We start from the raw sequence: 248,295 nt of genomic DNA on the forward strand, positions 1-248,295 counted from the left end.
TAGGCTCAGATACTCTATTGGGGGGTGGGGGGAGTGGCAGGGGGCTGTCACTCAAAAATAAACTCACTGCTATCGAGTTCATGCTGACTCACAGAAACCCTCTAGGGCAGCACAGACTGCCTCTGTGAGTTTCCGCACTGTAATGCTCGACAGCCAAGCGGTTGACTGAAGCAGTCAGCCATGACACTTCTTAAAACCCTATGGGCCAGTTTCAGTCAGTCTTACAAGGTCCATGGGTTGGGATCCACTCTGAAGCAATGGGTTCCCTCTGCAGGAGAAACACATGTCAGTCAGCTTCTATAGCGCCCCAGCCTTGGAAACCAGGGTCCGAGGGGACAGTTCCACGAATCCATTTGACAGCTGGGGGTAATAGGTGCAAGTGGTAGGCAACTGTGTTAGTCACTGGGGATGAAAAGATAATTCTATGATGTTACCAAGAAAAAAAAAAATCAAACTCACTGCCATGGAGTCAATGCTGACTCATCATGGTCCTATAGGACAGGACATTGCTGCACCTGTGGATTTCCCAGTCTGTAACTCTTTATGGGAGCAGACAGCCTCATGTGGTGGTTTTCAGCTGCTGAGCACGCGGTTAGGAACCCAGAGCTCCGATATGATGTTACACGCTGGGAATCTAAACAGAGAATTAACAGGAACTTGGGAAGTCTGCTCTCATACAGGGAACTACAGGACGTCCTGGGAGCAGTGGGGGTTCAGTGGGAGAAATCTCACCTTCCATGTAGGAAAATGGGGTTTGATGCTTGGCCAGTGTACTTGTGATTATCAGCAGAGCTGCTATAGACAGCTCACCCGAGTGTGCGCGTGGGTGGGGGGTGGGCGGGAGGCCTGGTGATCTCCTGAAAACTAGCCAATGAACCCCCTATGGCTCACAGCAGATGCTGCCTGGCAACAGGGCTAGATGAAGACCCTGCACTGGAAGGCAGCAATGGGGTCGACCCCATGAAGCACAGCGCGTGGATGGCACTGTCATCAGGCCTCATCCATCGAGGCTGCCTAGGTGACCGCTAGCAAAAGGGGACTACAGGGACCCACAGGAGAGGTGGACACCCAAGCTGAGTGTGTGTGTGTGTGTGTGTGTGTGTGTCGTGGGGGGGGAGGGGGGTGTCTGTCTGTCAGAGGTCCAAAGAGAGAAGACAGCTTATGTAACTGCTGCAGAAAGCAGGAAGAGGGAAGAAACTCCAGTGTTATTACAGGTAGTACCGTGCGAGAACTGAAATGCCTCCAAGAGGAGCTTGGCTTTGACCTTAAAGTCAACCGAGGACCCAGTGAAGGGTCATCAGTCGGTACTAACATAGGCATTTGCATCCTGGAAATCCAAGTGTTTTAAGTTCCTGGCCAAACAAGAGGTCCTCACGCAGTAGGACAAGCATCACGCAGTAGACCTTTCAGCTCTGCCAGAGCCTGGATGGGGGCCGTGGGCTGCCAGGCCACCTGAAACGGCGCAGGAGGGGCTCAGATCAAAGGTGAAGTGAGGCTGAGGAGGAAAACCCCACAAAACTGGCCCAGGGTAAGGCTGAAATGTCACAGGTGGGGAGCATTTCAATCGCAAAGGGTTCCCACCTGGAAATCCATTCATTCACAGTAGCAAAGAAGGTTTGATTCATTCTGATTTTTTTTTTTTAATCGTTCCACTGATTTTTACCGATGTGGTCCTGGGCAAGTCGATTCCGTTCAGCATCCTCCTCTGTAAGAGGAGGATCACTCGTTACCTGTGAAAGAATGGCTCTAAGGATTCAGACAGTCAATATACAGTGCCCGGCAGTGAACACAGTCCGGGTCCTGCTGCCCCCCCCCCCCCCGCCCTCGATGTGTCAGAGTAGAACTGTGTTCCACGGGGGTTTTTTCCTATGGGCGATTTCGTTCAGAAGCAGATCTCCAGGCCTTTCGTAGCACTAGGTTGACTCAAACCACCAACCTTCCTGTTGGCAGCTGAATATATTGTTTGCATTGCTCAGGCCCTCCAGCACTAGCACTAAAGAGCTCAAAAATTCTGAACATTAATCATTCAGCAACCAGTTATTAAGCATCGGGGCCACCTGCTAGGGATAACAGAGATGTCCAAGACCCGCCTACCAGCCGGTCCCCCACTCTGAAGCCCAGCTCAACTCCTAGTACTATCTTCAAGGAGGGCAGGTGGCCAGGGCAACATCTCCCTGCAGCGCAGCCAGTCCTCCTCAGGTCTCCTGATCCCAGGCCAGGCCAGCAGCTTGGATGAAGGACAGAATAGCTGTTCTTCCTACACAGCAGACCTTCTGGGACAGCTCCTCTGTCTTGCATCAATTCATGCTCAAAATTAAACAGTAGAAAAGGATCCTTGGACAGTGGAGGAAAGCCAAGTCTTCGAGGCATCTACAATCTCATTGAAAAGGGTTCCCACGCTGTGCAGAAAGGGCATTCAGTGAATTCCTGAGTCATATTGGGCACTGGGATCTGGGAACAGGACAGACCTGCCGTGATGTCACTATCCTTTCTCCCAGTTGACCGGGAAACAGATCCAGTTTGATCAACTCCAAGGGTCGACGACACAGCCCAAGGCCTAGCCTAGAGCATCCTTGTAAGCATCGGTTTGCTCTCTTGTCATTTGGCTAACCTTCCTTATTGCTTGCACTACCTTCTAAGCCTTTTTGTTTTCCCATTCATTCCCAATGCTTCGCCTCAAGAACTGCTGACCGCAGAGTGCTGAAGAATCCGGGACACGACTCCCAATACCTGGGCATCCCGAAGGGGCTCCAGTGAATGCATCGCTTGGCGTGGGACTGTGAGCCGCTCTCTTTTCCATCCAGGGGACAAAAATAAAATAAAATGGGCCACCGCACACGGAGGAGGAACTATGTAGGTTAGTTAGGCGATTAGGAAGTCCTTCACAAAACCTAAATGAGCTCCCCAAGGACCCTGCCGAGGTCACCTCTCAAACTATATTAGCAACACCCAAGCGACAAGACTTAGACTCCCTTCCCCCACCCCAGTACACAAAGGATCCAGCAGGCTTATTGTCTTGAACACTGAAAATCTTTTAAAGCAGGAGATAAAGCGTGTAGGTCATAAATAATCCACATGGATACAAAGGGGGTAGGAGGGGGGGAATCAACTTTTGGGATGTGAACATTAGTTATCTACCCTGTGGGAGACGCTCTGAAGGACCATGACATAGCTGCCATAGGACTCCTGTCATCTAACTCGGGAGTACTCTCCCAAGACTCCGCTTCTCCAGGCCTGTGTTTCTCCAGAGTTGAAAACAGAGAAAAACTCACTGCCATTTAGTGACCTGCAACTCATAGCAACCCCATGGGACAGAGTAGAACGCCCCTGCAGGTTTCTAAGACTGCAAACCTTCACGGGACTCGAACGCCTCATCTTTCTCCAACAGAGTGGCTGGTGGTTTCGAACTGCTGACCTCGAGGTGAGCAGCCCAACGCACAATCAGGACACCACCAGGGCTCCTAGAGCTACGCAGACACATCACAAAGGAAAGGTGTGCCAGGAATGTGTCTCCATCTTTGGGGAACAGACAGTATCTTCCATGGATCCCACTGAGAACGACAAAGGATGGGCTTTGACTCCAGGAGTTGCTAGCTGGGCGATTAGAGCCACTGGCGACAGGGTGCTGCCGAGAGCCTGCCTAGTGCAGTGCCAGACCCAGTAAAGGTTTGCTAAATCGGAAACATTTCACCACCAGCCTCGTTAAACCCAAGACCCTTGTAGACCAAGAAACAGGATCAGCGAGTCGGTGACATGTAACTGGGTTTCAACTGTGTGCACCTCACGTGCAGTCACTTCCCCAGCCCCCACCCCTCTTCAGTGGAGGCTTCCATGTTGCTGTCAGGCGGGGGTTCCAGCAGAGCTTCTGGGAGATCAGCAAGAAAGGCCAGGCAATCTACTGATAATCTTAGGTTTCACAGAGGTCCATCCATCAGAGCTCACGGGGAGGGTGCAGGGCCACGCGGGGTTCCGTTCCACTGTTAGGGGTCAGCATGACTCGGGGTCTGCTTGGGGAAGTCAACAGCTATCAGCTGTTCCACGACTGGCCAGGATGAAGCAAGAAGTCCCAGTGACGTCGAAAATTGCCAGTGTTTCCAGAAACCTTACTGGGCAAGGAAACTGGGACTGAGTTCTGGAGAGTCAGGGATGTTGGAACTAGACCACATGAGCCATGTAGGAAAATGGGCCATAAAAATAACTTATCGATTCCGCCAATAGTTCTACTTTAGATATGTGGGTAATCTGGGTGGAAACAACTCCTTTTTTTTGCCCTGAAGTATCAGAGGTACCGTGGCCCATCCCAATTCGACTGACAGCATCTCCCACAGGCCTCTCTGGTCACTGGCTGCATCTGATGCCCCAGCACAGAATCTAGTTAAAGAAAACAGTATAATGGAATTGCTAGGACATGATCACTAGGACCAATGGGATATCACACAATCGGTTTATGTCAGTTCCACAAACAGTTATGAATAATCATTAACCCCAGATGCCTGCATATCTCAAGACTACAAGTCTGAGTGAAAATAAGACTGGAATCAGACTTCAATCTTTAGGGGGATTTTTAACGTAAAAAATTATTTTTAAAGTAAAACCTGGCTGCTAATGAAACTTTTAGGAGCAACTTGATACTGAAGGAAATGGGTGGGCTGACCTCACAATCAATTTGAGGACAGGAGGCTAGCTGAAGGTCAACAACAAAAGAAACAGTATGACACACAGGGCATCAGCAAACTTGAACCTGACCTGGTTTCCTACAGTGTCCCTTCCATTTCTGGAGCTCTGGCGGGCGAGCATTAACTTAGGGTACTATTAAGTGATTTTTTCCCCCCAATGTGACTAATATCTTGAACACTACACAAAATTTAGGCAGATTAAAATGCAACTAGCACTTTAAGGTCAGCAAAAATTTCCAGGTCGGCATAGTCATGAAATTCAGCATCACCTAAGTATTTCCCTTCCTGAAACAGAGTTTTCAGACACTTCCCCTTTTGTTTCCCATTTCGGCGTCATCGATATAATTTTGTTCTATAGCAAAACAGAAACAAACGCAAGTTGTTCCCGTCAAGTTAGCCTGCCTCCTATACCCTCTAAGCTCGAGCAGAACTGCCGTGAGTTTTCAGGAGGACTATTTTACAGAAGCAGACCACTCTAGCTTTGTGCGGAGAGGGGTGGTGGGTTCGAAGGACCATTGGTTTGCAGCCAAGCACCTAGTCACAGAATCCATTCCTACACATGCCTGTCCTGTGTAGGGCAGCGAGCTGCCTCTGTGGGGTTCTGAGGCTGTTTATCTTTACAAGAGCAGAAAGTCTCAGCTAGCGCTCTCTCTCCTCTCTCTCTCTGTCACACGTGTGCTGTTGACGCACAGTTAGAACAATGCAGGCGTTTGCGCAGGCACGGCGAAGCCTGAAAGCTTTGCTGTCTATGTTGTCCGTGGCTTAGCCGAGGTCTTTGCATGAACTGGTGGAGCAGAGTGCAAGGAGTTTAGGCTCAGTAAGTGGATCCACTTTCAAATTCTGTGGCGAAGTCTAAATGGAGCATTCCGATGCTTCCCGGAAGTCGGAAAGGTGTGCCAGGCGTTATGGTTTCGAAAACCCTGACGCCCGGTATCAGGAGGCACCTTGCCACTGTGCACTTTTCAGAGACGACTCGGGGAGCGGGGCCATGCTCATTGCTAGATGGCCGCAACCCACGTGGTGTGTGCCCCACGGCGGCAAGGGGAAGCACGACCCGGAGAAGCTTACTTCTCCAGAGCTTTTCTGAATATTGTCTTTGATGGTTTCTATAAAGAACTGCTGCTAGGGCCTCCGCCCTACTTCACGGAAATAATCATCGGTGTTTAATTCTGACCACGGCAAAGCCGAGGCACATGCTTCAATGGCCCGCAGACCTACCTACGTCACAACGTTGCTGCGGAGCTAGCTGCATGACAGATATAAGCACACTTCATACACTATCCAGCTCTCGTCTCCAGAAACCTAATAAATGCCTACGGGCCCAGCCACTACACACTTGTCTCTTGAGCAGTACACCGAAGTCGCCTGCGAATCGGGTTAAAAGCAGATTCTGGTTGCGGAGGTCTGGGTCTGGACCAGGAATCTTGACGCCCACCAAGCTCCCGGTGCCGTGGAAGCCACCTTCACGGGCCGCACTGAGCAGGGAGGCCCTAAGAGAGCGTCCTGTTCCGTGGTGCTCGGTCGACCTTGAGCAGCATGTGAGGGTAAGTCAAAGGGGATCGCGCCTCAACCATGGTAGCCTTTACTCCACAGATATATCAACGTGCACAGAGAGTGTTTCCCAGCATATCCTCCATGGGCACCCATACCGTGAGGTTAGCTGCCCGGCAGATGCCCTCTGCGGCCACTGTTCTGAGTGGACGTTCCCCTGAAGGCACGGTAAGGACACTAAGTCAAGCGTATGACTGAGAGAACGTGTCCACTGATCTGAGACACGTTAACCCCTGACAGATTGAGGTCTCACATACATACCTGTGTACCTGCAGTTGGCATGTATGAAGCGGAACCTCCCTAGCAATACGTTTGACTCGCCCTTGTATTCTCTGAGAACATTACGCTGCAGGCTCGGTGGATCCCCTCGGTGAGCTTTGGAAGATGTCTGGGGGCTTTGCTTGTGAAGATGCCACTTGACAAAGCAAATTGCCCAAGAGGTCTTTCTTGGGCAAGACCAAGAGCTAATGAGTTGATTCTTCATCAGGTTGACGGCTGTTTCAGAGATTTCCAGAGAGGATTCAGAAATAAAGCTTAGAAAGTTAATTAGCCAGTTCACAATTCACCTCAAAGGATGGTAGGAGATGGGGGCGGGGTGAACTCCATTCTTAGAACGACACATACATGCATACCTACGAAACACAAACTAAAGAAAGCCAAGCTCACCGACATCAAGTCCTTTCCAACTCAGTGACCCTGAGGTGAAATTGCCCCCTGGGAGTTTCCAAGGGTGTCAATCTTTCCAGGTGCAGAAGGCCCCCATCCTCCCTCGGCACAGCTGGTGGATTCGAACTGCTGACAGTTAACAGCCTAATGCATAACCCACTCTGCCACCAGGGCTCCTTTACAAACACATGTACAGGGAAATGAAAACTTGGGTTCCCCGAGATTCTAAATTGGCATAAGAGATTAAATGAATGCCCCTACCTAAAGAGAGTGGCCCATGGACGCCCCTTCCTAAAGAGAGGGGCCCAGGCGGTGCAGTGTTGAGTGCTCAGTGCTCAGCAGGGCAAACTCAGCAGCTACAAGAGGAAAAGGAAAAAAAAGACTTATCTACGTCCTGTTTCGGTGAAGTATACAGTGTTGGAAACCCTATGAGGCAGTTCCGCTCTGTGCTACAGGGTTGTCCTGAGCTTGGCTGTCCGGTCTACGTAAAAGCCTCACATGCTATCAGGAGACCCATCCTGGGAGAAGAACATCATGCGTGGTGGAGGGACAGCAAAAAAGCGGAAGCCCCTCCACAAGACGAGGCTGACACCGCGGGGCCGGGCTGGGCTCCCGCATCGTGACTGTGAGGATGGAGCAGGACCTGGGAGGTTTGTCCTGTTGTACATAACTCGAGGGCGTCTAACCAAAGAGGTCCCCCAAAGCAACAGGGGGTGTGGGGCACATGCCTGGGCAAACAAGACTCTCCTACGCTGCTGCCCTTTAAGATGTGTGAGGGCAACAGAAACCAGCAGCACCTGGAGCCTGTTGGTCCTCCCAGGATCAGAATCACCTGAAAGGGCTTGGACGAAACGAAGCTTGCTCCAGCCCCAGCGTTCTGATTAGAGCCCCGGGGTCAGGCCCAGGAACCCTGGTGGTGTCGTCGTAGTTACATTCTGAGCAGCTAACTGCAAGGTCAGCAGCTCAACATGACCAGCGGTCCCCAGTAAATTTGCACATTTGAATAAATGACTATTGCGACGGTCACTTCCAGGCAGTTAACCACTTTGCGTGTGAATGGTTTGCTGCCGGCACCGTATACGTGCATGCGTTTCAGAGAACATTTTCACACATGCCAGGCACTCTAGCCTCTGCTATGAAGGAGGTTTAATTAAATGAAATTTAGTTAAATTAAATGAACCCTATTACAGACTCCAGCAGCACACCTTCCCCGCTAAAATATGCGGACAGTTTTCAGTAATCCCATTCTAGTGGAAGCAGCCGGTTCACCTACGCATACTACTACCCTGAAGAAAAACCGCATGTAAGTTAAATGGCCAGTTCATTTCATGATACACCTCCAAAGTATAAATCAAAACCAGGCACGGGTGGAAGTGCCTTGGAGGCTGTCTGTCCTAAAACCCGCTCGTGTTTACTGAGCCCTGACTAGAAGGCGCTTGGGCAGTCGGTTTCCAAAGCCTCTGTCATAGTCAAATTCATTCTGAGAAACAGGTGCTTCTGTTAAAATCGGCTGTCTCAAACTGCCAAATAGTTGAGATCGATGTCAACTCTTAAACGTCTGTAAAATAATTGTAATGCCGTAACAGGTCCTTCCAGAATTATAAAACACTTTAGCTTTTTTTTTTTTAACATGACTTTAAAATAAGGAAGACTGAGGTGGAGTTAAGAATAGGGCTGGACAACCTCCCTCACTGCCATTGAGTCGGTGCAGACTGCTAGCCACCCGCTGTGGGTTTCCCAGACTGCAACTGTTTACTGGAGTAAAAACCCAGTCTTTCTCCCAAGAAGCTGCGGGTAGTTTTGAACTGCCAACCATGTGGATTGCATCCCAACACATAACCACCCCACCACCAGGGATCCTCGGAGGGAAATACACAGACACACAATTTTTCCATTTGCAAAATTTCTAGCATAAACCCAGAATGAATGAGAAGGAAGTCAAGCTTCAGAGCCAAGGAAAGATGGCCTGGTTGCCAGTCTTGTGTGAAAGCCCATTTTGCCAGCTACTGGGGTTGTCATAAATGATGGCTTTATCACGATTTCTCGCTTAAAGGAGACACTCAACATCTCCTGGTTGGGTTGGTAAGAAAACTGGCCCTCGTAAGTCAGGAGGGCCCAAGGAATGAGGCCTTAAATTAATTCACGTGTGACTTAGGTAAAAACAAAAACACCCTGATTGTTTTCCTGGAGTTACCATTACCACTGACCTTATTAAACCCAATGAAATAGGCCCCAAGACTCTTTTTTTTCTTTTAACAACGGAGCGCTATTGACCAAATGAAGGTGCTCTGCTGGTGTAATGGACTATGAATTGAGCTGCTACTCAGGTCAGTGGTTTGAATCCATCATTTGCTCCTCTGGTGAAAGATTAGGCTGTCTGCTCCTGTGTAGTTTCAGAAACCCACAGCGGCAGTGAGTTTTTTGGTTTTGTTTGGTTTGAGACACGTTTGGCAGCCTGGGTCATGTTGTCGTTGCTATGTGCCATAGCGACCCTACAGGGCGGAACTGCCCCAAGAAGTTTCCTAGGGTAACATCTTTATGGAAACAGATTGCTCAGTCCTCTCTCCCTCCAGCCCATGAAGGAGCTGATAGGTTTGACTTGCCCTCTTTCAAGGTCCAGCTGAGCTCTTCCCCACTCCACCACCAGGGCTCTCTGTGGAACCCTTGGAGAAAGTCAAATGTCTAAGAGCGGCGGCCAATTCCCTCGCCTTGCCAGAGCAGGCACGCTGGTTTCCGTTAACCTGGTGAGAAAACCACCAGCAGAGAGAGTTCTTTCAGCCCGGTGCTGTTGTTGGGTGGCGGAGAGTCCAATTCATAGCAACCTCTGCACAACTGAGTGGCCCGCGGCCCAGTCCTGAGCCCTCCTCTCAGTGGTTCCTAGGCTGGAGCTCACGGATGCAGCCACCGCGTCAGTCCAGCTCACTGAGGGCCTCCTTTGGCGTTGACCCTCTACAAACATAATGTCCTATCTCCGGGGATTGGTCCCTCCTGACAACAGGACCCAAGTTTTTGAGACAAAGTCTTGCCAAAGGATCTGAAAGCTGACGGGAGGAGGGGTGAAGAGGGGAGGCTGGAGAAGAAGTTAAACCACTTCTTAGGGTTTGAAACTTTTTACACAAGGATAGGGATTTTGAGTAAATGAAAACAAAAAGATGAGAGAAATTATTTTGCTAAGTGGAAAAATCCCCAATTTTAAAATGAACTTGGGTGACTATAGACTAGCTAATTAACATCATCTCAGCACACAGGGAAAGTGGTTTGTTTGTTTGCTTGTTTTTGGGGGGGGGGGGGCAAATTATCCTGAAAATTGCTTTTGCAAGGAACAACTGGCCATTTATTTTTTCTTAATCAACTACCAAATTTACAAATTCCTAACTCAAATCTGATTTTACTTTGAGTTAGCTCCTGGCAGAGGACTCCTAGTGACAGTGGTGGAAGAGCTCGGCTGCGACCCACAGGTTGGCAGGTGTGAACATCTTTTGCCCCGCAGATGTGGCAAACTGCTTTGTCAAGATTGGCTTGGGAAACCCCATTTATGATGTGCATTGATTCAATGAACCCATAAACTTCATCATTACCTGGTGGCATAGTGGCTACTTGTGGGGCTGTTAATCACAATGTCAGCAGTTCAAAACCACCAGCTTTTCTGTGGGAGAAAGGTGACATTTTTTTTCTCTCCTGTAAAGTGTGTCTCGGAAACTCCCAGGAGCAGTTCTACTCTGTCCTATAGGCCGCTGCGAGCCAGAATTGGCTCAGTAGCAGAGTGTCATTACCTGGGAAGGTTGAATAAATAACGAAAAATACCAAACCAACTTCTCTTATCTGTACGGCCTGCCATCAGATGCTCTACCACTGAGTTGTTCCCCATAACTACACCCTTCGGCATTGCTGTCATGTAGATTAGGCTGGGTGGGTAGGGGTGCTCCCCCTATCCAAGGAGTTTGTGAACCTGGCCCAGGTTGTAAAGAGGACCAAAGGGAAAGGAAGGAACATCAAGGTCATTTTCATCTTTTTAAAGATTTAAAAAAGCGTAAGTCTACCTAGACCTAACGGCTCCCTCTGATCATTTGTTGAAAAAAAAGCAGGTATACCACATACTACATCGGCAAGATGCCTTCACACTTCAAATCTGAGCAGCTCAACACTTGCAGCCTTACCCAAAACAAGGTCTGCCATGGCTTGAATTTGATGTGCACACACAGCCAATCAGTTACACCATAGGAATTTTTTATCTTGAACATCTCACGGTAAACTTTTCTTTCTTTTCCGATGTTTGTGGGAACTGCACAAAGGCCAAGGACAACATCGCCTGGACAACATTAAAGCATGCACAGGGGGGGCTCACAAAGTTGATGAGAACATTCTCTTATCCTTTGATTGAATTTTGGATGCCCCCTAGGATGTGACCCTCCCAACACTCTAATATCACTCCAAATTAAATGTGCTGGCCTTCCTGTGGGGTAGTGGTGGTCACGATGTGACCATCTACTTGTCTGTGGAATGGATAAACCCCACTGTCTCAACCCCCAATTCCAATGCACAAAAGCATTCTTACAACCTATAATCAACCCAGGTCTATCTCCAATCAATGTCACAAAAACAGATCGTTGCCTGCACTGCTGCTCTGCAAAGCTCGGCACCTCCTTTCCCGAACGACTCTGGCTCCACTCAGCAGACTAGGCCCCTCTGGACTTCCATTCTGAAAGCCTGTCACTGCATCTTCCGTCAAGAGACCTGGCTGCACAAAAGGTGCTTAGCTTCATGTACTTGCTAACGCCCACAAATAGACCTTCTAATCTGGGATGCCGCACGGGATTAGAAAGAGCCTTCATCTGAAAAAAGTACAATGCAAATCAGACTTCAGTCTGTTGGAACCGCTACTCTGACAGGAAAATGAGGAGAAGCAGAAGCAAGACAACGCCCCTCAGGCACAGCCCAAGGTCAGGTCACACGTGTCACCTGCCTTTACACAGCCTGCTCCAGTTCTCAACGGCTCAACGGAATCAATCTTGGGGGGAAAGTAACCAGCTTGGGATGCGGGGCCCGGTGGACATGGAGCACGGCCGCTGACCGCTCCCGACAGGTAAGTTCCTGCCTGCCGGTGACACGCAGCACGGCAAGTGAAGGTTACTGAAAATCAACCACCACTGCAAAAAAGCCATCTGAGAAACATAACATTTTAATAGATGAAATAAATACTCCAGTACATGCAATGTAAAGACTTGACATTGGGGGAAGAAAAAAAATCACTTTATAGTGTAAATTAAAAAAAAAAAATCAAACACACTCACAGTAGCTTCTCCCCCCATTGGCAAATCACATGGCAAAGTCACACTCTTCCCACACCAAGTATACGCCTAAGCCGACACTGACTGCTTCGAAAACATACAAAGAAAAAGGTAGCTACATCCATGTCTAAGGAGGGAAAACTGAGGTAACTTTTCTTTTTCAATTAAAAAAAAAAAAGACCAAAAAAAACAAATGAACCCATGACCTCCTTCCTGCCCAATTCCTTAAGATTTGGTTGTGAAATTCTGGAAGACGGGCCGGGGCGGGGATGGGGTACAGTGTAGAGGCTGGTGGGCGCCTGGGCCCTCGGGGGGGGGTGCGTGTGTGAAGTTTGGTGCCAGGCCCTGCCTCGTGGAAGATTCCTCTCGAGCATGTCACACCAGGGAGGGGGGCAGGGGCATGACCTATGGTTCTCTTTGGTATACATGGAGAGGGGCGGAGTAAGCATCTTCCTTTTCCTTTCGGGTGCAAGAAGGGGTCTGGGTGGGGGGGGGGTGCTAATTCACAGAATTGGAATTCACTGGCGGTAAAGTCCTGGGCGAAGACCTCTCCCTTAAAGCCTGAGATAGCAGGGTGCAGCCTTCAGACACGGCGCAGGCCGAGTTCCTCAGCCTCTCCCTGTGGTCCGACATCTTGGCGCCCCCGTCGGGGTGCTGCGCCAGATCCCTGAGGCACTGGGTCAGGAGCACGCAGGCCGACACCACGCTCATGGCGCCTCCCAGGATGGCGGTCTGCACGGCCTTGCCCTCGGCGCTCACGGCCGCCGCGCGACCCAGGAACTGCGGCTCGGTGGCGAAGCCCACCAGGGCGCCCACGGCCTGCACCAGGGGCCCGCAGAAGAGCGCGCAGCGGCCGCGCGCCAGCTCGCTGGGCGCCGCCTTCACCTCGCGCACGCAGGCCAGCAGCGCCGACGCGCTCGTGCTCATGCACTTGACGCCCAACTTGAACTGCTCGCGGGAAAAGCGGTCCCGGGACTTGTCGCTGGCCAGGGCGCACGCGTCGGTCAGGAACTTGAGGTTGCGCGACAGGCCCTGCGACACCTCGAGCAGCAGCTGCGGCGTCATGTCGGCCAGCGGGGTGGCTCGCAGCAGGGCGCAGCCCTGCTCCACCTCGTGCCGGCAGCGCGTGACGCGGTAGCGGTCCACCAGGCCCGGCTGCGCGGGCTGCGCGCCCGGCGTGGCCACGGCCGCCAGGTAGGCCGCGTGGGCGGAGCACTCGGTCAGCGACACCACCAGGTCGCCCAGCTCCACCAGGCTGTCCCCGGCCTCTCCGAAGCGGCCCATGTTGAGCTGGCTCTGCACGTCGTGGGTGAGGATGGAGAGCCCCTTGGTGCGCGCGATGATGGTGTCCCGGCACTGCTCGAAGGACTCGGCGCCGGCGCAGGGGGAGGAGGCCTGGCCCTCGAAGAGCACGGGGCGGGTCTCGCTCGACAGCAGCAGCAGGTCGGCCACCAGCTGCATCTTGCCCTTGCAGTGGTCGCAGACGGACACCAGCCTCTTCCGCGGCTGCGAGCTGGCCCCGCCGACGGTGCTCGGAGGAGCGGGAGAAGCCGCCTCGCCGGTGGGCTTCCCAGCGCTGCCGCTAGCCATTGCGCCCGGGGGGCACTAGCATACCGCTGCGGAGCCCGCTACCGCCGCCACTGCCACTGTCTCTGCCCCCGCGGCCGTCGCGACTGGGTAGGCCAAGGCCGCGGTGCCTTCCCCGAACCATCATGCCATCCACCGCCGCGGGCGGCGGGCACTGCGCTGCGGCGGCGGCGGCGGCGGCCGGTGTCCAGGCGGCGCGGGACGGGACCGAGGGCCGGAGGAAAAAGCAGGAGGTTCTCCGGGTGGCGAGGCGGGACAGCGGCGTCCAGCCTCCGGGAGGGCTTGCAGGCAGCATGAACCGGGGCACGGCAAACTCACGGTCCGAGCTCCGCGCCGCCGGGCTGCCAGGAAAGTCCCCTCTGCTGGGCCGCCACCTCCTTCCTGGGCATGGCCCGGCCACCCGAGCCGAGAGGGCGGGACGGGGAAGCTGGGAGTTGTCCTTCCTTCCTTTCTTTGAAATCAAAATCCTTTCCTCGGGGAGGCGCGCAGGCGGCGGCCCAGGCGGGCTCCGCTGTCAGCCACCCGCCGGAGGCTGCCCCTGCGCCGCGGCGCACGTGGGCTTCAGGCGCCGTGCCCCCGCAAAGTGGCACTGCCCCACGGCCGCGGCCCGGGTTGGCGCTCGGGGGCGCGCGGCCGCTCCCGGCGCATCTCCTGCCTCCGGCTCCCGGGCAGCGCAGCGGAGGGTGTGGCCGGCGCTGGCGCGGCAGCGCGGGGTCGGAGTCCGAGTGAGTCCGAGTCGGGCGGGAGCGTGCACGGATGGCGCCCAGCGGCTGGTTCCCTCCGCTGCCCGCCGCCCCGCCCGGGCGTGCCGAGCCCTCCGGCTGCGCTGCCTTCCCGCCTCGCAGTTCACAGAGCCCAGCCCGGCGCGCGGGCGGCACGCCCTCCCGGACAGCGCGCCCCGCGGCCCGCCGCTCGCCGTCGGCACGAGTCCATCCCGGTCGCCTCCACGTCTCGGGCCGGCGGCAGCTGAGCTCTCCCGAGGCCGCGACCCCTGGGCATCGGACGCCCCTCCGTGCCCCTCCCCGCGGCCGCCCGGCCAACTCAGAAGGTCCCCGCGGCGCGGCGGCACCCGGCCCGCGCCCCGGCTCCTGCCATTTTTGTCCACCACCAACTTCCGAGCGAGCGGAGAGAAACTGAAAGGAAGGGCGGGGGCCAAAACGAAGAGGGGGAAACAGCCGCTTCCTCTCCCCGAGCGGCGGCACCTCGGAGCGGGGCCGTGGGCGCGCCGCAACCGCCCGCCCGCCCGCGCAGCCGGAGGCGTTTCCTCTTCCCGTCCGCTCCGCGGCCCCGGCTCGCCGCCGCCGCCGCCTCGCTGCAACCTCCCGGGAGCCTATAGAAATCTTTTGTGTGGCGTCACCGCCTTTCGTTTAAATCCCGCTTCCTCCTCTCGCCCTTCCTCCCGCCCCCTCCGCCGCTCCCGGATGCTTGCGCGATGCGCCGCTCCTCCCCCGGGAAGCTGGGTGGCTGCGGGCGGGCAGGCGGGCGCCGCCGCCCAGCGCGGACACCTTTGGCCCTGACCCTGCGGGCGCGGGGCCGGCGGTCCGGGCCTCCCCGCGGAGAGGCGGGGGCAGCGGCGACGGGAGAGGCCCGCTCCGGGCCCGGGGCTCTGCGCAACCCCCTGGGGAGAGCGGGGCGCAGTCGCCGGTTGGCCTTACGTAAGCGCCTAGCCAGACGAGGGGGCTCCCCGCTTGCCTCCGGGCCCAGGGAGCACGTCTGAAAGGTGACCTTCTTCCCTGCGGTGAGCCGGCAGCATCCCACGGTGGCCTGCTGGGCTTCGGTGCTCTCGGTGCGCGGGACAGCTTCGGCTTCTGCCCCAGCGCGCCCCCCCCCCCTCCCCTGCCCTTTGTTGTGCTTGGCCCTCTTCCACCATTGGGTTTCTGCGGGGCCGGGCCGGGGAATGGCGAGAGCGCTGGATCCAGAGCTTGGAAAGCGACCGCCCGGGTAACTTTAGGTAGGTCGGTGGAGCCCAGGCTCTCAGTAAGACTTCCTGAGGTCAGCCTCACCCCAGTCATTTAGGGAGCCTGCAGTAAGTTCTTTCTCAGACCCTTCTGTTCTCATCTCTAAAGATACTTGAACCCCGGCTGATCTGAGTAGCTGGCACATACCCGGTAGCTGTCGTCATGACCCGCCTTGGTCAGCACAATGTGCCCGCCTAACCTCAGGGTCTCTGTTCATGTGATGGAAGAATCGAGGCCACGGGCAAACCAGAGTAACCGCCTGTGGAGGTAAATATTACCCACGCTTTGCAGATCAGGAAACTGATGCCCAGATGCCCTAAAGGACTCTTTAATGCCTGACTGAGGAGTTCACCTTGCTCCCACCCCCACCCCCTTTTACCCACACCCTGTTCTTCAGGAAGTGGCTGAAACCCATAAAAGAACCCCACCTCTGAGTCCTAAAATAGACTTGTAGATGCCCACCCCAGCAGAAGTTGGGTGTGCAAACAACAAAAAGGCCTTGCTCTGTCCCTTCCTAGGGCTCCCAGGTGACTTTTTGCCCTCCCTGGCCTGTTGAAAGCGTTAGAGGAGCCCTGGTGGCTGAGTAGCTGTCTCTTCGGCTGCAGCCCTCAAGGTCAGCAGTTCAAAGCCACCAGCCATTCCGGGGGAATTGGCAGCGGGTTTGGTTTGGTTAAGTGAGTGGCCTTGCATTTCATTATCTGAGCCAAGACAATTGACGGTGAAGGATAAGGAATGCTATTGGTCAGCTAACCAGGGGCAGCTGGGCCAAACCTGGCTGGAGAGTCACTTATAACTGACAGTGGCCTTGTTTTTCAGACTGGAGGCCCATAAAGCCACTCTCTGTGCCAGCAAGCAGCAACTCCACAGGACTAATCACTTTTTTTCCTCACAAAGGAAAAACCGTTGGAAAAGCTTGACTCGGTAAGCCAGGATTTAGCACCTAAGACCTTCTCAACTCAAAAGCTTACTGTGAGAGGGCAGGTGTACCCTTCCCTCTGTGTGCAGTTTACTCGTGCTGTTGCTCTGGGTCAGAGGGTTTTTCCCAAAGCCCCTCAGTGCCCCTGGGGCCCTTTGTCCCTTCTGTCCACACGTGAGGTTTGTTTTCTTGTGATTGGAAACTTCATCCCCCAGTATGAGCTCTTATTTAATTAGTTTGGTTTGACTTGAAAAAATTGACAGGGTTCTCTTGGCTGTTCCATCAGGTAGGGTAGCTTCTCCTAAACGAGAACTTCCAGGTGGTATCTTCACCTGCCTTTACTTTCTGTCCTTGTTCATTTACTCAGCAAACACTGCGTAGACCATGTGCCTGACCCTGTGTTAGGTACCAAAGCTCCGTAGTAACCATGATGAGGTCTCTACCCATGAAGAGTAAATCCAGACAGGGTGACAGATTGACAGACAGGTGAGCATAATTTCATTAATAGTGTAGTAGGAGCAAAATAAACTGTAGCACAAATAGTCCTGGGGATAATAGGTTCCATCTAGTCCATGCTGACTCAGAACTACCCTACATAAAATAAAACGAAACACTCCCCAAGCCTGCACCATCCTCACATGCTGCGCTATGTGTGAACCCATTGTTGCCGCCACTGTGTCAGTCTGTCTTCTGCCATGCCACCAAGCCTGATGTCCTTTTCCAGGGACTGGGCCTTCCTGGTAACACGTCCAAAGTACATGGCATGAAATCTTGCCAGCCTCATTTCTGGGGAACCTTCTGGCTGCATTTCCAAGATAGATTTGTTCATTCTTCTGGCGGTCCATGGTATGTTTAATATTATTGGCTAACACCATGATTCCAAGGCCTCCGTGATTCTGTCTTTTTGATTCATTGTCCAGTTTTCACTGGAGGTGTTTGCAAATACCGTGACCTGGGTCAGACCTGTCTCAACCCTCAGGGACGTTTTGCTTTCTAATAATCGAAAGAGATCCTTTACAAAAGAGTAACCCACTGTGTGATGTCTGCTCACCAACTCTTCAAGGAGCAGTTAGGTGGGGTCCTGTGATGAGTGCAGAGCAATGAAATGTAAGTGTAAACGAAGCGTGTTCTTTCCAGGCCGAGGCGATGCAAAGCCGTGGTGTGGTCCTCTCTCTTCTGAACCCTGTGCCACCACGGAAGAAACTCGGCAGCCAAAAGATGGCGGAGCCCCCATAAATGTAGGCTTCTCTGTGTAGCAGACCCTCCGTTAACCTGAGGGAGACGTGTAACGTGACCAAAAGGACATGGTTGTATTATAAAGCCATGGGGTTGTTTATTACTTTAACGTGTTTGAGTTTAACCTGATAGAGGAGGGCTGTTTATATCTGCCCCCAAATTTACTGGAGAAAATGGCTTGACTACTGTTGAATGTGTTTTTTTGGTATCTTACATGCTTAGCTCAACCCCAACACTTGAGCCGTTGATTAAATATTTATTGAGTGAACAAGCTAGATGCAAATAAAGAACCGATTAAGGATTTAGGCAGGAAATATTAATTCCCTCCCTTTACTGTTCTAGAAGGTACGTTCACCAGTTGGATTTTAGGCAGTTTAAAGACCACTGTGGACACTGGGTTTTAACACTTCCACCCTGCCTGTTGGACCTAGACAACCAAGCTGCATTTGGTTTGCATTGCCACCTGGTGGTCAGTAAGGGACATTCTCTGCTCTACCAGGGCCCTCAAGCGTTTTAAACTGAGCCAGCCAGTTCACTGTCCCTCAGACCCGTTGGAGGGCGGACTATAGTTTTTAAAAAATCTTATTTTGAAGTAAAAAATACAAAAGAGGGAAAAACACCAGGTGGGCTGGATCAATGTCCTCAGCAGGCCACATGTGGTCCCCGGGCTGTAGTTTGAGGACCCCTTAATCTTTAAGAGGGTGAAACGATCATGGCATTTTCCATACTTTTTTCTTTTTTTTTTGCAGCTCCCTCATATTTCTCCTTTGAAGCAGAATTCCTTTTTTAAAATTTGTTTTTGTGCTTTATTAAACAACACCAACAACATTTCAATCTCAGGAAATGTTTCTCCACCTAACCAAACGCCACCCTGCATGGTCTCCCTTTCAGTCCCCCTTCTAAAGGAGAAGGATGACTGTCAGGAAAGTGCCCACCTTCCTTTCCTGCGAGTCGCTCGTCCCTGCAGGTACTAGCCCGGAGCCCCTCACATTCGTTGGGCACGGCTCACTGGGGAGCAGGAGGCTGGGCCTCAAGGCGCTGCTGGGACGCACCTTGCCCTCTTGTGCTCTGGGGTGTTTTGTTCCCATCCAGCAAGCACCCCTGGGCAGCACCCCACCCCTCACTTCAATCCTCCCCATCTGGACTGCCACCTTCTGTCTACATTTGCCTGAAATGGGGTACGCAGGAAGGAGTGTGTGCACCACCTTGGCAGGTGACTTTATGCATGAGGTCCCGAGATGTGGAATCTCCTCCATCTTAGTTTACCTGAGAGGCCTGCACAGAGGTGAAAGACGCTGACACGATAAAATGACTACCTGTGTGCCAATGAACTAGTGATTTGGAGTGTGTTTTCTCCAATCCTGGAGGAGGAAAAGGGTGACTACTGAGATATGCCACCCGAAATTTCCTAACACTAATCATGCCTAACGGTATTTTGATATCCCTGTCCTGGTGTTGTTTAACGCCTAATTGTATCTACGGAGCTCTGATGGCATAACAACACTGAGGATGGCTGTAACCCACCCACTGTTTCAGTTGGGGGGGGGCACCTGGTGATCTACTCTCATAAATATTTGCAGCGTAGAAAGCCCGAGGCAGTGGTTCTGCTCCGTCCCAGTGGGTCCCTATGGGTTGGAATCTACTTGGCACATGAGGGTACGTCCTGTACTATGGTCATGTACATCATGTACATAGTACCCTCATGGTACTATGAGGGTACGTCAGAGAGGATTGCTATAAGGTCATAACAAACCTTCATTAAAAACACCGACAACGTGAAACTATTGGTCCACCACACACCCTCCGTCTCTATCCGCACACTTCCCACACTCCTCTTCCTGTGCCTGACCTTCCCCCAAAGCATCCTGTGCGCTTCATTTACCCGACATCAAGACGGCAGTCTGGGTGTCCGCGAGGGACTCAAAACGTGTTCCACTTCAACGTCCTTGGAGTTTGGGAAACAAAAGCCTGAAGGGACAAGGTCGGGGCTGTCGGGTGGATATGGGGAGGTTGCCCAATGACATTCTCATAGGACTGCCCTTGCTGCCCTCAAAGAACAAGAACACAAGTTGTCATCTTGGGAGAAAGAAATTTCTTGGTACAAATGCCCTGTCTTTTTTTCTCACCAATGCAGTTTTCAATTTTCTTAACACTCCAGCCTCATTAAGCTCCTATGATTTTCTGATGTCCTTTGAGAAAATCTATCAAGATAACCCCTTGGGAATCCTGAAAAATAGTCCCCAGAACCATCTGAGCTGACTGACCTCTGTACCATGAATTCTCTAGCCCAGCAGACCCTTGGAGCTACTGTTTTAATTGGACTTTCTTTTTCTTCGGCTCCCAAACAAGACCAAGATAAGAGCATTGCTGAGAGAACTTGTCTGCAGCCGTCCACGGAGTGCAGAGATGTATTGACACACGTTTTCTCAGGGATGTGTAGCGGGACTGTTGGCTTCCCCGCATATGGTAAGATTGACCAGATCTATGACTCCCTCACCTGGAGCCTCCCTGGTTCCACAGACAGACGGGGGTGTTTCTGTCCCTTTACACCTCTGTGCTTTGTACACACAGTGTCGGGGCGGCCATCGGATTTCACATCTGTCCCAGTTGGTATAACTCTCTTCGCACAACCCTTTCATCTCCTTAGAGTCAGGCTTGTGGTATGTTCAGCTCTCCCCAGCTCCTAATGTATTGCTTGGCTGTCCATAAATGAGTTTAGTATCAATAAATGAATGAATGAATTCAGTTGGTGTGTCTCAGTGCATGGAAGGCATCCCCTGACTGCCACCATCCTGTACTCAGAATCAGACAGAAAATCATGGACCTTCACGACTCCACAGTCCCTTTTGGACGTGCAGCCCCAGCCTGTGCGAGATCCTGTGCTCCAGCTCTTGTGTGCATGCAGCTTTTTCTGGAGAGGCCAGGGAGGCGGTTCTGTGGAAGCAGTTTTCTGAACATAGTCATCTTAGGCTTGGCTACAAATCTGGGCTGCAAGGTATAGGCAAGTTTTCTGATCGCTCATGAAAATCCAGTCTTCCTGGGAGATTCAGATCTCATCCCTGAATTTTCAAAGCAGCGTTCAACAATTAGAATTAACTAATTGTATTATTCTGAGAATTTCAGTACAATGAGGTTTTGTTTGTGCTTTTTCCTTATATCTTGGTGAAGTGATGTATATCACTCAACACATCGTGTCACAGATTTTGTGTCAACTTGGCTGGGACAGGATTCTCAGAGGTTTGGCAATTAAGGCCTTGAGGTTTCCACTCCTAGAGTTACAGTCTCAGAAACTCACAGGTACAGTGCAATTCTGTCCTATAGGGTTGCTATGAGTGAATCGATTCAACAGTGAGTTTGATTGCTTTTTTTTAAAATCTTCCCCATGATGTGACCTTACACAATGTAATCAACTCTAGCGGGATCAGTTGTAAGAAGATTAAGGTGGAATGTGACCCCCTTACCAGGTCATAGCCCTGATGCAATTGAAAGAAAGTTTTCTTGGGTGTGGCCTAACGCGCACTCGCACTCACACATAAACACACCACCCTACCCACCCCCTTGCTCGCTGTTTGCTGGGCTTGCCCTTTGACCTGCTGACCTTGGATTTCTATGCCTTTGCAATCTATTATCAGCCTGTGGTATTCCAGCCAACCTTGGGTTCATTAGCCCCAAAGTTACATGAGTCAGGAGAAGCCTCCAGCATAACATCTGACCTACGGAACTCAGACTGAACATACCCACTTCTACAACCACGTGAGCCATTTTCTTTGTGCAAATCAGTCTCTCTCTCTCTCTCCCCCACCCCTCTCCTTCCTAATACACACACACACACACACACACACACACACACACACATATTTTATTTTTCTCGGAGTCCAGCCTAACAGTGTACATCAGTGTGTCCCTTTTTAAAACTACACTGATAAGTGCTGGTAAGTTCCTACGGGGTCAGCCCGGACTTACAGCAAGTACATGTGTAACAGAATGAAGCATTGCTCAATCCTATGCTGTCAACAATTGTTGGGTTGGATTCTTTCTCTTTTTTTAGCCTATTGTTACAGTTACTTCAAAAATATGGGCTGTAGAGAGCTAGAAAATACAGATAAAAGATCAAAATAACTTGAAATCCCACCCCTCCAAGTTAGCCCTTGCTTACATACGTGTGGCCATTTTCCTATGCAGACATGCCTCTATCATTTTAATGCCAATCTATAACCTTTCCTCATGCAGTCATACAAAGTGAAGATGTTTTCGTATCAACAAATACACATCTATGCGCTCTCCTTATGTTTCATGATTGCGTTGTTGCACATCGAGTGGGCAGTACGTAGTTCGTGATCTGTACATGGGAGACTTGCCAGGGAGCGAGTGTGGCACATTTAGCAGGATTCCATTTTCCACCAGTGTGGAGATTGGTCGGTAGGCTTATCACAAGGAGTAGAGGAAGAAAGACACGTACACCACTTAGAATAGGGCCTGCCACATGGTAAATGCTCTGTCTGATTACTGTTTGTCCTGCTGCCGTCACCGTCTCCCTCCTCAGAATCAGTGCCTGCGGAGGCCAGTGCCAGTCAGGCGATGCACATTGTGGAGGGTCTTGATGTCTTACCTCTAAGGTACATCCAGGAAAGCACCATCCGTAGAAGGGTTGGAGAAAGCTTGTCTCTGGAACCCTGCTGACGATGTATACGGTCTCTCTTTTAACTGGGCCTCCCCGGCCGTGCTAAAATGATAGCTTGTTTGAGTTTGCATTTCTCTGGTACCTGGTGAAGGTACGCACTTCCCGCCCCCGTGGCCATCGGCCAGTTAGGATGATTCGTTTGGGATTTGCCTGTTTTCTTTTTCAGAGTGCTCATCCTTTCCGGACTGCTCTGTGAGATATTTTCATATGGGCCGTGTTGCAATGTGCTGGTTGTCTTTTGACATTCTTCATGGCTTTTGATAAGCACACGTTTTAATTAATGTGGTTAATTATAAGGGTCCTGACTGGACTCGCATGCTGCTATTTCAGTGGTGCTTCCGGACTAAGACAGACAAGGAAGCAAGACCTGGTAATCTACTGCCAAAAAGAATCAGCCAGTGGCAGCTCTGTGGGACACGATAGTCCAGTTCTGTGGTGCATGAGATTGCCAAGAGTCCAGAGCTGACTCAGCAGCAGCTAATGACAAGACCCAGCAGGGGAGGCAAGATCCAGGAGGGGACAGTGTCTCTTTTCCTGCATTGGACTAAAAAGCACAAATGAATCAGGGTAAATAGTCCTTGCCTCCCTCATCTCCTCACCAGCCCCACACCAGAGACCCCTGTGCACAGTTCCCATCATTGAGGGATTGGTGCACGAGTTAGCGGGGACTTTCAAAGAAGGGTAGCCTTCTCATGGGTCCCAGTCTCAATTTTGAATAGTTCATGTTCCGTTCTACTTTTTCCATAGTTTGAGTATGGCCTCTGCCTGACTTCCAATACTGCTGGAAACTCCTGCTTCACTGCCAGATGAGGCACCTCGCCTCCGTGTTTGGAGTGGTGCGTCCAAGATTAGGACTTCATTAAAACATTCATGTTTATCTCATACAGAGACGGAACCACTCAGAGGCTGAGGTAGATAAATTAAACCCCGGCGCAAGGAGAAGCAAGCTAGTGGCTTCAGTTCCACCATGACGGCTCAATTCCTCACTTCCGGCCTCTCCTCAGCCCTACTGTACTCTCTGTGGCCCGGCTCCGACCCGATCTCCCCTATGCCCTTCTGGCTCCAGTCTGTCCTTTCTAATCCATCCGCTGTACGACTGCCAGCATACCTATCTTTGCGTGCCTTGCCGGACTAACCTAGACTGCAAACACATCTGTCCTCAGACGTGGGGCTGCCACTTCAGGAACTACTGGCCGTGGTGTAATACCAGAGCTGGAATTCCCTCTTACTTAAATGATGATTAAGCCCTTTAGGCCCTGGCCTACAACTTGCATTGTGTGGGGGGTGGGGGGGGTGGGGGGGGGCTGGGTTAGGATGCTCCTGCTGTTACCCATCAGGTGAGCTCTGACTCATCAAAGCCGCTCTCTGCCCCTTCCTCACAGTCCTTGCTGACTTTGAGCCCATTGTTGCAGCCACTGTGTCAATCCATTTCCTCCAGGGTCTTCCTCTTTTCCAAGAACATTCTCCTGTGTCACGCAGGACAGCCTTCTCCAAGCACTGGTTTCTCCCGGTGTCCAAATTAGGAAAGAGGAAGTCTCACTTTTCTCACCTCTAAGCGTCCTGGCTGGACTTCCAACGCAGGTTGGCTCACTCTTCTGGTAACCCATGCTATATCGGCCATCGTTCAGAGGCAGCTACTCTTCTTTGGTCCTCCTTATTCATTGTCCAGCTTTTATAAGCTGATGGAAAATACTGTGGCTCGGGCCAGGTGCACCTTAGTCTCCAAAATGACATCTTTGCTTTCTAACATTTTAAAAGATGTCTTTTGGGAAATAGAGGAAAGGAGTAGGAGGCAAAAGACATTTATAGAGGTATAAATACAGGCATGTATGTATATAAATAATATATAACAATAGGGATATAGGTCTATGTACATATGTTTATTTATAGGCTAAGTATCAAGGTAGCAGATGGACATTGGGCCTCTACTCAAGTCCTTCCTCAATGCAAGAACGCTTTGTTCTAATAGCCTGGCATTCTGTGATGCTCACCTTCCCAACATCATCGCTGAAGTCAAAATGGGAACAAAAGCAAATGTGGCGAAGAAAGCTGATGGTGCCTGGCTATCAGCAGATACAGCATCCGGGGTCTTAAAGGTTTGAAGGTAAACAAGCAACCATCTAGCAGGGAAGCAACAAAGCCCACGTGGAAGAAGTACACCAGCCTGTGTGATCACGAGGTGTCAATGAGATCAAGTATCAGGCATCAGAAGACACTAAATAATCACCTGGATGCAAATGAGGGGTGTCAGAGTGGAGACCCAAAGCCCATCTGTAGACAATCAGACATCCCCTCACAGAAGGGTTAAAAGGAAGAGATAAGCCAGCCAGGGTGCAGTATGGCACCCATGAAACACGCAACAATCCTCTAGTTCTTTAATGCTTCCCCCACTACTATAATGGCCCCCGTTCTACCTTACAAATCCAGCTAGACCGGAGCATGTACACTGGTACAGATAAGAGCTCTCAACACATGGAATCCGGGACACACGAACCTCTGAGGAACAATAATGAAAGTAGCAATGCCATGAGGATGGGGGGAGGTAGGAGGAGAAGGGAGAGAAATGGGGAACCAATCGCAATGATGTACACTCTCCCCCTCCGAGGGAGACAAACAACAGAAATGTGGGTGAAGGGAGACAGTGGATGGTGTAAGATATGAAAATAATAGTTTCTAATTCAAGGTTTCACAAGGCTGGGGGAGGGAGAAAAACAGCAAGGGCTCAAGTAGAAAGAAAATGTTTTGAAAATGTTGATGGTAGCATATGTACAAATGTGCTAGATACAATTGATGTATGATCTAAGAGCTGTAAGAGCCCCCAACAAAATTATTTTTTTTTAATCTTTTGCAACAGATTTCCCGAATGCAGTATGTTGTTTGGTTCCCAAACTGCTGCTCCCATGAGCATGGGTTGTGGATCCAAGTAAGATGATCTTTTCTCCGTTTCATGATGCCCCTTTGGGGTTCAGACGTGAGGGGGTTTGTTTTTTCCCTGTTGACATATAAGCCATACAGAGGCTACAGTCTTATCAGCAAGTACCTCAGGTCCTCTGCTTTCAGCAAGTAAGCCTGTGTTGTCTGCGTGTCAGAGGATGTTAGTGAGACTTCCTCCAACCCAGATCTGCGCTGTTCTTCAGATTGGCCCATCATCCCGGTTATTTGCTCAGGATATATTGAACAAATAGGGTGGAAACATTCAACACGTGCTGCACTTTTTCTGATTTTAAACCAGGCAGTATTGTTTGTTCTGCTTGAATGGCCGTCTCTTGCTTGATCGTGTACAGATTCCGTTGGAGCATGACTAAGCATTTTGGGATTCCTATTCGTCAAAATATCCATCATTTGTTATGATCCCCACAGCCCAATGTCTTTGCAAAGTCAGTAAAGCAGAGATAAACATTTTCCAATTATTCTCTGCCTTCCGCCCAGCATCTATATCAGCAGTGAGATCTCTTGTTCCACACCCTCTTCTGAATCTGGCTTACTGTTCTGATAGGTTCCTGTCAGTGTATAACTGCAACCGTGTTTTAATTTTCTTCGGCGAAAATTGACCTTGCTGGCAATATTAATGTATTGCTGGATAATTTCTGCGTTTTGTTGGATCATCTTTCTTGGAATGGGCAGGAATGTGGATCTCATCCAGTTAGCCAGGTAGCTGTCTTGCAAATTTCTTGGCAGAGACTAGTGTTCATCCCCAGCCAGTGTAGCATTGATTTGTTAAAACACTTCACTTGGTATTTTATCAGTTCCTGGGGCCTGTTCTCCATTGGTGTTTTCAGTGCAGTTTAGACTTCTTCTTTCGACACCATTGGTTCTTGATCATGTGCTACCTCCTGAGATCGTTGAATATCATTTCATTTTGAATAGTGGCTCTTTGTAGTTCCTTCATTTTCTTCTCTCTCTGGATGGATTTTTTTTTTAATTGTGACTTAGTTGGGAGGATTTACTTTTCACCAACACTGCCCTCAACAATTCCAACCAGTCCTCAACTCCTGCGCCTTCCCTCCCCGGATTTCTCCTCTCCCTCTTCTGGAGCTCCATCGTCCCCTTCACCCAGGTCAGTAGCGCCAGCCCTCCAGTCCGCTGCTTTGTTTTCTCGCCTCTGCCCTACCTCCCTTGGGAACCTCCGAAGTCTGTTATCTTTGGTTTGCAAGTCTTTTTTATCTTTATAGTAGTGGTTGCATGCAGTAGGTGACCTGTGGGGATTATCTTCACTCAGCATAATGTTCTCCAGCTCCATCCATGTCGTGAGGTGTTTTGCGGTTTCCTCATGGTTTTGTAGAGATGCACACTACTCCACTGTGTGTCGTTACAATGTTTCTTTATCCGTTTTTCTACTCCAGCATTTGGGCTGTTTGCATCTTTTTGCTTCATTGAACGTGGACAGGCATGTGTCTGTTTGAAGTATGGCTCTTACTTCTTTAGGGTATAAACCCACAAGGCGTTGCTGGATCACGCGGGATTTCCATTCCCAGTTGTTTGAGGCCGTGCCATCTCTTTCCACAATGGTTGGACATAGTTACAGACCCACCGGCAGTGCAGGACGGTTCCCTTCTCTTCACACCCTCTCCAGCATTTGTTATTTTCTATTTCTTTAGTTTTTTGTTTTTTCCAATTGGGCTGTCATTGTCAGTGTAAAGTGAGGTCTCATCACTGTTTCGATTTGCATCTTCTGGAAGGAGAATGCACGTGAGCATCTTTTCATATGTTAGCCATTTGTGGAGGTTACATAATCTGTCAACTTGCGAAGGGATGGAGTCTAGCCTGTCAATCAGGTCATAGCTAATGAGGCCTCTGTGGGTGGGCAGGGCCTTCTCCTGAGGAGTCTGGTAAGTCCTGTCTTCCTCCCTGGAGGTGGGAGACACTCCTTGCAAGACATTCCTCTCTTGCCACATGGAACTACACTGACAGAGCCAGAGCCCTGGAGCTGGAGAAGCCACGTGGAGACCCACACCAAGGCTGAGACACTTCCACTGCCACTGGATCCACAAGACTTCCCACTCACTTGCCTGCCATCTTCCAACATTTGGCCTCATTGTGTGTGTTGCATGAGTCTGAAGAGGAATTTACAGACTGGTATCAGACATGTGGGCTAATATAGGACTTATGGATTTGATCTGGGACTGGACTGGGATGTTTTCTTAATGTACAGTTGCTCTTTGAAATAAAGTTCTGTCTTACACACATTATTGTCTCTGGATTGGTTTCTCTAGTCAACCCAGACTAATACACCATTTGTATGACAGTTTTGGCGAGCTGTCTATTCATACCCTTTGCCCACTTTGTTGTATTATGGTTGCTGTTTTCTTATTGAGGTATCACAGTTTTCTATAGGTTTTAGAGATTAATCCTTTGTCCACTGTGTTGTTGTTAAGGAATTTAACCCCAGTCTGTGGGTTCTCTTTGAACTCTTGATGAAGTCTTTTGATACTCAAAGTGTCTTGTTTTTATTAGGTCCCCAACATCTGTTTTGTCTTATGTGTGCCTCCTTCACATGTGATAGTATGTCTGTGCCCTGCAATAACCCCCACTTTATTTTCTTTATTTACAATCCTCCCCCCAAAAAAACCCCCCACATTCCTTCAATATTTCAACTTGAGGCTTGAATTTTTCCCCTTCCATTATCTCAGCTTGAGAAATGCTGACCAGGTTCTTCCCCTCGGGTTTCTGACTCTGCGTCTATAGAGCAATTTAATTTGTCTTCTCAAGCTGCCCTATGAAATCTGTGCAGTTCTTTTTTTAAATTTAACATTTTTACTGACATCTAATTCACAAGTCATCCGAGGAGAGTTGCACAATCATCAACAATCAGCGGGTCAGTTCTTTTCCTTCATCGCGTCTTCCATTTGTTTTAGCCATGGTACATTCAGGAATATGTTTCGACGCCCACTTCCATCTTTTCTTTCTTTCCTGCCTGTTACTGGGCTTCTGCTGTCTTCGTGTATGGTGCCGTTCCTACGATCCCACACCACTCTTCTGGTCTGGGGCCGCGAGGCAGATCTCCTCCTGAGGTGGTCTTTACATTCCAGTAGAATATACCCAAGGGCCCACTTTGGCATTCCTGCACTTGTTTTTCGTTTTCTGCAGCTTCTACTTCAGCTCGCAGGTGAACATTGGGTGGTCTCCTACTCAGTCACCCCAGCCCTGTTTGGACTGCTGATCACGAGCCTCTCCCGCATCACTTTCCACAGGTGTGGTTATATTAATCCCTGTCAGTTCAGCCCTGTGAGATCCGCGTGTAAACTCACTGTTCACACTGTTGAAAGAAACCCCTCTAGTCCAGATCTCTGTAATCCGAATGACACGCAGTATGTATTGTTTATCTCTTCTGTTTGGCTCAGGCCAGATGCACAGTGGAGTTTACTCCTTAGAGTTTTCAGGCTGTGACTTTTTGGAAACAGGTCACCGCACCTTGTCTTCCGCGGCACATCTGGGAGGGTTCTAATCAGCCTTTTTGTTGCTCGTCCAGTGCTTAGGAGTTTGTGCCACCGCAGGACTCCAGGTATCTCCCTCCTACTCAGTCTTCCCGTCCCCTGGCCATGCCTCTGCAGGTTCTGAGGGCGGTAAAGAAATTCTGAATTGAATCAAATTCCCCACACCACAATAAGTGGTGGAAATGCAATCAGCCCAGATGTTTTCCCATCTGTGGATTATAGGCTGACCCGACTTCCTCCTTAGATGGAAGTCAGTAGCCCTGGGATTTTTGTACACAAGCCCAACACTTTCCATAAAACACTAAGTGACTTTTAATCTCTCCAACCAAGGCTGGGGGCCAAGATTCCCAGTGCGTTTGCACCTTCACTTGGCTGTGGGCAGCACGAATGACCAGACTGACCCCTCCCAACGGAGCACATGATCAGCCCCAGCTGTGCGTGTTTTTTAGCATGACTGCATCGGGACAGGGCTCCAAGCCACTGGGTGGAGCAATGAGCCCTAGGGAGAGAGCTTATGACATTTCCCCTATGATTTCAGAAAGGAAAGGGAAAAAAAGAAAATTCCCTCCTCCCCCCACCCCCAAATGAGTTGTTTGTGCTGTCAATCGGAATGGCCGTGGTTGTATGTATAATACATGCATGAATCCATAGGCTGGAGATCACTGTGCTTGTAGGAGAGAATCGGGACTCAGGGATCCTAAGGGTGCAAGGAAGGCAGGCACTGCTTGTCAGTGCACTTTTTCCTTGATGGCAGAATCCCAGTTTTATTGATCAATTTCTATCCTTCCTTGAAGGACTAGGTCCCAGCCAATGGAATGCAACAGAAGTGCTGTGTGGAACATCCAGCTGACTCCAGTGAAAGGGCGATCCATTGGCTGGCCTGCCCTCTCCCTTCCTTTCCTGAGCATGAACTTGACCACTGGAACTCTCATATCCATCCTGGAACTTGCGACAACCTTTGCAGTGGAAACCTGGAGTTAGGATGGTGAAGCAGGATACGAAGCTTGGCACCAACCCAAGGGGCCACCATAACAGCTTTAGACACTCAACTTCGGGCTACTTTTGTGAAAGAAAATGCAAACCACAAGAACGCTTTTTGCCTTAAGGCACTTTTTTCCCGTTTTTAATTTTTGTTGTTCTATGCAGCTACTAACTCTCCAACAAAGGCATGAATAGAGGCCTACAACAGCTTTAAAAATTTTTGAGAGTAGAAAAATTGGTGATAACCGAAATTCCCAGCCATAGGGAGATACTATTTGTATATTAATACCAATGAATATTATACAGCAGTGAGCAGAAAGAGCTCATCACAGGGACGTCACTGGAGGGAGGATCCCCAAACACTTAACAATTCACTTACTGCCGTAAAGCACATATCGGAATTGCTTCGAGCGTCTTTGATGTGTGTAAATAGAACAACGGTGGAATACCTAGGACACTGTGCAAGGCAAACCAGCAGCTATGGTTGCCAGGGAACAGGCTGGGGAGGTGTGGGGGCTAACCTTTATATAATGTTTGGATATTTACAACCACAGGGAATGATTCATGTCTTATGTAAGGACATTTTTGTTCAGAAGTGAGTAGATCAGCCATTTAAAACTAATGGAATTTTAAATCATCTTTGGCCAGAGTCATTTTAAGAAAGGGGGGAAAAAAGTGATTCAGCCTTGAAAAGGATTAGTCATACTGCCTGAAGTATTCGGTTAAAATCGGGAGGAAAAAAAAAGACGAGCTAATTTTAAAAATGAAACAATTTTTTTTTAAGCCTTTGCGAGTTCAGGAGATGAACAGGCAAGCTGTGGGCTCAATCTATTTCTGACCTTGTGAAAACGTTTTTCTACCCGCCCTGAACTTTTTAACTGACGCTTCTGAGAGGAAATTGTGGAAGACTCAGGAAACACCAGACATCAGCAAATAGGCTTTCCTAGATGGGGCAGCGCCCAGAACAGATGTTCTCAACCTGTGGGTCGCGACCCCTTAGGGGGTGGGGGTGTCGGGCAACCCTTTCACGGGTCGCCCGATTCATAACAGTAGCAAAATTACAGTGGTGAAGTAGCAACGAAATAATTTTACGGTTGGGGGTCACCACCACGAGGGACTGTATGAAAGGGTCGTGGCTTTCGGTTGAGAACCAGTCCTAGAACTTCCGGCCCCCCTTCATTTCACAGAGGACGATTGCTGGAGGCCCCATGGGGGCCTTTCGCCTTGGCTGGAGCATCGGAGAGAAAATGAACGAGTCCGGAGGGCTCTGCTGGACAGAAAGCCGCACCTCCACCGAGCCTTGAAGACCGCTGGCCTGGGTACGCTTGGGGCGGGGTCAAGGGGCGGGGGCGGGGCTTCCGGAGGTGGGGGCCGGAGGCAAAGAGACGGGGCGGGGCCTGGTAGGTCAGTCTGGGCCTGGAGGCGGGGCCTCTCAGCCGCAGAGGCGGGGCTAGAGGGGCCCGAGGCGGGCTCGCGTCCGTGCTGTCCCCGGAAGCCGGCTGCCGGCGGGGGCGGGGCCGGCGCGGTCTCCGCGGCGTCGTCACGCTGCGCGGCAAAGATGGCGGCCTCCAGCTGGGCGCGCGCGGCCGTGGCCTTGCTTTGTGCCTCTGACCTGTTGCTGCTGCTGCTGCTGCTACCGCCTCGGGTGTGCGCCACCGGGGACCCGACCGGGGCACCCGGCGAGGCTACCCGGCCCCCGCGAAAGAAGAAGGATATTCGCGATTACAATGATGCGGACATGGCGAGGCTCCTGGAACAGTGGGAGGTTCGCGGCTCGCGCACGCCCTCCCCGTTCTCGGCACGGGCCCCTGCTCTAACTGACCCTTTACCCGCCCCTTGCTTTGGAACCTTTTTGATCTCCGTCTCAGTAACTTCTAACACCCCTGCTACCGATGCCTTACTGCCGGACTCAGGCCAGCCTCGACCCTCCGGGTCTGGCCCTCTTGGTCCCTCCCTCAAGCCCTGTCGACCCCCCCGCCCCGGGACCTTCTGTCACGCTTCTCTGGTCACTCCCGCCGAGACAGCCTCTCAATCTCACGGCCCGTTTTCCTTTCAGTACCTGGTCACTTTAGCGCTGTCCCTGTGCCCAGTGAACCCTGCGACAGGGGAGGGAGTCCCGAAGAGCAAGGGCCCGGACGGCTTCCAGTCCCCCTTGCTTTGCGTCGGAGTGGGTGGGTGAGTGGCAGGGAGATGAGTATCATTTAGGAGTCTTCCCAGCTGGGAGTTCTCCCGTCTTCTATCAGTAGAATTTCAGACTTCCTACTTTGGTATATTTCCTTGTTCAGAGTTTTGTAATTTTGTGGGTAGGTTTTGTTTTTTTTTTTTAGGAGTGGATTAGAGGCCAGACTCTATGTCGTGGAACGTGTATTTTTCTTTTAGAGGAGCAATGATTTGCTTCCTTCGAATAAAGCATGTAGTTTTTTTTTAAAACCTGAATCCACTGGACATAGTTTAAGAGCGTGTCGTAAGCTTTTAAGATAAAGCTTATTGACCAACACCAGGCTACTGCCTTTCTGCCTTCCACAGATGGTTGTCCAGAATTGTTCTGGTTAGTTTGCCTAGCTGGTGGAGTGCAAGACCCAGTAATATGTTTGGCTTCTACTCGGGGACTTAAAAACATTTCTGGTGAAATGGAATGAGAAGATAATGAGGTTTTTCCAGGAGCTTGTTGGCGCCCTGTAATGCTGACTGTGTAACCAACCAGGTCGTGCCTGTCAAATGAAGGGGGTTAGTGGATGTTCCCAGAGAGCCTATTCGGCCCTGAAGTTTTGTCATTTTATGACAGTCGTTTTCCACTTCTTTGTTGTGTGGCAGAGGGAATTGTCTTTTTGGCAGTGCACAGTGTAGGTCAAGTTCCTTGGGCGGCACTAACCATTCAATTACTAACCTAAAGGTTGGTGGTGCTGTGGAAGCAAAGCCTGGTGATCTGCCTCTAAAAGATCACTAAGCCAACCTCACCTTCATCCAGTTGATTCTGACTCAATAGCTCCCCATTGTAGGGTTTCTGAGCATGTCAGTCTTGACCAGGGCGATAGTCTAAGCTTTCTCCCACAGAATGGTTGGTGGATATAAACTGCTACCTTGTGGGTAGTGGCCAGATGCCTTGGGAAAAAAATAGAGCTATGAAGCAGTTTTTATTCTATTCTACACCAGGTTGCCATGAATCAGAATCAACTCATTGGCAGTGGGTAGGATAGCAGTATGCTCAAGGGTTTGCTGTGTTATGATCCTTGAGGCAGGGATTTTAAAGGTGACAAAATGAATTTGATTGGCAGAAAGGAGACCTATTTTCACCAGCTGACAGACTGAGCTATGTGGATGACAGGTTGACAGGTGGAGCAGGAATTTCCTGAGCCTCTGTGGATGACAGGTGGAGCAGGAATTTCCTGAGCCTCTGTAGATGACAGGTGGAGCGGGAATTTAGCCCAGCAGTCTCTTCCCCAGGCACCATCTCCCTTGCAATCTCCTGATCACTTGGATTCTAGTAAATGAAGCCGTGGGGCTGTTAATGGGAAAGCATCACCGGATGCGGAAATCCTCCTTTAGAAATGCTCAGCGCTTGGGCTAAAGAACGAGGGTGCAGTAGGGATGAACTCGGGGCCCACCATTGGGAGCAGTAGCTAACAATAGAAGGAAAACCACGAGACGGAGTAAAACTTGCTGGGTGTTACCAAAAGAAAGGAGACGCTGGCTGTTGGAATTCCTTGGAAGGCCTTTCATGGAAGGAAGGCATTCCTAGTGGGGCAACGGGTGCCAAGGATGGGACATCTGGGAACTGGGCAGAGGGGCCCAAACCTTGACAGCCCAGACTATACAGTTCATCTGTTTGGCTTTAATCACTTAAACACGGGGTGCTGGCCTGGGGAACCTGCAATGTGGAGCCCTCTCTGTGCCTCAGTTGCCTCAGCTACAGAGTGGAGGTCTTAGTAGTACCTGCCCCTGTCGGTTGTTAAAATGATTAACGGACAACGTGAACGGAGTGTAGAATAGCGCATCCCAGGAGTCACTAACTGTGGTAATACTAATTTTCTAGGTTGGCTGGACCAGATCCTCTCTGAAGCAAAGTCGTGGTAGGTTAGGTTGACAGGAACCAGGTCCCGCAACACCTGGAGTGCAATGAGGCGCAGTCCTCGATGAGTAAGAAATGGTTGGATTGTCACGGATGAGCTTCTATAGTTCAGCCCATATGACTGCGTGTGGCAAAGTGGAATGGTCCCGCAGGGTGTTTTAGACTGTCATCAGCAGTTCGGAACCACCAGCCGCCCCCGAGGGAGAAACATGAGTCTTTCTACTCCTACGAAGAGTACAGTCTCATAGGGGCAGTTCTACCCTGTCCTATAGCATGGCAACGAGGCAGAACTCACTAGTTGGAGGGTTTTTCTTTTTAAGTCTTTGAGAGGCAAAGTGCCACGTCTTTCTCCCACAGAACACCCGATGGGTTCAAAGCACCGACCGTTTGCGTGTGCCGTCGGGACTCTGCATTAGCCCATATTACAATGGGGTGTTCTAGGTAATCAGCCCCATAACCTCATCCCCAAATGTGCACTACCTTTTTCCAAGTGCACTTCATTTGCAGACCTGGTTTTTATAACTACAATCATAGCATAGATGGGATTTTTCTGTTCCTTCCTCCCCCCCATCTGATATATAATAATTAAACCTTTAAAAGACTTCAGCTTTGGGTAGATGAACAGGGAGAGAGCTTGCAGGCAGAGGCAATATTGCCATCGAGTCACGCCGACTGACCGACCCTACAGAACAGAGCAGAACTGCCGCTGTGGGTTTCCGACAGAAAGCCCCGTCTTTCTCATCGTGGTTTCGAGCTGCTAACCGTGCCGTTTTCAGCCCACCATGTCACCCACTGTACCACCAAGGCTCCTCTCCGTTTTTGTTTGTGAAAACTTAGAAACAAAAAGGCGCCCCAGCAACGCTGCGTAGGGCCCCTTTAAGTCAGAATGCAGGAGAAAGAGGAGGCTTTCCATTCCTATAAACAGTGCCAGTCTCAGAAACTCACAGGGCACCTCTGCCCTGTACTAAAGGGTCACTGTGAGTTGGCATCACATGTTTGGTTTGGTTTTCTGGTTGGAATTGCCTCGCTCATGGTGGCGGTTTGGTTTGGGTTTTGATCTAACCTCGGAAGCAGTGAGATCCTGGACAGGCAGTGATCTTGTTTCTTGTTCGCTGTTTGTACCCTCGCTGCAGGTGGGAAGCTCACTGTGGGCATTGACTTCAACCCAGTGCCAGCTCCTTTCCGTAGTAGCAGCATTTTTGTTTTGTTTTCCTTTTCCTGTGGGAGAGGATGGAGCCTGGTGCCGTAGTAGTTACTCATTGGTCTGTGATCCGCCCGCGTGTCAGCAGTTTGAAACCATCTTGGGAGAAAGACTGAGCTTTCTACTCCTGTAAACAGACAGCTACAGTCTGGGAAACCCACAGGGGATCGCTATGAGTCAGCAGTGAATTTGGTTTGGTTTTTGATGAGACAGGGTAGATATCTCTGGGTGTTTTTATTTGGAAGGAAGCGGGAAGGCTGGAAAGACGAAGCTCTTCTTCCCCCAGAGGGGAATCCCAAATCAGTCAACCCTGCCAACATGCTAAGCAGAGGCTGTGCCTCAGATGTATGCCCGTGGGGAGAACAAGGAACTACTGCCCCAGTGTTAGAACTAATGTCCCAATTCCTCTGAGACTTTTGGACTATGTTAACCAGGTGGGATGAGGGGCGGGGGGGGGACGCGGAGGGGAGGACGGGACTTGGAGTCAGAGTCAGCTCTCTTAGCTTGTGACCTTGAGCAAGTTTTTATCTTCTCTAATCCTTTTCCCTGTGTAAAATTGGGGACCTTTCAAAGTTGCTACAGGTTGAAGGTAATGTAAGTACGTACCTGGGGGCAGAGTAGGTACTCTGTAGATAGTCTCAAAAGACCACACTCACTGCCATCGAGTCCGTGCTGACTCCTGGAGCCCCTGTCGTTTCTCAGTCTTTCTCCTGCATGACTGTTGGTTTTCATGACACCACCAGGCACCTGCTGAGAGGGGCAGTGTTACTGTTAGGGACCAAGAGAAGGAGAAAGGATTTGTAGCCAGTGCAGCTTTGTACTATTGCAGTTCTCTGACTGGCTGGCGTTTTGGTGAAGATTCAGGGCTGTCCTGGAACTGAGTCAGGGGAGCGCTCCTAGTCCCTGCCCTCCCACCCCCCAACGTAAGAATTTGGTGGTTTTGAGTTCAACACAAAGTGATAAGAAACAGATGAACTCACCCAACCCACCTGGGCAGAGGGCATTCTCAGTTCATTGCCAGCAAGTTGAAGTCCGCCTTAGTGACTCCATGCATGCTGGGTAGAACTGGTTCCAGAACTGAAGGTTTGTGACCTTTCAGACGGAGATTGCCAGGCCTTTCGTTCAAGGTGCTTCTTGGTGAGTCCACAGAGCTTGGCCTTTGTACTACCTAGTGACCCCCGACTGAGCGCTGCACTGGGCAGTTACCCAGGGGGTGCTCCTCCTCCATTTCCCCTGCAACGGAAACAAAGACATAACATAGAAATGAAGGTTGCTTGGAACACTCTCTACCCTTACTTCGCAAATGCACTGCACTGAAGAATGCAGGTGCGCGTCGCTAACAACTACAATAATCCTATGAACTAGGAGCTTACGGCCCGCGGGCCTTGTCTGTGTGATGCACTGTGTCCGAGCAAATTGCATAGTGTGTGGAGTCCCTCCTGTTGCGTGGAGCTGTGGGCCTGAGCCCAGCGGCTGCTGCCCCCTTTGGCTGTGCCTGTCTCGATGATACCCTTCTCCGTGGACACAGCTCTCCCCGCCAGGAAAGTGGGGGCAGGGGTGTTTGTTCCTGACCTGTGGCCTTGGCGCCCCTTCCTCCTTCCTCTGAGCTGAAAAGGGTTCCATGCAGAGGCTTCAGGGAAGATGGTGGCGCAGGGGACCATCAGGAATCCCCTCTTGCCCTGTCCGCCAGCTCTGAGGACATCACTGCCATCAAGTTGATTCTAGTTGATAGCGGCCCGGTGAGTTGGAACTATAGGACTCTGCTTGTGGGTTTCTGAGCCTACCCCTCTCCCTTTCCTGGAGTGGCTAGGTGTGGTTTTGAATCGCTGACCGTGTGGTTAGCAGTTCAACGCATTGCCTCTCTGCCATCCTGGCTCCCTTTTGTGAAACTTGTGACTTGGGATCTCCTAGGTGCATTTCTACTCTCTCCTATGGGATGGCTGGCAGTGAGTAGGGCTCCAAGTCATGGCAGCCCTACATTGGGTTTCTGAGGGTATGAATCTTTATGGGAGCAGACACTCTCAATTCCCGCAGAGCATCTGGTAGGTTGGAACCACCAGCTTTGCACTGAGCAGCCCAGCGCGCGCCCAGCAGCCTCAGGGTTCCTTTTGCAGCAGCGGACAGTAGAATAGCCACGTGTAACCAATTGCATGAACAGTGTGGCTACTCAGGGACTCTTGCTGCTGGCATCATGGGGAGCCTTTGAACTGCTAACTGCAAGGTCAGGAGTCAAACTCACCAGCTGCTTCCTGGGAGCAAGATGAGGCTGTCTGCTCCCATCAAGATCTAGTCTTAGAAACCGGAAGGAGCAGTTCCACACTGTCCTTTGGGGTCACTCTGAGCTCATACTGACTCAGTGGCAGTGCTGGGCTGTGTTTTGTGGCTATGTCATTAAATTTCCCAAGCAGCCCTAAGAAGGCAATGTTCTTGTTACTCCCCGAGCTCACAGAGAGGGGAAAGTCTCCAGATGGCTAAGTAACTTTCCCAAGACCACACACCTCCAGCGGAGGAGCACGAACTGAACCCAGACCTGGCCTCCAATTGACAGATCACCGGCAACCGCTCCTGCAGAGCGAACCAAGGGAGAAAGCAGTTGGCAAAGCTGGTGGCAAGTTGAGGAGGCTGTGTGGGGGGAGGCCCCCGCTGGGCCCAGGGTGCTAGCTTAGCTCTGTTTTGAGCTTTTGAGATGAGGAAAGCAGCCTCGGAGAGCCAGGGGTGTTTTCCACGGTTACACAGCTAGTTTCTGTGACGCTGAAACAAGACCCCAGATCTGATAGTAATCTGGGTCACCTTCAAGCACTTCCTTAGAATTGCTTTTCTTACCATTCTTTATTAAAAGCTAGAAACACAGTCTGCTAACGCCAGTGTCTGCCAGTATATCCTTAGCCTCAGCCCCCCGTGACTGGCGAGACCGAGTGGGAGCTGTGGGGGCTCTTGCTTCCTTAGTTGTTTGTTTTTGGAAACGGCATTGAGACATAATTTACATCCCCTGAGCAAGTCACCGAGATGAAGTGTGAATTTTGTTGTTCGTATATTCAAGAGTTTCGAGCCTACTCTGCGGTCAGCTCAAGAACATGTTCACCACCCCGAAAGAAACCCTCATGACCTGTAGCACGCAGTCAGTCACCTCTTCCTGGCCTCCCTCCTACGGATAAACCCAGCTCTTAGACCCGTCTGCTTGGGACATGCTGTACCATGCCGCACCACATGCACTTTGTCACACAGTGTGCACTGCTTTCACTGGCGTGAAGTAGAGAAGATCCATCCGTGTTGCAGCACATATCAGCATTGTATCGCTTTTCATTGCCAAGTGCTACTCCCTTTCTGGAGAGAGGGCATTTGGTCTGTCCCCTAAGGAGCCCTGGTGGCATGGAGTGGGGGGTAGGGCGCAATGTGCGCCCTTCAAGGTGCAAACCCAGCCGGGCAGTTGGATTGCTCCGCCGGTGGCCCTGTGTTAAAATGGACTACGGAGCCTTGAGGCAGGCCCGAGGCTGGACCAGCACCAGGCTGCTAATGGAAACCCGAGTAGGCCCAGCAGCCACCCTGTGCACGAGAAGGCCAGGCCGTGATCTTCAGACAGCTCGCAGCCCGGGAAGTCCTGGGGACAGCCCTGCTCCAGCCCGCAGGTTGGCTGTGAGAGCTGATGGGCGCTGTGGAGAGTATGTCTGTTGGACTCCTGGGGGTGCACGTAGTCATGCACAGCTCCTCACCTCAAAGTTGGTTTGAAAGCACCCAGCAGAAGGAAGACGGGGCAGTCTACTTCTGTGAGGATAACAGCCCAGAAACGCCGCCGTCGTCGTCGTTGTCAGGTACCTTCCAGTTGGTTCCCGCTCATAGAGACCCTGTGCAGCACAGCGCCTCCGCGTCTGGATGTTGGAGCCCGTGGTTGCAGCCCCCGAGTCAGCCCATCCTGTCCAGGGCCTTCCGCTTTCTCACTGCCCTCTACAGGATGTCTTCCAGGACTGCTCTCTCCTGACAGCGTGCGCAGTATGTGTGAGGTGAAGTCTCGCCATGCCTGCTTCCAAGGAGCGGTCCTGCTGTAGGTCTTCCCGGGCAGATCCGTCTGCCCTTATGGCAGTCAGTGGTCCTTCAGTAGTCTTTGCCAGCAGCACAATTGAAGTGCATCAGCTTCTCTTGGGTCTTCCTTATTCAGTGTCCAACTTCCACGTGCATGGGACAAAGCACTATGGCTTGGGGGGCAGGCACACCTTTGTCCTCAAAGTAGGATCCTTGCTTTTCAACACTTTAAAGAGATTTGGTGCAGCAGATTTACCCAGAGGGGCTAGCAAATAAGAGAAACGCTCCTGAACTTGCGAGCAGAATGCTGATGGTCCTCATTGGGTAGTATCAGTTAACTTTTGCTAGGTAACAACCTAGCCCAAAGTTTAGTGACTTAAATAAGCCCAAACGCAATGTGGTCCACTGGTATCCGGCGCTTAGCCACCCTACATAGGGTTTCCAAGGCTGTACATCTTTACGGGAGCAGAAAGCCCTTCTCCCTCAGATCCACTGATGGGTCTAAACTGCCGACCCTTCGGTTAGGAGCCCAGTGAGTAACCCACTGCCCAGTCGGGGTCCGTGGTGGCTTAACTAGCAGCCATTTATTCCACTCAGGGTTTTGTGGGTCAGTCTCTCTTGGACTTGCAATCACTGTGTGGGCCGAGGTCCCTGCCAGCCGGGCTGGTGTAAGGTGACCTCAGCAGCGGGAGCTTGTCTGCTCTCCCTGACCCGTCCTCCGAGCCTGGTGTAAGGCGGTTCCAGGGCCCTGATTGGAACTGGCCCAGTGGAGTTTCTGTAGCATTTCGTTGGCCAAAGCAAGACACAAGGCCTCCCTGTAGATCCAAGAGGCTAAGGAGCTTGGCCCGAGTGACAGCTTGACATCCTAGGTGGGAGCTGAGTCAAAGTTTGCCATCCTGAGGGGGAGCTGCAAGGAAGCGGTGGGAAGTTCTTATCTTGTTCATTTGTTTCTCTCCCAAGAGTGAGCAGTCTTCTGACAGCAAGACCTCACTGTCATCGGGCGCAACAGGGTAGAGCTGCTCATGTGGGTTTCTGAGACTACCTCCTGTAAATAGGAGTAGACAGCCTCATCTTCCGCTCTCGGGAGCGCTGGTGGCTTCGGATGCTGGTCCCTACACATCAGGGCTCTTCCCTTATTTCACCAGGGTGGTGTGGATGAACCAAGTGTCTCATAGGCTCACTTGACTGCCAACCTTCCACAAGTGCCTCCAAAGAATGGCCTGGCAATTTAATTCTGAAGAACCAACAGTAAAAACCTGTGGAGCACAGTCTAGCCTTGACATGCGGGTCGCCACGAGCCAGAGCCAACTCCATGACCATATTAGAACCTCCAGCTTAATCTCTAATGTTGTAGCGTAATCCCCACATTAATTGCCCCAATGGTGTCCTGGAGTGTGTATCCCAGCCCAGGGTTCAATTCCGGACTAGGTTCCTCGTAGATTTGCTAGTCCGCTTTAGCCTCCTTTAACCTGCACCAGTTCCCCAGCCTTTCCCTGCCTCCTCACCGTCCCGCCTTGTGTGGCGTTTTGCAGCATGGCCTGTTTCATTGGCTGGCTTTTCTCTGGCTTCCTTGGGCTTTGGTTTGGGGAGGAATACCACCCAGACGAAGTTCCGCCCTTCCTTCAGAGTGGATTTTACTAGGAGGCTTGTCGCTCTGCTGAGGGAGTTTGCTTGGAAGGCTTGCTTCTGTGCTAGCTGCCAGGTTCCTACAGTGCCGAATTACTGTTTTCCCGTTTGTAATTTGTGAATACTGGGCAGTTTTTGCTTTCAGACAGTGTAAATGCCCCGTTTTGCATCAAACTTTGATCCATGGTTTACGTGGGGTTTCTAGTGCCATCGTTCCTCTGGTCTGCTGATGAGTTCTTCTACTCGTGGTTTATTCATTTCTGTCTTTCTACTGGGATGGACACAGTGCTGCTTACTGTATTGTCTGGGTTACATGCTTGTCATTATTTACTCTGATGCCCAGCTTTACAACAGCATGGCCAGGGAGAACCCTTCTTGTTGGCTCCTGCTACATTTTGTCGGGGTCCCATGATCCTTTGAGCACTTCCGTTCTGAAACAGAAAGACCATCTAGGTTTACCTTCAATTCTCTGTGCTCCAGCCCTGGAGTGACTCTTCTCTCTCTGATATCCCGGTCCTTTCAGATACGCTTACCTAGCTTCTCCAAGAGAAAGAGTTCCTTCTGCTACTGTCAATTCCAGTCCAAATCCGCAAGGTGGCTTTCCTCCCCCTTCCCGTGGGTAACTTCCTTCCTCAGGAACCTGGCTCTTACTAGCTTCCACACCCTGTACTTCAGCCTGCAATTCACAGAAAGTAGCTTCCGAATTGCTAGTTCATACCACGGCAAAAGAGCCTGGTGGCATGGTGGGTTATGGGTTGGGCTGCTAACCACAAGGTCGGCAGTTCAAAACCATCAGCCCCTCCTAGGGGAAAGATGAGGCTTTCTATTTCCCTAAGGAGTTACAGCCATGAAAACCCACAGAGTACATCTACTCTGCCCTATAGGATCGCATTCCACTGCATGGTGGTGAGTTGAAGCCAGTGGAGAGGGGGAGAGAAAGGTAACTAGAATTACATCTTGGTTTCCAGTTCCTATCTTTTACATGAACTTGATATCCATGGAATGCGCAGTGCAGTGAGTTTTGAAAAACGGACACACTCATGTAATCCACAGCCCTGTCCACCCCCCCAGAGCTTGCCTGTTCCATCTCACCGCCCTCAGCCTCAGGTCTCCCCACCCTGTGCTCCCTGCTCCCTAGGTTCGTTCTGCCTGTTCTCGAGCCGTCAGCCGGTGGCCTCGTGCATCTCTGCCTTGGGCTTTGTTGTACGCCTCACTGTGTGTTCTCCGGTGCTGCGTGGCACTTCTTCATGGGCCGTAGCTGTGCGGTAGGCGTTACGACCGTGATCACAGTGGGTAGATTCCTGCAGATTATAGGCTGTGCACGGACCCCCATCACCAGGAGCCTCCCTGTGATTGGCCGGCAGGGGTGAGCGAGAGGAAGTACTACCTGACACTTGAACTTGACTTGAAAGAGAGAAACTCCTGGGCTTCCTTTGCCCTGCTTTCTCTATGGTCAGCTGCAAACCCCGTGTCAGACTCTGCTCCTGTTGCTGCCAGCACAAGTGGAAAGGCAAGTTGGGGACCGTGGATTTGATGCTTGCTTTTCTCCCCCCACCCTGTAGAAAGATGATGACATCGAAGAAGGGGATCTCCCCGAGCACAAACGACCCTCCGCACCGATTGACTTCTCCCAGATCGACCCAGGCAAGCCCGAGAGCATACTGAAAATGACCAAGAAGGGCAAGACGCTGATGATGTTTGTCACTGTCTCCGGGAGCCCCACCGAGAAGGAGACGGAGGAGATCACCAGCCTGTGGCAGGGCGGGCTATTCAATGCCAACTACGACGTCCAGAGGTAAAGCGCCAGCAGCCTTCCTGGGGCCGGGGTGCGCTCTGAGGCTAAGCAGGGTGTGGTGCTTGCTTACCAAGGGCCCTGCGCTTTCCTTGCTTGGATTTCTTCCTCTAAATGCTCTTTTTATTATTCAGCTCTTTTTATTGTCATTGTTCCTTAACTCATCCAGTGCAGTCCCTCGGGTGCTGTGCCAGGCCTCCCCTTTTGATCTTCATTGGTTGGTTGTCTGACCTGACTGTGAGTTTAAGACCTGAAGGGGGAGGAAGGGCAGGGCCATAGGCTCGGGGTCCCACCGGGCTCTGTCTTTACCAGTAAGCCCGCTGGTCTCTGATGAGTCCGAGGCCCAGTCCACATGTTTTGCCGCTTCCCCGAGGGCTTTTGGATGCGCCCCCTTTCTGAGTAGTTGGCAGTAGCAGCCAGGCGCCATCTAGTTGTTCAGGTCTCAGGGTTGTGGAGACGGATGTCCGTCGTCGACGGACTCATTGTTTCCACGTGTCTTGATGTGCTTCACGCTTCTTTCTTCTGCATGAGGAGAGCCCCAGTGTGTGAGGCCGGTGTGATGAAAGAAACAAATCCAGCGACACTCTCTGTGTAAGAAAGCTTTATATCAAGACGTAGTTATAGATGAACTAAACATCCCAGCCCAGTCAACACAAGTCCGATTCTAGTCCATAAATTCCCTCTTCAGACGCACACAGCCCCGTACAGTGCTGCAGAATGCAGGACCATCATAAGCCCAGCTCCACCCCTACACTCTGATGCCTCTTCGAGTGGACAGGGAATGATGGCACGACTACACCCCCAGGTGCCCTTCCCATGGCTGCTCACAAGCTTTCAAGACACCGCCGGAGGGTGCTGAACATCGTCTCTGTAGACTGTGACATCACTGGACCTTGGTGTCCCTGGGACTATGGTCTCTGATGATAGTTTGCTTATACCCAAGAAGTTTTCATGAGTTCCACCACGTTCATGGTTCTTTGCAGTAAAGGTGAATGCGTGTACATAAATGCACTCCGACAAGCCTACGGGTATTTGTGGGTGTGTATGTTTCCACCCTCGCCACCCCTAGTCAGCCTGTGTGCCATCTGAGACCACCGCTGCCTCGGGGCGGCGTGTACTGCACATCTGCCTTTGCAGAGCTCCCCAGGGTCTCCCCGTGTCTCCCCTCCTCCCCCGGGAGTCTCCCCCTTCTCCCGCACAGCAGGTGGTGGAGCTCAGCTGCCACTCTTCCACCCAGGAGACCCGGGCTTCTCTGACGCGGGCCCAGGCCTCCTGAGCCAGCCTCTCAGAAGGAAGAAGTGAGCCTGTCCACGTGTCTGCTCGGGGAGAATGCTGCGCTGGCAGCTGTGTACACCGGTGGCCGCTCCGAGCGTGGCTGCTAACTGAAGGCGGCTGTCTGGAGCAAGGACCTGGTGAAGGTCACAGCCTAGGCCCCGAGGCAGTGTCACTGCATCTAGGAGGGTTGCTGGGGGTCGTAAATGTATGAAAACCGAACTATCGTCAGTGAAGTACCGAGCGAACGCCGACTCACAGCAGCCTCGACCGAAGAAAACTCATCCTTTTGTTCTGTGTGTTCACGGAGAGTTTACACTAAGTTGTATTGCGCTGTCAGCAGCTTCCTGCCGAGTGCTGACTGACTGTGTGGTCACTTCTCTCCGCAGGTTTATCGTGGGGTCCGACCGGGCTATCTTCATGCTTCGAGACGGGGGCTATGCCTGGGAGATCAAAGACTTCCTCGTGAGCCAAGACCGGTGTGCCGATGTGACTCTGGAGGGACAGGTGTACCCCGGCAAAGGAGGCGGAAGCAAAGAGAAAGACAAAACCAAGCAAGAGAAGAACAAGAAGAAGGAGGAGGAGGGCAGCCTGAAGTCACAAGCTTCAAAGGAAGCCAACCGAGCTCGGCGTGGAAGAGAAGACCTGTGACAGCCAGGCCCGGGAGGGCAGGACGGGGAGCAGGACGGCCGTGTTCTGCCTCTGCCTCTGCCCGGGAGGCTGCAGGTGGGCGAGGCCAACTGCGTCCTGCTTGAAACTCGTCCCTTCTAGAAGGATGAGCTCACATCCAGCTTCTCCTGTGGTCACTAGAGAGAAACCATCGAGGAGACAGAAATTTCCTAATGAAAATTGGGCATGGGCAAGGTTTGCCACAGAAGTGTTTTCAATGGAGACCTGAGTGTGTGGCTGGCTTTCCCCCACTGACCTCTGGCGAGTCCATGGGCACCCGGACCACTCCCTCTCCAGTGCACCCGCCCCGGTCGGATGGCCTACCGGCTCAGGGCTTCTGCCTCTTTCCTATGAGGCAAAAGGAGGCCAGATTCTAGGCAGACTTCACTGTATCCGTCATTGTGCTGAGAACTCCTGCGTGGGGCCTGGCAGGTTGCCCGGGCTCAGCTCTGTCTCGTGCTTGCAGTGTAAGTAGGAATCAGTCCTGTACAGGGTGCCGCAGAGGCTGGAGGGCTTGCTCTATCTCTAAACCATCCCCTGTGATGCCGGGCCTAAAACGGTGCCCTTCCATGCAGTGCTACAGGATGGGCGTCCTGTTTGCACAGCGCCCCTAAGTTGGGGCTGCCCCTGAGGAGAAGCGTTAATGGCGTTGCTGTCCAGGGTCATTAGTAAGAGCCAACACTGCGAGCCACTTCCACGGTGAGCCTAAACTGTGACATGTAGTACGTGTATGGGAGTGGACAATTTAACCGGGGGAGAGGGGTGCAGAGTGAGAAATGCCAGCCCTAGCCCTTGGTCCACTGGAAGAGCCACTGTTAAAAAGAACATTTTTAAAATACACTTAAACCAGCTTCTAGTGATGTGTGTTTCTTTGGCGGCGGCAGCACCTTTTCTCGTTCGAGGAAGAGCACATGGTTGCCCACAGGAAGGGCGGCGACTTGGTGGCAGGCATGGCAGGCGCTCCTGGAGAGCCTCGGGCAGTGCTCCCGGCCTGGTAGGGGCCTGTGCTGGAGCCGTCTCGGGCACCGCGTGTGACCCTTGTTCTTTTGTACAGCTCAGACCTGCACCCCTGCCCTCCCAGTTCTCTGGCTGGGAGTGTGATGCCCGCCCTGCAGGCCCCCAGCCTCCAGGCAGTGTGGTTTGAAGGCAGGGGGTCCCGTCAGACCTGGCCCCAGCCAAGAGGAAGAGCGCTGCATCTCCTAGCTGACCCCGCCGGGGAGATGGGAGGTACAGTTGCTGCAGCCACTTGATCTCAAGAGGAGAGCTGTCTGCGGGGGATCAAGCTGGAGCCACAGTGTTTCCTTTTAAGGCCCCTGGAACAAGCCTGGGTGCCCCTGGGCTGTTGGCATTTCAGGGTCCCCTGAATCAACCCTTTTCTTTTTTCCCTAGCTAAGAAAACGCTACTGGGTTCGCTAGTGCAGGGAGCTCACGTGCACAGGGGTGGGCACGCATGGCTAGTACTTGCTGGCCATGGGCTCCTGGGCATGGAGTGGCATTGTTAGAGGTTGGGAAGAGAACCAGAAGTCCGCTGTGGGCACACCTCTTGCCATCGTCTTGAGCTGCTCAGAAAGGTTTCCTGGAGGCCATGCCATCACACCTCCCAGCGCTTGCTCAGCCTCGGCGCCTGCATGGGGTCCTCTGAGCCCGCTTCTCTACATCCATCCCAGTGACCTGCAGCTGCCACCGACGCCCCAAGGCACGAGGACTGCTTGTGGTCGCTGACTGCATCAGCAGGTCCATGGTCTCCTTGGAAGTGTCCCTGAGCGATCTGGAGCCTAGAGCTTCTGGGGTGCCATGAGGGCCTGCTGCTGTGGGCGTCACCTCTGGGCTGCTGGAGCCCTCCTGCGCTGCAGCAGCTGTGTGGCACCCTCGGGCCTGCTGCTCGGCACACTGCAGGCTGGTGTGCCTGTCGGTTACCCAGGAGCACAGGCGCGGCGGGGTGCTGGTAGTCTCTGCGCCACACGTTGGAACATACTTGTCTGTCTCAGTGACCCAGCGTCCCCGAGCCTAGTTGCGCTCACAGTAGGATGCCCACTGCTGCTGCTGCAGCACCAGCTCCCCACAGGTCCAGTCCTCAGTGGCAGGCTTGAGTGGTGGGCAGCAGCACTGTGTGCTGCGTGCATCCCAGGCTGCAGGCGAGCACAGCGTGCTGGGGTGAGTTCAGGATTGGCCAGGCCTTGACTCCTCAGCCAACCCTGCCCCAGCAGTACTTCCGTCCCAGGCTCTCCGTCCACTTTGCCACAGCTGGTCAGGGTCGGATTTCTGAGTCGGGGTTGGAGGAGTCAGGCCAGAACTGGAGCAGCAGTGACCGCCAGTGACTATGTCCTTCACTTCTGACCTCTCCCGGTGGCTCTGCTCACCGCCGCCCTGGGGGGCTGTTGAGGGTGTCAGGCTGGGTTGTGGAGAGAAACAAAACCCGTGACCCTTGTAGAAGAGAGAGCTTTATATCCAGAAGGCAGCCCAGCCCAGTCTGACGCCAGGCCTTAGTCCAGTGCTGGCCGGGTCGGTGATGCAGGGAGCCCCGAGGCCTGGGGGCAGAGTCGTGGGAACCCAAGGCCAGTAAAAGCCTTGCAGGACTTGACTGCTCTCGGGGAGGGAGGTTCCTGGGTTCGTTTTTCTAAAAAGGCCACACCTCAGGAGGCGTCATCTAGCTGCGACCTGACTGACAGATGGGACCTCGCCCCTGCATGAATGCACTGACATACAGCCCTCCGCAGGGAGTTGCTCTCCACCAGCATGGTGCCAGCAGGCAGCTTCCATGGCCTCTTTAAGGCCAGAGCGCAGCAGCCCCCAGCGCCATGCTGTCACGGTCCAGCATTGCTGGCTAGTGGTCCAGCCTGCGCAGGCGACGGTCAACAGGCAGTTCTCGGCTGGGCCCCAGGGTGTGTCAGGGCTGGACAGCCGGGCCTCGCTGATCTTCCATGGCTTGTATACCATACGCATCGTGGCCAGTAGCGGCCGTGCCATACTTGCTGACAGCAAACATCAAAGATGAGCAGGGCAGCGTTGGTGAAGTGCTGGTGCCATGTCAGGCCGACATCAATGGCACTCGGGGGCCAGCACTGTGCTTGTCCGATGGCCCTCACTGTCTCTCGAGGGCAGCACGTCCTTGGCACAGGATCAAGTGTTCCAGTCTCCTGTCCACTGAGACAGGCTCCAGGGAGGCCCACAGAGCTGGTGGGGCCCCCTGCCAGCTTCAGAGTTACTGTCTTCCTTTTGGTGGGGAGAGCTGGGCTGTTAGGTGCTGAGGGGGGAGGAGGGGAAGCCAGGGTGGTGGGAAGGGGCCTTTGGTTGGTGGAGAGGGTGGAGACAGGAAGTACAGCTCACAAGAGCAGGGCTGGCGGAAGGGGGACACCTCTCCTGGCCTCCACAAACTCCATATTCAGCATGTCCTGGTCTTCCAACCCCACTCGACTTTTGAAAGCCTTTGGGCAATGTGTTGGTCTTCTGATTGGTAGCCGCAGTGGGCCAGCATAGAGTCACGCTCCTGACTGCATACACACACACAGGAGCAGACCTGTTCCTTAGGCTCCCAGTTAGCAAGGCCCTGTGTCAGGAAGCACAAACGGATCTCTGCTTGCTTTGGACTGTGCAGTCTCTTCAGCCAGGGAGCCCAGGAGAGTGTAGCTAACCTTTCCCTGGTGAAGCCTGGTGGGTTGGTGGGGGAAGACAAGTTATGAACCCAGAACAGCAGAGTGGCATGGTTAGAAGCAGGAAGGATGGACACAGCCCTGTGGGAAGGGATTTCAAACACATAGTCTGGTGCCGCTGAGTTGGTTCCGACCCCAGGTGACCTGGGAACCACAGAAGCAAACACTGCCCGATCCTGCACCATCCTCAGTCGTTCCTGTGGCCGAGCCCATTGTTGCAGCCACGGTGCCACTTCTTCTTGAGGGTTCTTGTCACAGACCTACAAGGGGGGACCCCAAAAACAGAACTGCCCTGGGCGGAGCAGAGCTTTTGTAATGTGCATTTTCCCCTCAAGACAAGGATGGTGTAACTGAGTTTGTGCACCCAATGGCGTCACCTAAGAAGGTTCTCTCTGGTCACAGTGAATTTTTTCATAAAACCAGTTTCTCACACACCTCGGTTTTTTGTTTTTTGTGATGGCCAATTTAAGAGAACAGCGTGCAGCTATGAAATTTTGTTTCCGGCTTGGAAAAAATGCCACAGAAACGGTTGTGATGTTAAACACAGCTTACAAGGACAGTGCTGTGGGGAGAACTCAAGTGTCTGAGTGGTTTTCTCGTTTCAAAAAAGGTGAAATGTCAGTTGATGCCAAACCTCTTTCTGAATGTCCATCTTCCCGAAGGACAAAAATGTCAACTCACAGTGCATTTGGAGTTCATTCTATCAGGTCAAACTGTTAATCAAGCTTTCTATTTAGAGGCTCTGAAAAGATTGTGTAACAGTGTGCGACCAAAAAGGCCTCATTTGTGGCAGACGGGGGCCTTGTTTTGCCACCATGACAATGTACTTCCGCACGCAGCCATCTCAGTGCGCCAGTTTTTGCCTCTTGTCCCGCGCACTTTACTCACCTGACCTCTCTCCTGGAGACTTCTTTTTGTTTCCCTAAATGCAGAGGGACATGAAAGGACAGTGATTACAGCATAGAAAGGTAAACAACAACAACAAACGAGGGAGGTGCAGTCAGCTTTCCAAGCAGATGAGTTTGAAAACTGTTTCCAAGAATGAGATCACAGATTTGACAAATAATATAAGTATAGTGGAGAGTATTTTGATAAGGTTGCTTTGTGAAAAAATAAAATACATAGCTTTGAAAAAAATTCTGGTTTATTTGGGGTGCCCCCGCATACTCTACCAAGCATGATGTCCGTTTCCATACCCAAAAGTTCCTAAGCAAATGGAATTAAGCGATAAATAGGATGTTCCCACAAACCTTCTGAAGTACCCTCGGGCTGCAGGTCTGAGTAGAAAGGTGTCAGGATGGTCAGAGAGCCGGAGGAGGAAGAAGGGAGTGGCCCCTGCAGAGACCCTGTACGACAAGTCACAGTGAGGCTCTGCAAGCAGGTAAGTAGGTAGTGGGGTTTGGGCCCCATCCTGAAGGACGTTGAGCTGGGGGCACTAGGGGGCGGTGAGAATCCAGTTTGTTCTGGCGGCACTGACAGTGTTATTGGGAATGGCCATCCCAAATGGATTGCCACTGAGCTGATTGTGATCCATGGCGCTGCTACAAGAGAGCGTGGAACTGGCCCATTGGGTTTCCTGGACCATAGTTAACTGGACCAGACTCCCAGGTCTCTTATCTCAGAGCAGTGGATGGGTTCCCACAGTGGACCTTGCTGTTCACAGCCAGGTGTTTTAGCCAGTGCCGACCTGTGCCCAGTGGGGGTGAGGAGGTTGAGCGTGCGTGTCAGGGACTGACTGTGGTCCAGGCTAGCAAAATGGCGGCGCTGTGGTGATTACCAGTTTGCCTGTAGTCTCAATGGTGTGACATGCCCAGGCTTGGATTCCGGGCAAAGACATGCAAGGGATGCTGCCATTGACCTTGTACAAGATGTGTTGCCATCGGAAGGTTGGGTTCCTAGCCATGCAGAACGCTGGAACTAACAGAACATGAAACATTTGCAACATATTAATGTCCAAATTGCCCTCTCAAGTGGGGTTGTGCCCAATTACGCTCTTGCCCTGCCTTCTCCCTACCCTGGCCACCAACGGGCACCCCCTGCCGATTTCGTAGACTGAAAATCCATATCCTTGCTGGCCATGCTGACATCACCGTATTGGAGAGACCAAGTCGAGTCAGAGACTCCCAGGGGACAGCTGGGCACCTCCCAGCCCAGGTGCAGGTGAAGGAGGGAGGGAATGAGCATGCTTTCCAACATGCCCGGCCTTCAAACCGCCCCGCAGACGCCACGGCAACAGACAAGCACTGTCCCATGGGGCCTGCCCCAAACGACCTGGTTGTGGCAAAACCAACAATGAACACTCATCCATTGCATACTGTCATCCTTGAGTCAGATGACCCCGGCTATTAGCTACGAAATGGAAGAACTTCCTTAGAAAGCTGTCCTCCCACTTTGCCCCCGTCCCCCTGACTTTGACGCAACCCCACAGCTCATGTTTGCTTTCGCCGTGTGACTACACCTGAGCAGGGCAGGGAGACTGCTGGACTGTGTTCTGGACCAGCCCCCCCCCCACCCCGGTGGAGGAGCCATGCCACTTCCAGGGGGCGGATCTTCAGACTCAGGTGTTCTCACAAATTAGCAGTGGACTTGGGACACTCTGCTCCCTGTAGGGAGGGTTTGGCGGCATGCATCGGCCTCACTCGTCTCTTGAAGAACTGTTGCTCCCTGTGGCCTGGCATATGAGCAGGGCAGGAACGAGGCCGAGGGGATAAGGCACTTGCCTCACACCCATCTTAAGGGAACATGGCACGACTCCATTATCCAGATGAGTATTTAACCACTTTATTAGGGGCTCACACAACTCTTATCACAATCCATACATACATCAATTATATAAAGCACACTTGTACATTCATTGCCCTCATCATTCTCAAAACATTTGCCCTCTACTGCAGCCCCTGGAACCAGATGAGTATTTTAAAGATTAAAATTCACCCTCAAAAAGTTGAACCTAAAAAGAGCTGGTACTAAGGACCCAGTAGAAAGTAAATGTTTAGAAAATGATGGCAGCATATGTACAAATAAGCTTGATACAGTTGATGTATGGGTTGTTATAAGAGCCCCCAGTAAAATGATCTTTTAATAAAAATTTTTAAATGTTGAGCCTAGAGCTTCCAAAGGACCCAGCAACCCCGCTTTTGGATGCCCACCCAAGAAATTAGGAAGCAGCAACCCACACAGAAAAGCGTGCCACTAACCCATGTTCACAGCAGTCCTGGCCACAAGAGCCAAAGGGTGGAAACAGCCCACCTGCTCGCCATCAGAGAAGTGGATGAACCAACTGGGGACATCCAACCGAATGAGTGTAAGAGAAGGCACGTCTTGATAGACGCGGCATCACGGATGAACCTGCCAAGAGAGTGGAACAAACCAGATAAAAGGCCAAGCGCTGGACCATCCCACTGAGGAAATACCTAGAACCAGCAAATGCAGAGACAGAAGTGCCCGCCCCCTCTGTCCACCCATCAGGCTGAAGCACACGTTCTCGGTGCCCGGGGCCGCTGAGTGCTGCTGGCGCCCTGGACAAGCTGGCCCAACAAGAAGGTCTGCCGGAATCCAAGCCCAGTGTGTGCATGCTCCACAGCCCCTGAAGGACACAGAGAGAACCACTTCCCACCTCCGCTCCAAGTAGCAGGGGTCTGTGCCCTGACCCACAGCATAGACCACAGAGGGCAGGCTGGCCGATCTGCTCCTCTCTGCTCTAGAAGGACGGACCTGGGACCTGGCAGTCCCGCTCAGTGATGGGCGATCCTTGGGAGACCCCCACTCACTGACTCCCTTGTTTTGCTTGCAGTAAAGTCGGGGTGGGAAGAAATGTACTAATTGTTAGGCGGGGAAAGGAGGTGTGATTGCTTAAGGGAGACAGAATTGCTGTGAAATCTGGAAACCAAGCCCAGTCGATTGCGGCTCCTGGCAGCCCTGTGGACAGTAGCACTCCATCGGGTTTCAGAGGCTGTTAATCCTCACAGACGGGATGGCCCCCTCTTTCTCCCAGGGGGCCTTGGGTGCATTCAGGTTCCACCGACCTTGGGTTAGCAGCCCCAAGGCTTTCCACCCCCTCACCCCAGGGCTCCTTCAGGTTCTGTGAAGGGTGGTGGGAATTTGGGAAAATAAGAATCTACTTGGCAATGGGTTGGGTTTGGTTTGAACGCCATGTTTTCCTCCTCCCCACCATGGTAAATACGATTTTGCTTTGGGCTGCTGAGAGGTCAGCAGTTCAAACTCACCAGCCACTCCAAGGGAGAAAGATGAGGCTTTCTGCTCCCATGAAGATTTACAGCCTTGGAAACCCAGGGGCAGCTCCATTCCGTCCTGCAGGGTCACTGTGGACCAGAATTGACCCAGTGGCAGTGAGTTTGGTGGTATAGGGTCTGTATGTAACAAATCAGTTGCCATTTCTGCAATATTCACAGGTCCGACTAAGTGGCAGTCGTTAGGTTTCATGTTGCCCACCCATTGCCGTATTGGCTTCCCCATTTCCCCCTCCCCCTCCTCCCTCCTCCTCCTCCTCCTCCACTTTTTTCTCCTCTTCTCCACCCCCCTCCTCCCTGGCAGAAGCTCTGTTCCCCAAAGGCAGGTAAGAGCCCCTCTCCCCCACCTCCCACCTGCCCCTAGGATTACTTGGTTGCTTATCATTTAAATTCCAGGTTCTTCTTTTCAGATGAAGACCTGCAGTGACATTTTGCCAATATTAAAAGATCTCTATTAAAGGAAAAATCATTCTCACACGCTCCCCCCAAGCTATTCAAACTATTTAAAAAAATCCCAAGCCTACTGCCATCGGGCCTTTTTCAACTCCGAGTAACCGGATAGGCACGAGGCGGAAGAAACGGCGCCGTAGGGTTTCCCAGACTGTCAGCTTCATGGAAGCAGCCGGCCACGCCTGTCTCCCACGGAGCAGCCAGGGGTTCGAACCACCAACCTTTCAGTTGGCAACGGAGTGCTTCCCCGTGGCACCACCAGGGCGCTTTAATTCAAGCTTCCTTTCGGACCTTGTTCCTCACCACGGTGTCCATGGAGTCCACGGAGTCGTCATCACACAGGACCCTGACTCCAGTGTCTTCTGCGTGGCGTGGTTTTGTAACGAGGTTCTGTTGCTGCGTGGTCGCTGCATGTAGCATTTCCGTGGCTGTGTAGCAGTCCCATGTATGACGGCACCACGCTTTCCCTTGGCAGGCGGAGGCAGCAGGGGGAGTCTGTCGGTCCGTGCTCAGAGGCAGGCTCGCCGGTGCTTCCGCTGGGGCGGGTGCGTCAGTCAATAACCCGTGGTAACCCTGTCAGTAACTCTGGGACAACTAATGCAGCATTGCTGAGGCGCTTCCAGACTGGCTCTGAGCTCCTGACCTCCTGGGTCTGGAGTGTTTGGACGGGCTCAGGATTCTGCGAGCTCTGGAGCCTTCTAATCAAGCTTTAATTGAGGCTCCATTGACGTTTCTGCATGCAGTCAGATTATCCTCGGCTCTGTTTATCCACCTACTACACCCCAAACACTAAGCCAGTGGCCGCCAAGTTCAATGCTGATTCCCGGCCTCAGGGGAGAACGAGCCTCCATTGGGTCTTCATGGGTGATTTCTCAAAAGTGGATCCCCAGGTGGGTCCCCACCTCTGGGTGGACGCAACCCTGTCCATTAGCAGCTGGGTGCCTGTGTGCGCCAACCACGGGGCCAGCCATAAAAACCAAACCCACAGCCAGGGAGCCAGGTCCCATGCATAGCCATCGCTCCAAAGACAGATGGCCACCTCCTTCTCCCGTGGGAGGGCTGTGGGTTCAGCTGTGCTTAGCTGTCGAGCCTAACCACTGTGCCACCGGCGATCCTTACTCACCTATGAAGACGACAAACCACACCCACTGCCATCAAGTCAACGCTGACGCGTCGCAAACTCATCTATTGGGTTTCTCAGACGAATGTACGTCTCTTCAGGAGCAGACAGCACTGGTTTTTTGCCCATAGAGCCGCTGGTAGATTGGAACTGCCAACATTGTGGGTAGCGAGTAGCCCACCATCTACCCCACTGCACCACACAGGTGTGGACAAAGGCCCCACACTGCACCCAGGAGCCCTGCTGGACTGACAGACCACCAGCTGCTCCCAGGGGGAAAGAGGAGGCTTTCTCTTCTTGCAAAGAAAGAGTTAAGTCTGAAACCCACAAGGGCACTTCTACCCTGTCCTGGAGGGTGGCTCTGAGTGAGAACCCACGCGGTGGCAGTGGATTTTGTGGGTTTGAACATATGTATTACTGAATACCTGTGTCCCTTTCGGTTAACCGTGAGCACTCGCGTTGCAAGGAGTGGTCCTTCTCAGTCCTTTCATGTCGATTTCACGTTCGTGGAACGGAAGACGTGCTTTTACTCTCTGTTGCCATTTTATGTCCCAAAGAATGACCTGTCAATTTGCACTGTCCCCAGCAATATATGAGCGGGTTCGTTATCTCTGCCCCAAACTTACAAGACGTGTGCATTTTAAAATGCATTCGACACAATTCATTGATGGTCGCCGTGGCAACCATAGCTCAACCGTCACGCTGAATCTGAACCTATGTCAGTTTGCACACCTTGGCTTTCTGGTGACAGCGCATGCTCTCCCAGTGCTAACCCCAAACCGCTTCCTCCCGTAAAAAGTCTTCTCATTTTTGGCTCCTTAATCCGCTGTGGGGCTGCAGTGTGTTTGCCCATTTGGCTGCTCCTTGTCGAATACAGAAAGTAACCTTTTGCCTGTGGAATCAGACAATACTTGTTCCTCTGGGAGCCTGTGCAGAGGCTTCTTGGCCACGGTGGGACGGCCTGAGACTTTTAGAGTGAGCAACGACTGGGTTCCTCGCTTGGGGTCCATCTTGGAAGAAAAACCCGCAGAGCAGGAGTGAGTAGCTTACCACTAGATACCCAGTAGGACAGCAGAGGCTCGGGACCAAGGAGCCAAAGTTGATCTGCCGCTGCGGGTCCCCAAGGATGATGGGAGCATGATCCAACTGCTCACCTTGCGGATAGCAGCCCCACATAGGACCCCTAAACTGCCAGGCCTCCTCAATCCGAGTCACAGTGGGTTCCAGTGCCTGCTGCGTCTGAGCGAAAGAAGCCAGTGAACCATTGCCGGGACACAGCCACGAGAGGGCAGCAGAGACCGACTAAGACTCCCCATCAATGCTTCGGCCATATTTCCCCCAAATAATCCTCACGGCAACTTTTGCCTTTAACCAGTGTGCATGTCATTTTATTGTCTTTCTTTCTCAAGTACATAGTATGGCTTACTTTTTATTGTGGTAGTAAGTTTTCCATGTCTCAGTGTGCAATTCAGTGACAGTTGATGTTCACAACGTTGCATAACCATCACTACTACTTGTGGGCAAACCTTTTTCATTCCCCCCCCCCCAACCCCTTGTAGGAACCTGGTGAAGCAGACAAGGAAGCTGGGACACGGGCAAGTGCTAAGAAGTCATACAGCTCAGGACTTGAACCCCTGCCCCCAGCATCCTTGGTAATTTCCGTGGGAGCAGTGGGCCTCCCACGCTCTCTGTTACAGACCCACCTGTCTGTGGTCCCTCACTCACCTCAGACTCCTGCACACCAGTGGTCCTGGGCTCCTCTCGCTGACGGGGAGTCAGGTGACTCGGGATGGTTATGGGTGGCTGAAAAGATGCTCGTGCAGAATGCTACAGATGTGGCTGCATTCACGTTCTCCCTGTGCGCCTGCGAGGCCGTGAGAGCCCGGTCCGGGAGTGACTCACCAGTCGGTCCTCAGGGGGAAGGTGAAGCTGCTGGCTCCCATCAAGATTTACAGCGTTAGGGTCCCTCTGCGTCAGCATCAGCTCGGTGGCAGTGGGTTTGGTTTTTTGTTGTTTTGGGTGGAGCGCTGGTTAAGTGCGTGGCTGCTAACAAAGAAGTCGGCAGTTCAAACCCACCAGGGGCTCCATGGGAGAAAGATGTGACAGTGCAATTCCATCAGTATTAAAAACAAAACCCCAAATCTCACTGCCAGCAAGTCAATTCTGATGCATAGCGACCCTGTAGGACAGAGTAGAACTGGCCACCCCCCCACCCCCTGGGCTTCTAAGACCGTAACTACGGGAGTAGAGCTTCTCCTCTTGCTGCCTCGCCGTAACTATTGCAGCTTAGGACACCCCGGGGGACACAGTTCAGAAGCCCGGTAGCGTTGTGGTTATGAATTGGGTTGCGATCTGCAAGGTCAGCAATTGGGAACCGCCAGGAGCTCTGAGGGGAAAAGAGGGTACCTCGATTCCATGAGCAGTCACAGCCTTGGAAACTCACAGGGCTGTCCCACCCTGCCCTGTAGGGTCGCTAGGAGTCAGCATGACTCGGTGCCACTGAGGCTGGTGTAGTGTGGACGGGGCAGTTTTACGGATACTGACAGAGTTGCTATGACTCAGAACGGATTTGGTGACACCGGGTTTGATTTTTTGATATCTACTCTTGGGCAAGTTGTTTAAGGACCTTATTGGAACCGATTGGAGCCTGTTGTCAGGTCACATTTGGAGTCATCCTGGCCTCGTGGCGAGAGGGTTTCCCAGGCCACAGTCTTTATCTGAGCACACTTCTGCAGCGCTCTCCCAGGGCCCGTCTGCGGTAAGTTATAATATACAGCAGCTCACATAGCACTCTCGTGCTTTAGATGAGCAAACAAGGGGGCACAGGGTTCAGGGCATTGCCCAAAGTCACAGGCAGGGAAGAGAGAGGGCCCAGCCTCATTCTCTACCAGGCAGGTTGGGACTGAGTTCAAAGTCAAACTGGGCCACAGAGATTGGCCCAGCGAGAGCACTGTCCTGTGCATCTGCTCAGTGTAGCACGTGCCAGCCATTTCCAGCCAATCCCGGGCAGGGAGGCCAGTCGTTCCCCAATACTCTCAGGGAGTCCCACGACCGACCATTTGAATTCTTAGACTAGATGGTGGTGTGACCTGAGCCATGCCCTGAAAAAGATATGCTAAAGTCCGAATTCCAATGCCCATCCATGTGACCTGATTTGGAAATAGGTCTTTGTCGCGGTGGTAAACTACGTGAACAAACACAAGATCGTGGAAGACTCACAGGTGACCGAGCGGAACCGCCGCTGGTTCTTCGTTGCCCTCGTCACGGGTCTGGCTCCCAAGGAGCCAGAGGGTGGACTTGAACTGCCGCCTCGGGAAGACGTCATGTGAAGAAGGAGGCAGAGAGTGAAGGGATGCTGCCACGAGGTGGTGAACACGGGCTGCCAGGAGATGGAAGAGACCAGGCAGAACTTCCCCTGGAGTCTCTCAAGCTGTGAGGGAAGTTCATTGCTGCTGTCCTCAGAGGCCCGCTTCCTGATGCCTTGCTGTGTGTGTGTGTGTGGGGGGGGGCTTCCATTCTAAAGCCCTTCATCTGTGAATGGCTGGAGTGCTCAGTGGATGCCTTGACCCCACTTGCATTTTCTTTCCCTGCCATGCACCAGCCGTGTGGCAGTCTTGCACTCAGGCTTGGGCCAAGAGTCAGGGAACTTGCTTTGAATCATTTACAGGCAGAAAGGAAAACATGATGTAGTATGAGTTAAAAGTTGGAGTCCCAGTCAAGAGGAAAGTCAAAGGAAATAGAGGAAAGAGCTAGGAAGCAAAGGGCATTTATAGAGGTCGAAATAAAGGCATGTACATATGTAAATATATATATATGAGAATGGGGAAATAGTTTTATGTGCATATATTTATAGGTTTAGTATTAAGGCAGCAGATGGATATGAGGCCTCCACTCAAGTACTTCCTCAATGCAAGAATACTTTGTTCTATTAAATTGGCATTCCATGATGCTCACCTTCCCGACACAATCGCTGAAGACAAAGTGAGTGCATAAGCAAATGTGGTGAAGAAAGCTGATGGAGCCTGGCTATCAAAAGATATAGCGTCTAGGGTCTTAAAGATTTGAAGATAAAGAAGCAGCCATCTAGCTCAGAAGCAACAAAGTCCACATGGAAGAAGCACACCAGCCTATGTGATCACAAAGTGTCGAAGGGATGAGGTATCAGGCATCATCAGAACAAAAAATCATATCATAGTCAATGAGGGGGAGTGCGGAATGGAGACCCAAAGCCCATCTGTAGGCAACTGGATATCCCCTTACGGAAGGGTCGTGGGGAGGATACGAGCCAGCCAGGGTGCAGTGTAGCAAAGATGAAACATACAACTCTCCTCTAGTTTCTAAATGCTTCCTCCTCACTCCCATTATCATGATCCCAATTCTACCTTATAAATCTGGGTAGACCAGAGGATGTAAGCTGGTACAGATAAAAACTGGAAACACAGGGAATCCAAGAGAGATGATCCCTTCAGGACCAGTGGTAAGAGTAATGATACTGGGAGGGTTGAGGGAGGGTGGGGTGGAAAGAGGGAACCAATTACAGGGATCTACATATAACCTCCTCCCTGGGGGACGGACAACAGAAAAGTAGGTGAAGGGAGACGTTGGACAGGGCAAGATATGACAAAATAATAATTTATAAATTATCAAGGGTTCATGAGGGAGGGGGAAGCGGGGAGGGGGGAAATGAGGACCCGATGCCCTGTTTAAGGACAACGGAGGTCTCTAGAATATGTTTGGGTTCGAGGTCTCCTTGCCCGAGAATATATACGGCAACCCCGGGAGATGAAGACAGATGGCCTCACTCAGAACGGGGCGAGGACTGCGGTGGGCGCAGATCACAGGCTGACAGTGCTGGGTGGGGGCACTCACATCTCCAGGGACAGATTTCAGGTCCCATTGAAGTGCCACAAGCTAGAAACTTAAAAGACCTCTCAACCCGGTGGGAGGGGTGTGTGTGCGCGCGTGGGTGGGGGGGGGGGGAGTCTGAGCTGGCTGCCTGGCCATGGAGGTCAACACTCCATAGAACCTGCCGAATGACTTAATGGGGTTTCCATCAGGCTGCTCATCCCAGCGGCCTGGCTGGCAGGACCTGCAATCTAAAGCCTGGTCCCCTTTTCCCTGCAGAGCCTCCAGGGTGAAGCGGAGCTAGCTGGGCAGCAGTCTGGACCAGGACGGTTGCACTCAGAGGAATTTCAGGAATTCCCAGGAACTTCTTGTCTGTTCTGCACTTGCTCTTCCTGGCCAGCCTGCATTCTTCCACAGAAGGGCCTGGAAACACAGGCCCCTTTGATCTTTGCCTCCTGTGTCAGCCCCAAGTGGGACGACCTTGAGGGAGACACTCGATCTCCCCAGGCCTCAGCTTCTCCATAAACAAGAGGATCAAATCCTGCCAGACTGGAGTTACATTCCAGGGCTGGGGAGATCCAGGGTAGGAGGACAAAGGCCTATCGTATTCCAGGGCAAAGGAGCTCCCTGATTATTGAGGACTGCAGTTGTGCCTTGACAACAGCTCCAGGCTGACCCCTCCACTGGATTCAGAGTGACCTTAGAGGACCTGGCCCCTGTGGGTATCTAACTCTTGATGGGAGTAGATAGCCCCGTCTTGCTCCCGAGGAGCCCCTGGAGGTTTCAAACTGCTGACCTTGTGGCTAGCAGCCCAGCAGTAGCCCTCTAACCTACAAGGCTCCGTTCATAGCCTGTGTTCTGTGCTAACCCAGGTCTTGCTCTGGGGAGGTGGAAACAAAGACAATCTAGTTGGTCAAGCTAGGGGCTGGCCAGGACTAGAGTCGCGGAGGCAAGCTCCGGACCAAAGAGGGGTCACAGTCTCTTACACCTGTATCAGCCCCCCACCTCCGCCGCCATTGAGTGATTCCAACGACAGCGGCCCTGTAGGGCAGGGGAGAACCGCCCCTTTGGGGGTCTGAGGCTGGGACTCCTTTCAGGAGTGGAAAGCCTCTAGGAGTTGAGAGGGTTCTAGAGTGGGTAATCCCTCCGAACTTGGCTTCACACGAGAATGAAAGAATTCACACCGAAGCCTGTTTTGTAATCCAAGCGCGTTTTTAGGAAGGACGGGAGAAGTTTCAGGTTTTACTGTCTTAAAAGAGCGCGCGCTATTTCAGGGGATCTTGGCAAACCGCGTGGTAGCCGCGCAGCGGTTCACAAGTGGACACGAGCCATCGTGTGGGACGGCGCGCCCATAGTGCTGCGGCACTGAGGCCAGAGCTGCAAAGGCAGGGCACGAGCTGGCGCAGGAGCCTGGTAAAGAGACCGGCCTTCGGCCACCAGGGTATTTCAGGCCTCTGGTTGGGAGGCGTGGTTGAAGGTGTTGGTTGACCCCATTGGCTGAATTAAGACCCCATTGGCTGTGGAGCCATGAGCCTGGGCCTAGTTCGGGCCACCCAGGTGTGCCGCCCACCTGGCTTGGGGCCTGAATTTGAGCATGCCCAGTTCAGGGGTCTTCCTGGGTGGCGAATGCTTGTCTGGCTCCATCCAGCCTCCGTAGGGGCCTGTACAGGCATGGGAGGGGCAACCCCCGTCTCTAGCTACCTAACAGAGGTGGGCCGGGGGCTTCAAACTGCTGGCCTTTCTGTTAGCAGCCACATTCGTAACTCACCCCCGCCCCCCGACACCTCTATACACGCACATCAGGAAGTCAATGTAGGTGACAATAAACGCAGAACAGATTTCTCAGGGGCGACCTTGAATATTCAGTAGGCGGGGTTATGATTCTTGTCAGGAGATGACTTTCAAATGTCTTCCAGGTTGGTTTGGTGACGTCTTTTGTTCTGGCGTTGCCCCGAAGGGTGTGATTTGCCCTCTCTGCGCATGTTTGGGGGGCGGGGGTGGTTCTGATTGTGGGCGATGCTCGCTTGCTGCGGCGATACACACTTTCCCGGGCGGAAAGGGCCCCAAAGCACAAAGCCATCAGGGCAGAACGTTAGCGACGAGGGGTGCGACATGAGCCGTGCAGATTCCAATGTCCTGGGACAGCGTCTCCGGTCCTACGTGTAGGCTCCTTGGACAAGCTTGGGGATTCACAATGACGCAGAATTTCGGAGGCCGAGGGGTGACCTCGAAACGCACTTGGAGAGAAGAACTGCATAGAACTCTCATCACTTTCAATGAGCAAACCAGAGCTGTCACTCAACAATGCCTATCACTTTTCATTAGCCTGCCCTTGACACGTGTAGGAAACAAGACTATAGATACTCACACACAATTCCCTACGAGACCATCAAACACAGGCAAGTGTGGCGGTGTACAAGCAAACCGACCTGGCTGCCATCGAGGCAAGGCTAACCCATAGCGGCTCCCTGGGGGAGACCCCAGATCTCACGTGCAATTTAAGGAGAACGTGTATGAAATCTTAGCCGGGACAAAGACACATCACCTGGATAAGGGAGATCATTAGCACCAGATCCTAATGGTGTCCAACGGCTGGTTGAGATGCTGAGACTGACAAAGGACATGGAAGGGCAAAGGACACTGTCACAAAGCAGAAGTAGCAGAGCAGTGCATCACAGCCCCAGGTGGGCCTGCAGAAGGGGAGACTGAGACCTGGACATTATGTTAGAAGAGCTGAAACGATTGGTCCACGGCCTTCTGAACAGAGGTCAGGGCCATGTTCACAACTGTGGGACCCCCATATGGCGATCTCCACCGAGGACACACCCAGGCAAACCCCAGGGGAGACTGGGCCCTCTCTGGGCTGTCTGGGGGCTTGGAGGTCATCCACTTTCCAATGCACTCTGCCTGGGGGCAAAACCGGTCCCATCCCTGGTCAATGGTCAGAAGGAATTCAGTGGAGGCTTCATCCACGTGAGGACCCTGCAAGTGGATTTGGGGATTCCACCATCCTCCGCCGTCCTCTGCCAGTTGGGTGCTCAGAGTTTAAGCTAAACCGAACTCAATCAAACATAAGCATGCCAGTCAATCCCTTACCTGACAATAAAACTACCAGCTACTACTGAGCAGCGTGGCGCCCAGGGGATCTGAACCAATGATCTTCTGCTCCGTTTGTGGAGAGGGCAGAAGCAAAAGTTCTCTCTGCCTCTCCATCTGAAGACTGGGAAGTCATCTGAGATCATTGCTCACCACAACCAACCTCAGACCTCATCTCCAGGGGCCTCCTGAAGATGGAGGTGGTCTAGTCTCCTGGCGACACGGCCCCTTACAGGGAGAAGACCGAGATCGAAACAGTTGGACTCCATCATCTAAACGTCACTGTCATGGTTCATGCTGAGTCTCCAATCCTGAACATAGGCCAAGACTCCTTTGCAGTGCACAGATGAGTTTATGTTGACAGACGGCGGCATGTCTTCATTTATCTTTAGAGAAGAACCTCCAAGACAGAGTGGGCATGAGTGGACGCAGAGGGAGGCGGGCTAAAGGGCTAAGAGAAGAAATGAGCATGGTATAGATGGCCGAGCTCACGGGATGTGGGTGTGCATGTGCATAACCCCGCAGGTCCAGCACATACGTGTGTGTGTGGGGGGGCATGTGTGCACATCTCTCATTTGCAGAATGCTGAACAATGCCAGCTGCAAGAGTCTCTTTAACCTGTAATATGCTTGATGTCAAAAACCCCTCAGGGAGGCGGCCACCGACTCTGCAAATGAGCAATTCATTATTACACTCTTTGTAAATATTATTTGGATGAGGCACAATAATTCATCAAATGAGGTCATTATTTATTTAGTCCTTCCCAGGCAGTTGAACAGTTAGCTGAATCTGTGAACCTGTCAGGATTATAAACAATGCCACAACGAACATCTTTATACCTAAGCCTTATTTCCTTAGGCTAAATTCCCAGATAAGTAATATGTTTGCCAACATATGATTATGGTTTTAAAACTCTTTTTGATCCTGGAAATACTTAGAGCGTGCACCAAATCAGCGTCACCGATACTACGAAGACTGGCTCCTTAACTCGGGCTTTAACCATTCTTGCCATCTGCACGGGCATTGCGGGAGGAAGCTACCTCTGTTGACTTAACGACTCTCTTGATTACTGCCTGCTGAGGTGGCTTCAAGATGTGTAGTTCAGAGGAAATGCTACAGTGGTCATTCTCTCCATAAACATTCTCTCCATGTAGATCGTCATGAAGGGTAAATTCTTTGCCAAGTGTAGCGAAGAAGCTAGATGGTGCCTGGCTATCAGAAAGAACAGCATCTGGGGTCTCAAAGGCTTGTTTTCAAATAAGCAGTCATCTAAGTGAGGCACCAACTAACTTCACATGGAAGAAGCACACCAGCCTGTGCCATCTAAGGATTGCAAAAAAACATAATCCAAATCCAAAGGAGGGAATAGGGATTCCATTTTGAACGCCTGATTTGCCGAAGCCTATGGTGACAGTGGACCCCCAAACCCAGGTGTAGTATGCACACAGGGATCCAGCCTCTGGTGAATCCCCTAACTGTAGTCGAGGGCTGTGGACAGCCGTGGCACTAGACAGAGAACGTTGTAAAGTTGATTGTGATAGACGCAGCGAGGTTAAGGAGCTGTGGAGGTGTAGTGGTTACAAGTTGGGCTGCTAACCGCAAGGTCAGCAGTTCGAAACTACCAACTGTTCTGAGGGAGAAAGACGGGGCTTTCTACTCTTGGAAAGAGAGTCTTGGAAGCTCACAGGAACCATTTTCCCATGTCCTGCAAAGGTTATTATGAGTCAGAATTGACTCGATAGCAGTGAGATTGAGTGCGGGTGTGGATTAGGTTAAAATATATGACCTATGAATTGATCTCACTTTAACCCATTTTAAAGTTGTTTCAGCATCTAATAAAAAAAGTGAAGGGGAAATGGATTAATCACCTCTGACCATAGACCAGGAATATGAGCGGCCTTGCTGTCATGCATAGTGCATTGGAAAGTGGACTACTGCAGATGCAATTAGATGAAAATTTAACACCTTCTCATTTGATTTCCATTTTGACTCATCTCAAATTTGTTCTGGTTTTTAATATGTTCTACTTTCCTTTTTGGTTGGGGTTTTTCCTCTGTTTTACTTTGTGATTGTTTGTTGTTGTTATTTTGTATGTTTTTACATATATGAAATCCAAGATAGGTGAGCCTGTATCTGTGGGTCTGAAGCTTCCTAATGCCGTGCGTGACCCTTTCATCCAGTCCCTCATGTGGTGGTGAACCCCCAACCATAACGTTTTTTCATTGCTACTTCATCACTGTCATTTTGCTACTGTTACGAATCGGGCAAACCTTGTGAAAGGGTTGTTCGACCCACAAAGGGGTCGTGACCCAGAGGTTGAGAACCGCTGGTCTAGATGGATCGTAAGTAGATCACAGTTTCTCAGGGACACAGGGAGCTAACAACGAGGACTCGAAAGAAGAAATGTTCTAAAACTGACTGCAGTCATGATGGAACACTCCCTGACATGACTGCATTGTTTAAGTGCCAATAAAATGAAAAACGAAGAGCATGTCTTTTTCCTAAGGATTCATTCTTGAGCAGAGGCTTTTGAAGGCAAAGTGTAGAAACACGGCCGATGGGTTCCCACCGAGGGCCCGGTCTTTCTTGGGAGTTGTTGAATTGTGACACACATCTACTTGTGCTCATCTTGCTTTTTATTGTTTGGGCAGAGAATTCACGACTTAAAAACCGCACAAATGTACACTTCCAGTCCAAATGTCCCTCTCCGGGAGCAGGCAGGATGCTGTAGTTAGTCTCTGGGGCAGGAATTCTCTTCCAAGCCTCTCGTAACTCCAGTTTGCTTAAGGAATCCAGCAGGCGAGAGCAAGAGAACATCGCGCCTCCTTCCCTACTATGAGGGCAAGGGGGAAAGAGGGCTTCATGCCCCTGACCCGAGTTTACTATGGACATGAAGACACTGGAACTGGCCACACACAAGGCTCATCCGTCCTCATTTGGGCCACCTCACTCCAGACTCTCCCCCGGTGGCAGAGGCGTGAGTGCTGGGACTTGACTACTGACCTAAAGGTCCTGGGTTAAGCCGACTAGAACCTTCGAAGAAGGCCTGGGGAACAGGCCAGGCCAGTAGAAGCGCTTGTTTCCATCCTGAAGGTTACAGTCGAGAAAGTTCTCTGGAGTTTGACTCTGTTCCCCTTGGAGTTGTCCATCAGAATCAACGTGACCACAAGAGGTTTGCTTTGGGGGTGTCCATTTGGACCACACACCCTGAGAAATGCATCCATAGAAGGGGGTTTGTCTATAAGCCACTCTTAGCTTCAGCCGCATTGTTGGCCTGCGAGATTATTTCCCTCCATCGCGCACACTCGTTGAACATCCACTAGGGACCGAGCGAGCTGAGTTCCCAGCCACTGGGCAGTCGACTCTCATACACGACAACCCCAGTGTGTCACAGTAGAATGGCACTCCATAGATTTTGCCTTTGACAGAGTTTTGGTTCCAAAGTCTGCGGGCACGTGGCGAAGTCATTTTATACCTCGTCCTAAAGAGGTGCCCTGGTGGTATAGCGGTTCTACGCTGGGCTGAGATCCGCGTGGCCAGCGGTTCCAAACCACCAGCCCCCCCATGGGAGAGAGACTGGGTTTTCTACTCCCGTAAATAGTTAGTCGTGGAAACCCAACGCTGAGTCAGCGTAGACGACGTGGTGGCTGTGAGTTTTGAGTTTCAATTTGCGGAACAGCTACGTGGTACACGTGGTCTTCCTTCTGACAGCCTTGTCTCAGGGCGCTCGCTTCTCCTGGTCCTTTATGGTTCTTTTGGTTCTTTAACAATTTGATAAACTCACTGCCGCTAAGTTGATTCTGACTCATGGGCCCAGACGCCGGAGGAGAACTGCCCCTTTGGGTTTCTGAGGCTGTCGATCTTGCGAGCCTGTGGACAGCGAGGAGCAGTGACCACTCCGAGACCCGCAGAGCTCAACGGAGCAATTTCTAGAATCCAGGCTGACAGCCACATAGACAGACCCCTGGCAGAAGCACCGGCTGCTTCTGGCTGTCCCTACAGGAATGCACCCAACCCACAGTGACGCAGGAAGTCACAGAGAAGTGAAATCCGGTCACCAGTCCACACTTTCCACCCTCTTCTTCCACCTTTTGATGGGACCTCCAACGGACGTTGCTCGACAGGAAGCCTGGGGACTCTGAATGGAGCCGTGTTGGCCTCCGGTGGGGAACAGCAGGCAGAGGAATGGTGTGCAGGTCTGGGGCCAACAGAAAGACGCAGCACATCTGAGGACGTTGTGTGCTGTCAACCACTGCCTCTGTTTGTTATGATTTTAATATGAATTAGAATATAAACTTTTCATCATTTGATGTAGATCTAGCAATCAATCCTAATGACTTTCACCTTTAGTCTTTTGTTTAGAAAAAAATTCAACTCTTCTCAACATTCAACCAAGTGTAGCCTGTTTTCCCTCTTGAATGGGAAACACAGAAATCCCTCTAGAATAGCAGTTCTCAACCAGTTCTCGACCCCTTTGGGGTCGAACAACCTTTTCACAGGGGTCGCATGATTCATAACAACAGCAAAATGAGTTATGAAGTAGCAACAAGAACCATTTTATGGCTGGGGAGGTCACCACAACTTGAGGACCAGTATTCAAGGGTCGCGGCCTTAGGAAGGTTGAGAACCACTGTTCTAGAAGCTCCCCGCTCCCTCCTGTCACTGAGTCAGTTCCAACTCCTAGAGACCACGTGGGACTGAGTAGACCGACCCCAAAGCATTTCAAGGCCAGAATTAAATCTAAAAACTGTTTATTATGATTTGTGAAGATTTACAGACCAAGCCACCAGCTTCACATCCAACATTTTTATACGTTTAGTTTCAACTCTGCCATTTAACACCCTTCACATGCCATCATGCATCCATTTCCTGTTTCCATCCTTTCTTTCCTGACCCTCCATTGATTATTCTAATCCAGGGCCGATTTTAGTTCCGGGTTGAAGGGTGATTACAGGTACAGTCTTGGGGGGTCCACCAGTCTCTATTAGACCAATAGGGGTCGTCTCCTTTACGATTTTGAATTCAGGTCATTTCTGTTTCACTCTGTCCAGTGCCTTCTAATGTGACCTTTTCCCCAGAGCGGTTACTGTGGTAACTGGGCATCATCTGGTTCTGGTCTCATGGCTGTGCAGACTGATGTTCTGTGATCCATTAGTACGTTGCACTAACTGTTCCCATGTGTTTTGAAACAATGTATCACTCTTCTTTCCTCCAGATGGGGCGAGACCAATACTTGCACCTAGATGGCTCTTCAGGACCTGTGAAGACCCCAGTAGCTATTCACCAAAGAAAGATGTAGAGCATTGTTTTTGTGAATTACCTGTGTTAATTGACCTTGGTGCTCCAAAGGATCTATGGTTGGTTATGTGTAAGAAGTTTTCACTACTTTGCCCCCTGTGGGCTCTACCACATTCCTGGATATATTTACACCAAAGGTAAATCCAAATATGCAAATATCCTCTGTCAAGCCTATGCATATTCATAGTTATAAATCCATTCTCCATCCCATACATAATCAGTGTGTCTATCCAAGCATCTTGTAGAGCAGGGGGTGAAACTCAATTAAACGCCGGCCACTTGGTGCAACAGGCAAGATTCACATGGGCCACGTCACATTTACAAATTTTGTCAAATTTATATTTGAAGTGAGGACTCAGGAATAGGGATAGAATAACTAAAACACTATATATTTGCTTTTGTTTAAACATTTATTTTATTTAATGTATTTATTAAAATAAAATTATTTTTTACCCAAAACTTGCCAGCGCTTTCCTCCTACTAGTTTTCCCTTACCTCTCATGTTGTGACTGGAAAATATAACAAAGTAACTAATAAAAAACACAAAATGTTGGATGGCGGACAAGCGTGATGCACCATCGTAATGGCTTCCCTCTAAACATGTTCACTAGCGCTGCCGCGAGGTGTGATTCATAACAGCACAGCCTAGAGTGCTCTTTCTAACCTTTTCGCTATTGGGATCTGTTTACATTACGTGACACTGACAGTGGCAGACATAGCACTTCCAAACGTCGCTGGAACTGAGTCAGTGTGTTTATAGACGTCCACAGGCCCCCAGGAAAGGCACTCGGCCACCTGTATACTCTTCAGTCGTTAAAGGGTTAACGAGGGATCTCCCTTCGATCTCTCCTAAGTGCTATTTTCTTCATAACAATTTTTCTCTATTTTGATTTTATTTCAGAGCATCGCAGGCCACATAAAAATTACCCCGGGGCCCGCCACCAGTTTGACAGTTCTGCGGTAGAACATCGCTATTACAGGAGCGTGTACACAACAGCATGAGCTCCTGCTGCCTTTAGAGTCTGAAAGCCTCCCGCTGTCGTCTGTGGCTCGCCACCCCCTTATTGTATATCACCTTCCCCTTCACCAAAGTCAACTCCCCTCTAGCTATGACTGCCCTCCAGCCTTGCCCTGGCAATCACAAAGACTGGTTTGCAGGGGAGGGGTTTGAGTGTGAAAATCTTTTCTTGACTTTTATAATTATAGGGTTATACAATGTTTGTCCTTGAGCTGTGGGCTCCTTTCAGCCACCTCTTTCTGCTGATAGGCAGCTGTTGGGTTGGAACTGCCGACCTTTGGTCAGAAGCTGAATGTTGACCACTGTAGAAGACGCAAACACGAAAAAGTCCATTTAGCAGCTTTTTCGTACATGGGAGTTGGCATTCTTTTTTTCCCTTTGAATATAAAACAGGTAGACTGATGAGGAACTGGTGCTTTTGAGTTACATTGTTGGCAAAGACTATTGAACACACCCCAGGCTGAATGAACGATTCTGTCTTGGAGTAAACACAGCTAGGATAGATGCTTCTTGGAAGTAAGGATGGTGAGGTGTTATCTCATGTACTTTGGACATGTTATCAGAAGGGACCCGTCCTTGTAGGACATCACGTTTGGTAAAACAGAGGGTCAGCGAAAATGAGGAAGTCATTTTGGTAGTTACATAATCTGTTGTCAACTTGAGACTCAAGAGTGAAGGGGTGGAGTTTAGGCTGTCAATCAGGCCACAGCTTGATGACCTTATTTGGGGCCGCTAAGGAGACAACTAGCTTACTGGAGGCGGGACACCCCCTCCCTACCTGGGAGACATTCCTGTTGACAAGACACATGGAGCAACTCTGGAGCCCTGGAGCTGGAGGAGCCACATGGAGACCCACACCAGGGCTGTGATGCTTCCACCACCACTGGATCCACAAGACTTCCCACCCACTGGCCTGTGATCGTCGTGCTTTGTGAGATTGAAGAGGACTTTATAGACTGGTATCGGACATATGGGCTAATATCAGACTATGGACTTGATCTGGACTGGGCTGGGATGTGTTCTCAATATTCAATTGCTCTGGTATATAAAGCCCTTTCTCATACACACGAGTGTCCATGAATGTGTTTCTCTAGTCTACCCAGACTAACACAACCTCAGTGAGATGGACTGACACTGTGGTTGCATCAGTGGGCTCAAATATAGCAACGATTGTGAGGACGACCCAGAATTTCATCCTGATGTACACAGGGTCACCATGCACGGCCTTGGTGGCATCTGGCACCATGAATCTCTATACGCCTCTCTTCTGCCTTGATGACTGCACAAAGGGATCTCCTAGCTTTCTTCTTCCGAGTCTGAAGACTGGTGAAGTTGCCCAGGATTGCACCCTCTTACCAAATCCTTCAACTGTTTCTCCAGCACCTTCCTTAGGAGCTGGGGCCAGTTGCCAACTATCCTCCTTGACTTTGAGGCTTTGATTAGATTTTTAAGACAACAGAAGTCCCGCCCCACATGCTGACACCCTGAGGTCCTGGGTGCAGAGAATCCAGTTTTAACCTTGATCCCATCAGAGTTAAGGTTTGCACCAGCCCTTAGACTCCCCACAGGCGGTGAATCAGAGAAGCCCATTCTTTGTTAGCAGAGTGTACTTGGGTTCAAAAACCTTGTTTTGAAAGTGCCCAGAGCCATTTGAAACAAACAAACAATAAAACGCCACCGGTGGGGAGAGTGAGAAGGCGTATGCACAGGGAGGTGAGGAGTCTGACAGCCACAGGCCACCGGACCGACCGGCAGTTTTCCTAAGGGAAGTTCTAGAGGGAGGGAGATGGGAAGCTTTCCAGCCAAGATGATGAATCTTCTATTTTAAGTTGTTTGCTACGCTGTATTTCTAATTGTTCAGCAAAATTCAGCCGCAAATAACTTCCTTATGTTTCTGGTCATTTTGGTGGGAAATCAAGAAGGAAAAGGCTCTGGGTTTCACACTGAGCCCACTGTCCTGTGGGGCGGGCAGAAAGACAAGGGCTCTATCGGCTGAGATGAAGGAGGGCCAGAGTGGAAACGGGCAGGGCTGAGAAGAGCAGGAAGGTGAATTCGTGGGCACGTGTCTGTGTGTGTGTGTGTTGGTAGTGGTTGGGGCGACTGAGTTTCTTCGATCACGTTGGATATGGAACCTTCAGCAGGCTCATTTAAATAGTGAGACCCACTACACCAAGCTCACTTTCATTTGGTCAATTCTGACTCCTGTGGGTTGCTGCCGGCCAGTCCGCGTCAACTCTCACGACGCTGTGTGTGACAGCATGAGACGCCATCCCCACGACTGCTATTATGTTTGAACTCATTGTTGCAGCCACGTTTTTTTTCACTGCTTCTCTACCTTACCAAGCAGATGCCCTTCTCCAGGGACTGGTCTCTCCTGAGAACACATTCATAGTACCTGGTTGAAGTCTCACTATCCTGGCTTCTAAGGAACATTCTGGCAGGTTTAAAAAAATCATTTTATTGGGGGCTCGTACAACTCTTATCACAATCCATCCATCCATCCATCCATCCATCCATCTATCCATCCATCCATCCATCCATGTGTCAAGCACATTTGTACATTTGTTGCCATCATCATTCTCCAAACATTTGCTTTCTGCTTGAGCCCTTGATATCAGCTCCTCATTTTTTTCTTTCAACATAGAGTTGTTCTTCTGGCATCTTCATAGGAGCAAACAGTCTCCTCTGTCTCCTGAGGATCGGCTGGTGGGCATGACCCCTCCGAAGTGTGGTTAGCAGCCTCCTGAAGAACCCATGATGCCACCAGGACCCCTGGCTTCATCCAGGGACTCCTTTGTAGTGAGGAACTTGAACCCATTTGTGTAAGATTGCCGCCATCAGGGTTGAACTCCCTGCAGATGGGGCACCTCGTGCCATGCGTTTAATTTCATAGCTTCTCCTAATAACCTCGCTTCCTGGAGCCTGGAGTCCCTGGAGTGGTGCAAATGGTTAGGGTGCTCAGCTACTAACTGGAGGCTGGAAGTTCAAGTCCACACAGAAAGGCCTCAAAAGAAAGGCCTGGTTACCGATGGCAAGCAGCCATCGGAAACCCAGTGGCTCACAGTGGTCCTCAGACACATGGGGTGGCCAAGACTCAGAATTGACCCGAAGGTCGGTGCTGTGGTCTGACCTCATAAGGACACTTCCATCTGCTCTTGGGGAAATCCCTTGGGTAGGTGGTGGTGGGGGGGGAACTTGGTCAGACTCTGACATGGGAACCAAGTCGCGAAAGAGGGGCAGACTCATCGGGTGTTTTTGAAGAAGTCTTACTTTTCTTAGCTCGCTGGTTTGAAACGACTTGCTTGAATGAGAAAACAAAAGCACACACGAGAACACAGAGCGTTGGCATCTGGGCAGTTTACTATGGTACAGCATGCCTTTCTCAACCAGAGCTGATGTCCTCTGGGGACACACAGGCTTCTCAAAGGGCCCAGAGACCATTCCCAAACATGACACCGAAGACAAGGCTTCATTTCTCTGATGGCGACTCTTAGAAGTGCTTATAATAAATAAATAGAAAATAGATTTTTTTTTTCATTCACGGCGGCGCCTGTCAGAAGCGTTTACAAACAAAACACGTGATACATCGAACTCCCGAAAAAGGACCAGCTATTTCGGCAACAGGAAAAAGACAAGCATCTCCGTGGGGTGTGATTTTTTTCCTCAAGGCTTCCCTGATCTTCAACGTGGACACACAGACACCACAAACAACGACGAGGACTTTCTAAGCAGGGAGACACGTTGTACTACCGAGAGAGGCCTGGCCGCTGTCTCTTGGCGAATGGCCGAGGACAGGAGCCCATATGTACAGCGCCTCCACGGTGAACCATATATACAGCTCGGAGAATTCCCCAAGAGCTGTTGATGAAATGGACCCAACCCAAGACGGTCAACACTCTTGGCCACCTGAAAGCAACCACCCCTAAGTGGTTTACAGTGTGAGACCCTCGTGCACAAAAGCATTTGAAGACACCACAAATCCGCAGGCAAGGGGAAGAACGTGAGGTCATCGTAATACTCTCCTCGTGGTCGCCGGTCTCCCTGGGCTGGGCCTTCCCATGATGTTTTTGTCTGGGAAGCTGCCATGCCTGAAGAGGTGGAGTCCCATGGCCAGCTCCTAGCAGCTAGAAGGCCCTTTCGCGGGGAGAGCCCGTCCCTGGCAGTTAACTCAGTCTGGGCAGTGGACCGAGTCTCATGTGTGCGGAGGGAGCAGCCCAGTGGGCTCCCTGCGAAGGGAAGAGTTGGTGGTTGGGGCAGGAAAGGGGACCCCTCTTGGTTCAGTGGGAGACCTGAGAAGACCCTGGTACTGCATCCAAGAGGAAAAAACCACAGGCAGAATCGTACCTCTTCCAGGTGCTCTCGCCACGGGAGGCACGAGAGGGGACCGGGCATTAAAAACACCAGCTGAAGGGGCTGGGGGTGATCCCTCTAGCTCCTTCGGCATGCCCTAGTGCTGTCTGCTGGGCCACACCTGCAGAGCTGCCGACAGGTAGCACCAATGGAATAGCCCCAGTTGCTGGGCGAGCGTGGCATGGGCACTCAGGTAAGACAGACCTGGTGAAGTTGTGGGAACCACTCAGCCCAGAGGAGGTGTGGGTGTGCAGGTATACAGGGGGACCTGTCTCTGGCTAAGTATGCTCTGATCCTCTGGCTGTCCCTAACAGCCGACTTGTCCTCACGGCTGGGAGCTGTTTCAGGAGAGCCCGGGACACTCGAGGGTCGCCGCTGTTGAGGCAGTGTGCTATGTTCTGAGGTGCTGGGAGCGGGGTCCCTCTCCGTGGCCCACCCTGGCCCTGTGGTTCTTTCCTATCTCAGCCTCTCCTTTGTCCCAACTGCAAAATGAAGGGGTTGGACGAGGTGTTTTCGAAAGTACTTTCCAGCTCCAGCCTCCCTCCCAGGGTCATGGAGATGCACAGACAGCCTACTGCTTCCCAGAGGCCTCTGCTGTCCCGTTTGTTCCCAAATGGGGCCCTTCTTGGACACCTCATTTATCTGCCTCTACCCTTTCCTGGAGCCAGAGGTTAGGCCAGGAAGTGAATTCCAAGAGCTCTGGGCACCATCAGCCCAGCCCCGGCCTCACTTCCAATGCGCCCTTCTCCGTCATGAGAGGGCAAGGGAGTAGAGGACACAGTGTGACTCAGCAGTCACCAGGCCCTGGCACTTGGTGGCAGGAAGGCGCCTGTAAGCTCAGCAGAGGCCATCTCCATTCCGTAACCCCAATGCCACTTCCCAAGGAAGGCTTCCTGGTCTGCCCTGCCTGGGAAATGACTCTCCCGCGGATGCACACCGAACGCCACCTCCCTATCACCTAGATCTCCCTGTGGGGCACTAGGCATGGAATCACTTAGCTCCTGAGGTTCTCACCTCCTCTGGGGCTCAGGGACAAAGTTCCCAAGCCACAGGTGCTTGGAATCTCAGAGCAAAAAAGGGTCTTCCAAAGCCACTTCATCCAATTCCCACCCCAGAGTCTCTCCCAGATGGTTGAGCACCTGTAGAGCCAGGGGTCACCCCTTCTCTTCCGGCAACCGGCTTCATCCCAGAGAGCTCTGTCTACTCACCAAGCCCCTCGCCCCATGGAGGTGGCTTCTCGCTAGAGGAAGAACAATTTCCTTAAGGCCACGGCTCAATTTCTTACACCCACTGCCCCAAAGTGCTCGCTGGAGGACCTGGGGCAAACAGAACATCCCAACCCCCTGCTGACTCCTGGCTGGGCCGGAGTTTCTGCCCGAGAGGTGGGCCTGGGATGCTGCCACAGTCCGGTTCTCCCCGAGTGGTCCTCATACCCCCGCCGAAGAGGCACAGATATGAGTGAAGACCCCGGGAGGCTGGAGGTATGGGCAGCTTTCCAGCGCGGCCAGCACAGCTCCAGGGCTGCTGGTAGACATGGGGGTGGAGGTGAGTGGGCAGCACCAGGGGTCTCTGAGGGCTGCCCCTTGGCCCAGCAGGGCTGACACATAGCCTTCCCAAGCAGCTGTTGGACTGGGGCAGGGGCACCCAGCCACGCTGCCCTGGTCTGCTGCCCAGAGTCCCCCACAGGGCAGCATGGGGGGGGGGGCAGCAGGCGTGCTCACAGCTTCTTCTTCTTCACCACAGGGATGGGCACCACTTGGAAGATTTTGGCCTTGTGGTCCTCAGTGTCCAGAGTCACCCAGGTGGGCCGGAAGCTGCCTTTGAAGCCCACGAAGACCATCTTCTCTGTAAAGCAATAGTGCACCATGTGAGAATGAATACCCAGAGGCGTGGGCTGGGCCCCATGCCCTTCCAGTGCTCCACTGCCTTGCCCCGGCCCCAGCACACTGGGCTGGGGCCCCACTGGTGACAGTTTAATGCGCAGCTACTGATGGTCCCTGGCTTCTTGGCGATCTCCCCTGAGCTTCCCCGTCAACTCAGCACATGGGGTCTCAGTTTCTCTCTTGCACACAGGAAAGCAGGCGCATGCGCCTGCCCAGCACAGGCAGTAGAGAGGGGCGGTGCAGGGACTGTCTGAGAAGAAGGTGACCTGGCACAAGCCGCGCCTGTTTCCAGCAGCCCCCTGGACCGTCAGCAGTGCCTGCCCTTCTCAGAAGCCCCCTTTCCCCATCTCTTAAGCATTGGCATCCATCTGCAAGATTCCGGGTCCCCGTCTCTCCTCCCGCCCCCCCCCCCCCCCCGCCCGCACTCCTCAGTGTTGGCAGCGTTAGCATTCTGTGGCTTTAAAAGGAGCTTCTGAGCAGTGCGGGGATTGGTACAAGGTTACAGAGATGGTGTGGCCCGGTAGGTCTCCAAGGCTGTGTGTGCACGGCTGTCCCTGCGGCATGTCGGAGCTTGACTGCCACTGACAGTCTCCTGGCCGCCAGACACATGTCCAGGGTCACTCGATTTAGGCCATGTCAGAATGAGTCGCACAAACACAAGAAGGTCCTTCTAGTCAGTTTGAACTGCCCCACAGGGCTTCCCAGACAACCGCATCTTCCTCCCACAGAGCAGCTGGTGGGTTTGAATGGCTGCCCGTTGGGTCAGCAGTCCATCGCTTAAGCCCCAGACCACGAGGATTCCTGAGATTCAGAGCTCAAGATTTAAAAAAATCCCAAACTAAACCAACAATACCCCCTCCCCACTGCCATCGTGTTTGATTCGGACTTACAGCGAAAGCTAAAGAACCGACTGGAACTGTCCCCGTGGGCTTCTGAGACTAACTATGGGAGTATGCAGTCTCGTCTTTCTTCCACAGAGCGTCTGGTGGTTTCAAACTGCTGACCTGGTGGCTAACCCACTACAACACCATGGCCGCAGGACTTAGGGCAGAGGATCTTCATTTAAGAGATGGAAGCCTAAAAAGACTATCGCAGGCCTGGGTTGGAGACGAAGCTTCTCTTTGCCTCCTGTCTTCCTGGGCTGGTGTTGGGGCCTTCTCCTGGGAGGGGGCGGGGTAAAAGTCCCACAGGAGGGGCTGCTGGATTTGATGTCGTTCTTAATCAGAAGGGCGCCGTGGTGGACCACACTGTCTTTGGATCAAGAAAAGGTCAGGATCCAAATCCTCAGATTTAACAAGTGACTTCGCTGCCTAATTCTCAGCCTCCCCCTCTCTCAACAGTACCTGTTGCACCCGTTCTGTGGTGCACCGTGCGCAGCCGATGGTGACTGCACATTCAGGGAGCCGCACAGGCTCCTTCCCATTCCCTCCACGCCCCTCCGGAGAGCCCTCAGAGAACTGTCGGGGATGATGACGGTGAGGGTCCTTCGGAACCCTGTGGCAGGAGTTCACTCTGGAAAGCTGTGTGACCCTGGACAGAGCAGGTAGACCCCCAAGCTTTCATGTTCTCTTTCCCAATGGGCCCCAGGGCGTCCCCGGGTGGCCAACTCAGGCGCTTGATTACTAACGGAAACCCACTCAGTGGCGCCTGGGAAGACTGGCCTGGGGACTGTCTTCCAAAAGGTCACAACCTTGCCAACTCTAGACCAGTAGCTCTGCTCTGCACACTTGCGGCCCGCGTTAGCACAAAAGGACTCCACAGCAACTGGGGTTGGGCGCCTGTCCCCAGGAAGAAGCGAGAGTGTGCCGAGGCGGGCGTTGAGCACCGGTGGCCTGCCGGGCGAGAGTTAGGGTCCTGGGCAGTCTGAGTGGCGGTCAGCGTAGCTAGGTTGTTAGGCTCCCAGGAAAGACCACCCCACTTCTCAGGAGACACTTTGGTGGCACAAAGGGCCATCGACTGAATAAATTGGTAGACAACTCCAAATCGGTTTCTTCTAATACATGATTACAAGTGAAAGCAAAATTGTCATGTGGGCTGGGCATCCCTGGCTGGTCCAGGCAGTGCACGTGCTTGGCTGCCTAACCAACAGAGTCGTGTTTTGAGCCCACCAAGAGGTAATTCGGAGGAAAGTCCTGACTGTCAACTTTTGAGGGGGGGGGGGAATCAGCTACTGAAAAACCCATGCCACACAGTTCTGCGACAGCCACAAGGATGCTGTGCCGTGGAGCTCTCTTGGCTGCCCCTGGTAGGATAATAAGCAGGCGGCGTCCCGCTCACTCATTGCCCACCACCGTGCAGAAGGTCCAGAGACTGCACCCAAGGCTAGCAGGTAAGAACGCTCTGCACTCCAGAAGGGCTAGCGGCCACCTCCGTGCTAGGTCTTTGCCCCGTCTGGTTCCCGGTCAGTTTGCAGCCCAGCTCAGGCAGCTTACCTCTCAATTTCAGCCCCTTGTCTGCGCCAAGCTTTTCCAGCACTCTGGTCCACGGGCCTCTGGAGATATATCTGCCCTTTGACGCCATGAGAACGATGGAACTGAGGAGAAAGGGGCGTGGTCACGGACAACAGACCACGAAAGCAGTCTGAGTGAGGGGTGACAGGGCAGGTGGGGGAGGCCGTGTGCAGTGGGCCCAGAGTTTCAGCTGCGTCTGGGGAGCTGGCCAAGGGGAAGGAGTGGGCTTTCTTGACGGGCAGCTTGCTGACAGGCACTTTCCAAAGGGTGACAGCATCCTGACACCCTCCTACGCATCTGGCTACAGCTGGTGCCCAGGGCTCCTGTAAGCCTGCACTCCGCCCGCTGCGGTGTGCGTGGGTCCCCACACAGACCAGCGCCTCTGCCAGGGCCGGGCGCACAGTAGGGCTTCTGCAGGCATCTCTTACTTTGAATGATCTCAGCCCTGTCTGGAGGGGGCTAGATGGAAACATGGTGTCAGAAAGAAAAGAGGGGAGGAAGAGGGACAGAGAGGAAAGAGTGGGACATGTGTTGGCGTGTTTTTAGGAGCGGCACTGCCTGCTCTTTCCTGTGACCAGTGGTGGCCCCGACGATGGGGACGAGAAGACCGGGGCCCTGGGCACAAAGGGGTAGATGGCAGTGACAGTGGGGAAGGACCTGACTTGCCCCCTTTGTACTCCTTTCCAGGAGGTGAGAGAAGGGTCAAGAGGTACCTAATTCTGGTCTGCGGACCCATCACCAGCTCAGGGCCTGCCACACTGTTTACTCAGGAGGGGGCTGGGACTTCCCTTCAGAGGCTCGCCCAGGCTGCTGCCGGGCTGGGAGGAGCCAAACAGAACCACTCTGCATGTTCATCTCTTATTCCAGACTTCTGCCTCCTGGTTCCTTTCTAGAAAAAGATCTTTGGCTCAAAAGGGTTTTTTTTGGAAACCAGATGATAAATGGGCTTTTCCCAAATGGTTAAATCCGATCTGTCTACGTGGAATGAAGACACAAGAAGTCTGTGCTGGGGGCTAGCGGTGGGGCAAAATGCAATGAAGCTCAGAGCTGGTGCTCCGGGCCTCCCGCAGCTCAGGGCCCATGTCGTGCCCACCCGATTCAACACTGGGCACGCCTGTGTGTTTTCCTTCAGTAAGTATACTCACGGCACCTGCTCGATGGCAGGTACCACGCCAAGCATTTTACTTGGTCTTCCTGCTCTTCAGGGTGTGGCTCTTGAGCCGGCTCCTTAGCTGGCTACCATGCGGGAAACCCCATGGTAATCAGGCAGGAAGTCCACAGTCCAGATGGGGGAGCAGATCTGGCCGCAAGTCCTCTTGAAGGGACTGCTTCAGCAGGGCCTGGCTTCTTGGTGGGGCAGAAGAGACCTCCTGGGACAGATGGCATGTGTCCTAGACTTGAGGAGGATGGGGACTTAACCCAAGATTTCTGAGGGGAGCGCAGAGGCAATGCCTGCATGGGAGAAGTTCAAGCCAGCAGCCAATGAGGACGGTGGATGAAAGTCAAGGAGGCCTGTTAGGAGACAGGGCCACCCGTTCTGGTGATGGATGGGAATGCATGGGCTGAGAAGCCCTTGAGAGGACACTGAGCTGGAACCTGGCAAGCGAGCAGTAAGCATCCGGTATAAAGAAGGGATAATTCAACCAAAGTGTCGTATAGCACCAGCGAGTCACACATCATTCCTCTAGTTCAGCGGTTCTCAACCTGTGGGTCACGGCCCCTTTGGGGGTCAAATGACCCTTTCACAGGGGTCGCCCGATTCATAACAGTAGCAAAATAACAGTTATCAAGTAGCAACAAAGATAATTTTGTGGTTGGGGGTCACCACAACATGAGGAACTGTATGAAAGGGTCGAGGCATTAGGAAGGTTGAGAACCACTGCTCTAGTTCCTGAATGCTTCCCCTCCCCCCCACTACCAGGACCCAGTTCTAACTTACAGATCTGGCTACACCGCAGAACACATTGGTACAGATAAACACTCTCGACACATGGGATTCAGGACAGATAAACCCCTCAGGAACAGTAATGGGAGTCACGCTATCATGAGGGTAGAGGGGGGAGGGCTGAGGGGGGTGGTCAGGGAGGGGGAAGGGTGAGAAAGACGGAACCCATCACAAGGTTGGATATATAGCGCCCCCCCCATCCCCGAATGGGCAAATATCAGAGATGTGGGTGAAGGGGGAAATGGACAGTGTAAGATATGCAATAATAATAACAATATATAATTGATCAAGGATTCTGGGGGTGGGAGGGAGGGGGAAAAAGAGGGGCTTATACCAAGGACTCAAGTAGAAAATGTTTCGGAAATGATGGCAACATATATACATATATGCTTGATACAATTGTTGTATGGAATGTTCTAAGAGCTGTAAGAGCCCCCAATAAAGTTCTTTTTAAAAAGTTTTAAAAGACACGTAAAGATATAGTATAAAGCTAAAAAAGGAAAGAAAGCAGAGGGAAGGGTCAAGGTCATGGCTCAGGCTCTGGGTTAGTTGTCTGCATGGATAGTGATGACTGAAGCCCAACAGGGAGAACCCCGAGGCACGTCGGGTTTGGAGGACTTTAAGAAACACAAGCGGGGAGACATCCGTTCCACGTGAGACGTCTGGGAGGCGCTATCCAAGCTGTAGGCGGATATGTATGTCGGAGGTGAGATCTGGGCTGGAGACACAGAGGCCACCAGCATTTGGATTCCGTGGAAGGAGTGGGAGGGATGAGATCATGCTGGGACGGTGTGTTCATGACAGGAGCCCAGGGCCAGGGCAGGCTTCCCACTTGTTGCTGGGCAATCCCATCTCCCTCCAGCCTGACCTACTTTCCTATTGGTCCTGGCTCCAGGGTGAGAGTAGTAGACAGGTGTGGGGGTGGGGTGGGGGGGGAGCAGGGAGCTTTTGAGGCCCAGCACCCAGTATTTGTGGACAGGTGGCGAAGATGCTCTCAACGTTCCCTGACTGGTCAGTGATGGAGACAGGGACCCAGAGTAGGGCTCAATGGTGCCCGAAGCGGACGCAGGCACTCACTTGTCTGGCATGGATGCCACGTAATTGAAGAGCTGCCATGGGATGCCCTGTAGGATGGAGTTCCGGAAGCTCATGTGGCTCAGCACGTGCCCTTGGTTTCCATCCACCACCACCACGTGGACGCCATCTTCCAAGCCAGGGTACTTCCTCCCATCCACCTGCAGATACAAACAGCACGGGGCATGAAGTGGGGTCCTGAGGCAGCCACAGCCCCCCATTTCTCCTGCTGAGAATGGTCCATGTAGACCCTGAAGTCAGAGGTTGGCTGTGCCGTTGTTCAAAACACAACAGCCTCACAAGTCAGTTCCTTGTCGTCTGCCACCGTGAGAGTGGGTTGAATGGTATCCCCCCCTCTCCTGCCCCCGAAGATCCACCTCCAAAGGCCCACGAATATGACCTGATATGGAAACGGTCTTTGCAGATGTCATTCAGTGAAGGAGCTTGAGACGAGACCATTCTAAATGTAAGGCAGTCCCTAAATTCAATGACACTTGGCCTTATAGAAGAAAGACCGGGGGGGGGCATTTGAGACTCAGGTACAAGGAAAGAAGGCCTTGTGAGGACAGAGGCAGTTATCAGAGTGAGCTCCCTACAAGCCCGGGAACACCAGGTTTGCCTTCCTCCCCACCCTCCCAGGAGCAAAAAGAAAGGTGTGGGACCCTTCTCCCCTGAGAGCCTCCAGCAGAAGCCGATCCCCATGGCAGTCTGGTTCGGATTGTGGACTCTAGATCTGCGAGAGAGGGTATTTCTGATCTTTTAAGGCACCTGAAGTTTGTGGTAATTTGTTCGGCGATGCTAACACACGCTCTCAGTGAGCTGATCAGGGACCCGTGAGGGCCAGAGTCACTTACTTCAATGTAAGCAAAGTCATTCCGCAGGTGGAAGAAGTGCTGCTTGGAGCTTTCCATCTTCACTTCTAAGAAGTGGTCCTGTGTTTTCTGGACAGGGAAGAAAGAAGGGGCATGCTGGTCAGGTTTGGGGAGCCAAGTTGATGGCCTGGAGGGGGAGGGTGCCAGACCCTTTATCGCCCCCCTCCCCCTGTTAACAGCAAACATTCTGTGGAGCCAAGAGGATGTCCAGAAGGCAGCCTAGCTGGGTCTCAGCGCAGCTATGGGGAAGGGGCCTGGGCTCACCCCACGGCCACTCACCAGCCGAGAACCGAGGAGCTTCTTGGGCATTGGCACGCCCACGACAGCCCTCTCCGTGTACTTGGGGTAGGCGGTGGCCGTGCAGTCGCTGATGGGCGCGTGCTTTGGGATCAGGGCTTTAATCTTGATTCTCTCACAGCCTTTCACGGAGCAGAAAGCAAACTTCTCCCGCTCATTCTGCGCTTTCAGCTTCAGGAGCAACAGCCTGTACAAAGGGGGCACGACTGAGCCTTCGGCTTTGGCCGGCAGACCCTCTCCCCGCCCCTCATCCAAAGCCATCTACCACGCGCTTCCTAAGGGCCGGCCAATGTCATTGACCCCACGGGCCTCACAGAAGTATACTGCGCCTGCAGAGGATTCCGTGTGATTGCAGAGAATAACATAAATCCTTGCAGGAGTATGAAATGATGTTCTGAGCATGACCTATATGCCGTGCCATCCTCAAGCCACAAAAGGGTGCAGGGTGTCACGAAACCCTCCCATCTGGCTGTGCCAAACAGCTGCTGCGACCGCTGAGGTTCTCTGTTCTATTCCCATCTAAGATCAGTGGTCAAAATCATCTGCCCCAACCAGGCTGCTGTGAGGATTCGAGAGCCTCTGCCACGTGTTCTTCACACCAAGAGCCACAGCGTCTTCCACCATTCCCCCCGGAAATCGGTTCCTCTCCCGCCATTGACACAGCCACCTAACAGAGGTTGATAGCTTTAAACCCTCCTGGATAGATGGCACAGTAACCCAGGGCTCAAAGGGCCCAGGGAAGTATCCTGCATTGGCTCAGCGATAATGGCATAGTACGGTGCCCTGGCGGCACAGCGGGTCAGCAGTTTGAACTGCCAGCAGTGCCCAGGGAGAAAGACAAGGCTTTCTGCTCCCATAAAGATGCACAGCCTTGGAGACCCACAGGGGCGCTTCTGCTCGATCCGACGGGGCTGCTTTGAGCAGGATCGCTTCGATGGCAGAGAGTCTGAGCAAACTGCATGGTAAGGGGACCGCTGGCACTGTGAGCTATGCAACAACAGACTGCTTTATAGCAAGGCCAGCGGTTCAAACCCCCAGCCCCTCCTTGGGAGAAGGGAAGGCTGTCTGCCTTTGTATAGATGCACAGCCGCAGAGTCTGAGTGGAGTCCGTGGCAGGTGGGTTTGGGCCTGGGCTTTGCTTAGGAGCACTGGGAAGACCAGGGCCACCAAAGGGGGGAAGCGCCACGTTCCTGCAGCAAGGGCAGCCTCCTCACCCCGAGTCCTCGTCCCAGTAGTAGTGGTTCCTGCCCGCGTAGCTCTGCTCCAGTTTGTCCATCTGCAGGGTCCTTATAAAGGTCCCCGTCTTAGAAGTTTGCTTTAGCAGGCGGTTGTGGACATCGGAGAGGATGGAAAAGGTCGTTCCTCGGGGGTAGCAGAGCCCCACCCGGATCCAGTCACCCCTAGAACCAGAAGTAGAGCCACGTTACACAGGCAAAGGCGCTCATCCCAGCCAGCCTCCGTGGGCACGTCTCGAAGACGAGAAGATGCCGCCATTATTTCCCCGGTAATTCTGAGCGAGCATTTGTGACTGAGGCCCCGTGTGGGCAACGAGAGAGGGAGCAACAGTGACTGAACAGGGCCAGTGGGGTGACTCGGGGGTCAACCTCTGGGGAGGTCCATGAGGACCCTTGGGTGGGGAAAGGACACCCTGAATGGGAGAGGCGACCTCATGGTATTTACAAGATTTCAGAGTCTGGAGGCCCACCCAGCAGGGTTGGCACGGACGCTCCATTCCCTGGGCTCAACTTTCTGCATCTGATACATACCTGCCTCCCAGGGCAAGCGTGACAGCTATGTGATGTGTATAGAAAGCTCCGTACGGGAGCCTTCAGTGGCGTCCCTTCACCTCACAGTCTCACGTCCTTCTTCAGGATGTGGGAACAGTAACGTCCAGGTCTTCCGACCATTCACTGACTGCTTTGCCAGGCCCAGGCCCTGGTCTCTCTCTGCCTCCACCAAGCCCTCTCTCCCTTTCATGCCTGAAGAATTCAGGCTCCAAGAAGTTAGCTGTATGTCCTGCCGCAGGCTGCCCATTCTGCAGAAGGGCTTGCGCCCACGTCTTCTGAGTGCTGAGCCCCCAGCTGATGTCCACTCCTCCGGGTACCCCCTCCTGCAGGGGTGACCTGGGCTAAGCAAATCCTATCAACTCATCATCTCAGAGCTCCATCCCCTTGACCTCTCTGAGAGCAGGTGCTCCGGGCCCTGCTGCCCACCCCCTGATTTGGTGGGCCCCTCGCTCACTTGTTGAAGTTGATGAGCCAGATGGCGAGCTCGGCGGGGGCCGTCTGGTCCCAGTGGATGGTGTAGCCCTTCTGCAGAGTGATGACCGGCTGATACTGCTGGTAGTGGGTGCTCCTGGTGAGGGCCCCCTCCAGGAAAAGAGGGTGACCAGGGAAGTCATTCTTGATGATCTTCATCCTCAAGTTACTCGTCTTGTAGGCCTGAATGTACATCTTTTCAAAGCCCCCAAAAGGAAAAACACCAGAGGCTGTTACAGGGGATCCTTCCAAGAGTGTCTGCTGCCTGTCCAACTCCAGATGGCCCTCTCCCAGGTGTTCCTCTCCTCTCGGCAGCACCCCGTGTGGACAGCCCCAGAGGAAGAAAGGCCAAGGAAGGTGTCTTTCTGCGGTGGGTGCAGCCTAAATTGGGCTGGGCAATCTGTCTGCTGGGGCACTAACAACAAAAGGCGCTATCGGTGAAGACTTGGGGGGAGCCTGATTAGTAATCAGATTAAAAAGAGGAATAACTGGGAGGAGGAGGAGTTAGGGGCGAGGGAACGGTAGGGAGACAACTACAATTCTACTGCCCTTGCAGCTTGTCCTTCACTATCTGCTGTCCTGACCACATCTGAGAGCCGCTTAGGGATGGGGCTGCCCTCTTGCCCTGCAGGTCAGCGTCTCGGCCCGCGGGTAGCCCATGTGGGACCAGGGCACCCTGGGTGCATGAAAAACCCAGTTGCCATTGTGGACTCGTTGCAGCAGGGTCCCTGAATGGCTTTCTACTCCCTAGGGTAGTCAGTGCTGAGTTTCACAGTTTGTCTCCAGGCCTTCGTTCTAAGGTTCTTCGGAGTGGACAAGAATCACCAGGCTTTGAGCATGTTGGCCATGTGTACCACCCAGGGCTGTATTGGGGGATCCCAAGGGATTTCATTTCAGAAAGAGAGAAATGAGGAAAAGCAGGGCTTACAGGCCCTGCGTACCAGGGACCACGCAGCCTGGGGTCTTTGTGGTCATCTGGATATTTATTGGAAAGACACTGTGAAGAGTTACCAGATTGTTACAGCACAAAGAAAGTTTTTTTGATTCATTCGAATCGTTTGGATAGGATGGAGAAGCAAGTTGAGTTCCTATGCTGTCTGAAATGGGAATTTATTTTTTAATACTAATAACCAAAAACCAGATCCACTGTCATCGAGTCAGTGCCAGCCCATAGCGACCCCATAGGTCCTAGGTCCTAGTAGAACTGCCCCTGTAGAATTCCAGGACTGTAGCTCATTACGAGAGTAGAAAGCCTCATCTTTCAGCCCTGGAGGGCCTTGTGGTTTGAACTGCTGACTTTGCCGTTAGCAGCCAACACGTCACCCACTATGCCTCCTGGGCTTCATTTTCATAATAAAAAGCCATAGAAATATGCATTTAGCTTTTTCCAGCTGCCATCAGTACTAGCAGACTTTACTTTGCCTTACAAATTTTGTAAAAAAAATTTTTTCCCCAAGACCAGTTTATTGGGAGCTCATACCTATGTCATATCCTATCATCTCAGTCCCATCAAGTAGTTTGTACAGTTGCTGCCACAATCAGTTTCAACACATTCTCTTCCTTCTTGGACTCCTTGACGTCAGCTCCCTTTTACTCCCCTCCCCCACTGTACCCCCTCAGGAACCCCGCTTCTACTTGCTGTCTCTGTAGGCCCATCAGTCCTGGGCTTCATATACCGAAAAACATAACAAAATTTCTGCATTACATGATTTACAATCCCTGGCTCACTGATGTTGGTGTGCTTCATCAATGTGGACTTAGTTGACATCTCACTTAGGTGGCTGCTTATTTAGAAACAAGCCCTTAAGACCCCAGGTGCTATTTGACCGGATAGCTGGGCACCATCTAATTTCTTCATCACGCTTTGCTACAGTAACCGTGTCTTCTGCGCTCCCTTCCTGAAGGTGAGTATGGAGCACAGCCTGGGCTCTGCAGGGGAGCTCGGGTGTCGAGCACTGTGTCCTGGTTTAGGACCAGGCCAACTCGCCCGTCTCACATTCATCAGGCGTCATTCCTGCAGCCGAGGGAGATCATAACACCAACGTGCCATCACGCTGTGCCTTTGGAAGAAAGGAGCTATTGTGTCACCTCATTTATCTATCTATTTGGAGACTCTAAAACCGGAAAGAGACATTCAAACCCGATCCCTCTTAGGGAGTAGTCATCAGGATAAAAAGACAGAAGGTAGATGGAAGCATTTCATAGACGGTAAAGTGAAGAGACGAGGTTGTTCACAGTAACTGGCCAGGAGCCAATTACGGGGCACAGACTCGGCTCCTCTGTCAGCAGAGGCCCACACGTTGGAACGATGCTGAATGGGTTTCAGTGGGCCTTCTGGATGAAGATGGACAGGGGGTGGGGGGAGTCCATCTACTTTTGAGAATGAGCTGATTAAAATCTATACATCGCTTTGGTTTGATCTGCCGCTGGTTATGGGGCTAGGGCAGGACTGGGCAGCTTTAGGGTCTGTTGCCCAAGGGGTCGCCGTTAGCCGTGGGGCACTGTAGCACGTCGTCCTTTCCTACGGAATGAGAGCAGCATTCTGGAAAGGAAAGGTGGGTGGGGAGACTGAGGCACCACTTCGGATGTCTAGTTCTTGAGTCAGTGGTGTGAGTGAATGCCGAAATTATGGGTGCAGAGCCCAGGGCTCGGTGGCCTGCAGTTCATCAGGGTGCCACTCCTCGCTGCCCTTCCATCTGTCTAACCCCTTCTGACTCCATTTCCCTTCTTATCTTCCTTGGACCACTGATTCCCATGACCATCCACTCCCTCGCCCCTTGTCCCATCCGCACGTGCAGCCAAAGCTTCAACCGAGACCATTCTCCTGGTCCACCTTCTCGCCCAGGGCGGTTGAACAAGGCTGGAGAAAATCCCAGGGCCTCCTCAGATTCACCGTCTCTGATCTCCACCGAGGTTTCAACACCCCCGGACAACGTGTCCACTGCATCCCGTCAACATCTTGGACTCTCTAACAGCGCTGCCTAATCTTCACCACTCTCCACAGCCACCGGCCACTGGCCCACGCCCTGCATTCTCCACACATGAGCTCACCTGCTACTGCAAAGGGACCGGAGGCCAGCTGGTAGGCACAGCCTTGACCTCCAGCTGCACTCTTCCTCTGGTTCAGCTTCCTGCTAAAGGCCCAGCCATCCCTCCTCATCTGGCCACCCTGACCCCATGTCGCTCCTCCTCTGCACAGCCTTGCCTACCTCTGCACTCTCCCCTCCTCCTGGCACTGCCTCCCTCTACCTCTCACCCCAAACTGAGCCCCTTTCTAACACCCTCTCCCATGTCCCCAGTGGAGACAGTAACAGCTGCCTTGCAAGTGACCTTCGAGGACAACTTTTTTGTGAATATGTTTCCTCCTGGCTCAGTGTGCTTTCCCTCCTGAACAGATAATTCTTAATCTTCTTGGACGCTTTTCCCTTCTGCCCCAACAAAGGATCGTGGGAAAATGAAATGAAAAGCTAGTGGAACCCTTTGAAGTCTTCTCTTACAAGAGCAATAATATAAGAATTCACTCACTCAGACTCTCTGCCATTGGGTGGATTCCGATTATTGTGGCTGTCTACACACACACACACACGCACGCACATGCGTACATGTGCACATGCATGCAACATGGACTGCTAGAAAATATTTGTTAGCTGCTATTATACATATGTATATACATTTGTTATTCATTAGCTGAATGTTTTCAAGTAGCGGTGATGTCACAGTGGTCATGACCTGGGCTAACAAAAAAGGTTGATAGGCCGAGTGCACCCAGGAGCTTCCCCTGGAGAAAGATCCGCTTCTGTATAGATTACAGCCAAGAAACCTGATGGGGCAGTTCTTGGACACACTGGGTCACTAGGAGTCAGAGCTGACTCAATGGCACTCAATAACAACGAATATTCTCAACGCTAGGATGCTCCGGGTGCTGTCTGAGCCTTTGATGTCCAATATGGTAGCCACGTGAGGCCATGGGGCCCTTGAAATGTGGCCCTGGCTGCTGATATTTTAATTTTACTTGAATTTGAATCTCTAAACCGAAGCAGTGTCAAACATTTTACTATTGAACACCAGCTTGTTGCACTGGTAGTAATACAACTCACTTTACCCATGGAGAATTCAGTCTCCATGGGGGAAATGGAGAATTTGGGGAAATGGAGAATTTGGGGAAATGGAGAGAAGGTTGAAGTTGTCGAGGGTTTGCCTTGCTTGGGCCCACCATCCCTGCTCACGGAAGCAGCAGTCAGGAGATCAAAGACGCGCTGCACTAGGCGACTCTGCCGCAGAAGACCTTCCACGGGGGAAAGCCGGCCGCTGACAGAGAAGACTCACAAAGAATGGCTGTGCCCCGTGGTGCTGGAGGACAAGATGAAGTGACCATGGACTGCTCAGAGGCCAACCGATGTGTTTGTAAAGAAGAAGGGCAGAGCGTTCCTCAGCGGCAAGGATGGCAAGACTTCGCTTTACACCTTCCGGACATTGTCAGGAGAGACCAGTCCCTGGAGAAGGACATGGTGCTTGGCAGAGTGGAGGCCAGTGAACAAGAGGAAGGCCCTTCAGGGGACGGACTGACACCGTGGCTGCAACGGACTCAGGCATGGGAACAATAGTAAGGATGGTGCCGGACCGGGCGGTGTATAGAGCAGAACCAACTTCATGGCCTCTAACACCACCCACCACCTGTATAACATACAGGTCAGATGTTAAAGAATGCCTGTGGGGGAGGGGTTGTAATTGTAAAACATCTCATTGATCGTTTTCATAGTGATCGCATGTTGAGGTGCTAATATTTTGATAACATTGAGTTAAATAAAATATATAATCATATGGGGGTGCCACTATCTTCGAATTCTACTGGTCCATGAACGTTTGAAACCCCTGCGAACATTTTGTAATTCTAATAGAATTTTAGTAAAAAGCTCAGGTGTCTTTTCACTTCTTGCTGCGGTTACTGGAAACTTTCCCATCACTGATGTGGCTCACATGATGTTCCCAGGAAAACAGCTCTGGCCGAGGCGCCTGACAGATCAGCAAGACCTGAACCCACCACCATGGTCTCATCAAGGATTGTCAGTTAAAACCCCAGTTGCTCAGATGAGGAAACCGAGGCTTCTGGAACTGAAGTAACTCATCCAAGGTCACCCCGAATGGACTGGAGCCTGACTTGAATCCACACGTTTGACTTCAGAGCACTTTCTTCTAAGTGTTATGGGTGCAATGCCTTTTGGTGGGTGAAGAAGCCAGCCCCTCTCTCAGGGACAGTGGTGGGCCAGCAGATTGAGCGATGTGCTGCTCATGGGACTGAAAGATGAGGCTCTCTGCACCTGTAAGGAGCTACAGCCCTGGAAACCAGCCCTACGGGGTAGGTCTGCTCTGTCCTATTGGGTCAGTCGGAGTTGGAGCGGACTCAATGGCAGTGGGGTGGGTGGGGTTGGGTATCTCTTTCTGACCCAGACCAGAGTTGGCATAGAGGTGGCACTCACTAAATGCTTGGTGCCTGGGGGAATAACTGACTGGACCCGGAGAGGCGTCCCTGGCGTCCCACCTGTGCATAGCGCCCGCTGCAGATGGCTCCTCTCCAGTCAGGCACGTTGATGCAGTCTGGGTGCCGTACCAGCCAGTTGTCGTCCTTGGTGAGGTAGGAGCCGGGGTATTCCGACACGGAGCCATCCACATCGTGGAACACAGAGGTCTTGTCCCCATCCATGTCCAGCTGGTTGAACCAAGGCCCAGGCTCTCCAAAGAACACTCTGGAAGTAATCTAAACAGAGCCCAGGAAAGTTAGGCTGGGCCAGAGGTTAAGGGAAACTGCAGCCGTCATCAGACCAGGGCAAAGTTTCCGATTTCCGCTGACATTACACACCAGCCAAACCAAAGATGCTCTTGGGCGCTGGAGGAAACCGCATGCCTGACCCCTCAGATGGAGCCAGAAAAATAGCCAGCACCCACCCAGCCTCAATGACGGGACTGAGCACGTTATCTTATCCTCTGCTCGGTGGAGAGAGAGCCGGCTATGTGGGTGAACCAGAGACACTCTGAGAGTTAGGCTCCCAGAGCACACAGATGGCAGGAGGGGAGGGAGGGAGGGTGTGTGGGGGGGGGGGCGGGGGGTGAGGGAAAGGGAGAGAGGGGTGAATAGTAAATGTTTTTATGAGAAAGTGTGTGTGCAGGTGGTAAAAGTGTGAGAATGTGTGTGTATAAGGAGAGAGGTGGGGCAATTTTTGTATATGAAAGCGTGTGTGCGTGTGCTTGCGCACATGCAGGTATGTGTATGTGTGTGAAAGAGAGAGGGAGAGGAGGAGAGGGGAAAAGAAAAGGGAGGTGTGTTGAGAATGTTTGCCCAAGAAAGTAAAGCTATCAGCGTGTGCGTGTGCATGTGTGTGTACTTCAGAGAGATTGTTTTTTCAGCATGAGCGCTTGGAGATTTCCATGACCTCCGCCAGTCCCACAGTGGCCGGAGGAAAGTCATTAAGGAACTTGCGTTTCACGTCTTTTTCCTCGGCGTGCCAGTGACTGGACAGCCGGGCAGAGGGCAGGGGCCTGGAGGAGGAGGGCAGGGTCTGGGAAACCCCGTGACGGGAAGAAAGAGTGCTAGGACATAGGGACCGGTCTAGGCTCAAAGGGCGCCCTGTGTCCTGGTCTCTCAATCCCAGCTCCTTGTCGGTGGCCCCTTCTATGGCAAGAAGCCCCTGTTGATATTCCGCTCTCAGGAGCGATTCAACAGAGCATCTTCCAGAAAGGCCTCCCGTGGGACTGCTGCTGCTGGTGTGTGTGTGTGTGTGTGTGAGAGAGAGAGAGAGAGAGAGAGAGAGAGAGAGAGAGAGAGAGAGAGAGAGAGAGAGAGATATTAACTATGCAAAATCAGTGGCCTGGTCAAAACACCAAGTATGTCCAGACCAAGACTGTTGGAGGGTGTCCTTCCGAACCGTGAGTCCAGTGTACGGTTCCTGCTGAGACTTGGGGGAGATTAGAGCAGGGTAAGGGCAGGCGGTCATTCACCCAGACATGACCTGTGTGGTAACCCCACTTGTACTTTTCCAGCCTGGCTGCAGAGGGAGCTGGACCTGGCCCAGCCGGCTTGGAGAAGGCAGTTCAAGCCTTGTGGTGGTGGCAGCGGCTCAAGCCCCGGCCCTAGGAGACTTGTGAATCACCGCCCAAAGTCTGCACTGGGGGGAGCCTGCCCTGGCGCCTCACTCACCGGGACATCCTCAAAGGCAATGCGGGTCACGTTGTTGTGGGGGCAGCTCTGCCAGGCATTGTTTAGGCGGAAGGCCAAGGCGCTGGTGTGCCGGCCCTCCAGGGCCGCGAATTTTCGGAAAGTGCAGTTCTGGACATTGATGGGGCCGTCGTACAACTGGATCCCTCGGATCGGGAAACTCCTGCGAGTGGAGGGAGGCGGACGTCAGCCCGGGCCGCCATGCTTCCCGCCCTTTGGGAGGGCTGCTCACAGAGAGGTTTGGGCAGAGCCATTCCCGACTCTCCCCTCCAGCTGGTCCCTCGCTCCAAAGAGTAATGACTCATGCATTAATTCACTCCAAGGGCCCTTACGGACATAGGATGTGTCAACCAGTGACCGTTTCTGGGTGAATGCAAGAAGGTGACGGGTCTTTGTCTCGTTGCTGCGTTAGTGTTTGGGGTTGACACTCTACGCAGCAATTCCCTCCAATTTCCCCGCCATCTGAAGAGTCATTGGATAAACACTCGGGAGTGCCAATGCCAGGTCCCTGGGGAGACAGAGCTCCTACGCAGAGTTGCCTCAGTCTTTGTGGTTCTAGCTATCAACTCTGATTGAGACCCACAGGAGTTTCTCCCCTCCTTGTCACGAGTCTTGTGATTGGGAAGGCGCTGTCCGGGAAGCAGAGGGGAGAGGAAGGACAGGGGCTGCATGGGGGTAACCATGTGACAGGAGGGACTGCAGCGTGACGCGTTGAGTGGCACCAGAGCCCCGAGCCCTTGGGAGGCCTGGGAGAGAGCACGGCAAGGGAGAGCCCGAGGAAGCACCAGAGGCTGGAACGCTGCCTTGGGCCCTGCCGGACAGGTTGCTCAGAGACACACTCTCGCTGGCCTTAGATGACTGAGCAGGAATGGGGAGCCAGGACCTGAATGGCATTTGCTGGGCTTCCTGGCGCACTCCACAGCCCAGTCTTCTCCTTCTTAGGCCTTGCTCCAACTCTAGGCTTGCTTTCCAAATCCATCTTTTGTGTTTATAGTCTCTGTCCCCGAGTGAGGCTGCTCCCTGTCTACAGGGGACTTAAGGGAGGAAAGATGGAAAGAAAAGCCTTCCATCTGTGGGAGGTCCCAGAGCTTCATCCCGTTCCTTGAAGAAGGTCCCTCATCGCAGCAGCCGGGGCCCTGCCATCAATGGCTGCCAAAGGCTCCTTGCATTTCCACATTTTTGTCTTTGGAATCGATTAGCCCATTGCCTTGAGTCCCTATCCTTATGGATGGCTCCGTGCGTTTTTCCATGTAAGGTATTTTAGGGACAGTCATTCTGATTAACTCTCTGTTTAAATGAGGTGCTTACTTTACCTTCAGCCCCATCCAGGATTAATCACCCAGGAGTACGACTGCACAGCCCTATTTCTTGCTCTCAGACGCAGTTTGAAGAACCTGCCGGAGTCTGACATAAGCTGTTTGGTTTCCATAAACAAGCTCGTCTCTGGGAGTCATCGGAGCATCCTGGCCCCGGGAGGCTGGTGAGCATCAGCGAAGGAACCCTAATTCTTCGGACTCAGGAGTTGCTCATAAACGTGATCTGAAAGGATCGCTGCATCGCTTGCATCAGATAGAAGCAAGGATTTCGCAACAAAGAATGCCAATGACAAAAACAAAAACCCAACCCGCCTGCCATCGAGTCTATTCTGACCTCACAGACACCCCATCTAGGTTTTCGGAGACTGCAAGACTTTACTACAGCAGATGGACTCCCCTTTATCCCACTGAGCGGGTCTTGAGTTTGAACTGCCAACCTTGAGGTTAGCAGCCCAACACCTAGCCTGCAGAGTCACCATGGTCCTGTAAATGCCAAAGGAGGCTGCAACTCTTCCCTGGCAAAAGCTTGTCCATGGTAAATGTCGACCTGGGTTGGGGAGGTGGGGGGTACTTCAGGCCCAGGTATGTCTTGTGCCGTGACTATGGTGGCTGCATTTATATTTCCTAGAGAAAAGGGGACAGGAGAACTGGAGAGCCCAACCTTACTCTCTGGGCCACTTTTCCTTGGAGCAGAATCACAGTGAGTGAGGAGGTAGACAGAAGTCCTTCATCACTGCTTCCGGCTGCTTCGCTGGCATCCTGATGCTAGCTCATCAACTCACCAAGCCCCCGACCCTCTTCTGCCACGACCCAGGGCTCATCTTTGTTCAACTCCTCCAGCAGCAGAGAGCCAATGGCTCCTCACAAGAGTCTGAGCTACCCTGCTCTCTCTGACCGAGCTGGGGAACACATCTGTCCCTTACAGAAGTCTTTCGTACACCAAACCAAATTGATCTTTCGGGCCTGTGCAGAGCAAATGTGGCCTTTTCTGTGATGGTACCTCCCATCTGGTCCCCAAGTAGGTTCCCCTCTCGTGGTTGAAAATGTCAGTCTTCATCCGACATGACTGGGGCTTTGTCACCTCTGTGGTTCTACTCTGTGTGCTTTGGCCTGACTCCATCTCTCCTCATCCCCAGAGATGGGCGAAATGGCTCCAAGTGGGTGTTGCCGTCAGAGGAGAGTGGAACCCTGACGTCCCTCATCCTGGATACGGAGTGCCCCACAGCACAGGACCACAGTCTGCACTCGGATGGATGGCCACAGGACCCCGGGGACTCTTATTCAAAAAGGTGTGTGTGTGTGTGTGTGTGTGTTCATTTCTCTGTCCATTCTGGATTTCTTCTGTTACTTCATCGATTTTGTGTGTGTTTCAATGATCTCTGGCTAGTAGGCTGGGAAAGCATGCTCAAGAGGCGGAAATGGTCATCCAGCCCCATTCCTTCCACTGCGCTGTGACCAGGTGAAGCCGTGGAGAACAAAGAAGCCACATGTCTCGCTCACAAAGGCGGAACCCTCATGAACCCTATAAATGATTATTTTGTCATATCTTACACTGTCCGACGTCTCCCTTCACCCACTTTACTGTTATCTGTCCCCCAGGGAGGAGGTCACATGCATGAGGGTGGAGGGAGCAGGGGGAGAGGGGGAACGAGGAGCTGATGCCAAGGGCTTCAGTGGAGAGCAAATGTTTTGAGAATGATGAGAGCAATGAATGTACAAATGTGCTTGGCACAATTGATGTTTGTATGACTTGTGATAAGAGTTGTAAGAGCCCCCCAATAAAAAGATTTAAAAAGCAAAAACAAAGGCAGAACCAGACCTACCAGTCTAATACATGTCCCAAGAGAGAAAGGAGGGCATAACAATAGTAAGTAGATGGTTGTCCTGGGCCACCAATCATGGGGCACCTTTAAAGCAAGCGATCGGCACCAAAGCCCATTGGCCACCACTTCCCTAACCTAGGAGAGCAGCCACCTGCGGCTTCTGACACTAGGGCCCTGCAGCCTTCAATCCAAGGGAGTGTGCTAGTTCCTTAAGTCTGCTGCTACAGGTGAGCTCGAGGGAGGCTCCGCCACACAGAGCCAAGGAGCCGCCAGGGCTGCAAACCTACTGGCCTATAGGGAGGGTCCTTCCGCTGTGGTCCAGGCCGCCCGGGCCCCAGATCCTGTTGTCCATCATCTCCGTGCCCACGTTGCCGCTCTCGCCGACAAACAGACTGTTCTTTATCTCCTGCTTGGAGCCGTCGTCATAGGGGAAGGTTCCACCACTAGAGACAGAAGGTGCTTAGGGTGACATGTCCAGAGTCACCGTCCCCCGGAGCCCAAGCACCGTGACAGTGGCTCTTACCTGGCTAGTGTCAGGCCGATGCCGTTATCAGCGAATCTGGGGGACAAGAGCAGACAGGCGACATCTCCTCTCATTTCTGATTCAGTGAAATTAGCATGGAGGGGAGAACCCCTCTCTGCCTCTAGTGTCCACCTGTTCCAGCGGCCTGTCCCTTCTCACCCTCGTCCACAGTGGCTAGTGGTTCTCTATAGGGACCCTACAGAACCCAGTGACCTTGTCTGCTTCATTTGGTTCTAAGAGTTCAATGACCCAGTCTCAATCCCCGTTCAACCACTTCTGAGGGGTGGGAACTTGGGAAACTCACAAAACTGAGCCTCAGTTCATCATCTCTAAGTGAAGCTAAGCATCCACATCTTTGAGGAGCACGGGAAGAAATGCCTGAAGCCAAGAGCTGGGTACCTAATAGGCGCTCAAAACATGACGGTTTCCGCCTTTCCCTTCATGGGCTGGCCCAAGTCCAGTGCCTATTCAGAGGCAAACCCGGGCACCTGGCCTGGCAGGCGGAAGCCAGTATGTTGGCTTGAGTGGCTCCGATGACTGCCTGTCCCCACACTGTCCCTTTCTGGTTGGCATTCCAGCAAGCCCACCACCAGCAAGTGTCAGTTACTCTCTCGCCTCCCTCCTCCCTCCATGCCCACGGGAGGGGCCTCAGCCTTCTTTATGAGAACCCCACAGGCTCCCCACTCACCGGCAGCTGTCCAGCCACACGTCCCCGCCCCGCAGCCAGGCCCCATGGTCCTGATTCTTGTAGGCAGTGAAGTGTTTGATGATGGCCGGCTCCCGGGGCTTCAGCGGGTCGGCGTCCTGGTGAGGGCTGTACCTGGAACACACGGTGGATGTTTGGTGGGTCACAGCTAGGCCTCTTCCCTGGGCTTTGTGAGCTTATCTCTACTCAGGGGTCCAGGAAGACACCAACTAAGCACCTGGGCTCAGGAATGAACTATCTAAGCACACTACGGACACTTGGCCTTGCTGTTGTCCATCAGCACCAAGGCAGAGCCCTCCTCAGCAGGGGATCGGAGCCAGAGGAACGTCATGACAGCTTGTCCCAAACCAGACATGAACTGCGGCTTGTGCTCCGAGGCGTGGGGTTGTTTTGAATTGCTCAAGGTGACCTTGAGCTAGCTGGTGCCCTTTCTGGACCTCGGCTTCTCACCCACCCAAAGGAGTGATGAGCCTGAAGCTCACGGATATCTGGCCCAGTAAAAACCTTCCACGGACATCACCAGACCACCAACATCACCCACTGCTGATGAAAACAACCAATCGCTCTCTTTAGAGGACACTGGTTTTGCTAATTACTTTGAGGGTTGGACAGAAGCTTGTCACAGCATCCTCTGGCCTTCAACCAGGCTCCAGCTTCATTTGTAGCCACAGCCTGCATGTCTCTGCCCCTTTACACGATAGCAAGATTCCTGCCGCCTTTTCACCTTCTCACCCCGCCCAACTTGCTGTCTCCCTGGACACCCCTGTTGGCTTCCCAGGTAATGGCCTCTGCTGAGGGACCTAGAAAGTTCCAGGGACTTATTTCCCTTTGGCTGATGGAACCCGAATCCAACATTTGGGGGATTCGGTCGTCGCCCTGCTCCGAATTCACCTAGCTCAACGCCAAGCACGAGGAAATGTTCGGCAGATGCTCAGAGAAGGAATGGATGCAAGGGAATAAAGACCTGGGCCGAGCGGTCCACGTGGAGGGTGGCTACCTGGCAGAGATGATGGAGAGGAAGGGACGCTTGTCCTTGGCAGAGGCCTCTGTGGTCTTCACCCCATTGTCTATGATCATGCCAGCCTGAGGAGAGGGCAGGAGAGACAGGGGCACATTAGCTTCTCGGGCATGCCGCACATGGAGCCTCATCACATGCTTTTGATGGGCCTGGGAAAGCCAGCTCGGCTCTCAGGCCACTTCATCGACAGATGTCGAGGTTTTGCGGAGTGGGAAGGGGAGAGCCCGCCCCGCCCGCTCTGTGTTTCTCAGGGCCAGTCTGGCGAGCAGGTTAAGGCAGCTCGTCCAAGGCCACAGAGCGAAGTCTCCAGACGCAGAGTGACAGGGAGCCGAGGAGAGAATGCTACCTTTACCCTCGTTTATTTATATCGATTTATTATTTACTGCATTTGGGTTATGGACATTGAATATATTTAATGAGAATATTGAGTGCATTTTTGAACTGCCAGAAGAATGAGCAAATCTCTCTTGGAATATGTAGAGCCAAATGCTTATAAGTGAGGATAGCGAGACATCTCACCTCCATTGGGAGGGCCCAGCTTCCAGTCAGTAATGAGGAAGACCCTTAATGAGATGCCCACCCTCCCTTAGAACCTGATTTTCTTCAGCTTGTCGTTCAGGTCCAACTGTGCATAGTCAGCACTTCACCCCTTCCCACCAAGTAAGAGGTCCAGTCCAGCTCCGCGGCTCCGCTCAGGGGAGATAGGCAAGGAAGCCCTCCTCCCATCTGGCTGAGTGCAAACACCTGCTCCCCGTCTGGGCTCTGGCCAGATGCAAAGTCACTGCTGCTTCAAGACCTGCCATGGGACAGGTCAGCGAAGAAGGGTTGGTGGCCGGGAGGCCTGAGAAAGATTCTCCACTGTCTAGAGACCCATGTCAGGAATGCAGTCATTCCAGGACAGCGGTTCTCAACCTGTGGGTCATGGCCCCTTTGGGGGGTCAAATGACCCTTTCACAGGGGTCTCCTGATTCATAACAGTAGCAAAATGACAGTTATGAAGTAGCAATGAAAATAATTTTATGGTTGGGGGTCACCACGACATAAGGAACTGTATGAAAGGGTCACAGCATGAGGAAGGTGGAAGACCACTGCTCTAGGGGATTGCCAAGGGGCTGAGCCAGCGATAATCATTTGCAGGCCCGGCCCAGGGGAACCAAGAGGCCGGCTACTGAGGTGCAGCCTGGCTGGAAAGACTTACCCGGTAGTTGGAATGTGCTCGGTTGTTATGGAATTTTCCCAGTGGAATGTGCTCGGAGTAACCTGGGGAGTACATTCCCACCGAGGGCCCTGTCGGCACGTGGTGGAAAATGAACCAGAATCCAGTCTCCTGTTGGGGAGGGCACAAGGAGAGAGCCACAGAATTCAGCGCCCGCTCGCCAGGGTGACAGTGGCCCATTCAGAGGGCAGATTTAGAATGAGTACCACAATGGCACCGTCCGTCCGCGAACCTGCCCCATGTGGTCTAGACCCCAAAAGGATACAGGGAAAAGTGCAAAGCAGACCTAGTGTGTGCGGACTGCTAACTGTCAGCTGACTGCTAGCACCCTTGGGTCCTACTCAGAGGGTGTGGACTCTGGCTGCTGGGGTGCAGTCACAGCAGGGCTTAGACTCTGCCTCCTGATGCGAGTGGGGGGTTTTAGAGGCTCAGTGGAGCTCGGGGCGTGGTGCCACTCACAGTCTTGGCTTTTTCTTTTCGTTCTACAGATGCAGAAGCTGGGGTGCAGAGCCCCCAACTGGCTCAAGGTGCCACTGAAGGCAGCGCACATAGAAGGGTAGGCAAGGCTTGTAGACAGAATGCCCCCGTTCCGGTCCTGCTCGCCCCCTCCCGTCCCCATCCCTATCAGCAGCCCCTGCCTTAGTGTCCGAGCTGACCAGCGAGGGTTAATGGTAGCTACCTCATAGGTAGGTGCAGAAACTAAACTACTTTCTAGCTCAGAACACATTTCTTAAAGCGAAAGGGGTCATCGTTCAGGGGTAGACTTTCTGACTCCCATGTGTGAGATCCCGGTTCGATTCCTAGCTACCGCACCTCACGTTCAACCAGTGGAGGCTTGTGTCGTGCTAGGATGCTGTGCGGAGCTCAGCAGAGCTTCCAAGCTAACAGCGGCGAGGAAGAAAGGCCTGACCATCTACTGTAAATATTCAGTCCATGACTGACTCCTGGATCAGAACCCTCAGACGATGGGGATGGCGTTGGGCCAGGCAGGCAGTGTGTCATTCTGTGGTGCACCAGTTGCCATGAGTTGGAGCCTGAGTCAGTGCAGCAAACAATCACATGTTCTACAATGTCGGGAAGACTGAGCCAGCCTCGTGGGACCTCGGCTGGGAACCACACACAGGGCACTCCAGTCCAGTGGCAACTCTGCACGCATGTGAGCCAAGGACCACAACAGCATCATCACGAGTGCTGGTGTCATGGTGGCAAATGAATTACAGCACGTGGGCAGATTCACCAAGGCAAGGCTCAGCGTACTGGGGATCAACCGTCTGTGCCAGACATCATTCCAAGCGACAATGATTTCATTCCAACAAGAAGTCCTTACACATGAAGATGGCTTGTACTCAGTCAGCCACGGTCCCCAGGACCGTGAAGTGAAAACGCTGTCACTTCAAAACAAATGCATCAGACCCCTAGCCTGGGCGTGTTTCCTTCTTTACGGTCGGTGCCTCATGGATGCCTTGACTTTGAGCTTGCAAACAAACATTCATGTTTCAAGGTGAGGACAGGTACTTGCCCTTGCCATCTCCCACCCCAACCCTCCTCTCCACTGTTTGCCAAAGAAGGGGGATTTCGGCTCACCTCAGAGCCTGCAGCAGCGCAATTGATGAGGTTGTTGTTGGGATTGGCCATCCAGAAGGTGGACACAGCACTAGGGGGAGGGGAGAGAGATTGGACAGCATCATATGAAGGGCCCCCAGCTCTCATCCCGCTGCTCTGGTGGACGCATGCCAGACACTTTCATACCAAAGAGGCTCTTTTCAGAGATTTAAGAGATCATTGATTTGTTGATCTGAAACCCAGTTTTCTTGTTAAAGTGTGTTGCACTTAAGCATTGAGAATACTTAGAATAATATTCAGAAGTTGAATCAGGTATGGCCCTTCCAGGTAGAACCATGCCGAGGGAGAAGCATGACACTGATTTGAAAATGCATGTAAGTTGCTTCCAGACCCTGAGACCATATGAACTAGATGGTGCCCAGCTACTACCACCAGCTGTGGTGAAAGGGACCACGATGGAAGAGAAGTTCTCAACCTGTGGGTCGCGACCCCTTTGGGGGTTGAAGCAACCCTTACCCAGGGGTCACCCAATTCATAACAGTAGCAAAATTACAGTTATGAAATAGCAACGGAAATAATTTTATGGTTGTGGGGGGTGGGGGGGAGAAACACCACAACAGGAAGAACTGTATTGAAGGGTCACAGCATTAGGAAGATTGAGAATCACTGAATTAAAAGGTCTTGGATAGGAAGGGAGAAAAATGTGGACTAAAACTCAAAATCGTTAAAAAGGCCACGCTTACTGGTCAACTCGGGCCTGGTGGAGCCCTTGAGACGATGACCCTTCGTTCAGGCCTGGGACTGAACTCACCCCCGTGGCTCAATTTTCACCAAACAACACACAGGTCAATAAGGGGACCATTGGTGTGGCATGCCCTCCTTAGAACGAGCAGCCTTTAGAGATCACCAGGGCAGCCTTTACCCAAGGCCAAGGCACAGATGGGGCGGAGAGGAAAGCGAATGGAAATAGGCACCGCACAGGGACCAAGCAGGATACGGCAAGTGATGTTCAAAGACATGAAACAACACACGTGTGAACTGCTGAGTGGAAAACCAATCAACTCGTTAAACAGAAGAGCAATTCTCAAGCAATACATTTAAAGCAAATAAGAGGAACATTAAGTCCAAAGAGCTCAGACGTAAGAGCTAGCACTACGGGAGAGGGGCTGGCAGCACAGCAGTGTTTTCTCTGCCACGCGCTCTCGCTGGAGTCTAGAAATGGGGACCCTTGGGTAGGGCCTGTGTGTTCAGACTAGGAGGCAGCCGCTTCCTGTCCAGGAGCACCGTGGGGCACCAGGAAATGCCCCACTGGTGAGGTCATGGGCCGCTCAGACTAGAATAATGCAGAGGAGGCCCACACTCGCGCCTCCTTTCCCAGAAGCTGTGAGCGGGTGAAGGACTGTGAAACCGGAGTGGGGAAGTGGAAAGATGGGCGAAAGAGCTAAGCATCCTCCTGCACACACAGAGAGGGGAGAAGAGCCGCTTACTTGCAGTCCTGCCTGGGCTTGGGGACGTATCCTGGGTAGGAGTCCTCGGTGATCATCTTGCACATCTTGCTATCACGGTCGGAGGGCAAGAGGGTTCCAGACTTGACGAGGAGACCAAGACAGTGGTCAAAGGTGTTGCGTTCCTCTGGCCCATCTTCTGTGAAGAAGCAGTGGCCCAAAGAGTTATAGCCCACCACGTCCTTGATCTGCAAGGGTCAGAACGAGAGCACATGTCATCCAGGGTCCAATTCACTCACGGAGTAGTAGTTAAGTGCTTGGCTCCTAATGGAGAGGTGGGCAGTTTGAGCCCACCAGCCACGCTGGGGGAGAATGATGCGCTCCTGGAAAGCTCGTGGCCTTGGAAACCCTGCGGGGCAGTTCTACTCTGTCCTACAGGATTGCTGTTGAGCTGGAGCCAACTCCATGGCAACGGGCTTATTCACCCACCCACAAACACTGTAAGAGCATCACCTGGGGACACTGGGCGTCTGCAGATGAGTCAAAGGGGATGTGCATAAAGGGCCAAGAAGCACACGAAATATCACAGATGTTGGGGTGGGAGAGAGTGAGGCCAGGGGAGGGAGCTGTGACTTATAGGAAAAAGGTACAACTACCCAAGGGGACCTTGAAAAGTTTCAGGAAAATTCTATGATCTGGTCACTGCGCTTCCTTTGTTCTCCGTCCTCTAGAATTAGGCCCCTGCCTGTGAACTCGTTGACTCATTGGACTCCCTGTTGGCCTCAGAAGGATGGGCTCCTACAGCTGGACGATTGCTGGTTTTGTCTTTTGTCCTCTTTCAGGCTTGGGAAAGGTATCCCTCTTGCGGGAGAGAGATGAGGCTCTCCTCTCCTATAAAGAATGACAGTTTGGCATCCCCACAGGGGCCGCTCTCCCCTGCCTTGTAGGGTCTCTGTGAGTCAGAACAAACTTGGTGACGATGCGTTTTAGAATATTTTGATTTGGAGTCTTTTGCCCCCCAGAACAGGTCCTTACCACGTGCTAGCCCCTGGAAATCCGAATACCTCCGCACTGTTAACATGATAAGGGGCTGACTTGTAGACTGTAGGCTGTGTGTCTGCAGCTCCCTCAAGGTCATTCATATAGCCAGCTTTCATCTGCTTTACCCAGGCAGCCTCACTCCATATGCAACAGGAACGCAAAGTTGGGGCCCACGCCTTTTAATCTTGCCTAAACCTCTCTACAGAACCTCCTACAAATTGTCTCCCTTGACTCCCCCCCACCCCCTGCCAAGAGAGGAGGGAAACAATGCTCAGAGACCTCAAGTAATTTGTTCAAGGTCACTCAGCCCATGTACACAGAAAACCAGGAGAGGAACCTCAGCTTTCTAGCTGTGTCCATCCATCCTATGAGTTTCCAATTCTAGGAAAGCTCTCTGTTTTCTTCAACAATGCCCTTCATTTGAGCTTCAGTAAAAAGTCAAGGGCGTCATCTCAACCCCTATTCAGACTCTCAATCGGCATTTCCGTCAGTGCCAAGGCCATTTAATGGGGCAGCTCCTCTTTCTACTTGTGGTCTATGAGAGTTTATTTCTTATAAATAGCCTGGAAAGGCAAGCAGGAGAGGAGGAAGCAGGAATACAGGCTGCCCGAGTGGGCAGGGGTGCCAGAGATCAAGCCCAAGGCCTTCCCTGTACAAAGGAGGCCACCGAGGGCTGGAGAAAGGATGTGGAGCTTCGGGGACACTCAGCGGCCTCACAGGTGGACCTCATTCTGGCCCAGACCTCCTTGCTCTCACAGTCTCTGCTCCCGCTTTATGGCGCCACTAGCCCATGGTCTGGACCACACGCCGGGTGGCCCCTCTTTGAATGGAATGACTAATGAACAAAGCCCAAACAAACCAATCGCCTTTAAGCTGATTCTCATCCACGGCAGCCCCGCGCGTGTCAGAGAAGAACTGTGCTCCACAGGGGTTTCAGTGACTGATTTCTTGGAAGTAGATGGCCAGGCCTTTCCTCTGAGGCACCTCAAAACATTTAACCTTTCAGTTAACCGCTGAATGCCATCCATCACTTATCTGCGCCACCCAGAAACTCTAAATAATGACGTAGGTGCATTCTCATTCTAACAGACACCCAAGACTGAGATTCCCTGAAGATGTGCTACCGAGGGAAAAGGCCTCACTGCGAAGAAGCAAGACACAGCTTCTGTTGGTCATTAAAGGTTTTAAACTGGCTAGCTCACTCATTCCACATCCCAACCACGATTCCCTTGCTGAGACCTAAAAACTTGCCAAGGTCATTTCCAGTGCAAGGGCAACATAGAGACTGGGTTTCTAGTCTGTCTGATCCTGTAACTCGAATGCTCGTCAATACCAAGTGAGGGCATGTGGGGGTGTGATGGGGTCTCCCACTTTAGATGGTGCCTCTCTTCTCAGGTGGGAGCGATCTAGAGGGTCCAAAGAGAAATGCTGTAGAGCAGAAGAAAGCACTGAGCCGGGAAAAGAGGACCCAAGTCCCAACCTTGGCCCTTCTGGTGCTAAGTGCCCACACTTGTTCCTGTGAGAGCATTCCCAAGGATTAAGTATTGCCATGGTGACATCTTAGGGTAGGAAGGTGGCTGTAGAGGTACACACACACACACACACACACACACACACACAGAGTTACAGGTGGCCAAGGGGACCCTGCACGTGCGAACCAGAATGACATGTCATTCGCTGCCTACATTGCATTTTTCCCTTTGCTCACCTGGACATCTTCCCCATTAACGTCTGGAAGTCATAAACATAACCCCTGAAAGCTTCTTTAAATCTTTAGCTGCTGTTAGGTAGCATGTAGGCACGTGGGGAGAAAAGTCCTCCGCTCTCCGAGGCAATTGAGAACTCACAGCAATCAGTAAATCTTTCCATTCAGGCGGCCAGTTAGCTCGTTGCCAAAGTGGGTATATTTGAGAGCGAAAGGGGCACTCCTCTGCCTCCCCACACCCCATCCCGCCCTAGCAGGGAGAGAAATGAGTTCCTAAGGCAGCACAGGAGAGATGGCGTACAGGATGGAGAATGATGAGGAAGAGGCAAGAACTCAATGGCCAAGTTCGGGACTGAAGGTTAAGTCTGAGGGACAGCTTTGAGTTTGTTGCGGGACAAAGATGAGAATGTCAGGGGCAGGGAGTCTAGATGGATGTCAACAGAATGACCAGAATGGAAATATCGAGAATGTCATGCATGGTGCAGAACACAGTCGCCACCATGGGTTGATTCGGGTAGAAATGATTGAATAGGACCTTGACCTTCTGTGGAAGCCTTCAAAGAAAACACAGGAAGACACTCTTTTTAAAGCAGGAGAAGCAAGAGAAGGGTTGCCTGCTGAGTCAGATGACCCAGGAGGCATCTGGGTTAAAGCTAGTGAAATTGTCCACTGCAGAGTAGCGAGTAAGCACAAGGAAGCCTGTGTTTATCTCGCTTGCTGGCTACCCCGCCTCTGCCAGAGACTGTCAATTTGAAAAGAAGCTTTGATTCTGTAGGAAGGTATGGTGGGATTGGGAGGGAGACAGATGCCAGCATCCCTCGAAGCAGAATCTTTGATGTGGCGGTGGTGGTAGTGGTGGAGGGGGAGGTTGGGGAGGAGTGAAATTGTTCATGATAGATTAGTCAGTCAGCACAAGAAGCCCAGGCTTACCTGGCTACTGGATAATCCTATCTTGTGTTGTTTTCTGTGTGGATCTCTGATGTCCCTTTTCCTGCCCCACATGCCTGACTCCAAGTGGTCAGTTAACGCCCGAGCCCATGGAAATCACAGACATTGGCATGTGTGGGAAGGAAAGAAAACAGCAGAGACCTAAGTCAAGATCTGAGAGAGACTGTGAGTCCCTCCCAGACGCTCAGGAAAGAAGAAACTATGAAACACTTCTCAGAACTTTGAGTTTGTAGGAGGTTTACTTATCTATCTATCTATCTATCTATCTATCTATCTATCTATCATCTATCTATCTATCATCTATCTATCTATGTTGAGCTTAGCCATCTTTATTGAAATAGCAAAGGGAAGAGGAATCAAATGTTTAGAAGCCGGAGCTTTGTCAGGAGGGAGCAGTGAAACTTTCCCAAATGTTAGTGATGAAGAAAGGAGGGAACATGGGTGAGTTGCCCAAATGGGGAGGCAGGGAGGAGAGTGGGGGACACCAGTCCCAAGTTCGCTATAGGTGAAGGGGGAGAAGGCACAAATGAGCGAAAGGCTGCCCAGAGCACTGTGGGATGGATGTGGGGCAACACTTAAAAGCACTGCTCAGCTTCGTACAACTAGGAACCCACTTTCCTAGGAACCAGTGGTGCCTCCCCTTTCCCCCCGCGGGATCTTCAGCCACTCCCAATCTGGGGCTGGGGCATCAGGGACAAGGCCCCTTGGAGGCCTGAGATTATTCTACTGTCAGAATAACTTCTTTGTCTATATTTGGCCTCCTTTCACCCTCCTCAGCGAAAAACATCTTTCCAAACATACTCAGCTGTGCGTAAGTCCTCCAGGCCAAGAGGAAGCAGATGTAAAATACAATCAGAGAGACTAGCTCCCGGGACAGTGGTTCAGAATCTGGCATGCTCTGCCCCAGAAACACAGCATTTACAAGGTGAGATGGCACCCCATAAACGTTCCCCTCCACCCAGGGTTGTGGCTCTCGGGGAAGGCCACAGGAACATTGGCGAAGTCAGCCTCTGTGGCTCAGAGAGTCGGGGGCCTGCACTTCTTCATGGCAAGTTGGTGTCACCGTGGAAAGGCCACCCAGGCCGGTAGCCTCCAAGCATAGCCTTGAACTAAGTGCAGTGGGGAGCTCCACATGGCCACCAGGACAAGAGGACAGCTGGCTCCTCAGTCGGAATTTGCAAAGACAGTTGGGCTGCCTGGCATCTGGATGATGCCCAGGGAGCTGACGGATGCCCCTTGCAGACTGGCATCCTCGGACCACAGAGGAGGAAAGCCCTGGCATGCTGGGTGGCAAGGTTTTTCTGGTTCCAAGAAGCTGTCTAATGTTCTGACTTTATGATGGTAGCTCTGCCGTGGATGTAACGGACCCTTCGAGATCCAGAACTCAACCAATTGTCATCACGTCGATTCTAGCCCGTGGACATGCCACATGTCACCGAGGAGAACTGTACCATGCGGCTTTCTTGGCTGTAACCTTTTATGGGGAGGAACCTGCTCACTCTCCTGCTAACCAAAAGGTTGATGGTTCAAATCCACGAATAACTCTATGGGGAAGATGTAGCAGCCTGCTTCTGTAGATTCCCATCCTCATTTTGGAAACGATCGTCAGGCTTTCTCTTCCATGGTTCAGCTGCGTGGTTTATGTTAGTGACCCCATCTCCACAGAGTAGATTCCAACTCGGAGCAGCCCGCTACAGAGTTTCTGAGGCTGTAAGCAGAGAGCTTCATCTTTCTCCTGTGGGTTTGAACCAGCGAGCTCGTGGTTGCAGCCCAATGCTTAACCAATGTGATGTTTGGTATTTCTCCTTAAATCCACTGCCATGAGCTGATTAGTGAAGTTCAATGTAAGAGCAGAATTGCAGAACAAAGCCTGAATAAAGCAATGCTCTGGACCTCGTGTCTTTCGTAGGCAGTTCTAAACTGTGCCTTTCCTCATGGACTCTGATCTCAGCCACCAGCCCTGATGAGAATGTGTGTGTTCCCCTTCTTTCATTCACTCATTCAGCAGGGTGTGTGTCCACTCTGTGCCAGCCCTGGGGAGGAGATACGAGCAAGACAGGCCGGATTCTAGCTCCCAGCATGAGTGCTGCCGAGTGCTTGGAATCATGCTATTTTCTCACCGAACCCCTGAAACAATGGTGGCAGACTGGCACAGAAAATACAACTGAGGCATGGAGCGCTCACAGGATTAGCTCCTGCTCACACAGATCAAGTTCTGTGACAGAATCCAAGGCATCTGGCTCCAGAGGCCAAGCTCCTCCCCACTGTGTTGTCAAGCTCCTCCCCAGTGTGTTGTGCTGCGTCCTAAAGATTCTGAATTTGAGTTAGAACATATTCTCTTACGCTTCTTCCTTGAGACAGAAAAAAAATCCCAGGCTTTCCATCAGATGCTCCAGTCGCAGACATCCTGCCTCTTGCTGAGGAGGACATTTCCCATAATTCCGATGTGGGGCCACACGAGCTGGGCTCTCGCTGATCATTGCAAACAAACTACTCACCTGTCTCAGTAGCTGGTACCTTTTGGGAAGAAGAGCATTGTCTTTGATTTGTTTGGTTGATGACCTGCTCTCACTCAACCCTGGTCTACACTCTGAGCTCAGGATGGTTTGCTCCCCAACGACTCTGGACTAATGAGCTAAGGATGGTTCACTCCCCAGTGATGCTGAGTGTCTAGATCTCAGTCCCCTTGCAGCATGAACTTGCCAACTGCCAGGGAGAAGCTGGTTGGCAAGGAGGAGAGGGAATGAGGGGGGAGGGATCCCTAGAGCCTTTACTTCTTGAGAAGGAAGCGCTTACCAACAGGCCATTGGAGCCGTGGACGGTGACACAGCGAGAGAAGGTGTGGTGGATGGAGAGCTCTCGCACGTATGTGGGCGGGTCATAGCCTCCCTCTTCATCCACGTCACCCGCCAGGTGGAAGTGAATCGGGTACTGACCCACCAGCTGCTGCCCCATGTGCTTCAGCTCCACACCCTCCAGATGTGCCGCCTTGAACCCCAGTGCAAACTGAGGAAGGAGAGATGAGAGTGAGGAGTGGGAGGGGTGCTTCATATTCCAAATCGGCAGAGGCATTGTCTTCCAAGTGCCCTCATGAATCCCCACCATTGGTCCTTGGCAGGTCAAAGATAGTCTCTATACACATGGGGCTCAGTGAGATGCCTGGCCCTTCTTATACCAAGGGGAAAAGCAAGTTACTGCTATTGCTAGTGGGGAGGTTCAAAACAACAATGCTTGGAATTGAGAAGTCTGGCAATAGCTGGGTTTTGCTTTTATTCTCATTTCCTGTGTTTTATAAGGAAACACTATGTTTTATAAGGAAGAGGTAGTTCTGAGCTAACCTAGAGGGGCTCTGGCACAAAGAAGCCTCTGGAAGAGTTGGGGAAGGCAGGCTACAGGGACCACTGGGCAACATAAACCACTGTCCATGGTCTGCAGCTGTCTCCTAGCTGAGGGAGGACTATGCTGATCCCAGGGGCTTCGTGAGACGATGCACTATGGCCAAGGGCATGTAGAGTGGTCGGGTGGGATCTTGCCCTGCGAGTACCCACAAATACATGTCATAGCACACCCAGAGTCATTTCTAGTTTCTTCAAGGACCCCACTGACCAACCCAGAATGTCTGCACTCCAGGGACTCCTAAAAGCACAGGCTGAAAAAGAGTCTCAGGACTCTGGCTCGGCCAGATTTTACTCGGGAAGGAAGGGCTTAGGGACAAGCTACGGAATCCTCCCAAACAGGCTGTCATCAGAAACGCCAGCGCCAATGGTGGCCGCTCTGGAGAGCTGTGCTGAGAATCATTCTGAGGCCTCGCTTGAGTCCAGCGAAACGAGTGCTGTTGTCCCTCGGAAGTGACTCTCGAGTATCGGAAAGGGGTTTTCCCTGACCCTTCTCCTAAGGCTCAGCAATTGCCTGTTCCCCACCCCATTTCCTGACCTTTCGCCTAAGGCTCAGCAATTCCCTGTTCCCCACCCCATCTCTAAGGCCTGGAAGCATGTCAGAGCACTTTCTGGTGGCTACAAAGGCTGGAGAACATGACCAGTATTAAATGAGCAGTATCCAAATATGCTGAGAATCCTATAATAGAATCCTTTGTGGTAAAGAAGCATCACACCTAAACTGCCAGCAGAGCTCCTACGACGAAACTCTCTATATTTCACTCCATTAGTCTCTTTAGTTAGTGGCCCAAACGTCTTACCCTTAAACTACATGTGTTTTGAGAGAACAGGCTTCACAGAGCTGTAATACAGTATTACATTACATTACATTATAGCTGATAACATATTACCAGCTTTGACTGAGAGTCTTTGAAAGCAACAGTCCTATGAAGGACAGCTGTGTGTCTTATGTCATTCACAATGCCCGTTAGGGGCACTTCCTAGAGAGATGCCAACGAACTGCTCTTGGGGCGTCAAACTAGAGCACATTGGGACTCAAATGACCGGCGTCATCTTTATTTACTTATGGCTTCATAAGAACTCTGTAACCTGTTATGTCTCTGTCTTTTTCTTGATTCTTTCAGGTAAATCGAATGCTAGAAATTCGAGTTTCTCTCCATCTGCTGATCATCTTATCTTTACTTCCATGGCCCAAGCCATGGGAAGCATGACCTTTGTGTATGAGTTAAGTACTCACGCTCCTTGGAGAGGGCCATGGCTCTCTAACGAAGGAGGGAGGGTGGGTGAAGAGAATGGTCAGGGTGGGAAGGCATGGGTACCATGTGGTCTGCAGGGGAGAGCTGTTTCCACCTTGGCTCCATCATATCACTTGTCCCCAAGTTTGGAGAGGTGAGCCACCTGCCAATGAATACTACACAGGTCTCCCCAAACCCCCAGGGGGTGCTCTTCTTCTTCCCCCAAACACTGTCTATCAAGAATTGAACTCATAGGCAGCCGATGAGGGAACTTCCCTGTTGGGTTGGTGCCAATGCACAGTTCAGCCACCGCTCCTCATGGGCTGACAGTCTCAGCCAGCAAGTCCCATACCTTGATGTGGCCCCCAAAGGTATCAAAGTCGAAGAAGTCGCAGATGTGGTGGTTGTAGGGGTAGCATTCGTCCTCCATCTCCCCCATCACCACAATGTTGCGGGTCAGGAGCCCGACCTCAGCCCGCATGTCCACACCATCAATCTCCTCCCCGATGTGCAGGTACATTGGCTTCCCTAGGGTAGAAGAGGGGTGGGTGGGGAAAAACAGGTACTGGGTGGTTAATGCATTTGGCTGCTACCCCAGAGGCTGGAGTTTCCAGTCTACATGGCGGGTGTCTCTGAAGAAAGACTTGGTGATCTATTCTGAGATAAACATGTCGGGCTCAGTTAGGCTCCAACATACATGGGTTTGGTGGGGCCTGGGTCAGAATCAACTCAACAACGACTGGTTTTGTTGGTTGGTTGACTTTTTGGTGTTCTCTGGAGCCCCTCCAGAGGTTCTGACACAAACACTTATTTGCCACCAGGGCCTGTGTTCACAGTGGTCCCTGGAGTCACGGTGGGGAAGAAAGCCAGGGTCTTCATGCATTTGAAATAATCTCCCTGAATCTAGAACCAGGACTCATAGCCACACGTGCGTCGAGCTGAAGCCCGTGGCAGAGATTGCTAGAGCTAGCTGTGGACGCTTCATTTGAGTTCTATTTTCAAACTTTTCCAGACTTTTCCATCCTTAAAAAAGGTCAACAAACAAGAAAGTAAAATGGCTTTGAACCAAAAGTTGAATTCTACAGCCGTTTCTGCTGTAGCCAGAGTTCCTGATCCCATCGTCTCCATTTCCCCACCATGCCCCCCTTTTTCTCTTTACTCCTCTCAATGGATTGTTAAATCCAGTGCAATCACTCCCTTCCGTTTCCTCTTCTTCCCTCTGAGCTGGAAAAAAAAATAGTATATTAAGAAGCACACACAGACAAGAGTTCAAGTTTTGGAGTTGTGCTTAATTTGATTCATAGGCCCAAATTTCTGCCTCTCAGCAACTCCCAGATCTTTTCTGGGATCAAGAACTTTGGCTGGTTCTAAATTCAGCTCATTCCTAAGACTGCTGAGCTGGCTGGTCGGTGCTTTGTCTTCCATTGGAGGATGCAGCTACAGCAAGAAACAGTCTCTGATGGAACCACACCACCTACACCGCTCTGTCACATCTGACCTTGACTTGGGCAACAGAGCCCAAACCTCAACCCAGAGCCCATGCCCCACCCGGCAGTGCCCACAGACAAAGGCTGCAGTCATAATTACCCCTTTAGCATCACTTGCCCCACAGTGACCTTGCCCTGACTTCTCATGCCAGAAGAGCTGGCTACCCTACCACCCAGTCACCGGCACACACCCTGTGAGGCAGCGGCATTTCCAAAGATGCTTACTCTTCTAGAAGTCTGCAGACTCATGAGATGTTTGTCTTTCTTTCTTTCTTTTTTTTTAAAAGACACCTTGGTTCAAGATGTCCCTCACTGGCCTGCTTGGTTTTTCCCTAGGGGTGGGCTCCCCTGATGGCAAGTCCAAGTACGTGAGATGACATCTGGCCATCCGGGCTTCTCAGGGACATCCTGGCCGTATTTCCTCTCAGATAGATTTGTGTTTTCTCCTGGTCGTCGGGTACGCCCGATACTCTTCACCAACACCACAATTCAAATGCCCCCGTTCTCCCGCCTTCCTCACGGACTGCCAGCGCTCACCTGCACATGAAGGGTGGCAAACACCAGCCACGGCTGGGGAGGCACCTTAGTCCTCAAAGAGACATTGCTGCTCTTTCCCCTTTAAAGACAGCTGCTGCCTCATCAAGCATGCGATTCCTTGACGGCTGCTTCCTGAGCACTGACTGAATCTACGTCAAGTCAAACCCTTGCCAACCCCAATCTCTTCTCTCTGGGTCCTGATGAGGAGTCCTGGTGACATGGGGGTTATGTGTTGGGCTGTGATCCGCATGGTCGGCGGTTCAAAACCACCAGCAGCTGAGGGAGAAAGACTGGGCTTTCTACTCCCATAAACAGTTCCGGTCTCAGAAACCCACAGGGATGACTGTGAGTCAGCACCGATTTCTGAGTCTGGTTTGGTTTTAGTCCATACTGAAGGCTGTAGTCTTTGATCTTCATCAATAAGTGTTCCAAGTCCTCGTCACTTTCAGCAAGTGGGAATAATAATCGCATATTAAACTGCTAACCAAAGGGTGGGCGGTTCAAATCCACCAGCCCCTCCCTGAGAAAAAATGTGGCAATCTGCTTCTTAAAGATTTTTGACCTTGGAAACCCAGTGGGGCAGGTCTTCTCTGTCAGACGAGGTCACTATGAATCAGAGCAGGCGGGCAGCAGTGGGCTCTGAAGTTAAATGGGTCCATCCGTGGGCTCTTCCAAGAAGAGCATCTGACAGACAAGAGCACGTAGTAGGTGGCTTGTGTCATTGGCATGTCTGTGGCAACAGACATTGTCCTCAAATGGAGCCTGGAACCGATCACTAGCGCCGTACAGACAACGCTGGGATGGGGTAGAAAACAGATGCGGCCACTTGCTTTTCCCATGGGAGAAACTGGCCGGGTGCCAGAGAGACTTCCAGATAGATGGAGGGATTGTGTCTATCAGACCCACTCACCCACCCCACCCCGCCCCAGGAGCTGAGTACCTAGAAGTCCAACTGAGAGCGGCGAGAATGATCCCCTTCCCCAAAGCCCCCTATCAGGGCCTCACCAGCACCATCCCCTCGGGTGGCCAGTTATCTGCCCTGTGGCTGCATTCACAGGCCCCTCCCGGGACCGCTATCCCAGGGAAGCCCAGAGCCCCTGGATTCCCAGCATCCATCCTGTCTGTGCAGTTCTCCTGCTGGCCTCCACCCTCCCTCCCATCTCTAGCTCTGAATCCTGCAGGTCAAGCGAGGAAAAAGCGAACTTGCCCACAGAAGAGTGTTATCAAATGAGTCAGAAGAGCCCTGGGCACAGGATGGGCGGGGTGGAGGAGCTTTCTTTGTGCAGTGACCCCACAGAGGACTTCCAACCCTAACTTCTCCCAGTGTTTACCCCTGCGTCCACTCCCCTGAGGGGCCCTCTCCGCCTGGAAGACCCAGGACTAGCCATCCTAGGGGGAAGACAAGCATGCGCATCAGGGGTCTTCCGGGGAGATAAACTGACTTGGGTACTTAACAGGATTAAGTAGGCGTGTCTCATGAGAAGCCACCACCCATGTGCCAGTGGAGGCTTGGATGTGCCGCAATGGCAAAGAAGTGTCAGTGGAGCTTCCAGAAGGAGCCGGGCCCCGAGGAAAGGCCTGGGATCTGACAAGCAGCCACTGAAACCGCGATGGATCAGAAGGCTCTGAGCTGCAGCCGGTCCTGGGGATGGTGCTGGACGGGGCAGTGTCTCGCTCCACTGTGCATGGGGTCACTGGGAGTTGGGAGCTGGTCTGAACAGACCCAGCACGTTACTCCCCAGGGATGCTCCTACTCCCACCTTCCAAGCAGGCTTTGCATCTTCCCAAACTGAAACGGGCAGGAGTCCTGGTGGTGTCGTGGATATGTGTTGGGCTACAATCCACATGGTTGGCGGTTCAAAGCCACCAGCAGCTCTGAGAGAGAAAACCTGGGCTTTCTACTCCCATAAATGGTTCCAGTCATGGGAACCCGCAGGGGGTCGCTGTGAGTCAGCCTTGACTCGGTGGCAGTGATGGTTCCTGCGGCTCAAGCGACATTGGAAGACATTAGAACTGCTTCTGGAATGTCCAAGACGAACTCTTTACAAGAGTGGACGTTGTTGTGGTTCGGTGCCATCGAGTCGGCTCCGGCCCACAGCGACCCAGTGTACACAGGATGAAACCCCGAACGGTCCTGCGCCATCCTCTCCGTGGTCCGTTCCCGTGCCTGAGCTCATGGCTGCAGTCCCTGTGGGAATCCATTGCCTCAAGGGCCTTCCTCTCCCCGCCCCCCCCCCCCCCGACATTACCAAACACGGTGCTCTTTTCCAGGAAATGGTCTCTCCTGACAACATGTCCAAAGTATGTAAGATGAAGTCTTGCCATCCTTGCCGGTAAGGGGCACCCTGACCTTACTGCTTCCACTATGTCCTTCTAGTAGCTCATGATACTTTCAATTTTGTTCTTCCAGCGGTCTCTCTCCTAGGGAGCAGCTGGTGGGTTGGAACTGCTGACCTTGTGGTTAGTAGCCCAATGCTTAACTTGATGAGCCATCAGATTTCCTTTTCATCCTCCCTGACAGCTCCGGAACCATGGGCCACCTTACAATTAGCGGCAACATCAGTTCAAATGGGCTGAATGCCACCACTCCTGCCAAGCGTCCATGGGACACTTGATATCCCAGAAGGCTTGGCCACAACCCATCATCCCTAGGAACCAGAGGAGCCCCTGGTGGGTGGGGACTCGGGAGACCCAAGTTCATTAGCTCTCCACTGCTCTGGGGTCGAGCCCAAGGCAGCTGTGGGCTCTCTCGCCGGCCAGTGCAGCGCTCACACCCTCCCCTCCTCCTCCCAGGGAGAGGCTCCGGCCGCCCCCAGCCGGGGTCCTCGCTCAGACTGCTCCGCCCTGGAGCGCTGCTCTTCCCTGGCAACCCTCCTCTCTCCAAGTTTCCGCTCAGTCATTAGAGTCTCTAGAAGGTTCCCATGACTGCTCTGACCATGCCCGACCCTCCTTTCCTGTACTCCCCACACCTCCCCGTGTCTCTCCTCCGGGCAGTTTTCATGGACGGGGGTGGGGTTGGGGGGGCTTACTTGCTGTTGGGATTTAGGGTTCCTGGAAAGGAGTCTGGGCAGCACTCAGCTCTGAGCCCAACGGCTGGTGGTTGGAAGGCTCCCAGCCACTCCAGGGAAGGCCTGGGGTCTGTTCCTGGAAAGATGGCAGTCTAGAAAGTCCGACGGGACAGCGCTACGCCCTCATCCAGGGTGCAGTCTGCTTCTGTAAACGTGCCGGCTTGGCCGTCCCGTGGGGCAGTTCTACTCTGTGCTATCGGGCTGCCACGAGTCACGTTCAAGTCCACAGCAATGAGCCCTGTTTGACGAGTCAAAACGCAACTGCAGGCCCACAATGCCTGTCTTCCCAGTTGGTCCGTAGGCTCCCTGAGGGCAGCAGCATGTTTACCTCATCACCTCTGCACCCCCAGGGTCCAGCCCATTGCCTGGGGTCCAGCCCAAGTGAGTGTAAAGCCATCCATGAAGCAAAAAGGAATTCATGCCCACCAACTTTTTGAAGGCCCCTGGGTGGCTCTTGAACTATTTGTTGGACAGATGATGAAATGCTCTTTCCCACCGTACCACATCTGGCCTCGTGAGGGAGCAGCCGGGACGCCCGCCCAGCCAGGGCATGTACATTCACAGGCACAGGGTCCACACTCGGAGCGGTCAGGATAGGTAGAAAAAGAATTGCAGGCTTAAGGCTTGTTTTGGGTGTTGGCTAAAAGTCATGATAATTCCTTGCCAGCCCAAATGGGTTGAATTTTACAGCCTCTGGTTTTATTTACAAACTCACAGGGATTTCAAGTCTCCTGAATCTCTCGACCTATCATCCTCCTGGCATCCCAAAGTCTACTCCTTCTCCGAGAGCTGTGGTCCCGTGTTGTTGTTAGCTGTTGTGGAGGCCTCTCCCAAAACAGCAGCCTGATAAGCTGGGAAGTCTACACGGTTCAGGCACAGGCTCCTGAGCTGTGGCACACACCGCCATCGGCCAGCTCGCTGCTAAATGATTGCCCCGGACAGCAATAATAATAGCAGCTAACATTTTTTCCCAGCATTTACCGTGTGCCAGGCTTGCGCTCCGTTTATATCACCTGTTTGAACTCACTGGACTCTCAGTACCACTTCATAATAATTATGATCCTTGATCTCCCCCGCTCCTTTACAGGTGGGGGAACTGGAGCTCAAATTAAGTAGCTGGCTAATAATATTCTACGGCTAGTAGGCGCCACTCTTGCGATTCGAAATCAGCGTGACGATTCCCAACACTTGCTCTTTACATGATTCTGCCTCCCCTGAAAGAGAAATCAAACAAAATAAACGCCTTCCTCCAAATCTCTTCATGCTATGTGACCAGCAGCATGTCCCCATCTGTTAAGGGTCAAACCCCTAATCGCCGCCTTTCACAAGACTGCGTAGAAGCGTTCCTATGAAAACCCATGTGACAAGTTCCTCAGTAGTTCAGAGGAAAGGGAAAGTCGCCCGGCTCGACCTTCTGGCGTACTTCCCTTTATTGGATAATGAGGGGGAAGCAATGTATTGAGTTTCTGGCCCGGACTCTGGCTGCCTGGAAGCTGCAGGTCAATTTGGTGATCTGTTTCAGTTGCTGCTCATTTCAGCCCCAGCGCCACTCCCCAACGCCGGCTGAACGGATTTCCCTTCCAACAGCCCTTTCTTACTCAGACCTTTTGTCTTTCTTTTCAGATTGCCAGGCTTGCTGGGATCTGTGTTCATCATAAGATACCGTAAGGTCTTCTTATGAAGAAGGCAGAGTTCAAACAAGTCACCATTTAAATAGAGAGACTCTGTCACTCTGACCAGGAGCGATGTCTAATCATCTTGGCCTCTGCCTCAAAGCCACAGCCTCCTTCCCTCTCCCCAGCCACCACGGTCATCTCCGAGACACGCTGTCAGCCTTCTCCGCCGGGTCCTGAGCCCGGGGGTCGATATGCTACAGGGTTTATGCACTGCTCTAGCTTCTTGATCTGCAGGGTCTTTGTATCCCATAATAAAGGGATCAGACGCTTTGCTATTTCTTAATCTCTTTATCATTTGTTCCCCTCAAATTCTTTCTCATGCAGATCTTCACTAGCTAAAATAATTAGGTTGAATTTTACTTTCTGTAGTTTTACACTTCAAAAAGTTGGTGGAACGGTTCAAAGTAGCAAGAGCACGGAGACAACCCAAATGCCCCTCGGAAGAACAGATAAAGCAACTCTGGTATATGCACACACAATGGAGTACTACGCATCCCTGAAAAAGAGTGATGAAACCGCGAAACACTTCATGACACAGATGGAGCAGGAAACCATTGTGTTGCGTGAAGTGAATCGATCAAAAAAGGACAAATATTTGTACGAGTCCACCACTATCAGGATAAGCGCCAAGACAGAGGCAGGCTGTTATTCTCAGGTTGTATAATTTTCTAATCTCCTATGCAACAAGGTAGAGAGCTTGCCTAGTCCCCATGAGCCTCCTTTATTTGTACATCAAGAGATAGGGCCTGACCTCAGTTGGGGTCATTTTCTGAAGACAGGGCAAGAGGGAGAAGACCACTAATCAAATTGGACTTTACCTTAAACTCACCTGTCACAGATTTAAGGAACTGAAATACTGCCTTGGACTTAAGGTTGAACTGCCCAAGTGTGAGAAGAAGCAGATGACTGCTATCCCAAGGTTATGGAATTGGTGGTCGTTGGACTTTGGTTTGGATCTCTTGTTTTGAGGGTGCTGGATGCAAGGTGGCCCAGGACTACCATCTATTTACAGTTTTCATGTTCTCTTAGCTTTTTTATGATACAGTCATGCGGCAGGCATCTGCCTTTGTGTGTGAATTTTATAGAAAGCTTTTCCCTATCTTCTACCCTTGCTGTTCATGAAAACAGGGTTGTAACTTAATCTTTTCATTTGAACACGTCGACAATTCATGGATTTAGGTCTAAAAAGCTAGCCTATACATACATAATGTCCTTTTCTCCACAGTGTTTTAAATTCTATACCATTGGCTAAATTCATGATGTCATCAATAGAATTATACCCCATGGGGATGGTTTATAATGCTGTCCAATTAAATTGTAATGATGTCTCTAATGTGAACCAGGGACATATATAAATCATAAATATCTGAGTGCATGTGTGAGCTTGTAAACCCTCGTCTAAAAACAATTAGTTCTTATAACATGGCCCTACTTGATACGCTCATGAAAAGATCAGACAATACGGGTGCTAGAGCCAAGTGTGACGAAGAAATTAGACGGTGCCTGGTTATATGGAAGAATCGCATCTGGGGTCTTAAAGGCTTGTTTTAAAACAAACAGCCATTCAAGTGAGGTGTCAACTGTGTCTACATGGAAGAGACACACCAGCCTGTGTGATCCAAGCTTACTGATTAATAAGAATCCAAATCTGGAGGAGGGTAAGAATTTAGAGCTTAAATTGTGAACACCCAGTTTGCAGAAGGCTGTGGATGGCAGTGGAAGCCCAGAATACATTTGCAGGGTCCTCAGGTGGATCAAAGATCCAGTGACTCCTTTCTGACCACAGCCCAGGAATGAGGCCAGCCTTCGATCAGACAGAGAGCGTTGTAAAACAGATCATGGCAGATGGAGCTGGGTTAAAATGTAACACCTGATCACTGATCTCCCTTTGATCCACTTTAAACTTGTTCTAGCTTGTCATGTTTTCTCCTTTCTTTGCCATTGAAAATTGAAAGCAATCCTGCTTTCCTGTCTTTCCTCTGTTTTATGTTGTCATTGCTATTGTTTTGTTGCTGTTTTATTTAGTTTCTTGTTGTTGTTCTGCATGTTTTTCTACACATAAAAGCCGTGATAGGTAAATCTATACAGACAGTGACTAGGTGAATAATTACCTAGGAACAGGGCAGGGGAAGGCAGGCGAGGGGGACATGGGAGCGGACAACGATGGCCCCAGGACAAGAGAACATGTTCGAATCTGGACTCTGGTGGGGAGTGTGCACCTCTTCCTGGTAGGATTGAATTAGTGAGCCCTATGACAGGTGACTAACATGCAATATGCTTAATTTTTACACGCTTGTGGGAAAATTCTTTTGTCTTTTAATTCCATTTTCCCACCAACTTTCTGAAGCTCTCTCGTATTTCCCAAATAATAGGTATGACAAATATATGTGATACACATTCTCCATCTATACCCCTCCTCTGCCCTGTTCAAATTCAAATACTTTTCCCAGCTGCCAAGTCAGCTTCTGACTCCCGGCAACCTCATGAAAAAAGAGAAAATGATGTCAGGTCCCGGGCCATCACCATGACTGGTGCAGACTGGACCACTGCGACCCACCGGGCTTCCACTGGCTTCTTTTCAGAAGCAGATTGTCAGTCTTTCCTTCCTATGGTCCTGGAACACTGGATACTTTGATTGCTTTTTCCAACACACCCATTTTTCCTTTGGGGGGGGATTAACTTTTGATATCGTCAATGAAGATGCTTTGACCCCTCTTAAGGCAAGCAACGAGCATGCAACCACCAGGCCAGTCAATGCCCTATCCCTGCCAGGTGTCTCCTGAGTGCTACATCCCAGCAACTAGACCTGGTTCTTTCGAGCAGGGAGGCCCTGAGGATGTGGCCCATGACGTCAGATCCCAGAGATGACCTGTCCCTTTATATCTTGGTCCCTGTTTTCAGTTTCTGATTTCATTCTCTAAGCGGAATAACCTCCTGATACATCCCTTTGTGTTTATATAGCCTAAATGAATTGTGTTGCTTACAACCAAAGAACCCCAATGGACATATCATTCCCCTGACTGGCAATTGACCTGGATTATATTTGAGGTTCTCTGGAATCATACGATGACTTTGAATCATAACAATTCCAGTAGCATCACCTAGCATAAACAACAGGGCAGTCAAGGCAGGGTTTAGGAGACACGAGAAGGGAAAAAAAACACTCAATAGCTATAGAAGATGGAATAGACTATTTTGCAGTAGGTTAATAACCCTTTCATGGCCAATTATTTGCTGCTTTGAATTTTTTTTGGATACCATGCATTTTCTGTAATAGAAGGCATACTGAAAATAAGGAAAAACAATTTTTTAAAGGTAATATGGATTTTGATACAATTATGTGGGACACATATGTCCCAAGAACACTCTGAAGGTAGGGCTGGTGGTACAAAGCTCCTTTCTTCAGATTCATGCAGTAACCTTCCAGGTCCCTTCTGGGACAGCGACTTCCCAAGAAGCATGAGAATCTGAAAATGGTGGTGGGCAACTTATGCTTCGTGGGTCATGTAAAAGCTAAATTACTGTCTATTCCGCATTCCTTCCCTTCCTCCAGTGTTAGTGCGAGCACTAGGTTCTGTCCTCCGTCAATGTTGAGTCTTGGCCACGTGGTTTTCTTTGGACAATGAAATGTGGATTCCTTAAGAGTATGCCAGTACAGATTCTAGGCCTTTCCACAAAGTCCCCCTCTGTTTCTGATCTTCTCCCTAGGGCTTTTAACACGTTCCCACAGGAAGAACATGTCCTGAAGAGGATGTGTTACATGAAGCAGAACTGAACCCAACTCAGACAGAAGCCACGCTTGGTGTTGGTGAACCCTTGGCAACCCACAGAGACCAGGGTGTGGATACACACTCGTCATTGCAAGTGAATGCTGTCTTAAGGTGGGTTTGCGTTTGGCATTGTTTTGTTATGCAGCATTGCTGTGGGAATAGCTGACTGACACAGATTTCTTGTGACATCAGTCAACTGGAAAAGAACCAGTTGCCTTTGAGTGGATTCTGAGTCAAGGTGACCCGGTGTGTCCCAGAGTAGAAATCTGGCTCTACTGGGTTTTCAATGGCCAGTTCTCTGAAAGTAGATCCACAACCTCTTTCTTCCGAGTAGACTCCACTGCTCGCTCTGTGGCTAGCAGCTGAGCGTGCACACCTGTTGCACCACCCCGGGACCAGACAGTCCCAAGCTGATGACTTTCTGATTTGTCCAGGCAAAGGTGGGGTTTGTGAAGCCTACCTGCCACTTTGACTTGGTTGGGCGCACAGGCTCTGCAGGGAAGCACTCGGAACTCCTCCGCCTGATACATGGAGTAGTCGGTGCTGGCAACGACCAGGGTATCTCCGGGTTTCCAGGACTGCACATTGTCCTCCAGTCTCAGGATGGTGCTGTTCACGTTCGTGTCGATGGTGACTGTGAGCTTGGGCCTCACTGTAACCCACAGCAGGAAAGATTGAGATACAGCCCTTCACCCCGAGGGCAACTTTTGGCTGCCCAACTCTTCCCTCGCCTTCCACCAGTAAGTAAACGTCAGGCTTGCCTATCCAACACCCAAATCATGGGGCTCACCCCATCCCGGTCTTGTCTGGGTATAGGTTTTTGAAGTCAACAAAAACCCTACCAGAAAAGAGCCATTCATTAGCTCTGGGCACGGGAATTTTCCACTAACTCCTTAGCCTTAGTTAAATGTGGCCTCGTCACCACACCCACTTTGCTCAAGATATAAAACAAATATAGTTCCTCTCAACTATTATTTACAGTAGCCATAGACCTCTCCCACCAAAGCACTCCCATTGCTAATGACTGCCTTCCCCAGACGGCCCAGGGCCTCCGCCAACAGACTAGCCATTTCCAACCCCTGTAACAATCACCTCGGGAGCTAGGTTTAGAATAATAGCACCCAACGGGGCCAAGAGTGGTACATCTCTGCGGGGAAGGGCAAGGACAACCCTTGCTCCCTGCAGTGCTGGGTGTCTCGGACCAAACCCTTCCCTTCCTGAAAGGCTTAGGGGCAGGGTGGGACTTCGCTGTCCCGCCAGCTCCCAGTACCTTCCCACTTCCCCTGTGTCACGAAAAGTGACCCCTGTCCCCAGGAACTTGGCAGGAGCACTGGTCAGTGGAGGTGACCAGAGAAGGCTGAGCAGCCACCCCCACTTTCTGGGCCTGGTTGCCAGCTCATTGTGTGACCGACCCCGGGGCTGTGTTCCAGGCCCCCCAGCGTCACCGCTTACCGGGCTTGCCGCAGAGAAATCTCACACGGTAGCTGTGGCAGGCTCGCCCTCGGTTGTAGCACACGAACCTGTAGTCCTGGCCTCGTTTGTAGACAACCTCAGTGGTGAGGCGAACCCCATCCACCGTCGTGGCCTGAGGATGACACCAAAATTACAGAGCCCTGTCACTCCTTGTGATGAAGGAGGAAGGCAATGATGAACGCTGTCAACATAGACCCGCCAGGCTAAAATTGTCCCTGCTGCTTCAGGCGTGACTCACAACGGCCCCAGCTCACTGTTGTAGCTCCAGCCCTGATTGGTTTGGTTATAAGGGAGACACAGGCTGGCCAAGTGTCTTGCCAGGGATACTTGATTATCCAAGCCAACGAAGACCTGGTCCTGCCTCGGTAAGGTTTACTGACGGTGCATCTACCATCAGCAGGCACTCTCTTTGTGGCTAGCAGGGGACTTTTGATCACGTCGACCACCACCAGCATCAATAACAGTGGCTGCCGTTCTTCAGCACTCACTCGGTTCGGTTCAAGAGTTTCTGCTGACGGAGAAGCTGGTGGGTCCGTCTACCCAGAGGTCCCTCAGAAGAAAGGCCCTTGCTCTGTTTCTGAAAAAGCACCCCTTGAGAGCCCTGTGGGGGCACAGTTCTCCTCTGACACACACGGGGTTCTCCAGAGCCAAGCCCCTAGCGGCAACTGGACGGCTGGTTGCTGAAGTCCAAGCCCCTGGCTTCCCGACATGGCTGTCACTGTAGTCATGGGGGGTTGGGGGATGGATTTGTGATACAACGCTCAGGCCCAGGCCCTGTCCTCAGGTCTCCAATTTCATTGTCTCTTAAGAGTTTGGCCAGTGACATGTTGCATCTCTTGGACTGACTGAGCACAGTCCTTTAAAGCTACAGTGAAACTTGTTTAGGCCAGAACCGGGTAAGGTGGACCAGGAAAATGCAAGTCTTTTCCACTAATAGTAAAAAAAACCCAAACCAACCACAGACTCACGCCATTGAGTCTATTCAGACTCACAGCAGCACTATAGGACAGGGCACAACTGCCCGTGTGGGTTTCTCAGACTAACTCTTCATAACAGTCCCAAGCCTCATCTTTCTCTCATGCAGGTTTGAACCACTGACCTTGTAGCCAGCAGCTCAATTCTGAGCCCACAACGCCCCAGGGCTCCTTTGCATTAATAGAGCGCAACAGAGAAGAGGGGAGACTATGCCCTGACAAAGGTGGGGAACCCCAGAGACCAAAAAAGCAATGCTGAGCCATCCCAGAGGCTTTGCCGGGTTCTTTTATTCCACCGTCAAGGGCAGTAAGTCACGGGCCAGCTGGTGGGGCAACTGACACGCAGAGGAGTAATCTGCCCAACGCCTACCTACTGAGAGAGAGAGAGAGAGAGAGAGAGAGAGAGAGAGAGAGAGAGAGAGAGAGAGAGAGAGAGAGAGAGAGAGAGAGAGAGATCTGTCTCCTTCGCAATGATCCTGGTTCCGGTCTATCTTGGGTCCCCAGCCTCCACCCTGACCTGTTGCCTCAAGAGCAGATAGACCTTGTAGAGGACTCAGGGAAGGTGCTCAGAGGAGGGTGCCGTCTCCACCGGCTGGCCCTCCTGGAGCAGGGCGAGCTCCAGCAAGACCACGCCTATCATTCAGACACATGCAATTTAATCGCAAGGGCAGCAGCTGTTGACACTTTGGCACAGAGACTAAAGGGACCAGGGTTGGGGAAAATAGAGAGGGATAGTTCAGCCAACCTACAAATAGCAGGGAAAGCGAAGGAAAGGAGGAGAGCGCTTAGGCCATGTTTGGAACCCAGCAGACAGGCATTGTCAGCGCACCAATAGGAGTTCAGCCATGATTAAAGATGCAGCCCTTTCCTGCAGGTAACACACACATCCACGCTGGCTTGGGGCTCTACAGAGTAGGCGGAGAGGCAGAGGTTACAGGTTTGTCCTTAGAGGTTTGTCTCGGTGATGTTCAGATGCAGCTCAAGGTCTCTTGAATATCAAGCCAGCTCCTCTGACCACCGATGCTCCCCTTGGAAGCCTCAGGAGGGAACCCCGAAGACAGCACCCAGTGGAGCGGGGCCTCGTTTTCAAGGCCTCATTTTCAAGGGGACATCTGCTCAGTTCTGCTGCACCCACCCTTCTCTGCCCAGAAGACTCCATTTGGGCAAAGAAGAGCAAGAAAGGGCTCTGTCACCAGGTAGGGCGATGAACTGTCGCTTTAAGTAGATCCCATTTTATTGTTACTAATGACAATCACAATTAAGATGAGCTGCTGTTGGTTGCTGACAAGCGGACAGAAGAACTCCCCCGTCGGGTTTTCTAGGCTGCGCTCTTGAGGGGAGCAGATCACCGCAGAGCCACTGGGGAGATTCAAACCACCGAACTCGTGGCTAGCAGCCGGCCACTTAATCTCGTGCCACATCAGAAAATAAAATACAGAAGAATGGATGATTCTAAGCTCAAATCCACTGTCAAGTCTATTGTGGCGCATCTCTCAAACCAAACTCCCTACCAGTCAGTTGGCGCCCACTTCCAGGACCCTATCCGAGAGAGCTCCTCGATGTGTTTCCGAGGCTACAGCTCTTTATGAAAGAGGAAGGCTGTCACTCCGTCAGAGCAGCTGGTGGATTCAAACTGCCGACCTCTAGTCACAACTCACTGCACAGGCAGGGGCCCGATTCTGGCACATCCAAACTCACTGCCATCGAGTCCATTCTGACTCATGGAGACCTGAGAGAGAGAGAGAGGCTAGAACTGCGCCTGTGGGTTTCTGAGAAGAACTCTTTCCAGGAGTGGACAGTCGCATGCATCTCTTGAGGAGCAGCTGGTAGCTTTGAACTGCAGACCTTGCAGTTAGCTGCCCAACTCATAACCCACTACACAACTGACCCGTGAAGGCAGTGGTTCTCAATCTGTGGGTCATGACCCAGTTATGAAGTAGCAACGAAAATAATTTTATGGCTGATGGGGGGGCCTCACCACCACATGAGGAACTGACAGGGTCACAGCATGAGGAAGGTTGAGAACCACTGCTCCAAGGACAGTGTAAGGACATTCTACTCTCATGGGTTTCCAAGGCCATTGTCTTCCCATGTGCAGACGGCCACAGCTTCCTCCCAGGGAGCACTGGTGCATTTGAACCACTGCCTTTTTGGTGAGTGGCTAGAGACTCAACCACTGTTCATTCAACAACAGAGGCTTCTATCAATAGCACTGTATTTAAAAATAGAATAAACGTGACTGTAAAAAATAATAAGACAATCAACCAAACACTTACTAGGGGTCTGACACTTCATGCATTATTGCAACGAACCCACAGAGAGGGAAGAATGGTGACCCTGCTTGTGCACAAGAAGGAACTGAGACCCTGAGAAGTGAAGCCCCGGATTGATATCCAGGGCCAGGACGAGTGCAACATTTAAGGAGGCACCCACTGTCAGAACAGTGTAAGTACAGACGTGGCTCCTGAGAGTCAGTGTTTCCTTAAATGTCACGCCCTGGGTGCCTCCTCATTTGCCTGGCTCTTGGTCCTGAGCCCCTGAGCTAGGATACAAACTCTGAGATCCCTCTGGCTTCAAAATGCATTTTCTTAAGCAGCTTAACCTCCAGCCCCGTACCAGCTGCTGGGGGGGGGGGGGGGACGGCGATGACAAAGACGGCCAGGTGTGCAGAGACCTGGGTGCCCCTCGGGAGCAGAGGTGTCGATGGACAGTTGCTCTTCCCCATCGCTGGCTGGGAGACGTTGTTGAGCCATTTAAAACTCACTGCCTTGGGTGCCATTTTCCATAGATACACCTTGACTGGTGTGGTGGTCTCACCCTAAAGGGGGTCTAGTACCCCTCCGAGTACTCAAGGCGCAGCTGAAGGAGTGAGTTACAGAGAAGGAAATCTGAAGTCAGTTGGCTTCAGGAGGAGTCCCGGCCCCCATTTTGGAACTCACTAGCCGAGAGCCCTGGAACAAATGATCCCTATCAGTTCAGATTGATAGGTTACCTGGGTACAGTTGCCTCTGGCCTGTGGCCTGTGGCATTCTTCAACAGCAACCCCCCCCCCGCCCCCTCCCCGCAGTGACCTGAGGGCTGCGGGGTTGATACCTGTATATCAATGGGCCGGTTGCAGATTTTCCCTGGGTGAGCTGCCCGGAGATCTGAGATTTTCTCCCCACCTTTGGTATAGGACACTCTGTCATGGTGGAACCACTCCGTCCACTCCACATCTAGGCAGAAAGCAAAGAGCACGGTCACTCGGACAGGGTGCACAGGAGCAAGCCATCCTCCTGGAGCGCCCTTAGCACAATGCGTGGTGATGCTATCTGCGTCTTGTTGCGCCGGGCTGTGGGGATGCGTGGCTTGCAAGCATAATCTGCCAATGCCCAACCTTTTCATGAAAACCAGTTGTCCTGGCGTCGGCCTCAATACATGGCGATCCTGTATGTGTCGCAAGGGGACTGAACTCCATTGGGCTGTCAGTGGCTGCCCTCCTCCCCAGGCGTTCTCACACGGTGCCTCTCGCTGGACTAGAACTTGCCACCTTTTGGTTGACGGCTGAGTGTGCTAAACATTTGCACAGCCAGGGGACTCCCTTGTATTCTTGGTATGTTTACTCTAACTATAAAGGCAAATACGCAAACCAACAAAAAAGGCAGGGAGAGAGATTTCATCTGTGAAATCACCATCTAAGACCTGCCTCTGGGGATGCTGTTCCTGCACCAATTATATGTGAGCTACATGAAGGCATGGACCCCATCCTCGTCATAACCATGAGGAGGCTTCAAACAGCTGTGGGGAAATGAACGGAATTAAAAGATGTCTCCCGTTCTGTGCCATTACCTGGCTCTTCAAAGACACTCTATGCGACAACATCCGCATTCCCACCTGGCTGTTTCATGGAAATTCAAATCTCAATAAAGGAGAAGCATCCTTTTAGATAGCTGCTCCCCAAGGTGGCTCGACAAATGGAAAACAGCTTTCATTGCAAATTCAATTGCCTGTGTGACCGTGAAGGGGTCATATTGGTGCAAGTAGGGGACGGAGGACACTCAGTGATAGAAGGCTCGTTTTCCACAAGGAAACCCCCAGTTTCACTCCCACCCAGAGCAGCTCCCTCCTTCCTGTCTACAGAAGCTTGCGTGTTGCTAGGATGCCAGACGAGGCTCAGCGGAGCTCTGCGGGCTGCAGTGGACTGGGGAGAAAAGCCTGGCCTCTATCTCTAGATCTCAGCCAGTGGAAGTCTTGTGGATCCCAGTGGTGCAGTCTCCGTCCTGGGGGTCATCATCGCCACCACTCCACGATGCCCTACCACTTTATCGGAGAACATTACCAACGGTGCACGATTGGGAAGCACTGCGCTGTTTATCATTGAGTTTGGGGTTACCGTGCGTCAGGTGTGGGGAGCATCTCAGTGACAGTGAGCAACTTGTGCAAGAGCTTAAGCCTGGAACTGCAGGGACAGCAACCCCTGGCCCTTCCCCCACAGCCAGGTCGACCGAGGTCCCGAGCCCCTCACCTTGCACCCACTCGCTGGACGAGGAAACGTTGAAGTGCTCCCCGTGCTCCGTCAGGAACAGCTTGGACACGCGGGCGGCCGCGGAGCCGTGGTGTCCTGGTGGAGAAAGCAGAAGCTCAGGGCCTGGGGGATCCCTCAACTCAACGGGGTGCAATTCTAGGGGCAAGGAAGACTCCCCTACACTCGGGTCTGGAGAATGCACCGGAAAGTGGATTCAGTTAGGGAACTGCAGGTGCAGTTAGGTAAAAAATGTAGCGCCTTATCATTTGATCTCCCTTAGCAACCATGTGAGTTTGTTCTAGTTTTTAATATTTTCTGCTTTCTTTTGGATTGAGGTTTTTATCTGTCTGACTTTGTTTATCTTGTTAGGCGTTTGTTTCTTTTTATATGTTTTTCGGTAGATGCGATCCAGGACGGGTAAATCTGCAGGGACCGTCACTGGACGAATGGTTCCTTGAGGGTATGGCAGGGGAAACTGGTGGGAGATGGGGAGTTAATCACGATGCATACAAGAATGAAGAAACGGTTCTAAAACGGATTGTGGCAATGACTGCCCAATGCTTGCCGGTGTGACCGCACTATTGAATCCTGTGGGACTCCTACGCCAATAAAACTGCCGGGAGGTAAAATTCCAGCAATCTGTTCTACTTGAGAAGCTAAGGGCCGTCCTTTCTTCGGTTCCGGTTTGGAAGGGTAAGCTGCAGTCTGCTCCGTCAATTCCGGAGATTTGGAGGCCCATCATTTCTCATTCATTCTTCCCAGCAGCTCCTCCCACGCCCTCACTGGGCAGAGGAGCTGGGCCGCCGCGCGGCGTGGTCCCGACAAAGGCCCGCCCAGGTGTCTTTTCAGCTCCAACTACTGGCATGACCGGTGCTGGCTCTGGCCCAGGTTGCCTCTTCTTTCCTACGCCCATTCCTTATTTCAAATGAAGACTTTGAAAATGAGAGTGGTATCGCAAGTGATTGCCACTGTTCGGCATTGACCTTTCCCGCCTCTAGGGCACGTGTTCAGCTGGGTGTCGGGAAATGGGGCAGCCTGTCTGGAGGGCAGAGGGCCATTCAGAAAGGGCCCGCTTCCCGTGTTCACGGAGGGGCTGGAGAGAGGGAGGGCTGCCACCAGCCATTAGTTACCATGATACTCAATATGGTCTTCCACGGAAGAAGAGGGACTTCCCTTCACAGTGAGGAAACTCCAAGGGTGTCTGAAACAACACAAACACAAAAGCAACACAGAAAGTCCCTCATGTGTCCGAATCTGAACAGCTGGCAGAGTTGACCCAGAGCGCCCACCAAGGCGGGCCCTGGGCTCCTGTTGTCGGGTGAGAATCAGTTCATGCCTTGGCTTCTCCTCCAGAGAAACAAGAGCCGCTCTCTCTTAGACAGCCCTGGCCGGGGCTGTTTAGCTGCCTGGCTTGCTGGGTGTTTGCCTATTTGAACCTTATTGGTTGCATGACCGCAGTAGACAGGGCATGAGTCACAAACAAACAACAAGCCGGCAGACCCACCCTGCCACCTGCCAGGCTCAATTATCACCCAAAGCAAGTGCTCGGCTCCCTTAGGAAAACACGCTCTGAGACAGGAAAGTTATTTCTCTCATGCCCAGCATCCCTGGAGGCGAGTTCAAGGGAAATGCCAGAGGTTCATGTGACAGCCTGGGGGCGCGTGGAGCCTCGCAAAGGGACCTCTCAGCCTCCAGAGGAAGGGAGGCCTCTCATTATGGAAACATGGGGGCCCGTGTCTTTCCTCCATTAAGTGTGTGTGCATGTGTGTGCGCGCGTGTGTGTTTCTGCACCCATTTTTGTCATTCTCATGGCCCCTAATGCAGCCTCTGTTTGACTATGGGGTTTCCATGGCTTTTGCCCACTCCTCCATTGCATACCATCATTTCTGCTTTGATCTCTTTGACTGAAAATAATTGTCAGCGGATAGCTTTAACCGAGATTTAGGATTTGACTGTGTTGCGCTCTTGCTTAACATCCTTCAATGGCTCCCCATTGCCCCTTGGATGAAGACTGAGCTCCTTGGCACAGAGAACAAGGCCCTCCTGTGCCCGTCACCCCAACCACATCGCTCACCTCTTGTTTTCTAGCACACCCCGCTACTCCCTGCACATCTGCTCCTTCCGAATAGCCGCCCGTGCTTCTCTGGGTCTGTGAAGCTGCAGGTCTATCTGCGGAGGATCCTGCTCACCCCCATCGCCACCTGCAGGCCTGCACTGATGCCCCACTTGAGCTTCTTGCCTTGGGTCCCTTCCCTTGGGCGCTCACGCTACCCAGTCTAGCTTACTGGATGCCCCAGCGTCAAACTTGGCTCAGGATCTGCCCAATAATCATCGATGGAGAACGAAGGGCACAGATTCCAAGTCTCAGCTCTTCTGCTGAGTTCAGAAGCTTTGAGCTTATCGCTCAAAGTGTGTCGCTATGCCAACAAGAAAGGACACCCTGTCTGCGCTCCACTGCTAACCAAACTGCGGGTGATCTCAACCCACCAGTCGCTCTGCAGGAGAAAAGCCTTCGTGGTCTGGTCCCGTGAAGATTCCAGCCCGGGAAACCCTTGGGAAAGTTCTCTTCTAGCCAATGAAGTTGCTATGAGTCGGAAGCGACTAGATGGGGCACAGCCCCAAGATATAAAGAAGAGACAAGAATGTCACTTCTGCTGCCCTATCTCTGCTGCATGTGTGGAGGTCTGTGACAGGCACTAGACCGTCTCCTGATTCTTGGTTCACAAGGAAACCGTCCTTGCTTACATCTATGAAGGGCATATTGAGTGCCAGGCACCGTAGCAAGTATTTTGAGTAATTTACCACATGTATTCCTCTCAACAATCCTCTGAGACAGTCCCTGACTTATATATCCTTGTTTCTCAGATGCAGGAGCTACTCAGAGGACAAGGCACTTGCCTGAGGTCATACCTAGTAGGAGATGCAGCCCAGACTCAAAATCAGGCAGTTGGCCACCAGACCAGGGGCCCTTAACCACCACCTTCGTCTGCCAAGGTTCCATGCAGCCAGTGCCCCTACATTCTTCCTAGCTCAGTCATTTGGTTTTCTAAAACAACAAGTGAAGGTTGCCTTAGTTCTCGCTCACAAAGAAGCCTTATAATGTCCATAGCTCCTTGTTCCTTTGGCTGCTTGGGCTTCCTGCAGCCCCGGGCTGTTGGAGAAGGCTCCCTGGATCTGGGGAGTCCATCCCTTGCCCGGGAAGCTCTGGGTGGCTAGGAGTATGGCTTTGATCAGAGCCTAGAAAGGGTCCTGGCCTGCCCACCTCTTGCCCATGATCTTGGGAACCTCAGGGAGAGGTGTCACAAACTCCAAACAACCACAAGACAGGTCATCTCTACTTCCCACTGAGCTGAGCCCTGATTGAACAAGATAAGAAGGCGCAGTGACTGGGAGGCAAGAGCGCTCTTGGCGCAATGTGTGTGCAAGCCCACTAGAGGCACGAAGCTACCATGCCGCAAGTGCAGCCCACGTTGGAGCACGGGGAGTCTTCTCCTCAGATCTCTCACTGGCCAGCGGTGATTAGCATAACTTCCAAACGATTGTCAGTGATTCCCCAAGGCACAGCACGACTGGCGATGCTGTCTTTACCAAAGGGGAACTGGCCGCCTTAGCCACACACCTGAGGCTGGCTCTTGTATATGGTAGATGCTCTATCAGCATTTTTTAAGTGGGGGATAAATAATAGTGACTTAAAGTCCAAATCAAACTCACTGCCATGGAATTGATTCTAACTCATAGTGATGCTATAGAACAGGACAGAATCACCCCTGTGGGTTTCCCAGACCATAACTCTCTATGGGAGCAGAAGGCCTCCTGCCCCCCTCCCCTGCTCAGAGAGGATGTGGTTTCGAATTGATCAGAGTCCAGTGCATAAACCCTACGTCACCAGGGCCACTTGTGACGGAATGAATGGGTTGGTGTCAATCAAGACATTTTGTTTTGGAATGAACTTGTCAAGAAAAACAGATCTTCAAACGGTCGCATATGGTCCTACCATCTGCTCCAGGCCTAGATCTGAGCATGTTTCAGAAAGCTCGCAGAATTAAAAAAGTAAAGGCATCTTCCCCCAAACTTTTGGAAGTGCTCACCCCTCTCTTGCCGTACAATGAAACAACTTGAATGCGAGAGCTTAATCAGATACTTGCACACCCAGTTTAGTTGTAACATATTCACAGCAGCCAAACGGTGGCAGTAACCCAAGTGCCCCCCCACAGACGAATGGATAAACAAATGTGGTACACACGGGCAGTGCAACATCACATAGCCATGGAGAAGTACGTGTGATACATGTCGGGACCTGGAGGAACAGGGGAAACCTTATGCTGAATGAAGTCAGTCGGATACAAAAGGGTAAACATTGTATAAGTCTGCATTCTAGAGAGTTATTCGATCTCAACGAGGACAACACATAGAGGCCAAAGTCTACTAGTGATTATAGGGTGGGGTGGAGATAGGGGGTCTTTGCTAGGATGGTCTGGTGGGTTGAGAAAAAGTTGGGGCAATACAAGAGTAAGTCAAAGGCATTGCCACTAAGGTTCCAGGTCATGGGTCTATTCCGTACAAGACATGTTTAAAGATGTCCCCGTGATCACTGAACAAGTTCTCTCAGTAATGCACTCAGGCAACCACAGGAGGAGTGTCCCAGCCTCATGCAGCTGACCTTCCAAAGAGACCCAAGGAACATAGTCACGTCTGCTGGGCCAGGTGACTTCAAAGCAGAGAGGTCAGCTCACAAGATTTTGAATTCAAAAGAGGCCATCTGGACAAGTGGTCCGGAAGGACATGAGATGACCCTGAGGGTTTATTACGAAAAAGTTCCTACACGATGGAAATCCGCATCGGCGAGAAAAAGACCAGAAACGTTGTGCTGGGAAGTTCTTCCTGTCCCAACAGTGCCTCTGTAAGGGCTGTCCTACTGGACCTCCTCGGAAAGTCTCCCCTCCCCACCCTGCAACCTCGGCCTGACCCCTCCAGCCTTCTTCCTGCTCCCCAAACTCAAAGAACGTTGAGAAGGAACACAACGTAAGTCTGGAAGCTGCCCCAACTGCCGTTTGACGTGGCACAAATCATAGACCGCGTGGCCAGCAGCTCGGTGCCACTGCACCGGAGGGTTAGGAGAGGCTGCTAAGCACCAGGTCAGCAGTTCAAAATCTCCAGCTGCTCCAAGGGAGAGAGACAGCGCTTTCTATTCCCAGAAAGAGGTGCAGCCTTGGAAACCCACAGGGGCAGATGTACCCTGTCCTATGGTGTCGGTATGTGTTGGCTTCGACCCGATGGCAGTGAGTTATAAAATCAGAGCGTGATAAGCCAAGGGAGTTCCTCATGGCAGGGGCAGAGAGATGGGAACACTACTTTCAGAAGTGTAGATGGCAGCCATGTCGATAAACAGTGGCTTCATGTTTTAATTTTCGGGGTTTAATAAAGGTTCCTGTTTGTAGCAATCCTTTGGGGTATGTTTCCGCAGGTAGTGGTCAAGGCTGCACAGCATGGTGCATGTAATTAAGGTCTCTGACTGGCACATTTAAAAATGGGTAAAATGTCAAACTTTACCACAATCAAAGTTAAAATAAACAGTTTAGAATACAAGTGGTTTTTTTAAAAAAGTGACCCATCACCTCAACTCACTGTCATTCAGCCGCTGTGGGCTCCCTGTGACACCGTAGCACAAGGCAGAGCTGCCCCTGTTGAGTTTCCAGGACTGTCACTCTTTTCCCACAGACCCTCCATAGGCCGCAGCGAGGGAGCTGCTCTGCTACGTGCGAAACCCCAACCCTGAAGCAGGTCGTCTTCCGACCCCGGTCCAGGAGGACTGTGTAACTCTTAGCAGGAGTAGAAATCCTTGTCTTTCTCCCTTGGAGCGGGTGGTGGTTGTGAATGGATGACCTTATCGTTAACTGTTTAACACATAACTCCTACCTTGCCGGGGTTCCTAAGTCATCCGGGGAGGGGGGTGGGAGGGGAGGAATACTTTTTAAATGCTAAAAAGGAAGAGAAGTCTCCTTTTAGGAATAAGCCTGTCTTCGTTATAGAGTGCTGCTGTAACAGAAATACCACCACAACCATTTAAAAGAGTAGAAGTCTGAATTCACAGTACTGGCTCCTTCCAACATCTGTGGGCCTACCATTCCTGGGAGATCTCCCTGTGTCCTGGCACCAACCTTCCCCTGGGCCTAGGAGTCTCGGGGCAGAAACCCTGGGTCCAAAGGTCTCGCTTTGCTCCTAGCTTTTCTGTATTGCCAGTCAGGAAGTCCCTCCCTGCTCAACTGGCTTCTCTTTCTTTGAGACTCTTGTCAGCAGAAAGGTGTGAATCAAGTCAGGAGGTTGGAATTGCAGCCTGGGGTGGGGGGAGACTTGCGTTCACAGAAGCCAGGACTGACAGTACATCACAAAATGAAGGGTAATGACATGAGGCGACACAACGGAGGGCAGCTGCACATTACTGGGAATCGTGGCCTCGCCCGGGAGACACATCCTCCTGGGAGACACAATACAACCCCCTCCATGACAAAGCCCCAATCATGTCTGATGCAGAGGGCACGTCTGCTTCCTCCGTGGCCGTCACATGGAGCCGTGTTGCCAGGAAGAAGAGAAAAACCGTTGCTGTGGAGTTGACCCCCAGCTCATGGAAAGTCCCTGCGTGTCGCAGGGAAACAGCCTCATATGGTTTCTAATGGCTAATTTTCTAGAAGCAGATCACTAGCCTTCCTTCTGAGGCACCGCTTGCTGGGGCTAAATGTCCATCTGGCCGCAGCAACCGGGCACATTCACTGCTGGATCAAGCAGCGACTCAAAGGAAGAGAGACGGGGAAGGTTGGTTCCGGGTGGCACAGGCTGCTTCTGTGCTCTGGAGCTGGGGGGGAGAAAGGGTGGGAAGTACCTGAATCCCAGGTGTAGGAAGTGTCTGCTGCCCAGTCTGGTCATCGCCTTCCTGGCCGTGTCATCCAGGCTTCTAGATCCTTCATCGTTCACCGCGACAGAAAGGATTCTGCCCTCCGGCACGGAGTTCAGATACTGCACCAGACGTTCGCTCTCTTTCTTGGACCTATATGTGTCAAACCTATAAAGGGCAGAGAGAGGGAATTCTAATGACCCCAGTAGTTGCCGCAAAAGACTGCTGCACGCCTGTCGTGATGGCAACAACTGCCCTCCCTCCAAAGACCCCAAAGGCTGTGGCTCTTCACGGAGAAAGGCTTTTATTGTAACAAGAAAACAATCACCCCAAACTTCACGAACGAAGTTCACCCCCTCTCATTGACACAAAATGTCAATAAAATATCGATTTTTAAAAGCTGCCATACCACTAGTAAACAGAATTTCCAAGGATGCACAATTTATAAAGATCCCAATTCTCCCTCAAGGTTAAGTAGAAAGATTTTTTTGTAATTACAAAGCAAACTCCAAATGATTGTGTCTTGGAAGCTAACAAACCAAATAGTTCTCAAATGAGTCTAGGGAAAAGAAGCCAGCATGGACGGCCAAGAGCAGTTCGGCAAGGAACCCACCGGTGGTGGTATGGGCGATGGCCGGATAAGACGTTCCTGAGTTCTCAAACGGGGTTTCAACCGTCTGTACAACCTGGTCCCCTCCTGCGTATGCACCCTCATCCTCCCCTCTGCTCCCCAGAATTGTCTTCTGCAGACCAAGCATGTCTCGGTGCCCGGCGACCCCACCACATATCCACTCCTGCCTCTCCTCATTTCAACTCTCACGGCCATCCGGCCCTTGTGACCCACAGCGACCCGAGAGGCCAGAGGAGAGCTGCCTCCCTGGGCTCCCGAGAGGGTCACTCTGGTTTTCTTTTCATCATATGTATTCCGTCTGTGTGCTGAGCAAATAATCTGGGCGCTGGATCACATGACGGAACAAACACACAGGATGGAGATTGTAGGACAAGTTATTAACAACCTGTGATAACTTTGATTACTGAAAGGGAAGATAATTTGCTGATAAAGATCAAAGACTGCGGATATATTACACCTCAGTATAACAATAAATGAACTGACTGTAACTCTGATGGAGTAGAAAACCTCGCCTTTGTGCCTCAGTGAGGCCGTCGTTCTGAACTGTTGATCTTGTGGATCTAGTGCAGTGTGGAACCAGGACGCCACCGGGGTTCCCTCCTTCCCTTGGACCACCCCGTCGCCACTCTGCCAAGTCCTCACGGCCTTTCCCAAACAGTGCAGTCACACTCATCCCAGGAATATGGGCCATGTGTGTATGTGTGTAGAGAGAGACAGGGAGACAGCACCCTGGTGACATAGTGGCATAGGGGCGATGTGTTTGGCTGCTAACAGCAAGGTCAGCAATTTGAACCTACCAACCATTCCACAGTCATAATTTACAGCCTTGAAAATAGAATCATAGTGACTGCAATATATTTATGTATATATGCATGTGTGTATGTATAACTATGCATGTATGTAAATGTGAATGACTATATATGTATGTGTGTATACGTGTGTGTATAAGTATGCAAAAGTACATGTGTGTGTGTGTATATGGATATACGAGGGGTATCCAGAAAAACCTGGATGGGATATGAGGAGGATAGTCCATTTGGAGTTTGTTCCACCAGGTCAGACTGTTAAGCAAACTTTCTATTTAGAGGTTCTGAAAAGACTGCATAACAGTGTGCAACCAAAAAATGGCCTGATTTATAACAGATGGGGGACTGTTTTTGCCACCATGACAATGCACCTGCTTATGCAGCCATCTCAGTGTGTCAGATTGGGGCAAAGAATAGCATGCCTCTCTTGCCTCACGTACCTGACTCACCTGACCTCACTTTGTGTGACTTCTTTTTGTTTCCACCAATGAAGAGGGCCATGAAAGGACAACGATTTGACGATGTAGAAGAGGTTAAAAGGGAAAAAGAAAAAACAAGGGGGGTGCAAGCAGGTGAGTTTGAAACATGCTTCCAAGAGGAGATCACAGATTTGACCAATGTATTAAGTATAATGGAGAGTACTTTGAAGTTGATAAGATTGTTTTGTAAAAAAATTTAAATACATAGCTTTGAAAAAAATCTGATATTGGGGGATACCCCCTCGTATGTCTGTATGTACATATCAGTATGCATATGTGTACCTATATGTGGATGGACATATATATGTATGTGTGTGTCACACAAACCAGTTGCCATCAGGTGGGTTGTAACTCAGGGCCCATGCGGGCAGAACTGTGCCCCCACAGGGTTTCCTTCCAAGCCTTTCTTCCAAGGGAACTCTGTGTGGATTCAACTGGTAATCCCTGGCTTGCAGCCAGCAGCCCACCTTGTAGGCCGACCAGCAAGCCCCTGGGCGTGCGTGCTTAATGTCTTTATGTACTCCCACACCTTCAAGCTCTCCGACTCTCCAGGCCACAGAGACACGCTTTAAGCCACGGAGATTTGGAGTGAGCAAGCCTTCTGTCTTTGTAATCCCCACAGCAGCTGTCTGGATAACTTCTTTTTATCCAGTTTAGTGATGAATTAGGCTTGAAGCTGGAGAGCTACAAGTCATGACTGTACATATTTAGGAAGCGGTGCCAGGGAAGTAGCACGTGACTGAGAGGACAGCTCGCTCTCTCTCTCTCTCTCTCTCTCTCTCTCTCTCTCTCTCTCTCTCTCTCTCTCTCTCTCTCTCTCTCTCTCAGAGGCCTGCACTCTTGATCATCCTGGCATTAGCTGTTCACTGTAAGCTTGGGCTTGCCCAGCCCCAGGCTGGGGTAGAGGGCCTCCCCCAGCGACCCAGTAGAGCCAATCCTGTGGTCCAGGATGCACCCAGACGCAGGTTTGAACCCTCACTCCCACGCTCACCGGCTTTGTGCCTCTGAGCTCAGTTAGCCTCTCTGAAGGAAGCCTCTGCATGGTCATTGGTGCCAGGTTGGGGGGGGGGGGCGGAATACCAGAACCGGCCTCTCAACATCTAACTGGATCCCGTGGGCGCCGCAGTCCACACGGCCCTCGGCAAGGGTTATATGATCGCTGCTAAAATTCACCAGAGGTCAAGGGCCGGCTGGCCTGCACACGCCAGCGAGCACTTCAGCATGATCCTGCGCCCCTGCACGCTGGCACTCGACGCTCAGGCTGTTCCCAAGGAGGTCCATGCCTCCTCCCTCGCGAAGCGCCAGGTCTCCTCCTGGAGCGGTGTGCTTCCCCGTCCATGTGTTCCTCTCAGCGGCCTGCGGCAGCCACCACAGAGCCTGAATGAGAGCCCCAGGAGTCTGAGAGGCAGGTCCCCGTTGGTGCTTATCTGCCAGGTTATATTGGGGTCCGGGAAGAGGCAAGAGGAGAGTGAGTGGGAGACCTGTCCCTTCTGGCTCTCACATCCACCCACGTCCCTCCTGCGCGTGCCTAGGCCTCTGAACAAGCCTCCCAACCATATTCCAATGGCGTCGGCGTCTACACTCCCCCACGCAGTCACTCTGCACACAGCAGCGACACGGTCGTTTAAGTCAGGCTCTTGCCCCTTCCGAAAGTCCTCGCTCGAATGGCTTCCCATCTCCTTTGGAATAAATCTTCCCCGACACCTCCTTACCATGCCCTCCGGGGCCCCTGGTGGCACAGTGGGCTGCGTTGGGCTGCGAACTGCAAGGCTGGAGGTTTGAGCCTACAGCTGCTCTTCCTATGAAGACGCTCAGCCTCCGAAACTGCGGGAGCAGCTCAACTCTGCCCTGCAGGGCGGCTGCGAGCGGAACCGACCCGATGGCTGTGGGCTGGCTGCCCTGCCCTGCCAGGTCCCACACCTCCCTCATCTGTGTCCCCAACAGGACTGCACGTTGGCCTTCCGTCACCCATGGAGGTCCGCCTTTCTGGGGGGCCCTGTGCCCTTCTCACCTCTGTCCCTCTGCGGACGCTGTGCAGGGTCTCCCGCTGGCCTCGCTTTGACGGTTGTTCTCAGTGCACATGCTGCCTCCCTGACCTCCCTAGTGGCCTTACCCCTACCACGCTCTACCAACGCCCCGTGCCTTTCACTAGTCTGTCCACGAGTCACAGTCGAAATCTATCTATCTGACCCTCGTGTGTGTGTGTGTGTGTGTGTAAGTGTGTGTGAGAGAGAGAGAGATTGGGTATGTGATTGGATGTGCTTGTCCTTGGGGACCCCTCCTCTGGCCCGTGTCATTCTCTGCTGTGCCCCCACCACCCGGAAGAGCATGTCGCCTGAACGCGTGCTCACCAAGTCCGTGCTGCTTGAAGAAGCGAGGGCTGAGGCGAGGACACACTTACCGATCCGAGTGGATGACGGCCCCTGACTTGGGGTCGATGACATGAACAATGACTCCACGATGACCCCAGCTCCTTTCGAAGAAATAGCCTCCTTCCGCCATGCCCCCTGGACGAAGGGTCTTGTTCAGGAACGTCCAGGCGAGTTTTTTCTGTCCGTGCAACTCCAGGGTGCCCCCTCTGCCGACCCCGATGTACTTCAGACCAAAGTAAGGGTCTGGCTCCACACCCTCATCCGCCCTACAAGAGAGAACGACTCCTGCGAGTCACCGCTGGACCAGACACCGAGCCCACGGGGCACCGTCCCTGCTCCCTGCCTCCCATGTGGCCTACGGATCCAACCACCCTGGGGAGGATCGAGTAGGTCAACCAAGACCGTGTTAGCAACCAGCTTTTCCTAAGCTGACCCAAAGCACCCTTCCACCCCAACACATCCACAGCATCATCTGCTCATCACGAGTTGACGAGCTGCCGCTTCTGCTGTCTGTTGTGTCATGATCTTCCATTCGGTCTCTATCAGATGTAAAATCATCACCTGGACAGGCCCGGCCGACCCGAGTGTATTCTCGGCTACCAGGAACACAGCCAGGGATAAACACTGCAAGGAACTTTTCTTCATCTTGTCCATCCTAAGCTATTAAATCAAGCCTTCGCCAAGCCTTTTCATATCATGACAGGACTGGACGGCGGCGGAGAAACTGGCATGGATCTTCTGCAGCGTAAGCATGGCGCCCAGGCCACAATAAATAAAACGCCTCAAGAACTTTCCCTGGCTCGTCCAAACCACCGTGTCTGTCTGGTCGGTGATTGTGATCTGGCAGGACCTCATGCCGACTTCTGTCTGACACTAGAGCCGTCTTGCGTCTCTCTCCACTTCAAACAGCCTCCTTCCCGATAGATCCAAGAATATAGCCCTTCACCCAAGGATGCGGTCTACCCACCTTCCATACAAAACGATGTGGAAGTTGCCCTGGTAAGGGCAGTGGGCACTGCCAGCATGCAGTTCTCCTCCATGGTCGATCAGGATGTGCCGGGTGCGCAGCACAATGGGCTCCTGGTGGTCTCTAATGACAAGCTTTCCTGAAGAGGCAGGAATGGGGTGAGGTGGCAAAACACCAAAGTCAGGGGTGAGATTAAAGCAGGGCAGCCTCCTGCAGCTCCCCGCACCCCCAGCTCATCCAGGCAGGCAAAGTGATACCCTAACCAAGTAAATATTGTTTTCCTCTTTCTACCTCGCCACGTGCAAGGAAACCAGTCTGGTCTCCTGCCATCCCTGCCTGCACACGGGGAAATCCAGAACCAAGCACCCAGGGCTGACACACCTAGGACTGCTCTGAACCCCAACAAGGGTTTCTTGGTAGAATGACTTCTCTCATTATGATCAGCTCTCTGACAAGCATCCCCAGGTGCTCGGTGCTGATGGCTCTCTCAAAGGGCCAGACACTCCGGTACTTTTTACTCACAGCCTGTGACATTCACTCTGTCCTTCTGAAGCGAGGGCCACTTGCATGCCTTCTGATGCATGCATGGGGAGAGAGGTAGATGGCCTTACCTCCATCTGTGATGTGCAGGGAGTAGAATGTGGCAGAAGTGGTGAGCAGTAGCGCCTTGTCCTGGCCTATGTGCACGTGGTGGTTCTCATCGTGACCAGGGTTCCAGGGCTGCAGCTCAGGGCTCTGGTCAGGGCACTCAGTCGCCACTGCCAAGGACAGATAGATGTCAGGATCCCTGCACCTGCCCACAGACCACGAGGGGGCTGCCCTCCATCTTCATAACCCCTGCCTCATCTCTCCACTTGCTACTGAGTCAACCCCCATCCAAAGCAGCCCCGTGAGGGTTAGTGTCCCACAGGGGTTTCCAGGGAAGGAGATCATCAGATTTTCCTTCTAAGGTGCTTCTGAGTGGCCTTGAACCCCCAACCTTTCCACGAGCAGCCATTTTCAGTACCCCTGGACTCTGCCTCTCCTCCCGAGCTAAAAGCCAGGCCTCAGAGAGCAAAGACATGCCCTCTGGTGCACACGTCAGTCGTCCTGCTGTCTAGTCCCATCTCTGTCACTAGGTCCTAGTCGGTCTCTGGACACATCCCTTCCTTTTCCTAGACTCAGTTTCCCCACTTGTAAAGTCATGTGTAGACGGGCGACTCCTCAGGGCATCCCGGGATCTAAAACCAGTCAAGCATCTCCTTAGACTATTAGGCTCCCAAGTCATGGTCTCCTCTGGAACAGGGCTGGATGAGGGGAGAAAATGCCTCCCTTTTGCGCGAGAATCTGACCTTGGAGCAAGGTTCTGGAGCAGGTCTCCCTGGAGACCCAAGAAAGAAGCCCTGCTGATACCAAGGAACTGGGAAGCAATTTCTACACGGAGAGGAGCAAGACATGAACCATCAGTAGTACCTCACGGGACAATCATGCTTGGGCTTCCCTATGAGCAGGGACGCCCGTCACAGGGCAGGTCCCTGGTAGGAATGATGGACAGCATGCCCCTCGGGGCTGTTGTCAGGGAGGCAGGCTCCGGTGCAGACTGCTGGGGCAGCTAAGCAAGCATGGGCCCCACATCTCTCCTTGGACAGTCTTGGTCCCTCTCACCGGAGCTGTCACCTGGGAAACCAGAGCCTAGTTTCTGCCTGGCTGGGGGGTGGGGGTGGGGGTGGGGGCTGTTGCAAGGCACAGCCTGGATCCCCATGAGTCTGCGGCCCCTGTGCCCCCATCAGGGTGACGAGCCAGCTGAGTCTAAAAGGCCCTGTGGTGGGGGTGGCAGTATGATTTCTCTGGCCCTAACAGAAGCCTCGGGGTACCCAGTGTTCAGGTGGGAACAAGACTGGGGTCCAGCAGCAGGGCCTGCAGGGGTACAGGCGGAGGAGGGGCTGAGGCACCAGAAGGCCCACTTGGAATGACAAAGGAGCACCAAGCAGAAGAGACAGGCTCCGATGGGATGTGTTTTCCTGTCTAGAGAGCGGTGAAGTAGGACACTCCCCGGTGGGGGTGGAGGGCTGGGAGGGGGAAGCCACAGTAGGGGCAGGGTTTCATGTAATGTGCACTCAGGGGAGGTCCTGGAGAGAACAGCTTAGGTCCCAGAGGGCCGGGCTGGGATGCCACGAGTGAGCCCCAGTCCCCACCCCCCCCCCCCCAGGCCCCTAGCTGTCATGCTTCTAGATTCCTATCTAGTCACCTCTGAGGGAGAGTGTGTCTCTCTCTGGAAGAGAGCCTGCCCCTGTACTCCGCACTGCCTCCCCTGCCCCCTCGGCCCACTCGCAGGGCACCAGGCGGGGACAGGCCTCTCTGCTTCCCTGCATGTTTGCTGCGTGAACTCACTCCTCATCCTCCCCAACTCCTCCGCCACGCTCCATCTGCTCGCCATGCAGGCCCTGGGTCTCTTTCACTAAGAAGAGAGCTTCACAGTTCTCGGAGTTCCACTGAAGCAGCGCGTCCAGCTGTTGTAAACCCCAAGGGGGCTCAAGCTGTGGCAATAAGATGCTTTTAAAACCGCAGGGCTGCTCATTCCGGGTTTCCCAGTGAATGGGAGAGCAGGGTCCCCTGGGTGGCAGCAGCAGCAGCAGCTGCGGTGGCTGCCGGGAAGGTGACTGGGCTGCCTCGGAGCTCAGCAACCAAAGGTTATCATGGACGTGGGGTACTGGGGCCCAAATGCCCATCTCTGTGTTTGTCTCCAGACGGGGTCAAGTGCACGCCTGGCTCTCAGCAGAGGAGAGGAGAGGCCGCAGGCTACCCTCCAGCTCGGTTGGAGCTGGCATGTCAAGTTTCCCCAGTGTGGGGGAGCACATGTGGTCGACTGGCAAGCCCGGGCGCGCAGGCAGGGAGCCATGTGCGTGGGAAGGAACCACACCACTCCACTCCCAGACCCAGCCTCGAGGTGTCGTGCAGCTCCCAGTGCCCCATGTTTGCACCTGATTTCCCAGCTGAATCGGGAGGGGGTCGTTTTGACCCCCTCAAGCCTTCCCAATCACCGGGAGCACAGCCCTAGCGCTGCACCGCTCTGATGCCGCAACTCAAGCCAAGCCATGACGAGCTTGACCTGCGGTGGACAGTCCTCTGTTGGGGCTAGCTGTCTGGCTCCTGACTGCGGCCATTCGACTGTGGGCTTTTGCCTGTAGGCAGCAGGGACGGGCTGCAGAGGGTCAGCAGGCCTGCCGACTCACTCTGATGGCAACTACCTGCGCTCCCTCGGGAGGGGCCGTGCCCCTGAGGAGGCAGGGTGGGCATCCCAGCAGGTGCTGGGAGCATGGCTGCAGGAACAGGCTTCTCCGTCCCCTGCCACATCAGCTACACCAGAGAGCAGGACAGAGCGGGGGAGCCGGGATCTGCCTCCTGTCCAAAGGCCTGAGCTCCAAGGGAAGGGGGTGCTAGGAAGTGCCCCGGTGAGGGCCTCATTATGTTGCCCCCCTTGGGGGTGCCAAGGGGGGGTCACCCCTAACTCAATACTTGTGTGTACTTCAAATCAATGAGTGAAGGACAAAGGGATACATTCAGGGACTAGCTCCGATGATGGCGTCCAAAGTGAAAAATCTCCATCGCTTTCTATGTCCCCTAAGGGTCAGAAAGCGTCTACAAATAATCACAGGGAAGGAAACTTAGAGACGGATAATGCCTTCCCTGGTGGACTGAGGAAAAACAAAGTTCATACACCATATGGCCTTTCTTCTTAGGATAAGAAGGCATCAAACCCAATGAATAACGATAGTGTTTTTGGTTTTTCTCCAAAGAGCAATTAATGGTGATAGTAAGGCCTCCCACCTGTCAGTTAGCAGTCATCAAGCAGTTGTTGGCTGTTGACATCCTGGGGGACTTGGCTATCACAAAGCTCCTATTCAAAATGTGGAACCCCCACCCTGCCATTTCTCGCCTTCCACCCCAAGTTTGGTGTAGTTGATTGCTGTCGCCTAGAGGCCAGGAAAATGCGCTTTGTGACCCGGGCTGCTCATTCAAAGAGCTCAAAGAAAAAGTTGTGTCAAGGGACTCAGACCTATGGCCAAGAGCCCTGGTGGAGCTGCAGAATTAGCTCTGGAGCGCTAACGGAAACGTCAGTGGTGCGAACCTACTAGCTGCTCTGAGGGGGAAAGCGGAGTCAGTGTACCTCCAGAAAGACGTAGCATCAGAAGCCCCAGGAGCAGTTCCACTCTCCTCCCCGGTCATCATACGCCAGAACCCACTCAGAGGTGGTGAGTGGGACCCAGGAGGGGAGGGGCTGGTGAAATCAGGCAGTTCAAAGGTAAGCTCAAAAGCAGGTTAGCAGAGCTGCGGCGCGTTTTCCTCTGGTCCCCCTTCCAGAATGCTCTTAAACATTGGAATTTGTCACCAGCATTTAGAAAATAAGGACATTTTACATAACAGCATAGATCTTCCATTTCTTCAAAGTCAGAAGAGGCCAAAGCACAGAGCTACCTTCCCACAAGGTCCTGCTGAAGGGTGGGCCTCCCTGCAGAGACGACGGGGACCGACCCATGGTCCCATTTGGCTGGACTCATTCACGTATGCTGCACTATGGGGTCCTGCTTTTAGTGCACCCCATCACTTTGTGGGTGATGAGACTGAAACACACGTGGGCTGTTCCTGGGATCATGGAGTCAGCCAGGAAGAGTCAATCCTGACCCCAGGGCTCCTCCCGAGACCCCTGAAGCCCTGTTTCACCCAAGGGCTATGCCCTTCCCAGCTGAGCTGCGAGGTTTCATGGTGGCGTGGCAGCTCCTCACCTGTGCATGGGGCCCCGTGGAAGCTGGCCAGGAGGAGCCAGCTGATGGTCAGCATCGCCCTGGAGGGGCCGTCCCGCCTCCCAGAGGCTCCCATGGCGGCAGAGTCGTCCCTGAAATGGAAGCACACCAGGGTCAGATGGGCAGCCTGGCTGGGCTCAAGTCAGTGTGCAGGGTGACAGGGCCAACACAGGGACAGACAGGGCCTGTGTGAGCTCAGAACCAGAGGTGGTGGCAGTGACGGCAGTGCCGGGGGACCACATTCTAGCCAGTCCATGCCGAGTCCTCCATTCAGCCTCCCGCTCTCACCAGGGTCCACGGACTTGGCAGATCAGCTCAACAAGTCCTGCACCGTGCTGCCCCTGTGTCCTGCAGACCCCTCGAGAGATGGGCTTTCATTTTCGGTGCTCAACACCCCCACCCCCTCCAGAACGGAGCCCTTTCTCTGATGTCAAGAAGCCGAGAAGAATACTCCGTATTCTAGGCAATGGCTTTAAGGGGAGAAAGCAAGTGCTTGGCTTCCATCTTCGCTCCCCACTGCTGGCTGGAAGGTAGATACGAAGGTTGGATCTCCAGCGCCATCTCAGGCCATGCAGCAGCAGAGCCACTGGAAGGAAACCAGGCCCTGACTGTAGTAGAACTTTATGACTAGCTAGGGATTGATTTTTACACGAGAGACAATGAAGCCACTTCTGGAGTTTTCCCCTCCCTTGAGCCCATACAGATGGTAGCTACATATGTATCAGGGAAGACTTAAAACAGGAACTTTAAAATCAATACAAAAATCCCCTGTCAAATGCCAATGGCAATTGGAGAGACATCTGTGCTCATGTCATACCCAGAGCTTAGTCAACTGGATGTTGGAAGAGGTGGGCTTCTTTGTCTACCTCCACCTCCCCCAATCCTCCCCAGGGTATGTGTGTGTGTGTGTGTGTGTGTGTAAAACACAAAATGTAAGTAAAAAACCTCGCTGACATGGAGTTGACTCTGACTCTTGGGGATCCTATAGGACAGGGGAGAGCTGCCCTTGCAGGTTTTTTGGTAGTTCTATATGGGATTGGAAAGCCTTGCCTTTCTCCCTTGGAGTAGCTGGTGGTTTCGAACTGCTGACCTTGCAGTTAGCAACCCAACTAGTTAGCAACCACTCTGCCACCCAGCCTCTCATCTTCCCCAGAGTGTGTCTCTATTTGTGCCCAGAATCAGGCAACTATTCTCTCGCACAGAGGTAAGGAGTCCATGTCTATCTCTCACAGGCTCCTGTCTTCAAATAGGTTCAGGGCAAATCCAGCCATCCCCGATATGAGTGGAATGCTCAGTGAGCTACAGGGGCAGGAGGGGACAGAAAGAGGAGCCGCTGGGCCCCTTGCCTGCTCGCTCCCACAGAGGTGTGCTTGGGGGCCCAGAGAGGGAGGAAATGATTCTCTCAGAGTCAGTGCCAGTGGTGTTCTTACCCTGTGGGCACCCTGCCTGGGCCCAGGCCTGATCTGCTGAGAACAGCAGGGACCATTCTCGCCACTTCCGTCAGCCTGCTGAAGTCACACATCGCAGCCTCTGGGAACAGCTGCTTTCCCAGGGTCCCCAGAAGAGGAGGGCCCGCGTGCATGCCCTATGCGGTAGCAAGGAGGAGAAACCGGGGCCAGAATGTTTTCGGGGCCCTCAAGGGAAGGCCAGAGGCCTGCTCGCCAGTCTGGACCAGCTTAGAAAAGCCAAAGGCCATTTGCTGTCTGCTGCCAAAGATCCCAGATCATCATGGGGCCTTTCGGAGGGGAAGCTGGGCTTGGGGGCCATGAACGTGGTAAAGGAATATGACAGCACCAAGCCTGGAGGCAGCAGGAGGTGGGTGGCATAGGAGGAGGGCACCCATTCTACCCTGTGCAGTGAGTGACCCCCACACAGCCAACTCCTCCTGTTTGCCGCAGACTTCCCAGGCACAGAGTGGGAGGCTCATTCACATCGACTTTTAAGCTGTGAAACACACACACACACACACACACACACTGCTGCTATCGAGCCAACTCTGACCCACGGCAACCCTATAGGACAAGGTGGAACTGTTGCTGTGGGTTTCCAAGACTGTAACTCTTTACGGAGGTAGAAAGCCTAGTCTTTCTCCTAAGGAGAAGCTGGTGGCTTCAAAATGCTGACCTTGCGGTTAGCAGCCCAACATGTAACCAGGACACCACTAGGGCTCTTCTGAGCTCTGATAGCTCCATGATCGATCCCAGCTCATGGCGGCCCCATTTGGCACAGAGGAGACTTTCTTATGGTGCCGGGTATTCAGTGTTGTGTTGCTAACCACAAGGCTGGTGGTTCAAACCCACTAGCTGCTCTGTTGGAGAAAGATGAGGTTGCCTGTTCCCATAAAGTTGTAGCCCCAGCTACCCTTGACCGGGTTGCTATGGTTCGGAGTGGGGATGGCAGTGAGACTGGATTGGACTGAATCTTTGTGGAAGCACCTCAGCCTTTTCTTCGGTGGCATTGCTGGCTGGGTTTGAACTGCCAACCTTCCCATGAGCAGGAGGGCACACGGTGTCGCCCCAGAATCTGATCATAGACAACCTTTAGAATAGCAACAACAAAACACATTGCTCTCTGAATACCTAGGCAATCAAATTCTACATGGGGAGAATCAGGCTCAAACCCCTTCTTCCTGATATTAAAGAAATGCCTCCTGATGTCGTCCAGCCTTGTCAGAGCCAGAGGAGGCCGCAAATCTCCCTGCCCAGAGACACGAGCCCTATCAGCGAGCAAGAATGGTCCCCTGAGCTGGCTCTTCCAGGAGGGGCTTCGCAGCATGGAAGTCCAGAGACCTGAGAAACATTCTGGTAAGGTGAATCCCAAGAATTCCTCAGTTGGTGATCAGAGGCTTCCTGGCAATGGGAAGTGGGCCGCGGGTTCTCCAGCTGGCAGGACTCAGTCTGGAGCAGGTTCCCAGCTGTGGAAGGCCGGGGACAGCGCACAGAGTAGTAATGCCAGACGCCTCTGTGGGGAGCAGTGCATCGGGGCCGGCCGCCCGCTGCTTTCGCTGGCTTACAGGGTTGCTTGAGGTGGGCTCTTGATGGCCTGAGCAAAGGAAGCCCCTTCCTTCAAGGGTGCAGCGAACCAGCCTGTGACCAAGAAGCCTATTTGCACCCTTTTTGGAGGTCTGGCGCTTCGGGATACTCCACAAATCTTCACAATACACAAGCTCCAGTTTTCCAGAAGCTCCACATTTCCCAGGTCCAGCTGCCTCTTGGTCCTTCTTTGCCAAGTCTCACAGGGTGGGGGAGGCCGGTGCCAGGCAGGAGTCAGAGGCTTTGTGGCTGGTACCGCTCGCTGCTTCTCTCAGCTGCCAGCACTCAGCAGGCGTCAGGGTCTCCCTGCTTCCCTCAAGTGACCCCGGCCAGAGCTGCCCAGGGGTCCAAGGTGGGTCACCTGCTGAGCAAAAGGAACAGTGTGTTACACGAGCCTCCAGAGGGGTGAGCCCTTGCTCAGGCCTCGCTGAGCATCAGAACCAGCAAGAGCATGCCCCTGGCCTCCCTGCCTCAGTGAGGCAAGAGAGCCTGCTGCCCATGAGGCTACAGAGGCCAAGACTCTCTTCAGGGGCTGCCTGGGGAAAGGGGAGACAGAGAAGGGGGAAGAGGTAGCTGGAGCTCCGAGGCAGGAAGCACACTGAGGGGACCAGGGAGTGAGACCACGAGGGACAGGTCCCTGGCCCCTCGTCACACCTGCATGAGAGCCGTTCTTGCTTCAGGCAAACCTAGAGGAGGCTCCGTTCAGTGTGTGGCCAAGATCCTGAGCCCCAAAGTCGTAAAGGTCTCAGGCTTACATGACGAAAACACACTAGCCCCTTGGAAACTGGGGTGGCACACCCTAAACTCCAGGGTCCTTGTGAAGAGTCAAGAAGATGACCCTGTGTCCGAAGGTCCCCGCAGTTACTGTGTGTGACCAAGTCGATGCCAACCCTAGTGACTCTCTACGACAGTGTAGAACTGCCCCAATGGGGTTCCCTAGTCAGGCACCTTTGTGGGAGCAGAGTACCCCGTCCTTTCTCCCCCAGAGAGGCTGGTGGATTCGAACCAGTGGGTTTTTCAGTCGGTAGCCTTAACCACTGGACCATCTGGCTCCTCCCGAAGGTCACCGGCTCGTGTAAATGGCTGCTCACCACAAGGTTGGCGACTTGAGTCCCAACCCCCCACCGAGTTGCCTCAGAAGAAAAGCCTAGTGAACTACTTCCCCTGAGCTCCATCAGCCATTGGCAAGTCCGTGGAGCAGAGGTCTGCATCGACAGAGAGGGGGCCACAGGGCACCGGACCCAATTCCACTGGTCTAGGAAGCATCCTGCCTGACTCGTCATGTTTCAAGAAGTGAGAGCTACATGTGGCGACCAGGAGGGGCGACTGGAGAATGGGCTCCGACAACCTGGGTTCAAGTTCCAACTGTGCCACCCACCAGCCAAGAGCGCTGTGTGTTTTCACCCTCTTACATGGGAGGAACAATTCTACCGTGACCACGAGTTTTTTGTATGAGGTCAAATGGATACAACCTCTCTAAAACTGCTTGCCCATACACCCCAGCCCTTGATATTAGGTCCTGGGGGGAGGGGGCGAAGTGCAGAGTCTTGCCTCCCCACAGCCCTCACCAAGCCTCTCACTGGCCAGTGGAGGGAAAGACAAATACACAGGTAACTGCAGTCCGAAATGGTGGGTGGCCCTCTTGCTGGCCAAAGGAAGATCCGGAGATGGGCCCGTCCTTCACATAGGATGGAAATTCACTCTGGGTGTCTTGTAACAGAGGTTAGGGGATCTGAGCCCTGGGGATCTGGACACTTCTTTAAAGGTAGCGCTCATTTAATAGAGGCCACTTGTCTCCTGGTGCAGGGCAGGGACTCTGCAAGGCGCCACCGCCCCCCTGCATGCTGGAGAGCAGGCTTAGTTACTCTTCGATGCCATGGGCACGCATGTGGGTGGGTCACTTCACCGCCTGAAGCTCGCAGTCTCTCATCTGCAACGCCAACACGAATGACTGAAGCCAACGCTGCCGTCGTGGAAGGAGCGGGACTTTGGTGCGACAAGGAAACCAATGGAAGCGGGGTACGTGTGAACAAACGGTAAGCGTTGATCAAAACAGGGGAAAGAAATCAAACAGTTGAAGCAGCTCTCAGCACAACGAGAGCAAGTGAAGCCATGGCAACAGCTCCCGCGGGCTGTTTCCTCAGACCCGAACCTACTCAGCAAATGGTGGGGTGGGCACTAATATTTCCTAACCACAACATTACACAGCGACTAGGGTTTGGGGGGGTGTGGAGTTTTGATTTTTAATAAGTAGATGGTTGACCAAGGATTTCAACCAACGATGAACTCATACATTAACCATTGGGAAGTGAGACTCATATAATATGGCGGCTTTGAAGGAGCAAGGAGCCACCACAAGCAATTGTACTCAAGCCCCGCTGGAGCTCTGTAATGACCTAGACCTCGACTGGGAAGATGTAGGAGGCAGTCCCAAGGCCAGGAATTAAAAGGCCAAGAGACGGTATGTTCAAAAATAAACATATGACATTTTAAATCTTTGAAATCATCTTTTCCTTAAAAGGTTGTTGTTTTTAGCATTTTAAGTGGGATCCCACATGGTTACAACTACCTAGGACCTAGAAATATCTTAGATGACAAAGAGCCAACCGATTCCACAAAGAATGGCAGCGCAAACAGCAAACAGAAAAAGACCAAGGATACGACGTTAACTGAACAAGGGACCGACCCGGCTAGTTTCCACAATCCAGCAAATCCAGAACTTCTAAAAAGAAACGGAAAAAGCAGAGAACAGGGGAGGGACGATGGAAGGCGATCAGGAAGACTGCGGGAATGGAGCAGAAATTTCAGGTGAGGAAAGTAAAAAGTGGGCGGGCCGGGAGGCGGTGGTAGGGTTGGTGTGAGCGCGGATGATGGTATAAATATTATGGGATGGGGACAGGACCGTGGTTTGCGTGCGTATGACTTGTCGTGCTAGTTGACAAACACTGAATCCTCCAGGAAGTGACGACCAACCGACTTCAACTCACTCACAAACTAACCACAGCATTCAGTCCAAGAAGGGACCGCACGTATAAATAACTACACCATGCTCGACCATGTATCGTAATACTTGGGGAGTTCGGACAAATCTTGCTGACGTTTGACATTGAACTGATAGGAAGATTAGGGACAAAGGCGGTTTTCGCCCCTGAATGCCTTTGCTAAATGAAAATTAGCTGGGCAGGCGCAGCCCAAGGACCCCTGGGTGAAGGTGAAGGTCAACCAGACAAGCATACGAGAAACCAGCAACACTACGTCATGCATGCACCTAAACTCAGCCACTAAGACCGACCGATACACTCAACCACAGGGAGCAGCAGGGGATAAAAAGCAGAGGCTGAGGGCAGGCTCTCTCTTTTAGGTCGGAGGATGGGCTCTCTCCTGTGTTCGGGGGCTTGTGTCTCTGACGTGGCCATCTTCGGTCACGAACTCTCCCATGGCCCACGCCACATGGCCTTGCCCTCTTGCCAGGGACAGCGTGTGCTGTCTGAGACGGTATTACCTGACACTTTGCTTTCCGCTCAGAAAAGTGACTTGGATTTACACAAGTGCTTCTGCCGTGTGAATCCTTTCAGCCTGGAGAAGCAAGACCCTGGGAAAACCAGCCCAGAAACCTACCGTAACTACTATTTGTACAGAATTAAGTCTCTCCGTAGAGGTACATTAGAACAAGAAATGTTTAACCTGAGTATAAAGCCAGTAGCACAAGTTGGCAATCAAGTGAACCAGTTAAACAACATCACGATGATTCAGCAGCGACCTCACCAGGAGCAGAAGGTGACAGGCATTGGGCTGCTAACCGCAAGGTCGGCAGTTCAAAACACCACCAGCCTCTGGGGGAAGAAAGAGGAGACTTTCTACTCCCACAGTTGGGGTCTAGGAAACCCGCAGGGGCAGTTCTGCCCTGTGCTGTCAGATCACCATGAGTTGAAATCCTCAGTGCAGTGAGTGTAAAGCATATTTTGTGAAAATATGGTTCTGATGTGGAAGGTCTGGAGCAGGGCTCAGGATCCTGCATTTCTCATAAGCTTCCAGGTGGTGTTGATGCTGCTGGTCTGTGTGTCACACTTTGAGGGAAAGGATCGACCTCCATCCCTACCATCGCCATGTATAGATGAGGCCCCGGGTAGAAGAGAGCCACTCACACTGATTAAGGGCCACCAGCCTCAATCTGATAGAAGAATTGCTGTTTGGGCCCATTTCTTGTCCCCAAACTATGGTGCATGTCATTTTCCCAACCACCCTGGTTGCCTGGGACCAAGCAATTACTTGCTTGAGGCTCCACATGAGACTACAAATAATTGAGTCTCAATTAAAATCCAGAATTCCCTTCGATGTTCATTATAGCACCCACAAGTCACATATAGCTAAGCTAGTTTAAATTTAATTAAAATTATAATTCAATTTCCTCCATCACACTAAACACATTCCAAGCGCTCAGTCGTCCCCTGTGGCTCATGGCTACCCTATTGGGCAGTATATATCTAGAACAGTTCCATCCCTGCTGAAACTTCTACTAGAGAGTCTGCTTCAGAGCCTCAATCCTCAGCCTATGTCTCAGGCTGGGTTCTCTAGAGAAACATACAGAGGTGTGTGTGCCAAGGAAAGGGCTTGCTCAGTTGTAGGCAGGCAAGTGCCAAGTTCATGGTCAGATGCTAGGCTGCAGGCTTCTCCTGACTCACATGACTGCAGGGGCTGATGAACCCAAGGGAGGAAGCAGGTTTCAGGCAGCAGAGGCAGCAGATAAGAGGGCAGGCTGCGGCTGACTCCCAGGATCAGTAGGCAACACAGCAGTCCACTGGCTCAAGCTGACAAGCCAGCTATTGGATCCATAGCCACCAAAACACAAGAGAGCAAGCTTTCCCACAGTGTTCACTTTTATTAGAAGTGGCCACACCCTCAATGAGATAGCATCATGAGGGATTAGTTGGTCTTCACTGACAAACCACTGAGAATTCTGGCCCAGCCAAATTGATAGAAAACCTCACCCATCACAGTGAAGTTTAGAAAATCCAAACTAGGACTGTATCTCGGTTCCTGGAGCAATGGATTTCAGGGTGCTATTTCTGGAAGTGCAGAATCAGGTCTACCTGTTAGAAATGCATCCTCTTGGGCCCACCCCAGCTCCAGTGGCCCACCAAATCCCAAACTGCCCAGCATTCTGTTCTAACCAGCTCACACTTAGGATAATGAACGGAAAGTCCAGTTGCTGTGATGTGGTGACTTGTTTGTCGTTTTGGTGCTGGAAGTCATGCCACTGGTATTTCACACACCCGCAGGGTGACCCATGATGGACAGGTGTCAAGAGAGTTTTTGGAATAAGAGTCGGAAGGAAGATCTGGCAATATACTTCTGAATATCAGCCAGTGAAAAAATCTATGGATCACAAGAGAATATTGTCCGGATAATGCTGGAAGAGGAGGCCCCTCAGGTTGGAAGGCATTCAAAATCCACAGGGGCCTGAGAGGATCATGCGTGTTTCATTCTGCTGTCTCCCGGTCGCCATGGGTTGGAACCAACACTCGGCAGCAAATCACAACAGTTTACAAGAGCTCACCAGCAGTTCAGAGTCAACCGCAGGAACATTCTGAAGTGCACTGGCTCACACTCACGTCCCAAACCAAATCCCACTGCCCGCAAGTCCATTCCCACACACAGCTCCTCTAAAGGCCGGCACAGTCTTGCTCCGCAGGGTTTCGGAGGCTGTACAGGTTTAGGGGTGCTTCATTCTCTTCCCCACAGAGAAGCTGAGGCTGGTGGGTTTGAGCTGCTGACCTGGTGGCTACAAGATTAAGAGCCAAATTTGAACCTTGAACCTGGCAACTGAACAGCTGTGTGACTTTGGCCAAATCACAAGCTAAGCCCTGGTCCCTCCGTAGTGACGTGCATAGTGTGGGTGGCTAGGCGACTGGCCCAGCTAACACTCTGTAAAGTTTTATCATCAACATCCATGACATGCTACCCCTTTTGTCCACCTCACGACTTAAGCTGGTCCCCAACCTGACTCACTAGAAGGATTTTTCTGTAGCCTGTTTCCATGGGTAGAGCTGCAGCACAGGGTGCAAGGTACATCCAAACAAGACCTGCTTTTCCACCTGCGGATGCAGGAAACTCTCCCCACCAAGGGGCCATATGTTGATGGGCAGCCCATGGATGACATCATGGGGGCCCCACGCTGTGTTCCAGGCAAAGGCTTCCAGGCAAAGGTGGCAGCCGTGCCAAGCAGCGTCCAGGTCCCTGAGGATGTAGAGGCACAGCCCTGAAATTGTATGTCTGCTGGTTGAAGATAGGATGGAGTGGGGCCACGACTCCTGCAACCTGTGAGGGTCAGGCGGCTGGTGGGGGCGTACCAGCCCCACAGCCTCACTGATGTTCCTCCTTTCCTTTCTACACATTCAAGGACAGCCCAGCGGGCGCCCCACTGGTCCCCCCTGCATTTGCTCAGTGCTCGTTTGCTCTGCCATTGCCAACCTGGCTGCCCTTTGGAGCCTTTTGAAATTCTAATAAGTTGTCTTGAGAGTCCATTTCTACCACCCCTCACAGTTCTCCCAGGCCCGAGGTCTACGTCCATTGCTGCTTTTCGTGGCACCTACAAGCTTCTGGGTGGCTGGCTGCTCGGTGGGCGGCAGAGCCCGGGCGGCCTCACCCCAGCTGGTGGCGCGCACACTCCTGGCAGGGATAGCAGAGCGAGGAGAGCAATAAACATTCCGCATCCACCATAGCAGCATCAGCACTTTGCTGGGCTTCCCCACCCCCCCAGCCCCAGCCTGCTGGGGCCTGACGGTGCCCACTTGTTTCTGAAGGGCCAGGAAGATTTCTACAAATGGGCCCTGCCCTCGCCCCTCCACCTCCTGCCAGGCTTGGGAGCCCAGGATACCTCCACCCAGTCCTTTTTTCTTTCTTTCATCATTTTATTGGGGGGCTCTTACCGCTCTTATAACATTCCGTACATCAATCGTATCAAGCATATTTGTACACATGTTGCCATCATCATTTCCGAAACATTTTCTACTTGAGCCCTTGGTAGAATAAGCTCCTCTTTTTTCCCCTCCCACCCCCACCCTTGTGACTCCTTGATCAATTACATATTGTTATTTCGTATCTTACACTGTCTATTGTCTCCCTTCACCCTCCTGTCTGTTATTCTTCCCCTTTGGTGGGGTGGGGGCCCCTCTTGTGATGACCACCTCGAGGTCTGACCAGGTTTGGAAGCTCAGAGGGTCACACTTGCATGTCCACAGGGATAGCCACGCCCCATCTGTCCCTGTTCAAACCGGTGGTCCATGATACTGGACACTATGCCACCAGCATGTCACAAACAGCAGGGCCGCTCACCCACGGTGGAGGGCGGGTTTCTGTAGAACTTCCAAAGGAAGGCAGCCTGGGACCACCCTGTTCGTCCCAGCAGAACACTGCCCAGTAGAGCGCCAGGCCATGAGCTGTGGGTGGGAAGGAACTGGGCAGCACTGTCCTGCTGGGCACACGGAAGCCATGAGAGCTGAATCCACGACAACAGGGACAACACAGCTGGTGCGGGGTGTGAGTGCAGACACGGAGCGTGCAGGGTGGCCAAGGAACGGCCGAAACCGTCCACAATTAACCTTGATGGTCACCTTGGGGGACACTGACCTCCTGAAGAAATGGGGGAAGATATGAATCGGTGACCTTTGTAGAGAGTCTGCTGGCAGGAACAGGGAGGATGGATGGGGGAAGGAGGAGAACACAGTTGGAAAATTGTGCTGTGGTTTAAGCCAACATTTATTAGGTGCCTGTTGAGCTCTGGTGGTGTACTGGTTATGCGTTGGGTTACTAACCAAGAGGTCAGCAGTTTGAAACCACCAGCCACTCTGGGAGAAAAAAAAGACTTTCTACTCCCATAAAGGGTTACCGTGTTGGAAACCCAAAGAGGCAGCCCTACCCAGCCCTGTAGGGGCGCCATGAGTCAGAATTGACTCAATGGCAGTGAGGGTTTTGTTGTTGTTTTGGGTTTTAGTTTTTGCATAGAGGGGCAGAGCAAGAATTCATTCCGGAAAAGACTCTGCCTTCCCGGAGTTTGCATTCTACTGTGGGAGGAGGTGAGGGGGGGGGGGACACAGATTAAGGGGAAAGTCGAGTCAGTGCTTCGTAAGTGTGATGCCATCTCTCATCAAGAACTGAGCCAAAGCGAGCTGGTAAGTGAGGGGTGCCCTCGAGACCATAAGGCCCTAGAAACGGAGCAGTTGCCAAAGGGAGTTGTGTGGCCCTGCTCTTGTGTGACGGTGGCATAGTGCTTACACGTTAGACTGACAACTTCAAGGTCAGCAGTTCAAAACCACCAGCTGCTCCGCAGGAGAACGACAAGGCCTGTCAGTCCTGTAGAGTTACGCTCTCACAAACACACAGGGGCAGCTCCAGCCTGTCTCACGGGGTCCCTATGAGTGGTCCTCGACGCCATAGCCGCGAGCTTGTTTTGCTGTCAGTGTTGTGTGACAGCACGAATTCTGCAGGGAACAACGAAAGAAAGGAAGGAGAGAGAAGAACTGGAGCCACAGAGAAAGCCATCCCAGAGGCCCCAGAGGCAGCTGGAGCTGGCCACTTGAGCAAAGAGGGTTTCAAACAGGGGTGAGGACCCTCCAGCTCTCGGGATGGATACGTCCCAGGAATCACCAATAGCGGCTGACTTCGCACACCTCGCCAAAGAGAAGCACGCCCAGCCATGACACCGAGTTAATGAACGGTGCGACCAGTGTGGCCCAAATGACGTTACACATATCCAAGTGACCTTTGGCAGAAACAAGGATTCCCCATCCCTGGTCTAGAGACGTGTGTGTGTGTGTGTGTGTGATTCCTGTCTGTGAAAAGTGTGTTCCTGTGTGTACGAATATACTTGAGTATGTGTGAGACACTCCTGTGTGAGTTCGTGTGTAACTGTGTAAAAAAGAGAGCTGATGTGTGCTTGGGAATGACAGAGCCAGACAGAGCTTGATATGCATGCAGGCCACAGGCCTGCCCTAGCCCAGATGCCAATCCCATGGGGCCAGGGCAGGACCGAGGCATCTGCATTGTGTTGAGCGCCTGCCGGGGTGTTTCTGATGCAGCGACACCACTCTCAGAGGTGCGGGTTTGTTTGGGGCCCGTGCATGCCCACATGTGGAGAAGCAGGGGCACCCTCCACACCAGACACTGGCCCTACTGGGAGCCAAAGTCTGTGGCCCAGAGCAAAGTGGGCTGTGCCCGGAGCAGCTGGAGTGAAGGAGCCAGGGTATGCCATTCTGGAGAGGAACCACTTGCTCCCAGCACCCAGGTGTCTTCAGGAATGGTAGAGTCCAGAGTTTACAGCAGAAGAGGATGGAGTTGACTTTACTCAAAGGGACAACCAGCCTTCCTAGCCTGTAGGAGAATGGGCTACCTTCTCATCGAATCAGGCAGAGACCATCAAGAAGGGAGCGGATAAGGAGAACCTAGGAAGGAGACTTTGACTCTCACAGCAGACGCCAGGCCTCCACGCCCTTCTCCTGCCATCAGTCCCTCATCTTCTGTTGACCACCAGCTCTCCTTCACTCTCGGGCCAGGTGGCTTATGTAACACTGACCCACCCACCCAGCTGATGTCTCCAAACAGACGTGTGGTACCACCCAGCCAATGGGTATGCCCCATTCCCCTGGCTGCTGTGATTGAGTCAGGGATGGCCAAATCACCCAAGACCCTTTTTCAAAGGGAGGGGGGAGGCATTGGCTGGGACCCTTGGGAAAGCCTGGTCCTCCTCCCACCCTGGTGGCAAAGACCCCAGGGATCTCTGTGCCCCTTTCTTGGAGGAGCGAATGAAACTTGCACAGAAGCATGCAGAGCCAAGAGACGGAAAGAGGCACTCCTTGGACACCCAGATCCAGCCATGCCTGAAGCTCGTTCTATTTCTGCACTTTTTCAGTGATGTGAGCCAATAGGAGTTCCTTTTATGTTCAAGCCAATTTGACTTGTGGTTTTGACACTTAACTATGGAAACAAACCTGACTAATAAAGAGCCCAAAGAGCAAGGCAAGACGAAGGTTCGTTCCTGACAAGTTTCTTCATTTTCATAAATGTCATCCATTTGCAGCCATGAGACTTCATCATGTTACTTTATGGGGCAGAGAGACTTCCTTTCCCCAACTGTTGCTTCAAACACTCCTGTCGCTAGGAAAGGTGACCCTTATCACGGGGCATGGAGGTCACAGCCACGACCACGGAGCAGGGCTCTTCCTTGGAGCATTCTTCAAGAGCTACCAAACCACCCGCACCTCTCCTCAGCCCAACCCGTCTCCCAGAGACCCAACATCATGGCCACCACACGGTTCTCCACTCCCAACTCCAACCCCTGCAATGTCTTCCCATGGCATCCAGTGGAAGCCAGAGCCTCTGCCCAGGCCCTGGGGGGCAAGTCTCTTCTGCAGCCTCATCTCCCCTGTCCCTTCCTCTCCGACTCCCTGTCCTGCCACCCCGGTGCCTTCCTTTCCTTGAAGTTGCCAACCTGCTTTCTACCTTTTCCCATGCCATTCCTGCCAGCTGGGGCGGCTGGCTGCCTTTGCCCGACTCCACCCCCCTCGGGTCTCTGCTTATAGCCATTTTGTGGTCCTTGTTGTTAGCCTTTGCCCCTCAAAAGAAGACTCTCTTTGTCAATACCCTTCAACGTATTTATTTATCTTCACTTTCGTCATTGCCTGACGTAACTCATCATCACATGGCTCAGAAACTGCATGAGGGGAGGATGGTGGGCCTGGGGACCAGTGATACCCACTTTCCCTTGAACACTTTTAGAAACACGGGGTCTTGGGCCCGGGCTGCGGGGTGTGGAAGCAGAGAGAAGTCTGGCCATCAACTCTTGCCTACCCCAGGGGGGCCCCAGCAGAACTGTGCTCTGGGAGATGTCTAGTGGCTGATTTTTTTGGTGGGTGTGGGGGGTGGAATAGATGGCCACATCTTTCATCCAAGCCACTTCTGGATGGACTTAAATCCCCAGCCTTTCTCTTAACAGCCAAGCATGTGAACCAGCACTGAGTGCGCCCCCGATCTCCTCAAGCTGGGCACCCTGCGCTAAGGCACGTTCACAGCGAACCCTTCCTCAGCTGGGAGAGGAGGCAGACCTGCTGGTTTCCCTGCAGCTCGTTGTCCCACCCCACCCTCCAAACTGCACTAGCATTAGCCAGGAGGACTCTGGGATGAGGACGGCAGATGACGAGGGAGGCGGGCCTGGAGAAGCCCCACAAAGAGCGGACGGGGCCCCAGAGAGGTTCCGTGAGAGCCCGACACAGGCACGTAGCCAGGAGGGGAGCCCCTGGGCTTTGGGTGCAATACGAGGCCAATTTGCTGGCACTGCTGCTCCTGGAAGCCGGGTTGGAATGTCACGGGGAGGGCCTGGCAGCAGTTCAGAGAGCACAGCCTTCCTCCGGGCGCCTGTTCCCAGGCCCACACAAACCCAGGAAGGGCCGCCACGGCGATGTTTGCACAGCAGATAAGTCCCCCCCCCCATCTCCATCCCTCCCTCCTCCTGCCAGATGGGCGGCCCAGAGACCACGCTTGACTTTGCTTCACGTCTGGGCGTGAGTCCTCCTTTGATCGGAGAGGCTTATCTTCCCCGGGGTTATTTATTTGTAGAAACCCCTCCGTCTCCTTAGACTTCAAATGCACCTACAGGAAGCGGCGCAGGTGGCGCCTGGGTGCGCGGGGCTGTTTCACTGCCCGCCCGCGTGTCCCCGACTGCTGGTGCCCAGTTCAGTTACCCGAGCAGGTGTGACTCACAGCCCCGGGCCATGGAACGAAACCCTGTGTTCGCTGGAGAAAAATGGCCTTTGGTGAACCTAGCATGGAATGAACCAGGCGTCAGAACGCCTGGTTTCCAGTGCTGCTGGGAGACGGCAGGCGGGACTCCTGTGCGACTCAGCTTCTCTCTGTAAGGGGCAGCCAGGACACGCGTACCCTGTTCTTATACACAAGGGCTGGGACAGACAAAAATTAGGGCAACAGGCTCCCAACCCTGAGCACCGGGGAGCCCTGACTGACCACCTGGAGACCTCTCCAGAGCTCCACAGCATAGCTTCCCCTACTGTCCCCCCAAACCTACCATGATGAAAAATCCCAACATACAGCCTCCTTGAGGGAACTTCACAGCAAACACCAACAACTCGCCGCCTGGATGCTAAAGAAACACGTCCATCCCGCCTGACGCCGACATCAGAGAACTGTACTCCGGAGCTTTCCGTGGCTGGGTTTGGGGAAGCAGATTGTCAGATTCTGAGGCCCCTCTGGGAGGACTCTCACCGCTAACCTTGAATCTGCAGTTGAGCGTGGTAGCTTCTGGCAACAAATGGCAAGGTGCTACCAGTTCAAACCAGGCAGCTGCTCCCTGAGCGAAAGGCGCCGCCCTTGGCTTCACGAAGACCGGCCGCCTGGGAAACCTTGTAAGGCCGTTCTGCTCGGTCCTGCCGGTGGCTCTGGGGCCGCATGGACTAAATGACAATGGCGTTGTGTTGTTCTTATCATGATCTTTTTTTTTTCTTTCAGGGAATTGCACACCAAATAGGATCCATAGGGGGTGCTGGGTGGAGGAGAGGGAAGAACACACCATTTGCTACTAAAACTCAACCTGCAAAAGCTCTGTTGACATTCTCAAACCCCACGAGGCGCTGCAGGGGCAGGAGAAACCAACTGAGACCAATTGGGTGGCGTGTTCTGACCGTAGACCTGCCCCATAGGGTGCCCAAGGATGTAAGTCCTTTACGGAAGCTGACTGCCACCGCCTTCTCCAGACGCCGAGCCTGTCAATCTCTGTGGGAGCAGATAGCCTCATCTCTCTCCCCCCGAGCGGCCGGTGGGTTTGAACTGCTGCCCTACTTGTTCCATATGAGTAAGCAAACGTGTTGCTACATTTTGGTGAGACTGAGCTGTCAGTTGGAGAGACCTGGGCATGAGGCCCACATTACAACGCAGTGGGTAGGAGATTCTACAGAAGTTCTATAGGCTATTTCTCAAACAGGAGTGGCTGTGATACCAAATTGAAGGTTTTTCTCCCCCTCCCCTGGCCCATGCCTTTCTCTCCTTGCCAGCTCACTTCAAGTACTTAGGCTAAGGTTCCTCCTCAGCCCATAAGGAAGTAGTGGTTACCCTTTGGGCTGTGACGCAGAGGGTCGCCAGTTCAAAAGCAGCAGCATCTCCTCGGGAAAAAGACTGGGCTTCCTACTCCTCTGAACAGTGACGGTGGCAGAAACCCACAGGGGGTCCTGGTCAGTCGGCATTGTCTCAATGGCAGTGAATGAGGTCGAACAGAAGTTTTACGATTATTAAAAGGAAGCGACACCGCATGCTAAGAAAGCACTGGAGATGCAGTAAGCCTTCCACACGTGCCAAGCAGTGAGCTAGTCACATTCATTCAAAGCAGCGGGTGCCTCGGGAACACTTCTGAGTGAGGCTGGCCCGAGAGTCAGAGCCCTGCCCACCCAGGTCAGCCTTGACCTCCTTGCCCAGCAGATGGTACTGACAATGGGGCTCAAGATAAAAAGGGGGCGGTCAGGGACTTCAAGGTGTCTGCAGTGTCTCCTGGGCCCTCAGCCTGACCTCCTAGGGGCTGAAGCCCATGCTTGGTGCACAGCGGGGAGGAGGCGCCAGGCAGCAAGCAGAGGTCCTGCCTCAGGCCCTGGCTGAGTTTGTGGGAGTGAGCTGGGGCCCTGGATGCTGGCCTCGGCTCAGCGCGCATCGGCTGTGTTGCCTAAGATCTTCCAGAGCCTTCATCTGGGAAAAGTTATGCCTTGAATGTCACTATAAATCGGGAGAGAGCTGCCCTGGCTAGAGGGGAGGTGGCACTGGCAGCTTAGGACAGGCACCACTGGCTCAAAAATGGCCCCAAGACCATGAGGCCCCGACCCTTTCATTCCAGGTGGTAGGACAGAGCAGAGCTGCTCCTGGTAGTTCCTGAGATTGGTGATGGGGGTGGCCGCTAGCTGACCCCAGCTCTCTCTGCTCCCAGTGTTTTCCTGCCTCTACCTCTCCATGTTCTTCTTATATATGACATCTTTCTGCTGTGCTTCCAGCACCTGGGTGCAAGGAAGGCTCTTAAAATGCGCAGAATCTTGGGACTAGAATGGAGAATGGGAAAGCCACCGTGAAAGCAGTTGGGTGATACCTTAACATGGGAAACTACTGGCTGACTAGTCAATCCCTGTCCCAGGTAGACACTGGGAGATGCAGAGGCAGGCAGGCACGCAGGCAGGAACTGCACCGGTGTTCATTGCAGCACGCCTTGGTTAGCTAGTCCTGCTGGGACAGAAAGACCACGATGGGCGTTGGCATTCACACACAGAAAGCCATTGTCTCACAGTTTAGGAGGCCAGGAGGCCACAGTCCGGGTGCCAGCTCCTGGGGGAGGTTTTCTCTCTCTGTCCGCTCTGGAGGAAGGCCTTTGTCTCTTGTGACCTCTGCTCTGGGATGACCACGATGTGTTTTGGCATTCATCTTCCCTCGGGTCTGGGAGGTTCTCAGCACAGGGACCCCAGATCCAAAGGATGAGCTCTGCTCCTCGTGCTTAGAGGTCACCCCATTCTCTGCTTGCTTCTTTCTCCTTTATTTCTTGTAAGATAAAAGGCTGCCTAGGTCACACCCCAGGGAAGCTCTCCTAAAATCAGATCAGTTTGGCTGATCATATATATCAAATCAGATCATGGAGACTGGGGGAGGGGTGTGATCACATCATTGCATAACTGCCAAATAACTGCCAATCCACAGAATTACCAAACCATTAAAATTTATGACTCGGTAAAGCGGATGCATATTTGGAGTGAGGAGACACAATGCAATCCCTGATACAGCACGTTTTATAACTGCCAAAATTCAGACTGCCCAGCATCATAGCCAGGTGTAGAATGCCCAACTGAAATGTTCATCCATGGGTAAACAAAGAGGCAGTGTAAGTATGTATGTATGTATGTATGTATGTATCTATCTACCTATCTCAGCCTAAAAGAGAAGTGAAGTCTTGAGACATGACACTATGTGTTGTTGTTGTTGTTAGGTGCCACTAAATCAGTTCCAACCCATAGAGACTCTGTGCACAACAGAACTACATGATAAATCCAACAAATATCATGCAGAGTAAAATAAGTCAGCTGCAGAGGGAAAATAGTGCATGATCTCACTTAGATTAAGTAAGCAAATATTTAGGGGCCCAATGCCCAACCACTAGGCCATCAGGGCATGTTAATTTATGAACATTAATTTATGAATATTATTTTTGTAACTGTGGTAGTTACATAATCGCATGTTAACTTGAGGCTATTAAGAGTGAAGGGTGGAGTCTAGCCTGTCAATCAGGTCACAGCCTGATGATGCTTCCTTGTGGACCTGTTCTTCTCATGGGGATTCTGGGAACTCCCTCTCTTTTGACCTGGAGGTGGGCGACACCCTCTCTCTGCTTTACATTTCTGGTGACAAGCCACACGGAACCACGCTGATGACAGCCTGAGCCCTGGAGCTGGAGGAGCCACCTGGAGATGTCATTGGATCCACAAGACTTTCCACCCACCAGCCTGCAATCTTCCTGCATTCAGCATCATTGCATGTGCTGCATGAGTCTGAAGAGGAATTTATGGACTAGTATTGACCATATGGGCTAATATCGAACTTATGGACTTGATCTGAACTGGGCTGGGATGTTTTCTCAATATATGATTGCTCTTTGATAGAAAGCTCTATCTTACAGACACATGAGTGTCTCTGGATTTGTTTCTCTAGTCCACCCAGACTACCACAGTTAACTGAAAACCAAAACCGGCTCGTTGCTATGAGGGCTTTGAGGGAGGAGAAAGGATGAGTTTCTGCAGAGGGGGCACTGAGTTTGTCTTGATGGTGGTAGAAGGATTTGAAAAAGGATAATGAGAAAGGATGCACAGCTTGAAGAAACCAATGTCCCCGATTTGTGCCCGTGTAAATTGTTGAGGTGGCACATGGTTTGTCACATGTATTTATGTCACATTAAAAAAAAATAACAAGAATTTTTTTTAATGCTTGGAGCCCATCTTCTACAGTGAAGATTCAAAGTCAGGTTCTGATTCAATGCAACATAGGTCGATCACCTAAGAAAGAGGTAGGGCAATATAAAATTTCCACTATTCAATTGTTTTCAATCTGCAAACATGTCTATTTCTGACTAACCAATCTATACCTTAATCTGGCCTGTCTTGTGTCGCTGCTGTCTCCAGGGTCTGTGAGGTGGGGGTGGGAGACAGAACTGAGGAGCACACAGTCCTTGACCTTGACCTTGACCTTGGAGCTTATACTGGTTGTTACAGTCCACTCTGTCAAGATCCCTTCCCCAGCTAATTCCGCCTCTTACTCTGAGGTTTGAGTCATCTGAATTCCTCAGAGCTTCATCTCCATAACACAGTCATCGACCCCGTTCTGCCTCATATCCACCATCTAGGACAGGGCAGAACTGCCGCTGGGTTTCTGACTGTCACTCTTACAGGAACAGAAAGCCTCATCTTTCTCCCTGGAGGTTAAAGGTCCCCCAACTGTGCCTTCAGCCTAGTTCTCACCTTTGCCCCAGACCCAATGTGATCTTCACTTGCACAAGGGGCCCCCTGGCAGCCACGGTTCCCCAATGGGACACACAGCCTGTGAGCCAAACTGACACTGGGCTAGGGCTGGGGAGCGGGGCATGCTAACCAAAGGACCATAGCTGAGCTGATGGCTTTGTCTTGGTTCCAGTCTAGTTGAGAATGAGCTTTATTCTTGTCTTAGACTGATGTGTTCTTACAGTCAGTCCAACGCCCTTGCTTGCAAATAAGAGCAATTTGCTTAAGTTAACAAAGCTCAATTTCTACTACTTGTAATCCAAAGGGTTCTTGGTTTTACTATTTGTAATCCAGAAAGGAGTGAGCTAGTTTTCCTTCTGAGGTCTTAAATGGGGATGGGTCTTTGGGGACACAAACACATTTTTTTCTGCACGTGTCTGTGTGCCCGGTCCTCCATGCCTCCCTTAGGTTGCTACAAACACCCTCAGTGGGTTGCCCAGCCTTTGCAGGAGCGGAGGAAATGATCTCCCATCCCACCTCCCACACCCCAGCATTAGACAGGCGTGAGCTCAGAGCCTTGGCGCACTCGTAAAGAGAGCACATCGCACACATGGGTGTGGTCTGTTTGAGGTCATTGTGCCCCTCGGCTATCGGGCACCTATTAGTGGGCGCTCTGTGTGTCTACAATGGAATCCACGGCGGAACAAAGACAGGTTGAAAATCAAATAAACAGCATCTGGAAAGTAAATAAATGGTCTGGCCACTTCGCAGTGCACACACGTCTTCATCTCCAGGGTCCTGGAGAAGAAAGGGTTGAAGGGGTGGGGTGAGCCGAGCCCTCCGAGTGTGTTGTGACACGAAAGCAGGGGTGGAAAGCCCTTCTCTGGGGTGAGGGCAAAAGATAAAAAGGAACCCTGTCTCAGCATAAAGAAAGAAGATGCCTGAGGAAATGCGTGCGATCCAGCCAGATGCTTCCCCCATCATAAAACACATCGCTGCCCTCAATACTACAGGGATGCCAGGGCTGCTACTAGCTCTTAATTGCACTTCTCCCATTTCCCAAAACAGTGTGAAAGCAGCCAGGGGTCTCGGAAAGGTTCGGATCTGGGTTCAAACAACACATGCCCAGTGCCTTCTATGCACCAGGCACACGACTATTTACCTACCACCGTACTTCATCTTCACCCCGTCCCAGAAAGGTTACGTGATTGGTCCAAAACTCACATTTGGGGGACGTAGACATCTGGATTTCAAGTCGCTGCGTTTTCTCCAATCACTTTGCTTTTCTAAGGAACTAACCCTTTCGTTAGAGGGCAGCCCTGAACCCTTTCCTGCTCAGAAATCTTTGCTTCCTTTTGCCCTTGCTCATAATGCATCCCATCCAGGTGGACCTCTTACGTCCCTACCATCTCCCCAACCACGGGCTGCAGTGTAGAGCCTCTACAATGCCTCCCGCATGTCCACAGTGGTCTGCTGACTAGTCTGTCCGTCTCCGATCTCCTCCTGCTCTCAACCCATCCCCTGCACTTAGTCTGCGGTGCCAGACTAAGGAAGCTGCCGTTGAATTGATTCTCGACCGTGGTGACAGATCTGTGCTCCAGAGCAGTGGATGCTTGCTTTGGAAGTAGATCCCCAGAATGTTCTCCTCAGGAACCTCTGGGTGGGGGGTGGGGGTGGGGGGATTCAAATCACCAACCCTTTCATTGGGCTTTTCAACATTTAACCCTTTGTCCTACTTAGGGGCTGCCCTTCAGGAAGACTTCTGACAACAGAGTCTCACAGGGATTCTATTACCAGGATACTCATTCACCAGGGCAGACCTTGTATTGACCCCCTTCTAAAACACTTGCTGTCATGTGAAATGATCTAGCCCAACCTGTGGGTTCTCTACACCATCCACCTCACCTCCTAACCTAAGCTCTGGCCACCCCGGACCACCAGGAGAACTCCCAAAGGCCCGCATGCTCTCCCGGTCTGTGCCTTCCCCTGAGTTGTTCTTGTCTGAATAATCCATTTCCTCTCTCTGCCAGACTCTGCTTCCCTTCGAGAGCAGCTGAAATGTCTCCTCTTCCCTGGAGCCTCTAACGTATTCCCAAGAGGAATTCACAAGGGCTTTCCTCCTCACTTCCCATTTCTACTTAGCACTTACTGCATGGTATTATTATTATTAATTATTATAATGAGATTTTCTTATGACTTGTGAGAACTGGCCAGTGAACACTCACTCCATAGTTGTTTAGTCTGCAGTTGGTCATGAGATGGTGGGGTTGCCAGGAGTCAGGGATCAAGTTGACAGTAGACAACAACCTGACAACCTCTCGCGTGACAATGTGACCTCCTAGAGGGGAAGGGAACCTTATTTTCTTCACCTCTCCATCCCTAGACCAGGGGCTGGCACAGATTAGGGATTCAGTAAATGCTGGTTGGATGAATCACAAAATCAATCTGCCAACAAATCAGTGAACCAATATTTCATCTTGACTCACCCAGAGAAGGATTACATCTGCCAGCCACACACTGGCTTACTTCTTCTCCCTCTGAATTTGCCCCCTGGCCCTACTGCAAAGCGCCAGAAGGCCTCAAGATGGTCAGCCCTCTTCTGGGTCCACCCTTCCCTCGCCCTCATCGTCACCCCCACATGATTTAGTGCCATCTTGGTGCTGGGACCAGCTGAGTGGTCTCAAGCCAGACCAGTGAACCACTCGCTGCCTTGAGATTTTGGACTTTGGTGTGTGTGTGTGTGTGTGTGTGTGTGTGTGTGTGTGTGTGTGTATGAAAGCACTTCAGAATGCTCATGGACAAATGGAATCAACAGATCATGCAATTTTTCCATGAACTCTTGGAAAGATCCTTGTGTAGTATTTATATGTGTGTATGTTCATGTGTGTGAATACATGCATAAATCTATCGATCCATCTGGCACATAGAGTGGCTGCCCACTGACTCAAGTAACCCTGACTGCTTCTGTCTCCAGCCTTGCTCACCCAGGACCCCTATTTTTGTGCTCAGCTGCTTGGCTCATTTTACCGCCTTTCAGTCCCGGTTCCCCATTGAGAACTGCTGGGATAACCCCAGCAGGGCGGCTTGCTGCCTGACTCCCGCTCATTTGTCTCTTGCTTCTCAAAGCCCTGTGCGCCCTTCGAGATCCTGTGAGCCACTGTGTTCATCTGGATCATGAGCAAACTGGACATGGCGCTCAGGAAAAGATGGGGCCAAGGTCTCTTGGTCACAGGCAGAACCGGTAGCTGAACCTACATATTTGGAGGGCTGAAAACGCAGCGGAGACCCGGATGACTTGGGAGTATGTGGTTGGGTGGGTGCCCTGCTCTGGGACCTGTTGCCAAGAGACTGGTGAGCAGCCTTCCCCGCTGGCTGGAAGCCTCTGCTGAGCTTGAGCTGCCATGGGAAGTCCAAATGAAGATGGGCAGTGAGCAGCCAGGGAGGTAGGTCAGAAGCGGTCAGGACAGAATGCAGTTTGAGGAGGCCCCTCAATCCAGGGGGCAGGTGTGACCTCATCAGGGGGACACACAGACAGTGAGAAGATGGAGGCCAGAGGCCAGGAAGCAGACTCAGCTTTGGGCCCATCTCAGAAGGCTGCAGGGATGGACCTGCTTTCAGAAGCAGGGGACACCTGTCTGTGGGAAGCCCTTTCTTCCCCCTGAGAGCTCTTTCCCATCAATGGGCAGGTTTCCCTTTGAGCCAGCAAAGCCATCCAAAGATGTAAAGTCCCCATCAGGGCAGGTGGTGCCGGCAGCCCAGCGCCAGCACCTGACAGCCAGCCAGGCCCACCATCTGCTCAGCCGAGCCCGCACCTCCCCTGGCTCCAGCAGCTCCAACTCAACCTCTGCTCTGATGGCTCCAGCCTACTCACCTCCAGACAGCATCCTTCTTCCTTGCCTGCTGATGCTCATTGAGAGCAGGGTCCCACAGGAGAGTGTCCCCAAACAGAGGGTGCTGTGGCCCGACTTTCCTCTCTCTCTCTCTAGAAATGCCAGCCCCTGCGTGAGCCAGGCTAAGGAGAAAAGGCCCCGGGGAGCCTTAGCTCTTGGCCCGCTGATGCTCCGTCTGGCCCCACCAGCTGTTCCCCAGCCAACGGGCCTGGAAACGCGTTACAAGGTGTCAAGCGGGTTGTCTGAGGCCAACCCAAAGCTCCCAAGCACAAAGCAGGAGCAGCTGAGGGCGGCGATCCAGGGACCAGCCTCTCCTCGGCCCTCTTCCCAGAACTGGGGAGCACAGGAAAAAGACTAGCTGAGGCCAGGTGGTGGCAGTAACCAGGGCCCCCACTGGGGGAGGCCCTTTCTTCAAGGCCTAGGGTCAACCTGCAACAGTGGTGCACAGAGCCCGGGCTCACTTTTGGGGATAATGGTCTCCTTGTCCCTGCAAGAGGCACCTGGGCAGAGACCAGTGCACATGCTGGAGAACCTCTCAGCATCATTACTTCAAAGAGCCTCGCAGTCAGACGCAGGAAGAGCCACGTGTGTCCACATGCATTCGAGTGTCACCCCTGCTGCCCCGACCCTCTTGGCTGGGCAGGGAAGCCAGTTACCTTGTGCTTCCCAGTCTCTGCTCCTCCTGAGCAGCCCCCAGGCACCGGTCAGTAAGGGGTTCCCATGTTCTGGGACACTGGACAGGTTTCAGCAGAGCTTCCAGACAAAAGACTAGGAAGAAAGGCCTGGCAATCTGCAGCTGAAAGTAAGCCAGTGGATGACTATGATCTGTCATCAATTATTGGCTACCACCATAGCCAACATGGAGAAGGCACAGGAATGGACAGCATGTTGTTCCCTGGTGCATGGGGTCACTATGACTCTGATAAATTCAATGACAGCTAATAACACCACCTGGCCAGCAATCCCCCTGTCATCCCCCAACATTCCCTTATTGATGTTCTGAACTGCCCGTCCGCCTTGCTAGGGGAGATGGTCTCAGTGCAGGGTGAGGGCCTGTCCTCTTGGTAACAGAGCTGGTCATTGCCTTGGGTGGCTGGGATCACCACACAGCCACACACTGCAGCTGCCATCCAAGACATCTTGCTGGCAAGGAGAGGGAGGAAAGTCAGCCGAGTGTCTGGCTCCCAGGAGCCATGGGGGCCTAGTGGTTATGGGTTGTGCTGAGATCTGCAAGGTCAGCAGTTGGAAACCACCAGCCACTCCTTGGGAGAAATAAGACAGGTTTTCTACTCCCATAAAGAGTTACCGTCTCAGAAACTCATTTGGGCAGTTCTGCCCTGTCCTATAGGATCGCTATGCGTTAGTGACGATCCGATGGCAGTGAGTTCGCTTTGTGGTCTGGCCCTACTCCCAGGAATGAAGGAGCCCAGTGCAGCTCTTGGTCCACGTGGCAGTGGCCCCCCAGCGAGCCTCCGCACAAAGGGGTCCTGAGTTACAGCCGGCACAGCAGGCCAAGAGCTCAGGGGACTCCGCTGCAGTCCCAGGAAGCTGCCCTTGGCTTCCTCTCTCCCCAGGGGTGGGGCTTGGACTTTCATTGGAGGCAGAAGTTCACTAGTCAGTCCTTTCCAAAAGCATCCTAAGAATCACCTGGGGGCCCTTTGAAAAACAGCCACATTCCCAAGAGACCTCCTGGGGAGATCTGATCAGCAGGGTCGGGATGGGGCCCAGGTGAAGGGTATTTTTAACCTACCCCTGGGGCTTCTCACCCAGCGCCAGCAAATGGAAGCGCTGCCCCCAGCCTCCGAGTCTTTTCACCCCTATGATGTGATTTAGTTGTTCACGGCCATGGAGTCACACTGGCCCCTTGCCCACTGCGTCCCCGTGCACACCGGCTTCAGACCATTGCACCCACAGAGTTGTCACTGGCTGATTGGTTTTTATCAGAAGTTGCCAGGCTTTTGTTCCTAGTCTCTCTTAACCCGAAGAAGGCTCATGGAAACCTGCTCAGCATCACGGCAGCCTGCCAGTCTCCAGTGACGGGCGCACAGACAGACAGACAGACAGACAGACAGACTGGGAATCCAACCCACATCTCCAGCAGGGAAGAGGAGTCCACCACTGCACTGCCATGGCCCCTGTCCACAAGGATTCCTAGGCCTTCACGTTTTCGGCTCAGCTGCACAAGCAAGCCATAGGACTTCACCCTGCAGCCCAGGAAGCGAGCTTTTTCCATTTCAGCCTTGGCTTTGCGTCCGATGTCCTTTCCCAGCCAATGGCATCAGAACCTTTGGCCCATAGGCTGATCTTTCTGAGAGAAGGGATAAGCTGCCCTCCATGCAGCCAAAAGGTCAGTGGCTGGGAATGCACCCACTGACTCTGGAAGAAAGATGTGGCAGTCTGCTCCTGTCAAGACTTCCAGCCTGGGAAGCCCTAGAGGGGATTCTCTGTCCCACAGGGTTACTGTGGGGAAGGGGGTGTCAAAGTCCCCTCAATGGCAGTTGATTGAATTTGGTGTTTCTCATGTCCTTCCTGAGAGTGCAGTGGGGGTCAGGACACACACTTAGGGCTCAGCCTGCCTGCACTGGCTTCCAGCTCTGACACTCACTGAGAAAACTTGCTTAGCCCCTCTGAGCCTGCTTCCACCCCCCCAGGGTTACTGTCATGAAATGAAATGGTGCGTCTCACGTGCGGAACTCGGCGGCAGGCACATAGAACATGCTCAGCAGATGCGTCCTGGTGTGGTGACTGCTGTCATTAGGGCCCCACGGGCACCATCATCCTGAGGAGGCGATGATCCTGGCTGGGCGCGTCCAGACATTAGTGACAGTGACCCAAGGTTGTAGATAAACTAAAACCCACAGAATCGTACATACCTTATCAAAGTGTGAATTGTGGGGTTTGAAACATCTCAACAAAACAGCTGGATTTTTTTTTAAACTCCATCACTGCGACTTCCTTTCTTTCCCTGTATCTTGAACACCTTCCTTAGCCTCCCTGAGCCTATTCTCACCTGTAAAGTGGGATGAGCATAGGGTGAGAGCTACTTCCAAAGAGCAAAAAACCAACTCACTATCATTGCGTCAACTCGGACTCCCAGCGATCCCACAAGGCAGGCGCTACCTGCCCCCAGTAGGTTTCTGAGCCTGAAACTCTTTATAGTAACAGAAAACCGCACCCATCTCCCTCAGAGCAACTGGTGGTTTCAAACCGCCGACCATGCAGTTAGGGAACCCACCTTGTTGCTCAGTTACATCACCAGGGCTCCTTGGAGGTTTCAATTAGAATGTTTTCAATCATGGAGCACATTTTGCTTTAAAACGTGCTTTCATATATCTGCTTAAAATCAGCTCACAAATCATTCGTGTTCTGGGGCACCTGAATGAGCAGGTTTGGGGTCTCCTGCTGGACAGACCAGCACTGTGCCTTCTGGTATTCTAGCCTGTCATCGCGACAGAAGATCACCAGGTCTTTTCTTCTGCTGAACTCTGAACACCCATGCTTTCCATACGTAGCTGAGGAATTCATCGCCATGCTACGGGTGTCCTCGGGGGACTCCTGCCACGGGAAACATGAAGACCAGCAGGGCATGGTAGATGCAGGGCCCTGGGGTCCTGAGTCTGAACCCCAGCCTGTCACCTCACCCTCCCTCCTGCCCAGGGGCACATCCCAGCACCTCTGAAGTTTGGGAATGGCTGAGTCACTTCACGCTAGCTATCTTCGGTCACCAACCATGTTCCCTGCGGGTGGCAGGCCTTGCAGGAGGAGGTGGGGACGTGGCAAGCAGCCGACCAGCCCCATTTGGCCCGGGTCCCAGTCCACGGTGGAACAGTTGGCTGGGTCCAACTGGCTTGAACAAGCCTCAACGGAGACAGGAGGAGTTCCTCCGCGGGCTGCCTGGGAGGGGTTTTGAGCAAGAGGGTGCCTTCTGGGCATCCAGGCAGTGCCTACCCAAACCCTAGCATGCGGGAGAGGGCCGGCTGCCACCTGGCCAAATCTGAAGAGGGGGCACAGCTGCTGCCTCCCCTCTTCCTGCCCCTCATCCTGGCATCCCCCATATTTCCATGGCCTCTGCTCCTGACCTGAGTTTGCAGCCACTTCCCCAGGATCCCCTGCATCACCAGGGCAGGCCCACAGTCTCAGGCCGAGGGGCCCCAAGCAGCTGCAACCCATGGAGGAAGGGGCAGCGGTGGGAACCCCATGAGAGTAGGAAGCCCACACCCACTGGCCAGCTGCTCCCCGGAACTGGGGGCGGGGACCCGCAGCTTGTGGGGACCTGCTGGAGTGGTTGACAGGGCCCTGTCTAGGTGTCATCTTCCCGGGAGGGAAGCCAGCTTTCCCAAGGGCAGCGGTGTGGACGGCAGTGGTGCGGGACTGAGCAGAAGCAGGACACCCTGGGCTCCCCTTTCTCCTGGCCCAGATGCCATCCTCCATCTGCACGCCTGGCTCTCCCAGTGGCCATCAGGCCCCACAGAGCACAGACCCTGCACACAGTCCCTTGCCCTGCTCAGCACTTGGGACTGAGGAGGCCGGGGACGCAGGGGGCTGAGGGAGGTCCTGGCAGGCCAGTGAGTGGGTAAGAGCAAAAGGCAGGGAGGTAGGAGGTGGTGTTATGCAAATGTTTTACCTTTTCATCTGCCATTTCTTTTAGAACTGACGACAGTAAAAGTTGAAATTGAAATAAACCTATAAAAAAAAGTCCCTGACTTTTTCTTGTCCCAAAGTGGTGGTTTACCATGAACCCCTACACCTTCTGAAGAAACAAAGCAAAACAAAACAAAACAAAAAAACAACTTAAATCGTGATGTCAGACTTAGAGATCAAGGGCTAACAACCATTAGCGAGTGCCTGAATCAGAATAGATTTGCGGGTGGGCCGTAGGATTGGTCTGGGGGGCTGTCAGCCAGGCAAAGGGGTGGGGCTGATTCCCAGTTGGAGCACCTTCTGCACAGACAGACACTGTCCATCTGTCCGGGGGGGGGGGGGGCAGGTGTGTTCTTACGGTGCTGAACAGGTTTTGCCGGGCTTCTGGAATCAAACAAACTGGGAAGAAAGGCCTGGCGATCTATGAGTGGAAATCACCTAATGAAAGCCTGTGGGTCCCAACACCTTGGACGGGTCACCAAGAGGCAGGGGCTGAGCCAATGGAGGGCAGACAACAATCACCACCGCAGTCCCCAGGCACTGTGCGCAGCATGCTTCCCGCAGAGCCTCACTGAATCCCTGCCAGGAGGGAACTGTTACGCCTGGGTTACAGAGCACAGGGCTGAGGGGCCAGAAGGCTGGATAACGTGCCCAGGTTCACACAGCTAGTAAGGGCATGGAGTTGAATGGAATCCCAAACTTTCTCCTCCTAAATTATGTAATCCCCACCAGTATGAACCGTTCTGATTGGTTGGCCATCACCCTCCAAGCCTTACTGCTGGTCAAAATTCCCCAAGAGGCAGTCTCTGGTGGCTACCAAGCACCTGTGAGGGGTGGGGGAGGTAAGGACAGACACAGGAGGGAAGGAAGGAGGGGGAAAGAGCCCTTGCATAAAGACACCTCATGGGCTGGACCAGGAGAATCGGATCCGGCCAGGAGAAACCGATGTCTGAGAGAGAACAGGCTCAAAGTCCTGCGAGCCAGCCATCTCCGAGCCAAGACGGCAGACAAGAACAGAGAATTCGAGCAGTCCCTGCCCTCCTGGGGTGGCACTTTGGGATCTCTCCCACCGCATCAAGGGGCACAGGACCCTTTGTCTATGTGCCCTTGGATTCTGAAGGCCAAGAGCAGAGGCCACTGGATGGTGGCCTAATGACCACGCCTGCCCTGCAGATGGTTACCGTGGAGCCTGCGTAGTGTCTGAAAGAATTTTAAAATGAGACATTTCACACAATAATCTGGATTTCCAACTTCTCTGGAAAAATCTGAAGCTCTGGCAGCGCAGGTCCAAATCCCCACATGGCAGCCATGCGCTGAATAGCAGCTGCCTCTTCCGCGGGGCACAGTCTGAGGGTTCATGGTGAGAAGGGAGGGGGGTGGCCTCTAGCCACCCCTGGCCATGACCCCAGCCCCAGGATCACAGCCTGGATGGTTCAAACAGCTGCATCTCCCTCCACTGGGGGCTGGCAAGGACAGAAGGACACTTTGTCTGCTAATGAAGCAGAGGGGCCCTGTGGTCTTGCACGGGGGAGCCAGGCTGCCCGCCTTGGTTTCCTTCTTGACCACCAAGCTCAGTCCACTCCAGGAAGCCTCCTGGAATTTCTGAGGTAACAGAAACCCCCCACTGGCTTTCTGGGCCCCTGAACTGGCCTGTCCAGGGCACCTGGACAAACACCTAGGAGCTGCAAGGCCCAGGACAGGCTCACGGCAGGGTACCCAACAATCCCAGCAGTGTGGCCCGTGCGGATCTCCCCAGATTGGCAGCCCGTTTACTTCCACTGGCAAAGCTGCCAGAGCCAAGCCTGCCATGGGACGGAGGTCACTCCAGAATCATATTCCCATTCCAACTTCAAGGAGCTTCCAGAGAACTCAAGCACATATTTGAAAATGTCTGCCTTGACTTATTCCAGAAAGAGTGCCAAGCCTGGCAGAGTTCTGGCCCAGGGAAGAGGGTCCCCGCTGCCTTGCCCAGCCTTTCCTGGCTCCCTATGCATCAGGTCCCAACCCTCTGGTCACCAAACTGAGCACAAGGGGGACGGATGGGTCACCCCTGGAGCCCCTCGCACTTGCACCTATCCACAAGGTCCTACGGGACACGCACCCAGCCCTTTGAGGAATTTCTAGAGCACTCTCTGTGGGTGCAGGGAGGAGCGTGGACCGCCCGGCTCTGAAGGCCTGTGTACTTTGAGCCTCCCTTGTTACTTCCCAGTCCTCCTCCAATGATTGTCTCTTCCCTGTTGGCCTGGGGGACCCTGAGGGGTGAGGTCTCAGAAAGACAGGCTGCGTCCCAACAGAGGCCCTTAGTGGCCACATGACCCGGAGGCAGTTGTTTCCCTGTTTGAAGGCGAGGGGGAGAGCTGGGAGGACTGTCTGCGTGGAAATGCGCGTAGCTGGTCCAGCTCTATGCCTGGGACACAGCTGGGCCGCACTAGCGTTGGACGTGTAAAGAAACACCCAAAGGAATGACTGCCTGGGTGGGTGAGGGCCACACACATCCAGCTCTGTGCTGCCCTCTCCCTCCCCAGAAGCATGCCCTCTGAATGCACGGGGCCCCTGTGGAGCATGCCCAGCACAGGCCCCTCAGTCAACACCAAGCGGGCAGCTGGAGCAGACCCAGCAGCCTGGGCGAGCTCTGCAGAGGCTGTAGAAGCCACTGAGGTCAATGCTGCTTTCTCCTCCAGCTGCCCGCCCTGTACTGCCCAGGCCACCAGGGTCCTGCCATGGTACTGAATGCCTACCATTCTTCTGGCTGCCTCCACGGCCACTGGAGGTGCTGTCCCTTGCCAGCCAGCCTGCCTGGGGCAGGGAGGCAGACAGAACAAGGAGCCTTCCACAGTGCACCTGACTTCCTTGGTCCACACCGATCCCTCCCCTATTTGGGCCAATTTCCCATGTTTAGCTCATCAATTGGTCTTAAGTATGGCCTGGACTCTCTGATGAGCCCCTGCTCAAACAGGCTATTCCCGGGCTGTGGAATGTGGAGAAATGGCTTGCTTGCCTACAGCAGGGGCAGGTGGGTCTCCCCCCTCCGTGAGGGAGGCTGACACCCCATTTGCTTCAGCTCTTCCCTCCGTGACTCTCAGGAAGGGCCCACCCAACTGGCCCCCTTGCCTTTCCCGGAGAGGGTCTGGCGGTGCAAGCGGTTAAGCCGGAAGGTTGGCATTTCCAACTCCAGGGGAGGAAGATTGGTGATTTGTGTAAAGATTTCCCAAAGCAAGCTCACTGCTCTCAATCATTTCTGACTCACGGTGTCCCCGTAGGACAGAGTAGAACTGCTTCCCTCCCACCCCAGTCCCAGCCCCACTGCTCCACCTCCACTTGGTTGTTTGGATTGAGGCCCTGTGGTTAGCAGTCTAAAGCCCACCACCCCACCAGGGGTCCTGAAAATGACAGCTGGGAAACCCTCTGGGGCAGCTCTCCTCTGTCACCTGTGGTCACTATGAGTGGAAATACACTGGCTGGGTGGCGAGTGACCACCACAACAGCAGGTTCAGCAGCCCACCCTGACGCCCGAACACACTGTGACTCAATGCTCTGAGAACTCAGCAAGCTTCGGAGCCAGGCAGGCCAGAGTGACATGCTTGCTTAAGGAGTCCAACCCATCCGGACCTCAGTGTATCCCTGGTACAGAGGGGCTTGGATCCTTACGTAGCTGAGGAGATGGGGCGATGGCACTGTGTGCGAATGTGAAGGACCTGTATCAGTCCTCAGGTACTCTCGGATGTAAGGCACGGGAACCAATTGTAGGAATTTAAAGTTGAACGCCATGGAATTCTGCCGTCAAGCATCTCCCCTCCTCGAGAGGTGAATGAGAAACCTCTAGAAACACGGAGGCAGAACATGTCTTGGAGGGTCCAGGGGATGAGCCTGAAGAGCTTAGGTGAGGAAAAATGAACCCAACCAAGGGCCTATGGGCAGTGAGGACAGGTAGCTTGTGAGCCCAGGGCAGGTCTGCACCTACAGTACAGTCTGGCGCAGGAACAGTGGGGTACAGATTGGTGGTGTCTGCCTTAGAACAGAACACACACTGGGAAGGGGGATCAGGGGTAGAGGTGTAAAATAAGGGAATTTGGGGAGAAAAGGGGAAACCGATGACAAGGATCTACATATAGCCCCCGCCCTGGGGGATGGACAACAGAAAAGTGGGTGAAGGGAGACGTCAGACAGTGCAAGACATGACAAAATAATAATAATTTATAAATTATCAAGTGTTCATGAGGGAGGGGGCGCGGTGAGGGAGGGGAAAATGAGGAGCTGATACCAAGGGCTCAAGCAGAAAGCAAATGTTTTGAGAATGATGATGGCAACAATGTACAAATGTGCTTGACACATGGATGGATGGATTGTGATAAGAGTTGTACCAGCCCTCAATAAAATGACTTTTAAAAATGCGTGTGAGGTTTGATGGGAGAAAGTGGTTTCTCACCTAAGACAGGTGGGAAGAGAGGTTGGCATGCCCGGAGACGAGAGGACAGAGAAGGGCGGTGAGCTGACCACCTTCTTCACGGGGTGGGGGTGGGGGGGCTGTTTCCAGGTGGCTAGGGGATGACACCAGGTGGGGAGGGCTTACATAAGCCATTCATGGGATCTAGATTATGAGCTTGGCCAGAGCCAAATTGCTCCCACCAGCTGGCATCCAGGCTGAAATGAGATGGGCACTAAAATGCCCCAAATACATGCACAGAAAGCCTGCTCCGGATGCTCGGGGATACCTGAGCCCTCCGTCCTCATGGGAGGAAAGGCAAACACTGGCAGGGAGCATTTGGAACAGGCCAACCAGTGACAGTTCCCAGGAGGCATGGAATGCGAGTTGGAAACGTCAGTAATTCAAATTTATGATATTTTAAATCCTTGGAAGTCAGCTTCCAGCATCATCGTGACACATAAGCCATTATGCACAACAAACTGACTGATGGCTGGTGTGTCGCTACAACATTACGTTATTTGGGCTCCTTGTAAACTATGATTTAGCCCCTAGGACCACTGACGTTATCATCTTAGAGCAATGCTCTTAGTCTTCGAGGCCTTGCCATGCTGAAAACTTCTTCCCGAGGAGCCTGGGAAACTGTTTTTCTTATTCCAGACAGCATCACTCTTTATACCCACACTTCCCATCTCTTTCAGGAGCCCTTGTGGCTCAGTGGTTAAGCGCTTGGTTGTTAGCCAGAAGGCTGGAGGTTCAAACCCATCAGCTACTTCCTCGGAGAGAAAAACTGGATCAGTTTGCTTCCATAAAGATTTACAGACTTGGGAATCCTGCGAGGCAGCTGTCCTCTGCCCTGTAGGGCTGCGATGCATCAAGAGTGGGTTGGGTTTTGATCTCTTTCAGTCCATTCTATTTGCACACCCATCTGTCTATCTGTCAAGCATGGCATGGCGATGCATTCCTTCCATCTGTGACATCTTGGGGGATCTGGTTAAAGTCTTAGCCAGGTTTCTAAAAAGCAAGTTCTGCTGGGTCAGTTCTCCAGAAGTCAGGCTGTCCAGTGGGTCTGGGACCACTCAGGCATGTTAGCAATCCCACTTGCTTTTTGACCTCTCAGCCAGACACGCCACAGAGACCCTGCTGGCCTGAGGCTGCAAGTAGAATGAGATGCCTGCGTCTGTCCCCGAGGAAGGGGAGGGTGGGGGCTAGTACCCCCTCAGAGATTCTGGGCCTGAGAGAGAGGCTGGAGATCATCTTTCTAGGACTTTCTGCTAGGACTCTCTGCATAGGTCTTTCAAGGTGGTGGTGGTGGTGGTGGTGGTGGTGGTGATGGTGGTGGTGGTGATGGTGGTGGTGGTGGTGGTGATGGTGATGGTGGTGTGGTGGTGGTGGTGATGGTGGTGTGGTGGTGTGGTGGTGGTGGTGGTGATGGTGGTGGTGTGGTGGTGGTGGTGTGATGGTGGTGGTGATGGTGGTGGTGATGGTGGTGGTGTGGTGGTGGTGGTGGTGGTGATGGTGGTGGTGGTGATGGTGGTGTGGTAGTGGTGGTGATGGTGATGGTGGTGGTGGAGGTGGTGGTGATGGTGGTGGTGGTGATGGTGGTGTGGTGGTGGTGGTGATGGTGATGGTGGTGGTGGAGGTGGTGGTGATGGTGGTGGTGGTGATGGTGGTGTGGTGGTGGTGGTGATGGTGGTGTGGTGGTGGTGGTGGTGGTGGTGATGGTGATGGTGGTGGTGGTGGTGGTGGTGATGGTGATGGTGGTATGGTGATGGTGGTGGTGATGGTGGTGGTGGTGGTGGAGGTGGTGGTGGTGGTGATGGTGATGGTGGTGGTGGTGGTGGTGGTGATGGTGATGGTGGTGTGGTGGTGGTGATGGTGGTGGTGGTGATGGTGGTGTGGTGGTGGTGATGGTGGTGGTGTGGTGGTGGTGGAGGTGGTGGTGTGGTGATGGTGGTGATGGTGGTGGTGGTGGTGATGGTGGTGATGGTGGTGGTGATGGTGGTGTTGGTGATGGTGGTGGTGGTGATGGTGGTGTGGTGGTGGTGGTGGTGGTCAGATGCCATTGGGCGAGCACTGACTCATGACAACCTCATGTAAAACGACCAGTAGTCTTACAGTCCAGTAGTGGCCACGCCCTGGTCTAGCCCGTGCATGAGTCACTGATTGTCAAAGGGCCCCGTCCGGCATGGTATACGCTAACGTTTTCGGTGGTTATCCACGGGGCGTTCCCGAGCTGCTCTTCAGGCTCTTCCTTCTTACTCTGTCTGTGTTGGTCCGGAGGCTCCAGCGCAGATGACCTTCCAAGCATCAGAGCCCACCTGCAGCCTCCAAAGAATGCCGAATGCCGACTGGCAGGTGGGTGCTGGGTCCCTGCAGTGCTATCCTATTCTCCTGGCTTCTTATGGAATGTTACGTATCACTTCCTACCACTGAGGTCCTAGTACCACTGAGGTCCTGGTACCACTGAGGTCCTGGTACCAAAGGGCCTGTATTAGCAAACACCCCTGTTGGTTGGAAAATGAACATTTTTCAGAGTGGACATTGGTACTGGGTGCGGGGGGAGAAAGGGGAGCGGTAGCAATACTAATAATAATCCAAGAAGGACTTGGCAGGGTTGGATACAATAGAAGAAGAAACCATGAAAACAGTCATGTTTGAAGAAACAGAGTTTGGAAGTGTTTTTCCTGGGTACGTATCAATTCTACTCCTGGGTATGTATCCCCAAAGATTTGAAAGCAGGTGTGCAGATATACATCACATCCCACTGTTCGCTGCAGCCTTATCCAAAAGAGCCCCAGAGTGGAAGCCACCCAAGTGTCTGTCAAGCAAAGCGCAGATACGCAATGGGATGTGATTCGCTGTCCATTCGCATGACGTGCTGCTGCTTGCTACAAAACATGGATGAACCTGAGCGAAACGAGTCAGACTTTACCTGAAAGATCTGAAATTGGCAAATGGACAAAGACTGAAGTTCACAGAGGTTACCAGGGACTAAGGGGAGGGGAGAGGAGGGGTTATTGCTCAGGCACACTGAGGATTGGGCAGGTGTAATGGAAAAGTTTAGGAGCAGATAATGGTGATGTTTGTACAATATGATGAGTTAATTAATATCCTTCAATGGTACATGTAGAAATGTTGAAATTGCAAATGTTTTTAAGTTTTTTAATGTTTTATTATACATAAAACATTTAGTATATATGTATACGTATATACCAAATGTTATTACATATGTATATACATATATGGATGTATATATATAATATATCTTTTACATGTAAATATATACCTAATATATATCTTTTATATAAAAATATATACCATATATATGTGAACAAACACAAATATACCTCAAAACCAACCATATATATTTAGGATATCTATATAAATAATATGTATACTAAATGCTTTTATAAATTTGTTTATATACAAATATACATAGATGTTTATACATACAGATATGGTTAGTGTATACACACACACACACACACACACACACACACTAAAGCCAGACTCCCTGTCATCAAGTGAATTCTGACCAGAATGACCCAGTAGGACAGGGTAGAATGGCCTCTGTGGGTTTCCAACGGTACATATTTATGGGAGTAAAAGTCTCATCTTTCCCCCAGGCAGCTAGCAGCCCAATGTGTTACTCACTGTGTCACCAGGCTCTACATATTTTGATGTGCGATATGCATATCTGTATATCTTATCTGTGTGTGTGTGCACGTATGTGTGACCACAGCATAAGAAACCAATCAAAAGGAGAACTCCCGCGGGCACAAAGCTCCGCCTCATGAACGCCTGAGTTCTGGAGTCTGGGCGAGAGTGGTGAGGCCAGGAAAATGCACTGGCAGTAGAGAGACGGGAGAAATTTTCCAAGCGTTTTGGGGCTTAAAAAGAAAAATAGAGAAAAACTTAGTACAAAAAGTAATTTCCTTCTCCTCTCTAAATATATCAAGTATGAGCCTTTTATGAGCAAACCAAGATACACATGACCTATTTTGATGTTTCTCAGTGAACAAAGGGACTTAACATTTTAAAAAGACATTTAAAAGTAAATATTGTCAATATTTCCATTTTAATCCAGTTTTAAGTTATTATTTTGGTGATTTTAACCCACGGTTCAAGTTGGGGCAAGGTTCTGGTCTGTGCAGACTCACTATGGCCAACAGTGAGGCAGACAGGAAGCAGACTGCAGGCAAAGGGGAACCTGGGGCGGCCCTAGCACCTCCAACACGGTCCCTAAGAAGAAGTCCCAAGGAGAACCAGGGTGTCCCCAGAGCCCCCAAACACAGATGGACATCCACGGAATCTTCATGGATATCTCTTGACATTACTACTTCTGTTTTCACAAAAATATAGATAACAGAATGTAAACTTTCAAGGAATCCCTCAGTCTGTCAATAATAAAATAGTGCTATACGTGTGTACAGACTCTATGGACATCCTGTCGGCTGAGACCACCGTGACGCGATGGGTGGCAGACTTCAGGACTTCAAGCACATGGGATCATCTGACGCCTGCAGCACCAGCCCTAACCAGACCGGGTGTGGTAGTCAGATCATTTTATGTCAACTAGACACTCCTAGCTAGGGAGGGGGTCAATTTGTCAATCAGGTCACAGTTTGATGGTGTGTCCTTTGGGGTGTGGCCTTCTCATAGGGAGGACACTGGACCCTCCACCCCTCCTCTCTGCTACTGACCCTGAGCACTGCCAGGGCCCTGCCCTGCTCCCACTGACCTTGGATCCACGCAACTCTGCACTCCGTGACCTGTGATCCCCCTGCATTTGTCATTGCATGGGCTGCATGAGTCTGGAGAGGGGCTTGGGGACTGGTATCAGACTTATGGACTTGAGTTAGACTGGGCTGGGATTCTTTCTTTTTTCTTTAAATACTTACATCTCTTATCACAATCCATACATTCATCCAGTGTATCAAGCACATTTGCACATATGCCGCCATCATCATTTTCGGAGCATTCTCTTCCCACTTGAGCCCCTGATATCAGCTTCCCATTTCTTCCCCCTCCCTCCCCCACCCACCCTCCCTTACGAACCCTTGATAAGTTATTATTATTTCCATATCTTAAATTATCCTCTGTCGCCTCTCACCCACTTTTCCATTATTTGTCTCCCTGGGAGGGGGTTATAGGTTGATCCTTGTTATCAATTACCCCTTTCTCCCCTCCACTTCACTAATCCTCCTGGTATCTCTATTCTCCTTGCTAGCCCTGAAGGGTTTATCTATCCTGGATTCCCTGTGTTTCAGGCCCTTATCTGTAGCAGTGTGCATGTTCTGGTCTAATCTGATTTGTAAGGTAGAATTGAGGTCATGATAGTGGGGTGAAGGAAGCACCATCAGTGCTATATTGCACCCTGACTGGCTCATCACTTCCCTGTGACCCCTCTGTGAGGGGATGTCCAATTGTCTACAGATGGACATTGAGTCTCTACTCCATGTCCCCCCCACCCCCCATCCACACTAGGTATGATTTTGTTCTGGGTCTTAAATACCTGATACCTGATCCCATCAACAGCTCATGATCACACAGGCTGGTGTGCTTCTTCCATGTGGGCTTTGTTGCTTCTCAGCTAGATGGCTGCTTCTTTATCTTCAAGCCTGTGAGACCCCAGACACTATGTCTTTTGATAGCCGGGCACCATCAGCTTTCTTCACCACATTTGCTTATGTACTCATTTTGCCTTCAGCGATCATGTTAGGAAGGTTAGCATCCCAGAACGCCAGATTATTAGAACAAAGTATTCTTGTGTTGAGGGAGTACTTGAGTTGAGGCCCAATGTCCATCTGCAACCTTAATTCTTGACATGTAGATATGAGTATAGTTCTATTCCCCTCTTGTTCTATAGGTATTTACATATGCACATGCCTGTATTTAGGCCTCTATAAATGTCCTTTGCCTCCTGGTTCTTTCCTCTGTTTTCTTTTACTTTCCTCTTGTCCCACCATCATGTTCGGCCTTCATTCAGGTTTAGTGATTCCTCACTGCCACATTGCCCTTGACTGAGCCCCCGTCGGCATGGGATGCTTTCTTGAACTGTAATTACTTCTTGACATTAACACTTTCTGATCCACGTGAGTGTCACTGGGTTTGCTTCTCTCGTCAACCTGGCCTACCACACTGGGTAAGAGGTGGAGGGTGACCACCCAAGGAACAAAACAGCTCTTTCTTTATTCATTGCAGCAACAGAAGAGAGTAGGAAAAGGGAGAGGATGGAAAAAGAGAAAACTGAGTGGGTGGCTAATCGCCTTCATGAGCAATTGTCTCCTTTGCCAAGAGATGAGAAAGCTTGAGCGATGCTTGCGCGACTCTTACTGGGCCTTGTGATAGAAGGCTCCCTAATGTGATCCTGATGAAAGGGGCAAGTACAGAGGAGAACTTCAAATCCGCTTAGAATCCAGATTTTTCTGGAGCCACCAAGGTTGGAGGAGCCCCTGAAACTACGGCTTTGAGTTCATCTTCAAACCTAAACCAACAATATCCTGCGAGATCTTTTTAAAAATTATGACTCCATTTATATAAAATAGACAATGTAGAGAGAGTACATGAGTTGTTCTTTAAAGATGCAAGGAGCTAGAGAGAAGAAATGATAGCTAACGGATCCAAGGCTTCTTTTTATTTATTTGCATATGATAAAGTGGGGTGCTACACAGACGTAACAAACACAGCAATTCGACAGTTTCCACGTGCATAATTCAGTGGCATCGATGGTATTTTCCAGGTCTCCTGACCATTCTCGCTCCCCTGAAGCAAAAATTTCCCCTTTCCTGGCCTCTCCCACCCCTCAGCCATTCTGACACTCCCCACGCCGCCCCGTTGTTCAGCGGGCCACTTCTGTACCTTCCCTGTGTGTCTCACGCCCACAGGAATATCTATGAACTTGTGAGTTCTTTGCAGGCCAACGGCATTATTTACTCTTCTCTGTATTCTTGGTGCCCAGCACAGACTCGGTATCCGGAAGTAGCTCCGGAAATGACAAGGGAATGAAGAGGAGTACTTGTATACTTGCCAAGATGCTCCACAGTCTACTGCAGGAGGCAAGCCAGCGTAAACTAAGCCCTAAAGAAAGCCAGACGTACAGTGCAGTCTGGTGTGACAGGCAGGTCGGGGCACACCGAGGAAGAGACCATTCTGCTTGGAGTTTGGGGTGCTCCAGAAATGCTTGACCTAGGCTGTGGCTTGGATCATGGAGTCGCCTGGAGAAGGGCCATCCCCGAGAGAGAATGGTGAGTTGAAGGCATTTCGAGTGACTTCAGGTGGCAACAACAACAACAAAAAGGGATGTGCAAGATGGAGCAAGGGCGAGTAAGAGGAAGATGGCACTGGACTGTGAGCCCACTGAATGGCAGCCCCAGGCATTGGGCATCTCATGCAGCTTCCAGCAGGCCATGATGACCGTGAAAGCCCCAAATCCATTGACAGGTCTTTCCTTCAATCCACTGATTCTCCCCATCCAGGGACCAAGGCTGTGAGTTGTCTTGTCCCCAAAGGAGTGCACGGGAAAGTAGATTACTGCAGATGGAGTGAAGTTAAAACTTAACCTCTTGCCAAAAAGAGAGAAATTTAAGAAGAGCCAACCAAACGGAGAGAGATGTTATTGTCTGTAACTGGAAGGTACAATGAGGGAAACATATCAGCACTTTCCTATTTGATACAGAGAATCACAATCAAACCCCAACAGAGGACTGAAATTCTACTGGTGAGTAAGCTATTTCGACCTTATCAAGCTGAGTGGTTCAGAGAATGCAGTCTGGTTGGAAGGACAGACAAGTGGGACAATGGCACCGAGAGACACAGACAAACCAACAAAACAACCCCATGCACTACAGACATTTGGGTAAAGGTGGGTTCATTGGGCATGTTCAGATGCCGGGCATAAGGCTGCCAGCGGCCACTTCCTCTGCGTGGGCAGCTGAGTCCTTGTTCGTTGTCTGTTCTCAGTCCGGAAGCTCCACTGAAATCTGTTCACTGTGGGCGACCCTGCCGGCGGTTGAAATACCCGCGACGTAGCTCCCAGCATCGCGGCAGCACACGCCCCACCACAGTATGACGAGCCGAAGGACATCAGGCGTGGTAAAGAGGAGGGCAGGGCAAAATCAGAAGGGCCCCAACACAATGAACTGACCCCGTGACCGCAACAGTGGGCTCAGGTGCAGGCCAATTGTGAGAACGGTATAGGACCAGGGGGTGTGTCGTTCTGTGGTGCACCGGGCCGCTTTGGGTCAGAAGCCACTCAATGTCACCTAACAACAAAAGGAATGGGGGTGGGGTGGGGGAAGATCTTTTTGATAAAAACGACTAAATTCATTACATAATCAAATAGAAGGAGGGGAAAAAGGAAAGCAACTTGAGCCTTCTTCAAACTGTGTAAAATTCACTCCCAAAGACAAAACCATCCAAGTTCCAGAAGAAAAGAGGGCAGAGGCGAGCGCTGAGAACAGGAAGCAAGAAGGACTGAACTGCGTGACATTGAACTTCTGTGCAGCCAAAGCATCCTCCATGCAGAGGCGCGCCACAGATCAGGAGGAGACATTTGCAGCGTATGCACCTGGGAAAGGGCTTTGATCCTGGCTATATAAAGCACTGCTTTAAATCGGTGATTCTCAGCCCTGGGTAATTTTACAGCCTCCCTCAGAAACGCCCGTCGGCGTCTGCAGACAGTTCTGGCTACCACAGTTGGGAAAGGGTGCTGCTAGAATCCAGGGGGCGGAGTGCAAGATCCTACTAAACATGCCTAAGAGCAATGGCACTTCACGGAGGAGGAAAACTTAGTGGCCCAGAAACTACCTCATTAACCACAAGGAAACACACATTAAAACCGCATGAAACACCAGGACACACCCTGAATGGCTAGAATTAAAGAGCCTGAGAATCCCAAGTGTTGACATAGAAGCAGACCCACTGGAGCTCCTCGGCGCTGACGTCAAGCAGACTCCAACTCAGGGAGGGCTCTGGGGAGCCGGCTCTAGTTCTTTCCTGGTTGTTCTCTGAACTCTGCAGTACGACAAGTGCACTTGTATGTACAATGTCTCAATCAAAAATTAACGCAAAATCCATAATGAAAAATGACACTTCCCAATGATCCTAATTATTAAACACAAAGTTTTCTATAAATGTATGTGTATGTTGTTGGTACTGCTTACACCAGGTAAAGTCGGCCATATCTTCTGTCCTTACAACTTTGGAAAGCAGCTGCCAGTCACGGGTAGCCTGCTTGCCTCGCACCGCACACGGCTTCCCTCACAATCCCATCCCGGATACCCAGAGGAGCGAGGGTCCAAGAGCTGCCTAGGTTTTAGGAAGATCACCTTTCAGGAGGTAAGAGATTCCTGGGAAGGAACCCCCCAGAAAAGAAGCAGCGCACTGCCTCCTGAGGATCACTCTTGCTTTCTGAGATGCAAAGTCCAGGCTGAGTCTGAAATGCCAGTTCTTGAGAGCCTGGAAGAGACACCCAACCCCACATGCCTACAGGGCCTCGTGTAGGAGCTCGGGGGTGGGGGGGTGGGGAGGGGGAAGGTGGCTGGGAGAACTGCAGGACCCAGGCCCTGTCCACAGGGGCAGCCGCCCGGTCTGTCTGGCCATGTCAACTCATTTTCCTGGAAAAGTGAGAAATCGGGGTCTTGATTTCCAAACAAGTCTGCCATCTTTGATACTTCTCCCACCCCACTCCCCCCAAAAAAACACCACCTCACTGCCTTAGAATCAATTCAGACGCATACAGCAACTCTCTATGACAGCGTAGGACTGCCCCTCTGGGTTGTTTGTTTGAGGCTGTAACACTTTCAAACAAAGACATAACAAAACCTTTTAGAGGAGTGTTGCTGCGGTTAGGTGCCATCGAGTGGACTCCGCCCTACAGTGACCTTCAGGACCCTGCAGGGCCCTGAGTCATCCTTGCCGTTGTTCCTGTGCCTGAGGGGTGTCGAAAGCCTCATCTTTCTCCCAAGGAGCAGCTGGTGGTTTCAAACTGCTGACCTTGTGGTCAGCCCAATGCATGATCACCATGCCACCTAGGTGACAGCGGGTATAGGAGTCATCTGTGTTGTTATTATTGTGAAGCGTGCTCCAGTTGGCGGACTCCACGTGTAACAAAAGGCAACATTGTTAATCCTACACCATCTTCACAATTGTTACCGTGTCTGAGCCCATTGCTGTAGCCACTGTGTCAGTCCATCTCATTCAAAGCCTCCCTCTTTTTCTCCACCCTTATTTCCGCAAACATCACAACTTTCTTCAGGGACTGATCTCCCCTGATCATGTATCCAAAACATGGCACCTGACAACACTGAGCTACCAGAGCGCGCAGTCAAAGGTTAAATCAAATCCCCCTCTCCTTTCACCTAGGCTGGCATTAGTGACCTTCCTTCAACAAGCAGGACACAGTGGAAGTGACGCCGTGTGCCTTGGAGACTAGGTTAGAAGAGGTGACCCACCTGGATCACTCTGTTGCGACTCTCTCTCTCACTTAGAGCTAGGCAAACACACAGCCAGGGAAGTGTGCCAGGACCATGCTTTGAGCTGATGCCGGGAGAGCAGAGAGGATGGGACCCAGCCTAGCCCTGCCCACATCGCAATACTGTAACTGTTTGAAGCCGCTATGGTGTAGAAAGGCTGGGGAGGCAGTCACCAACAACTGGAAAGTCTGGAATTTTACTTCAAACTCCCCAGAGTTTCTGAGCCACTGTTAAGGGTGGACCACCACTTACTTGTCCGTCAGTCTGTCGTACTGTGGTGGCTTGTGTGTGGCCGTGTTGCTGTGCCACTGGTCTTTCAAATTCACCCCAAGTGAACATGTTTCAGAGGAACATGTTTCTTCCGGACTAAGAACAGACAGCGAAGAAGGACTGGGCTAACCCACTTCAGAGGAAGTCGCCGCTGATACCCTCATGCCTAGCTTGGAAGCACTGTCGCATAACGAAGGCCCAGTGAATGGCAGCAGAGCACCGTGAGTCGGCTCAAACAGAGGACCAGGGGTGAGGACAGTACAGGACCGGGCTCCATGCTGTGTGCACTGGGACTGACTGGAGGACGACTACCAACAGCCTCACACATGGACCAGAGCACACTTTTAGGCTACGGACGGCTTCTCAGCTACCACTTTGAAACGCGCCGCTTAGAAACACAGCAAGAACCTGCCTCAAGCTTCCAGGGTACAAAATCCCGGCATGGCTGAGAGCCTCAAACCAGACACTGAGCATCCCCAGTCTCCCTGACCCTGTCACCAAGACGTGTAGATCTCGCTCCAGGGCAGTGCAAGCAATCAGGTGAAGCCCGGGAATGGAGCAGTGACTGAATCCTGCTCTGCAGTTCTGACCAAATTTTGGAGCAAACAGACACACAAAACAAAACAAACAACCCTCCCGCTGTCTCAATCGCTCCCCACCCCCACCCCCCGCCCCACACACCATACACACACACACACACACACACACACACACACACACACCACACCACCACCACCACCACCACCACCAATGCCACTGCCATGGAGTCATTGCTGGCTCATGGCTAGAACTGCTCAGCCAGATTTCATGCCTGCATTATTTATGGAAGCAGACCATCAGGACTTCTCTTCCGCAGCACTGCTGGATGGGTTTGAACCACCAACCTTCATGTTATCATTAGTCATGTGCCAATCACTTGTGCCACCCAATAGGCCATAGCAAACTAAAATAATCAGGACTAGTCATGCCCTGGCCTAGTGTTTCTCTCTCGGTGTGTGTGTGTGTCCCAAAACTCCCTCTCATTCACACACACACATACACAAGCAGACTTATTTTAAACCAATGCTTCAGAAACTAAAGAAGTGTCTGATCTGGTTACCCGCAGTCAACATGGATCAAAGAGTGAATTACTCAAGACCGAGACGATAAGCATAGAAGACGTTCACACCCAGTGAACTGTCACTGAACTTGACAAGGGCTAGCGGGACAAGTTAGAAGAGCACCTCTCGAACCGAATATGCCAGGCATTCTGAGGCGGCCTCTGCAAACACATTCCTGTCCTTTATGCCCAGAGCAGGTGATGCTCACGCCAGGCCCAGGCGCCGCGGGGGAGACAATGGCTGGGGAATGTTTGCAACAGGTTCTTTCCATCTCCGCTCTCCTCGCTCTCCCTCCTAATCCACCTGCCCCCGGAGCTCCATTTGTACGCAGAGCAGGGTGGGGACGGGCAAGGGCAAGGCCAGAGGAAGGAATCTTGCACTGCCGCCCTTGAAAAAGCAGCTGCTGCACCCAGCGGCCCTTTGAGAGGGGGGACAAGCTGTGACTGGGATCACCTGCTCCTCACTGCTGTGCCAGCCCTCCTGAAGCTCTCATGACATCCAGAACTGGTACTCTCTCCGCTTCCCTTCTAGGAAGATAGGCTCAGACACGGCTTCCCATCCCCTCTGGGAACCCAGATTCCGCAGGTTGGACTTTGGAATCGTAAGGCATGGAGGTGTCAGGAGGGGCTGGCACAGATGATCTCCACATGGGTTGAAAATTCAGAGGTTGGTCCTTCCCTGCCCACTAGCTGCTGCTTGGTTTACAAGTGGCAGGGTCAGGCTCTGCCACGGCCGCATCATCCCACAGGTCCTGAGCATCCCCGCCATACATTCTGCTCCCCAACAGAGCCCCGACCCCAAGTCCTATGTCTTCCCAGGAGACTAGCAGGGTTGGTGTTTGGGAAATGCCCAAAGGCTGTGTAATGTTTGAGAAAGCAATGTGGGAGGGATGATAAGCAATCTGGTGCTGACCATGTTCTGACGCCCGTGGATTATGTGAGTAATTCGCTAATTGCTAACTTCGCCGAGGCCCAGATTCCCTGATCTATAAAGTGGGGGCAATGAGATCTACAAGGATTGTGTAAACTACCCAACATTGATTCTCGTTCATATTTTTTAATGTCTAGTAAACCCAAGAGTTCATGCTAAGGCATAGTAGGCCTGCAGGACAGAGCAGAATTGCCTGCCCCACAGGGCTTTTAAGACTAAAGTCTTCACTGAAGCAGATCCCACAACTGTCTCTTGGGGGAACTTCTGGGGGATTCGAACCACCAACCATGTGGTTACCAGCCAAGTGCTTCATAACCATTTACGAAGGATAGTGGAAAGAGCCCTAGTGGCATCGTGGTTAAATACTGGGCTGCTAATCAGAAGGTCAGCAGTTTGAACCCACCAGCCACCCCAAGGGAAATATAAGATATGAGATTTTTTGCTCTTGTAAAGATTTACGGCCTCAGAAACCCTGGCGTAGAGGGTTGCTATGAGTCAGAATCAACTCAATGGCAGTGAGTAAGCAGAGCGGAAAGGAGCCCTCATGGTGCTGTTGGGTAAGCATTGGACTGCTAACCATAAGGTCAGCTGTTCAAATCCACTAGCTTTTCCATGGCTGTCTGCTCCTGTAAAGACTTCCAGCCTCAGAATCCCTAGCTAGGAGTTGGAATAGGCCAGATAGTAGTGGGTTTGGATCTTTGGTTTGGTGTAGCTACCTGGACAATAACATCTATGAATACCTCTCCGACAGCCTGTGGTTGACGAGGTAAATTAGAGCAGCCCTAGCTTCATGGGGGGGGGGGGGGGGTTGGGGTCCTACCTGCAGGATCTTAGTTGGAACAAAGGCGATGGTCTCAAAGCCCAAGCAGTCACCCATGGGTCCTGACATTCTGCCTCCACCCGTGTGACACCTGAGATGTCTGGCCGGCTCCGATGCCGGTACCGTGGCTCCAAAGAGGAATGGCTGACAGAGACACTGTTCTCTTACGTTTGTCTCCTCTTCCCCGAGTCTAACAAGAAGGCACAATGGCCTTGCTTACTTGTTTGAACCGTGGCCTTTTGTGCTGCGACTTGGCCCACTATCAGCATTTGGAATGGTTTAAATATCAGGTCAGACAGAGGCTTTCCCAGCCTGGTTCTGGCCTAGAAACTCTGAACATTTGGCAGTTCCCAAAAGACTATCAGTGACATTTTACAGTGTACTATGAAAAGGAAGAAGTCCTTTGATGAGATGGGTAAGTTACCATATCAGACACCTCTTTAAGTTCTGAAACATTGGTTGAAAATAAATCTGGGTGTGGGTGTGGGTGTGGGTGTGTGTAAGAGACAGACAAGACAGAGAGTGAGAGAGACAAAGAGACACAGACAGGAGAACACAATGTCTACCTCCCCGAGGGTGTGGGGTAGAGCCCGGCGCTTAGAGTCTGAAATTCTGGATTTTAAACCAGATCAGGTATTTCCCTAGGGCAGTCCCTTAGCCACATTTCTTAGTCTCCCGTGCCTCGGTCTCCTCAATTGTAAAGAGAAGGTGGTGCCGCCATAGGTCTGTGTGGTAATTAAGTGCGATGATACACACACACGCAGCGCAGTGGCATTGTACAGTGCGCTGTGAAAAAGAGGAAGGCCCTCGGTGAGAGGCAATATGACAATGACGGTGAGGCTGGCCCAGCCCCAGACAATGTTTCTGTCTGTGTTACATCAAGTTGCTAGGAGCTAGAGCCATCTCGGCGGCACCTACCACCAGCAACAGCCCGGATGGGGGTCTCCTACACAGCAGACCCTCAGGGACTGTCCCCATCTATAAACGGGGATGCCGATACTTCCCAAATCTACCTCGCAGCTTTGCTGTGACCGTCCATGAGGTCACAGGTCAGTGCAGTGTGGGATGAGGTTGCTGGTCCTTCCCCTGTGGGGCTCTTGCTTAATGAGAAATATACACACAGACTCTGATGGACGTCAATGAATACACTTTATTCTGGCTCTCGGGTAATAATGATCAAAGAATGTTCCAGAACATCCTGCATCCCACACCGAATTCATAAAAGCTAGGCTTGCAGGTAGAAACAATGTGCTTCCTCTGTCAGCCCAGGAGGCCCTCTGGTCTTTTCCTGAGGACCCAACTACCCCTTTCTAAGCTGGAGACAGGTGGTTATTGAATCTGCCTCTATGGGTCCCGACTCATAGTGGGCTCACTCACAGTGCTGGCCACAAGGGGAGCAAAATCACAAGCATTCACTCCAGCAGCTCAAAGCAATCATAAAACAGAATAAAAAAGAGCAAGTCCTTGTGTGATTCTGTAGGTAGATATGGATACCTGTGGGCATCTGAGGGGTCCTGGTGATGCAGCGGTTATGCTAACTACAAGGTCAGCAGTTCAAATTCCCCAGCTGCTCCGAGAGAGAAAGAGGAGGCTTTCTACTCCCTTAAAGAGATACAGTCTCAGAAATCCACAGGGCAGTTCTACCCTGTCTGTAGGGTCACTATGTGTTGGCGTCATCTCGATGGTAGTGGGTTTTTAAAGTGTCTGTATGCAGAAAAGACATGTGAGTAAATGCATGTTCACATATAGATGCACCTGCAGACATGTGTCTAGCCACCTGTGTATCTGCAGACATGCCAAGGCCAGGAATCACCATGGTCAGCCTGGCTCTTTATCTGGTTCCGTGCTGGAGTCTCGGTGTCTGCACATGACGAGTTAAAGCTCAGCTGTAGAACGCCCGTCCTCATCCATGAGATGGGGATGCCTCACAGGTGGGCATGAAGCATCGCCACTGGCTCACACACCTGACAGATGTTCAAGAGGAGCCTATCTTTTCTTTTTTTTCTTTCTAGTATTCTGTCACTTCCCCTTCAGAAGTTCCCTCATCTGGAGTCCAATCCAAATCTGCAGCACATTCTTATCACCTCTCTTCAGAATTACTAAGCCTGGCAAGATGAACACAGACCGTACTGCATGACAGGAGCACTGATCCTAAGAGGTGAGGTGGAAAAGACAGCACTTCTCGCGCCTAATGTTAGAGCGGAAGATGCCAAGAACGATGTTGGTGGTGTAATGGCTACAGAAGGGAGGGACAGGACCCCGCAGCCCCATCCTGAGTCCACGCCCAGAAGAAGAGAAACAAACCAACCGGTATGCCAAGGTTGTCAGCAGCACTTTCCAAACGAAGGAATCACTCAGAAATGACCAGCAGCAGATGCATGGGTGGCAAAGAGTCGGTGGAATAGTATGTGCCCACAAAGAGGAATAAAGTTCTGGTGTGGCCACAGATGGAGGGACCCCGAAAGTGTCATGCTGAGTGAAAGCAGTCAGTCCCAAGACGACAAATCCCATATGATTTTACTTAGATGGGGTCATATAGGTGCTCAATTATATAATTGTATAATGCTCACTTATACAGCAGGCCAAGAGTCTCAGTGGCGACCAGCGAAGGAAGCAAAGGGGGTCAGGGGGTCATTTTTGCTTAGAGGGCACCAAGCTGATGTTAATGGTGGCAGGATGATTTGGGGAAAGATAGGTGAAGATGGGTACACACAACCTGATGATTGGAATTCGTGTCCCTGAATTGTGCTTGAGAAATTGTTGAATGGGTATATGTTTCCTTGTAAAGAATAAAGAAGGGGGACTGAATTGCCGGTCCTGGAGGAGGAAGCAGGCTCTTCAGAGAGCTAGGCTGAGAAGTCCTTGCAGGAGCCAGCTCAGGAGGCACTATGGTTCCCAGTGGGGCCTAGAGGCCCCGTCCCTGCCCTGAGTAATCCAGGTCCATGATACCTGACTGGATTTTCCATCCCTGATAGGCGCCTCTCCAAAGGGCCCCATGCCGGTAGCCCACTGCTTTGCCTCCTGGCCCCCTCTCCAGAGAACCCAAGGAGGGTTCAAACCAGTTCTCACCAGCGGAACAATGTATACTCAACTCAGGGGGAATTAGCACATACAAGTAACTGTCGAGACCACAGGCTGCCATACTCCCATGGGGGGGGCAAGAACACTTGTAAACAGAGCCCACTCTCGGTTCCACAAGGAACTCAAACAAACCATTGCCCAGTCCCCTTCCTGGAATCCTGGTCTCTCCCAATCCAATCTTACTGTAAGAAGGGAGCCGGGGTTGCCTCTGTGGTCACTGGAAGAAGCTGCAAGGCGGCTGAGGCCCAGAGAGGTGAAGCGGGTTTTCAGGACCACACAGTCAGTCAGGATTTCAGCCAAGATTTGGATGAGGGCCTGCCCCCTGACTCCCTGCCCCGGGTTCTCACTGCGGCTGACTGCGTCCCTGCCTTGGCACATCCCTGCCTTGGCACGTCCCTGCCCTGCTTCCCATCCTGGCCATCTGTTTGAGGAGCTGAAAGTGAGATGTCTTACTGGGCAGCAGATGGAAAACAATCAAGGCGGATCAACCACGGCAGGGGAAGGGACACTCTCAAATGGGAAGGGCCCCCATCCGTAGCCACAAGTGACAGGAGAGGCGGAAATAAGGCCGAACCTTCGGTCAAAAAACTGAGCACCCAGTCATCTGCACTGGGCAAGCGCCGGCTGTGACTGTGGGGGCCACTGGGCTGAGAGCTGAGCAGAGCTGTCCACAACCTCTCTGTCCTTGCTGTGCAGAGCCAAGGGGCTGGCGAAAATGAAGTCTGCGGAAGACCCAGGCAGCAGAAGCGTCGGAACTTGGCCCTCATTTCAGACACCTGGTGCCTGGCACCAGCTGGGTTTGGCTTGGAAGGGGACATCACTGTGACACACGAGGGGCAGTCACAGCACCAGGAATCAGTGTGGACATCCATCACTGCATTTCCTGCACAGTTGCCCGGGAGGTGGGCCCCAGGGGAGCCAGCAAGGAGGAGCAGCATGCATCCTGCCAACAACTTGGCTTCCAGTGCCCGCAGGGACCAGGCCCTGGGCTGGGCACTGAGATCAACAAGAAGAACATTTCCTGAAAACTCACTCACGGTCAGGGAGTGGCATATGAGGAGCACCCGCGTTTCAGCCCTGAGTCTAAAAGGAGATCATGAGTGACCATTTAAACACTTGATCATCTGAGTCCACCCAGAGGCACCTGGGAGAAAAGCCAGGTGATCTACTTCCCCAAATATCAGCTGTTGCAAACGCTATGAAGCAGAGTTGCTTAATTCTACTCCAAAGCACATGGGGTTGCCCGAGTCAGAATGGGCTCCCTGGAGACCAGTCGGTTTTTAGGGAGCCTCAAGATTCAAACCAACTGAGTGTGGGATGGCTTCTTCAGGGACCATTGGATTTCACCAAACAGCGCGGGTAGGGAAAGGTTTGGCAAGCTGATACTTTCATCGATTCTCGACTCAGGGACTGTGATGGTTAGGTTGATTGTGCCAACCTGGCCAATAGGAACATGTGGAATTAATCAGGTCACAGTCTGCTTGGAAGCAAAGGGATAAATGGCTCTACAAGGCCCGCTCCCCTCTCTCTTGCTCTCTGGTGATCCGACCGGTGGGCTGCTGCTTTAGCCATATCTCTGCCTCAATCTGTGAGCTACACCACCTGTGGGCCAAGCCAACCCGTGGATCCTGTCGCTAGAGCTTGAGGCTCCTTCAAGACCTGCTGTGCCACCCTGCTGGTGCATACGTAGCTTGAGCTCAAGGCTGGTGGAGCCTGTCACCTTGCATTGCTTGAGTTCAATATCCCGTCCGGCTGCTTCCCTGAACTCCCTAGCTACTGACTGTTGCTGACCCACCGTGCTGTTTGCTGCCTGCAGGTAGGCTTTGCCTGCCTTGCCGGAGGGAGGAGTCTGCTGTCTGCTTCAACCAGGCAGGCCATGTGGGAGATGAAGGGGTTGCAGCATATTAACTGTTCCATGAAAGTGAGTTGGTGTGGGCCCTCTGCACTGCTGTGTGGACTGATTAACTGTTATAGTCCTTCTCGCTGTGTAGACCTATCCTCTTAGATAAATAGAATCATAAGGATCCTGGTTTTGATTCTCTAGAGAACCCTGCCTAACAGAGTGATGAAACAAGGGCGAATCATCAGACCAGGCTCAAGCTGCAACAAAAGGCATGGGAAATGGATTCTTGTCGCTTTTCAAGGCTCCCTGCCATCGAGTTGATGCCAAGTCCCAGTGACACTCTAGGACGGGGTCGAACTGCCGCGGCTGAGTGTTCTAGTGGAGGAGTGGTTGGTGGTCTTGATCCTGCTGTACACAGCTGAACACAGAGCCCACACCACCACCAGGGCTTCATACCAATGGCAAATGGGAGCCTGCCAACCCAGTGGCTGGCCTAATGTCTCCAAGAGTTCCTGCCACAGAGCCTTTCTCACCCCAAGGTGACACAGAGGACAGATCCGAGACTCCCTTAAAAGGAGTTTGCCACCCAGAGCCGGACCACGAGTGCTCCACCTCCGCAGTCGGAGCAACATCCAATGGTTCCTGGCATGTCTAAGGAACCGTGATAGGACAGCCCATGGTGTAGAAGGTGACTTAAGATGGTATTGATCAGCCAGTAGCATCCAACGGATTAGAACTCACGGTTGCCCCCTGTGTGTTCCCTATGGGGATCCCTGGGTCGATCTTTCAGAAGCAGATCGCCAGGCCTTTATTCCCAGGCACATTGGGTGACTGTAACTTCCAACCTATAGGTGAATTGCTAAGGGGGTTAACCATCTCGGGATACCTTTAAAGAGATCTAAGTGTCCTTCTCCCCAAAAGAGTTTATCCCGCTCCCTTATACTTCTCCATCTGGTCGCCCTGGCAATCTGTCTTCTTGAATAAAACCTGTTTCCTGGATCGCTTGAATCTGCCCCCCACCCCAGCCCCACAGTTAGGGTCCAAATGCCTCCAGATGGGTCTGTATCTTTCTCTGCCTCTGCCCAAGGGAGTGTTCTTTCCCTTACTTAAACTCTACCCATGGTTCTAACTCCTTAGCCTGCCCTTCCTAATGTGACCTCTCCCTACCTATGTGGCCATTGACAGCTCTGGTGGCTGCAAGACCCTGTGGGTAAAGCAGAAAGGACACGAGTACAATCAACGGGCTAGGGGAGAACGCGGCCGCCTCGCCCACCTCACGCTAAGGCTCGACGTCGAAGCCATCTGCATCCTCTCGCGGGGCGGTCCTCAGTGGCCGTTTGCTGTGGGATTAGATGCTCCCAGGTGACAGAGGCTAGGACAAGTGTGTCTCTAAATTTCAAACGCTCAGCCCGAGCCCAGCATTTGAAAGGCATTCCGTAAAGGACAACTGAACCAAAGCCCCGCGACTGCAGCAGGCCCTTTCCCGCTGCTGCTCTCTTGAAGGTTCATGTCCAAGTTTAAGAAAGCAAGACTGTGCTCCAAGCTCCGCCTCAGAGGCTCCCACATCATGAGCTCATTTGATCCCCACGGCAGCCAGGCAGCACATAGGCAACGTCGTTAGCTGTCATGGAATGTATCGAGTCCATCTGTTGCTACCCTGCTCTACCGATGAAGGAACCAAGTTATGCAGATGATGCGAGCAGGTCCCCTTGACTCCGCACTCCACGCCCTGCGCCACCGCCACTCTGCATCTGTACTTGGGGTGGGCTGACCAGGCTCCAGCCAGCTCCTCAGATAAGAAAGCCTCACGAGAGCATCGGGCTCGGTGACTATAAAGGATGCCCTGTGCGCGCAGCCCCTGGGAGGGTTAGGCAGGCCAGGGAAGGACCGGGGCGCTGCGTGAATAGTTTTGGCAGTCGGGAAGCCCTGTGATTCATGGTATTTATAAGGAACAGGCTGCCCACTTTCCTCTGCCCACTCTTCCAACTGTCTGGATAGCACTCCCACCACGGAATACCACTGCTCGGAGAACCCCAGATTCAATACAGGAAAGCCAATCAGAGAAAAGATGTACACACGTGCGTACACACACACACACACACACAGATGGCATGTTTTTGCACACACACAACACATAAACCGAGATGGCATGTTTTTGCACAGACCCCTAGAATTCTGGGACTCCGAACTCAAGTGAAGAACTGACTGAGTAAGTTAGACTGGATTGAGCTTCCCTCTCCAGCCCTTCCTGTACTGCGGGGCAGTCTGGGATGCCCTCGATTCAACGCTCAGGCGAGGGAGATGCCTACAGCACCCAAGGGGACACTGGAGTAAAACACCCCTGTCTTTGAATCCTGGCTCTGTTTTGTTGGGACTGGGAGCCCGAGACCTTCCACCTGAATGAGCCTTGTTCTCCCTCGTCCACCGAACAGGGTTCTCAAGGACTGTAAGGAGGCTCAAATAATATCATGAAGCAAAGTCCCTTTGCGCAAGGCTCAGGATAGTTAAGGTTTTGTGTCATGCCTCTCTTGAGAACCCAGCCCAAGATAAGGCTTCATTACTGCTCCTTCAGCCCACCTTTAGGTGGCACCAACAGGTAAGCCCTGGAGTGCCAGCCCAAAGGTGGGCAGTTGGAACCCACCTAGAGGCACTTCGGAAGACAGGCTTGCTGGCATACTTCCCAAAAGTGATTGTCTTGAACGCCCTAGGGAACACTTCTACTCTGGCACACAGGGCTTGCATAGACCAGTGCAATTAACAATAACAACAACAACAAAAAGAAGGGAGTAGGCTGGGGAAAAAAATCTAGCCCATCCTTCCTAATGACGAAAGTAGTGCCCGCTGGATTCTCAGCCACCAGTGTCTTTTCATGAACGCCGTGCAAGGAAGGCACACACCAGGCGTGTTTCCAGTGGCCCAGCGTACATATCAATTAGAGGAAGTGAACCAGTGTCCCTGCTCAAGGGCACCTCTCCCCCTGACCAGCACATATAAGGAAATGACCAAGGATCTCTGATCAAAAGCCATGTCTGAACTGCAGCCACAGCCCGGTACGACATCGCTGACCACCCCTAAAGGTGACCATTACTCCAGACAGGAACCAGGGTCCTGGCTTCAGCAGCTGCAGGTTTCACATACTGTTCTCCTCGGTGGCTTCCTGCTGCCCAGCCACACGGCGATGGCCAGGGCAGCCGTGCAAGAAGGGAAATGGGCGAGGCCAGGGTGAGGATTATATAATCGGTCATTTACCAAAAAAAATAGTGGATACTTTTGGAAAGAACTGGCTGGGGAAATCGTTTTACAGCCTTTCTGGTTAGTCTGTGGAAACTCCACAGACAGCTTGCCAGCTCTTAGGGTCTCTAGAAATGTGTTGTCTGTGCCGCCATGAAGGAGGAGGATGCTAGAATGGTTGACTGGTCAGAGAAAGGCATCAGGGCATCTTAGGACAATGGGGATGGAGTCTGGTCCTTTGAAAGCTGTTGGTCACTGTGTACACTGGGTGAGAGGAGCCGAGAGCCCTTCACCCAGGATGCGTCTCTCGAGCCAACACCTTCTTTCAGCTACCCGGAAACCCTCCATGGGATACAAGTGACAAAGACTTAGCAGCTGCTTCAAGTCCCCACTTTCTGTACCCATGTGAGACATCACTAATCAATCACAGCTCTCTTTCTCTATGAGACCCAGGCCGAATCCTTGGCGTAGCTATCCTGGGTGGCCACCAGCAAGCACTGGGGATGGACATGAGGCGACAGGAATTCACTGCCCCTGTGATAGCTGGATTGGATCCCTCCTGTCTCATGGAGCTGACCTGTCGAAATAGAAAACTACCCTGACAGCCGCTCCCTTGACAAGCTACGGGTCAGGGCTTCGGGTGTGAGACTAATAGGCTGCAAAGTAGACGCTTTCCTATTTTGGAGGGGCAGGTAAGAATTATTGTCAAAGCAATGTCAGGTGGTCTCAAGTCAACCTTGACTCGTGTGAGTTAAACTGTGATCCACAGAGCTGTCTTCTCTTCTTCCCTTTTACGTCGTCTCTCGTTATTGCTGGGAGCACAGACAGCCAAACATGCACGCCATCAGCAGCTTCTACATGTACCATTGATGGACATTGATTCCATTCTTGAGTGCTGTGACCATCCTCTCCTACCTGCCCAGGCTGCTCCTCCCCATTAACCGCCCACTAAGGTTTCTACCTAACCTTTCAAGCCGCTGTTGTTAATTTGATCTCACAGAGAGCTCTTAGAGCAGCACGGTGCTTAAGGCAGACAGCTTTACTAATTAAGCCAAACTGTTGCTTGGTTTTTAAGATGACTTCAAGGGATACTTTCATTTGAGGTTTACAGATTATCCCAAGGTATTCATTATTTTCAGGGATTCATCCAACCATCGTGGTTCCAGGAAGCCTGGAGTTCAAGGGAATTTTAAATTAAAAAAAAATTCCTTCCACATGTTCAGTTTTCCTCTATGGAGTCCTTTATCAAAATCATCATTAATGGTAGCCGGGCACCCTCCAGCGCCTCTGGTCTGGCCACACATTCTCTAGCTTGCTCCTATCCCCGACCCCTTATCTCCTGTCAGGTGAATAGAGACCAATTGTTTCCCCTTATGTGTCTGCATGCACAATTCAGACTCTACCTACTGAAGGAGGCGGAACCAAAGCACGACACATGTTACCAGGTCACTTACCTGAGCTGTCCCATGAAACCATGCCCCTAAGCTTCCAATCCAAGAAACCAAACTCCATGAGACTTTTCGTTGTACATAAATGGCTTCTGGAGCCTCTCTCTCTCTCTCTCTCTCTCTCTCTCTCTCTCTCTCTCTCTCTCTCTCTCTCTCTCTCTCTCTTTCTCTCTCTCTTTCCTTGCTGTCTCTGGGTGTTCAATAGCTGATTCTTTCTGGAAGTTGATCAGCAGACCTTTCTTCTGAGGTTTCTCTGGGTGAACTTTAACTCGCAATCTTTCAGTCACTAGCTGAGCGTGTTAACATTTGGAGCAGAGCTTACAACAACCTGGGCCCTTGAGCTGACAAGCACAGGCAGAGCCCCTTGCTGGCCTAGGCTGGATATATAGATGAGCGAGAATAGCATCTTGTTTTGTTTTGTTTTGTTTTACGTTACAGATGTTCAGGGATTGTTTGGTACTAGGGCACTGTGTTGCTTGTCCTGGCTTCTCAACCCATCATTCCATCTGATCTTCTAAAACAACCTTGTGGAACAGGTAAAATGCCATTGTCCCCGCTAAGACAATAAGAAGATGAATTCTCGGAGAAGTAAATCACTTAAGGGATAGCATCAACATCATTTCAACTGAACAGCTCCGTCTTATAAAAAATAGAGATGTATATATTCTGTGTGTCATTTTTACAAAAGATAGGGTCTGTCAACAAATTCGAGATCACATGGAAAGATTGAGTATTACCTGAGACTACACCCAAGAGGCACCAAAAGTATTCCCCAAATGATCAAACACAGTTATTTTAGTGTAATGCCAGAATTCACCACCACAGCATCCTAAATTAAGGATTTGACTCCTCTTGGCTACCATCACCCCATTCATCATATCCCGCCACTTCCCATCCACCCTTCAATGCTCCCATCATCCCCTCTGTGTCTGCTCTCATATTACTTACGAGAATGCCTTCTCCTACAAGCAATAACAATTATTTAAATAACTTTCCCCCACTTCTTCTCTCTCAGATGACAAAGAATCCATACTCCGGGGCAGCCTGCCTCATGATCTTCTTTCTACGTTCCCACCTCAAAGCTGAACATAATCATAATAATTACATTAGCTGGTCGGTGCATTGTAATTTTAGCTCCTTGTTCCTTCGACACGACTTTCGATTTCTGCTTCAACATAAATAGCCTTATTGTACACCCTTTGCTGTCTGCCAACTCCATTGTGCTCTGGAAGTAAGCAGAGTCTATATTACACATATGAAAATATAATAACATATTTCATTGCTCTCTTTAGACATACAAATAATACCACTCTGAGTAAGTCATGGGGGTGGGGGTGGAGGAACCCCCTTTTCTACTCTGGGGGTAGTTCCTAGTCAAAGAAAGGACGTATGGAAACTCAAATCCTACCCCCCTTGCCGTTGAGTCGATTCCAACTCATGGTGACACCACCCATGTTTCAAAGTAGAACACACTGCCGGACCTTTCTTCTGAGGTACCGCTGGTCAGATTCAAACCACCAACCTTTTGGTTAATTGCTGAGCACTTAATGAATTTTGCTACCCCAGGATGCATAAGCCCACCATCATCAAATTTATTCCAACTCATAGTGATCCTATAGGACTGAGAAGAACTGCTCCTTAGGGGATTTGAGGCTGCAGATCCTTATGAGAGCAGACAGCCTCATCTTGCTTCCTCAGAGTGGCTGGTGGGCTCGATCCACTAAACTTGTGGTTATCAGCCCAACACTTAACCTACAGAGCCAGCAGAGCTCTTTTAAAAGACCAAACTCACTGCCGTTGAGTTGATGCCGACTCAAAGTGATCCTATAGGAACAGGTTAGAACTGCCCTGTGAGTTTCTGAGACAGTAACTTTATGGCAGTAATAAAACCCCCTTCTTTCTACTGTGGAGAAACTGGTGGTTTTGAACTGCTGACCTTGCAGTTAGCAGCCCAATGCATAACCACTATGCCACCAGGGATCCTTAGTAGGCTCTTAATCCCAAGGATTACTCGGGCACCTGGTTTGTGTCCAGTACTGGATCTGGTGTTAGTAATACTCCTACAAGACCATGATGTCACCCCCATCAGTCCTCCACCTCCTCACCCACAGTCCTATTCTGAATTCCACTCCAAATGCTCCCCACACGGACTCATGACAACGAAGTTGAAGTCCAGCTGCCGGGGTAAAGGTATAGGATCAGAGGAGATCACAGCCTTGGTGCTAGTGGAGGCTCTGAAGGATGCCAGGAAAGGAAATTCTGAGACCTGGAGTGATCTGGAAAGTCTCCCAGACGAGGCTCGATCTGAGTGGAGCAAAGAAACAGGACTTATTTGGAAGACATGGAGAGGCCTGACCCAGGTGGAGCAGAAGCAAGAGGAGGAGGAGGGGGGGAGGGGAGGGGAGGAGGAGGGGGAGGAAAAGGAGGGGGAAGAGGAGGGGGAGGAGGAGGAGAAGAAAGAGAAAGGGGGGAAGGGGGAGGAGGAGAAGGAGGGGGAGGAGGAGGAAGAGGAGGCAGTCAGTGAGGTAGGCATGGCCATCAGACTGAAAAGGGGGTAAGGCAAACTCTCTTAACTCCCTCAAGGACCCACTTCTAAAGTTCCAGAGCTTCCTTCTCCCTGGGAAACCCCATCAGTGCTCTCTTGTCTGGCTTGTCTCGACCACCATCGAGTAGTGCTATGGGGAAGGGAAGGGGGGGGGGAGTGATGGGGTCCCTGCCAAGCTGGGGACATCTGGGGGGTTCCACTCCCTCTGTCGTATGGAGCACAGTATTCCTCAGGATGGGATCTGCACTGAGATCCAAAAGTAGCCACCGCGCCTTGTTGGAGGGGAAAAGAGCCCCTGCTAAACAGCACTGCAAAGGGCTGGCTTTAGGGACTCACAGCCTCTCTGAACTCACCAGGAGTTTTAAGCATGAATTTCAATCTGGGAGAATGTTGGAAAGAGGGCACTGGTGATGGACACATCCCAGGAAAAGTATTTATTCTTGCCTTTCCTCAGCCAAGGAAAGTTCCTTAGCTGGAAAAAGCACCTCCCTATCCACCAAGCTGTATGGCAAAGATTATAAATAGAAATAAAAGAGTCATTCTGACATGTTTATCATTTTCCCTTTAACTCCTGGAGCTCCCAAAGCCGAAAAGATCTGGATCTTTCCTCCCCCTCCTACTTGGGTAAAAGGAAAAAAAAAAATCCGATTTCTTTAGGTTGCCAAATAACAGCTCATTAATAAAACATGGTCTTTTTTTTTAAAGGCACATATTCAGACTCTTTAATGAGAGGCTATTTATTCTAATCTCTCATTTTTATAACTAGGAAAATTAAGGAGAAGGAATGTAGAAAAGAAAGAAGAAATGGGTACGGGAGAAAGGAAAGTTTTATTGTCCAAGCTCTGCACGCTTTCAATATATTATCTCATTTAATCCTCATAGCCAGACACTCTGAGACATAGTCTTGGCTTTCTCTTTACAATAAAACAATTGGAAGTACAGTAGTTAATGACTTCTCCATTATCCTATGGCTAGATAGGGGCAGAGTACGACCTAGAAACTAATTTCATGACATTTTAACCTCAGGTGTGCTCATGAGTCCTTTATGTTCAGCTTTGATGCACATCCATTTCGACCGGTTGAAAGATGTTGCCTTTAAACCCACTCCCAACGCAGCGTGGTGGGGCAACGAGGGGACCCCAGGAGTACGTAGTGAACCAAAGCGTCAAAGCCCAGCTCTGTCCCCTCCCTTAGTTCTCCTCACAGCCCCATGAGCTGGCGCAGGCAGTGCCCACGTTGCAGATGAAGAACGACGGAGGGCCTATGGGTTTGTCCATAGACACCTTCGGGCATGGTAGACTGAAGGTCAGGGCTAAGTGGTTTTCTCTTCTTCTACACGCAAGCACCACGTGTCAGGTCTTCCTCTGGTGGCACAGGGAGGGAGTCATTTTCTTAAACAAGACATTCCGGGTGTGATCTCACTAGTGTCGTCCCCGTGGGGTGCAAAGAAAGGAAAAGGGGACATTTCCACCTGTGTAGGTCACACTCCAGTCACCTCCGGAAGAGTATGGAGCACATGTGGTCAGCCTTCGCCGGTGGGCAGGGTGAGGGCCCCTGATTCAGACCCGCGGGCTTGTGTATGGGAAAGAGGATGCCGAGATGGATGCCGCCAACTTCGCCTGTGGACGGTGGTGCGAACGTCAACACCCCGGACTGGTCGACGAGAGGTGGTGGGATGTTTGTCGGCATGGGGTGTCCTGGAAGAAGAGGCCCGAAGCCTTTCTCCCAGAGATCAGCAACTGAAAGCCTATGGAACAGCCTCCTGTCACACAGGTTGGTCACTGTGAGCTGGAACATCCAATCAATGGCGGCTGGTATCTAGTCTGAGAATGAGCAGTAAGCAAGTTTTCAAAGAACTTATGGAAACCTCACCATCAGCAAAGAAGATCAATGTCGCACGAGGGGCTGCGACCAAGAACAAGGCTGATGACGTGTCTAATGTGCAATCTTAGTTAGGTCTCCAAAGAAGATTTTCATATCACTAAGTCTTACCATTGTAAAATGACTTCCCACACAGGAGACACATTAACTATCAGAAGAAACAGAAATCTGATAGGCAGGCGGTGGAATGCCATGACCGCGTCTTTGGAATGGCCAGGCCTATCAAAAAGCCTCGACAATAAAAAAGAACACTGCATCATAAAAGTAATGAATTAAATTACGTTCTAGAAAAGAGTACATAGGATTTAAAAGGTCAGACTACTGGTCTGATAGAAACTTTAGCCCTGGGACTGAACTCACACCCCCTGGCTTAACTTTCAGCCAAACAAACAACGGACAGGCCTATGAGGTGAACACCACTCGGGAGGCACGCACAAGAGACCCCACGAGGGCAGCGTTTGTGAGAGAGCGCTCCGGAGGCAGGACGGGCTGGAGAAGAAACGTGAACAGAGATGAGGACGGAGGAGTGCTAGCACAGCGTGGGAAGAGCAATCAAGGTCACGGAACAAAACACGTTTGCATCATGGAATGGAAAACCGATTTGTTCTGTGAACTTTTACCCGGATGGCAGAACAAGGTTAAACTTATTAAAAACCATGCATAGGGCTTTATGAAATCAGAAGCCAAAGTTGAGATCATCAGGCAACAGCAAAGCAAGGTAGCTACTGACAGCAGAGGAAAGGGGGCCCTGTGGAGCGCTAAGAGAACTGAAACTGCAACAGCAGAATTTTAGTCTGCACGGAAAGGAGGATGTAATAGGACAGACCTGGGAGAAAATGTGCATTTGGAGTAAGTGGGTTGTGACACCCTCCCTCTGGCTAAGGCTCCATTTTCCAGGCCTGAGGCCTAGCCACCCATCAAGGACCGACCAAAGACCCTCCGTGGGTCTTCTAAGACCGGGGCATCTTCTAAGGCGCTCACATGGAATGAGTCAAACCTTGACTTGTGGGGAGTCGGGAAGAGTTAGAGAAGACTCTAAGACAGCGGTTCTCAGCCTGTGGGTCGCGACCCCCGTGGGAGTCGAATGGCCCTTTCACAGGGATCACCCAATTCACAACAGTAGCGAAATGACAGTAATGAAGTAACAACAAAAATAATTTTGTGATTCGGAGTCACCACAACATGAGGAACTGTATGAAAGGGTCGCAGCATGAGGAAGATTGAGAACCACTGCTCTAAGAGATGGTAATACTGAGCTGAGTCTTGAAGGGTGGATAGGAGGTTCTCAAGAACATTTCAAGGCAAAGGCATGAGTGGTCAAAGGAACCAGGTAAAGGTCAATGTATTGCCCTGGCTAGAGCACTGTAGGGGCACTGGCAGGGACCTGGGAGAGACGGAGTTGGGGTCCAGCTGTGGGTCACCCGGGGTGCCACCTTATTCTGCCAACGAGAGGGCTGTTGATGATCAGTTCAACCACCTGTGCTGCTGCCTGGCGGGGAGCCAAGGACTGCAAGCTGCATCGGTGACTACAACTAGACTCCACCCTTGAACCCACCCTTGAGGCTAGCCGGGGCTAAGAGAGAGACAAATGTGTTCACACCTGCTTTGTTTGAAGATATTTAGTAGTTACCATCTATCTCAAGTCATGTTGCTACAACCCCAAAATTATACTGTGATGCATGATTCAGAGGAAAGCAGTTAGGTGAGTTCAAATCTGAACTGCACCATTTCTTACCGTGTCACCTGGCAGGTGACTGCACCTTTCTGGTGCCTTGGGCTCCTGCTCTTAAAAAGCCATACAACTGCTCCTATCACAATTGATCGCAGGGTCTAAGTCGATGGGGGTCCCAGATCACACTTGTAGAGCCCAGGCAATCAGGGCTCCAACCGGGTCATCATCCCCCACTGAGAATTTGGAGAATCTGCCTCTTCAGTCCAGGGTGGCCTTAAAATGCAGTCATCAAGGTCTCCGGTGGCCCCAAATGGTTTGCACTTGACTTACTAACTTAAGGTGAACCTACTCAGTTGTACCACAGAAGAGAAGGCCTGGTGACCTGCTGCCATTCAGATAGAGCCAAGAAAACCCTACGGGGCTGCTCGGTGCCTGCCGTGCGTCAGAATCAACTCAGCAGCCGCTGACGGCTCTCCCTTTGGAGGAAGGACTCCCACTGCCACGCTTCATGAACCCCTCTGAAACCCAGAAGGGCTAGTCTTCATCTTCTACCTCTATTTCAAAGAGGCAAACCCATGAATAAAAACCAAAGTAGATTCTGCATTGAAATCAGAAAGCAGGGTAGTGATGTAAAACACCAGGCTTATTCTTCCGCCCAGCCTCCTAGATTCCAGCACAAGTCCTGTAGAATTTGCTCCCCAAACCAAATTCACTGCCATTGAGTCCAGACTGGCTCAGAGTGATCATTGAGGATAGAGCAGAGCTGCCCTGGACTGTATCTCATTAGAGGAGTGGAAAGCTTCATCTTTCTCCTGAGGAGTGGCTCGTGGTTTCAAACTGCTGACCTTGGGGTTAGCAAACCAAAGCATCGCCTATGACACCACCAATCCCCTAAAAGGAGCCCTTGTGATACAGTGGTTAAGTGCTTGGCTTACAGTCGAAAGGGTGGCCATTCAAACCCAGCAACCACCATGCAGGAGAAGGCACAGCACCTGCTTCCACAAAGCGGCACGGCCTGGGGGCTCTCTGAGTCTGTTCTGGCCAGTCCTGGGAGGGTCACTAGGAGCCAGCATCACCTCAAGTTTGTTTGTTTGGGGCTTGGGTTTTGCTCCGTGCTCTGAATGAAGACATTACTGCCACCTGACTCATCTCCCTCCAAGGCAGAGCAACTTTAACCTTTCAAGATAAAGTGCATCTGACGCCCCAGCCTAAGCTAAGTGCTTGTTAACGGCATTACTCATTCTAGCACTGCCTTAGCCTAATAAATCAGACCTAACCATTTGCTTTCCCGCTGTCATTAGGCAAGATTTGACTAGCTGGGTTCTACAAACATGTTTAACCATAAATCTGGCTAGTCTGATCAGTGGGCCAATTCTGCTGGTGGAAAAAGATGTGGATTCTCCCCACACAACTTAAAATATCCGATGTCCCCTGAATGGCCGCAAGAGCAGTAGTGACCACGACAGCTGCTATTTGCTGAGCATGTTCCCGGCCCCTCGACTAATGCACTGCTTGTGCACGTGTTCAAGTCATCTCACAGCAAGACGGTGGGGACATGGGGACTTGAATCCCATCGGCAGTCTGTCAACCACACTCATTGGCTTGGAAGGGTTTCCCAAAGGACGCTCAGACAAGATTCGGGCCTGGCCAACACTCTGAGTTTAGCCTTGAGATACCCTGAGCAGGGAATCCTGCCACTCCGTGCCAGGCTTCCAGCCTCCAGAAAGAGCCAGGAGCTTGAAACCGGAGTTGTCTCACGCCAATAAATTCAAAGCAATTTGTTACACAGCAATATTAAATATGGGAAGCCCCTGATCTAATCCAACCTCTGTTCCAATGACGACTCTGTCCTCAATCAGTGCTGATGTAAGTTACGTGTCTCACTTTTTAATTTATGTGTTATTAACTTTCGTCATTATTGCCTCTTATGATCAGTATGCATATAATTTCAATTTGGTCTGTAAGGATAGAGAACGCATCCATATAAACTCACAGATGTATTTAAACACCAATGTATGCAGTACAAGCTACTACTAATAAGATATCAATCAAAACAAGAAACCCCAACAACTGTGAACTGTGGTGTGCTGTAATTCCAATATGTTTTTCAGTCTGGGACTTCTTGTACATCAATTTTCCCCAGAACAACTCCATCAGGGAAATTCAGTCAGGATCTAAATGGAAGGATCTTTTCTGTTAAATGAGCGAAGAAATATTAACAGCAGTGTTCTACCTCAGGTTGCTGCCTGCACATTATAAATACCTGCCCATGTAAATAAACAGGCTTTTATAAGAACTTAAATAGCGACATACGTTTGCATTATAGGAAGGCCCAATCATTGATTCAACCACTTCCCCACTGCTGGGAATTTGGGAAGTTCCCCATGTCTTACTGCCCTAGATGTCATCTCTCCATCTAGAATAGTAAGAGAAATGATCTTAAGGGGCCCTGGTGGCGTAGTGGTTACAAGTTAGGCTGTGATCCGTAAAATCAGCAGTTTGAAACCACTGGTCACTACATGGGAGAAAGACGAGGCTTTTGACTCCCATAAACAGTTACAGCCTTGCAAACCCACAGGGGCAGTGCGCCCTGTCCTGCAGGGTCGTTGTGAGTTGGCATTGACTCTACGGCAGTGAGTTTGATTTTGTTCTTGTCCATAGTGCTTCTGGGGGTAGATGCTTGGATCTCTGCAGGCCTGAAGTCGGAAGGCTGGCTAATGCCAGCGGATACGCCCAGGTCACTCATGCAAATGGGGAGTCAGCCAGCTCTATGTCTGGAGGCTGGGGTCTTCTAAAACTGGAAATCTACCAGGATCAAGTTCAGTCTGTATAGCACGCTTTCATAGAAACTCACAGTGCCTTTAGTTTCTGATGGTCATTTGGCATTGATCATCAATTCACTCAGTACAAGAACCAAGGCATCACCAAGCACATGTTGGTTATGGGTCCACCCATCTCCTTCCCCTCAAAATATTTTCTGGGACCTTCTGATTGCGCCCAGACGCATTCTGTGGTCTTCATGTGTGCCTACACCAACATTCAAGTGCTCCTGAGCAGTGAGCAGGTACACAGTGAGATTAAGCAATGCAATGGCGCTGAATTGAAGCATTACAATTGCTCTCCAGTGCTAACTACTGGGAGATGTCCTTTTATTGCAACTTAATAAAATGATGGCTAATAAAGGCTTGAAAGGAGACCAATGAATTAAAAAAACAAATGGGGTGGGGCAGAAGGAACAACACAATGATAGCTCAAAGGATGGCCTTTTTATATACAAAATCAAATCAGCCATTTACAGGTGAACGATAAGACAGGGATGAAACCTTCTCCTACATGGCCCTCCTAAATCAAAAGAGTTGGACCTGACAGTTGGGGTTCACTTTCACAATCTCATTTGCGATTTCTGTTTGCAAAGGATTTGTACATTTGTTTTAGATTTGTAGTTGCACGAGAGCCATCGGCTCAAGGAGTTTATACTTAGCTTTATGTTTGCACATATTTAAATAACAGAATCGCAAGGATAATTGAAGTGAACACTGGCCATCCTCATGAATATTCTCTCTTTCAAAGGTTCTGTTCCTTGCTCAGGCAAGAGCAAGCAACGCTGCCACTGAGCTTCCTAACCACATCGAAACCACCGAAGCGAAGGCAGGCACACGGGGCTGCCAGACGCGCTCTTTAAACACCCAACTCCACACTGGGCAAGGGCTCAGGCACGGGGAGAGCTTGGCTCACCAGGGGCTCTAAACCTGAAAAGAAGGTCTGCTTGTTTGCATGTCTGCTTTGTAAATATTGTCCCGGGTTGGGCAGGAAGGGACAGGTTTTAAAAACACCCATAATCATCTTCTTCTGGGTATTTCTCTGGCTGTGGAGCTGACTCACAGGGCGCCAACAGTCCTCAGCAGCCTTGTCGGGGAATGAAACTCACTTCTGCAGGTTTCATGTGCTCTCTCAAGCACCAGCTGAATTTTATCGGTGGAAGGACCCTGTTTCTTGAGCTGTTTTCACAGAAACTGCCTCTCTTCCATGAGGTCGCGAGCACTGAGCGGGGGCATAGGGGCTCCTGGTGCTAGCTAATGCCTAGTGACCCTGGAGGACAGGGTAGAACTGCCCCCTGGGGGTTTCTGAGATGATAAGTCTTTACGGGAGTAGGAAGCCTCATCTTTCTCCTGCCAAACACCTGGTGGTTTCGAACCACTGACCTGCTGGTGAGCAGCGCACAGTGTCTGGATTTGTGCTTGCAAAATGCATGCAGTTCTGGGCAGTCGTGATGGCTGGCCCTCAGCCTTATACAAGCATGCTCCAAAAAATTCATGGGAAAAAGGAACTGAAACATAATGGAGTTTTTCTACAAACTTGTTGAAACTCTCTCTAGACCAGAGACGCAGATGTAGCTCCTTCCCAGGTCAATGATGAGCTAAAGCCTTGCCAACAACAACTAGAGTAACAAGCAAATCCTTCCCCACGCAGCCCTTCTCCTGGCCGCCTGGTTTAGGTTCCATGATGAGAATTTCATCTTAGCTTGCTGTCAAACTGGAAGACAGGCTTGGTCTTTGCCCCAACGGCAGGAGCTTTCCCCAGAGGTTTGGAAAGGTTCACCTGACTTGGTGGAACCTCAAGTTACCCCCCCCCAGTAAGGAAACATGGACCCCAAGCATGTCCTCTCCTGCCTCGGAACCTCCTTTGGGCATCTGGGGTCATGGGTGAAGGGGGTAGCATCCCATAGCATCCCACCCAAGCTTTCTATCTCTCTGGGGACTCTCAAGCGCGTTCTGCCTGTGCAGCGACATCATTTACCCAAAAAAGGCACCAAAAGAGGGCAGCATCTTCTGCCTTAAGACGCAACTGATTGGAATCAGGGTACTTCGGAGCTGAAAAGACACTGGGAGTCCCACTGCTTTATTGTCGAGTTGGGACCATGGAGGCCCAAAGGTAGCCACTTGTCCACAGCAGAAAACAAATCAGACCTACATCTGGAGTCATGTAGAGACCTGAGTTCAAGCAGCAGACTCCTTCTCAGCGCTGTGCTTTAGGGCTTAACCTCCCTGAACTTCTTCGTTTCTCAGTCATAAAATCTCTAGGGATCCAGAAGCAGCATGGTGGGGTCGCGGAGAGGTCTGAGTGAGCTCCAGAAGGTGACCCCCCATCACGGTCACGGGTCTACGGTACGTATTCAAGACATGATGGTCACTGCAGTCCTGCTCCCTGCCTTGCCTCCTGTCCCAGGGACTTCCCAAGACAATATGCTGCGTCTTGGTGGATTGTCGGGCTGGCTTTGCTTTCTTGATTTGATTTTTCCTGATCCAATGCCCAAGGGGCTCCGGGTGGCGTAGTGGCTTACGAGTTGGGTTGCTAGCCGCAAGTTCATCAGTTCTAAGCCATCAGTCACTCTGTCTCTGTGGGAGAAAGCAGAGGCTCTCTGCTCCCAGAAAAAGTCAAAGTCCTGGAAATCCACAGGGTTGTTTCTCACCTGTCCTGTAGAGAGGATTGTGATGACTCTGAATTGATTCGATGTCAGTGAATCTGGTTTGGCTTGGACCAAATCCCTAAGAATTTAGGTCAAAAGTGCCCTAAGTTTCAACATCTCTACAGAAGGACGTGATCCCTGGTATGTAGTGGGTTGACTGTGGGCTGGTAATTGCCGTTTGAGCCATTTTGCACCCACAGCGCTCTGCAGAACAAAGGGAAGGCTCTCTGCTCAGTAAAGACTGAGAAACCCACATGAGCAGTGCTACTGGGCCCCCGAGGGTCCCTATGAGCTGAAATCAACCCAATGGCAGTGAGTTTGGTTTTGTTTTTTTAGAAGGACAGATGCCTCATCATTGGATGCCTTGACATTGGATGGCCACGTGATCCACCATCCAAGCCCAGCCTCACCCTAGGGAGGAACACTGCCTCCATGACCTGCCTCACTGTCAATGAGAACACAGCCATCCCATGGTGCCAGGGGAAGGAGCCACCAGGGCACAGTGGCGATGTGTTGAACTGCTAACTGCAGGGTCAGCTCCTTGAAATTACCCATCACTCCACAGGAGAATGGGGCTTTTTACCCTTGCAAAGAGCTACAGGTTCAGAATCTCACAGGGGCAGCTCTACCCTGTCCCATAGGGTCTCTATGAGTCGGCATTGACTCAATGGCAGTGAGGCGCCTGGCCTCAAAGGAACTTCTGCCCACACTGGGAGGCATCTGGTACCCTTACACGGGGTAGGAGAGGTGCGGCAGGGACTCCTGACCTCCCTATGGGAAGACATGTGAGAGGGCTTTCAAGGAATTCATGGAGAATGGGGTAGTAAATGATAACAGAATTTTCCCAAGAAGTTTCTGAACAGCCCCCGCCTCCCACCCCAACCCCCTTGGTCAGAATGGACCCTTCGGATCGAAGGTGGTTCGTGAGTTAGCATAGGCCGTGCGCTCTCACTGAGGGCTCTTGAAGACATCAGTACAGAACCAAGCCGACCCAAACCCACTGCCACCAGGTCAACTCCGCCTCGCAGCCATGCTGGAGGGCAGAGTGGAACTGCTCCGCAGGTTGCTGAGGCGATAAACCCTGTGGGAGCGACAGCACCTCAGTCTTCCTTGTGAGGCAGCGGCTGGGGGTTCAGAGTGCTGAGTCCAACCCTCGCCCCCCCCCCAGAACAGTGGCGTTCAAACGTCACGTGGCCCGAGAAGACCTGCACCTCGGACAATGGCGTCCTGGCCCTGGATGGGGCTGTCAATCCCTGTCTTGCTTTTTATTTTTATCATTTTCAATTTTTTAAAATGTCATCTCTTCCACTGCCTCTTTGCCTACACGGGGAAGTTAAGAACCCTTCTGAGAGTCTCTCCATCATCACCCCCGGCCCAGAAAAGTACAAGGTCAGCCAGAGAATGTTTGAAAATGATGACCCCCTGAGCTGGCAGAGAACCACTCTCCTCAGAGCCCGCACCCACAGGGCCCACCCACAGTGAGGTAGGACCCCTTGGCCCCCAAGCGGGGAAGCAAGACTCCCTGTTCTTCTAAGGCACCCAATGTGCCATGTGCTGTTACTGCCCTAGAGCACTGTCCTTGCTCTGGGCAGGTCGCAAACGGCTGCCGAGCTGAACGAGCGCTGAACCAGAACCCTCACCCCACCCTTTTACACACATGAAACACAGGCCTAAAGAGATCCAGGCCTGGCTCAAGCACACACAGCGGGCCAGCGGCAGCATACTGACCCTAGAACCTGTGACTTCCAAGTTGTTCCTCGCCCAGTCGCGTCCCAGACGGGGCCTGTGAACACCAGAGAAACCTTACAGGGTGGAAATCTCGATCATCCCGAGATGGAGAGAAAAGCAGCCAGGCGCGACCCAGAATCACAGCAAAGAGGCGGATGCTGAGACGATGGGTAAGGGTGAGCACCTGTTTGCAGAACCGGGACTCAACAGGCTGAGCGATGCCTCCCACTGATCCGCAAACCCCCTTTAGAACAAGCCTCGCTTTATAACATGGCAACTGGCTAAAAAGCAAGGGTGATACACCCAATGTCCTTGCTCCTGAACCAAGTACTGAAATATCCCAAAGATGATTTTTTTAAAGCCAGCATCCTTGCTAATCTAACCTACTAGAACGTGAACTTGTTTGTGAATTCTGACAGAACGCAAGTTTCTTTATAGATGGATTATAAACCACCCCCTCACAAAACTCAACTATACCAAGCGTTTAATGAAAAGAAAGCCTGGAATTAGAAATGAGAGCCCCGGTCCGATGACATGGAAGTCAAAGCTCTTCTAGGATGTTTGAAAGATTTGCCCCAGATTCAATGGCGTGGCTCCAGCCCCTGGTCAGTAAGCTTTGCAGCTCTGGGGAGACCCGAAGAAACAGTAACCTTCAGTCTTGGGCTCCTCCGTTCATTCCTCCAGGCCCTGATCCTGCAATAGGCCCTGAGGCGCATCACTAAGCAAGAATGGAGTTTGCTCTCACGGCACTCAGAGGTAGAGGTGGGGCAAGACCGAGAAGAGCTAGGTAGGGGGAGTGGGGGGAGGCAGTTACTCCGTTGATGTAGCATTCCCTCCAGAAGCCAATGTAAGTTCACTGCCGTTGAGTTGATGCCAACTCACAGCGACCCTAGAGGACAGAGGAGAACTACCCTTGTGAGGTTCTGAGAGGAGAGTGTAAAGCCCCATCTTCCCCTGCAGAACAGCTGGTGGTCCTGAAGTGCTGACCTTGAGAAATGAATCGCAGCCCAGTCCACTACGCCACCAGTCCTTAGATAGTGCAAAGGATCTGCACTCAACTAGTAACTTGAAAGGGGAGCCCTGGTCTGCTAACCACAAGGTTGATGGTTCCAACCCAGCAGTTGTTCCAAGAGGGACTGCTAAGGCTGGCTGCTCCTGTGAAGATTGACCACCTAGGAAACCAGCAGGGCATTCTTCTCTTCCCTGAAGAATCTCTATGAACCCAAAGCTCTTTGATGGCAGCAGGTTTTTAACCTCAAGGTTGGTGGGTTCAACCCCCCCCCCCCACCCCAGGTTGGCAAGGCGGAGAGGTTTGGAGGACTGAGTCTGGGAAGATGACAGCCGAGAAAAACCTGTGGGGCAGTGAGTGCTACCCTGTGGCACGTGGAGCCGCCGGGAGTCAGATCAACTCGATGGTAATGGGCTTGATTTGGTTTGGTTTCTCCTTCCATGTAGGCGCACCACACTGGATAAACTTTGCACCAAGTCCCATTTCAGAGGAGAGACTACATGGGACAGCTCAGAATTGTGACTTCCTGCCGAGCAGGCCTTCTCCATCTGGGTCATGTGTGGGAGCCTCGGTGGGTGGTCTCCCCCAGGCCTTGACTCACCAAGAGGGACACAGCAGAGCCTCTAGGGAGGAAGTAGCTCACTTGCTAGCTCTCTACCCAACCAAGGCTGCCCCAGGGACTGCCCCCAGCTCTTGAGTCCACCGGCAGAGCCCTCTGCCTGATGTTCACTTGGCCACGCTCTTGGAGCAGAACGGCCGGCTGGCGGGCCAGACCCGTCTGGGAGACATATGCCGCCTGGTCAGCTGAGATGGAATCTCTGCAGGCTGCCCAGATGGTCCGATCAAATGTCTGGCTGCGTTCCTGCCATGCTGGGCTGACTGCATTCCTGTCATCTCCGCTCTTAACTGGATCAAATAAGCTTTTACTGGCAGCACGAACCAGCAGATAAAGGGAAGATTGTTCAGTGAAATGATGCTTGGGTAACAGGTGAGTAAATCGAGTGGAAAACAGAGTTAGAATCTCCCCAACCACCGTGAACTAAAATAAATTCCAGGCCGGTCAAAGCGTGTAAACATCCATGCATGGGACCACCAGAAGGCTCTAGGTTGCTAGAAGAAATCAGAATGGAAATGATCCACAGAGGGAACTATGGGGAAACGGTTCACCTGTTTTACCAAATGACAACAACAAAGAGAGAGCGCGAGAGAATCATGCGAACATGTGAAGAGATGAAGTTACATTGATAAGAAAAATATGAGAAGGCTTCCAAGAGCCCCTACCTTGTGAGCCTCCTCTGGGCATCTCTCATTCCACGTCTCCTCTCTCACCACATTCAGTTCCTTGAGACAAAATGGTGCACCAACAGTCCATCTGTTCCTCCTTCACCCTTCTCAAGGGAAGTGTCCTCTGATCTACAGACAAATTCTCACGCTACAAAAGGTTCGAATCAAGGAGCAATTCCCCCAGGAATAATGGTAGGTCCTCTCTTCTCTCTCTTGCCCTCTCCGGTCCTTGTGAATAACATTGCATTATTAATACCATGATATTCATATGCAATGATAATTATGAGCGTACTTATTTGTGATTATTAGTCCAGTGACTCATGCTTTCTTGTTCTCTGTTGTTCACATAGTCATCCCTCATCCTGGATCGTAAGTGTCAGGAGCCATGATTTAGTGGGTTTTGAATCCTCCACATCCGGTACAGGGTGACGGGTTAATAGGCGTTTGCTGAAGCACTGAGTTAAGCAAACACAGCATCACTCATGGTTTGATTGATTCTCCTAGCACTGGCTCAGAGCTTCCAGCCCTGGTGTCTTTTTAGTAAGCAGATCAGCCTGCTAAATGGCATTAGTGTTCCTCACCCCCACGAGTGGGACACAGAGCCTGGGGGAACCAGAGCCCTGGAGTAGAGGCATCTCTTCCAGAAATATGTTTCATCTACTCACTCATTTCCGGGCAGTCCCTTGGCTGAGGGCATCTTGGATGTCAAGTTCTAAGTCACAACTACCCAGGATCTGCATTCGTGGTCTGGATTCCACTGCGGTCCCCTTACTGCTCCGTGTACGTTCAGCCAAGAGAAGTGAACCCAGAACTCTGCTGAAAGCCCTTGCTAAGTTCCACTTAGATGTGGCTTTAAAGGTTTGTCGGGTTTTTTCTTTAAAGCACTTCCTTATGGAAATATTGTTTTGGTCCAAACTGTATAAGTACAATAGTAAATTTCAAAGTGCATCAGAAGCCATTCTGTACCTTATCCTCCATTACAGAGAATAACTGAAATCCCTGGAGCAATGAAAATTAATTGGTGGTAGGGTGGGGGGAGCAATTGGTGTGTTTCAAGAAGTCAGGAATGAAGTAACTCCCTGTGGAAGGGTGCAGGATTTCCTGCTTGATCATGTCCTTGTGTCTCCAACCGTGCTTCACCAGCCTAAACCTTCCCAGCTCTCAATTATGACAGTATGCAAAAGCATACATTATCATGCAAATTAGAAACATGTGACCCGGAGACACGAAGTGAGCTCCTGCTATTGGAGAAAAAACAAAAGCACTGATTGCCTTGCTGAACCCCATGGGGCTGCTGCCAACCTTCTATGCGTGGATGGATGGATGGATGGACAGATTAGATATATAGATAGATAGATAGATAGATAGATAGATAGATAGATAGATAGATAGATATAGCAATATCAGCAAAGTGGGACATAGTGAGGGAGGCCTGCATCTTGTCTACATTCAGATGGGATGTCAGTGTGAAATACACCCTGGTTTCAGAGAAACTCATGTGACAAAAGAATGCAAATCATCTCATGAATACTTCTCTATTGCTTTCTCACCGAAATGGTGATAGTTTGGAGAGACATGCTTACATAAAGGGCATGGTTAGAATTCAGGTCACCTGTTTCTTTTTAAAATAGGGTTGTGGAAGAAAAATAAGGCTGCATCTGTGGCTCATCTGGCGTGTCTATTGGCCAGCGCTGCTCTCACCTGCCATCTCTGGGAAGGCAGGGAGCGACTCGGCCCGGGGTCTCCACGGCTGCCTCCCCAGGGCCTGTTCCGCCCCCGGGCACCATCAGGTGGCTGCAGTGACTTGGAGGATTAAGGGGTTGGATGAGACAGGCAAGCAGAGGGAAGCCTTCTGGGAGAGAAGACAGTCGCGTGGAGGTGGGTCCGGCAGGTGTGTAACCTCACTCTTCTGCTGAGATAGGAGAGGGAGCCCTGTTGGCATCAAGAATAAAAATCTGTGTCTCTAATCACAGGTTGGTGGTTTGAGCCCACCCAGGGGCCCCACAGGTGACAGACTTGGCGACCCGGAAACCCTTCAGTCTGTGGTACAGTTCTACTCGGCGACGTCGGGTCACTGCGTCGGAACAGCCTGATGACACCACGAGACAAGCTTGAGGTGGGTCCAACTGTAACTGGGGCCAGTTCAGGAACTCAGACAAGGGCACCAAGTGGCACTCCGGTTTGTTTTCCATTCTAGTCGACAAGTCAACTTTCACCCCGGAGCTGCCATCAAGTCGCTCCCCCAGCCATACTCTCCCCACGCTTGGAAAGGAAGGTAGGGTCTGGGGAAAAAGAGGAAGGCCCCCAATGAGATAGACTGACCGCTGGCAGGACACTGGGCTCCACAGACACTTGGGAGGATGGCACAGTGCTGGGCGGTATCTCTCTGTGGTTCTCAGCACCTAGCAACGCTAGCATTGGATGGCAGAGCCCCAGGGCTCGGTGACCTCATCCCCCCTCTAATCACCTGGTGGGCACTCTTAGATTTGCTTGAGGACCGAGAAGAGTGCTGGACACAGGGGTGGCCCTGTGGATGGGTTCAGTTTGTCTGAACTGCCTGGGTGTCTAGTGACAATGGCAGAGAAGAGATGGACACTCCGGGAGTTCAGCTGAGTTTTTTTTAAAAATCTCCATTAAGGGAAAAATAAATCCCACCTTGAACGGGACCAGTATCCTTCATGGCAACTGCCCCCTCCTTTCCAAAGATGACTCCTCCTAAAACCCAGTCCTTCTTCCCACTCGCCTTCCCTCACCTCTGCTGTAGGTCAGGTAAACAAGACCGGTTAGGAATTTACCCGAGAATTGATGGAGCAAAACCTCTTAGCCAACATGCTATTAGCACAAAGGCCTCTGACCCAGCTCTGAGGCAGGGTATGCGGAACAGACATGGGCCCACCTCAAAGGCAGTGCAAGATCGGGGCTCAAGATGGTCAGCCCAGAATGATTTCTTCAAAGACTTGGACCCTGACCTGCAGAAGGATCAGACCTCAGGCTGGTAACGACTCGGGCCACAAACCCCCCTGAAACATGTCCGATTTGATGCTCTCCCCATTGCCTTTATTCCCTGTTGTCCAGGAACTGGCTTTGGGCAGAGCAGTCCTCCTGATGGGCGATGGGTCTTTGCTGAATCCTAGCAACCACAATGCCCTTCTGCAATGCCCTTCGTGCCCACAGCATCACTTTGGGGAGGGAGGAAGCCAGGCCAGCAAGAGTCACGTCCAGCCATATGCCACCAGGAGCAATGAGCTAATACCCTACTCATCAAATCCAGATCCACCTCAACTTCACCCAGACTAGAATCCAAACTCCTGACTCAGTACCACTGCCACCTGGCCCCACCTTTATGATCTCATTCAGAGAGAACTCCTTGCCCTTCCCTAAATATACATTCTCTAGATTCACTGCATTTAGTTCAGGTGAGTCTGTCCTCTCCCCTCTCTGGCCAGCAAGTTGTACTTTCTTTCAGGACCTGAGCTTCCACAACTTTCTTTCCCTTGTAGAGGTTATGTATCATCTCTCTGCTTCTATATATAGATGGCTTGGTTCACCCTAGCTGAATAGCTGTCTGTGTCTGTCTCTCCAACTAGACCAGGGGCTTCTCCACTGCAGGAAGACACAGTGGACTCATTTCTGAATCCCGCGTGTCCAGAAAGAATGGATGGGTTCACGTTAGTGCACTTGACTGCCCTTCCTCTTCATTGACACCACGCTGTCCCTCTAAACACGCTTGCCCAACGTCGAAGCATTGAGCGTGTCAGTCAGTATGAGGAGCATGCACGTGTGGGCTCACACAAGTTCACCAGATCCCAGGTGAGAACTAAGGTGGCCGAAAGTGAGACCCTAGTGAGTCCCGGCACCTCACCAAGTCTTCATGAGGAGTAGAGGCGATGCCACTGAGCTCGGAGGACTCAATGGGCTGATGTTTTTGTACAACATGACTAACTTTAGTAAGTGCTTGATAAACACTGGATATCAATAATAAAGCCAGGAATAGCCATGGGGCCGCAGGAGTCCGAAGCCCCAGGAAAGAGGCTGGCAGGCTCTTTACTGTATTACTGTCTTGTGCCATCATTTCCCAGAGCAGATATCCAAGAGTCAGCATCAAATTCACCCTGCCAGCAATGTATGCACCGGTTGGGGCAGGGGTTCTGGCATAGGACTCAATCATTTTTGTATTCAATAAATGCTTATGTATCTACGATGGTGGTCCCAGAAGGCCCAGAGTGGGGCAAACAGCTGGGCAGTTCATGGCTAGCCATAAGGTTGGCAGCTCAAATCCAATGTTGAGGTGTCTCCAAAGACCTACCTGGCCATAAGTTTCTGAAGGGTCACAGCCTGGAAACCCCTAGGAAGCAGCATAGCTGGGCAGCACGCCGGGTGGGTCACCAGGAGGTGTAGCAACTCCATAGCTACTGACAGCCACATGAAGCAGGTCCTTAAGCAGTGCAAATAGTTCACTCTTGGCTCCTATGCAAGAGGTGGGTGGTTCAAAGCCACCCTGCAGCACCACGGAAGAAAGGCTTGGTGATTCGCTTCTGTAAAGGCCACTGTTACGAAGGCCTCACACAGCAGTTTGACCCTGGAGCAGATCGGGACACTGTGCATCTGAGTCTACTCGGCAGCATTGAGTTAGGTTTTGGTTTTACCTATGATGGCCAGCCCTTGGGACTAAAACACCAGGACAGAGAGTCTGCCGTTGGGCCTAGGTGGGCGTCCTGTCCCAGATGAAGAAATGGCTCTCTGTCACACTGGGCAGTGGCTGAGAGCCGAGCCGGCCTGCACTCCACACTGGAGGGGAACCAGTCTCCTGCACTACATTTCCAGACTGGCCACCAGAAGGCCCTCCATGAACCCAGCAAGCACCATTCAAACGGGGCTCTTCCTCTCTCTCTTCCCCTGACCTTGGAGAGATGGGGTCTTCAAACCACCTCAACAGAGCAGAAGCTCAAGTTCATGCTCACTGAGCAGGATTCAGTAGAAGCATCGATGTTTTTGATATATAAAAATAGCTTAAAGCATGCAGGAGTAACTGTATATGGAAATGTTTGAAGTGGGGAAAAATGAACCTCGTACCAGCAGTAACCCAAGCAGCTTGGTCTGGGTACAATGATGGATAGATAGGCCAATGGATTAGAACAGGGGACCCAGAAATCCATCCAAGCACCTACAGACACCCAATCTTTGATAAAGAACTAAAATGCATGAACTGGGGGAGAGGTAGTCTTTTTAAAAAACGGTGCTGGAAAAATTGGATCTCTATCTGCAAAGAATGAAACAGGATCCATACCTCCTTGTACCATGTAATCAAGATGGATTAAAGACCTAAATGTAATCCCTAGAACCATAGCAATAATAAATGGGAAAAAAGGGACAAACTTAAGGACCGTAATACAAGGCATAAATATACTATGGAACATAATGAAAAATACCCACACTATGAAAGACCAAACAGAAGTCTAAAATATGGCATTTACGTACATCAAAGGACTTCATCAAAAGAGTGAAAGGAGACCCCACAGAGTGGGGGGAAATTGGGGGCAATGATAGATAAAATCAAATGTTAATTTCAAAAAGCTACAGAACACCACAACACCTTTAATAAGAAAAACACAAATAGCCCAATCAAAATATGGGCACAAGGCATGAATAGACAATTTACTAAAGATGGCAGGAGGCCAACAATCATAGGAAGAAATGCTCATGTTCTCAGCTATACGAGAAATTTAATTTACAATACCAATGAAATACCACCTCACACTAACACTGAGCAAAACACAAGCGGAAACCAACAAACACAGAGATAATAAATAAACACTGAAGAGGACATGGAGAGATTGGCACACTCCCACATTGCTGGAGGAATTGCAGCACTGTACAACCACGATGCGAAACAGCCTGGCACTTCCTTAAACAACTGCACAGACGTGCTACACAACCCTTTAGTCTCTCTGCTTGGGAGACCCTAAAGAAATTAAATACAAAAAGACAAACAGATAAATGCACACCCATCCCATGTTTTACGCAGAAATTCCTAGAGCAGGGGTCCTCACACTTTTTAAACAGGGGCCCAGTTCACTATCCCTCAGACCATTGGAGGTTGAAAAAAAAAACAATGTACAAATTCCTATGCACACCAGACAAGTCGACTGCTAAGCAGGGCAGGCAGCGGCGGCAAAAACACCCGGAGGGCTGGATAAATGTCCTCGGCGGGCCGCATGTGGCCCGCGGGCCATAGTTTGAGGACCCCTGTGACCTATAGCAGCAAAAGAAGGAAACGATAAAAAATTATAACCTGTGGGGAGGAAAGGATCAATAAACTCCGGTACAGCCACACAACGGGATATTATGCAGCCATGCAAAACAACGATGCGTCTGTCAAACACCTCCTGTCATGGACCAATTGGGAAGACATTATGCTCAGCAAAGTTATTAAATCTCATGAAGAAAAAATAGCTCAGGATACCATTCCTATAAAACAGTGGTTCTCAACCTTCCTCATGCCGCCCCTTTAATACAGTTGCTCATGTTGTGGTGACCCCCGTAACCATAAAATTATTTTAATTGCTACTTCATCACTGTAATTTGGCCACTGTGGTGAATCCGGAGACCCCTGTGAAAGGGTCATTCGACTTCCAAAGGGGTCACGACCCACAGGTTGAGAACAGCTGGGATAAAGGAATAAAGGTTTTCAGGGGGAGAGGGGAGGACAGGGAGGGAGGGAGGGATGATGGGAGGATGGGAAGAAGAGACGGAAAGAGAAAGAAGTGCTGAGGAAGCACTACAGGGGCCCTGTGACTGCTCTGAGGGAAGGGCTATGTACCCACATAGAATATCTTGTCCTTCGTATGTGTCATAGCTCACAAACGAAAGGGAAATCATATTAATGATAAAAATTATTTTAAAATCTCAAAGACAAACCACAGCCTTCACAAGCCTCCGGGTTGCTTACCCGTCAGATCTGAACACTGGTCCGAGTGGTTCCCGAAGAAGGGGAAGTAAGCGCGGAGCTCATCCGGGTTCTTCTGTGACGCGAAGCTACTTTGCAACAACAAACCGAACTAAAACCCGGTCCTCGTCGGAAGAACCCAGCGTGTGTTTACAGTGGTCACCATGTTACTCGAGGACTTTAAAAGGGGAAACAGCTTCCAGCTCTCCGGCTCAGCCACCTGGAGAGCTCATGCATAGCAACAAAACCCACAAGTTGACGGGGTCAGGAGGGCTCTCTGGGCCGCTTCCAAGCTGGGGACCCAAGAAACAGTAGCCACGCTGGCTATGCTTCCCACGTTCACGACATCGTTCATGCAGAGAGAAACACTGGCATGCCGCAAGGCCCCAACCAAACCCTGCTAGTGCTTTCTCCTTCACCACCGGGGACTGCTGCAGACATCTGATGACTTCCAGAAACTGTTACGAAATCGCAGAGATGGTGACGAGTCAGCCCATCGGAATCTGCAAACCACTGGACCACTGTGTTGGTTCGTGGGCCGTCCGGTCAACTCACGGGGCCCTAGGTACCAGAGAAGGCAGGAAATGCCCCCCGCTTCCACACCCCCTTCACGGTCCATCAGTCTACTGCAGGACACCAGCACCCTGCCCCCTTCGAAAGACAGAAGGAAAGACAGACTCAGTCTGTCTGCCACTCCTCACTGTCTCCCCTGTCCACATTCCATATGAGCCCTACACTCCAAATTCCGATGGGAGGCGGCTTCAGCCTCTGCACAGCTTATTTGCCAGGTAGCTGTCACCCATCTGTGCATCCTATGAAGAGGAAAAGAAAGAGAAAGAACACCCTCGTGCCGCAGCTTTTACCTTTCAACCAGAGTAAACCCTCTGAGAAACCTACCCCGGGACCCCAACGCTTCCAAGCCCCAGCGACCCTGTGCCTTAGGCTGACACGGGCTTCGTCTGCAGAGACTGTGCACCGGGTCTTTCCTCTGAGATGCCCCTGGGAGGCCCCACACGTTCCAACCTTAGCAGCAAGCTCAGTGGGTTCGTGCCACCCAGGAGCCCCCAGAGAAACCCTGGGCCCGGGGCGAGAGTCCCCCCCCCCCTGCGGCCTGGATGAGGATGAGACAAGGAGAGCGCTTACACGGGCTGCAAAATAAGATCGGGTAAAAGGCTATTTTAGTGCGCTATTGAAAGAAATCATAATTCATGTCCAAAAACCCTATGCTGAAAAAAAATGTTTTAATAATAAAAATAAATAAATAACCTATGCTGAACCGACGATCCAGGAAGTAAATACAAACACGAGGTCTGTATTTCTTTCTTTTGCCTCCTGCCCCGAGATCTCCACCCCCAGCCCCCACCTGCACGTGAGCGCAGGTCCTCCCAGAGAAAGGCCTGCAGGACGGGAAGAGGCTCAGAGGGAGGCGCCCGCACAGCTCAGCAACATGGTGGAAAGCAACCTTCTGCTGAGTATATGGAAATGGATCCGAAGCAGATGGATCGGATTCCTCTGGACATAAACAGACGTGGAAAGGAGAGGAAAGTACTTAGGCATGCAGCCTGGGGTTTTTTTAAGCCCAAACTTTCGGCAACACAGTCGGCTTTGAAATAGGATGTCATAGAAAGAAAGAAAAAACATTTGTTTTAAAAAGTTTGTTTTCATGGTTTGCCCAAACCTCTTCCCGGCCCTCACTGGCTCCTCTCTTGGGCAGGAGAGACCAGCTTTGGTGCCTGGGAGGCTCTGGAGACCAGGGCTCAGGGAAGACGCCTGTGGGTGTCTGCAGCAGCTCCCAGGAGATCAAGCTGGGACCCAGGGCCCCACCACCCAGCTCAGACAAGGGCCCGGTGAAAAGGGCAGATGAGAAGCACAGTGGACCTGGAACTGGACAATCCCCAAGGGGGGTGCTCCTGTCACCAGCTTTATAGCCTGGGGCCTCCATGTCCTCATCTCCCAGTGGGACACGCATAGCCCCTTGGGCGAGGAGGTCATGAGAGCACACTGGGAGTGAGAGGACCTGGCAGCAGGCCCACCTCACAGGATTATCCCTGCCACCACCCCGCCCGGACAGCTCGATGGTCAAGGTCAAGGTCCATGGTCACTTGTGACCAGCCCAGGCTCAATGCGTAAGGAGCAGTGGAGGAAGGGCGAGTTGAACCGCCTGGTTTGAGAGTGAAGTCTTCGGTGCAGGGCATGCCCATTTCGATGGCAGCCCTTAACCAGGGGACAGTCATCCCCCTCTCAGTCCCCACCATGCTCTTATCTGTGCACCCACTATGAGGTTGTTGAGCACCCCCCGACACCCCAGCCTCCGGCTGAAACTGCCCAGTTCACCAAGGGGTTTGCTGCATGAGGCTCAGCAGGCAGAACTAACCCCCCAGGAATTGCAGGTGCCCAGCCTGGCAGGGTGTGGGGACCAATCTCCCCCCTACCTTGGTTGGGGTTCTGCCAATTTTCTAAATTCTTTAGGTCTCACATGTCTTGTGTTCATCATCTAAAATAATGCCTATCGTTTACAAAAATAAATTTCACGTCTTACTTACACTGTCTGAGGGAGGGTGGAGGAGGGAGGGGAAAATGAGGAGCTGATACCAAGGGCTCAAGTAGAAAGAAAAAGTTTTGAGAATGATGATGGCAACGAATGTACAAATGTGCTTGACACAATGGATGGCTGGATGGATTGTACAGAGAGTTGTACGAGCCCCCAATAAAATTATTTAAATAATAATAATTCCTATAATTAGGTTTTCAGAGCTGGTTTAGTCCCCAGGATGGGCACTGCTGATCTTGGCGAGGATGGGGCCGGGCTGCCTTTGGGGGTTGGGTAGCAAGTTCCTCCCGGATGAGAGTACCATGTAAGTCACACGGAAGCCACCTCCACAGACTGGAGTTGTCCCTCCATACCCTGGGCTTAGAAAGTACAGTCTCTCTGTTCCCACCGACAACACCCTTCTCAAAGGCCACTTTCAAAACCATCTGCACTCACATGCTTGGCACGCAGGAAAAGAGACACCAGATCCTGGATAGAATTTGCCCAGTCTTCTCACTCTTGGCTGTGGAGCCGATCCCCACTCAAGGTGATTCGCGAGGGCAGGGTGGAGCTGCCCTGGTGGGCTTCTTAGACTGTTGCTCTATATGGGAGTAGAAAGCACTGTCTTTCTCTTCCTGAGGAGCGACTGGTAGTTTCAAACTGCCGACCTTGTGGTTAGCAGGGGTGGCTGTGAGTTGGAATTGACTAATGGCAGCACCTGGTTAGTTGCTGTGACTGTTGTTTGGACGTCAGCTATGGCTGGAGATCTCTAGACCAGCCCTCAGTCTCGTGTTCCTCCCACAGAATCAGGGATTTGTTAGAAAGGGATTCTCACATACAGAATAACTCAGGATTTATTTCACTGAAAATAGTTGACCCCAAAACCAGGGATCTGTCCCAAAAGTACAGAGCATAATTATTTTTAACCCACACACAATAAAACGAAGATAACACTATTAATATAGGCGTCAGAAATAAGATTAAATCCCCCAGGGCGGAGGTCTTCAGGACCCCAGGTCTGTAGAAATCGAACTTAACTGGTACCATTTTTTACATTCTTACAAAATCCATTGGGATTTAGTAAGATGTCACTGGAAAACACATGTTTATGGTTAAAGTCATTTTTAAGCCACTAGTCTGGAGGGCTCAAGTCCCTCAGAGACCTACAAGCTGCTCAGTAGGGCTCTCACTTCTTCAAGGGCAGTCCAAGGTCCGGGCTGGCAAGGGACTTCACACACCTGTGGCAGGTAAGGAGTTTTGTGCACCTGAGAAGTTTGCAGAAGGTGAGATGTCTAGACCTGTTTGGGCTTCCAGACTGGTACCCATGTATAAAATGCCTTCTGAACTGACTCTGTTCCCTAAGTCTCACACGTACCTGACCAAAACACCCTTGACAATTCTCGGTAATCCTCTCCTTCCAGGGACTGTCTCTGACTGAGCTAACTGTCTCTTCCTTTCCTTGCCATGCCCGCCGCCACTCCCAACCCGCCCGCATGACTCCTGCCTGACCTGTCTCTCTGAATGTCCTTGTCTCTGGAGGGTCCTAACGGACACAACTCCTAACTTAGGTGTCCTCCCCACCAGGCTGTCAGCTCCTCAAGGGCAGGGACCACATGTCCCACTCTGCTACCCCGGGGGCTTTCAGGGCTGCCAAGGGGTCTGATATATAAAAGAAGGCTCTCTTTTCTGCTTCAGGGTGTGGTGGTGGATGACAGAACCCACGTTCCCACCAGCACCTTGAACTTGAACTAATAACCAGAATGCATTTGTGATAACCAGCTCATCTCACAGAAATGCCACAGGGAGATAAGTGCACTTAAAATGACATGTTTGAGCTAAAAAAAAAAAAAAGGTTGCAGTCTCAAGTAGGGCTGTTTGAATGATATAAACATACATTTTTCTGTGTCTGGAACCAAAGTTGAATGAAATTCCCCCAGTGATCTCTTAATGCCATCGAAATTACACGCCGATCCCTCAACCAGGCAAAGATAAGTCACCATTTGCTCAATGGCCTTGCACTTAAAAGTAGCTCGGCCCAGGGAACGTCAGGAAACTGATTATGGCCGGGAAAGGGGGAAACTTAAGGAACTGGAGATATTTAGTCTACAGATAAGAGGGTTTAAGAGTGACAGTACTTGTGTCCAACCATTAGAAGGGTCGTTGGAGGGTCATTAGGAGAGCACAGGCCAGCTGGGTCCCATCTACGTGAGCCTCAGACACGGGCAGATTGCACCCCTGAGAGACAGACTTTCGCAAACTCAGCAGCGGTCTCCACTCTCGCAGCTCAAAGGGCGGGCGCTGCCCCCTGCCAGCAACCCCGGAACCATATTGGATATGCAGAGCCTCGGCCTCCACCTCAAACCTGGCTGATCAAAACGTGCATTTGAACAAGTACCCTATGGTTATTTGCATATTAACGTTAATGAAGCACCGGTGTCTCGTAAAACCAAAAGCAAGCTCACTGCCATGGGGTTGTTTCCCACTCAGAGCAGCCCTGCAGGACCGGGCAGAACTGCCCCTGTGGACTCTCAAGACCATAACTCTTCACGGGAGTCGAAAGCCTCGTCTTTCTCCTATAGAGTGGGTTGTCGGTTTCAAACTGCTGACCTTGTAGTCAGCAGCCCGACACAACTACACCACCAGGGCTTCCTGGCATAGCCTAAGCCCTTCAGTTTACAGGTGATGAACCTAACCAGAGATCAGCGAAGCCAAAGTCACATGATGAGACCAGGTAGGGAAGAGATCACAATTGGCCTTCATCTTCAAATCCATTTCCCAAGAACACTCTGTAGTGCCCACCTGTGAGGGGCAGAGCCCCAGAAAGGACGCCTGTCTTCTCTACCACTGTCCTTGCCTCAGACCCAGGGCTGTGTCCAAGCACAAAGATCAAGGTCATCGGCATGAACTCCCGGCCCCAGAGAGGCCTAACAGGCAGCAGGATCTGACTGGCCCAGATGTTCATGCATCAGGAGGACCAGCCCTCTCGAGGCGCTCCCCTGGAACAGCGAATGCCTCAGAGCTAAACTCTCCCTTGGGCAACTCAGAGAATGACACAAATAGGGTCCACGTACATCAAACTCAAGGTCAACCTAAATGTGCCACCACGCTGCCTTGGATGAAGAAGATTCAAGATTTCCTCAATAGTTTTCCATTGCAAAGAGCCCAAATGTCCGTCCGGGGTTGAAGCTTACTCACCTGCAGGAAATGGGATGGGGAAATCGGGATTCCCAGAGCCAAGCCTGGGAAAGGGCAGCAGAGGGAAGGAAGAGTGGCAGCAACCCTCCCAGCTGGATGGGGTATGTCTTTGCTGCAGCGCTTTGAACCTGTTCTTTCCAGCACAGTCATGGCCAATGGAGTGAAGCCCAAGAGCAAAGGGGAATTTTCAAAATGTGGGTGCCTTTAACAATAGCCAGATGGAGGGACAGTATCAACCTAGAAAAATAATCTCCTTCTTAAAAAAAAAAAAAGAGGCGGTAAGCTCATTGCATAGCAACCCAGCCTCTTGGCTGACTGGGTTGAAACAATGGTGCCCTGCTCAAAGATGGCACCACTGTGAATGTAGGTCACTCCGGGGTTTGGGCAATAGGCCAACATCCTGTGTGAGGCTCCGGAAAGGGCTCACTATGCCTCTTCAGAGTCTCCTACTTCAGGGCTTCCACCCAAAATCCTTTCCCTTCTGGTTATCAGTCCAGGAAGCCACATCTCACAAATTCTGATACATCTTCATTTTGCTCTGTCAGCCCACACCAGTTCAAAGACCGGGTTTACTGGCACAAAGGGAACGAAGCAGAAAGCACATCTATATTTAATGACATCTCTCTGCAAGCAGGCTCTCTTCTGAAGAACCACATTTGAATAAAGTCTGGCACCAGAGCAGACAGGGACAAGACAAGGCTGGGGAACTAGCAGAAAGGCAAGGATGGCCTCCAGAGGGACCGGGCTGGGATAATAATCCTCCCTGAGCCTCTTCCATTGTGCAAAGTTCCAAGGTGCCAGGTTCTTGGGAGGAGAAGGCCAGGCCTAGCTGAGCAGCTGGCAGGATAGAACAAAGAAACTTGGCAGAGCTGTGTCCAGTGGCTCCCTCACCCACTCCAGTGCCCACTGCCACTCCCATCCTCCCATCAACCTAACCAGACTGAGAGGGGAAGAATGTGACCCCATCCCATTCACCATCAAAGAATTTGGCACTGCCTCCACCCGATGGTCAAAACCAAGCGATACAGAGAGAGCTGACGCAGGACCCCGTTACAATCAAGCATCAGGGGTTTGACATCAGGTAGAAAGAAATGTTCGGGTGACACCTGAGACTTTTCCTAGATATGGGTGCAGCCAAACATTGTTTCCTTGTGGGAACCCAATCCATATGCCTGCAGTTCTCTTTCGAGATTGAGCTGCCAATGCAAACTGCATAGATCCCATGAGATAGTGCAGAAACTGCAGACACCTGAGGAGGGACTGAAAGGGGTCACTTAGCGGCAGGCTTCAAAGGAGGCTGAGGAGAGTGAGTGAATTCACCCTTCCCATCCCATCGCTGCTGAGTGCTGCTCTTGTCATTTGATCCCTATGTCCCAGGCACTCAGGCACTGCGTTGCTAGCACCATGCCCCAGGACCCAGGAACGGGTTCCTAGACACCACTCACACCTGTTCGGCCCCACTTTGGCCCCGCACTCCCACACTGGTCTGAAGCAAGACAGGGTTCTTACCAGAAAGGCATGTGTGCTGGAAACTGGAACCTGCGTGGGGGTCCAGAGAAAAGAGCCAGGTCTTCGAGGTCGGCCAGGGGTGGTGTCCACCTGTTCCATTCTCGTCCCGAAGTAGATGCGAGTCACAAAAGGGCTGCCGCATCCGCAGACTGCATCCTTCTGCGCCACTCCTTGCAGATGGAGAGAGCTAAGATCCTTTCTGGCGGACTACGAAGACAAAGGAGGAAACTGAGAACCCCAGGATGGCGTACCAGCAAAAAGCGTCACGCCTGCAGCCTCTCTCTCCTTTCCGCTTCCTCTGCGTCCTCTCTTTGCCACCCTCTCACTGTCTGGAGAAGAATTTTATCAGAGAAATCAGGCACCCTGAAGCGTCATTATCCCAATTTCCATGACACATGACACGGCCTAACAGTAGTTTCTACCAGGCAAAACCCAATTTCCACTCTGACACTGCCACCAACAGCAGATGCCACAGGACCAACGAAGAGTCCCTTAAAGCCAGCACAAGGAAGAGTCCCTTAAATCCAGCTGAAACCAAGCACCCATCCCAGGCTCCAGGCAAACAGTGGCCTGATCAAGGTCTCTGAGCTAGGCACGGCACAAGCACGGAAGACTAGGGGGGTCCTGCCTACTCCCCAGGCGCAGGTCTGTCACAGCACAGTTACTGCCACCCTGGAGTAAGCCACACAGAGGGCCATTAAGGCCAGGCCCCGGAGTGCCTCCGCTCAGCAAAAGGGCCCGGTTCCCCCCTCCCTCCCCAGAGGGCCTACATTCTCTGAGGAGAAGGAATAGGGAAAAATCAAGTACCGACGCCGACGGTGGTGATGATATCTTTTTAAATAGCTTACTTGTATCTTTCCTCCAAATGGGTTTGGTGGGAAAATCGGCAGCTGATGTGTCTCACACAAAAATCCTTCCATGCCTCTTTAAATGAGGCTTGGGACCTTTTTCGTCAATTCCGTCAACGGGCTCTCAAATGTGAAAGGCGCTGCAGCTGGAGTTCCTATCAAACAGCGGCAAGGTTAAGAGAGTGCGCAGAGGGTTGAGCGAACACAACTGGGGGGGGGGGGGTGTCTTTAGAATATACCTGGAATCCCTGCCATTTCGGGAGCATTCCCTGGGCTCAGCACTGAGCTAAGTGTTTCCATTGTGTCACTTGATTCTCATAGCAACGAAGGTAGACTGTGTTATTCTCATTTTCTCGGTAAGGAAGCATCCTAGAGAGATTATGTGACTTTTCCAAAGTCACACCTGCTGTCGCAAGGAGGGAGAAAGGGAAAAAGGTAGGGTGGGAGTTTTGCTATAAAAAAAATTCTCAGTGGGTCACCTCAGTCACACACAGGATCAGACCCTCTGGATTTCTTGCGCCTTTAAAACAAAGGCAGGTGCACACTTCGGCAGCGATGGGGATGACGAAAGGGAAAGCCCCATCCGATGTAATTCCTTTCCAGGGGAGGACCCTTTTTATTTGGTGCACAGATTTAACCCCTATAGATTCTTCAAGCTTCTCCTAGCCTGTTTCCAGGCAACCCGCTCTATTAGGCACTAAGAGGAAGCTCTGTAAGTTGGTTATGTACTTTGGGGAAAACACTGAGCAGCTGAAAACGGCACAACTGTTTTTACCAATGCATTCAAACCTTCTCTTCAAATGTGACCTATGTTATTTCTTCGCCATGATGTTGCTCTAACGATGAGGTCAATATATTCCCCAATACTATGTTCACGAAACAGAATGTATGATAATATGCCCCGAACACTGCCAGCCTCCACTGGATCTGGAATGATTTCACTACCTTGAGGTGGCACAATCATAATACCTCTCAGGGGTCCCCCACACCCACCCACCCACCTTGTGGTGGCCCCGGGGGTGGGGGGCGGGCGGGGAATGCGGCAAAAAGGATGTGATTGGCGGCTGGCTGAACAAGGATCTCAGTCACAGACCACAGGTTTCTGTGAGCTGGACAGTCTTTGCCAAGTGTTTCCTACCGCATCGGGACAAATTGCCGAGGACCCCAGAGGACTAGTAGGCCCCCCTCTTCGTTTCCTGTATCCCAGCTCCGTGGTCCCAGAGCAAAGCGCCCAACTTTCCCCCAGACCCAGGACCACAGGCAGACCTGGAACGAAGGAAGCGTCTGGGAGCTGTCCATGGTGGCGCCGCGCCTGGCCACGCAGAGCCGCCGGCTCCCCGCCCCAGGGCGCGCCCGGGGTCGCTCTCCAAGTCACCGGAGGAGAAATGCACTCCTGGGCTAACCACGTCCGGGAAGGGGCTGCAGCCAGGCCCTGGCGCGCATATCAAAAGATTTACTTGAAATGAAGTTCTTACCTGCGGGCTGCGTCGGCTGCACGAAGAGAGGACTCCGGACCGCAAACTCTGGCTGCTGGCGGTGCGCCTGGGACGCCTGTCGTGGCCGACTCTCCTTTTCTGTGAGACGTCCCTTAAAGCCAGCCTGCGGCTGAGGATCACTGGCGCATCGCGCTCCGGAGCACACACGTCCCGTGGAGTCCACTCCAAAATGTCACTGTCCTTCGCTTCCGGGGCGGCGAGCTGGCGCCACCACTCTGACCTGCACGTTTCTAGGTCCCTGCCTTTGCCAGTTTGAGACCCTCTCTGGATCCGACGTCCCTTAAGCAAAACCCTCTTCCAGCGCTTCCAGGTTTGCAATCTCAGTCCAAACACCTGCTTTTGCCCTTGGGGGATCATCCGAAAGGCGACTGCCTCCGCCCGGCCGGGCGCCAGAGCGTCCCTGGGTACCCAGAGCTGTTTGGGAATGCGCGAGCCACCGGGTAGCAACGGGAGGCGGAGACGCGAACCAGAAGGAAGACCGTGCCGTGCCGGGAAAGCCGCCGCAGGCGCGCGGACCTGTTGCCAGGCGCACGCCCACAAGCGGACAGCGTGCACGGGCCTCCCATCAGCTGGGCTCCGCGACCTGGCCCTCTGCAGCGTAAACCCTCGTCCGCCAGACACTACCGGGCGCAAGCTCGCCCTCCCGCCCCTACGCGCCATCCAGAAGGGGATGGTCCAGGGAAAGCAAGGTTCGCGCTCGGGGAACGCCGGCGCGCCGCACCCCCCGCACCCCCGGAACCTGCCGCCCGAAAGGGGCTACCCGCTCTCAGAGTATCTCACAGACCTGCCGCGCAGGACAGGGTGGGCGGACAGACAGAAGTGGCGACGGTTCGTGTTTTCCCCGCGCACCGTGGAGCCAGGGGACCCGGCTCGTCCCTCCCCTCCGAGCCTCAGGCTGCCAGCGCAGCCCTGGGCGCGTCCGCCTCGGCCCTCTTACCTCGCGGTCGGTGGTCCACGCAGATGCTCGCTTCGCGGGGCAGGAGCTCACAGCTGTCGGGAGGATCTGATCGCGCACCGAACTGGCGCCGCCGCGAGCTCCCGGGCGTCGGCAATCCAGGGAGCAAGCAGCTCGTCTGGGATTTCGGGGTCCCGCCGCCTCCAGTGCACGGTTGCTGACGCCCCCTGAGACGCTCGTGCAAGCCGGGTTCGGGGCGACTGCAGGGCGCTGCGCTCCACTCGCGCGCTGCCCGGCGGCCTGCCGGAGCCGCCCCTTTTATAGCGGCTCCGGGGGCTGGCAGCGCCTCGCTGACTCCTCCCCGCCGGCCCCAGACGCCGGCGCGCCACCGACCCGCCCCGGCCGAGCTCCCCCTGCAGCCCAAGTGGGGCGGGGGCCGTGCGCACGGCCGGGCCCGGGCGAGCTCTGGCGGCCGCTGCGGGAGCCGCAGACTCACCCCGCGAGCCCCGCGCCGGCGGGTCCAGCCCCTGGTGGCCAGGTGAGGGCGCTGGAAGCCCGGGACTCGGCGGGGTGGACCGGCCCTACAGCCACGGCACGCAGTCGGACCGCTGGGGGTCAGCCCCCCTCCACCCAAACTACCCCCCCCCCGGAACCCGCAGAAAACGCCCCTGAGCCCAGGGGGATCTTGACCTCTCTAGACCTCGGTTGGGAGAAAGACCCGACTTTCTACTCCAGTAGAGGAGTCTCGGGAACCCACTGTGGCAGGTCTACCCTGTCCTAAAATATCGCTTTGAGTCGGAAACGGCTCCACTGCAGTGAGTTTGTTAGGTTGGTTGTTGTTGTTGTTGTTGTTTTGGGGGGGGGGCGGGTTGTTTAAAGGCCTCAGTTTCCTCTCCTTAAAAAAATGGACTCTCGGCGGTTTCTTCACAGGAGTGGTGGACGGATTTACATGAAATCGTACACATCCAGGCTTCAAGCTCATAGGTGTCCAGCAGGTCGGAACTCTCCTACTTTCGGGGCAAACTGGGTGCCTCCTTAACCGGACAAGTCGAAGAATCCCGGAGATCCCAAAGAAGAAAGTATTATTGCTCAAGCTGAAGAAATTGCTAGTGGAAAGGGCCCATAACAGGTCCCTCAAATATCACCTCAGCCACTAAATTATAAGCCACTGACTTGCTGTGTGGCCCAGAGCACTCTCCTCTCTGGTCCCCTTAGTTTGTTGTTCCAGCTATAAAAGGATGATTTTGATCCCAGTTCTCCATCCCCTACCCCCCTACTTCTCAGAGCCTGCTGCTCTGCCTCCTTACCTCCTAGAATTCACACCTGCCAGCCATCTGCAGGTGAGCACCAGCTCCGCCCGGAGGCCTCATCCCTGAAATAGAGTAGCTCGGGCATCAAGGTCTACTGGAGGACCGCACTGGGGCCATCCAACAAGCTGCGGGAGTTCATGCCCCGTCCTCTGGGCTGGGGGAGGAGCTGACCTTGCCTCTCAGCAGACAGGTAACAGGGTCCTCGACCCCTTCCTTGACTTCCTGGGAGATTATATGACCCCGACCCCACCCCACCCAGCCTTTCCATTCCAGTCACATAAAATGGAACACACGACTTTCTTTCTCTCGCACCCTCTGGGATTTCTTTTTGGTTGGTTTCTGACTTGTGGTAAATGCGTGTGTGACAAAACACTTGCCATTTCAAAGTTCTTCCATGGTTTCTTTTCTTTCTTAAGTCAGGGGCTCCACAAACATTGGGGAGTTGGTGCGGGGGTAGAGGAGTGTGGGACCTTTGGAACAAATGGCGCACGGTTGCCCTGGATCCTGTCTTGCTAGGAGCAGAGAGCAGGTGGGGCACAGGGAGCAATCTGATGGGAGCCGGCTCCACGGGCGACTTGAAGCTGCAATGGGCAAGGCAGGCTCATGTTCTGTGCTGGCTGCCGAGAAATGCTGAGCCATGTTTTCTTAAGACCCAGAAATGCTCAGCACATTCCTCTGTTGTACAGCTTTCTTTATCTCGGAGCAGTGCCCAGGGGAAAAGAGCAATGCTGATAAATCGCACACAGGCTCCAAGAGAACGTGCCGGGCCAGCTTCGGGGATTACTGTCAGTTGCATTCCCTTGGTGGAATTACTATGTACTCTCCAAACCCAGTGCTGCCGTGGGGACTCCAACCCATAGTGACCTGAGACTGTACATCTTGACAGGAGCTGACAATCTCATCTTTCTCCTTCGGAGGAGCTCCGGGGTTTCAGCATTCCCACCTTGCTGTTAGCAGCCCAGTGCCTGACCCACCATGGAGCCAGTCCTGGTGGTGTGGTGGTTCCGAGTTGGGCTGCGGTCAGCAGTTCAAAACTACCAGCAGCTCCTCCTTGGGAGAAAGGCTAGGCTTCCTATCCAAACCAAACCAAACCAAACTGAACCAATTTCAACTCGTGGAGACCCTAGAGGAGAGAGGAAAACTGTGCCCTTTGGGCTTCTGAGTCCTTACATCGTAACAGGAGTAGACTGCCTCTTCTTTCTGCTGTGGGGTAATCGGTGGGTGTGAACCACTGACCTTGCTGTTATCAGTCTGCCCCTTTAACGCAAGTATCACTAGCCCCCTGTTCTTCAAGAAGCCTGCTTGTATAACATCTGAATGAGTTCATATGCCTCTGCCTCCATCCTCTAAAGCCCCAATCCTGGTTTCCCAGAAAACAGCAGATCCTATAAAGCCACAGTGAGAGAGAGGAGGCAGAATACAGTCAGTGAGGACATGTGCGGATGGTGGGCCTCCAGGCTTCCAGCAGCACCCCACACAAGCAAGTCTTTGAGACAGTCCTACGCTAAGAAAATGCAAAACCACTTGACGTCCAGTTGACTCCAAGTCACACAGGCCCCATGGGTGACTGGGAGCCTTGAACGCTAGCTTTCAGAAGTGGAGAGTCCAGCCTTTCTTCTGAAATACTTCTGGGTAGATGCAAACCACCAACCTTGAGGTTAATGAGCCAATACACTAGTTGTCCGCACCATTCAGGGATTCCAACCTTTGGAAACCAAATAGACCCCAAACCCACCTGCCACCCAGTCCATTCAGACGCATAACAATCCAGATCTGCCCGGGAGGGGTTCCAGACTGTGTATGTGGTCACAGAAGCAATCGGTGGCTTCCAATCTGGACCTTTCAGTTGGCTTTTGGGTGTTTTAATCACTGCATCACCAGGGCCTGTACCCAAAGAGAAAAACCCAAACAAACTCACTACCTTCAGGTCGATTCCGACTCAGAGCGACCCTTTAGGGAAGTAGAAAGAAAGCTCCATCTTCCACCCAGAAAGGAGGCTCCCAAATAACAGGAATACTTAAGTTTCACCAACAGGGGTCGCTCTTGGACACCGAGCTTGAAGCTGGCACCTCAAAAGGGAAATTCCCAGCGCTGGGCCCTGGGTCAGATTTCCAGGCCTTAAAACGGCGTGGTTTCTGTTTTGCTGGAAACCTCTGAGGCCACCGGCCAAGGGGACCAGCCTCAGCTGCTCTGTTGACTGAACGACTGTGCTGGAATTGGGGACAGGAAGTCTTAATTACTGATGAACCACTGGGCGCTCTGAATGTGGATTTCTACATCTTCCGCATCACCACCCCTGTAAAAGGACTCTCCCCCCAACCCCACTCCTCCCTGTGTTTGTTATACCTAAAATATACGTGACCTTCTCTGTGGGTTGCACTGCCTCCACGTCATGTATTTCTTTTTTCCTAATTTCGAAACACATCTTTGTTCCTTGCAAAATGCCTTGAGAAATTCAGAAAATGCACACACGAGAAACTGCGGCTGTAGTTGGTGCCATCAGTCACTTCTGACTCCCGGAGGCCTCGGGTGACAGAGGGGAGTGCCCATGGGTTTCTGGATTGCGATTTTCACAGGAGCGGGTCACTAGCTCTGTTTTCAGTGGAACCACGGGGTGGTTTTGAACTGCCAACCTTTCTGTTAGCTGCCAAAATCTTTAGCACTGTGCCAGCAGGGCTTCTTCAGGGAATACTGTGCAGTGCTTTGAGAAGAAGGCCACATTTGATATCCTAAAATTAAATGGTATATCTACAGGCCATCATGTACCCAACAGAGGGAAGGAAAAAAAAAAAAGAAAACCTGAAAAGCCAGAACCTGTGTGAGGTGGAAATCGGTCACTGTCTTTTATTGGCTTCTCGATGAATAATAAATCATCCAGAGTGATATCTAAGAATATAGTAACAGGGTTTCCTGCACGGTGTTGGTGATAATTCTGGCAGGGATGTGGGAAGACGGGAGGTGGACTTTTTCTTAGGCATGCTTGTGTTCTTTTTTTTTTTTTAATCAATGAATGTCTTAGCTCGTCAACAAATTAAATAATTTCACAGTGGCAAAAGTTGTTCTGCATCCCGCGGGGGTTGTGGTGGGTGGGCTTCAAAAACTTGGGAGGGGAACGGAATTGAAATAAAATGGAATTTCTCCATGAACTTTTTGAAGGCCTCTTTATGTAATTAGCCCTGGTGGTGTGTAATTGTTACTTAATGGGCTGAGGTCCTCAAGGTTGGCAGTTTGAAATCACCAGCAGCTCCTTGGGAGAAAGACAGCTTTCTACTCCGGTAGACAACTAGTCTTGGAAACACACAGGTGGTTGCTATGAGTCAGCAATGATTCGATGGTAGGGAGTTAAGTAATAAATAAGCTTGTCTTTCACTTAGTCATATATTTATTAACATCTCCCAAGTCTTAAAATTCAATCAGCTTTATTTTAGTAGCTTTGTACCATTTCCTAATACTAGCATGATATATATAACCGTATTACCTATAGGATTTCAGCTTTTAAAGTAAGGCTGTGGTTTTGAACATGTTTGTACAGGTCTCTCATTATTTCTTTGGGATAAAATCCAGTTATGCACCTATTTAAGGCCAAAAAACCTTCAAGAGGTAGCACATTGGCAGGGAGTTACCAGAAGTTCAGGCCTAGATTCAGAGAAGAGTTCGAGATATCATTGCTGGTGCTGGATGGATCTCGGCTGAAAGAAGAGAACACTAGAAAAATGCTTACTTGGTTTTCATTGACTATGCAAAGGTATTTGATTGTGTAGATCCTTACGAACTATGGATCGCCACGAGAAGAGTGCGGCTCCCAGAGCACTCCATTGTGCTCACGCCGAGCCTGTAGATGGATCAAGAGGCAGGTGTGTGAACAGAACAAAGGAATACTACAAGGTTTAAAACCCGGAAAGGTACGTGCCAGGGTTGCCTCCTCCTACCACACTCTTGCAATCTGGATGCTGCCTAAATAACCAGAGAAGCTGGACCATGGGAAGAAGTGATCAGCCTCAGGGTTGGAGGAAGTCCGATATGCAGATGACATAACCTTGCTTGCTGACATTTTGGAGGGCTTGAAGCACTTGCTGACGAAGGTCAAGGATCGTCGCCTTGAGTACGGATTACACCTTAGTGTGGAAGGGGGGGGAAAGACATGATAAACAGAGAGACATTTGACGTTGTCAAGAACTTCACTGCACTAGATCCACACTCAGTGCTCGAGGAAAGCAGGTGAGAAACCAACCCATGATTGCAGGAGGCGGATACACTGCACAAGACCTCTCAACGTGTGAAAGCGCAAAAGCCTCACAGACAGGTGAAGGCTGCACGATGAATAAGGAAGACCAAAGGAGAGCCGACGCCTTTAACTTGCGGTGCTGGTGGGGGACACTGAACGTTATGGCGAATCTGCTTCGGAAGAAGTCCCGCCAGAATCCCCCTTAGGAGGTAGGAGGGTTAGAAGCTAGGGTAGTGAGACTTTGTTTCATGCACGCTGGACATGTTGTCCGGGGCGACCAGGCCCTGGGAAAGGACACCCTGCTCGGTAACGTAGATCGTCAGTGAAAGAGAGAAAGCCCCTCCCCCAGGTGGGTGAACTCACTGTCTGCTGCAATGGGCTCCGACAGCAACCGTGAGATGTGGCCGGACCAGGCGGGGTGGAGGGTCACGATGAGTCGGAACCGACCGCTGGCACCCAAGAACAACTGGGCTGCTAACTGAAAGGTCAGGGTTTGTACCCACCAGTCCCTCTGGGATGGGAAAGGAGGGTTAAGTGTGGCAGTGTGCTTTCATAAACCTTGGAAATCCTGTGAGACAGTTCTACTCGCTTCTCTAGGGCCTCACTGAGTCAGCAGCAGCCCAGCAGCAGTGGGTCTGGTTGTCTGGTTTGATATTTCGCGCTAAACAACACCGGTGACACAATGACTCAGCTCGTGGCTGTGAGCTGACGTTGGCGAGGGGAGCCCATCAGTGGTTCTGCGAGAGGAAGATGTGCCCATCTACTCGAGTAAAGATCCCCGTCCAGGAAACCCGACGGGACAGCTGTGCCCTGCCCTCTAGGGTCGCTGTGAGTCGGAACTAGCTGGGCAGCACCCGATCACAACCTTTGTCCACGGAGTCCGTGTCTTGTGCAAAGAGCTTGCTTGGAAGCTGGGATTAAAGACGAAAACTCCAAACTTAACTGCCATCGGGTCGATGCCCTCGACTAGCAATCAACCGTGAGGAAGGGACGAACTGTCCCTGTGGGTTTCTGGGACTGTAGCTCTGCTGGAGTAGAAAGCCTCATCTTTCTCTCCTAGACCAGCTGGTGGTTTCAAACTGCTCAATTTAATCACCGAGTGAGCTCAGTTTTCATTTTGCTGTTTTTAAAAAATAAAATGGAATTTCTCCATGAACTTTTTGAAGGCCTCTTTATGTAATTAATAAGAGCCCTGGTGGTGTGTAGTTGTTACTCAATGGGCTGAGGTCCTCAAGGTTGGCAGTTTGAAATCACCAGCAGCTCCTTAGGAGAAAGACAGCTTTCTACATTTTGGGGTTACCAGCCCGACTTGGGTGGGCCAGGATTCTCGTCGGATACGATCTAATACAGTGTGGTGAAGGCCATGGTGGGTCCTTCTTTGAATCAGCCTAGTAGTTAATCTTGGCCATGGACTTGATATAATCAAGGGACGATTCATTGGAGATATGGCCTCTCCTTAAAACAGACTGTCAGTGTGTTGTGTGTGAGTGTGTGGAAGCTAATTAACTTCGACAGCTGGATCTTGACTCGACACCTGGTCTGTCCACCTCCTGTTCTATGACCTCCTGTTACATCAGTCCCCAGCGCCATGAGTGGACTGTCCACTGTGATTCAATTGGCCGATTTCTGATGCATTTAGTTTGGCATCCATTCTGACTCTCTTCCTGCCTCCTGTCCATCAGCCCCTGCATCTACACGAGTCAGGAGAAGCCTGCAGCTGACTTCTCACCCCCTGAGCTTAGCTGGACCCAACTTAGCAACTTCACACCTAAGGGAGTCATTTCTTGAATGTAAATCTCTTTCTATGTACACATAATAACCCAAAACCCAAGCTCACGGCCTCCGTGTCTGTACCGTCTCACAGTGGCCTTATGGGACAGAGTAGTACTACCCCTGGGCGTTTCTGAGACTGTTTCTCCAGAGATTCCAGCCTAACCAAGATATTAAACAAAAGGTTGAACGTTCCAGTCCACCCAGAGGTACCTTAGAAAAAGACTTGGTCATCGACTTCGGAGAAACAGCCAATGAAAAGCCTAGGGAGCTGTGAACACACGGAATCTAAGAGCGATAAACCCCTCAGGGACAATAATGGGAGTATAGATACCAGGAGGGTAGGGGAAAGGTGGGGGGAGAAGGGGGAGAAAGAGGCACTGATCGATGTATAACCACCCCACCCCCCAAGAGGGATGAACAACAGAAACGTGGTTGAAGGGAGACAGCGGACGGTGTAAAATATGAAAATAATAATCATCATTTATTTTTTATCAAGGAATCACAGGAGTTGGGGGAGGGAGGGAGAAAAGAGGAGCTGATATCCAAGGGCTCAAGTAGAAAGAAAATGTTTGGAAAGTCACGATGGCGACATGTGTACAAACATGCTTGACATAATGGAAGTCTGGGTTGTTATAAGAGCTGTGAGAGCCCCCAATAAAATGACTTATTACCCTTAAAAATAATCAAAAAACAAGCCTATGGAGCACATCATGAGACTGAATCAGCTTAGTGGAAACAGGCTTTTCTTTTTCCTCCCGTCTTCTTGAAGGAGCCTTAGTGGTGCGGCAAGTTAAGACACTGGGCCACTAGGTTGCCCATGGGAGCCCTCGGCTGCTGTGGGAAGAAGATGCACAGCGCCAGAAACCCTTTGGGGTGGTCACCCCTTTCCTATTGGGGTCTCTCGGAGTCGGAAAGAATGGAACAGAGTGAGTTCACTTTCGTTTTGTCCAGGGTTTTTCTGGTACGTTCTCTATCACGGGATTGTTATTTGGTTTCCCAAATCCCCTTTCTGTGTATCGAAGATTATTATATTTCATTGGGGCTTTTGATTTTTTCCCCTTTTAATTGCTTTTCTTAGCAGCAACGTTAAACAGTTTCATTTGGACATTTGTGACTTTTCCTTTGGAAACTCCCTGGTCATGGAGGAGACGGTATCAGTGACGGAAAGCACCTTAGTAGGTGCCACCAAAGAGCAGCTGCCAGAGGGTTTCCTGCGCCTCAAGGCCACACGGCCCCCTGCTGTGGCCAAGACACGCAGCCAGATCTTCCATTAGGTAACAGATCATGGTGTTCCTCCCCTCAAAGCTCTCCTACTCACTCACCTCTCAGAAAACGTGGCCACCCCACCAGTACCCACGGCCATTCTGCCGTGGTTGCCTTCCATCTTGCTCACTCGGCCGTCGCCGTCCCTGCGTCTGTGCTGTTTCTCTAGTGTGCCGAACTTCTTCCAGGCTCTAGCCATTTGCCCTCGCTGTTCTTGCCTGGGGTGCTTCCTGGACATGAGTCCCTCCTCCAGATCTTGAGGACTGATGCCCCTTACTCACTTCCAGTTGTAGTGCAAAGAACACTCACTCCGAAAGATCCGCTCTGCCCCTCCCTGGATGCGCACACTCCATCACCCCCACGCTCGCCAGTCTATCCTCTTAGTCTCACGCATTGTCTATCTCTCAGCATTGTCTATCTCACGCATTGTCTATCTCTACTGAAGGTGACCACCAACGCACCCGAAATTCCGCTTGGTTTTAGTAGCTTCTCTGCTCCTGGCACCTACAACAGTGCCTCGGGAGAACAGGAAGCCCAAACCAAAGTCACTGCCCATCGGACAGGGCAGAAGTGCCCCTGTGGGTTCCCGAGAGTGCAGTTCTTGAGGGGAGCAGAAAGTCCTGTCTTTCTCCCAGCAGGAGCACCTGGTGGTTTTCAACTGCTGACTTCAAGTTAGCAGTCCAATGTGTAGGCCACCAGGGTCCCTGCAGTAGGTACTCTATAAGTCTATAGTGCAGTAGGCACTCTATAGTACAGTAGGCACTCCATACATCTATAGTACAATAGGCACTCTACGTCTATAGTACAGTAGGCACTCTATATGTCTATAGTACAGTAGGCACGCTATACGTCTATAGTACAGTGGGCACTCTATACGTCTATAGTACAGTAGGCACTCTATAAGTCTATAGTGCAGTAGGCGCTCTATAAGTCTATAGTACAGTAGGCACTCTATAGTACAGTAGGCACTCTATACGTCTATAGTACAGTAGGCACTCTATAAGTCTATAGTGCAGTAGGCACTCTATAGTACAGTAGGCACTCCATATGTCTATAGTACAGTAGGCACTCTATAGTACAGTAGGAACTCTATAAGTCTATAATGCAGTAGGCACTCTATATGTCTATAGTGCATTAGGCACTCTATAGTACAGTAGGCACTCTATATGTCTATAGTGCAGTAGGCACTCTATAGTACAGTAGGCACTCTATATGTCTACAGTGCAGTAGGCACTCTATAGTACAGTAGGCACTCTATATATCTATAGTGCAGTAGGCACTCTATAGTCCAGTAGGCACTCTATACATCTATAGTGCAGTAGGCACGCTATAGTACAGTAGGCACTCTATGTCTATAGTACAGTAGGCACTCTATATGTCTATAGTGCAGTAGGCACTCTATAAGTCTATAGATAGTACAGTAGGCACTCTATACGTCTATAGTACAGTAGGCACTCTATACGTCTATAGTGCAGTAGGCACTCTATACATCTATAGTGCAGTAGGCACTCTATACGTCTCTGTTGACTGAGTGAATGCATTTGCATTCGTTGTACCAATATCCAGTCTACAAGGTCTGCCTTGAGCATTGTGCTCCTTTGAAGATCAGTCTATATGGGAGCAAATCAACAGCAATACCTATGAAAGGTAATGTGGGAGGAGCAATTTGGATCACATCTTGAAGAATGTGATCATGTCTCCCAAGTGCACAGGTGGACATTGTTGAATCCATGTGTGTTTTGTTATGACTCTGTTCCACAACAATGCTACACGCGCACTCATGTGGAAAATGCAGGTACTTGTGGTTGTTCTCCAAAGAACGGAAAGGCTTTCTCGGACCAGGACTCCCTTTTCCTTTCCAGAAGGCTGCTGCCAGCAGAGTGTGAACAGTTGGCAGCCCCACATTTGCATTTCAGGAAAATTAGGGCACGGATCAAAATAAAGCTCTACATCTCTTTTCTGCATGCAAACACGGAACAACCCACCAAGACCCAACCCAAATGTTGGTGCCACTGGGAAGCCTTGGCTGACCCTGCCCCCCGCAACCCCCCCACACACACACATCGACACACTTCAAATTCCCAAGGGTGCTGTAGAGAATTTTATTATACGTCAAATTATAGCAGTGTCACTTATGCACTGAGATTTCTACAATACTCCTAGAGAGAGATCCCTGGCATGAAAAGCAAAATATATGTAACACACCCCTTATAAGGAATTTATAGTAAATTATTTCAGATTGGGGTTTGGTGGGTGTTTTTTTACAGAGCCCAATAGTACTGGAGGCTTTGTGGACCGTGTACAAGTCTCTGTTCTGAACCCTGCTATTACAGTGTGGAAACAGCCGAGATCATGTATATGGTGTTTGTGGCTGTGCTCCAATAAACCTTTATTTACAAAACCAAGTAGTGGGCCAGATTTGGCACGAGGGGTACTTTTGTCAATCCCTATCTTATCAATTCTTTTAAAAATGCCTTATGGCTTGTGATTTATACTCTCACCCCTCTAGATCTATATTCTCGTGGACGAGATGAGAACTGAGTCAAGAAGGAGTGTGGGAAGAAGTCAGACCTTTGCCTCTCCCCTACTGCATTATGCGCACCGCTCAGAGATGCCCGCCCTGCTGTGCAGCCTCTGCTCTGCCAGGGGCTGGAGTCTTGTGCTCCTGGATCAGGTGCTGAGGACACCACCCTTGAATCCGTAGGCCCGTGAACCCCTCCTCACCAGACCAGCAGAGCACACCACACGGGGCCCCTGGCCACCCCCAGCCAGCGGGCGCTCCTTCCATAACCCTGCTCCTATCTGCCCTCTGGGCCCCAAAGGGTTCCTCGTGGGAACAAGAATCGTGACCTCAGCCACCATCTGAGCTTTGGTGGGCTGCTAACCACAAGTCAGCAATTCAAACTCACCAGCAGCTCTGAGAAAGCAAGATGACGCTTTTGCTCCTGTAATGATGTATAGCTTCAGAATCAACTCAGAGGCAATGGGGGGCCATTCTAGCAATGGAAATGTCTGTTTGCATGTCTGACAAAGCACTGACAATTATGGGACAATTTTGGCTTTTGTCTCTCCATCATATAGTACCTGGTAGGTACCAAGTGACATATCATGTATGTATCTGCATATGGCCTGCTGCCCCACCACCTCTAAAACGTATGCCCCACTGGACTAGTGTTGTGGTAACCAGGGCTATGTGCAAACCATGACTGGAAGTCCATTGAGATGCTAGTCCACTGAGATATTTGATGGTATTAGAATTAGTGGATCGGTCTATTTCATCTTGTGGTTGTATGGGGAAATTGTGTGTGTGTGTGTGTGTGTGTGTGTGTTGAGACTACTATAATGTGCTTACCCACCCAAAAGCAAAAAACCCTCGATGTCACAGACGATGTCACGGAGACAATAGAAAGGCCAGGCCCACCCGGCAGGACAGATCTGCAGCATGAGCAATTCTGAGTCATGGGGACCCGTGGGTGTCCGAGCAGAACTGGGCTTCAGAGCATCATCAATGGCCAATTTTCCACGAGCGGGTCATCAGACTTTTCTTCTGAGGCTTCTCTGGGTGAATGAAAACCCCCAGCTTCTGGTTAGCCGCTGAATGCATGTGTGAGGCGCTGGTATCCCCCTGGGCCTCCCTGCCCTAAAGGAAGGCATCATCGCTGGGATGGGGAGACACACACAGCCAATGAACAGGAACATTGGACTGAGTCTGGAAAATGGACGAGAGTCACGAGTAGGCATGTCACTGCAGGCAACACGCAAATGGCAGTGCATTTTCAACGTGCTTCTCATTAGGAATCAGGGACAGGATATGACACATCCATGATGTAGGGGAGAAAATTAAAAGGGCAACTTGCATATATGTCTGTTTGGGTTATTTTTTCCACGTCCCTTTCTTAAATGCGACTGATACATCCCCAAGCTTCCTGTGATGTCCCCGCTCTGCACTCAGTTCTGGAACCTCACGACTAGGAACAGGGGAGAGAGGAAACAAACGTGGGCAATGCACTTGCACCGTGTGAAACAAAGCAACCAGCTCATTGCCTGGGTCTTCCAGCCCAGTGCCCTTAGCAGGTTCCAGGTGCCCAGAGGCGAGGGGAGCATGCAGAGAGAAGACAATCCAAGAGGACTGTCCTAAGTTGGTGTGACACTCTCATTATCTTAGCTTGCTTTTCAGTTTTCATTCGTGCCGGCCAGCAGTGTTCCAAACAGCAAAGCCTAACGTTTACAGCACCGAATGCATCTCTGAGAAGGAAAATATCAGAGAATGACGTTCTGCCACATTCTATGCGGCCCAGCTGACTAATGATAAAACGTACAAAACGCAAAAGCAGACGCAGTAAGTGCAGCTCATTGCGGGTCTGGGACTATCTCACTTGCACTTGTCTGACAGCGCTGGGTGTGTTGCTACCCACACCCAGACGGAGCCAGACAGGGCCCGCTGTAAGCAAGCTGGGACCAGCCAAATGGGAATTTGTTGGGCAGCAGGGCAATGATTAAATAACAATAGAGCCAGGGAAGGCAGAGCTGGGGAGAATGTCTTACCCTCAGGCTCCCCAAGTGTTTTTCATTTGTGCTCCCGAATGTGGAGTGCTCGCTTACTGAGTGTGACCAAGCCCCGTGACCTCATTGTTTTTTAACTTTTTGCTGCGAATTGGGTAAAGGTTGACTGAGCAAAGCAGTTTTCCATTCAACGCGATTCCAGTGGATACACCTTTTGTTTCATCTCATGGATTGCAGGCTCCTAAGGTAACTTCACTCACCCTGCCTGGACCTTTGATTTCCAGTGTGTCTTCCGCCTCCTTGGTAATCCGTCCTGCCTTCTGAACAGGGTCCTTGGGACTGGTGTCTCCTGACAGCGCGCCCTAAGTGTGTCCTACAGAGTAGCAGCCCCCCATGCCCAAGGGGCACTCTCTTGTGTGTGGGCTTTTTCAAGACAGATTTGTTTGTCATTCTGGCAGTCCATGGTCCTTTCTTTCTACAGTGGTAGTGACCTCTGATTCAAATACCACACAATTCAGCCGTCTAAATATATTTTAAAAGCATTGTACAGTTATCACCACAATCAATTTTAGAACATTTTCTTTATTCTTGTACTCTTTAATATGAACTCATTTCCCCCACCCTCCCCTGCCACAACCCCAAGAAACTATGAATCCACTTACTGTCCCTCTAGATGTGCCTACCTATCCTGGATTTCACGTACAACCCCCGTCCCAACAACATGAACTGAAAACAGAAAAACCTCAATCCAAAAGAAAAGATCAAATACTAAAAGCGAGAGCAACTTAAAATGGGTAAAAAGGGAAGAACAAATGATAGGGTCTAAATTTGATGGAGAACGTCTGCAGTGCCCCCTTTCCAGTGCTCTCGTCTGTCCACTGGCAAGGCTATCCACATCCCAGGGCAGTGTCTAAGGGGATCCGCGGAAGCTCGAGGTACGTGAGGACTGAAAGGGATCTGGGACTTGCACTGCCACCCAGAGGCCTCTTCAAACTGGGCGTTCAGGATTGAAGCTCTAACGCTGTTGTCTTGGGATCTTGGCTTTTCTGATTTACAATCCTTGGATCACATAAGCTGGCAAATTAGCTAACACTTCACTTAGATGGCTGTTTGTTGTAAGACAAGCCTTTAAGCCCCCCAAATTGCTATTCTATCTAATAGCCGGGCACCATCTGATTTCCTAATTACACTTTGCTATATGAGGGTGTACTCCCCCAAAATTGAATTTCCGCCCCAGTTATGTATTTAAACATTTTAAATAAAACAACCTTATCACCTTCAAAGTACTCTCCATTACACTTAATACTTTGGTCAAATTTTTTAATCATTTTATTAGGGGCTCATACAACTCTTATCACAATCCATACATCCATCAATTGTGTAAAGCACATTTGTACATCCATTGCCCTCATCATTCTCAAAACATTTGCTCTCCACTTAAGCCCCTGGCATCAGGTCCTCATTTTTCCCCTTCCTCCCCATGCCCCCCTTCCTCATGAACACTTGATAATTTATAAATTATTATTTTTGTCATATCTTTCCCTGTCCAACATTTCCCTTCATCCACTTTCCTGTTGTCCGTCCCCCAGGGAGGAGGTCACATGTAGATCCTTGTAATTGGGTCCCCCTTTCCAACCCACCCTCCCTCTACGTTCCCAGTATCACCACTCACACACGGTCCTGAAGGGATCATCTACCCTGGATTCCCTGTGTTTCCAGTTCCTATCTGTACCAGTGTCCATCCTCTGGTCTAGCCAGACTTTCAAGGTAGAACTGGGATCGTGGTAGTTGGGTGGGGTGGGGGTGAAACATTTAGGAACTAGAGGAAAGTTGTATTTTTCTTTTTAACTGTTGTTTGCCTTTTTTAAAAAATATATTTTATTAGGGACTCATACAACTCTCACCACAATCCATACATACATCAATTGTATAAAGCACATCTGTATATTCTTTGCCCTTATCATTTTCAAAGCATTTGCTCTCCACTTAAGCCCTCTGCATCAGGTCCTCTTTTTCCCCCCTCCCTCCCCGCTCCACCCTCCCTCATGAGCCCTTGATAATTTATAAATCATTATTTTGTCATATCTTGCCCTGTCCAACGTCTCCTTTCACCCCCCTTTCTGCTGTCCGTCCCCCAGGGAGGAGGTCACATGTAGATCCTTGTAATCAGTTCCCTCTTTCCAACCCACTCAACCTCTACACTCCCAGTATTGTCCCTCACACCCCCGGTCCTGAAGGTACCATCCGCCCTGGATTCCCTGTGCCTCCAGCTCCTATCTGCACCAGTGTACATCTTCTGCTCTATCCAGTCCTGCAAGGTAGAATTTGGATCATGATAGTTGGGAGGGAAAGTTGTATTTTTCATCGTTGCCACATCACACCCTGTCTGGCTCGTCTCCTCCCCAAGACCCTTCTGTAAGGGGATGTCCAGTGACCTACAAATGGGCTTTGGGTCTCCACTCCGCACTCCCCACCTCATTCGCTATGGTAAGATTTTTTTGTTCTGATGAGGCCTGATACCTGATCCCTTCAACACCTTGTGATCTCACAGGCTGGTGTGCTTCTTCCATGTGGGCTTTGTTGCTTCTGAGCTAAATGGCCGCTTGTTTACCTTCAAGCCTTTATGACCCCAGATGCTATATCTTTGGATAACCGGCTACCATCAGCTTTCTTCAACACATTTGCTTATGTACCACTTTGTGATCGTAACATGAAGGTAAGCACACAATGATATGACTTTTTGTTCTTTGATGCCTGATAACTGATTCCTTTGGAACCTCATGATCACACAGGCTGGTGTGCTTCTTCCATGTGGGCTTGGTTGCTTCTGAGCTAGATGGCTGCTTGTTTACCTTCAAGCCTTTAAGACCCCAGACGCTATATCTTTTGATAGCAAGGCACCATCAGATTTTTTCACCACATTTGCTTATGCACCCACTTTGTTTTCAGCAGTTGTGTCGGGAGGTGAGCATCATAGAATGACATTGGTCAAATTTTGTTCTGAGTCTTAGATGCCTGATACCTGATCCCATCGACATCTCATGGTCACACAGGCTGGTGTGCTTCTTCCATGTGGGATTTGTTGCTTCTCAGCTAGATGGCCGCTTGTTTATCTTCAAGCCTTTTAGACCCCAGACCCTATATCTTTTTATAGCTGGGCACCATCAGCTTTCTTCACCACATTTGCTTATGCACCCATTTGTCTTCAGTGATCGTGTCGGGAAGGTGAGAATAATGGAATGCCAATTTAATAGAACAAAGTGTTCTTGCATTGAGGGAGTAGTTGAGTGAAGGCTTAATGTCCATCTGCTACCTTAGTACTAAACCTATAAATATATGCACATAGATCTGTTTCCCCGTTGTCACATACAAATATATTTACATGTGTACATGCCTGTATTTAGACCTCTATAAATGCCCTTTGCCTCCTAGTTCTTTCCTCTATTTCCTTTTACTTTCCTCTTGTCACTATCATATT

At 51.7% G+C, this 248,295-nt stretch overlaps 3 protein-coding genes across 5 annotated transcripts; 1 reads left to right on the forward strand and 2 right to left on the reverse strand.

Annotated features, from left to right (window-relative positions):
* Positions 1-12,054: 12,054 nt before the first annotated feature.
* Positions 12,055-13,771, reverse strand: TLNRD1 (talin rod domain containing 1). The gene has a single exon (XM_075558068.1). The coding sequence runs from the start codon at positions 13,769-13,771 to the stop codon at positions 12,680-12,682; it is 1,092 nt and encodes a 363-aa protein (XP_075414183.1). The 3' UTR covers positions 12,055-12,679.
* A 17,737-nt stretch (positions 13,772-31,508) lies between these two features.
* On the forward strand, positions 31,509-45,476 carry MESD (mesoderm development LRP chaperone). Its single transcript, XM_075558069.1, has 3 exons — positions 31,509-31,739; positions 42,450-42,682; positions 44,341-45,476. The coding sequence occupies exons 1-3, from the start codon at positions 31,533-31,535 to the stop codon at positions 44,600-44,602; spliced, it is 702 nt and encodes a 233-aa protein (XP_075414184.1). The 5' UTR covers positions 31,509-31,532; the 3' UTR covers positions 44,603-45,476.
* Positions 45,477-71,689: 26,213 nt separating this feature from the next.
* CEMIP (cell migration inducing hyaluronidase 1) lies at positions 71,690-232,037 on the reverse strand. Of its 3 annotated transcripts, none has more exons than XM_075558072.1 (33): positions 230,828-231,713; positions 229,592-229,755; positions 229,353-229,507; positions 228,505-228,711; positions 145,824-146,427; positions 143,017-143,126; positions 138,865-139,011; positions 138,254-138,392; positions 137,316-137,552; positions 132,987-133,166; positions 127,240-127,310; positions 126,110-126,205; positions 124,699-124,820; positions 120,611-120,743; positions 119,619-119,810; positions 108,973-109,148; positions 106,787-106,996; positions 100,339-100,544; positions 98,873-98,942; positions 97,271-97,399; positions 96,052-96,137; positions 95,037-95,168; positions 94,349-94,384; positions 94,113-94,268; positions 90,669-90,849; positions 89,016-89,231; positions 83,460-83,671; positions 82,433-82,618; positions 81,201-81,405; positions 80,904-80,990; positions 80,053-80,210; positions 77,013-77,113; positions 71,690-74,542 (listed from the first exon to the last, which is right to left on the reverse strand). In XM_075558072.1, the coding sequence occupies exons 5-33, from the start codon at positions 145,832-145,834 to the stop codon at positions 74,415-74,417; spliced, it is 4,113 nt and encodes a 1,370-aa protein (XP_075414187.1). In that variant the 5' UTR covers positions 145,835-146,427; positions 228,505-228,711; positions 229,353-229,507; positions 229,592-229,755; positions 230,828-231,713; the 3' UTR covers positions 71,690-74,414. The 3 variants fall into 3 exon arrangements, with proteins under 3 accessions (XP_075414187.1, XP_075414186.1, XP_075414188.1); XM_075558071.1 differs by having other exon boundaries at positions 145,824-146,430; XM_075558073.1 differs by lacking the exons at positions 145,824-146,427; positions 228,505-228,711; positions 229,353-229,507; positions 229,592-229,755; positions 230,828-231,713 and adding an exon at positions 231,786-232,037.
* Between the last annotated feature and the right edge of the window lie 16,258 nt (positions 232,038-248,295).

This window comes from Tenrec ecaudatus, chromosome 9, assembly GCF_050624435.1.
Source record: "Tenrec ecaudatus isolate mTenEca1 chromosome 9, mTenEca1.hap1, whole genome shotgun sequence".
NCBI classification, from domain to species: Eukaryota; Metazoa; Chordata; class Mammalia; order Afrosoricida; family Tenrecidae; genus Tenrec; species Tenrec ecaudatus.

Excerpts from the sequence above, each read along its gene's own strand:
- TLNRD1 (XM_075558068.1), bottom strand. The coding sequence starts at position 13,771 with ATGGCTAGCGGCAGCGCTGGGAAGCCCACCGGCGAGGCGGCTTCTCCC.
- MESD (XM_075558069.1), top strand. The coding sequence starts at position 31,533 with ATGGCGGCCTCCAGCTGGGCGCGCGCGGCCGTGGCCTTGCTTTGTGCC. Across the intron at positions 31,740-42,449 it reads GGCTCCTGGAACAGTGGGAG|AAAGATGATGACATCGAAGA; the intron begins GTTCGCGGCTCG and ends CCCACCCTGTAG. Across the intron at positions 42,683-44,340 it reads GCCAACTACGACGTCCAGAG|GTTTATCGTGGGGTCCGACC; the intron begins GTAAAGCGCCAG and ends TTCTCTCCGCAG.
- CEMIP (XM_075558072.1), bottom strand. Across the intron at positions 133,167-137,315 it reads GCCGTCATCCACTCGGATCG|GTTTGACACATATAGGTCCA; the intron begins GTAAGTGTGTCC and ends TGCCCTTTATAG. Across the intron at positions 120,744-124,698 it reads ACCGGCCCATTGATATACAG|GCCACGACGGTGGATGGGGT; the intron begins GTATCAACCCCG and ends TGTCATCCTCAG.